The sequence below is a fragment of the Myiozetetes cayanensis genome, unplaced genomic scaffold, assembly GCF_022539395.1.
Source record: "Myiozetetes cayanensis isolate MyiCay16 unplaced genomic scaffold, myiCay2020 scf16, whole genome shotgun sequence".
Lineage (NCBI taxonomy): Eukaryota > Metazoa > Chordata > Aves > Passeriformes > Tyrannidae > Myiozetetes > Myiozetetes cayanensis.
In genome coordinates this window covers 17,722,498-17,979,336 of record NW_026087270.1, presented here as the reverse complement: position 1 = coordinate 17,979,336, position 256,839 = coordinate 17,722,498, and the positions used below count along the sequence as shown (strand labels likewise).

Genomic DNA, 256,839 nt, shown 5'->3' with positions numbered 1-256,839 from the left:
GCGCCCCCGGCCGGGCGGGGGGCGAGGGGCGGCTCGGAGCTCCCTCAGAGCCCCCTCAGAGCCCGGCCCGGGCGGCTCTGCCCCCGCTCTGCCCCCGCTCTGCCCCGGCTCTGCCCCCGCGCCGCTCCCCGGCTCCCTGCCCCGACCGGAGCGGCCCCAGCGCGGCGGCGGCCCCGGGTGCGATGGGGCGCGCCCCTCTCCCGGCGGGCACCCGGCCGGCCCCGCACCTGCCGCGGCGCGGCCCCCCCGCCGCCGGGGTGGCCGTGAGGATGGGGCAGGTGGGGAGGGACAGCGCTGGCCTCGCACCGGCCTCCTCTGGCTCCATCCCCAGGGTCAGCGAGGGCAGCCCCGGGGGCAGCACGAAGCCTGGCGGACCCCCAGGGTGGTGCTCTCAGAGCCCTAGGGGTGATCCTTGAGCCCCAGGGGTGATCCCTGAGCCCAAGGGTGATCCCTGACCCCAAGGGTGGTCCCTGAGCCCCAATGGTAGTCCCTGACCCCAAGGGTGGTCCCTGACCCCAAGCGTGGTCCCTGAGCCCAAGGGTGATCCCTGACCCCAATGGTAGTCCCTGACCCCAAGGGTGGTCCCTGAGCCCCAATGGTAGTCCCTGAGCCCCAAGGGTGATCCCTGACCCCAATGGTAGTCCCTGACCCCAAGGGTGGTCCCTGAGCCCCAAGGGTGATCCCTGACCCCAAGGGTGGTCCCTGAGCCCAAGGGTGGTCCCTGAGCCCCAGGGGTGATCCCTGACCCCAGGAGTGGTCCCTGAACCCCAGGGGTGATCCCTGACCCCAAGGGTGGTCCCTGAGCCCCGCTGCTGACAGAGGACACAGACCACTCTCTGGCTGCTGCCCCAAACACGGTGCACCAGCCCCTTCGCCTGCCCGGCTGCCACTGCTGAGACACACACCAGCCTGCTCTCGAGGGGAGCAGGAGCACCCACCACCACCTCAGGATGCACAGCAAGGCTGCTCGCTGGCTTTGAAGTCGTGGTGTCAGCTTAGAGAAAAAAACACAGCACTTTGCTTCACCAGTGCTTGAAAAGTTCACTTTCACGCTGAAAACACAGCAGCCTGAATTTCTGATTCTTCATCTTCACAAACATGCATTTTACTGGAGCTAATTCAATCATGAAGCACAGCAGGACACAGATCACCTGTCCCTACATCCATCTTTTCATACATACCTCAATTATACCCCGATACCTCACTGCAGTCACAGCTTCCTCGTGAAGGGAAGTGGAGGGGCAAGCAGTGATCTCTGTGAGGTCCAGGGACAGGACCTGAGGGAATGGCCTTGAGTTGTGCCAGGGAGGTTTAGGTTGGATATTAGAAAGAGGTTTTTCTCCCAGAGGGTGGTTGGCACTGAACAGGCTCCCCAGGGCAGTGGGCACAGCTCCAGGGCTGCCAGAGCTCCAGGGGTGTTCGGACAATGCTCAGGTGTGATTCTTGGGGATGTCCCATGCGGGGGTAAGAGCTGGACTCAGTGATCCTCGTGGGTCCGTTCCATCTCAGATTCTGTGACTGATTTTTTTGCTGCAATCACTCCTCTGGGTTTTTAACAGCTCTGAAGCATCACAAGAATGGCTGCACAAGCCAAAAAACTGCTGGATTATTGCAATACCTATTGCCAACATAAAAATATTAGAGTGTATTAGATCTTTTGATAAAGAAATGAGGTTTTCTAATCTCTCAGTATTGTAATCTTAACTTTACATGCAGTCATGCAAATTGAAGAGGGCAATGCTAAGGTTAGCCAGAAGGCATGATTTGAATCAAGTATGAGCAAATTAATTAAAAAAATGAGGGAAGTGTCTGTATCCCCTAACTAATTACATACAGACTTCATAAAAACAAACTTTAGACTTTTTTTCTAAATGTAGAAAATATGCTTAATACATTTCTGATCAATAGGAACTGCAGATCTAGGCAATAACTCTGTGTGTGTTTAAGCTGTATCTTCTGATTTTTGGTATGTTACTGTAATGCAGATATATGGGTAAATTCACAAGTTAAAAACACTAAAAGAACTGTTATAAAAGGTTTTTGCAATAGTAATCTAATCTGAAAAGAAAATACACTGACATTGAAAACATAAAATGTTATGTATTATCTTGATTCATTTAGATTAATACCAACCCTTAAGCAAAATCCTCGTGAATGTCAGGCACATTTAAAAGGTCCCAAAAAAAGACATTTTAAAAAAAAATCCATATCACTATTCATCTTACAACAAGATCAATACCAGGAGCGTAGGCCTGCAGGAGAACTGCCAAGTTCATAAGGTAGAAATCTGCTCTCTTAACCTCCAATAATCTTTCACTACTTGCTAGTACCTCACCCAGTTCCATCTCCTCATCCCCCAAAACTGCCTCTGCCTTCTTCCAAACAACAGTTTGAAAAAAAAATAAATAAAAAATAACCAAGGTCAAAAGCAAGACGAGTGGTTGTGAAGCCCTGAAACAAGACACAGGAGACAGCATCACCCAGCAAGTCTGCTGTTCTGACCTTGGCATATATTTTTCAAGACTTTGGAAACAAGATCAAGTTTGACTGCTTTCCCCCATGCAGCTCTTTGTTTAACATTTGTCATCCCACAGTTTTCATCTTCCCCAAATTTTTATTTTCAATAAAGTGAGTCACTGTTATCAGGAAGTCTGTGAGAGATCGGACACTGCCTCCGTCTGTTGCCTCGCTCAGGCTGATGCAGAAACAGGATAGCTGGAAGGGGTGCGACTGAACACAGTGGCACAGGATCATGTTATTCTTCTGAATTCATCCAGTTTCTCTACAGAAAGCTGGCCCTCACAAAGAAAAACGAGCTTTTGCTCTGAAGAATACCCTCTTAGCAAATCTTCCTTTCTCTGCCCCACGCAGCCCCCAGCGTTTAACAAGGCAATTCAGGTCTTAAATACAGAGAAGTTCCTATTTTTTTTGTTGCCAGCTAGACAGAGGAGAGGCACACAAATTAATGTCTTTGCTGCAAGAAAGGCTGGCTCATAATTTCCACAGTTATTTACCCTGTTTGGCCAGAGTCGCTGGCCACCGGCCAGACAGTCAACATAGATCAGAGGCAGCTCCGCAGGTGGTAGCTGGGGGACATGAGAGGGAAAGCCGAGGTTATCGTCTCAGAGATGGGATACAATCTCATGGGAATTCTGCAGCTCACCAAACATTTATTTTTTGCTTTTAGCGCTATATCATCAACACCCCAAAACAAGCTGGAACCTTTTTCCTCGTGCATAACCAAATGCAAGTGCTTCCCAAAGGCATCTCGGTGATATTTCTGCAAACCGTTTCAGTGTGGTTCAGATGTCAGTAGACTTAGCTCAGCCTGCAAATCACTGGTCTTTGATTCACAAGAACTTAGGCTATTCATCAGTCCTCCGGGTGAGTCACCTTCAGAAAACAGAAATGGTCAAGCTTGTAGGCATGCTGCTTTCAGAGTGACTTCTCAGAACAGATCCCTTTCCAAAATAAGATCTGATGTGTTTACAGCACATTGATAATTGAGACAGAACACCACTGAAAGATTTACAGATGGAATGTTTTTGAGAAAGGGAGCTTTCTTCAAGTGCCAAGTCCTGTTACGTACTGTTCTTTCCAACCTTCTCTACCATGTCTTTAAAACCTCTGGTTTCCCCTGGGTAGCAGCATTTGATGAACAACTGCATGGCACCAGTGTTGCACTGTTCTCCAGACTTCACGTGTGTGAGACAGTAATGAGCCAGACTGCTCTGTATCCACTGATCTATGGCAGCTGCAGCATAATCAAACACCAGCATTATGTATGTACAAGCTACTCTGTGATTATAGATCCATTAATAAACTGTTTGCAAGATATAATTATGCACATTAGGTGTGAAATGCAGCCCACTTACGCAAGGTCTGTGCTTATGGGCTCTACAAAATTCGGGGGGGAGGGGGAGAAACTGAGCAGATGAATTGACTTCTTTCCCCCAGACTAATTTAATTTCCCTACTACTACATCTGATGGTCCCAACCAGAATATCCTTGCTGAAGTCACCCCACTGGAGACGTGGGGCGCTGCTGATCTGTTCACAGAGCCAGAGTCACATGCAGAAACCATCCTGAAATGCTGTAACTCGCCCCCGGAGCAGCCTTTCATGTCTAGCCCACATACATCAGCATAAAGATCTATCTTATCTCAGGACTCCCAAAACAACCCAAATGAGGGATATGGGCAATGCAGAGGACCATGAGCTATCGGAATTGGTTCATGCCTTTGGAAGCACTTCACGCAGAGATGGATGCAGGGACTCCAGAGGCAACAATGTGCAGCTTTCAGGGCTTGGCCAAGTCCAAAGTTGATACCTAAACATCTTACTTAGCACAGAGAGAGAGATAAGAGCCATACCACAAGAGTCAAACAAAACAATTGTATAATTTTGCATTCTGAGTGGGAAGCTGCCTACCAGTTAAAAAACGCCAAGCACGGCAGGTATGAGGGAGGAAGCAGCACCTCGTGTCTCTTCTCTCAAAACCAGGCTACAGGACAGATGCAGCTCTTCACTCCAGATCCCAAAGCTGAAACCTTTTTCCCAAAAGATGCCTGCAAGTGCTACTTGAAATAAGTGAATGGGACTCTCCCTTATCAAAACACCTCTCCTGCTTCCTTTGTTGTTCCCAAGCATCTGGAGTGCTCAGCAAGGACACAGAAGACCCTTCCCACACTGAAGCTGTTGAAACCCAAATTCCCAGCCTCCACAGTGACTCCCTCAGTCACCATGACTCTCACTCTGGAGAAGCTGTGTCCACATCTCTGCTTCAGCATGGGTTACCACCACAGTGCAACAAAATACCTGGGTCTTTGTGGGCCTAAATTAAAGGCCAGTAAATACAGCTATGCTTTCCCAGCTGGGGGATTGGGACACCCTGGGCTCTTTCTGCTCATCAGCACTGGAGTTTAACAGCATGCTTCCCAAAGGAATAGCCTTTGTTTCAAGAACATACACGTGCAGCTTATCCCAGGAAAGCATGGCTGTACAGCCTGGGACATGAACACACTCCTCTGACACCTGCACGCCAGCAACTAATCACAAAAAGGTCATGGATGTGCAAATAGGAGAGCACAGTGTGATAGCAGGTATCTGGTGTAACAAAGGCAGCCTCTGATCACTGAGCTTGGCACACAGCATCTTAATTAACTGAAAATCTGTTTGTTTAATTAGCCAGTGGAATATAGATTTTTTTTTTCTAGAAAAACAACACGAACTGAAACTCAAGGATATTAGAATTATTCCTCCAAATGACATAATGGAGTGAACTACACAATTGTTAGAGAACTAAACCAGATTCTCCCAGAAGGCTACTTGACTTACATACTGGTTATTTGGGACAATGATAATTATTGCAGTAGGTGTACATTCTGTCATTTTGTGCTATCTATACATATTTTGGCAATGGAACTATGAAGTTTTTATATTAACCCTTTTTTTTTTTATTTTTTTTTTTCATTTTACCAACTGCAGCACAAACTGTTAAAAGAAATATTTGAAGTCGGAGTCTTCATTGTCTGGCAAGCACAGGCCAGGAGTGGGTGCCTCTTCCAGCCTTGCCTGTGGCCTGCTAAGTGATTTTGGGCATATGGCTTCACCTCTAATGCCTCAATTCACCCACCTATCAAGCGACTCGAGATCTCCAGATGAAGATCTTGAGATCCCTGTGTAAAGAACTATCATTATGCCTGATGTTGAGCAATGAGGAGAAAGTTTAACTGAGCACAAGCTCTGACTCACACAAGCCTAAATACATAAAAGGAAGTGTTTAAAAACTGCCTTTGTGAAATTAGCTCTGAAGATGCCATTATCAGTACACAGACAGAGCTAATGGCACTCAACTGCATGTTGTTCAGGCTTTCTCTGTGTTATCTACTGTGCTATCAGCCCCACTGTCTCCTCACACTGCATTTCACAATCCATTAAAAACTTAGAATCATCCAACAGTTTGGATTGGAAGGGACCTTTAAAGGCCATCTAGTTCAACCCCCTGCAGTGAGCAGGGACATCTTCAACTGCACCAGGTTGCTCAGAACCCCATCCAACCTGACCCTGAATTTTTCCAGAAATGAGGATCCATCATCCACCTGTGCCAGTACTCACCACCCTCATTGTAAAAAATTTCTTCCTTATATCTAATCTAAATTGACCTTCTATTTGTTTAAAACCATTACCTCCTGCCCTATTGCAACAGGCCCTGCTGAAACATTTGTGCCCAGCTTTCTTACAAGCCCTTTAAGAACTGAGAGGCTGCAATCAGGTCTTCCTGAAGCCTTCTCTTCTTCAGGCTGAGCAACCCCAGCCCTCAGCCTGTCTTCATAGGAGAGCTGCTCCAGCCTCTGATCACCTTCAGAGCCTGCCCTGGACTTGCTCCAGCTGGTTGATGTCCTTCCTGAGCTGGGAACCCCAGAGCTGGATATAGTGACCCAGCTGGGGTCTCACCAGAGCAGCAAAAAGGGACAAAATTGCCTCCCTTGAACTCCTTCCAAAGCATGTGCATGGTTTCAGGGGGTGGCCTGAGACAGCAGAGGCCTTTTAGACATTGTAAAAAACATTAAGCACAATCAGACATAAAAGGGCCAGACAAGTCCTGTAATCTTGTAGCTGTTCTGAAAGTCCCTGCAGATTTTCAGATCCCAAGGGCCCCCAGGAAGCAACATAAGAATGGACAGTGCAGACAGTTTCAGTTCCTCAGGCCCAGCACAAGCCAGCTGTCGTGTTTGGGCAGCTCAGAGTGGACACGAACCTGCCCACCCAGCACATCTGAAATTTTCCTCCAGGTGAAAGAACGAGGGCGACACTGAATGGCCACCGGCAGAGTCCCCGTCTAAAAGACAGTCAAAATACACACATGCTCCAGTAGCCTCCACCAGCTGAACTGATCTGATGAGCTAAACGCATCATCATCACTCTGCATTGATTCTATTTGCTCCTCTTCTGTTTCCAGTGCTCAGGGGTCTCGTGCTTTGGTTTTGGTTGGGGTTGTCAGCACACACAGCGCTGTCAGACAGTGCTGGTGGCCGAGGTGAGAGAGGAGCTCGTGTCCTGCATCCTCACCTGCTCCTGCAGCCACCTCCTCCTTGTTCCTGCAGGAGCAGCACCAGGATGTTGGGATTCCAGGCATGGAAACAAAGCACTTGTAGGGATAGCTGTTCATGGGTTCAATTTGGGATCGTGGGGCAGAAAGCTAAACAGTGACTCAAAGCCCGTTCTTGTTTCACATGTGAATGTTTATCACTGAGCAAACTGTGTTTTAGTCTGTTATGCTTTTGGTTATACTTAGTACAGCAGTTAGAGGTGATTCAGTCTTGGTACAGATAATGGCCAAGTGACTTTCCAGAGTCTAAAGAGATTACTCTTGCAAGCTTTGAGCTACAATTCTTTCCCCTTATAGCTCCAGAGGTGGGAAGAAATTGCTTTTGTGAAGCTTTTTTTACCTTCTCTTTCTAAGAAGTTTTCCTGAAGATTCTGTAAGTCAGAGTTTGTCTCCTGCCATTCAGTCATCCTAGTCACTCACACTTCATCCACATGACCAACTTTAAATTTACCTCAGAAAAGGCAGCAAAATGTCGACTTTTAAACCATCTGATTATTCTAAAATTCTTGTTCCTACTTCAAGAATTAATTTCCTTCTCAAGGTGAACATTTCAGAACTGAGCAGAGTTCTTCTGTCTTGTTGCACACTAACCACATCAAAACTTTACATCTCCATACTCCTAACACACCAGGCTGCCACGTCTCACTGTAACAGATGGATTGTCAGCTGGTTTACTGTGCCTTCAGAGAAATCAGCGGTCCACTTAGAACACAGAGAACGGGAGACAAAGTTGTGAAGCACATTGTCTAATTAGACATTCAAGGCTGGGAAGAGCTGCCACCATTTACAGATGGATCACTGAGAGGTGAAGTCTCTTGCTGAGGCTGACACTGGAAATTAGCAATATTTAAATGTACGTCTCAAACCAAGTCCGCAAGGAAATATTCCTCTTTATCAGCACATTCCATCACGGGCAGGGTTGGAGCACTCTGGCACAGGGGTGCCGACTGCTGCTTCATTATGGAGCTCAGAAAGGTAGAAAAAATACCTGGCTGCAGCTCTGGGGGGCTACTGAGTTGTGCCTGCTCATGTCAGCTCCGAGAAAGCAAAGCCAAGCCATTTTTGGGGCGTGTGCTGCTGAGGGAGCTGCCTTTTCACCTTCTTTCCATACAGAGCTGTTATTGTTTTTGTTCACATTGATCTTATCCTTGGAGAATTTGGAAGGGATTTCAAAAAGGCAGGGTGGTGTTGACAGTAACTTTGTTTTCATGCTTCTCCTCTGTTGCTGGAGCTATTTGTTTTTACTGACTAGGAATTAGGATGGCCCCAATCTTCCACCTTGATCCAAACGGGCGCGCCCCGGGTCAAAACCAAGCTCAGAGACCTTGCCCTGACTTCATAAGGGCACAAAAATTTCCCCATGCAGATTTGATTGAACGTTCCAGGTTGAAGGGTATATTTACAGCAGCCTTCTTTACGTCCCAAGACAGATTCCTCAGCACGCTCTACCGCAGGATTGTCCTATTAGATGTGGATTTTCCCTCTCTTCAAGTCTTTAACATTGTAATTTGCTGCATTTTTGTGCTGTTCTCCCCCTGCTCAGAGCTGTGCTTACCAAGAGGAAGGAGACCAGCAAGACACCCACGAGGCAAAGCTGCAGCAGCAGCAAAAGAAGCGAGGCACGAGAGCAGAGAAGGCTGCTCTTCACCTCTCAGTCACCTCTGTGGTCTCTGTTAGCAGCTACAGCCTGTGGAGATGTCCAGTTAAGCTTGAGACTGACCCACAGAACAAGGAGAAACAAAGGTCACTTCCAGTTTCACCAGAAAGACATTCCAGTGGCTACTCCAACCCCGTAATCCAGCCATGATTAATGTGTATCGAAGGCAGGTCTGGTTTCATCAGAGATCGGAGATTTTGAACAGTCTTAACTGTTTGGGGGAAAGAAAAAAAACCCAACAAACCATACTGAAAAGGAAAGGAGGAAAAATACATCTCAAATACATATCTGGGTCTTGTCACAGGGGTGTTAACACGTGACAATGTTCTCCACAAACCCAGGCTGCTCTGCAGAGCTTTAAAACAAAGGTGGGGTGGCTTCCTCAGGATTTGCACCTCCATTCTCCCCTTTCATCCATACCACGTGATTTCAAGGCTTTTGAAGGAATTTCTGAAGCCTGCTTTCCCTTCCACGTTCAGCTTTGCTCGAATTTGACCTGCAGACTCAACGATTTGCGGTGCAGGAGAACAGAAAAGGGGGACAAAAGGCACACAGGTGTAGTGAGCTCCCTCACCTGGCTTTACTGGGAGCCCAGTGTCCAGGTGGGTTTGTGCAGGGTGAGACTCTGTGGCATGGAAAGCTCTTTCAGGACAAGAAGAGTGACTCCTGAACCTCTCACAGGAAACATGTCAGTATGAATTGAGATTCCCAGGCTGGAGCCAGACCAACCAACCTGTGTCCACCATGGAGAGCTGTCATTTTGGGGGGGGTTAGCACCTGGCTGCTTGATCTTCAAGTCACAACCCCTCCTTCAGATTTCAGATCAGAGCACTCAAGGTTTCCAAATATAGTCCCACCCAGGTTCTCCTGTTCAGCAGTGTCTGAATGTTCTCCTAATGCAGCAGAATCATTCCCCAACCTCGTTCTCAGAAACAGCTGAGATTTTTGGCTGCATTTTAAAACAAAAAGGCAAAGAGGAGGAAAAAAGCAGGGGGTGGAAAAGAGCTTGAGGGAAATGCCTGGCATGGAAAGGCTTTAGCCTAAATAGCTGAGCTTTGGCAAAGCTGTAAGTAGTCAGACTGCTTCTTAGAACGAAACCACCCGACACACTTGGTCGGTTCATACCCACTCATAAAACCCCAGACACCTCCTGTATCTACAGAAACCTGCACTCCACAGCAGATAGGTGAGCACTAATGAATGGCTTCGAATCACAGCAGCAAGATCAAGATGAGGTAACAGGAGAATATTTACCTGTAAAGATAACTTGAATTCCAGGATAGGTTTCCCAGGAGAACTGAATTTCCATCACGGGAGGTTGTCAGAAGCAGATGGAGTGCAATCATCCCTGACACAGTGAAGAGCAGCTAAAAAGTGAACTGGGTGACACATTGAGACTCCTAAGTATTTACTCTGTACACAATCATTTACACATGATAACGGTGAGAAATAATACCCTTTCTTTAGTGGAAAGATTTTATAACTGTTGAAGTTTTTTACATCCATGTTTTAAAAAACAGTATCTCTACTCCCATCTGAAAGGAGTGGTGAAGCAGAGGCACATGGAGGCTGCATGACCTGCCCATGTTCAATAATAAACTAGTTTGGGTAGGGACAGTGACACCAGTATTTAGAGTTCTGCATTCACCTCTTCTCAACCCAAATTGTTCTTCTCCTTGGGAATTTCTTAAAAATTCACACACCCATTTTCATGGCCCCTGATTGATGGAGTTCCTTTTTTGACTGCTGCTTCTTCTGCACTAGGCTGTATACGTCGAGAGAAGATCAGGTTCATTCGATCAGGGCAGGTGAGGAGCTTGCCAGCCTTAAGGCCCAACCCTGCGTCAAGGACCCTCGCTGCCACCTCAGCAAACAATGAGTACCTTAGGATAAAGGGTGGTACTATGTCTCACCTAAAAAATCCAATGCGCAGGCTGAAGGTGAAGATTTCCCGGATCTTATTCGGTGGGAACTAGCTAGCTAAGTCATCCTCTCTTTCTTCTTTTCTCCAGCCAGGGGATTTCCACTCTGCTGGCAGATCCCTTTTATCTAGCAGTCTGCTGTGCTTCATCTTTCTGAATAAAGATCCTGGATGGGAGCTTTTCCTCCCCATTTTCATCCTCCACTTTTCAACTCCATCCCTGCACTTCCAGCCTGGCAGGTCCTCACTGTATGTCTAATTGCATCATCAAATGGGGATACCTGTTTATTTGCTGTTTCTGTTCCTTTTGTTCAAGGCTTCATTTCAATCGAAGAAAGTCAAAGCAGCATCCTCTGGGAATCAGAGGAAGCCACTTGAGAGTGTCAGAAGATTCGACAGAGAACATCCTACTGCTACCCAGCCAATGATGTCTGCTGGGCAGCTCATGGCTCTGGGAACAGCTTGTTTCATCACCTCTAACAGCAGCTTCCTTGATATTCCCATTAACAACAAATGCATCACTTTTGAGCATCACAGATCTTTCGCGATCCAGAGGGTTTCGTTTTGCGCTTTGCAGACTGATTTCCCACCGTGTTGGATCCTGGCCTCCATCACAGCTGCTCACACTCCGTTTGGCAATGTGCTCATTTTCCACCATGGTATCATAATGGTTCTTTTCTGCTCTTGTGAGGGGTCTACTGCCATTTCAGAGTTTGGCCCTTTGTCTTTAGCTGGCAGGAACCTGAAGCAACATTCATTTCCAAAGATGAAAGCCGGGAGCGCTCTTCACGCTGCTGTTTTAGGGTCAAGACAGGGTGTGTTGGTCCACCCACCTTAGGCTTCTGTCTCCAGTAAAAACCACATGCAGACTGAAGGGACTCACACCTCAGGCTTCAGCAGTCTGGATGAAAGCGTGCCAGAGACAACCTGCAATGGCACTCCAGGATCACCTCCCTGAGAGATCTGCCTGCAGGCAGCAGAGTCCTTCCTCACCTCCAGGTAAAGCTTGCACGTCATTAGGAAGGAGAAATCAAGTTTAACCAACTGTTACTTTGCAGCTCCTTCACAGTTACCCTGCCAAAGGAGAGACATAGTCTGGGTATCACTCAGCTGAGAGGGGATGAGACAATGACCAAGAAAACTGGCCTTAGCAGAAGATATTAATTCAAGCACTTTAACTTTCATGTAAGAGCTGCCAATAAAGCATTTCAGGGCAGAGCCTTAAGGTCCAACTCTCCTGTTTCAAGGTGTGCCACCCATCACGTTGCACCTCTCAGTTGCTGAAGGCTGAATTTCAGTGGGTTTTTTTCCCACTGGCAACATGGCTGGAGTTTTATCTCCCACAGAAGAAGCTGTAGATATCTGAAAGTGTCTCTAGGAAGCAAATTCCCCCTGAGAACCACAGAGCCGGCAAAAGCCTCCACTTTCTGTCCACTAAAAAAATACCCTAGACATTTTAAATTCAATTAGTTGCAGTCCCTGAGTTACTTTTGGCACATGCTGAAATTCGAGCTGGTTGAGTCGCTCTGGTCTTTGGTAAGCAGTGCTCAAAGCCACACACCACTGCTGTCCCCACCCGGCTCAGGAGAACACAGAGTCCCAGCCGTGCTCTCCCGTGGCTCCATTTCCCAGCATTTATCACTAACACTGCGTTTAGGAGTAATGGGATTGTCAGCAAACATCTAACAAAAGCCCAGGAGCAGCGTGCAGCGATTGAACTCGCTGCCTGCGAGCTCCTTGCTCCCACGGCTGCTGTCTGCACACCAGCTTCCACTCCGCTTCATTGAAGGGTGTGCAAAATGCTTTGAAAGTCAGCTCTGCACGTTTCTCTCTGAAGCTGCCTGTAATCCACCTGTTTTTTATGTTTACGTAGGCAGAACTGAGCACCTTGGATGAGGAGCTGCAGTCCCGAGTGCAGAGGCAGGCTCTTAAACCTGCTGATGCCCTCAGTTGGAAAGCACCGTCCTCCTCCGCTTTGTTTCTCAAACACTGGTATTTAATGACAAACAAGAGCTTTTCTCCAAGGACAGAGACATTGCCACAACACAGAAGTGAGAAAACAGGATCAGGAGTTGTGAAGTGCAGGGAGCTCCGTTTGAAATACAGTCCAAGCAGAGGTGTGCATGAATATGGACATGGAGATGGGACTCCACATCTCGATCCCTCTGCACTGCCTTTGAACTGAAGAGGAAGTGCTCGTGGCAATGCAGGATGTAAAGCTGATTATGCTTTGCTCTGTAAGAAAACACATGTAGCCAGGGAGCACATGACTGCTGAAAGATTAAAAGGAGCCTAAAATTCAGCACTTTGTCTTCATTAGTACTTGCCTTTTTTCATCCTTCTTTCTCTTCAAAGGTTTCAGAAAACACTTAAGAGGCTAAAAGAACACCTCAAATCCTGAGAGCAGAGGTAGGGAAACTGAGGTGTGGTTTATTTTCCAGCTCTGCTGCATAAAATGAGCTAGAGTGAAGCAGCAACTCAATTCAAAGACCTCGAGCCATGGCCTCCATCTCCAGCAGCAGCTCTTTACATTCCCAGCAACTATTCTCTTACTGGTTTGTGAAGGCTGCCCAGCACTGAACTCTCTCCTAATGCATCCTCGGCCTATCCTCTCCCCAGGGGTTTCAGGAACATCTGGACCCTTGCAAAGACCACGTTCCCTCTCAAACATTCCTGTGTTTTCCATGAATCTGCTTAGGAACTATTTAACCAGTTCCTTTGTCTTTTTGGTTTCCCAGTTTTCATTTGAAGCCTGTGAGGCCTTTGCTGTGCCAGGCGTTCCCCAGCAGTGCTCCTGGTTCCGTGCCGATGAACCTCCACCTTCAGGGCAGTGCCAAGCACTGTGAGATGCACGTGTTCAGAGAGACAACTACAGCTCCAGCAGCAGCTACTGAAAGTCATGTGGGGCAGAAGATGCTCCAGCTGCTGATTGCTCGGGAGGCAACGCAAGGGCCACATCTCCACCTCTGGCACTCCTGCTGCAGGCAGGGCACGCTCGCCTGGCACAGAGCCCCGAGGTCCTTCAGCAGCAGCGAAACAAAAGCTGCAGCCTAATTTTTCTTCCAAAGCTTCATTACTCTCGTGGGATTTCCTTGCAAGATGGACTGTCCTAACCCCAAGGGGTTTGGCTTGTCAGGCACAGCTTGTACATCCTGGCTTGTAGAGGCCAAGAGACCAAGAGCAGCTCTCTCTTTACGCTGCCAGGACGTCCCCAACGCCTCGTGCTCTCTCCATGCCACCAGGAAGACATTTATTCAGCACATGCCTCAAAACCATTGACCTGACTGAACCTCAGGCTTGTGCTTCAGATTTGTTCTGAACCCCCTGAAGGACGGGATCTTTTTTCCTGCTCATTTAAACACTGAAACCCAAGACTGTAACACAGCACATTGAAACGTCCCTCTGCCGCTGTTCCATCAGCTCATGAATCTTGCAGAAAGGCCACCAGTCACAGGTTGCTGCAACTGTGGTAAAAACTGAGCCCTACATTTATCTTTCCACAGCGTACATTAATGACTAAGATGTATGATGTTTTCTTGCTATCAAATTTAGAAAAGTTTGGAAGCTTGTGGCATATGATGGACTCCTTGAAATGTTTTCTTTGGATTGGATATCAGGTTGCATTCTGATTAGGAGAAAAATATAGCAGGGCAAGGCAGGCAGTGATGAATTAACAATTTCCTATTGCTTTCTCAGAGTTACTATTCATTTTAGGTGGAAGAAATCTGTGTCAATTGAAAATTCCGTAGAGGCATTGATTTATTTGGAATTTAAAGGTATAGTAAAGAAAGCATTCAAAGAGTCTTAATAATGAAGAGTATAGTTTTGATTACCTCTAGGATTTTTAAAAAAGACCAAATTGTTTTCCAAGCTGTGTCAATTTCCAAAAAGCTTTCTCTTTCTATAAGAGTTCAGGTGGAGGCACATTGTTTCTGCCATGCAGCACTAACACCAAACTAGCCTTGTCTTTCACAGTCAGCTGCCTTTGGGTATTTCTAATTAAAATAATCATGAAGGAGTCAACACTGGACACCACACACACCAAAGAGGGGAAGCTTAAGACAAATTCTAAGTTACCCACTGGAGCCAGTGCTTGCTTCCCTGGTAGCTCTTACCCTCTCGAGAAGCTTTTGGAAAATGCAGCTCTCAATAAAATTCTCCATCACTCTAAGGGAAAAACAATTGGTCTATATTTAGGTCAAACAATTAAACAGTACTAAATGCAGTGAATTCTAAGCAGGGCTGGCAGTTGTGCTCGGAGGAACCCAGGCACAGACAAAGGGTCACGCCAGTGCCTGCCTGGGCTGGCCGCTGGCACGAAGATGTGCCCGAGTGTGCTGGTACCCACAACTGTGTGTCCAGCACCAGGAGGGCACCAGCGACAGCCCCGGTGATGCTGGCAGTGTCCTGCTCTTCAGGGGCACTGATCCAGCTGCAGCTGCAGTTCAGGAGCCTGAGCTGGTTCAGGGGCTGGCTGCTGATCTCAAAGATCATCACGTCTAGACTGGGACATCTTTCTCAGCCTGAATGATTCCACGAATCTGTGCTCCCAAGCCCACAGAATGAGACACCTAACCACCACCCACCACACCTGCACAGCAGCATCCACACACACCAGACCTCTGGAAACTTGGAGCAACTCTCCCCAGTGGTCTGAAACCCACTGGTACCTTCCAGCCCTCCTGAAGTGACTACCCTGCCTAATGCTGCTTCCCAGGGCTCCCATACACTACCCGAAAGCAGATATGCAGGAACATATACATTTAAATGTGTGAAGGAGCTGTGGATCTTTTAGATTTGAATGAGGAATTGTATCATGTGTGATAATTACAGCCTTTGCAGGCAGCAAATGCTTCAATCAAGTTCACACTCCTCTAATTAAAAGGACTATATCTTCTTCCACAGTACACATCCTCATCTAAATAATGAACTTCCAAAGCACATGACCCAATAAATGCTGCCTCTGGACTGCATATTTAGTATCATCAATAAATAAGGCTATACTTTCAACTACTAACCAGTTATGAATAGCAGTTTAAAATAACAAAGCAGTCATTCAAATGCAAAGTTAAAATGGCATTTCGAGCGCTAAAATTGTTTGAAATTGCCACTAATGGGAGCCATTCTGCTCCAGTCAGCAGCCTGTTGTCACAGAGCTGGACACCCCAGAGACTCCTACCTCTCCATCACACTGAGCTCGAGCTGGCCCTTGGGTTCCAGCTAATTGGGGCAGGCGATGGACGGCGGGAGCGCGACCTCCTGGCTTTGTTTACGGAGGAAGCTCCTCTCATTAGATAGCTGGATGGGTCTGCACATTGCTGGGAGACAAATATACGGACTTTCACTTGTAGGTCAGCAGTTCAGATCTGATGGGGATGAGTAATGACAAGCTAATTGATCTCAGATGGCCGTTTGGTGGTCTCTGCAAAATGAATTTGGTGATCCGGGTTCACGTCTCAGGGGATGAGCATCCCTGTCACAGAACATCAGCACTGCACAGCCCCCCTGCAAGGGCAGGGCTGGAAGGAGATGTGAAAAACACCCCGATTCTTATTCTTAGAGGGGGTCCCTTGGCAGCAGGGCTGCAGTGCACTGACAGCTGGAGCTGAGGAGTTGGCTCTCGCCGGGAGACTGCACAGTGGCTCTGCAGAGGTGGGCTGTGTTTCCTCAGCCAGCTCCTCTGCTCCCAGTGGAGCAGCCAAAGGTTTGCCAACAGCCCCTCTGCGTGCCGGGGAACTCGATGCCCACTCCTAATTGGAGAAATGCTGACTGTGTTCTCTTCTAATCAGAAACTACCGTTTGCATTCTGGCCCTCTAATAACATATCCCTGTCCTTCCAGCATAGAAGTTAAAACATGACCCTTTGCAATTCATCTACTGGCTAAAATTAGTGATTTTTGAGTTGCAATGCATTTCTTAAATTATGTCCAGTGGGGAAGAAAGAGCCTCAAAAACTCTTTCTCTCAGGAGGGTCATTTATTCTGACAGCAATGCTAAAGCATATATCTTTCTGTCACAGCTTTGGCCCTCAGAAGAATTTCTAGATACAGTACTGCTTTTTTTATTTCTTTTGTTTAAACGTTATTAATTGCCTCCCCAGCCCTCTTCGCTGAAAACAATTGTCTGGGGTCAGACTTGAGGGCTGTTGTTTCCACTCCTGCTATGCACAAAGGACTGCTTCGTTACAGAGCCTTGCTGGAGGAGCTGCGAACGGACTGATCCTGCTCTCCCACCGCTCCATTCTCAGCTCGCTCTTTTTAATACCAAAGTTGCTCGGCAGGTTTGCTCCCGATTTGCAGGGGCAGGCAAACCTCAGCCTCTCCAACAGGATCGACCTAAAGCCACAAGGCTGGGGGTGCCTCTCCAAAGGGCTCCAGCGCGAGGGGCGCGGGCGCATCCCCCGTTTGGGAGCTCCCTGGAGGCAGCAGCTCCAGCGGGTAAATGGGCAGGACGTGTCCGACCCAGCGCCCACGGCCGGTCCCACAGCAGTTTCTGCTTGGCTTGTCCCCCTGGGAAGCTGCCTTGGAAAAGCGGTAAATGCTCCAAGGAGGAATTCTGCGCGGGTCGGCGGGCAGGGGAAGCGCCGGCTTTGTTCTCGCTCCCAGGCGCGGTGCGCGGCCCCAGGCGAGCCCCGCGGATCCCCCACGGCCCTGCAGGCAGGTGTGGGCAGCGGCTCTGCCCGCACACAGCCCCGGGGCCGGGCAGGGCAGGGATGGAGACACCCGGGACGGGACGTCCTCAGTACCCCGAAACGTGAAGAACAGTGACCAGCTTGTCAGTGATGGGAAAATACACCGTGGCGCTCAGAGGGAAAGCTCTGGAGAACCAGAAAGAGCTGTATTTGCATGTATAATGGCCATGTTTGCTGCTCCCTCCCCTACTCCCCCTCACCTTCCCCTCCCTGCTTCTGCTGCCATAAATTAAGGAGCAGGTAGGAGGTGCGCCGGTGCTCATCTGCTGGTAATTTGGTTGGGGCTGGGTGTAGCTGTGGCATGCAAATCCACTCTTGCTTCCTCCTCTGCCTGGAATGGGACACCTGAGCTCCTGGTGGGCAGCAGGCATGAGAAGTGACATGGGGAACCATCATCACTCTCTAGAGCTCTTAGATCTACTAGATCCTCATCCTCCTGCTGCTGTGGGTGGTTGTTGTGTACAAACCAAGGCCTGATGTAAAAGACAGCCATGGCTAATCCCTCTTGGCCCTCCTCCATCCTTTCAGCAGACCTGTTTCATCCAGCAGCCACCACATTCCTCCCAGGTGTCCCATGGGCAGGGGTCCTAGTGAAGACCTTATCCTGTCCACCCTCCTCCTGGGTCACGTCTGCCCTGTGCAGCCACTGCCTTCTCCCTTTCCAGCGTGCAAAGGACAAGTTGGATTAACTCTCAAGCACTCTGGTAAGGAACTATTCCATTTGTTTGCCCCAGCCATCCCAAAGAAGCCCTCCTGTAGCAGTGACTGTCCCTGTCCTCATCCCCAGGCAGTGAGCAGCAGCACACCCATGGAGGCCATCTGCAACATCTGAGATGTCTGCTAGGACAGGATGGAGAGGTGTGAGTGCTCCTTGCACTCCTGTCACTGCAGGACAGGCAGCCCTCCTGCAGGGCCCTGCTCTCACTGCAGTGCCTTGGGCAGCTCGCAGCAGGCACACGTCCCTGCCACATGAAGAGGGTGAAGCACGCCTGATCCTCCTCCAGGAGGTGTTTGATAACCCCTGTGGGTTTGTGACTCTCAGTGCCCCTACAAATCTCAGCTGAGAATCTGCCAGTGCGTTCGCTTTGGTGTCGGGTTCAGGACCAAAAGCTTTGGTGCCATCCCTTTGGTGCAGCATCTTTGTATCCCTCCCACCCAAGCTGCTCTCTCACAGCTCGTGGGTCAGCACTGGCTGACACCAGCCTGGAAAGAGCTGCCCTCTGGATTCAATACCTTCCTACACACACACAGGCACGTGTGCTTCCAGGCCCTGTTCACTCCTGGGATCAAACATCACATTTCTAGTACTCCACATGGCAAAGGTGCACTTAATTCCTAATGAAGTCTCCACCCACAGACCCCAGAGGCTCCTTAGACTGCTCTGTGTGCACATCCAGGCTTCTGGACTAGAGAGACAATCCCCACTCCAAGATCCATAAAAAACCACTGCAGTTGCTGAGAACCCCAACTCCTTTTTTTCCAGGAGACAATCCTGTTTTAATATCTCCCTGCTTCAACACCCAGATGCCCCACAGAGCAAAAGACCCCTTTGTGGAGCAGAACCAACTTGATGATTCTCGAGTGAAGGTTGGACCCTCTGTGCAATTAAAGTTCAAGTCCATTGCAGGGAGAGGGAGCAAGATCTTCCTCACCCTTCCTGGGAAGTTCAGAACTGGTGCTCACTGGAGCTAACTGGGCAGCTCGTGCTCCTTTTGGACCATCAGCAGCAGCTCTGATGGCTCTTGGGCTGGACCCTATGTTAGCCTGGTGCCCTGTTTTCCCCGAGGGATGCAGGGTACAGGGGAGGAAGGAAAAGGCTCTCTGGGTCACTCCTGCCTAAGATGTTTTCCAACTGCTTTTCCTGCCTGGCCAAATGAAAAGAGCTCATTTCTAAGTGATAACATGTGGCAGATGATCCCGACAGCAGATGAGAAGAGCCCAGCACGACTGTCTGTGGGACACAGGCCTTCTCTGGGTGTTTCCCAGCACTGGAAATGCCACCTTCACATCAAAAAAGCAACCTCACAGCAGAACACAACCCAATGGCTGATTTATGTTGTGGAAAAGCCAGAGGTGCTCATCAAAAACAAACTTATAAATAACATTGTGGTTGATGTTCTCACAGTTCATAAATATGCCCACTCACTCCACAGCTGGGGGGGGGGGGGGTTTTTTCTTAGAGAGGAGGGAGGAAAATGAAGCAAACGAGGATTGTGAACTCTCTTTTTGTGTTAAATGCAAGGAAAAAAAAAAAAAAAAACCAGCAGCTCTGCATCCAGAGCTGCCTGGGCTTCACTCCTGGAGGAGGAACCAGCTCTGCCCTTTGCTCCAGCATCCTCCTGCCAGGCTTTCCAGAGCTGCCTGCCTCTGCAGGCTCTCAGCCAGCCCCACAGCCTCTCACTGGTGCAGATTTCCCCCGAGCTGTCCCAGAGCAGGCAAACCGTGCTGGCTGTGCCCGTGCACCACAGCGTGCCCCAGGTTCTGCCTGGGTTTTACCCACAGATAAAAATCGATTGCAGTTTTGTATCAGAAATCCCCGTGGCTGCAGCTCACCACCTTCCCACAGGCAAAATAAATCACGCTCTCACCCTCCCCACACAGGTACAGATGCTCCACACAACAGGGACTGAGCCAGGGGAGGAGCGAGCATGTTTGGCCACCAGTGAGTGCAGCCACGGTGCAACGGCTCCTAAACCCCCTGGCACTTTGGCTGCTGATGCACAGCAACACCCTGACCTCGCTGGGCAGCTGCCTGCAGCGGCTTCTTGTTTAAATCAGAACAGCAACTGCCTTGTTCCGTGCTGGAGAGGAACAAAGTGAGGTAAGAAATCCTGCTTATCACGTCAGGACGTTACGTGCTCACTCACAGACAGCAAGGGGGGTCCCCAGCGGGGTCTGAGGGAGCACGTGGAGCAGCTTTGCCAGCCCGGCAGAGGATCTCAGAAGAAACATAAAAACCCGTGTGTGTGACTTGGAAGAAGAGATTCAGTTGCATCACAGCCCAGACCAGCTATGTCTTGTGAAACCGAGCTGTGATTAAAACAACAGACGTGTTTTGGTTTGTCTTTTTTTTTTAATTTTTCTTTTTTTTTTTAGAGTGCTTTAGATCTCTCATTGAGGAAAGCTGGGAGATGACTCACCCGTGGCTTGCAGACCTAGGGGAAAAGAGGAAAAAGAAAAAAAGAAAGAAAAAAAAATAAAACAACCCTAAAAACCCCAAACCGTTTTCTAACCCAATGTTTCAGCGCGTTTGTCTCCAGCGTGCCCACGGGCAGGCTGTGGGAGCAGCCCTGGGAGCTGCCTGCCCACCACCTCGTGCAGCCTGACTCGAGTTCTGAGTAATCCCCACGGGCTGTTTGATGTGGTTGAGCCTGGCAAGCAGTGGGGTCGACACAGGTGAAGGGCTGTGCTCTCCCTTTCTTCCCCCTCTATCCAAACTTGCCCCCAGCTGAGGGGCAGACCTGGGCACCCTGCTGCCAGAGGTCTCTGTAGAGGGGAGGTAGATCTTGATGGTGTTTACTGGGAGCTCAGGGAGGCACCCTTGGCGAATCCAGGAGTAAACAGGTCTGATTGTTGGCTGCAAAGTCCCCCGAGCATCGTTTACACCTCACCAGTCCAGACCCCAGGCTCCAGCTCTGCACAGGCACAGTGGGCACGTCCCAGTCTGCTCCTGTCTGCCCCAGGCATGGGGGGGGACACACAGAGTTACCCCCAGGACAGTGGCCATGGGTGGGCTGGGTGAGAGTGAACTCTGAAGGAGAGAGGAGAAAAACGCCCAGACACTTCAAAATCCTCTGGATGGCTTCTGAGCATCTCATACCAGAAAATGGGAGGAATTACCTCCAGTAATGGGCTGATCTTGGCTTTGACACTGCTTTTAGCCCCAAGCTCTCTATTAAGTAGGCCAAAGCCCACAGAAGGTCTCTTAATAGATGACTGTTTAATAAAGCAACCCAATATATTTTCCCTATAGATTTCAGCATGTTCCTGGAGTGAGCTGGGCTGCACAGAGGGATGATCCCTTCTGTGGGCAGCTGAGGAGATCAGTCCAGTCCTCACACCCCCCTTCCCCACAGTGGGAGTTGGGGTTTTTGGTGCTTAAGTGGGTTGTATGAGAAAAGGAGGGTGGAAAGGAAAGGAAATCCAGTCTCTTTGAGGGGTGGAAACGGACTCTGCATCTCACACTGAGAACAGTGCTTGATCCACCACCAGAAGGTAACTTTGGAGGAGGAAGGCAAGGGTGATGCTCAAGGGTGACTGAGGGCTGGGAGGGAAAAATCAACCTACAAACCCCCCAAACTACCCGGAGAGAGGAGGTGCCATGCAGGGCCAGCAACTGGGGACGGGCAGGAACCCCACCGAGCCAGCACACCGGAGGAACCACCGGCAAGCGAGCGGGATGCTTCGTGGGCTGAAATCATCCCTCTTCTCCAGACAAAAAAAACCTCCTCAGAAGCAATTCCCCGCCCCCGAGCCCGGCGCTGGATCTGTATCAGAGGAGTCTCCGCTCACCCAGGGGTTTTTATTTAGCGTCCCTGCCTCTGTGCCAGCAGACCTTGCATGGCAGGTTCAGTGACTTTCCATGGGGCCTTAAGAATTCAATTTTGCTTTTAAATTTGCTGCCTCTAGGCAAGATGTAGCAAGTTTTTATGTGCATGGTGCCTCTTTGTCTGCATAGTGGTCTCATGCATAACGAGGAGAAGAAAAACAAAAAATCTCTCTCTCTAAAGGATGCTATTGTGTGAAATTATTAAGCAAAGAGGGGAGCCGGGGCGGGATTCGCCCAGACCCACGCACCGAGAGTGGCAGGGCTGGCCGGAGCGGAGCCTGGGTTTCAGTCCCCCTTTTCCAGCAACTCTGCTTGCCAGGCCCAGCTTTCAGAAGGGTTTATTTTCAGAGCTGCTCCCCCAGAGCAGAGAGGAGCGGGAAAGCTCCAGCCTCGCATCCTGCTCCCGGCATCATCCACCTTCCCTGCGGGGAGGTTTTGGCAGGAGCTCCCCCGCTCGTTTCTCTCTTTACTGCTGCCAGAGACCCAGCCAGCGATAAACAGCGGCGGGTGCCTTTTAATTAACATCCTCAGTCAAGGCAACATATTATTTTCATTAAAATCAATAAATAGTCTCTGCTTGGACCTCTTCGTATGCCTTGTATTGAAAGCAAAGCAAACCCCACTGCTGGCATCTGGATCCCACACTTCCTCCATGGGATGCGCCGCCGCGGAGGCTGCACCTGAGCGGGCTCCACTCGTGGGATGGGGATTTTCCCAGTGGGAAAGGCAGCAGTGGCTCAGATGCTTTTGGGGATGTTTCTCCCTGGGTGAGGAAATTATTATCTCTGATGCAACAGAGGACAGAGCCAGTGAGCACTGGAGTGCAGCATCCCTGTAAATGTCCCACCCCAGACTGCATCCCCTTCTGCCCCACGTGGACCTTTCTGCCCAGGGTGGATGGACTGGGACAGCTCTGGACTCTGTGCACGACAGCAAGTGACCCTTTCCTTCTAAAAATGAATGCTGTTAAATCAGGCAGGCTGAGCTGGGTTAGCCAGATGTGAATCTGCAGCACTTTGGGATCTGGGCTGAAGAACTGGTTTAGGTGAAAAACCACCCCAAAAAAAGCAGGGATGAGGGCACTGTGTTGGTAAGAGGTGCATCCTGGCGAGCCAGGCTGGACATGGTGGGGTGCAGGGGGTGCACATGGACACAGGGGAGAATGGGAGTTCTCCCTTGTAAAGCAGGAGAAAGGCCAAGCAGGGTCTGACCCCAGCACAGCTCAGCTCCCCAGAGTGCTCCCAGTATGTTCCCAGCATCACATCCCCACTGTGATCCGGGCAGGCCTGCCGGGCACGCAGTGACCTCAGTCCCCTCTCTGCTTCCCACTGGCTTTTCTGCAGCCCCTCCTCTCCCACACTGACCTCCACTGTCACACACAGAGCCCCAGTTTGTCCTCGAGGCTCCCCTGCAGAAGCGCTGCTGTCCTCCCCTACGGGCAGGGGGCCGAAGCACCACTCAGAGGGATTTCCCCCACTGAGATGAGCACCACGCTGGGAGGTTTCCCACGGCCACGCAGCAAACTCCCCTCCCCGCTGAGCTGTGTCACCCCCATCTCCTCCCTGGCTCAGCCCGACCCCAGGCTCATCCCTGCCTGCTCCAGTGTGCTGGGGAGATGCCTTTGGCTGCAGTGGCTTTGGCAGGGACAGTTGCCCTGACGACTCTTCCAGGAGAGCTGGTGAATGGGATGTTTGTCTCCTGGCTCTTCACAGTTTACCGAGCCAGGTTTATTCTCAGGGTGTGGCCAGGGTTTGTGCCGCCCCGGCCCCGGAGCCAGCTCGAAGGGATCCAGTTCCCAAGGACAAAATAAATCCATTAATTGAACATGATCCCTGTGCAACGCCGCATCCTTGGACTCCACCCAGAGCACAACTTCCCTCCAGTTTGGGGCTTTATTGCAAATCTGTGACAAAGCCTGGATTTGTCAGACGATTAATTTTGACTCTGGTATCAAACACATCCCAAACACAGAAGCCACCCCCAAGCTCATCTACCGGGCAGTCTCCAAGCCCTGCCATGCCAGGGCAGATGCTGATTTAATGAGGGGGCTGCAGTGGTTTGGCATGAGCTGCTCAGGCATTTTGTGGAAGGGGATAAATAAATGCAGGGCACCCGCTGGCTGTCCCCAGGTAACTGCTGTAGGACCTCCAGGCCAAGGCATCCTTCCAGACCTCCTGAATGCCTCATGGAGCTGCTCTCCTGAGGGCTGGTAAATGGGAAAGCCCCTGTCCCTTGTCCCTTGCTGCTGGCAGGGACATGTCCTGCTGTCCCTTTTGGCAGGCATGTTCCCAGGAGCACTGAGGGCCTCAGTTTGCCCTCAGTTGGTGTCATGGCTTTGAGAAAGAAGGTGTCCCAGAGACTGCCTTGGGCTACAACCAAACTCGAGCATGTGGGAGCTTATTCTGCCTTTGGTTTCATATTTTGATCAAAGCAAAGCTTCAGAGGCCTCCAGACCCCGGCAGTTGGAGATGGTGACTCACCATGATGCTCTGAAGCTCAACCGGCCACCAAGTCCAGTGAGCTCCTGCAGATCTGTGTCCTCCCACAGCCAGGACACTGCTGTGCCCAGCACCCCCAGCTGCCATCAGCAACGGGGAGGTGGGAAATCTTGCTGCTTGTCACTGAGCAGCTCAAAAAAACCTGGATTTTTATAAAATGCACCCACACCATTCACAGCCTCCGTCAGCAGCCGGCTGCGTGTCCAGGAGGGGATGTGCTGTAATGGCCTCATTTGCTAGCTTGGATTTAAACCCAGTGGTCACCTGCACGTAGAAATAATGACCACAGGGTAATCTGGTGCTCCTTAACAACTCCCAGGTCAAATGCAAGGCCAGGAGAGCCCGGCACACAGGCGTGAGCCAAGGGGCAGTGCTGGTGCAGTGTGCCCAGGCTGACGGCTGAGCCCTGCGGCGATAAACCCGCCTAGGCTGGGCTTCTCTTGAGCAAGGAGTGTCTGGAGTGGGGGTTCTCGCTGTGCTATTGTCCCTTGAAAGCCACCACCCAGCCTCAGTCCAGGGGCACTGCCTGGCAGGGCGGGCAGCCCTGGTCCCCAGCCCCCAGGGCTCTCTGAGCCCTCCATCCCTGCCTGCTTCCCGCTCCTCGCCGGGGATGAGCCCCGGGACAGGGACACCTCCTGCAGCAGCAAACCCAAACGCATCTGATGTTCAAAACAACGGCTGGAGTTCATTAGAGCAGCAATCCGCAGATTGGGAATCCGGCACTTCTGAGGGCTCGCACAAAGGCGCTTCCCGGGGGTGTGAGCTCGCGCTTTCTTCACGGCCCGCGCCGTTACAGGATCCAGATGTGCTCAAAGGCGCATCTGCAGCGCGCCTTCGCCCCAGGGCAGGCTCCCCAGCCCCTTCCTGACCCCGCTGATGCCATTCCTGCCTGCTGTGCTGCCCAGCACCCCAGCCTTCCTCTGCCTGAGCCCTGCAGAAAAGCAACGGGACCTGAGGACGCATCACCTCAGGAGCAAACACTTCTTTAAGCAGAGATAATCTGCAACCTAGGCTTAAAGTTAAGCCTCTGCTTGAGTGCCTTGTGACCATGTTCCAGCCCTGGGCTCGTGGGGATGGGATGGTTCCCTGTCCAGCTGCACCCCACTGCAGGGCTTATCTGAATTGCAGCAATTAAGGGACATCAGCGTTGCTGCTCTCCGTAGTCCCAAGCTCACTCCTTCAGCTGGGCAATGGGAACACCAGATCCTCCCCAGAGAAATCCCATGGGCAAAACCAGACGGTTTGCAGAAGTGCAGGTCTGTGCAAAATCACTACGAGCTGCTGAGCAGCCCCGGAGTCCCCTCCAAAAGCAAGGGGCGACAGCTTCCCCTCCACACAGTGCTGCACTTCTCCCACCCTCAGCAAAATCCCCTGACCTCCCCATCTGCTCCCTGGGCTTGAGTCCCCGTGCACCTAATGATGCTTGTGTAACACGGGACGAACACGTCCCGTCCTTGTCAACAGGTTAAGCCTTGAAAAATTTAGCGATGTTGGAAAAGAGCTGCTTGTGAACGGAGCCCGGTTGAATTAGTCCAAACAAAACACATGTGATGGATTAAAAATAAAAATGCTATTAAATTCTTTCAGGATGTGAGATTTAACAAAAGGCCTGTTGTGTGCGGGACGGAGGGGAAACGCCGGAGTCGGGACCGGGAACTCACTTAGCCAGGCAGCTTTGGAAGGACCACCTCGGGTTTATTTTCTGCCACTGTTATTGGATTTTGCGTGCAGGTTTTGTTCAGTGATCTATAAATGCCTCTATCTGTTAACGTCTCCCCAGGTTCCCGCTGCCCCAGAACTCCTCAGTGGGTCCGCTGGGGCAGCCGGGCTCCCAACCAGGGCAGGCTGGGCACAGAGGGCTGTGCCGGAAAGTGGAGCTCTCCCTCCCTGCCCGGGAAGCCGTGACCTTTCCCAGCAAGCAGAAACAAAACCCGACAAATTCCAGAAAGTTTCAAAATCACAACAGCAAAACCCCAGAGCATCGCCTGGGAGCGGAAAAGCCCTTTTCAGATCGACGCTGGAAGGGTTTCGGCTCTGATTCCCAAATGCTTCGGTCCAAAAATTCACTTTATTTTTCCTTTTCTTTTTTTTTCCTCCCCAAGAGGAAAATTTTAACTCCACCAAAGCCACACGTCGCACAAGGGTTTTGTCAGCCAGCACCGCTGGGAAAGCAGGATGGAGATGAGCCACCCCTGCCTCGGCAGCCTTCTCACTGCCCCGGGGCTGTTCCTGCCCCTCTCGCTCTGCACCCAGCTCGCATAATCCCTGCTTCTTGTGCCGGGAGGAGCCTGCCAAGCTGGAAAAGGGCCCGGAGCCCCGGCCCACCGCAGCTAATGCAATATTTACTGCTGCGGAGCGGCGCTGGGGCCGCCAGAATGGGCTGCATTGTGCGGGGCAGCTGCAGCAGGGTGGAGCTGCCCGGGGGTCCCCCCGCCCTCCTGCTCGGGGCATCTGGGGTGAGACCAAAGCTCGCCTGGGCACACTGCAGCTCACACAGGAGCTGGGCAGGCTGTAGGACGTGCACAGGAGAGTGTCAATGTGTCCAAAGGCCCCTCCACGGGGCTCCAGAGCCATCTGGGGACACCGGGACAGTCCCTGTGGTGTGGGGCAGCCTGGTTACTGCTCCTGCCAGGACAGAGCTCAGAGCCCTTCTTTACAGAAAGAGGGTAATGAAAAGTGGAAAAGTGGCCTGAGTCTGCAGGATCTGGATCTGCAGGAATGAACAACCATGGTGTGTGCCCTGTTTCGGGGGGGGCTGGTGGGGAGATTCCTCCACTGCATGTCGAGGGCCCCACATGGAGGTTCTCTGGCTAATAAAGTGCAGCTTTTGAGCAACCTCCTGCTTTTTCATCAAAAGGGTGAAAAGTATTTTCCAGCAGCAGTGGGCAGAGACCTGCAATCCCCACTCTTCTTCTCAGGTAGATGTATTTTATTGACTGGTTTTCTGAGGAATTGCCAACAGGACTGAATCTGGAGCTGCTTCAGTGACCTCCATGGGTCACTACCAAGGATGCCTTTGGCCCCAGGAGCAAAAGCATCACAGTTTCATTGAGGACTCAGCTGCTGCTGAGGCTTTGAGTTGGGGAAGGTGCTGGGCTGAGCTCCCAAGAAAAACCCAGGCTGGTGGAGCCGAGGAGCCTTGGGAAAACCTGGCTGGGACATCCATTGTCTCTGCAAACCTGGCATGGTGGAAGCAATTTCCACATGGAAAAGGCCATTCCCCATGGTGTTTCTGGAGTGGGAGGTGCGGCTGACAAGGAGGAGGGGACCCCTGAGTGAGCTGCTTGTGTGGGAGTGTCGGAGGGGACGGGACCATCTGCATCCTCCAACCCCAGCTGGGGGATGGCTGCACCAGAGAGCCCCCCAAACCCACCCAGATGGCTGGTGCTGAGCAGTTAAACCAAGGTGAGAAATACAGGTGGGTGTTCCAGCTGCTGAGCCTCCATCCTGTCCTTCTGTAGCCATGGTTGGTACTCCTCTTACAACAGCCGCCCGCTCTGCCCCAAGTGAGAGGGTACTGAGGCACAGGCAGGGGATTCCTTTGCCAAATTACTGAGTATGTTAATAACTTAATTCTGCTTCCATGAGCCCAGTTCACAGCTGTGTTTGCCAGAGGGCCAGGCTGGCTGCTCCAGCCTTTCCTCTTACTTCTGCCAGGGGTGGAGGGGAATGACTTCTCCAGCATGAGTCCATTTGGTGCTAAAAACGGGAAATCAGTTTTCTATCGATTGGCATTTCTCTTAACGTATTCTCGCAAGTGCTCATTAAATTTTCATTCAATTATCCCGGGCCACGTTGTATTTTCCCCCCCCATCCTTTTCAGAGGGAACAGGCGATAATGGAGGCATCCATCCCTCCACGGAAGCCAGCCGTTCAAGCTAATTTAATCAAGGACAGGCAAATCTTAATAACGGAGGAGGGAAGAGCAGTGCTCGTACCGGGATGGCTGATGGTATAATGACCTGTCTTCTAAAGAAGCAGCGCAGCCAAAGCTCTCCCGGTGCCATTAACGTTCGATATGTCAGAGCTGAAGGTACCAGGGAGAGGAAAACAACATCATTAAGCAGGACACTTTCACGCTGGAGGGGGAGGCACATTTATATTCTGACAGGGGATTATCTAGGCAGCAATAATAATAGCAGGAGTAATAATAATAATAATAAATCATTATCACTTGGCATTGCTGGCTGTAGTGGGACCCAAGGGTGTGAAACAGCTCTGGTGGAGTTGAGTGGTAGACGTGAGCATCAGTGGGAGAAGACAGGCTTGCAGCGTGATCTGGGACAAGTTCCTGTCTGCTCCTGCCTCAGTTTCCCCAGCTGCAAAGCCAGTTTGGATTTGCTTCTGCTCTGCCTGGAAAAGTTTTTGCCTGCAGCAGCACCCCACTTGGTGCAGGGCCCCCAAAAGACAGCCCAGCCCTTGCTCAGTCCTTTGCACAGAACAGCAGGGACGGTGCCAAATCCAGACCTTGTCCGAGCTTGAAGGTGAGCTTGTTCTTGGATCCTGCTCAGATTTTCACATAAAGACTCACGAGAACATTTGTCATAAGGCTTGTGACAACAGCTCATCCATCTGCAATGCTGACAAGCCCAGCCACTGGCCAAACTATATTCCAGACTTGGCTCCAAACGCCACATGCTGGACCCGCCTCCGAGGACCACCTGTTTGAGACAGACGTGCTGTTCCTCCAGGCAGCACATCAGCAGGGGTGATGCCCGTGTGGCACAGCTGGGCACGTCACCTGGGAGAGCACGAGCGAGTGTTCAGCCTCAGGGAGATGCCCGTGCTGTTATCACCGGCTCTCGGCAGAGATGGGCACGCAGAGCAGAGCTGGGCTCTGCTGATCCCCAGCGTGTCTCAGCGGCGGCGTGCAGGGCTGGGAGCCTCGCTGCACATGCCACCGTTTATCGGGGCTGCAAGACAGCCTTTGATAAAGAACTTTGATAAAGAACCACCAGGCAGACAGCGGCAGCTGCTGAGAGGGATTGGGGATCGAGGTAGTGAAGAAAGGCCTGGCTCCAAACCAAAAGGATCTCAGGGGCTGTGCCAAAGGGTGGGATGGGGATGCCCCCTCCTCTTTGGAGCAGGGGAGGGGAAGGGGAGAGAGCAAGCGAGGCTGCAGGACCACTGTGCATCCTCCCTGCACAGATTTTGCTGCACTCATTCTGCCTCCTGCAAAGGTCTAGTTTGTCCCCAGCATCGCACTGCCCGTGATTCATACCCAGCCGAGGCATGGCAAAAGGAATGCCATGCACCCTGCAGCCACAGGGTGCTGCCCCCAGCATGCCCGACACCCCTGCAGCTCAGCCTCCCCTTTGCCATTGCCCCGGGTGTGCTCTTGGCAAACGGGAGCCCCTGAAAGGAGGGCAGAGATTGAGGAACTCAGGATGTGCTCAAAGCAAGTAAGTGTGTGAGCTGAAGTGCTGGGAGCTCTTTGCTGAGTGCTTGCGGTGAGCTCCATTACCGCCGGGGCTCGGGACCGCCGGTGCTGTGCAGGCCGGCAGAAGTGCTCCTTAATGCCAGAGCAGAGCTGCCTTTCACAGTGCAATTATTCCTCAGTACTCTAGAAATGGAAGGGAGGTGGGGGAGAGCGTGCAGTGGTGGCTGGGATGTGTAATGCTCGGGCTGGGCTGGCACTGCGGGGCGATGGACGCAGCCCTGGCCAGGGCCGCGAGGCATCCTCTCCATGCCTTCACCTTAAAGATGAGGAGCAAAGAGGAGGGTTTGGGGTTCTTGTTTTCCCTTTCATCTTGAAAAATAATGAGGCTGAAAAGTGTTTCGGAAGAGGCTTGCAAGCTTTAAATCAAGCTTCTGAAGAGCCTGATCAAAGCAGCGGCATCTTCATCTGCGGAACTCCCCCGGGTTACGGGCTCTGCTCTGTCCCTGGATAACCCTTCCTGGCCACAGGGATCTGAGGATGGGATGCAGGGATCATAAAATCATGGAATGCTTTGGGTTGGAAAGAACCTTAAGGATCATCTGCTTCCAGCCCCTCTGTGACGGACAGGGACACCTTCTACTGGAAGAATGGAGAATCCATCCATGGGTGGAAGTACCCTGATATTCACCATAGAATTTCCTTTCTAGGACTGACTCTAAAGCCCCTGATAGTCTCTGTGGTCCCTCTCTTGCACCCCTGCAGGCAGAAGGTCTATTTAGCTGAGGATTAGATGCAGCTGGTGTTGGGGGCTGAAGGATAAAGGGGTGTCTGTGGGGTTTGTGGGGGCTCCAGTTCCCCAGGGATGGATGCAGAGAACATCCCCAGACCCCTCTCTGTCCCTAAAGTTTTAGGACTTCTGCTGGCAGGAAGTACCCATGGATCATGGCTGGCTTTGCTTCACCCATTCCTGGACAGACACCCCCCTCCCCCTCCAGACAGACACCCCCCAGACAGACAGCTCACCAGTTTCTGGGAACTCTTAGCCATGGAAAAAAAATTCCCAGCCCTCTGAGTGACTCATGGGGGAGATAATTACCTACAATGCTTGTTTTTCTTCCTACTTCTGCCTAAAGAAACCATCATCTCCAGTGCCTGGCACTGGGACACCACAACTTTCACCATTTCCCTTTGTTTTGTCTGATTTATTCACTCTGGGGAAGGGGGGGGAGGGTGTTTTTCCCGCTGCCAGAGCCCCCCAGCAGCAGAGCCAGACTGGGGATGTGCCTGGTCCCCAGAGGAGCCACCTCGCTGGGCAGATTGTTCAGTGGGTAGAAAGGGTTGTGCTGGCAGCAGAAGTCTCTCCCTTTGCCCCATCTAGTGAGCTCATGAAACCTGGGGGAGCACCATCACCCCTGGGGCTGCTCCTGCATCCCACGGGGCCCAGAACTTGGGCTCAAGTCAGGGCCAGACCCACAAGCGCCATGCACACCCCTCTTCACGAAGGCACCAGCTTTGTTTTCTGCAGGACTGAGGCTGGGAAAGAAAACAAAGGCTTTACAGGCAGCCCCAAGCCCACATGCCTGCCCCTCCTGCCTCGGGACTCCGGTGGAGAGCCCAGACAGGGGATGTTGTACCTCAGCACCCACCGCAGCCCCAGGCCCTCCAAACACCCCCCACGCCATTACAAAAGCTTTGCTGAATCAGATCTAAACCAGGCCTGGAAATTCCTTTGGCATGAGCTGAGCAGGGGATTTCAAACCACATATAGCTATTTCATTGCAGTGCCTGTGCTTTCTTTTAAATATATATATGTTCTGATTTGGGGAGGGCGGTGGTTCTGCTGCTCTCCCAGCCTGTGGGTTGCTCTGAGTCCCCATCCCGGGGCTGCCCCACTCCCAAGCTGAAAGCTTTTGCCTTCTGGCTGCTGGCTCGTTAATACAGCTCAATTAGTGCTTACTCCCCTGGTGTCCAAAGGTACTGGATTCCCAGTTCCTTCTTCCCCACTATCTGTGTGCACAGTCCTACTGACAGCCAGGACTGTTACTCTTCTTTGGGGCTAAAAGGGTTTTTATGGAGATTTTTACCTTTCAGCCTTAGGGAGTGGGATTTATTGTGGGTGACTGGAGCAACACTGCTGCAGAAGGACAGGCAGGGAAATAGAGACACATAACCTTCGCCTTGGCTTTATCTCACGATCTATAGAGGGCATTTAAACACATATCCTGATTAAGTGAAGAACGTGGGGTTGGTCACCCCACAACCACCACCCTATTCCACAGGGTGAGACCCTCCCAGTGCTGCCACTGGGGTAGGAACCAGCTCTGAAACCACGGAAGATGGAAACTGGGCAGGCAACAGAGTTTTTCCAGGGTGGGATTAAGATAAAACAGTTTCCATCAGAGCCCCTGCCTGCCGCAGCTGGGCAGGGCTCCTGTCCCACAGCCCTCCAGCCCTCTTCCCCTGCCATGTCCATGGAAAACACCTTCCCAGGGAGATGCTGGGAGCTTTTAATAGAGGATCAGAAGTTTAAATTGGCACAGCAGTGGCTGAGGCAGTGCTTGGAGACACGCTGTGCTGACGGTTTATTCAACAAAAAAATAAAAGAAGATGAAGAATACTGGACATGCAAATCGGAGTGAGGGAGAGGGGGACTGTTCCAGGGACGCTTCCCATCTGTTTGCAGAGACTAAGGAAACACTACTCCAGAGCTCGGAGTAACAGGACATTTAATGTTTAAACTGCATTTCTTTGCTGTTTGACTGGCACAGGAGGGTTGGTTCGGGGGACCAGGCAAGGCTTTAGAGGCAGCACTGATCCCTGAGCTGCTGGCCCAGAGAACACCCAGCGAGACCCCCCGGACCTGGCTTCTCCTGGGATGCTCTGTCACAGCTCCCGGGGCAATGACTTGAAATATTTCCCTTCCTCCACAGGGGAGGTTGGCAGAGAGTTCCCAGCAGCTCACACGAGCAGGATTTATCTGCCTCCCTATTTTCTAGACTGCCCAGGCAGACTTGTGATATGAGAGGGCTTCTTCTGAACAATTTCTCATCACAACAATAAAAAAGAAGTGAGGGGGAGAGACAGGAGCTGAACCACTCCATTTGCTTTGCTGGCACGAGGGTCCCTGGTCGGGGCAGGCTGGAGAGGCAGCAGGGAGGGATGGGGCTGGGTGCCAGGTGGGCCGGGCAGGGCAGAGAGCGACTGTGCTGCTATGGAGGGAAAAGAGTCTCCAAAGGGATTCTTTTGGCAAGGGGGCTGTAATTACCTGGCTCTAATTATTTCCTAAGGCCTCTAGCAGCCCTGTCACAGCTCAGTGCTAAAGACAGCATCCCCCCACTCCAGACCTGGAGCTCTCTACCCCAAATATTTAACATCCAGACTGCGACTGCTTTTCTGGGAGCAAATTCCTCCCCAGATCTCCCCAGCAATTTGTGGTGGGCAAACCTTGTTTGAGTTTGAGGATTTAGCACATTTTTGCTCTGCTGTTTTTTGCAGGGAGGGCTTGGGGCCGTCCTGACATCATTTTGTGTGGTCTGGCCACCCCCAAGCACAGCACCCCATACCCCACCTCACTGGGGACACCCCAGCAACCCTCCTGGCCAGCCCCCCAAGCAGCAGGAGGGCACGGGGCCATCCCCTCACCCCATCCTCTCTGCCCTGCACCCCTGCACATCTGGGCTGCCACTGAAGCTCAAGGTCGTTGGGCTTTTATGTTGTTCTTTCGTGTTCCATTTTATGTGGTTTGTGGGCACATAATGGAAGGTGGATTCTGGAGAGGTTTGTTCTCTTGCCAGCCTGAATTATTAATCCAGTCAGGCTTCTTTCTTTCTCTTTTTCTTTCCCCTCCCCGTGGATTTTATTTTAGGCAATGGCAAAATCCCTGGCTGGCAAGGCTGGTCCTCCCACCAGCCTCGGGTACCATCGCTCACCAAAGCACAGCGGGCTCTGGCCCAGGGCACCAGGGAGCTGCCAGTGCTGGGAAGCATCCAGGGGTTTATCTGCTGGTGGTGGTGCCCCTGGCTCAGCAGAGCCGGCAGGGAGCCCGGGAGTCCCCTGCACCTCTGTCCTGTGCAGTGCACAGCGTTTTGCTGGCAGAGGGGATTGAAGGGCGAATTAAAGCCTTCTCCTGCGAGGGGAGATGCTTCCCGTGCCGGAGGCGGTGGGCACGCAGGGCTGGTTACCATCCTCGCCAAATGGCACGGCTCGGCGGCAGTGAGGAATTGAAAGCTTGGCCAGGAGCAGAGCCGGTCCAGCTCCCCGCAGCCTCCATCGGCATCCTGAGCCAACCCCAGCTCCCCCAGCAGGTCCCTGTGAGGGATCCGAGCCCAGGGCGTCCTCATCCCTTGCAGGCGGGAGCATTTTGCTCCCCATCAGTGCCAGTCGGACTCGCACAGTCGCGGGTCCGCGGGTCAGGGACAGCCCACTGCGTGTGCCACGGTGGAGGGGCCAGCCGCAGACATGCCCCGCCGAGGGCAGCGCCGTGGGCTCCCCCGAGCCCCCCGGCCTGGCCAGGAGGCGATGCCCGGCGGGAGGCGGGCAGGGAGGCGGCGGGGCGGCTGCTCCCCGGGGCGCTGCAGCCTTGGCACCGCCGCCGTGGCTTTGGGTGGCCCCGGCCCACCCAGCCGCGCCCGGGGCTGCTGCCTGCCCGCCAGACACCGCGCTCGGCTTTAATTAGCAGGGTGGTTTAATGAACGGCAGCGCGGCTGCGACCGCGGAGCCTTCCTGGCTGAGCGGCCGCGGTTTGTTATGGCTGTATCCGCTTGTCCCCCTTGGCACCCTGGGTGCCCCCTCCTCTTCCTCGTGGGGAGCGGGGCCCTGCGACTGCAGGGGGACCCAGCCCTTCGCACACACCAGAGAACCCACATCAGAGGGAGCGGGTGGGAGCACCCCAGCACGCAGGAGCGATGCCAGGGAGCTGGGAATGCCTGGCCTTGCCAGGTCTCTGCCGGAGGGCTGCTGGGGATGCCGCTCCCCCTGAAAGATGCTTCCCTTGATACCGGCAGAGGGGTGAGGGACGCCCCGGGGTTTGCTGCTCTGTCCCCTCGTGCTGCCCCATCCATGGGCAGACATGGAGCATCACGCTGCAGTCGTGGGGCTGGAGGCGTTTATCTATTCTGGGAAGCCTCTGAGAGTGTTGTTAAATGGAGCATCGCCAAATGGCCACTGCGGAGGGGTTGGTGCTTCCTGCCCCGCCAGGGCTGGAATTGCCATTCCCAGCACGCTGGGTGAGCGGCCCCTGCCCTCGCAGGGGGAACGCGGCTTCCCCTGCGCTAACGAAGCCCCCGGGAGCACAGGCAGCTCGAGAGCCTGCGATCAAGAGACAAAAGCACTTGTTGAAAGAGGCAGCCAGGCGGGAGCAGCTCCAGGCACCTCTCCGGCTCGTCAGGCACGGAGCAGGGCGCTCGGACGCGCAGCATCGCTGGCACCTCACCTCCTAATTGGTGACCCCCGGCTGGAGGCTGCAATTAGAGCTGCAGCCCTCCCCTCCACTGGGACTCTCATTAAGCACCTCTGGATGGATCCCGCGGGTTGCGGGAGGCCGAGGCGCGGTGACAACGCTGCCGGCATGTGTGCACCGCGCTGCCCACCCTCGCTGGAGCGGGAGAGGAGTGTCAATTTGTAGCTGCACTAATTGGCCTCTCCGCTGTTGAGTTCTGTTGAGTGGAGAGCAGGGAGGTCGGCGGATACGGGGTCATCCTCCTCCTCCTCAGAGCAGAGGGTGCCTGTCCCCAGAGGCTTCTGGTTTGCTTTTATTCCCTTCCCCGAAGCAGGTTTTGCAGCAAGCAAGCTGCCACGGTGATACTGCACCTTCACATCTGGAAAGAGGAAGGATTCAGCAGCTAGAAGGGAAAAAAAATTCCCCTTGCTGAGTATTGGGGCCAGATGCTCACAGTTTTGGTTACACTGAAGCCTATTTTACCCTGTCCAGCTTAATGTTATTTTTCATAATTTACAGCTAAGCAGAATCATGACACAACTCACTAAAATCACCTTCTGAATGTGCCATTTTGTGAGACCTGAAAAAGGGGAAAATCAGTAAAATCTGCAAGTGTAGACTCACCTCTCCACACCAGGTTAAGTAGGATGAACCAGCCTCCTTTAGTGCATGTGGAGAGCTGAGGCTTTGCTGAAAAATGGGGATGTTGGTGTAGAAACCTGGGCCTGTAGGTAGGGAGCAATGGTCCAGCCCCAAAATTACAGCACTGATGCAGCACACTGGAAGAAGCTGGTGAAACACAGCATCCATCTCTCCCCTCCATCCAGGCATCAGATGGCTCCTGTTGCTGAGCTGAGATACCCAGCTCGCTGTAGGAAGCCAGTGGCTGCCAAGGACAGATCCTGGTGGCAAACAGCATCTTGGCTCTTGCCGTGGCCAGCACTGGCAAGGCTACCCCGTGGGGTGGGCTGTGAATATGGCCCAGCAGCTCCCTGCTCCCAGCCTCAGATACCTGTCTGTTCCCCTCCAGCCACAAACCCTCCCCTGGACCAGAAGGAGGGAAAACGACATGCTACGATTTGCAGATTTGGTGGAGATAAATCCCCCATGGAAGAGTGGCTGGAGATGCCAAGGCCGACAGCGCCAGGCCGTGTGTGCTGTGAGGGCCCTGTCTCGCACTGTGCCCACTGCCCTGGCACTGGGACTGTCCTGCTCCTGGGGAGAAGCTGGGAAACCCCCTCCTGCCCTGCTTGGGGGTGGCAGAGGGCCAGGCTGATCCTGTAAAACCCTAAGGGTGGATCACTCCATGGGCAAAATCATCTCAGATGAAGCGTGGGAGGAAGAGCAGAGCAGTTGTGCAGGCGGGGTGGGCACTCATGTAGTGAGAGGGTTTGGCCTCAGCTGCTGGGAAGGGCAGCAGGCTCAGTCCCTTAGCTCTGGAAAGGGCAGAAGGGATGGAAAGGACAGCCAGCTCCCAGGAGACCGTCAGCAGGGAGTGATGTGATGGGCAGCAGCCCTCCCAGGATGACGCTGGGCGGGATGCGGGGCGGAAGCGCTGCTGGCTCTCACAGCCTGTGAGCTGAAAGCTGAGAGGAGCCCAGGAAGGGGGAAAAAACCCCTGACGTGTGCCATATTTCATAACAGGAGATGTGACACCTTAATGGGCTCTGTGATATCAAAGAGGACAGGAAGCCTAAACCTGTCCACAGCACATGAAACCCAACAGCAACAGGCGGTCCCATCACCCGCTCCCGCCTCCCCCAGGGACAGAGCCCACACAGCTCCGGCTCTTGGCTCAGCCCTAGGGCACGGCCATGCAGGGGAGCCCGGCCTGCAGAGCTGTGCCACAGCAGCAAAACAGGGTTCTCAGTAAAACCCCACGGTGCCCGGGGCCAGGCTCTGGTGGAGGGCGGGCTGGGAACGCGTCCAGCGCTCAGGGCCGCAGGTGCGGCACCGGGAGTGGTGGCCAGAGCTGTATTTCTCTGTTGCAAAGTTGAGCGGTAAATCCTGGACAGAGGATCTCACTGAGGCACCAAGGGACAGGGACTGACAAAATTTATGGCCTAAAGGTGGCAGAAACGTACCATAAGTACAAGAGGTGTGCAGGAGAGCTGGCCCCTGCACTTCCCAAGGGGAGGCTCATCCCCTCTCCTGTCCTCTCCTCTCATTTTGGTTTGGCAGCCAGTGCTCATTGCTGTTAAAACATCCCCAACTCTGAAAGGAGCCAGTACCTGTCTCTGGAAGTACCAGGGAGGGCCGTTAAAGGTAATAACCATCAGCACCAGTGGCATCAGGAATAAGCGAGAGTTGAGAGCTGGAGTGGTGACATCGGCAGCCCTGTCACCACCATCCAGGCTTTGCTGCCCATGGTCAGCCTCTCCCAGAGTTTAGTCCCCCTGGCCACATCCCACATCGCTTGCCATCGATCCTCACCGGGACCAAGCCCTTTGGCTGCTCACACACCACGTTTAAGGCCAGAAAAGCTGATTTCAGCTGTGTTAGCACTTACGCCGGGCAATAAATCTGCGGCAGTCGCAACTTCTCTGCCAAGTGACACCAGTGGGGGCCAGAAGGCTGTGACAGAGGGTAATGTGAGAGCTGAATTGCCAGCCCTTTATGGGGGGCACTGGGATGGTGCTGGGATGCAGGCTGCAAGCACACTGGGATTTCATTGCAGGTAGGGAAAACGAGCATCTGTACTTCTGAAGAGTGGCCAAGGAATCAGAGGATGTTACCAATGGGCTGAAGAAGGAAAGGGAAGGGTCTCCTGGGAGGATTAACCTGGCATTTGATCCCACTTATACCCCAGGTGTGCCAAATCTATGGGCATGGGAAGAGAACCCAAAAACAGGTTCAAAGGGACAAGGTGGGAAATCCTGTCGGAAAGGTGAAAGAATAAAAGCAGCTGAAAGTTTACCTAATAAAAATTAATCCAGGAATTAAACATAATAATAATTATAATGAAGAAATTAAAGTTCTGCTCTTGACTTCACTTTGGGACTATGCCTTGATGGGGGATTTAAAAGCCACGTATCTTTCTCATTTGAGAAATGATTTGCAAACCTGTGACCTTACATATCACACGAGGCATCTGTGTGTACCACACACCTGGCTTTCCTGGGCACAGTTGATGCTTCTGCCTGGAAACCACATCGGGAGCAAAATCTGTGTCTGGGAGTGGGCACAGACACCACAGCACGATGGGGCAGCTACAGCTGTGTCCTCGAGCCAAGGACAGGAAAACACAACTCCAAAAAGGAACGTGCTCCTCTAGCCCAGCCAGACTCGTGAGCGCCAACAGCAGAGCCCCGCTGAGCTCATCCCAGCAAAGATCATTTCCAAGGTCTGCACGTTCAAAAGTCCCAGCAAGGAAGAATAGAGCCATGGAAGAGATTCCAGGAGGGAATGTGGACCCGGCAGCGCTTCTGCTGCAGGGGCTGGGAGAGGCGTGCTGTTTGCTCCAGCACTGGGATTGGTCTGGGGTGGGACAGCAGCAGAACTCAGCTTCCAAAAACCCCAAGGATCACCCCTTGTGCGACAAGTCAAAAAACCGCGGACACAGCCCGGCTCGGCCGCACGCACCCACGGCCACGCGTGGGCCCCGGGGCACAGCCTTGGGGGGCGAGGGGGATGGAGAACGCGCCTGGAAATGCAAACAAACGGGACTGACAGCACACCTGGAAATGCAAACAAACGGGACTGACAGCACACCTGGAAATGCAAACAAACGGGACTGACAGCACGCCTGGAAATGCAAACGAACTGCGGCGCTCGGCGCGGGCCCCGCGTGGGCTGAACCGCCGCGACCTCTGGTGGGCACGGGCGGCACCCGCGGGGCCGTGACCGGAGACACCTTCAGCGGGACCCGGCTGGCAGCCCGGCCCCGACACCTCCACTGCTCCTGCTCGCCCCTCAGGAAAGGTTTTCCGCTGCATCCCGCAGCATTTAAAAGTGTCTGGGCTTTAATGCCTGCGCTGCTCCCCGCTGAGTTGTAAATAATTTTTCCCAGCACTGAATGTTGTTTACCAACATGTTATTGGGGACTTCTTTTCCAGAGAGGGATGCGGCTTGGACACGGATGGCGACAGCTCAGCCGGAGCTCTGGACTGCATTCAGTGGCTGATCAGACGCTCTCTGAAACTCATTTACAAAATTTAGAGGGAAACGTCGCAGTTTAGAAACAAAACATTGTCTCCCCGCTGTTTCAGTATTTTATTTACTGTTGTTCTGTGTTCTATCCCAGTTCCACGTACCAGCTCCCAGAGCAGGGTTTGGATGCGGGTTTGGCGCACACCCTGCACGTCTCAGTACCTACAGTGTTACACGTCACTGTGCCTGCTGGGAAGGTGAGAGGGCTCAGCTCTGCTCTGTGAGACCCCACCTGCAGTCCTGTGTCCAGCTCTGGGACCCCAGCGTAGGGAGGACATGGACCTGTTGGAGTGAGTCCAGAGGAGGCCAGAAAGATGCTCTGAGGGCTGGAGCACCTCTGCTCTGGAGACAGGCTGAGACAGCTGGGGTTGTTTAGCCAGGAGAAGAGAAGGCAGACCTTAGAGCCTCTTCCAGTGCCTAAATGGGCTACAAGAGAGCTGGAGAGGAGCTTTTGACAAGGGCATGGAGGGACAGGACAAGGAGGAATAGCTTCAAACTGACAGTGGGCAGGTTTAGATTAGGTACTGGGAAGAACTGCTTCCCTGTGTGGCTGGGGAGGCACTGACACAGGTTGCCTAGAGAGGCTGTGACTGCCCCAGCTCTGGACATCTTCAAGGCCAGGCTGGACGGGGCTTGGAGCAACCTGGCCTAGTGGAAGGTGTCCCTGCCTATGGCAGGGGGTTGTAAGTAGGTAATCTTTAAGGTCCCTTCCAACTCAAACCATTCCAAAACTCTGTGATTTTATGTCATGCTCCCTCAGTCTCCTGGGATCCAGAGAAAGCCCCAGGCGACAAATTGTGTCTCTTGCCTGTGGATGCTCAGACACACAAACTGGCTGCTGGGGTGTCACCCGAGATGCAGCAGTGCTGCACCGTGACGCTGGGAAATTACACAGTCAACGGAACAGCTCTAATGAGAAAATGAACCAGACATCATATGGTGTTGATTTAGTGCTCAAATATGAAGAATAGGGGAAAGGGAGGAAAATAATGCCAAGCCAACCTCAACCCCCCAGGAGTTTATGAAGGCGTTTTGTGCCACCACGCTGCTCTTACCCCGAGGAGCAGGCAGTGCTCCTCCCCGGGCCCTGCAATCAATCTGCTTTCGGCAAACCAGAATCAAAGTCCCCAGCTCTGTTAAGAGCCACCTCTTGTGGTGTCTTAAACGCCTGAGCAACTCCACACTGCTTTGTGAAAGGCTGGCGAGGCCGAAGGAAACGAGAGCGTCATCCAGTGTGACGCCACTGAGCCTTGCCCCGCAGGAGCTGGAACCGTGCCTTTGTCATCTGAGGCACCTGAGCAGCTTCCAGAAGTGTGGGCATCACCCTCGGAAACTTGAAATCTTCACACTGTGTTCCGAAAATTATCTTCACGCTGTGCTCTAAAAATTGTGTGTTTGGGATGCTGTGAGAGCTGGAGAACGCGACAGACTGTGACCACCTTTCATCTCCCATGGCTACAAAAACTAAACAGCCCTTGCAAGGAGTCCCAGGGTACATAAAAGTGAAGCACAGCCCACAGCCAGGCTCCAGGCTGTTACACTGGAGTAGGTTTCCTAAGCAATGCAACCCCAAATCTTCCCTGTACCAGGGTGGCTCTGCCCTCCCTGAGGTGATGGCTGCAAGGAGCTGCAGAAGGCTCTGGATTTTAATCAGACACCCAAGTCTGCAAACCACTCTGTTAAACTATTCTATTAAAACTTTTACAAAAATTCCAGTCTCCCTTGAAATGCTCTGTGACCAAGGGCGTCCTGTTGCCCAGTCAGCCTGCTTGGGAGAAACACAGGAGTTCAGCTAAGGCCATCCTGTGAACTGAAGCTGATTGAGAACTCTGAGCCATCAGCAGCCTGTAGAGTTTGAATCACCCACATTGAGTCCCCTCAGTGAAGGCAGAGGCCGACCTGTGTTTGGAGAAGATGTAATTAGAAGAGATCCCAGATCATTAACTTCATTACTGCAGCTGTGATTAATGCAGCAGCAGCAGCGTGGAGCATCACCAGGGAGGATGGATGCGGGATCCCAGCCCGCCAATGATTTCCCACCTCCAGGAGCTGCTCCTGGTGGCTGGAAAGGGAACTGAAATTGGTTCCCAGCCACAGAGCCCCATGATCCGGTTGCAGGGTTGTAGAGTCAGTGGAGTGGTGCTGGGGACAGGGCAGCCTCGGGTCTGGGGCTGTTGGGGTTGTGGACCCTGCATGTCTGTCCTGAACCATCACCTGTGCCCTCCTGCTGTCATCAACAGCCCTTGATTTTCCCTACAGATGGACACTGCCATGCTTGGTTAGCACACAGGACACTGCATCTCATATATAATACTCCAGGCATGTCACAGGGGTCTGCCTGGGAATTTTTTCATTCCTTCCCTGGCTGTGCTGTTGTGTGTGGTGGCCACACAGCAACTCTTGGCCGCTGTCACACAGCTCCTGCTATTCCTACTGCCATCAGCGGCTCCCCCTCCCTCTCCCCAGCTCACGTAGCTGTGTGTGCATCCTGATGGGATTTCTCCTTTAATAACTGAATTAAGATGCCAGCAGCAAGTGCTGCTGAGGGACAGAAGGAGCCCGAGGGGCCGTTCCTGGAGGCAGGCGGTGGGGCCGGCCGGGCTGCAGGCAGAGCCGGCTCCTCCTCCGAGATGCTGAAGGTGGCAGCATGCACCGGCAAAAGCGAACCGGCCGGCAGCGAAGCTCTGCTCCCTGCAAAAAGCATCGGGAGTTTATAGGTTTATCTTGCTGTAGACCAGGAGCAAAAATAAATAAGCCCCAAAGCTTGCCCACGCTGGCCTCATAAACCCTGGGAACAGCCACGTGCGTGCAGGTGTGTTCACCCGTGGGGCAGAGCAGGGGTTGACACAGCTCACCTGTGCACACACAGTGCCTGCGTGGAGCTTGTGTTGATGGCTGCCTTGTGTTGCTGTACCTTGCACGTTCTCTGGACACGCTTCTTGCTTGGAGTGTTTCATTGAGCCGATTTGCAGCAGCTTTGCTCTGCCCCTGGACAACCCAGCTGCCTCCTCCCTGCACAGGCCTTGTGGGCAGAGATTTTGGGTGACCCAAAAGGCAGAGCCAGGGAGAGCACCCCACATCCCAGCTGGCACCCAGAGGGTCAGTGCCACCAGGGGGGTGATGGGGCGGCCGCAGGTGACAAGAAGCGACGCCTCTGGCCCGTAAATCAATCAGGAGGGCAATCAGGCACATAGTGAGCGGTGTTTGTGTTGCACCTGCCAGGCTGATGGAAATTTTCCATGCTGCAAAATTTATGGCAAATACGGTTTGGGCTTGGGATTGTTTTTTGGTGGGGGGTTTTCACGGCGTTAACAGCTTTGCTCTGTTGGGAGGGTGATTTCAGACAGGATTGTTCTCAGTGGGCCGCAATTTTCCCAAAGGAAAGCCTCTCTGGCCGTTCCCAGGGCTAATTTACTGTGAGCTGTCGCAGGCAAGGATGCTTCCTCAGGCCTGAAGAGGTGAAGCTGTGATGGGCCATGAGGATGCAAAGTGTGGGTTCTGTAAAACCCGGGCTCTGCGGCAGGAGAGCCACGGCCTGACGGGAGCCGAGGGACAAAATGGCTCATAATTGCCAAAGTTCCATTAGGGCTGATTACCACTGTCCCCCCTGGGTTATTATCTTCTGCCCCTGGGGGCTGGGGAGCCCCAGGCAGTGGCTGTGCACTGGCCATGGCTGAGGCTGGGCAAGGGGGGTCCCACCTGAGTCTCTGCGCTCACTCACCTTGGCAAAAATAAGGACAGTTTTACTATAGTCTTGTTTATTTTACTTTGCTTGTAACTTGGGTGGAGGGGAGGTTTCCTGGGAAGGCACTGCTCCTCCATGTGACCTCCCAGGGCACTGTTCCTCCAGGCATCCCAAGGAGAACCAAAAGCACAGCTCAGGGAAGCTCCACACTCACCCCAAATTCATGTGTTTCATCTGGAAAAGGAGCTGCCACTTCCCAGCCTGGTCTTCCATCAAGAAATGCTCCTTCCAGCTGGTCTAGTGGAAGGTGTCTCTGCCCATTGCAGGGGGTTGGAACGAAATGAGCTTTAGGTACCCTTCCAGCCCAAACCATTCCAGGATTCTGTTATTCCTCCAATCCTGGGGCGGGTGTAGGGCATTTATTTGGTGCTGTAGTTGCCTCAGTGATTGTGTGGCACACGATGATGGAGAAGGGGAGGATGCTGGCCTAAATAAACTGGAAGGAAAGCAGTGGTTTCCTGCAAAGGGCCAGGACCAGAAGCAGAGGCATTGCCCAGGGAGCAACACGGGGAGCCCAGAGCATCCCCACAGCCCCAGGCTGCTCTGCACCCAGGGGCTCCTGGCAGAGAGAGAAAGGGGGAAAGAAATGCAATGCAGCTGGTAATTTCCCTGACACTGGCTGAGGATGAAACCATCCTCCTAATTAATTGCAATTGTTTTTGGACAAAGCAGGAAGGAGGGAGGGAGAGCTGCCTCTGCTCACTGAAGTGGGAAGCAAGAGCCTCTGGATGGAAATTTGGGTGCTGAAGGAGCTGCAGCTGTGGCTCAGGTGCCCCTGTAGCCCGGGCAGGGGCTGGAGCCAGAGGGAAGGGCTGGGAGGTGGGCAGGAGCTGGCACCTCTCCCCACAGTGGATGGGGGTGGCCGGGAGATGCCCAGTTCATTGTTCCCGGATCCGGCCAGGCCACAGGATATCCTGGAGGATATCAGACTGTCAGACCCTGCATCTGCAAGGGGTGGGGTGGGGAGCATGACTGGATTGGACCCACTATGAATGGGGCACTTGGGTTGATTTTTCTCTCAAAAAGCCACTTTAAACGGGGCTGAGGCTGTGAGGACATCGCAGCGGTTTGGAGCGAAGCGGGAAAACTGCCTTGATTTGCTGTCATCTGTTGGAAGGTTAAACCCCAGGGGTTATGGTGACCTCTGACGTTCTGTGGGTGTTGGGTGAAGGAGGAGGGTGGAAAAAGCAGAGCCAGCAAGCAGCAGGCTGGAGGCAGGGGAAGTCTCCCAAGGTCTGATAAGCCCCGGGGACACGGCGGTCCCGCTCTATCTGCCCCGCTGGGTCTGGCTGGCGCCGGCTGTACCTTGGCAAGGCCACCCCCCCCAGTGCCACCAGCCCCCGAGCCCCGGGACATTTTCTGCAGCACCCCAGAGTGCACAGCAGCACCCACAGCCCTGGGGCTGGAGATGGACCCGGCCTGCCACGCGTGGCCCTGGCATCTTGCCATCCCACCCGTATCGAGCTGCTAAAAATAATTGGGAGGCAGCAGAGAGGGCAGAGGGTACCAGAGCCTGCCCAGCCTGGCTCCACAGGCTCGCTCGGGCACGTGGGGCTGAACGGGCTGGCCACGCTCTTGTCCCAGGGGCCTGCTGAGGGATCTGCCTTTCCCCATCCACCCTGCAATCAGAGCGAAAAAACCTCCCCAGAGCTGCCAGCCCCGGTGTGATTTCCTCCCATCTGCTTTCCCAGCAGTGGGACACTGCAGACAGAGATGGAGCTGATCCTGCCACCAGCGCTGCCAGTGGCCTTGGCCACATCCCTGCAGCTGCACTGCTCACCCGAGCCAGGAGCCCCCCGGAGCCCTCCCTGCAGGTGCTGCCCCAGTGCCTGCCTGGTTCCCTTTGGGGCTTTCTTGTGGGTTTGGGGTTTTTCCTCAGGGCTCAGGCAGCAGGTGGGAGGGGGAGCACAGCAACCCCACGCCTGTGCCTGTGTGGCAGCACCCACAGTGTGGGAGCACAGCTCACGCCTGCCCACGCACCACACTCCTCTCCAGCTCCTGCTCCTGCTCCGCTGGAACACTGGGATAATATTCCTTGGCTTTGCCTCTGTCTCTAACAGTGGCTGATTGAAACTGCTGAGGCATCTCAAACTCAAGGTGCCCCAGTGAGCACCAGAAATATGTATTTTTATCCTATTTGGGTTATCACTTGGCTGCTCATTTATTATATTTGCACCCCAAATATATGCACGAGGGAACTTAAGGGAGTGCAGAAACCAGGATTGGGTTTCTCCAGACCACAAGTCGAGAAAAACTATCAGGAAAGGAGTTTTTGGCAAAAATGGAGATATAAAAACTTCAGTCGGGCTTGGCAGGCGAAAAGGGCAACTGAATTGGGTAAAATATTTCATTTTGGATCCTGACTTCCCTCTTTAAATTGCACTGGAGTACATTTGGGGAGGAGATGTCAGTACAGAAAAAGTGTAAAATCCTCCTGATTTTACACAACCAATGTGACTTGGGGGGTGGGGTGGGGAAGTCTTTTTTTGGGGAAAAAAAAAAGTCTTTTGGGGAAAAAAAAAAGTCTTTTTTTTCTTGGGGGAAAAAAAAAAGTCTCCTAAAAAAATGTGATGAACAAAACAGAGATTGCTGAAATGTTTGACTGGACGTCACTCTGCCTATTTCTGTGCGAGAAGAGAGAAAAGAAGAGCAGAGCCCCCTCTGTGCCGTGACTCGGTCGGGCTGCCCGGTGCTGCAGCAGCTCCGGCCCCAGCGCGGCCGTCGGTCCTGCCGGGGTGTCCGTTGGTCCAGCCGGGGTGTCCGTCGGTCCTGCCGGGGTGTCCGTTGGTCCAGCCGGGGTGTCCGTTGGTCCAGCCGGGGTGTCCGTTGGTCCTGCCGGGGTGTCCGTTGGTCCAGCCGGGGTGTCCGTCGGTCCAGCCGGGGTGTCCGTCGGTCCTGCCGCTCCCCTGGGGCCGTGGCATCCTCCAGCAGCTCCTGCCAGCGGCAGGGGATAATACCCAGCTTTTAAGGGATGAAGCGCGCCGGGCAGGGGAGCTGGTCCCGGCTGCCGGAGCGATTCCTCGTCAGCATCTGTCAGGGAAGATTAATGCCTAAGTAGGTTGTGGGCTGGCTTCCAGCAGCATTTTTAATAATCAGATGCTGCGCGCCGTTTGAGCAGCCCGTGGAAATGAAGTTGCCTCGTTACCAAAAAGAAACAAATATGTTGACGTGAAGTGGCTCATTTGCTGGGGATGTTAAAGCTGGTGACAGCCCCCATTCACACCTAGGGGGCTGCTGACAACCCCCAAACCCTCTCCTGGGCTGCAGCATCGCCTGTCCTGGCTCAGGGGACAGGGGAGGGATGTGCAACGAGCACAGTTCCTACAAAAAATGTAAATAAGGCCCCCAAGCTGACACTTGCAAGGCCTTGCAGATTAAAAAAAAAAAAAAAAAAGAAAAAAGACCAAATTCCTGCCCCCCAGGGAAGGACTCTGGCTGGGTGTGGGTTTGGGGGCTGGGAGCCCACGTGCTGGGATTGTGCCTCGGAGCATGTCCATGGCTCTGGTAGCACCACTGGGGGAAGTGTCTCCTCGTGACTCATCAGAAACGTCAGCAGTCGGCAGCATTTGGAATATGGTGGAAAACGGCTCTTTTTCATCTGCTGGCACTCAGCACCAAACTGCTGCCTGATGCTGCCATAAAATCCGTGTTGCTCTGGAGTTTGCACTTCATTTTCCTCTACCTGCAGAGAAAAGAAGCTGTTAGAGGAGGAAATGACAGATATATCCATGTGCAGTGCTCTCACAGCAGATCACCCGTTCTCACCCCGCAGGGTGCTGTGCTGCTGGCACTGGGACTCAGGGAGCAGAGGGCAGGACCTCACACACCCAGCCACGGGGGCCAGAGGGGCTTGGACACGTCCTGCAGCTTCACTGGGGCTGGAGACCCCGAGCCAAACCATCCTCATCTTCCTGGAGGCTCTCCTGGCACCGGCCCAGCATTAAACGGGAGCTTAACCATGCGAGAGGCCGGGCAGGATATTAATAGAGCCGGGCGGAACGCGCCGCTTACGGGGCCCGAAATAGGCTGCGAGACCAGGGGCTGCCTGGACGGGGCTGCCCTGGCCAGGGGAGCTCCCCAGAAGGGTGGCAGGGCAGGGCCAGCACGCCTGGAGCTGGGCTGTGTGGGGAGCAGCCGCAGGCACGGGGCAGCACCGGGCCCTGGCCCTGTCCTGGAGCAGCGAGCACCGACCTTTCCCCGGCAGTGAAAATGCATTTTCCTCCCCGGCATTACACAAAGGCTCTGTGGGTGCCCCAGGCTGACCCCCATAAGAGGATTACCAGGCTATTAGTGGATTGGGACAGTGGGGAGGATGTTTGGAGAAACTTGCTCTCCGACCCCTCAGAAAGCAATGCTCACAGAGTCAGGCAAGGCTCCCCATCCCTGTCCCCATCCCTGTCCCCATCCCTGTCCTCATCCCTCTCAGCCAAAGGCCACTGGCAGAGATGAGGACAACTGCAGGGCACATTCTCCAGTTGGCTGCAGCTGGCACTCAGAGCCCTGTGTGGGCTCACAGAGATGAGTTACTGGGATTGGGATTTGCACTGGGCCAGCCTGAGCCCCCACACACCTGCAATCTGACTGTGGGACATTGCCAGCTCACTGGGAAAGCTCCTTCCCCTGGAGCTGGAGTGATCCCAAAGACTTACATTTATTTAACCTGAAAACGTAGCAGGCTGGAAAGAAATCTGGGAGAGGTATCGACAGCAAAATCCCATTATTGGCCATGAAAGATGCATGTGCTGTAACTGCCTGGGAAGGGCAGGGCTGGCATCCCTGCAGCCGCTGCCACTCGCCTGGATGGGCACCCTCAGCGCTGGTGGGGGCAGCACTGGCAGCTCAGCAGGTGCCTGTTTTGTGCCAGGACACAGAACAAACCCCTCCTCGTGCCCTCGGGGAGCAGCCCCCACCCCCGTGCTGTGCTCAGCAGGCTGGCAGGAGCCAAGTGTGCCCAGCTACGATGCCCAGGGTTAGAAATCAAGGCACAAGCCAAAGCCACGCTGCCTCTGCGCTTGCCCTTCCCTCGTGCTGATCCCACCCAGCCCCTGAAATCCCTGAATTGACTTGACATTTGGGGTCGTTTGGGGATATTTTCCCACCAGCTCCCGGGGGGGGGAGGAATTCCAGGTTAATTCATTTTGGCTCAGCACTGCTCCCAGTGCCGGTTCCCATCGCCTTCTGCTGCTCTCATGAGGCAGAACTGGAGCCACAAAGATGGAAAAAATGGTGAAAACTTCGTGCTGGTGGAAAGCCCTTGGGAAGGGTGGGGATGCCCCAGAGCAGGCCTTTATTATGGCTCCAATTGGTTGGTGGTTGTTGTTGGAGCCAGAGTGGGGGGCTCTGTGGAAGTGAGACCTTGGCTGTGAGACCACAGAAATGGGGTAACCCCCTTGCCCAGCCAGCTCCTGCCCCAAACACGGGGTGCTGTGGGGTCTGAGAGGCGCTGCCTGGCTGTGTGTCCTGCCAGCAATGGTGCTGACTGTTCTGGTGGCTTTGTCACCCATCTGTGACACCCAGGCTGTGCTCTGGCTCGAGGCTCAGCCCCATCTCCACCCCTCTTCCCAGATGAGGGGGATGGAGATGCACCTGAGCACAGTGAGACTCTGCTCTGCCAAAACACCTTTTGGGGTCAAATGGACCCAGCTACGAGCCCAAACAGGGGATGTTTCACCCCAAAAGCAGCTCCATCATCTCAGCATATCCTGGGAGCTGCTCCACACGTGCATTCACGTGTTAAATCAGCACCCAGCTAATTACCTCCAGCAATAAGGAAACCCTGTGTTTGTAGTGAGTGTGTGCTTTAAAATGATGTTTTACACAACATAAAAGGATTATTTTATAATTAGCTGTCTTCTAAACCCTGGCCTATTGAAATTAGGATATTAAACCATACACCGTTCTCTGCTTTTTAAATATCATCTGGAAGTTGATTAGTTTTGCATTACTAAAGAGGAACCCATTGAAATATTTAATCATCATGAGACCTTTTTCAGAGAAATGTTAACATTTGATTTTGAAATTTTTTTTCCCCGGTAATTACTCTAGCTTTGCTTACACCGAAAAAAGATTGTTGAAGCAATTTTCCCACAACGAAGGGATCAAAATAGCGCTGTGCTTAACACCTGGAGCATCCTTCTGTGCTCGCTGTCTGGCACAGCTCCAGGTGGGAGCTCGTGCTGCTGCTGCTGCTGCAAGCCCAGCGACCACCCTCAGGACAGGATGTGATGCCCCAGGGAGGGGAGCTTTCCTTTGCCAAGGTGTTGATCTTGGCTCCAGGAGGAGTAGGTGGAAAGGAGATCAGGTAATATGCCCCAGGGGATGGATGATTTTCTGCAGAGTGAGGAGAGATTTGAGGACAGGCTGAGCTGAACTGCAGCCCGTGCCAGCAGGATGCTCAGAGAGCTGGAGCATCACTCTGGGACACACGAAACAGCACGGGGATGTGGGACCCCCTGCTCACAGAAAGGGACCATGGGAGTTTCTGGGTGTTAAATCCCAAAGGAGAAGCCTTGGGGGGGAATGGTTTTGCCCTTAAAACTGCACAGAATTGCACGTGGGCACAAAGGGCTGAACCATCACCGTGGGTGCCAAACTGCACCGTCCATGCAGGGGTGGCACAGGGGATGAAGGCCAGAAATGCTCACCCCTTCTGCTCTCAGGTGGAAAGCAGGGGGGCAGAGTCTGAGCCAGGAGGACCACGAGCCCCTGGGAGGAGCAGGATCTGTCCTGCACTGGGTTCTGCCCCCGGCATGGGGAGCAGCTGCCTCCGCTCGGCTTGACTGGCCACGTCTGCAGCCGTGCTGGGAATAAACCAACTGCATTCAGACACACTTGAAATTCATCTCCTGCTCCATGCCAGTCACTGAAAATGATGCATTTGTTGGGAAATGAAGCCAAGAGAGTAGTATCAAGAGCTTTTTTTTTTTCAATATGCCTTAAACGACAAGAACCTTTATTCTACAGCGATGAAATTCTTGCACATTTTGGTCAAATAATGAGGCTAACACTTCTCGCTTCAGGAAAACACTCCTGGCATCAGCCAAGGGGAAATGCACATCTCAGTTTATAATTTCAAGTTACAAATTCGCATGCAAATGTATTTTTAGAAATTTGAAAGAGCTAAATCGTACATTTTTGGCAGGTTTTTACTTGCAAAAGAAATTTCCAGTGTGGATATAGCTTTGTATTAAATTCCAGTATGTTGCTTAGCAAAAAAAATCTAAAATCTGTGGAAAAGCCAAGGAGCTCTGTGAAATGCAGCTGGGTTTTCCCCCAAGGCATGTCCTATCCCACACTGGTGGGACTGGAAGTGTTTGTTCCATGCAAGAAAAATTGTTCCAAGCTGACATTTGTGGGTTGGTTTTTGCAGCCTGTGCATGTGGCATTTGCCCTTAGGTTTGAGGTTAATTTTACCTTTCAGGCAGTTTAGAGTGGTGCTGGTGGCTGCAGTGAAGCTGGGGACCACGGGGAGATGTGTCCACCTCCTCTCCCTGCCCAGTGAGAGGTGGGGTTTTGTGTGGATACCACACTGAAAAGCCCTGAAATATTTTGGTTTTTTACAATATTCCCTTCTAAACAATATTGGGAGAATTTTCCTAATGTTTGACCTAAAGGACCCTAAAAACATTTGTCCTCATCAGAGGTCTATTTATTTTCCCCGTGGAAAGCATTCCCTGCATAACCCAGAGCCACAAAGCCTAAACCCACCATCTGCAGCCCAAAGCTGCTTTAACCGGGAACGAGCCATGTTCTGACCCCAGCACTGCCAAGAGAACTCCCCTCCAAGCAGTGCCTCACTTTCAAAGAACTTCAAATATGCCTTTACAATTCTTCCCCTCGTTTAAATATGTAATTGTTTTCACTTGCAGGAATCTGCTCTGAGATGTTCATGGATGATTTATTGAGTAACTTCTGCTATGCATGTGGAATATTATCCATCAGTCATGGAGAGCTTGGTGCTCCATTCACCACCATCATTTTGCTGACATTTTAATTTGACATCAGCACCCACAGGGCTGGGGAGGGCACTGGCAGGTGTTTTCCTGTGGTTACACACTCTCACAAATGCCATTTGTTCTAAAAAATTGAGGATTGGGGTTGCAAAAGGAAGGCTGTGGGTCTGGGAATCCATCCCAAGGGGCTCATCCCCCAGCCCTGGCTGTGCCATGGGCACACTGCACTGCCTGCCTGGCTTGTCCCTTGCCCCAGGGAGGGGGTGTTCCTGCAGCCCAGAGCACAGCATGGGAAGGGTCCCCCCAACAGAAAAAACTGTCCAGGAATAAGAAGCAGGACTGTTGCTAGGGAACCAAACGTGAGCTCTCAAGTCCTTCTTTCCCTACGGGAGTCCAAGAGAAATCCCCAGGTTTCAGGTCATGTGCAAAGAGGCTCTGGGCTGGCAGCTCCTGGGGGATGCTGGGACTTGGCAGAGCCAGTCACATGGAGAAGGTAGTGGCAGATCGTGGTGAAGGATGGAGAAGGTGATGGAGGATGGAAAGGATGATGATGGGGCAGGGAGAGGGCAGCAGTGCAGGATAGGAAGGACAGTGATGGAGAATGGAGAAGGAGACGGTGGAGAACTGGAAGAATGGATGGTGGGGGACTGAGAAAGCAGTGGTGGAGGAATGGGAGGATGATGATGGAGGATGGAGAGGAACTAACTGGAGAAAGCAAAGCTGAGTTGGTAACAACCGAGGGCTGTGGCTGGGGTCACTCACTTGGCCCAGCAGAAAGTTGGTTGTGTTTTACTGCACTCTCGTGCCAGCACACATTATTTATGAGCCTCCAGCTTTCCTGTGTCATTAGGTCTGAAAAAGGTGTAAAGGATGGATCAGAAGGCTGAGAGCTCTCCTGGCCAGCGGGAAGGGGTGTGCAACCATCACCTTACCAGTGACTCCCCACTGGTCACCCCACGTGTCCTGGGACTGCTGCCAGGGCCAGAGCACTGTGTGGCCCCACTGCAGCCACCCTGGACCCAAATTCAGTCAGCCTGCCAAGCACAGATCCCTCATCCTCCACAGGGTGCTCTTCCTCACGTCCTTCCTCATGGAACCTCAGTGCTGGTGCCTGGCACGTGTCGTTTCTGAGCCCTGACAGGACCCTCAGCCACGTTGTCTTCCAGCTCGGGACCCAACCGGCTTCTGTTCCTGAACAGAACTCTGACTTTGCCTATTACTTTTTCCTGAAAATATTTCAGCTATTTTCCAGTGCAAAGAGCAGTGCACAGAGAGGCTGTTTTCATCTCCCCAGGGGGCTGAGGAGCTAGCTTGATTTCCGCTCACCAAAATAGCCATGAGATTGCATGGATACACCATTTCTTTACAGGTTGCTTCCCAGCAGGGTTCCCTAGCAGCCAGGGAAAGGAGGCTCCCTGGTGCTGCCCTGTGCCTGGGCTAACACATTTCAGACCTTACAGAGTGCCTGGTACACTGCTTTCTTCCCTCTTTCCTGCAAAGAATTTGATTTTCTAAAACTTCCTGTTCCTTTAGCACTGCCAGTTGTTGAACTGATGGGCTCGTCTTCTCAAGGCATGTTTAAAACGTGCAGTGTGGATAGCAGGATTGTTGCTGGCACTGCGAAATGCCACCTGTATCCTTCTGCATGCAAAGTCAGACGAGGGATTACAGTGTTTCCCAGATTAAGCCATTTTAAAGAATTCAGCAGCACAGGGGGTGCTGGCAACAGCCAGTGCTGAGATTCAGCTCACCCTCACCCAGGGCTGCCAGAAAATCTTGGACTGCAATTTTGGTTACTCTGCAGAACAAAGACATTCATTTATGACCTCCATGGGGTTACTGATCCCAGGGAAGGCGTGGAAGGCTCCAGCTCAGGACAAGGGTGACGGGCAGAGAAAGAGGATGGACATGAAAGCAGGAAACCTTGCAGGTTGATTTTGGGAGAGGAGCCCTGCTCAAGCACAGCAGACCCCACCACTGCTCCCCCACTCTACCCTTGCACTGTGAGGGAGGTGAAGGATGCTCTTCCAGAGTGCCAGTGAGCCAAGCCCAGCTCCCAGGTTCCCAGGCACTGCATTGAACATGGGACACAATCCCCAGCAGCTGCTGCTTGGCCTTCAGCAACTTTTAACAAAGAAGGGGCCAAATTAAACCCCTTCACACTGGAGGACTTTAATGGGTTTTCAAACAAAAAATCCTTCTGCCCTGAGACCTCTCCAGCAGAGTCATGGGCTGCACCCAGCCACTCTTTCCTGCATTTCTGTGGTGTTCAGAGTTCAGCTGGTCTGTCCCCAGTAAAAGCCATTTTGTTGGAGAGGTGCCTCATCACAGCTGAGCCCCATCGGGTGGATGCTCGGAGGGGAATCTGACATCTGGCTGAGGCCCAAGGACTCTAAAGAAGATTTTAGTCTAAAACTCTACATAATCCTGTGATAACATAACCTGAACTTGTTCTCTGAGTCACCCTTTTGCTACCAAATCAACCCAAACTTCACTCATGACCTTTAAGCCCCCTGGACCAGCTCAGTGCTGGGAAAACAAGGGGATGTTTGTGCATACCCAGAGCTGCAATTTAATCCTGCCTGCCCGGGGGAGGAGTGCATGGGACCAGCTTTTCTCTGGAAAATGTAAACCAGCTCCTGCTTCCTTTGGCATTCCTTTTTTAAAGTAGAAATAGGACGAGCTCAGCATCTGGGGAGGACAGTGCTGGGAGGATCCTGTGCCCACATCCCAGACAGGGACCCGGCACAGTGGCCTCCTGCAGCCTTTCCTCACAGCCACCTTCAGCCCACCATGGCCTTCCTCAGAACCAGAGCTGAGCTTTCCACATCCCAGCCTCTGACCCAAAATGTGTATAACCTTTGTAATCAGCAGGGGGAGGGACCCAGGTCCCTCTTAGCTACACCAACTCTCCCTCTCCTTCTCCTGCCCCAGCCACCTTGCTTGATGTTTGCAGCCCTTCTCCAGCCACGGTGCCCATCAGGCACTGCCTCCCTCCCTGTGCCAGGCACCTGCCCGCTCCAGCTCTGGCTTAGCCCTGCCAAGGGATTAGGATTACACACTCTGTCAGGCAAAAACATGCCTGGAAAGAAAGCACTTAGTGTTGTTGTTTGTTTTTTTTTTTTCCTAAGTAGGTAAATATCCCTGTTGAGTGAAATATGAATATCCATCTTCAGGGTCAGGATGGATTTGATGCTGTAAATCTCTCTTCGGGCCAGCTCGCTCCGTGAGGTTTAACCTGGGGTGACCCAGGCTGGAGCATGCCATCCATGTCCCAGGTGCACATGAGTCATACTGACACATCCATCCCTTCCATTCCACCCTGTCCCACCCGCCCTGTCCGTCCTGTCCGTCCCAGAAAGCAAAGGGACTGAAGTGGAGGGAAAAATCAGCTGTGAAACCCAGAGCAGCTGTGGCTGCCCCATCCCTGGAGGTGTCCAAGGCCAGGTTGGACGGGGCTTGGAGCAACCAGGGCTGGTGGAAGGTGTCCCTGCCTGTGGCAGGGGGTGGAATGAGTTCTCTTCACGGTCCCTTCTAAACCAAACCATTCTGTGGTTCTGTGATTCCATGAAATGTTTCCTGTCAGGCTGCTTGGAAGGTCAGTAGCCACTGCAAGTGCCATTTTATTCACAGGATGTTTAAATGTGCTGATTTTTCAGCATCCCAAAGGTAAAACCAACGAAGCAGAGATGTAGAATAAATAATACAGTAAAACAATAATAATAATAAACGTGCTGATGTAGGCAAAGAGCAGGGAACGGGAAGAATTCAGCTCTGGACTCTGCTGCAAACGTGGGACCATCTCATTTGCTGCAGACAGAACATGTCCTGGATTTATTAGGCCCAAAAAGCAACTGAGCACACAAATAATGACTGTGCAAAATGCTGGGACACTTCATCTTCACCCTTGCATTTCCCAGTGGAGATGTCCAAGTGTCAGGCAGGGGAGCTGTGAAAAGTGCCCGAAGGGACAGGGGGTGGGTGAGGAGCACCCAGGGGAGGACACAGCACCCTGGCAGGTCCCAGGGGGTGGGATTAGTGCTGAGAACACCGATTTTGCCGCAGGGGCTGGAGGGGAGGGACACAGTGCAAGCACTGGCATCTCTCAGCAGCAGCCTGGGCAGAGGTTGGGGGATGATGGAGCCAGAGGTGCCACCACCCAGTACTCAGCCCCATAGGCTGGTTTGGGTCTGGGAGAAGCAACACATCACCAGTCAAGATTTCCAGGAATCCCTTCCTTCATTTTGTTTCTCTGGCTGTGCTTTGGCATCCTGGCTGTAACAAGAGTTGATTTTTCTATTTGCTTGCTGATCTTATGGTGTTTCATCTTTGGGGGTTTGCCTTTTTTTTTTTTTCTTTTGTCCTTTTAATCTTGACTGCAAAACCACAAAAACACTCAGAAAAGATGAATGAGATCATCTTACACATCTCTGGACTCCAGGAGCAAAGGCTTCAGGGAGAACAACCACCAGGCACAGTGAGGATCACAATTCACCCCACCAAGAGGCTGCACCCGTGGGGATCCTGCTGCAGGCTTTACAGCCTCAGCAAGAGACCCCAGCACCTCAGCCCCACTGGTTCTGTGGGTCCAGCTGCAGTCCAGCATCACGCATCAGCCTTCCCTAGAGCCAGCAAAAAGCAATAACCACCCAAATCCCAGCAGAGGGAGTGACGGGGAGGTGCATTTCCATGTCATAAAAATGCTCTTCAAATAATTGCTTTCCTTCATTTGCTGACATTTAATGATGGGAAGCCAGGACAAAATTCATTTCGGGGTGAGCCAGTGTGACACTGGGCTCTCAGCTCTTCCACTCCAGTGAAATGAGAAATCCCCGCAGGTGGAGCAAAACAATTCATTCCACACTCAGGACGCTCTGTTTGGTTTTAATATTTAATTGAGGCGAGGTAATTTCACGACCAAAGGTCAGTTCAAAGCCAACATTTGCAGTGTTTCACTTAGAAAAAGGTGACCCAAAAGGCTTTGACTCTTCTGGAAGGTCCTTTATTGACTTTCCTGCCACTCTGGGCCAAAGTGTCGGTGTGAGGGTCCCGCATCCAGCTCTGCCTCCTCCTGCTCTGCCCAAGGGCAGGAGGGGCTGAGGCAGCTCCCACTGGAGGTGCCAACACTGCCTGGATCTCGCTGGCACGTTAGCCCTCATGCACAAGGGGTTTTACACCATATTAAGCCCCCACAAAATGCAGATTTGATCCCCAAAACCCAGCTGATGACATCTGAGCCCTTCAGTGACATCCCTGGGGAGAGAGAGTTCCAAATCACGGGGAGGAGGGGGGAAACCATGACCCTTATTTTCAATGTAGTCCCCAAAATATCTTCCCCAGTGACTCCTGCATTTCACAGCTGATGATGTGAAGAACATCTCCACTCCTTTGGTGCCTGTTCCCAGCCCCTGCCTCCTGCCCAGCGTGTTGGGATCAGTGGTGCCTCCTCTCTGTTCAGAACAGTGTTCCCAATCACAGCAGAGGGCAGTGTCCAGGGCAGTGTCCCTGTGCAGGAAGGGCTGTCAGGGTGCTCAGGGCTGGGCTGGCCATCACCATGTGCAGCACCCACCCTTTGGTGGTGTCCAGCTGCCTCTCACCGTGCCCGTCCTCCCCGGCCGGGCACCGTCTCCTCTCCACCGTATATCCAGTTGCCTGAAGTCCCCGCTCACCGGAAAAAAGATGACATTTTAGAGGTAATTAATATCCAGGGAATATATATCTCTGCTTCCCATGCTTGTACATTTGTAACCTGAGTCTCTCTGCTCACTTTTTTGCCCTCCTCTGCAATGCCCTCTGGGGAGAGCTGAGCTGCAGGGGATGGGTGTGCCTTCCCCTCCCTGGTCCAGCCCCAGCTCAGACCCCACAGGCCCTTTTGAGTCTGTCCTTGTTGGGGAAGGACTGACCCCAAAATCAGCTGAAGGCCATGGTCAGCATCCTGGGGAGAGCTGCCTTTCACCCCCCTGTGGCTCAGTTTTCCTCGTGATTTTTGTCCTTGCCTTAAATCTGAAAGGCATTGGGAGGCTGAACTGGGATGAGCTGAGAAACCCCCAAATGGTGGGGACATTGTGTTTCCATTTAATGAGCCACATGGCTCTGCTCCACCTGCAGAGACACAGCACACAAGTAACACAGGGGAGACTCCTGGGCACCACTCACAGTCCTTCGAACTAAGTGCATCTCCCACCACCCATTTCATAACTCATCTGCTCTGACCAGGGTGATTTATTTGGGCAGAGGCTCATCAAACATCACCAATGCCATGTACTGTACATGGCCTTGAGTGATTTTGCACCCTGAACTCAAAGAAGCTCACCAGGAGGTGGGAGAGGAAGAGTCAGCACCACCAGCAGCCACCTACATCAGTATTACATTTCTCACCTCCCTCTCCTGTCCAGCTGCCAGATACCCAAGTTTGCATTTGCAGCTGGTGGAAACCTGGACACAGACACTACTGTCCAGGAGCAACAGAGTGCTGGGAGTTAGGCCAGGGAAGGCTGAGAGGTGGTTGAGATCCTCCCAGCATCCTCAGGAGGAGGGCAGGAGGAACAAAGAAGTTCTGCTGCTCCACTGACATACAACAGCTACACTGTGGTCAATTTTCACCAAACAAGCAAAGTCCTTTCTAGCAAAGCCAACAGCTGGCAGCTAGGGCACCCAGCTGGGGCAGGGGGAGTGGTGTGGAGGTGCTTCTGGAACAGAGAGCAGAGCGTGAAGATGGGTCGGGTTCCTGGTCCTGGCACAGGACTGCAGGAGATCCTGGGAAAGGCAGCACTGCTGAGGAAAGCACGTGGACCTGGGCACGGCTTCCCCATCCTGCACAGCCTGGCCAGCCTGGCAGTGTGTGAGAGCATCATCCCGTGGCTCACCGGGAAGTGCTGCCTCTGCACCCCCAGGGAATTTACACGAGCACGGCCCGTCCGCTCCACATCCTGACCTTGAACAGCATCCTCGGCGGGCACTCTCCTTCCTTGAGGACACTGGCAGGTGTTGGAGCAGGTACTGCTCCCTGCAAGCAAGTTTTCCACTGGGAATCAGCAATCCTGGGCATTAGGAGGATCAAGTTCCAGGAAGCAGAGCGAGGGGGATGCAGAGCCTGGAGGGCTGGGAGGAGCCAGGTTTGGAACCAAGGGTGGGGAACCAGCAAAGCCCCTGGAATGGGAGTCACAATGCCCAGGTCGTCCTCCTTGCAGTTGCCTCCTGGTTTTAGGACGTGGTGCACCCATCTGTGGGGTGACTGGGTGCTGTGCTCTGGCAGTGCAGGATGGTCACAGGCTCAGCTCAGCTGACTCAGTGCCTGAAAGTGGGATTTCTGCTCCCAAGCCCCACGTTGTTCCCTTGTAAAGCCTGCAGCCAGAAGGGAGCCCCAGGCAACTAAAGGTGCATCAGCCACCCTAGCACACCTCTGCATTCCGAAGCAGTGATTCACACTGCTTTCCTCTTGGGATGATAAAATAAGCCTGCAGTGACTCATCCCAGCTGTGGCTGTCGGCTTCCAGCTGTTGGCATGGAGGGGCACAGCTCCCGTGGGCCAAATCCTGCTTCCCTCCCTCCTCCACCAACCAAGCTGCCTCCTTCAGCAGCAGCTCAGCTGCAACACCTTGCAGCAGAACTGAGGCAGGAGAAATCCCCTCCACCCTGCTGGGGGCAGAGCAGTGTATCAGCTGCTGCATCTCCAAGACATGGGTGTTCTGCCTGCACTGGGGCCAGTGGAGACATCCAGGACGTGGCTCTTGCTGCCTGCCTCCACACAGGGTGCATCTGGCACCTTCTGAACTGGAGATGCTGCTCTCTCTCCTTTGGCCATGCAGGGAAAACTGCAATGCAAATTAATGAAAGATTAAAACCTGAGCAGACCTTAAAACTAGAGACACCCTAAAAACCCCCATGGAGCAACCTGGCTTCTCCTCAATACTCTGGGGAGGCTGTCTCAGCCCCACTCCAGTCTCAGCCAGGCCTGAGAACCCCAGCCGTGTGTCAGGGCTTCACATCTGCAAGCGTGCCCTCCCTGCTGCTCTGGAGCCCCACGGGACACGCCACGATTCCCAGCACAGCCCAGGTGAAGAAGGGATTGCAGTGACATCCCCGTCCCTGCAGGGCAGCAGCCCGAAGGCAGCACAACCCCCGGGGCAGCTCGGCCCGTGTGCTCCGCGGGGCTCATCCCAAGGCATTCCCCCCGTGCCACTGCCGCGGGGAGCAGGGGTTCTGCATTCCCCCTGCGTCACCGGTGGCTCCTGTGTGGAAGTACATCTTGTGCTGCGTTCCCATGGAAACCAGCATCGCACACGTGCCAGCGTGCCCGGGAGGCTCCCAGCGCTGGGAGATGCCCCCCTGTCAGCCCCTACATCTCTGTGGGTGCCCCTCCCTCCCAGCCTGGCTCTGGCATCCCTCCTCAGGGTGCTGGCTGACCAGTGGCAGCGGGAGGAACCCTGCTTGGCACTGCGGAGGATCCCGGGGCACACAGCGTGTGCCTTGCTCTCTGTGGGAGGGAGGGCTCGAGGAAATGCGCGGCTCCCGGCCCGGGGCATTGCCAGAGATGCACCCCCAGCACCGGAGCGAGATCCACACGCCAGGCTTTCCCTTGCCGGGACGTGCTGCCTCTGGGTCTCAGATTCCTGGCACACAGAGCCCTGCTCTCCTGGCCCAAGCCCTCTCTTCCCCACAGACATCTCCAGCACAGCTCCCTGCTGCTTCTCCCGGGCTGTTGTCTGATGGCATCGTTCCCAGGCTCGGCCGCGTGAGCAGGGACGCACACGGAGCAGTCCGGGGAGATGCTGTGCCGGCTCTGCTCCATCGAGCCCTGCAGGAGGGACTGGATTGCTCCAGGCTGCTGCAGGAGCACGGGCTCGTCCCCACGGTGCCAGGCTGTGCCCAGCTTCCCTCCTCCGGGATCTGCAAGTCCTGTGGTTCCCCAGTGCTGTTAAACCCTTTATGAAACAGAAATTCCAACAATTATGCACATTATCAAACTCTGCCCCACGTTTCAAGACGTGTCGCTCTGGCCACTCTGCTTCACAGCTTCTCCCCTGTTAATTCACAAACACCTCTGTCAATGCACATCTGCCCCCTTCCCCCGGCCATGGTGCCCACCAGACAAAAACTGCCACTGGAAGGTGGATTCCTGCCCTCACCCCTCACTAACTTTGGGAGAGCTCCTGAAGTCCAGCCCGTCCGTGCTGCTTCACTGCTGCCTTTGCACCCCATGCAGCAAGGGTGCCACATCCTTGTCCCCACAAGCACCAAACCTTGTGTTTATCTCCCAGAAATTGCTATGCAGTGCAAATAACTCCACTTCCAAGAGCGCCGGATGGACGGAGCGCGTTCTCAATGGATTAGGAACAGCCTCCATCGTTTGCAACCACTCTGCGCCAAGCAGGAATAAAAGTTTCACACCAAATTAGAAACACAGCTCCCGTTCCTGCCTGCAGATTTGTGGTCTGTGAATACGGCCAAAAAGAATAAAAAAAAATAAAAAAAGGCAACTTGGCAAGCTCTCCCTCACTTTGAATGAATTTGCTTTGACCAACCCCACGAGGTTCCCACGTTTGGGCCTCGCCAAAATAACGCTCCGTGCATGGTCAGGCAGGCCGAGCCCCAGGGGCAGCAGGGGAGCCCCCAGGCTGCAGGGAAGGTGCAGACCCTGGATATCTGTGGTGTGCTGGAGCATCCAAACTGCCTGGGAGTGCTGAGCTGGCCGTGGCACTGGGACTGTGCTGCACATCAGTGTTTTGTGGCGTTCCCTGCTCCTCTCTCATGAGCCCATCCAGAGCTGGGAGCTCTGCTGGCTTACACGGGGATGGCTGACTCCCTCTCTGAAGCAGTGGGATGCTAATCTATAATCAATGCTCTGGAAACCCAATGCTCTGGGATCTTATCTTAATGCACTGATTGCAGTATACTCCTGAGTGATTCCTCTATTTGAACAGTGCTAGTCAAAACACTTCACATCTTGAATTTCATCGGGTGGATATCACTAATGAACTTACTTCTGCACTTGACGTAGTTCAGAAATTGTCAGCTGAAGGGTGAAGGGAATCAGAACATCTTCCCTGCAACCTGCAAAGAGAGAAGAGAAGAGCTCTGCCAAATAAATGATTCATTACCCAGCCTTCTCCCGGCCTAGGTGCTTGTGTTAGCATCTGAAGAAGCCATCTCCACACATGGCTTCTCCAATTGCAGGGTGATGCCCTACCCAGGCAAGCTATGCCTTAGGGCTGGCACTGACCAGGCAGGGTGTCCTCTGCTGCTGGGAACATCCTCAGTGCCACTGGGTTTGAGGAGAGCAACACCTCTCCTCAAGCTTAAGTAAAAATCCCTCCTTCCAAGAGACACCCTGAAAGCCAGAAACTCCAATGTCATGCCAAGTTAAAGAGGCAGGAAAGAGAAACAAATAAGCCTTATGGATCTCCACAGGGCAAATATATGTACTATTGACACCAGCAAGATGCCAAAGTCTGCTGATGGGCTTCATGTGTTGTTGAAAGAGTAATTATCCCATCGAGTTTCCAGCTCTTGATGACGCAGAGGATAAACAGAAGTTTCCTGTTCGGGACTTCATAAACACCCTGAGCAGATGAACATTCATAAGCGAGGGGTTTGGGACAGGGAGGGGATGGGCAGCAATCCTCTTTTATGAGAAATGAGATTGGAAAAGGGTAATCTCCTAAATGGGCATGGCTGGTGGGCTGGTAAACAGAGCTCCTGGTTATTACGGTGATGAGCTCCATCGAAAAAGTGTAATCCCAGCCCAACTGTTCAGGAGATCGCTGCCCAGCCTCTTCCCCCCCTCCCAAATCATCACATTAGGCTGATAGGAGTAAATAAATGAGATGTCTTCGTGCCAGGTTGTGTAACACCACTGAACAGCAGCATCCAGCTCTGCACTTCTCTCTGGGGACAGGGGGAACTTCCTGCTCTGGATCAGGGAGAGGAGCCTCAGCCTCCCTGGGTGCCACTGATGTCCTTTCACTGAAAACCTCGATGGGTCTGGCTCCATCTTCTTCCCCAAGCAGCAGAAGGAGCACAGCTCTCTCTTTTTGGGGGGTTTCCAGCTGGGAGCTGAAGCCGGGGCAGCTGCACATCCAGGGCTGGGGAGGTGGTTCCCTCCTGCCTCCCACCAGCAGCACTGCCACCACCCCAGCCTCGCCAAGAGGACCAACACTCCCCTCCCCCTGCTGTATGCAGAGGGAAAGCCCAAAACACAGCTCAGGGAGGGAAATTCACAGCTTATGGGGTGTTTCTTCCACAGTTGCCTTGGTAGGATTGCAGAGGAAGGCTTTGCATCCTGGTGCATGCAAAAAACCCTCTCCTGACTGCCAAAACTGCAGGCTGGGGCCAAATTAAAGACAAAAAGGACAAAATACCATTTGATGTATTTTTGTTTAGTTTTAAAATGTTGGGGGGTGTGGGGGGAAGGCCACGTAAAAGCTGTCAGCAGCATGGCAGTGACAGGGTGATGACTACCCAAAAGGAACATCACAGACCCACAGCACCAGCCACATCAAAGAAACCCGAACAGCCCCACGTTACATCAGCCAAGCAAATCAAAGCTAAAAGGGACGAGCTCCCGGTTCTGGGAACACACTCACAGTTTCTCCTCCAGCCCTCTGCAAACAAAGAGCTCTCTGCAGTTGGGTGGGAAGCTGGCAGGGTCTGTGCTAATGCCAGCGGAGCCGCAGGGATGGCGAGCGCAGGGCGAGCGCGGGCACTTGGGGGAAGTCGGTTTTTAAGGAATAGTTTAGAACACAGGGAATAACAAACAGACCTCAAGCCTTCGTGGCATTTTTTTATATTAATTTTTTTGATGTATTTTTCATGAAGTGGAAAACTACGACAACAAGCGGAGCACACAGTAACAATAAACAGCGTGAGGACACGACAAAAAGAGGATTATCATTTCAAATCGGCCTGTCCTGCATGCGCAGCGCTCCCAGTGCTGGGGAGCAGAGCTGCCCTTGTTTCTGCTGTCTGCAGGGCCGGGGATAAAAGATGTCAAACTGCAGATAAAACTGAGTGTGCAGGGATAATGATAAGGTAAAAAGATGAAAAGGAGGTTTCATACAGCTAAACCCATGATTCACATTCACGCATGAGGCTCTAAAAATAATTCCAAAAATCGTGTTGGAAAAAAATTTATTTTTTTTTTTTCCCTTTACCTCACCTGAACAACTCCCCACTTTGGAGTTGGCTGTAGGGTGGATGTGGGTATTTGCATTCATGATTTACAGCAAAGCAGCAGGAAGGTGGGATGGTTTTGAGGTCCCCTGTGCCAGAACTGGGTCCAGCTGAGCTCGGGCTCCTGGCAGGGAGAGCGTGAGGGTAAGCAAAGGCTCAGGAAGGTGGAAGGAGTGAGCAGGATTCACCCTGGACTTCAGCAAAGCTTTTGATGCCTTGGCAGATGAAAGCTTTGCTACAGGGGTAGTAAAATAGGATTGCAAAAGAGCAATTCTTGGAAGGATAAAAAACAGCTGAAAGCAGGAGTGAGGATATCAAAGGCTGTGGGGATCACACAGGCTCCTGATGCCAGCAGAACATCACTGCCACGGGTGCTGTGGGCTGCAGGACTGTGCCAGCTCCTTTGGAAGTCAGCAGGCACAGTGGCAATGAAGTTGGCAGCATGGGTTTGTAACTGTGGCAAGAACCTCAGCATGGGTTTGTAACTGTGGCAAGAACCTCAGCCTGGTTCCAACTCCTGAAACGCAGCCTCTGAGAGCATCACGGATCTTGTGCGCCACACAAAAAGCCTCAGAATCCATTTTCCTCCCCTCTTCTGTTTTCCCCAGGAATATCCATCCCTACTCCCTCTGCCTCTAGCAGAGTACACCAAAGGGGAGTAGGAGACATCACTTGCTGGGAGTCAGGGACAGAGGGTGACCCCCAGAGCCCTGTCCCCCAGGGCAGTGCAAGGTGCCTTGCTAAGAAAGATCCAGAAGTTTCAACCCACCAGTTTGATGCAGCTCCAACATTGGCTGGCTGGTTGGGGTAGGGGAAGGGGTGGGTTCAGAGAAAACATAACTCATTCCCTGGGTCCATCTGAGGACACGGCAGGAGATGCTCCCTCCTGCCAAGGCTGCGAGTGCTGCGCGTGGGGAGAGCAGCCAGGGAGCTGCTGCTCTGTCCTCCTCCCTCAGTGCTTTCAAAGAGCATCTACCAGCACAAATCACGTATCTCAAGGATACTTCATGCAAAAAAAATCAGCCCTTGAAAGCTTGCCCTGTACACGGGGTTGTGTTGGAGGCTTGTCCACAGATGCTGAAACCTTTGGTGCTGTTTTTGGGATGAGCTGCTGTGAGGACAGCTGGGAGCCTGAGCTGTGTCTGCACCACCCTGCACGTGGGGCTGTTGTAGCACTGTCTTGCCACTGACATGTAGCCTGTTCTGCTCTGGGGAAAACCTCCTCATGGTAACATACTCTGATTTTGGGGGGATTCTGGACTAAGCCCTGGCTGTGCACATAAAAATTAAGGGAAGAAGGTGATCTTGCCTCTTGCAGTGGATTACAGGATGGGTGCAGGATGCAAACAGGGGCTGCATGGGACAAAATCTCCTAATTTAGGACAAGAAATAGAGTTTTTGCTCCGGCTGGGATCTGGCAGGCAGCAAGCCAGGGCTCAAATGCCCTCGGATCATCTCTTGTCATGTAGCACCTCAGAGTTTCAGGGGCTGAGCAAAGCCCAGAACAAGCATCAGTCCTTCCCTCACAGGGTGTACCAATAATGACTCCCAGGGCTTCCTTCCCCAGGGAGCTGGGACGCTTCATCAATTGAGAATTTCAAGGATCTTTGAAATCAGCAGCTGAAAGATGCTCTAGAAATACAAAGCACTTTTATTTTTAGAATGGATGTACAATAAAATCTCTCCCCTCATTTTCTGAAAAGGGCTTTCTCCCAGTCTGGACAGGCCAGCTGGACTACCTTAGTGAAACTGCAGTGCAGTGTGAGGAGAGAGAGGGGCAAGCAAGAAAACACAGAGAAACAAACCTAAGGCGAGATGGACAAAGGTGGGTTTTCCCCCTTTTTTTATTAAGAGGAATGATAATAAAATGCTGAGAAATCCCACAAAGCAGAAGGCTGTGAGTAAAGCTGGATCACTGGAGTGTTTTCTGCCAGGTGAGCGACAGCAGGAGGAGTAGGAGCTCCCTGAGTATCCCTGCCCCACACAGCACATGCACTGGCATCACCGTGCAGGGACAGGCTGGCTGAGCTGCTGCCAAGCACTTTGCCAGCCCTGAGGGAGCCCAGACACTTCCTGGGAGCAGCTGAATTAGCAGGGCTCTGCTGAGACAGGTCTGGAAATGAGACAGGCAGTGTGGCCAGAGCAGGCAGCCTGTGGGATGAGACACCTCCAGGTGCAGGTGGAGCAGCAGGGATGTGGCTCTGCCCTCAGCACAGGGGTCATGCCAAGCCTTTGCCCCATCCCCCACGAGGCCACGTGTTTCCCTGGCAGCTCTGCTGCCTCCAAAAGCCTTGCCCCCAGTAATCCACTTCTGCTCCTCATTACCACTGACCTGTTGCATTCCCTTTCCCAATAATTCAGCTCCGGTTTATTCAAAGAGGGCTGAAAGGAAGCAACACAAAGAAGAAATATAAGTGGGCTGAACAAAAGAAGCACAAATGAGATCTGTTTGGCCTTGAGAGAGGTACAGCTCCTTTTGCAGATAGGAATGACTGTTGGGACATATTTGAATGGGGCTAGAAATGTTTTCTGTAAACCTGAGATTAAGCAAAGATTAGGTGGTAGACAATGAGCCAGACTTGAGTTCTGCACAAACCTCTACCAGCTGGACACTGCCAGGGTTCATCCATCATTCATTCAGCCCTTTTCAGATCATTTGCATTTCTCTCTCCTTTTCCATAAGACACAAAAGGCTTTGAAGAGCATTTTCTCCTAAACACCTATTTCTACATACTCAAAGCCTAAAATTAGGGAGTTATCAAAGTGAGACACTTTGGTCAGGATATCCAAGCAGGTTTTACCCAGATATTGCCACAATTTACCTTGTCATCTGAGGATTAGTTTCAGAAGCCAGTGGTGGATTCTGAGTGCCCATTGGATCTAAAGATAGGAAGAGGAGAGGGCAGGGAGGGAGCATCTCCCCCTCCTCTGCAGCCTTACTTCTGCTTGGAAGTGGCTGCTGTGGCAGGATGAGGAGGGGAATGTGCTGAAAATGGGGTGAAGTGGCACTTGGGAGCTGAACCCTTCATCCCCCAGCCAATGGATCCTGCTCCCTCCCCGGTGCCGGGCTGGGGAGGAAGGAAACGAGGCTGAACAATGAGCTCCAGGAAGAGGCAGCAGCCAGAAGGGAGGCCCTGAGGCAGCAACCTCGAGGGGCTGAGTCCTGAACCCTGCAGTGCCCCTCGAGCTGGTGCCCAGGGCTGGGCTGGGGGAGAGCTCAGCCATGGTGAACCTGCTCCATCTTCCTCATGGGAAATGTGCCTCTACATCCAGCATGCAGGGAAAGGGTCCTGCACAGCATCCTGAGGGACCAGACCCCACCCTCAGCCACAGGGCAGGTGCATGTTTTGTCCTTGGGGCTGAGGTTTTAGCTCAGAGACAGATGGGAAAAAAATGGTTTTTTAAAAATGCTGGGGCTGAGGAAGGTGGTTCAGAAATGTGTGCCTTCTTGGCTCTCATGCTGGTGTTTTCCTCCTGTCCTGGCTTTCTATCCCTGCAGCCTTCGGTGACTCACTGGGCTGCCCAAGCACTGTTTCCCTCCAGGATTTTGGGAAAGTTTCCTTTTTTCCAAGTGCCTTTCCAGTTTGGCTTTGGCTGCCAGAGCGTGCAGGAGGGCCCTGTGCTGGGACACACCCCGGGGACCTGAGCCTGCAGCAAACACAGCACACAGTGCACACCCCACACTCACCCACCTGCTGATGTGGGAACCAGACACAGACATAAAGAAGTAATAAATTATTACTAAATTATCGCTAAACGATGCCTTTTCCCTCTCTTGTGCTTGCTCCATGCTCAATTACTAAGCAATCTGGAGGTCCTTGAATCATAGGTGGCTTCATGTAACAAACAGATGAGCATTTTGCTTTTTATTGACTGCCTAAAATGTTACTCCATTGCAACATGTTGCCCACACTGGGAACCCTGGGATGTTCCCGGGCTGCTGGGTCACAGCATCCCCTCCCTGGGGCTGCAGGGTGGCCAGAGGCACCCCTGGGTGCTGCTGGAGCACCCACTGCAGGCACAGCAGGGGTTTTGGAGTGTGGGAGGACGAGAGGAGGTGGGTGAAAGCCAGCTCACATCACTCATCTGCTGCCACTGAGCTGCCAGCCTGGTGGTGGCTCTGCAGTGCACGGGCACCCCCCCTCCCACAGCTTGCTGGGAGGGGAGAAAAGCCAAGCTCCTGTGCTGCCAGCCAACACCCTCTTTCCTCTCTAAGGCAGCTTACAAAAGCCACTGGCTATTTACCACGACAGCCCAGTCTCCTTCCTTTTGCACTGCCCTGCCCCAAGAGACAGAGGTGGGTGTGGATGAACGGTGCCCCTGGGGAGTGTCCCCTGCCAGCCCCAGCTCTGCCCTGCTCATCTGGCTCTGTGCTCTCCGGGGCAGGGCCAGCCTGCTCAGCCCCTTCTGATGCCCACCCCTGGGCCCCTGAACTGTTTGGCTCCAAAAGGCAGACAGAATTTTCCTATTCTGTGAATTTTCCCCAAGGATTCATCTCACTGACTCCTCTGCTTTCCCAGACAGGGATTCCAGAAGGAAGTCTCATTCCCACTGAGAGTAATCAAGCATCTCAGCAGCAAAGGCACAGTGTGGCCATTCACAGGCTGGAGCATCACACCAGCTCCGTGTCAGCAGAGCTGCCTGCCCAGCTCCCTCCAGCCCACCCACTGCCCATCTGGGGGCTTCAGCAGGACAGTCAGACCCCCCTGAGACACAACAGCAGTGGTTCTGCAGGGAGTCACTGCCAGAGCAGCCTGGCTGGGGCAGGACATGCCTCCCTCAAGGAGAACTTCCTTATCTCCAACATGAAGCCTGTGCCCAGCTTGCCCCCAGCACTGACAGATACAGGGCTCAAACATTAATTACAGTGCAGGGTGACAAGGACCTGAGCAACTTCTTCCTTACAGTGATCCAAAAGAGTTGGAGGCAGCAGAGGCTGGAGGAAGACAGTGCTAAGGAGATGTGGATTCAGGAGACCTGCCAACAAAATACAGTTGCAGCTTGGAGGCTGCAAGAGAAAATGTAGGGCAACAAATTTATGGAGTCAAAGCAACTTGAAAATTGATCAAAAGTACAGAGAAAGCATCAGGGAGACAGGGAAATAACAGAAACTTTAATTCAGGATCCTACCTGCCACTGCAGTAAATATTAATAGAATAAGTTGGAGAAAGGGGAGGCCTCCTTGGGAAAGCAATAGCAAAAGTACCGAGATTGATTTCCCATCAAACAGTGTTTGACAAGGTAAAACAATTAAGGTCTGAGAAACAAAACCTAATTTTAGGGGGGTGATAGGCAGGATAAATAGATTTCCAAAGAACCAATAATCAAAGCTTTGGAGCTCACTTCAAACCCACCAATGCTGGCTCAAATTGAAGTGCCCAGCATGACACCAGGCTGTGGCCTTTGATCACCCTCCATCCCGAGGGTCTCTCCTGCCATTCCAATCCAGCAGAACAAGTTTTTACCCTCAAGGCTTTGTAGACCTATAAAACTCAGACCCATTCACAGAAACCACTTGCACTCCTATAATAAACTCCACTTCCACACACTGATCACTGCTCCCACCTCCCATCCCACAGTGCCCTCATGGGCCACTGGAAATTATTCCTGCTCACCACCAGTTCCTCTGGCAGGAGAGGTACCTGCAAATGCTGCTTCTTAGCTCAGACTCACACCATGCACACACTCACAAGACAAGAATTGCCCCCATCACATCAGCCTGAGGACCATCCCTCTCCCAGTTACCCTGACCAGTTTTGCCCAGTTGACACAAGGAGATATTCACAGTTTGGTCTGAAGGCACCATTGAACATGGCCCTGGTTCTTTTTCCTTCAGAAAAGCTCATTGTCCATCAAAAATGTCCTCCTTTGATTTCCTGTGAGGCTGCGGGGGGAAACGGGGAGGTTTCAGTCTGTGGATGGCTGATGATGCAACCTGGAGGGACTCCCTGGGACTCCCATTGCCATCACAACACTGCAAGTGGTGAGTTCATGCAGTGCCCCGGGCCAACATTTTACTCCAGCAGAGACCAGCTATTGCTTGTTATCTTCAGCTTCCCACGGGCTAATAAATCACCAGTGTACAAATTCGTGTGGGTTCTTCCACTGCTGGGAGCAGACCCCTCCTCTCCACAGCCCTGATGGTCCTTCAGTGAGCCAGCAAGCAAAATCTCCTTCATCATTTCACCGCCCACCCATCCAAACCTTGCTGAGCAGGCTCTGCTCACCACGCACTGCGAGGGGAGCTCATCAAAGCAGCCTTTTAATTGCTAGAGTAATGACTTAGATGTAAAAAATGCCAGCGAAATTTGCATGACTAATTAAATAATTAAACACAGCCTGACAGCTGAGGAACACAATCACACATCCCAAAATCAAAACCACCTCTTAGGGCCTGGCAGAAAGAAGGGAGTCGCTGCCCCGCGTGCCCCGTCAGTGAGACCTGCCGAGGGGTTGTGTCCTTTTCATTGGAGACCAAGCAGAAGCACCAGCACCCCCATTCTCTGATGAAGCCTTTGATGTCTGTCCAGAGAGCTGCTGAATGCTGAGCTGGAGCTGGAGCCGCAGCGGAAAAGCAGGACTGAGTGTGGCCACACACTGGCACTGAACGTGCTGGTGCTGGGGCAGCTGTGAGCGCTGGGGCAGCTCTGGGCACACTCTGGGCAGGGTCTGTGAGCCAGCCTTCCATGGACAGGCCTGGAGGGGCTGCAAACCACGATGCTGGGCAGCTTTGGTGTGCTGGGAACCTGCTGGGGGAAAGGGCAGACTCGTGTTGGAGCTCCCACAGACCTCAGGGAAAAGCAAATCCGCTCCCTCCAGCCATTCCACACCAGACCCAAAGGGTTAACAAAGTTGTTTTCCAGCAAGGAGAAGGCAAACTATCTCACCTCCTTGCTTTTTGCAGCAAGCTTATAAACCCCATTCCCAGTATGAATATGGAGACAGTCAGAACTGCACGGGCTAAAGGCGAATTTGAAAAGATGAATTCTCTATTGCAATTCAAGCCTTGATTTCAAAACCTTAGAGAGCAGATCCCTGGGCTGGGGGAGGACGCCTGGGCTGACAACACCGAGACCTGACAGAAGCCAGAGTCTGATATACTTTAATTCTTCAAGAAGGAGCAACATCAACACGGTTTTGAGAAAGGAGGCAGGAAATCCAGCCCTAATGGAAAGGCCTGGGACGCTGCCAATATTTTGCATTCTTCGTGACACAGTTTGCTGCTGGCTCCATTGCCTGATGTGATTAGTCCAAGAAAAAATTGGCCAGTCCCTTCCCAGCCCAGTGCTGTCCAGGTGGTTCTTGCCTCCTGCTCTGCCCACAGACAGAATCCCTGCAGTCACCAGAAGCCCTGCAAGCCCCCGGGGACCCATCTGGGAAGTGAATTATTCCTTTCCTCTGCATTTGGTGATATTATCTGGAAGAGCACTGGCACGATTTCAGTCCAGATTTTATTGATACAGAGACCAAGGGGAAAAATACCTTCCTAGAGGAGATAAGAAGGACTAACATGTATTTTAGTTCCAGAATAGACCTGCTAAATGATTGCACATCACAGCACAACCTCTCTGGCCACTAGAAGAGAAAAGAACTTCCTCCCCATCCCCAGCTTCTTATAAACCTGGCACCAGCTTCACAGAAACTCTTTTATGAGTCAACATGGTCAAAGTAGTGTGAAACCTCTACATGGCTAACCTTGCATGTGTTTCCACCATGCTTATGTCAAGTGATCAGTGATAAAATTATAAAAATCCAATGTGTGAACCAAAATAGCTGGATGAGCCCATCCCAGGGCTCCCCTGGAGCAGCTGCTGTGCACACCAAATACAGAGCAGCTCCTTACCACTGAAAGCTGAGAAACAAACCAGAGAATCCCACTGATTTCCCCCAAACCATCTCCCCTGGGCCAAAGCAAGAACAGATTCTCCAAATGGCAGCACTGCTATAAACAGGGATGGTGCCATTCGTGGGCCTTGCCTTGCCTCTTTGCTAGCTGTGCAAATAATTTCTGGGCAGAGGAAGTGTAAGTAAATAGATGAGAAGCACATGAGAGGATATATTTCTCTAATTTACTCAAGTCACTGAGAAGCATCAGGGCAATTTTTAAAAACTGCTCACGCACCTGGGAGTTTAAACTCTGTCAGTTGCTAAAAAATTTATTATTTCTGGCTGTAATTACAAATCTAGGCAAGAGACTATCTGGAAAAGCAGATCCATTTAGCCTCTGTAGCAGAAGTGTACTGGGGATTCAGAGCACATAGTGGAGACCCAGAGGAAGCACACTACCATATTATCAGTAACTCAGACCTTCCACAGGTGACCAAGCCCACAAGTCAAAAAATGCAAAAGAGCACCAGAATCCAGCCCATAGAAACAGGTTTCCTTCATCTGCACAGTGCTGGCACAATGAGAACCCTTGTTTGCTGAATGCTTGTGAAAAACACGGCTCATTTGTTATGTTTCTGAGTAATTTCAGAAAGTTGGCCCCAGAAGACCACGTTGCAAAGCCCAGGACCCTTTCAGGCAAGCAGAATGCCCTGATGTAGGCTCAAGCAATACCCTGGCTCCAGCCTTTATTTCCTGGGCACCTCTGTTTGTTGATTTTTAAGCTGGTAAATACAGAACTGTCTTCAGGCTCCTGTGTAGCTTAACCATTTGTCAGCTGAGTGATGTCAGAGCTGGGATGGACTAAGGGTACCAAAGAGATGTGCAGAGGAGAGTTACAGCCACAGAGGTGACGACTGTCATGTTAATAATTAGCATCTGTTGCCATCATAGCCAGGCAGATCCGAGCAGGCAGGAAAATGCCGTGCCAGCATCTCCAGTGGGTTTGTGCCCGGTCACTGAGACTCTCCAGCCTCCCACCACCTGTGGGGACCAGTGAAGGCTCTTGGAGCCACTGAAAATTGTATGTTCAGAGCAGGGTCTGCACATCTGGCAGCAGAAGCTCCATCCTCTTCCTTGACAAATAAATCCCAGAGACTTTTTGCTTAGACCTTTTGCACACATCTACTTAGGAAAAGAGAGAAAAAGACTACCCTGCAATGAAACCTCATATTTCTTGTACTGAAAAGCACTTTATTCCCGGAGCACAAAGCTAAACACAGTCTGCAGTGGCTCCTGAAGAACACCTCCCTCCGCTGATTCACCAGGTGATGCCCACACTTGCTGCCTGCAGGATTTCCAGCACTGGAAGATGCTCAGCCCTGCCTGAGCGATGGACTCCAGAAATGCTCCTGCCACTTCAGGGCCTGGTGTTTCCCCCTGCACCTTGAAAAACTCTGTCCTGCCACCAACCCTCCCAGCTCGGGAGCCAGGCTGGGCAAAGGCTTTCCTAGGGGCCCCAGCATGTGCCAGCCACATCCCCCTGTGTCTGACTGAGGAGAGGAGATGAACAGCAACACTTCTGCCCTGACCATCCCTTGTTTCAACAAACACGTAACTTCTCACTTAGATAAAATGCTCTGGAGTCACCTTCACTACCAGCCATCTTTCTGCATCCTGGTGGTCTCCTGACGACCTGGCCAGGACTGCAGATGCAGCTGGGAAGGTGCTGGTTCCCCGCAGCCAGCCCTGTCCCCACCACCTCTTCCCCGTGCCAGGCAGGAGGTTTGCAGGGAAACCAGGAGTTCCGAGGCGTAATTCCTAACAGATGGCAGCTCGAGCCGTGCAGCCTCAGAAGGGCACTTTTAAAAGTAAATAGCAACAAATGTTTTGGTGTGTAATGCGTTGAAATCTTGATCTCACACAGAGCTGATTTTCTTTTTTTTTCCTCTCCCAGCAGTGGCAAATGGCTGAAGACAAATGCTGCTGAAAAGAAAGAAGAAAGAAAAAAGACCTCAAACATTAAATGTTTTAGAAACAATTGTGTTTCAAAATCAACAAGAAGAATTCAGGAAAATCAATCCTAATTCAAGAGGGCTGTACTGATTTGTTCATCTTTCCCTTTCCCTGCCTAAGCAACCAAAGCAATAAAAATGATAGCTCCGTCTCGGGCAAGGAAGCAATTGAAACTTCAAAAACGTAAAACATCAGCTGATGAAGCTTGATGCAGTCTCCATGGCCTGAAAGCTAAATATTCTGCAAGAGAAGCAATGTACCAGGCGGATGAGTGGGAGTTTCAGATAACTCCTACCCCTTCAGCTTGCTTCTCTCAACAGAGCCGAGCAAACCAAGGTAAGACTGTCCTGCCACGGGGGAAAAGCAAAACTGTTTGTATCAGCAAAAGCACTGCACAGACAGGAGCTGCCTCAGTGGCTCTTGGAGAGTAGGAAACAGCTGCTCTGCTCTCACACTCTGCCCACCCAGGGCCACCCCCACGGGGACATCCACACGGCAGATCCCCCGGGAAGCAAAGCTGGGACTTGCGATGCAGATCCTGCTGCGCCTTCCTGAAACGCCCCAGCCATGGGGACCTGGGCAGAGTGCCACGAACCTGCAGCTGCTCCTGTCCTCACATGAAGTGCTTCCAGAGAAAAGGCTTCTTGGGAAACCCAAAGTGGGGGTTTGGGGCACCTGCTGCTCCCCAGACCTCGTCCCACCTCAGCCTCTCCCCACCAGGGGAAAGGCGCTTCTCAGGCTGCCACCCTGGCATGGAGGGTGCCTGGGGGTTGATGCTGCCCTCAGTAAATGACGTCCTCCAGAATTTCCCACTCGAACGTGGGGTGGGGGAAAACGTCCCTCTGCCAGGGTTTGCCCTGCCATAAAGCTGACCTGAAGCCATGTAAACGTGACCCCTGCAGCACCCAGCCTTGTGCAAATAAGCCGTGTCCAACCAGCTTCACAGCTCCCTGGCAGTGCAGACAGGCAGCAGAGCCAGAGCAGGGCACCCTCTGCACACACTCACGTCATCTCGCCTTGGCACCGCTGCCTGCAGCTACTGAGTTTTGTCTCGAGGCGAGCAGACACAGACCTCAGTGCGGGTTCAGAGGCATTTGGAAGATAAAAGCTTTCCAGTTAGCAAGGACGTGCTCCCAAAGGAGGGCTGCTGTTTAACAGGCAGCAGTAGCGCCCTGTGTCACTGCACAGCAAGAGCTGAGATAGTTCCTTGCAGTGGAGAGTGTTTATCTCTGGGTCACAGACATCTTCCCAGCTATCCCCAGTGCTCTCTAAAAGGCAGCAGAAACTGGAGCCAGCAAACAAACCTGGGAATAGCCATGTGGAATGAAATGAGGAAAGGCAGTTAAGAGAAGGGGAAAAAAGCCTGGAGACAAAACACAGCAGGAAGAAAAGAGGAAATGTAAAGCACAGTCTAGATCTCGGACACCTGAGATTTGCACAGGCTCAGATTTTCTTCAGACAAGGCTTTTCCACTTCTTTCTATAGGGTAATTAATTTTGTTAGACTTCCAGCTGGCCAGTACAATCACCAAAGTTATTTGGAGACACTCCATCATTCTTGCTATGTGTCTAGTGAAACCAGATGGAGATTTTAGGAGGGAGCCAGTAGGGACCTACACATGCTGCTGTGGTCATAACCCAAGGGGTTTAGAGACCACTTGGTAACTCTGTGTGTGTTTAAGGATGCAGCAGCCTGTTCTTCTGTTCCCTGCAATGTATTCCTATTACTGCATCTTGAGCAAATGCTTGAGGACTCGAGATGTATTTCTCCATAGCACTGCAGAGAAATGGTGAAGAGTATTTTTAGAGAACAGAGCAGCCCCTTCTGAGACAGCAGCCAGGATCTGGGGTTCTCTTTGTGCCCCTCCTGTTTGCAGTGCACAGCCTAATTTCCTTTTTGTCTTATATTCTACAGGAAAACACACTGCAGCTTCACTGTGGCTCAGCAGGGACTGGGATTCAGGAACGAGACATGGGGCTGAAGCTGTTACAAGGAAAGAGAACAGCAGGCAGAGATCTGAGCTCTGCCAGGCCTGCCTGCACCAGCCCAGCAACACGAGCATGTGTTTGTGCTGCTGTTCAGTGCTGCCATCACCCAGCAACCAGTGATGCCACTTGCTCATCAGAGAAGGTTCAGGAAGGTGACCAAGTAGCCCAGGACAGGGTGGCCCCCGGGGCTGCTCCTGGCACGGTGCAATCAAGGGGTGCATCACTGCAGCCTCACCAGGATGTGCTGAAGGGTCATTGCCGAGATCAGCTGGGCACACAGAACAGAGCTGAGCCCAGCAATCCACACCCAGCAGCACAGCCACACCTGCAAGGTCCTTGGTGGGCTTTGCTCTGAGCGTTTTGTGATCACATGCTAAAGAACACGCTTGCTGCAATACTTAAGAAACCTTCTCATTGACCTATTTTGTTCTTCACATCAAGCAAAGCAAAGGAGAGAGGGTAAGAAGAAACATTCTTGTGTGTATGGTAAGGAGCCATCTACACTTTTCCGAAAGTTAAAAAAAAATCATGACGCTATTAAAAACTTACATTTACACAATGCTGCTCATCCCAAATATGAACACCAGACTATAGGACTAGCCATGTCTCATGTCACCTCCTGCCAAAAGGTGGGATAGCACAGGTGTCCCCAGCAGTGAAGGAAGTGAAGAAAACAACACAACATTCCATGGATTCAAGATGAGAGAAGGTAAGAGGCAGCCAGCTTAATGCTCATGTGAACTATGGGTGCTGCTTGCCAGAGATCCCACCCCAACACCCAAAGCTCTTGGACACAGCTCTGTTGGAAGAGCAGGGAATTCACACAATGCATTTGAAAAATGCTTCTTCAGCCACAGAGTAAGTATTTTCAGCCAAATTTGGGATCTTCTGGTCCAGGCAGCAGTATCTCAGACAAACTGGAACGCTACAGAAATCTGAATTCTTCTTGCTGTGATGATGCATTTTTCAACATCTTAATAATTAATGCAGAATTCTCCTGAGCTGGCCAGATGCTCAGTGTCTGACAGCACTGCAATCAAGGGGGGTTTCACTGCTGCCTGGTGAAATCACGAGAAAAGCCACCAGCAGGCCTCCAGGGAAATGCCCCCTCTCAGTCAGTTTTATGGTGTCTGATGGCCACAGAGCCAGCAGGTAAGGATGGCTCAGCTCAGCCCGTGCCAGCCCAGCCTCCTGCACTCTCACCCAGGCTGATGGAGGCTGCAGGGGAGGACAGAGCAAGGCACACACAGCAGCCCTCTCCTCTGGCACTCCTGGCAGCCCATCACCCAGGCACAGTGACAGCCAGAGGCAGTACTTTTCTGTATTTAATAACCTTTGGGGGATCTTCTCTACAGGACTTCTCTCTTCCTGCTTTTTGATCCTGGATCGGGTTTAGCACCCAGCCACTATTTTGATATTTCCTGAGTGCACTGATACTCCAGATACAGAGTTTGCTTCGGGTACTGTTTCATCCTTGACCGAGATGTCATTTCCCCCAGCGTGCCCTTTGCAATATCACTGCCTGCTTTGCATGTGCAGAATTTGTTGCCCCCATCCCCTCCCAGGGAGACCGAGCCCTTGGCTTAGGGCACTGGGGGATGCTCACAAAGGGTAGCTGCAGCCAAGGACAGCCAGTCCATGGGCTCTCTTCAAAATCAAAGGTGAGAGATGATTCCTGTTATTCATCCTCTGGAGGAGTGTCTCTTTTCCTCCACTGATTATAGCCTCTGTCAGCTAAAGCCAGCCTTTGTGAATCACATCAGTACTTAGAGTCAGGAAGCACTGCATAACACCCAGACAACACTTGGTAGAGCTGATGCTTCCTTTAAATATTTTAACACTTATTTCTAATAGAAAAACCATGTGATAATTCCATTTAAAAAAAAAAAAACACTGAAAGGTTTCTGTGGAGAAAAAGAGTTGTAGGTAACTAATGGTACATTTGTACTTGGAGTTAGCTTCTGAGAGCTGTGAGTTAAGTAGACACTGATATTTTCAGGGACTGAATTAGCATTCCTCAATAAGTTCACTCATCAGGACTGCTTGTGTGATGAGAGCTGCAAGGTTTCTGGATACCATTTATATAAAAACAGGTATGTTCCTAGAGTGCTGCAAATGGAGCTGCTTAAACTGTCTATCCAAATCTTGCATCTGATGGCAGTAGCTGAGTGAAATGCCACTTGTGTGCAATCAGTTGCATGCCTGAGCTTGAATGCTTAATGCACAAGGCTAAGCTCAGTTTCACCAAGACCAAGCAATGACTGATTCTCCCACACAGGGTAATCAAGACTTTGCCTTGAACCAGCACTCCTGGTTTGTGGCTGGAATAATTTAATTCCTAGTAAATCATCACCCTCCATACTGCAGAAATAGGAACAGTAAAGGGCTGGTGGATCCTTGTCCTCCCAAGTCCCAAGCCAAGGTCGCTGTTGTGTCTCATGTTTGGCACCATTTCACCCTTGCCTGATGGACAACATTGTGTGACCTCAGTTTTGTGGCTTTCCAAGGTTACTGCTGCACCTGCTGAACCACCCATGCTATTATTATGTTTCTTACTGTGCAAAGTGGACAGATGAAAGCTTCTTCCCCACTTCTGTTCCATTTAGGTTCTCACATCACCACTGAAGCACGGATATCTGCACTACCATACAGGCAGAAATTGGATCAGATGAAGGGACAGAAAACAGCACATCTTTATGTACCCCTGTCCCCTGCAATGAAAATACTCACAAGGGAATCTGTATTGATTTCCTCTCAATGACCAACAGCAAAATAATTACCTTTTTTTTTTTTTTTTGGTAGTCCTTTATCCACCATGTGTCCCTGAACCACTAGAAAATGGAAAACATTGGCACTGCTCAGACTCCTTAAGCTGGGAGTTGAAAGCCACTGCAGAAAAGAGAGAGAAGTTCACACCTCATTAAGGGTTATCGACAAATTCTTTCTCACTTTGAGAAACCGTAACTTGGGACTCTCTTCTGACTTAGGTAATGTCTTATTTCAGGCCACACAATAAATGTCTTTTCCCAGGAAGTAGTAGAAACCTTTCATTTTGTAGTAAAAAAAAAAAACTTTCTTGTGCAGAAACTGGTGTGGATCCTCAGGAAATGGTTGGAATGAGCCGTAGTGCTGAGCAGTGCTTTCACTCAGCTGCTGTCTCCTGGGACTGGTAGACCAGCTCCAGGAGCTCCTCCAGCCCTGGGACATGCAGCTCTCCTCAGCGTCCCCAGCAGATCTCCCTGGCTTTTGTTACTGTGCCCACAATACATCCCATTCTCCTCTCTGCGGCATGAGAGACTTGAACAGAAAACTTTCTAAGGTTAGTCTCAAGTACTTTGAAGACAAGCTGTTGTATGCCTTTGCCATGCAAATGTGTTAACCCCATCAGCCCTGGCCAAAAACTTCACCCAGTTCCAAGACAGGAGCTGTCAGTGACTCCCACGTCCTGGAGTTATCATCATCCACCCAGACAGGCATGAAAAACTAACAACAAAAGTAGGTTTTTCAGCATTTCTCAAGGCTTGGTCAGGCTGTCCATCTTACTTCTTAACATCAAGTTTATTGCAGGTCATATTCTTATCCACATGTTTGTTTTTTTAATACTGACGTCTCATTCTTGTTTTGATGCCAATACAATAAACATTACAATAAACATTACAATAAATCCACCCCACACCTTCTCTTCCTTTAACATTGGTCTCTACTTCTCCAAGTTGCTAGTCAAATTCTAAGGTGCTTCCTCCTTTGATTTGCTGGAGTAGAACATATTTGTGGGGTATGGAGTGAGGAAGAGTGAAGGAAGGATATTTGCAATTTGACCTAGTATGTGTGCATTTCATTAATCCTTCCTGCATCAACCACTTAACCTTTATGGGCGTGCTTATTGCCTCTCATTGTATTGATTTCTGTCCATTTCTCCAATTTAGGGAGATCACGCAGTGTTTTAAACCTGCCTTCCACTGCATAACTAGGTTTAGCTGGGGGGTAATTGACATCAATTTCAAGAATGAAAAATTAGGCTGAATATCCGGGGAAAACTTCCTAATGGTGAGATCTGCGAGAATGCATCGCTGTCTCTCGGTGGGATTGGTGGCTGCTCCATTAGCATGTGCATTAAAACCGTGCTGGGGGAATACGAGATTACAGATTGGACAGAACAATCCTGGAGTGGGAGGGGAAAGACAAGTTGCAGAGCACTGCAGCTTTCCTCCTACGGCCACATCATCCTGGGCTTGCCCCACTCCCTCTGCATGCCACCCACCAGTTCTCTGAGGATGTGCTGAACCCGCAGTATCAGCTAATTATGGGGATGGATCCAACCTGCTGTTCCCTCCAATATTACTGCAGCCTCAGTTGTGGTGGGCGTGTTGTGGTAGCTGTGAGACTTTCTCAAGGCCCACTGAATAGTTTTCCCACCCCCTTTTACTACCTCCTGGCAAGCTTGGGGACAAACTTTTCAGTAGGGTCTGTTCAACAGGACAAGGGGAAACAGCTTTACACTGCAAGAGGGTAGATTTGGACTAGATATAAGGAAGAAACGTTTGGTGATGAGGGGGTTAGACACTGCAGGTTCCCTGAGAGGTGGTGAATGCCCCATTCCTGGAAACGTTCAAGGCCAGGCTGGGCCTGGCTCTGAGCAATCTGGTCATGCTGAAGATGTCCCTGCCCACCCCAGAGATCACAGAGTCATCATCTGCCCCACAACATCACTTTGGCACAGTCTGCTTCAAAGGCATCTGTCAGTCATGGTACCATCTTTCACTTCTTAAAGGAGTTACTCTCTGATTAATTTTTCTAGCACAATGGTTGAAAAGTGATTGCAGAAAGAAGCTGCGTTGTGCTGAGGCACAGATGAGACACAGGAGAATAAAGACTTCTATTTAAAATACACTGCTGACTTTTAGGTTTGGAAGATAGCGGTCCAAGCAGAGACAAGCATGTGCTTTATGCACCTTCAGTGAAGTTGTTTAACTGCAGGAATAGCCAGGAAAAAAAGGTTCTTCTCCCCACCTTTTATGGAGAGATCCTTTTATATTTAAGGGGGAAAAAAAGAAACCTAATTTCATCTGAAGTTTTTACTGCCAGCAACCATTTTTATTAAAAGAGGACTTCTGTCAGCTCCTGAAAAAGGGAAACATCTTTTTCAGCAACAAAACCCAATATATTTATCTCAAAAGCCAAGTAGGCTGGGATGCATTTTGTTTGGTGGGGGAGGCAGGCTTTTTTCTTTCAGGTTCTTGAAATTCATCTGCCATGAATAAGCAGATTTTTCAAAAAATTGAAATTTCCCTCTAAGAAAATTTCAAAAGAAACATTCCCACCAGCTCCACTCAGTTAGCAGCAGTAAAAAAAAAAAAGAAAGTTCAGAAACGGCTCAATTTCAATTTCACAGCTGCTCTCCTGAATTTTTCTGAGAGCTGAAAGAGCAAGGAGAAGACTTGCCAATTTCTGATTTTCCCTTAAGAAAGAAATTAGCAGATGATTGTGCAGCGATGGGGATGTACATGGGACAAAGGGCTGAGTGCAGACTCCACACTGGTCAAGCAGAAGAGAAATAATTTTCTCCATGGCAGGAGGCAGGGGCTACAAATTTGTCAGATAACAAGTAGCCAGAGGCTGATACAAAAGACTAATTCTCTTAGTAAAACCCTTGGAGAATTTCCCAATATGACTCCAAGGCTGGCAAGCTGCTGGAGGAGACGGGAAGAAAATGCAGCGATCTCATGAGGACACTGCCTCTGGATTTCCTGATTGTGCTTTTCCTATACGGCACTTTTCATAATGCCCTCTGGCTAGAACCATTGAAATGAAACCTATTGATTGAAATTCTGATCCTATTGATTTTACACATGAGATTTGTGCAAATAAGAAAGAGCAGGAACTGCTCTATAACCGCGCCCATCTCCGTTTATTCCCTGCTGAACACAAGAAGTAGGCTTGCTTGTCCATCTCAGTCCCCCGAGCTTCCAGAAATAAATTACCCAAAATTCAGATATACAGCTCACAATTGTTTGGTAATTATTACCGGTCCTTGAGTACACTGACATTATTTATGAGTTACCTTTTGCTTTCTTTCATCCGCTTTTCTCACACACCCTCTCTTTATCTCATTAATCATGTCCTGTTTTTCCCTTTCATTTCAAAAGTGAGGAGGGAAAATGGGAAGAACATGTTCTGTGAGGAACAAGGGATGGCAAACAGCACTGGGAGATGATGATGGTTTCCTGGAAGGACAGTGCCTGGAAATTAATGCTTCAAATACACTAAATGCTATTAGAAATGGTATTTCTACCCCTAAAGAAAGGGTCCTGGGTATGGGAACTGCAGAACTCAGGACAGCAGGTCAGATGATCACGGAGGAGGCAGTGAACAGAGGTGCCCAGTGGAAAACAGAGACAGTGTGAGAACACGGTCACCCCCAGCCACCAGCACAGATGGCAGCTCCCTGCCTTCCCTGAGCCCACTGGGGCCACCCCGCTGCAGCCCCAACCAACATTTCCTTCCCACACCACGGGGGTGTTCCTGCCAAACCTCCTGCAGCCATTTGCCTTTTGGCAGGGAGCTGGAATGGGCTTTAGAGGCACCAGCAGCAGCCTCGGCATTCACATCTACTTCCCAACAAGCAAACCTCCCTCTGCAGAGTTCTTGTTTACTGAAATTTGTCCTTCCCAGAGATGAGACAGCGGTCCTTGATTTTCTTCATTTTAGTTTGATGCATTTTACCTTGCTGTGCTCAACACTTCATTCTTTCCTCTCCAGATCTTTTTATAGCCAGACTGTCACATATCAATCAATGTTATGGATTAAAGTTGAATATACTGTGACTTGTCTGGGCCTGTAGGAAAGCATTTTAAACAAAGTCCTATTTATTTTATTCTCCCCGTTGACATTTGTTTTCTTCTTTGTCCAACCTTGTGAAATGGTAAAATGGAAAATTGCAGGATTTTAACTCGCTAGAATTCCTAAATCACTGCTGGATATTGTGGAATGGTTATGAGAAGAAGGCAGGTCATCTGGTGAGCTCTGTGACTGCACTGCAACACAAAAAACACAAACCATCTGTTAATTACACTGATGGAAAACATAATCCAACATGGTAGTGAAACATGATGCCTTGCGTCGAGCGTGTAAATGATTCACGTTGCAAGTGCTGGTCAAAGTGACTGAGCCGTGAGGAGCTCCCGAAGGGATCCCGCAGGTCAGGTCACATCCCCTGCACTGTGGGGTGGGTGACAGCACAGTGTGTGGGTGCAGGAGGACCCCGAGGGCACGTGGGGAGCCAGGGCTTGTGCAGGGCACGGCGCAGGGGCCGGGCAGCTCCGGGCCATGGGAGCCCAGCAGCTCTGGGCCATGGGAGCCCAGCAGCTCTGGACCATGGGAGCCCAGCAGCTCTGGGCCGTGGGAGCCCAGCAGCTCCAGGCCGTGGGGAGCCCAGCAGCTCCAGGCCATGGGAGCCCAGCAGCTCCAGGCCATGGGAGCCCAGCAGCTCCGGGCCATGGGAGCCCAGCAGCTCCGGGCCATGGGAGCCCAGCAGCTCCGGACCATGGGAGCCCGGCAGCTCCGGGCCATGGGAGCCCAGCAGCTCCGGGCCGTGGGAGCTCAGAGCCCACACCCTGCTGTGCCCGGCCAGGCACTGAGGGCTCAGCCCTGCCAAGGCTCAGGACCGTGGATGCCCTGGGTTGGAAGGGACCCACATGGACCATCGAGTCGAACTCCTGGCCCTGCACAGGACAACCCCAAGGACCACACCATGTGCCTGAGTGTTGCCCAAATGTTTCCTGAAGCCTGGCAGGCTCGATGCCGTGACCACTGCCCTGGGGAGCTGTTCCAGTGCCTGATCACCTTCTGGGTGAAGAACCTTTCCCTAATATCCAACCTAACCCTGCCCTGGCACAGCTCCAGCCGTTCCCTCGGGTCCTGTCACTGGTCACAGAGGGCAGAGAAGCCGCAGCCCGCGGGGAGCTCTGCCCTCCGTCTCTTCTCTGGGCTGAGCAGACCAAGTGCCCTCAGCCGCTCCTCACACGCCTTCCCCTCCGGACCGTCCACCACGGCAGAGCCAGCTGCGAGTGTCCGGCAGGGAGGCAGCCGGAGCGCGGCTGAGGGCCCCCCGTGCCCGTGCCCGTGCCCGTATCCCTGTCCGTGTCCCCATCCATGTCCATGTCCGTATCCCTGTCCCTGTCTCCATCCCTGTCCGTGTGGGGCGGGCGGGGCCGCCCCGAGCATGCGCGAGCCGCGCGCGTCACGGGCGCGGGCTCGGCCGGCGCGATCGCGCATCCCGGCGCGCCCCCGCGCTCCCTCCGCCCGCCCCGCCGCGCCCGCGCCTCCATTCGGCTCCGCCGCCCGCCCAGGAGGGGACAGCGACAGCCGGGAGCACGGCAGAGGGACGGACCCTCCCCCGCCGCCAACCCGCTTCCTCCTCCTCCTCCTCCTCCTCCCCCGCCTCCGCCTCCGCCTCCCGGCCGGGAAGAGCTCGCCGTGCCCGCAGCAGCCCCGCTGGATGCACTGAGCGCTCAGGCGCGGGGAGAGAGGGGCAGGAGGGAGCCGGCAGCCCCGCCGCGGAGGCGCTGCGCTGCCCGGAGCCTCACGGCCATTTGCTTTGATTCTTTTATTGCCCCCCGGCCGCCTCCCCCTCTCTGCCCGCGGGAGCCAGCCGAGGCGGCGGCGGCGGGGGCTGCATCCCCCCCCCCTTTTTTTTTTTTTTTTTTTTTTTTAATTTTTTTTTTTTTAAATTTTCATCGCCGCCATGGGATGTACCCTGAGCGCTGAGGAAAGAGCCGCCCTGGAGCGGAGCAAGGCCATCGAGAAGAACCTGAAGGAGGACGGGATCAGCGCGGCCAAAGACGTGAAACTCCTCCTGCTCGGTGAGAACCCGCCGGTCGCCCCCATCGCCCCCTCCTCCTCCTCATCCCCCGCGCTTACCCCACCTCATCTCTCTCCCCACAGGAGCCGGGGAGTCGGGCAAAAGCACCATCGTGAAGCAGATGAAGTAAGTGCTGCGGGGGGCGCGGCGGTGCCGGGCGGGCGCGGGGCGGGGGCTGGCGGAGGTGAGCAGGGCCGCGGGCGCCATGTTTACCTGAGGGGCCGCCGCGCCCGGCGCTGTCCGCGCCCGCGGGTGCTGAAGCGTCGCCCCGCGGGGAGGGGGCGGGCGGGCAGCCCACCTTCCCCTCCGCGCCGATGTCCCCGCTGTCGCTTAGGCTTAATGTCGGGGTGTTATCTGCCGGCTCTGCGGATTTAAACCAAGGCTCCCTGTCGCTCTCGAAGCCCCTTTTATATCGAGCTTTTAGCTTCTCCTTTTTCTTAATGAATGGCAAACTTGGCCGCCCGTCGCATTCAAACCCCTCCTGCTCGGGGGTCCGGGTCTCCCGGTGGTACCCGGCGCTGCGCCTCGCTGGGGCTCCCACACGCTCTCCCCGTGTTTAATTAGATGTTACCGTGCAAAAAAACAGCACACGCTCTCTTCCCAGCATCTCCGTGGCTGGAGTAATTGCACCCCGTAGGAAAGCAGGCGCAGGGAAGGCTGATAGGGGTGGAGGTACACCCGTGGCACGGCTATTCTCTCCCTCCTCCACCCTTTTTTTTAATATAAATTAAAATACATTGAAATACGCCGTCCTCCCACCGATACAGACATGAGGGACTGGTTGGAGGCTGGCGCCATCACGGAACGAGCCGGGCGCTGGTTCAGGGTCTGGATTACAGCTGGGAGCGGTTGCCGCTTTGCGATGCCGGTGGTCGCAGAGGGATCCGTGGCTGGGAGGGCCCCCCGGGGTTGCTCAGCGAGGGGCAGAGGCTCGGAGCGGGGTGTGGATGGGCCGCGGGAGGGGGTGCGGGTGTCTCTGCCGGCGGGCGGGTCCCGGCGTTCAGGCGGTTGGCGCTGGACAGCGCCCGGCGGGGGCTCGAACCCGCGCACCGGGGAGGAGCTGCTGGCCCGCCGTGGGTGCCTGAGTGTGAGTGAGTGTGAGTGTGATTGAATGTGTGTGTGTGTGTGAGTGAGTGTGAGTGTGGGTGAATGAGTGTGAGTGTGTGTGTAAGTGTGTGAGTGAGTGTGAGTGTGATTGAATGTGTGTGTGAGTGAGTGTGTGAGTGTGGGTGAGTGTGAATGTGTGTGTGAGTGAGTGTGAGTGTGAGTGTGGGTGAGTGTGAATGTGTGTGTGAGTGAGTGTGTGTGTGAGTGTGATTGAATGTGTGTGTGAGTGAGTGTGTGAGTGTGGGTGAGTGGGAGTGTGAGTGTGAGTGAGTGTGAGTGTGGGTGTGATGGTGTGAGTGTGGGTGTGTGTGAGTGTGGGTGAGTGTGAGTGTGAATGAGTGTGAGTGTGAATGTGTGAGCATGTGTGAATGTGTGTGTGAGTGTGTGTGTGCGTGCCAGTGTGTGTGAGTGACAGTGTGTGTGAGTGCCACTGTGAGTCTGCACTCACATCTGCACCATGGGGGCAGATCTGGGCCTTCAGCCCAGCTCTCCTCCAGGCAGGGTGGCTTAGCAGGTGACCCGGATATTTCTGTATCAACTCTGTGGCCGCTGCGTCCACCCCTCGAGGGTTCAATGAAACCATCATCCCTGCCTGAGGCAGTGCTTTTCCCAGGGCACTGCGGGGCTGGGAGGTCTCTCCTCACCTCCAGTGCCCAGCAGTGGCCGTGGCTTTCCCCACCGACATTTGTGTACCCTGCTTCTGTCGAGGCTCTCAGCATCCCCTTCCACGGTTTGAAAGGGGGCTTTCCACCCCAGCAGTTTGATTTGGGGCTGGGGCGGGGGGGGTTTGGTTTGCTGCTGTTTGTGTGCAAAAGGTGGATCAGGGGAGATGTCGTTGCAGATGAACACCAATAAATTATTTAATCTCTAGGAATTGCTTCTGCAGAAGTGTGCTGGAATGGCGGGCGATGGGTTTGGGCTGGAGGGAGAGGCTGTGGGTACCACAACAGCAGAGCACACACACAGAGCCCACAGGCAGGAGGGCAGGCAGTGATTGTGCTGGCTTACACAACTAGTGTGCAATCACCCTTGTTTTCCCAAGAGCAGAGCTCTTGGTTTTTGAAGCAAATTGCATCAAGATAATAACCTGTTTGCTGGACTATATTGGTGTATCAAGGACTGAAATATACCCTGTTATACATATATATATATATATTTCATTAACCAGACTGGGAGTAAGGCGTGCTACGCCTGCAGCTTTGTACCTGACATGGAAATGCCGAGGAGGCTGCTGTGGTGGAAGGGCTCGTAGTGGTGGAAACTGGGAGGCGTCCGTGAGTGTGGAAACTCCAGTGGAGTGTGCGGAGGCCGGGGTGGGGACAGCGGCGTTGCCATGAGCACGCAGCAGGCATCTGGAGAGAGCGGCGCGGCCGTGGGCACCGCGCAGAGCGGGGTGCAGGGAGCGGCGCGGGGAAATTAACATCGCTGAAAATTAATTTTAAATATAATGGAGCCATTAGCATTTCACCTGGTCAGGCTCCATTAGACAGGCTTGCTGAGAACCTAATGAATTCTTAATAAAGATTAAATCGTGTGTTCATTAGATTTTGATGAAAGAGACTGCTATTTTATTTTTTTAAGACTGTGTTATTGGTGTGCTTCTAGATAATAAATCTCATCCTCATGGATGGCTAAAGCAGCTTCCCACTTGGATATTGCCTACAAAGAAGCACAGGAATCTGTAGACAGATTAGAGAATGCTAAGACAAAGGAACAGAGAGCAGACATTATTACAGAGCACTAAGAAGAGGTTACACACTGTCCAGTTAATCCTTGAGATACTAGGTAGCAGGAGAAGAAGTGGCAAGTAGAAATTGCAGTAATTTAAGAGTGTAGCCAGAATGGGGATAAGGATTCATAAAATTCAGGATGTTTTAGTGAAATATTTGGAGGTACCTTTTAGCTGGTGAGCGAGATTATCCAGCACAAATAGAGGTACTGGTGAGTGGCAGAGGGGTGGAACTGGAGTCCAGCATGTACATCTCAAACAGTGGCAGTACGGGCTAGGAGTGGCACTTTTAGCACCCATGGTTGTTCTGACACCCTTAACCCTTGTGCTTTGACTGTCCCCACCTTGGCTGATTAGTTTTGCTGTTATTTTTTCACAACCAATCCTGCAGTTCAGATACTTCTCCCGTGCCTCAAAATGAAGGGTCAGGGCTGAGCTAGTCAGAGGAACAGTCCTGAAAGGCATGGTTGTGCCATGCAAGCCAATGAGACTTCAGAGTGTGCCACAGCATTCAGAATCAGGCTGTGACCAGATTCTGTTTTCACTCAGCTTAAACTAAAAACCAGCTGTACCCAAGCAAATCTGGGGCTTTCTTTGGAGATCCAAGCCAGAGGGGGAGAGTTACTGGATGAGACAAATTCATCTTCCACTCACACCACCCCATCTCAGCAAATTCACTATGATGTGGGACTGCAATGGATGTCAACGTTTTATAGATCTTATATATTCAAATAAATGTTGAGTACATGCAGAATTTGGTACACTCGATCTTCCTTTCTGGAGTTCCTGGACTGTAGCATGGAATAGAGACTGATGTTATTCTGGGACACTTTTGTGGAGAATTATGACTCCAGTGAAAGTGCTTGTTCATCAGAGGCCCAGCCTAGATGGACACCAAGCGTATCTCTGTCTCTCGCTGCTTAGCAGGATACTTAAATGCATGCAACGGTTCAGTGGTGAGCAGGGTGCACTGCTGGGGTGGGGAACACCATCCGCTGCCATCAGCTGAGGCTCCAGGGAATTCGGTGTTTATTGTGCTTACGCAGAGGGGCTGAGTTGGCTGGCCTGGCTCCAGAACCAGGGTCCTGCCGCCTGCTCAGCAGCAGCCGTTCTGGATGGTGAGCAGGGCAGTATCTCACCTTCCCAAATGAGGGCTTAGTGATAGTGTGTCGTTCCAGAGGTCACGTGGCTTCACCTGTCCACAGGAAGAATCTTGGGGCTTGGGGTTGGTTCTGGATTTTGCCTCTGCAGAAGCAGCAGTTTCTGTCCCCTGCTGAGCTGGGAGCAGGGAGGTGGGTCCAGCTGCCTTTCACAAGATGCTGGAGCTTCCAGCCCTTCATGTCCTCCAGAACAGCTGTCTCACTTCACCAGCAATGCTGGCAGCAGCTCAGCTGATGGGCTTCTTTGCTGTGCCAGTTTTTGCAAAATGTTTTTATGTTATGTATGAGAAGGATGGAGAAATACAGTCAGGAGACGAATACACTTGTGGTTCTCTTGGAATAACTGCTATCTTCTTCCCAACAGCCATCACTCCCAACAGCTGCCTGATACATTGTTTTGACCTTTTTCAAAAAGCCTCTCAAAAGAGCCCCAGGCCCTCCTTGCTCTCTGTGTAACTGAATTACTTGTAATCTAATGAACTTCTTCAGTGAGAATCAGTCCCCGCCCACTGGTTTTACAGCCCATCTCAGCAGTTTGATGCCAAATGCCATTGAAATGAAATGACGTGTTGTGAACACCCACTTGAGTGCTCTTTGCTGCGTGTCTGTGTCTCAAAGCTGTAGTGATTTCACACTTGCAGCCCCTTCCCCTGGGGGGGCTGCTCTGCCTCTGTGACGTGTTCCTGTGGACAGGACTGCAGACTGTGTCTTCGTGGCCTGTCCCACTGCCAGCTCTGCCCTGGGGCTCTGGGTGCAGACCCCACTCGGCCCTGCTGCTGCCTGGGAACTTGTGACCACAGTGTGAGCTGGAAGCCCAGAGGCACGAACCTCACTAGAGCAGCAGGTCAGGCAGAGCCATCCTGACTCGTCCCCTGCTCTGTTTTCCAGGATTTCTGTGACTTAAGGCCCAAAGTAGGGCAGTGACAGGCTGTGCCTGGGCCACATTTGCACTGTTTCAATAAGCAGGGGAAGAGCTGCAGCTTTCCCGATGAAGCTGTGTCGTTCTCCCAAGACCTGCCCCAGTGCACTCTGCCCTGGGTGTGGATTTGGCACTGCAGGATGGCACACTCAGGCCCCAGCAGGGAGGCAGCTCGGGTGGGGCTGTTCTGGCAGTGAAGCCTGTATTTGGTAGCAAACTGCCTGCCAGGGCAGCTCTGGGGTGTCAGGATGGCAGCTGGGCAGTGCTTTGCTGGCCCTGAGGAAGGCAGGGTCTCCTGCCAGGGTGTCAGAGATCATTCCAGTGGAGGCTGCTGGAGGAGGAGGCTCCCCCCTCGCTGCAGCTTCTTTCCTCACCTCCTTCCCAGATGCTTTCTTGCATCCCTGGATGCTGTGGGTGCCACATTCCACACCCAGCAGTGGCACAGTGCAGGGAGATTGCCTCTGAACTAGGCAGGAATAAGAGCTGGGAACGGAGGAGAGTGAGGCTGTTTATTTTGCCTTGTAGTTGCAAAGGGCAGTCATGTTTTCAGCATTTATTTCCTTCCTTTTGGATTATTAATTGTGCTTACAAGCTAGAATGTTAACAACCAGAGTTCCTTATTTGTATTTAAAGTTCTTATTATTAGACTGAGAGAGATTTCAGAGAAAAGCAGTAACAATATTAGAAGGCAAGATGGAATACATTTTGGGTTTGCGTTTTTTCTTTTTCCTTGACAGTTCTTAATTTGTTTCTTGTTTTAGGGACTCATAAAAGTAAAAATATCTTTCAGTGACAACAGTGAACTGCATAGCTTCTCCTCTTTCAACCCAGTTTTAAAACCTTAAAAGAAATTTGCCTGTCATATTCTGACATGACACATCTAGTCCTGTTGGAAATGTTGTAGCAATCTAATGAGATGAAAGCGGTTGTTTTAATGAGCTCAGAAGAAAGAGACAAATCTGCTGCACAAATGTAACCAAGGATCTGTTTTGTTTTCTGGCTTGGCTAACCCAGAAGTTGTAGGACACATTAGACTGAGTCATGACAAATGAAAAAAGGTTGTAGTTTTCCTCTTCAGTCTGTCCTTTCCTATTTGTCTGAGATGTAATTTCATATCTGATGTGAGTTCTGCAGGATGCTTACCTGGGGAATATGGGGAAGAATAATCAAAATGGTGGAAGAATGAAAAAGAGACAAATAATGGAGGTGGAGACACTTTGTTGGCTCTTCTGCTTGTTCTGGTCAAGAGAAGGAGTGAAATGAAGAAATGCTTCACTGCTGGCCAAGGCAGGAGCAGGTTGCTGGTGACCTGGAGAGTAAGAGCCAGGCAGTCAGGAACGTCTCACAGCCTCATAATTAGCTATTTTATTCCAGCCCCTTTGCAGAGTTACAGCTTACCTCTGCAAGCATGGAGCTCACCTGGTTTCCCTCGAATCTGCAGGATACAAAGTCCCAAATGAGCGCTGGGGTTGGGAGATTCGCAGCCAGAGAGCCTGACGCAAGCGCAGGGTCTCAGACCTCGATTTCGCAGACTCCTGCTCAAGCTGTGAGGCAGGTAAAAAGCTTTCTCTGTGAGGCAGCAGCAATTCACAGAAGGACCTGTCCTCTGCACTCTGAAGGCCTTGGTAACACCCTGAGTGTGAAACACAGGGCTTGGTGCTTTATTGGTTGTGGAGCGTGAAGAGGAGCTCTGGCAGACGAGAATTGCCGAAAGCTGCGATTCGGGCGGCCGGGGTGTTTAAGAGTCTGGTCACTCTTCCGGGTGCAATTGCAAATCTCCCGAGATTTGTGGTTTTCTGCAGAGCCTGAAATTACTTCTGTGGAGCCTGGAGTCGCATGATGACGGGCTGAGCTCTGTCCTCAGGGATCTTGGCTTAGTTCCATTCTGGTTTAGAAAGAAAACTCCCCGCACTCCTCACTTCAGAGAAACGTTAAAATTTAAATGTCCCAGTTCTAGCCTGAGGGGCCAAGAACTGGGAGAAAAAATAAAAACCATCCCAAATGAAGGCAAGGAAATCAAATTGCTTGATTATTTTTTAAGCCTGATTCTTTTTTGCATTGGCAATATTGAAACCAGCAATCTCACTTATTTCAAATTAATTTGAAGGCTACTGACCCCAGATCCTCTCTTAGAGCTGACTGGACTTTGGGCCAAGTTCTTCCTACATTGATGTCCATCAATATATAGGCTTTATGAGATGTGATGAATTTCATATGTTTGTGTGGCACTTTGTGGGATCCTGGAAATTGCTAAGTTTCATTCACAAAACCAAAACCAGGAAACAAAAAGATCTGGAAAGTATTGGCACATTAAACCTGTGGTCATTTCTCTTGCTTTAAAGTTGTTTTTTTCTTAGAGGGGAATACTAATGATTTGTGCCACAATTTCCCTAATGCTGAAGAAATGCTCTGCCTAATGTAAAAATCCCCCTAAACTGTTAATTGAATCATTCTCATTTTAGTTTTAAGACCATTCAGGCAAATGACAGATGTAGGGGAGGTTGGAGGATTACAGTCCTGATTATAAGATGCTCTTAGGAATCTGCCTAAAATCAGAAAATGCAAAAGGCTGAAAAATGCTATTGGGTAGCACAAAGCAAAGGAACCAATGGTTTTCTAGGGCTGAGCAAAATGGAGAAAAAAGTATTTTAATCCAAAGCTCGATCATTGTGTGCTTATTGTGGTAATAGAATAAAACTCTTGATGAAGGCATTTCCTAGCTTACCAATAAAAATGCTTATCCTCCCCAGCCTTCACATTAATTGAGAAAGAACTGAGGAACACTCACAGATGGGAGCCCAGGAAACTGTAGTAAGCTGACATCATGCCTGTTTTCAAGCTGCTAATCAATAACATTTCTGACATTGAAAAAAAGGATTGGCAGGGCTGAAATTGCTTTGTTTTTCTTTATTCTTGGGCATGTCCTGCTTTGCTTGGGCACTATAAATTACATTGGTTCCTCAGCACACCTTTTGTCGAGTCTAACATCCCTAAGTTTATAACCAGGGAGCTGGACTACACCAGCTTGAGGGAGAGAGGAGAGGGATGGTTAACAAGGGGTCCTCCCACAGTGAAATGAGTTTGGGACATGGCTGTTGACAGCCCTCTTCTCCCCATGAGGCCATTCTGTGGGGTCTTGTGTCCTCAGGAGCCAGAGACAACTCATCATCTGTTCCATTTGTTACAGGATAACTTGAGCAACCTTGCAACAGAAATGCTGCTGGTTTAGGATTGCGGTGGTCCAGGAAAACTGGGAGCAGGTTTTGGCAGGAGCAGGATCCAATGCTGGTAGGAAATATAGGGTTTGATAACAAGGAAAAGGTAGGAAATACAGGGTTTGATAACAAGGAAAAGGATTTTCTTCTCTTTGGCAGGTGACAGGCTCCTCTGCGTAGAAATGGTACCAGTTCCCACCAGGAGCCCACGAGGGATGTCTGCAGGAGCTGACTCAGTGAGTGGAGAGCGGCTCAGCAGGCTCTCACTGGTCCCAGAGAAAACATCCTTCTTAGAGAATCCATCAGCCCAGTGTTACACCTTGGCAGGGAGGCTGGGAATGGACATTTTGGCTCTGTGCATGTCCCTCCTCTGAAATATAACCCCCCAAGTGCTTAGAACAGCCTGAAAGGCAGAACAGTGACTCAACGTGCTTTGAGGCTCTCCAGCAACTCCAGACTTGTATTAAATGCTCTCGTCTACAAGAGCATAATCAACAGCAACTTGTACACACCACAACAGTCTGGTACAAGTCTGGGAGCGTTTCTGCATCAGCTGGGAATCGTTACAGAAGGGGATGAGGACGGGATTGCATTGAGGAAAATATCACTTAAATGACAAAAATGTATTCTGGCTCCTAGCAGAATGTGGTGATTTATCCTGGCCCGGTTAGAGCTGATTGCAGTTAGTAGCTCCAGTTTTAAAGCATTAAACAAAAGTGCATAGGAAAGGCTGAGTGCACAAAATGGATGCTAGGCAGAATAATCTGGGTAACAAATGAGGGGTTTTACAGCTAGGTTTCTGGAGCTGTGGCATGTGCTAGCTCACAGTGATATAGTGATGTTTCCTCACTGCCAGAACAGTGCTCCTTATTCATTACAGCCTGATTCTTTGCCACCTTGGAAGCCTGGATTTCACTGTAATTTGGCTCCTGCCTTTACAGCAAAGGTGGTGGAGGATTTTATGTCAATGTCTCTCAATGAAACAGTCCCATGTATGTATTTCTGGAGGAATTTTGTGTTGTCTCTCCAAAATTCGTGGTGAGATCTTCAAATTACTTCCAGGGCACCACGATGTGGATCTGCATGCCCTAATTTGAGGTTGCAATAGCTAAGCCTATGTGAATTTGTCCTCCTCTCCCCTGCTTCCCAGCTGGCGTGGCAGGGCACGAGCTCCTGCATAGCATGAAGGTTTCTGCTCAGCTTCATCCACAGGAGGGACATACCACCTTCACAATGAGTTTTCAATGTAACACAATCAGCTTGGCTGCTGAAGTCGTGCAGAACTGAGTATTTGATTCAGCATATTTTGGGAACCTGTTCTTACTTTCTCACAGCCTCTTTGTGTCCATGGGCAGTGCAAAGGGTTATTACAGCAGGGGCGGTGATGGCCTGTCTGTAAATTCTGTCACTGTAACGTGTGTTTGCAGAGACTCTATCAGCTCATTTCATCAGTAACACTAGCACAAATCATTGGGATGAAAGAAAATTGCCGTGATGAACACACACCTCAGAACGTCATCGTACTGTTCGTTAATTGCCAGTCACCCTTCGGTGATTAATTATTTAGCCAAATTGCAAAAAATTTTCCACACGAATGAGAAGATGTTTATTTAATAAAGCAGAAAGCTCCTAGAAGCATGCCCTTGTTTTCCTCAATTTAGCTGTATAATAAACTTACACTCTCCTGATTTTGCAGCTCAGAAAAACACCCAGCGTGCTGTATCAACTGGTTGATGTTGGTTTTTGTCCAGCCAGTTCTTCAGCAGGAAACCTGATGCTGCTCAGTGTGTGTGTTTAAGATGTTTAGACTGAGTGGTAGATACGTGAGCTGATGGTCACGGTTCGTTATCTGCATCTCCCTGTGTGCCCTGAGCCCTGTGACACGCTGGTGAGGAGGAACAGGGCAGTGCTGTGCCAAATCCCAGCCTGAGGCTTGGCATGACTCCAGCATCGACTGATGGCATCAGGGTCACGTTAGGAAAGAGGAAGAGCCTCCAAGCCCCTCATCCTGGCTGCAGCCTTGTGCTTGGTGGGAGCTCTCCTGAAGTGTGCTGCTGGGAGCAGCCAGGTCTGACCTGTGCAGTGAGGTGGGATGTGCAGGAGACAGGAATGCCAGTGTTGGCACTGGAGGATCCATGGACTGACAGGGAATCCAAATCTTGGTGTGTTCTCGGGTGATATTGGTGTCTGTTCAGTGTCTGTCACCATAGCTAACCATTAAAAGCATTCAACAGCAACAACAAACATGGGAAAAGGATAGAAACACTAAGAGAGCCCATAAATGGTAAAGAGTTAGTCATTGGTAATTTTTGTATGGTTCAGTAAATAATTCAAAATTCAGGCTTTATTTATGTTTTTATTTATAAACTACTTCTTTTTACTGATCCTTGCAAGAAATCTGTTTATTTTAAATGCATATTTGGATAAACAAATTACAGAGTTTTTTCTACATGACAGAGCATGAAAATTGAGTTATTACACTGGTACTTTTAGTCCTGATCAGTTAGATCAGATTGTACTACTTTTTCCATATATGATCAAACAAATAGGTGAGGCTTTCTGGCATAAGCAGATGTTCAGGATTAAATTTAAATTCTGAATTTTTTTTTTCAATATTTCTTTATAGGAATTTGAAATAGGTTTTTAGAGTTTCCAGTAAAAAGTAGAAAAAAGTTCTTGCCACCCAGTTTTAGCATCGCTTTGTTTGTCTGACCTTTGTCCAAATATCATTCTGTTTCTTATGCCTTTTGGAAAATAAAAGATCAGAGGAAAAAAAAAAACCGATTCTTGTGCTGTAGCTCTTTTCATGCCTCACGCATTTCCTTTTTGCCTCAGGAGCTCTCAGGTACCAGCTCTCAAATTTATTTCAGTTACAGTTCCTCGCCACGTTACTTGTGTCAGGACAAGAAAAAAAACGCTGTCTGGTTTTTGGAGGAGCAGGTTTAATTGTAGCATTTTATATGTATTTAATGACTTCGAGAAATGAGGTCGTGTGAAATCATCTGGAACTAAATCTTCCTGTTCCCCCCCCCCCCCGCTTGCTATTCACAGAGCAGCATCTGAAATGTGGTGTTAAGCTTTGGGCCTCCTAAATCAAGGTGGAGAGCTGGAGAAGGGGATGCTGAGGGAGACCTTGCTGCTCCCTTCCACCACCCAAAGAGGGCTAAAGATGAGGTGAAACCAGGCTCTTCTTAGAGATGCACAGGGAAAGGATGAGAGGCAGCAGATAAGCACTGCATGGAAATTAAGGCAGAATATACGGAAAGAAGGTTTCACAGGGATGTTGATGCAAAAGTGGAACTGGATTCAGGGAAGGGGAGAATCATCATCCCTGAGGAATGTCAAAACTCAGATAGGACAAGGACCTGCACAACCTGGCCTACTTGAGACGGTAGCTCTGCTCCAGAGAGGAACCTCCACCCCAAGTTATTCAATGATTCTGTGATGAGAAAATCCAAATGAGTCTCCTTATTCAGTGTTCCTAACATGAGTGTTGAGTAAAGAACTACCTCTGGATGTGGAAAGCCGAGGGACAGCGTTGCACAGCGTTACCAGAGTATCCCCTTAGAGCGCTTGGAAAGCCCGGCTGAGCTGGGACTGTTTGGTTATTGTTTCTAATTCCCCCACCCGGGTTTGTTTCTTTGCTTCTGAGTGTTGTTTTCTTGGATTTATTCCATGCAGCATTTCACGGGCAGCCTTCTGAAATCCTAAGCTGCAGTTTGATTAACGTCTCTCTTTGTTGGTGGTGTGGTTTTAAGTCACCCCTGCCTGTCCCTGCTCAGCTGTGGTGGTGGGGTGATGCTTGTATGGTGATGTATGGCAGTGCAGTGAACCAGACTCTGGCACTGATATGGGTTAACAAATGAAAAAAAACCCCAAAAACCCAGAAAGAAATGTCCATCAAATGCTCCCTTAAGGCAGCAATGCACTGAAGGTTGAGGTGTGAGATTGTATTGAAAGATTCAGTCACTCCTGGCTAGTTCTGTTTATCAGGTAAATCAAATTTTGGGGGTAAATCAGTCACATTCAAAGACTATTTGAAAAGTAGAAAAGTCTTTCTGTACCTTTAGGCATTTAAATGATGGGTGTTTTTTCCCAAGCCAGTCTTATTTTCCCTATTAGTTCCTGTAAAAGAAATGCAAATCTTGCACTAGCTTGAAATTTCAGTGTTGTTTTAAATAAATTTCCTGTGATCCACAACCCAGTGAGAAGGAAAGTGTAGCCATTTGTTGCTGGTTCAGTGTATTTAGGCCATCTTTCGTGCTTGTAGAGGTCAAGTCCATTTAATCTGGTTATGCTATTTCAATCACATTTACATTTTTAATGCAAAGCTCAGGTTCGCTTCACACTAGAATGATCTTTCTGGTTTTGTAACAAGCTTTAGTTGCCCTGGGATTTGGAGACTTCTCTCTCTGTTTTGAGGCCTGCATAGAAAGCCTGTCTTTGCTATGGTTGGCTTGACCATGGTGCCTGGGATGGTTTGCACCAGTGACCTTCTGCCTTCAACTGTATTCCTGCATTATCTCCCAAGAACAGAAAACAAGGCCCTAAATACTTGCTTTGTTGGTGACATCACTTACAAATACCCAGGAGAGAAACGGCCAGCCTGGCAGAGGTTTGGCACCACCAGGCAAGACAAGAACTTACTGTAGGTTGTGAGAAAGAGGCACAGAGAGCCAGAGCTCCATCTTTAAAGCAGGAGTGAAGTGAGGAATCACAATCAAGTTCGGGTTCTGGATAACAGAACAAGGTTGTTTGCTGAGCAGTCATCCAGGAGACTGACAACAGCTGGATACAGCAGTGCACAGGCTGGACACTGATACCTGTGTGTGAACCTGGCTCAGAGCAGGTGCTTTGAGTGGATCAGAGTGGTCAGAGCTGCTGAGAAGGGCAGATGCTGGCAGGAGAAATGGCAACACCCCGTCCACAGTGTAGGGTGCGGGTGGTGGGATGTGACCAGGAGAGAATGCCAGCAAGAGAGATCCCAGCAAGGCTGCTCTTCATGGTAAGACTTGAAGACTTTCCTAAGTGAGGTTGCAGAAGCAGGACCCAAAACTCTACAAGATAAAAGACATAATGAGACCGTGTGCTTTTCCTTTCTTAAAATACATCCTTCGATAACCAACACCAAAACACAGAGGAAAGGGAGAGAAACCGTTACAAGCAGTACTTCTCTAATCTGACTTGTTCTGTCCCAGGAGACCTCCTTAAAACATATTCTCATGAGCAGTGGTCCTTACTGTGAGTGGAGAGACACTGAAGCATTTGCCCAAAGTTGCTGCAGTTTGTATCCAACAGCAGTGTGATGAGTGTAAAAATAAATGCAAACGTACATAGGAACAGAGGCAGATCTTATATCCAATTGCAAAGTCACACTTAATTATTAATGACTGAAGTGCTGTAGCCTTTCACTTAGTGGCAAAACACAGCCTGAATATTTCTCAGGTTGTGTCAGATTGACAGAGCCTCAGTGCCAAAGACAATGTCAGCTCTTCAGTGATGGATCAAGTGCCATGTAGGAGAGCAAGAAAGGTGAATATTCAAATGAGAATCTTGGTTTCCTCTGATAATAAGCCAGGAATTCCACATTCAAGAACTGATTGACAGAAGTTGCCCTTGTCATAGACAAAATGGTAAACAGCTTCAGAATAATGAATTACAAGCAGAAATTATACTGGTGAGTGATGGAGTAAATCATGGAAAGGTCATTTTGTCCAGCTCTGTTCTGATGGAACTCTTTTTGATCACATGTTCCGCGGTGTTCTGCATGGTTTACTTACAAATGACCTGAAGACACCAGCATTTTCACAATTGTACATCACTACCCACAGATAGATTTTGCATTAAAGAACTTTCTCCAGTGCCCTGAAACTTCAGTCTGAAATTTTCTCTTGCTTCTCCTAATCACTTCTCAGCACAGAAGAGCTTTCCCAGTGTCAGCTGCTGGAGCAGTAAGTATGACCGGTGAGTCTCTGGGATAAACTGAATCTTTCCTGGCCTTTGTGCCAAAGTTTGGATGGAGAAGAAGTTTGGATGGTGTGGCTTTCCTTTTCCCATACTGAAGATACCAGTGCAAGGTGCAAGATTTCAGGGGTTGTATCTCAGATCCCTCTTAGTGAATTCGTGTCAAGTAAAGCAAACTCAAAGCTGAAAGGAAGATTACACTGATGGCAAACGAATCTTAAGGAGAGAGGTTGTGGCTAGATCGCATTTTGAGTGCTGGCCTGCCAGGAGCTCAGGGCAGCCTCTGGTGAATGTGGAGGAGAAATCTAGAAGTTATTCTTTGTAATGGTGCTGCAGATTCTTGTTTGGCTACGCTGACCCAGCGAAACAGAGGCTGTAAAGCCACCCATGGCTTTCTGCCCTCCCCAGTGACAGATGTGAACTCTGCAGCCCACGTGCCTTACACGTGTGCCAGAGAGAGCAGGGCAGTTCATGAAGAGAGTGGTCCTTCTGAAAACCGCCTGCAAGCTTCAGAGAACAAGCACGGGTGTTATTTGGCCTCTTGGTGGTTTTCTAAAAGTAGAAGATGCCCAAGAACTCATTGTATCTGCAGCTGGTGCTTGCCAGAAGTGCTTGTATGATCTGTATGGATGAGTGGAGAAAAGGGTGGTGGGAGGAGGGAAAGGCCTCGGAGGAGGAACAGCTGAGGAGATACAAATGAAAACTCAATTAAACAGAAGAGAAGGAAAATTCAAACTAGCATTGACACCCTGCTCAAGGCTGCTTTGAGTCTGGATTTCATCTGTAAACCTAGTGAATGGAGAAGGCAGCAGTGAAGAAAATAAATTACCTTCCTGGAAGGAGCTGAATTAGATGACCAGGAAGATGAAAACATTCAAATACAGATCTACTTTGATGATATGCCTAGGGCTTGTAACAAATTCAACCAGAACGATAGATCTTGGGCTTGTAACCATTCCAAAGCTTGTCCAATGTATGAGATTATTTTTTTTATAAAGGACTCAGTTTATTTGCCAACTGGAACACTTGAAGTGGACAATGAATGTAATCCTGTATTGCCTTCCACCCTATGTAGCCATGAGGATGATGCTAATTGGATTTGTTAAAATCAGAAGGGTGCCATTTGGTACTCATTTTGCCTTGTGCCCTCAGTGATGCTGTTTTGGGATACAGACAGGGATCTGCTGTGGCTGTTCTGGTTGCTACTGGTTTCCTGGTTTGTGTGAGAGGCGTGCAAATGCTCAGTGTCATCAGCTGTTGAAGCAGAGAAGCTGAATGTTGGGTTTTTTTTTCTTTTAAGATAAACTGTCATTCCTCCAGAATGTGGTCGTCATCAATTTATTTCAGCTTTATTTTGCTCTTCTCCAGCTGTGTGAAGAGCATGTTCAATATAACCAGTCATTCCAATAGCTTAATTTCTCCCCTAAGTATTTTGCTTCTTTTGGGTTGTCACCACAATCCCATTTAAAAGCCTGCTAATAGTAATTGAAAGCCATAATAAGCTTGCATGTAGTATCAGAGTTTGAGCTGTGTTTTATTTCTGTAAAGCAGAAATAATAGTTAGCTATGACAGATACTGGGGAGCCAAACAACAGCCAAGGCTACCACGCTTTTGGAAACCTTCACTGCTAGAAGTCAGTCATGGATCCAGAATCCAGTGAAATGAATGTGGATCTTCCCAAGGACTTCAGTGGGATTCTGATCAGGTTCTGAGTGCAAAACGTGATCAGCAGTGGCCAGGTGGAGGTTGGGCACGCAGCAATCAGGAACTCTGCCTTTGCAAAGAGCGTCCCTGGGATTCAGCCTGTGTTTAAGACGGTTTGTGTTGATCCTTCTGCAGAAAGCAAAGGGCAGTGGAAGTGAAAGGGTGCTGGCTGGGTTGGACTAAGCCCTGTTTAAAGCAAGTAGTCTTCTAGACCATTTGAAAAAGGATATCAGCTTTGTTGGAGAGGAGGAGTCGGCTGATCCTATCTGTTCAATTCCTGGTTCTTAATTATTTTGGCTGATAGCATCTATATGCTAAGTCAATCCCAGTGAATGGCATTTGAAACATCCTGACTGAAGTCATTACATTATCACATTCAGGCCAGGCTTTAAGTAAAAGAGATTTGGCTTGTTCTTTACACTGTTTGGCCCCTGTCCCGAATGTAGGGCCATTGTAATGGAGGATTATCTGCACTGGAGGTTTTCTTCATTTCCATTAGGAGAAAAATGTCATTCAGCGTGGCAAGGGCAGGCTGGGATGGCAGGAGGAGATTGGCCTCGTGCTGATGCCTTTGTCACCCTCGGAGCAGAGCCTGACACCCCCTGACACTGCCGGGCCTTGGAGGGGCTGTTATTTATTGCAGTGTGTGGAACACATTGTCTTCTGAAAGGGAGGAGAATCAGCCCTTTATCAGCAGGAGTCACTGGGCAGTGCAGTCACCGAGCTGCAGGAGCTGAGGTTTGTTGACATAGTTGGCTTTTCAGCAAGTGCCTCTGTGGGTCTTTTCTTTTAGTCTACATCTCTTTGGTGGTGGTTAAGGTGGATCTAGGCTCTCCCTGTCTTTCCCAACCTCTGTGCCTTTCCTACCATAAAACCTCAAGGGTAGGGACAGAGGGACTCGTATTTTTCAAGCTTATGGATTCCCATAAGGCCCCTTCCCTGAGATACAGAAACATCCTCTCATCTGGAGGTGCCATCTGTCCTGCTATGGGTTGCCTTAGTTAAAGGTTCCTGCAGTCCATGTGCAGACCACGAAGGGCCCATCCTGCTTTGGTAGGCACTGCTTGCTGGTTCCAGGACTGCACTACCCCCACACAGAAAGGGCTGTCAGCATGTCAACAGTAAAGCAGAAGGGGCAGTGGCCATAAGGAATGCTGTTTGCTGACCAGGATGACCCAAACTGAGAGAACTTATGATCTGTAGATTTGTGCTAAGATAACCGATTCAGAGCTTGAAGTCTCTGGGAATGTAGTAGATAAATATTTTGTCTCCCAGATAGACAAACCAATTTCATCTGATGTTGAACCTTCTATTTCCATGGACTTCTTATATTATGAATCTTTTAAGTAAATCTGTCTGTAGGTGCTGCAAAATGTGGCTCTTATCTCAGCTGGAGGGAGGAGAATAACCTGGTTTTTTAATGCCTGTACAGAACAAACTGAACGTGTCCTGGTGTGGTGCAGTTTAGCTGAGGTGTGGGGGGCTCCTCTGGTCAGTGCAGGGATGGGAAGGGGAGTCTGTCCCAGAGGCCAGAAGTGTGCCAGTGCATGGTCCTGCCTGCAGATGTGGAGATACCATCAGGCTGTGCAGAACAGAACATACTCCACACTCCAGGAAAGCCAGGTTGGGGTGCAGCAGCTCAGCAAATTCATGAAGTAGCAAGGCAGATTTTATCCAAAGGTGCTGTTGGATATGTTGGCAATGCTCAGATCAAACCTGCTTTGTTGCCATGATAGTAAACATGGTACATGTGAAACTCGGGGCCATGAGCCAGTATAAAGGGATAAGATAATGGATGTTGCTTGAGCCTTTTACTGTCTTTGTAGTTAGAGCAGTTATTGGAAGGCACTAATCCCTTTCTGCTTATTATTGACTTTTGAATGAATCCTCATACTCTCTCCAGCAGCAAAACTTGTGGTTTTCAGGCTCACTAAAGCTCAATAGAACCAAGACCTTGTCATTTATTTTCACTGTTACTATTATTTTTCTATTTCAAAGCAGAGTTTTCTGCTGCGAATTCCCCACTGTTTGCTCACAAAAGCAAGCAAGGGAAATTGTTATTTTTCATCCCGAAGCTTTTGTCCTTTATACTTTTATAATCCACGTGAGGCGACTTTGCTGGTCATTAGCCGAGTTAGTAAAGGGAGCTTTCTTTGTTGGGCGATAGCAGGGAAACATCAAGTGTCTGGTTCCATGGCAGCAATTTGCTCTTGAAATAAAGCAAGCCTTGATAAGTTGCTACCCTCAGCTATATTTGTCCTAGTAAATAAACATCATCGGGATTTGAGCACAAATACACGTTGTTTTGCCCTGTTTAACTATTCTGAGATTGTGTCAGGCTAACAAGATTTCCTCTGCATCAGACAGCCGTGCTCTGTGGCTGGTGGTGTGTGTTCCTGCACCCCTGGCCAGGGGGGTGTCTCCTAAAGCATTGATCAGCACGGCAGATACGCCTGGAAATGCATCCCATTAACGCAGAGCGGTGCATTTTGGTGGGTTTGCTTTTTTAGAGGCCGAGGTTTCTAGCAGTGGAATGATTTGCCTTCTGCAGTGCCTTGGAAGGGCAGATTTGCTCCGAGGGGGCTGTGGTGTTCCAGCACTGGGCACGTGGGGGGCATCACACCCTGGGTGACCGCGCTGCCCGCCCAGCTGAAGGGCAGCAGCTGATACGTGCTGGCTCACGGGGGCCAGAGGAAGCCCCTGGGATCCGTCCTTGGGAGAAAGATTCCGTTTTCCAGGATACCGATAAAAAAGTCATTAACCCTTTGGTGATGGATGGGCTGTTCAGCTGAAAATTCCTCATCTCAGCCTCACAAGATCAGGATCGTGCTTCTTCCCTGGCAGGCAGCAGGACCCAAAATTCAGCAGCAGCAGGAGACCAAGTGAAACACAACAGTGACATTTGTTCCACTTGGAGCAGCGGAGCCACCGCTAATTTGGGCTGGAAGATGGGAGCACAGGGCAAGGGCTGGTTCGGTGGCTTCGGTCAGAAAACATCCTGGGTGAGCCCAGAGCTGCAGCTGCCACCGGCTCTGCAGTGAGGTGAATCACAGCAGAAATAGGCCAGTGACACCCCTTTGCCATCACCAAACTTCCCATAGCCCTTTCTAGAAAATCCAGAGGGGATTACACAGCTTCCAGGCCAAATCCCAGCATTTCACTTACACACTGCGTGTCCGTACTCCACAGGTTGGCTGCCCCACCTGCTGCGCACCTGAGACCCAGAGAAAATGCTTTTCTTCACACTCATGATTGGCAGTAATTAGATTAGGGAGGTTGACAGTGTGGGAGGAAGGCTCTGCTCCGTAGACAGCCAGCGGTGGCAGTTGGTGAGGGATCAGGACAGCTCTATCACAGTGATTTGCCGGAGCACACGCGAGCCGTAACCTGAGCGAGAGCCCGTCGTGTGGGGGCTGTACACCCAGCACGAGAGGTGCTGCCTGCTGCAGAGAGCTGTGTGCTCTCACTGCTTCTCCACGCTGCTTTGAAACCTCCCAGTTAATCAAATCACTCCCTGAGCAGTGGAAATGGTGAGCTCCAGCTCAAAAGTGAGCCCCAGTTTGGTTCCTCAGGGGTCTGTGCCAGCCCCTGACAGAGGGAACAGGCAGGGGGTTTCTCCTGTGCTGTGCCTTGTATAACTCATCTAGGAGCTCAGTTCCTTTGAGATCTCCACCAGATTTGGCAAAATGGGCCAAGAAACCAAAACATTTCCAAAAGGGAGGCAGAAGGATCACGCAGGAGCACATGTATGGCCGTGCAGCATGTGTTGCATGATCCTGGGGACCCTGAAGAGCAGACTGAGAACCACGTTGAGGGAACCTATCACCCAGGTTTCCAAAACCACTGGACAAATATTAAACCTAATTACTTGTAGGCAAGCAGACATACTAAAGCTGCTCTGAAAAGATCCTTCAGTGAAGCGGTTTTTTGACAAGGAAAGCTAATTCTGGGCCTATTAGCCAGTTTCGATAAATAGAATCATCACGCTGATGAGCAGACACTGCTTAATTGCCTTCTATAAGATAGCTGGGGAGTGGAAAGCAGGGGCTGGAACTCCAGGCACACAGCCCCAACTCTGCCTGCCTGCAAGACAGCAGAGAAGCTGAGATGCCCCTTCTGGCAGGGATCAATCACGTACTGCTTTGAGCAGAGTTTCAGTGTATTACTCCCCAGTTTAGGCCAAATTCAGAAGTGAAGCTGAAGATGGTGAAGATGCATGTCAGAAGGAAATTGGTCAGAAAATGGCTGTCGGGTGGGCGTGAGTAGCACAGCGCAGTGTAACTCACAACACTTCGGCACTCAGTGGGAGAGCAAGATTGGTTTGAGTGAGAATAACTTACACGGGTTTGGGGCGGGGGTGGATGGGGAAGTACAAACTCTGAAAATGGCCTTTTTCTTAGGGGAGAATAAAAGGAGAGGCCGGGAAGGGATCTGTTTGTGCTGAGAAGTGGGTACCAGCCCCCAGAAACAAAGGGCTCTGTTTGCAGGGTGTGCCCCGAGGAAAACGAAGATCTCTTCCCATCTCCCAGAGCCTCCTCTTTCTCCCTGTGTCCTGGGAGCCTCTCTCCCTGTGTCCTGGGAGCCTCTCTCCCTGCCAGCCCCACGCCCAAGGGGGTGCAGAAGGATCCTCAGGGCTGGTTGATGCAAACAAAGCCCCAGAAGAGCACGGGCAAAGCAGGAGTGACCACTGGCAGCCCCCAGCCCAGGCAACGTCAGCTCGGAGTTTCCTGAGAGAGGGAGTGACGTTCAGTGCTGATGGCTTTGGGGTGAAGAAGAAAGCATTGCTGTGGTGGCAGAGAAATGTGGAGCTCAGAGTTTGCCTAGATGGCTTATTAGGTCAGAGCTGGAACACGCTTTGATTTGTATTCCTGATGATTGTACACGGGCACTAATTGGCCAAAGAAGCAAGGGATCTTTGTAGTTTAATGAGGAAAATATTGTGTAATGTGATGATTATTTTCTAATCAAAAAGCAGAGGAACAGAATGGAAAAGAAAACCTATGAGTGAATACAGACTGTAATTTTAATTAATATTTGCTTCTGCTAATCAGTTTCTCTGTTCTGCAACCAGCTGTTAGCCCTAAATATGCCCTCATGTTATATAAATATTATAGAAATCATTATTTAATATTATGCTTAATATTATAGAAATATTTCCCTTAATATGCTAAGCATTTTGCCTATGCATACTTTTACTCACAAATGTGAGCTCATTTAAGCCAACAGGACTGGCAACACTATGGATAGGTGAGAATAATTGGGTAATAATGAATTTTAACTTGATTTGTTTCTTTAAAAAAATAAATTGTAATGCTAAGATTCTCTGGCTCTACTCTCATAATTTCAGTGCTCACTATGCTCAGAAGCCAGTGCAGGGTTTCCACTCCTGCACTTCTTGCAAGTCTTACGATACCTTCTGAATTTTCCTTAAAAGCCCCTGGAGGCACATGAATTTGAAAAACCTCAGTTCCAGGGGGTTTTTTTGGGGGGAAAAAAAAATCTCATCCTCCATAGCAGTACAGAGGTCAGCAGTGGACCCATAAACCTAAAAATCCCAATATAACTAGAAAGAAGTATGTGTTCATCATACTTTAATATGAAAGATTTGAGAAATGCAGTTCTTATATGCTACAGAGAAACAATTTCATATCAGTCACCTCTTTAAACACCTGAAAATGTGCACATAATAAGCAAGGTTTTTTCCTGGTTTGTGTACATGCCGAGCCAGTGCCCGTGGCTGTGTGGATGTTACGTGTTTCCTCCCTCCCTGGGAGTCCCTTGCCTTGCACTGACACATGTCCTGGGGAAAGGGGGAAAAGGGCTCTGGTAATCCTGGTCGAGGCAAGAGATCATTCTTTCTGACTCTTTGCTCTCTCTTGGTCTGGAGGTTGCAAAATTTAATTTTTGGCCCCAAAAATGAGCCTGCAGATCCCCCAGGAGCAGAGCTGCTGTGAGACACCCACCGTCTGCGGGCAGATGTTTTCTGGAATTGCACTTTCAGAGTGTGGCTCCTTCCCTGCAGCCCTGAAATCGCTAAAGTGGGAGTGCTGCCTGCCAAAAAACCCCGCTGTTTTAAAAAGGAAAGGAGGGGAATGGGAGAAACCTCCCCCCATTTGCTGGCATTTCAAAGAGGACGTGCCCTCTGAGAGGCAGAGCCAGGGCCGCTTAAACTGACGGATCGGGGCCACCGGCCCCCCACGTTCTTCGCAGCAACGTGGCATTTTCCTCCTGAAATTGCACAAGTGTTCATGTGCAGGGTTCAGGAGCTCAGTGGTTGGTTAGTGGGGCTTGCTGCTTTCCCACCCGAGCAGGGGCTGGGTCCCCGTGGAACCATCCATCAGCGGGCTGACAATGACAGGCTGAGCTTTGGGAGCACAACAGAGATCTGCCAGCCACCCAACAGAGATCTCCTGCCAGCCACCCAACAGAGATCTCCTGCCAGCCACCCAACAGAGATCTCCTGCCAGCCACCAGAGCTGGCTCCCGCTGCAGATGGGCTCTGACAAAGGCCAAGGGAAAGGGAGTCACTGCTAACACGCATTTCTCCTTCTCTGTGCTCCTCATAGCACCGCTCCCAGGGGACAGAAGTGGTGGTGCCTGCATTTTACAGGGGGGGAACCGAGGCCCAGAAGGGGAAATGATTTGTAGGAGCCTTTTCAGCCAGTGCTGGGCAGGACAAGGAGCAGGAGCACTGGCCAAGTCCTGATTCCCTGGCAGACCCACACGTTCATCCAGCTGTCCTGAAAGCCACTGTATTTCCACGCACTTGCACTGGGAGGTACAGGCAGAAGGGGAAATAGGGGGGGTAACACAAATTTTGATAGCCCTGTTCCATCATGTGCCAAGCCTCTAATTTGTGCCTCCTTTGCTCTCTCTTTTACTCTGGGGACAGGCTGCACTCATGCCAGTACAGTGTGCTTTGGGCACCGTGCATATTCACACCAGCAAGGCTCCAGTTTCACTTTGCACAGGCTCTTCTCCAAGCAGTTTTTGCTGCTGTTGTTGCAAAACATTTTAATTAATCAGGAATTTTAATTAATTGTACCCTGCTGAAAATGCCAAGACAAAAGCACAAATACAAGGAGACAGTTGCTCAGGTCAGAGCAGCCCATCTTTGGTTAGCTGTACTCTCTCTCAAATCCTGCAGTTTGATTACAGGCACAGGCACAGGGAAACATTGGATTTTGGAAGGCATTTTAAAGCCCTAGAGAAATGTGGTGGTGTTTTTACCAAGTCAAGAAGCCTGCATAGAAGCTGTGAGCTGGCATACTGCTAACTGGAAAGCTGCACCCCAGAAGGATTGCAATGGCCTTTTTTTCTAGTCCTCCAACTGCTTCAAACAATCCGTTTCACTGAAGCACTTCAAGTGTTCTGTGTTTTTATGAATCTGAAAATCAGGTCACTTCTAGACAGATCTCACTTGCAGTAGGTGAATTAGCACAGCTGCCCATTTCCACCTCTGGCTGAGCCACTTCCCAGGGACACTCACCTGGGGGTGTTAGTGGCTGACAGAGATCCCCCTCCTGCTCAGCATGTCCAGAGAAGAAAATAATCTCATTCTGGCCTCGTATTTTGTCATTTGGCTACCATGCCCAGCAAATTTGGGCTCATTTTGGGGTGCAGTAATTGGAGTTCATCTGTCCAGTGGTACAAAGGCCTGGACCAGCACTCAGCACACAAACTGGCTCAACTTTCTGAGCCTGACTGTCATTTTCTACCCTCTTAAAATGGTTTAGTGCCTTGGTGCACAGTCTAGACAACCGCCAGCACACCATGAATAATAGATTCCAAGAATCTGTAGAAGCTTTATTTATTTAAACAACTAAATATTTAGAATTTGTTCGTATCATTGGCTTATTTACCCCATTTCCCCTGCAGTAAAAGGTCTCCAAAGGACTTCCACCTTGTAAACCTGCTATGAGCAGGATTTACAGCCTGTTGTGCATTTAAGACCCACAAGTGAAGCAAACAGGATTTCACCCTCAGTGAGTGCAGCCCTGCCTCTTCTGTCTCTGGAGAACTTGTGGGATGAGTTGCATTTTTCATCATAGAAGCTCCTCTTTAGAAGGCTGATGAGGTAAAAAACCCTGAAAACAGGTCTTTGCTAACAAAACTAACAACTTTGCTAACAACTTCATTCCCCGGTTTCCTTCCAAATGCTGCCATGGGGCTCGTGTGAACTAGTGCAGAGCACAGAGATGTGGGTTCTGCTCACACCTTTTCCACTGACTCTCTGCTGCTTTTTCTCACCATTTCCCCTCCCCCCACGCCAGGTGCTGAGAGCCAGCCCATCTGCACAGGGAGATCTGTGCCCTCTGCACTGTGGCAGCCCTTCCAGGCTGGTCTGAGACCGAGGGATGAGCTGTTTGGAGGCTCAGCAATAGGCAGGTGTGAGATTGCAGTGACTCCCTGTGGAGCAGAGGGGATGGATGGAGGAGAGGAACCGTGTCCAGTCTCAGGGCTTTCTTCCTCTGCAAGAACTGGAAGTTTCTTCGAGCTCTGCACTCGCTCGTGGGCACAGCTGGCCAGGTCAGCTGCATCCCTGGCTACATCTGAGAGCTTTGGGATGAACTTCAACAGAGCAGGACCACAGCCATTTTCATGTGCTGTGACTGTTCCTTCCCTTGCTGTTACTGATGTAAATGCACAGAGCTCCATCGGCCTCAGCAGTGCTGCTCTGAGGGTGAAGCAGGATAGCCATGTGCTATAGCCTGGGGCTGATGGCTTACTCAAATTGATGAGCTCCTTGTGAAGATAGCTCTAAGTGACTCAGCTCTCAATCTGTTTAGACCAACTTCATGGACTGAGGTGGAAATTGAGCCTGAGTAAAGTTACTTCTCATCCCCCAGGTTGTGCCTGGAAAGCAGCGCCGTGTCCGTGCGCATTTCATCGTCACGAGCGGAGCCTCAGTGGCAAAACCCACTCACTGAGTCAGAACCGCTCAGTTAAACATTCCCACCATCTGAGGGCAAGACTGGGCACCTCAGGGTTTTCCTGTGCTGCCAGATGATTGCCCTGTGTCTGCAGACTGCAGTTACTGCCCGGCATCCTCAGCTGAGCCCCCTCCTCCCAGCACAGCCCCTGCCAGGGGTTTTACCCCACGGGGGCTGCCTGTGCCTCCAGCCCCGGGGGAGGCAGCTGCCAGGCTCTTACCTGGGCACCAGCAGCTCCCAGGCTCTTACCTGGGCACGGGCATTCCCCAGGCTCTTACCTGGGCACGGGCAGCCCCCCCAGGCTGAGCTCACCCCGCCTTCCCCTGCACTGTGTGCCACGGGTTCAGGCAGAGAGGGAGCCCAGTGTGTGTCAGCAATGGGATCCCTGGGAAAAGGGGTCTAACTGCAGGATTAGTCACAACAGAAATTGCTGTGCTAAGCACTGGGTATCTCTTGGCTCTGCAGATCCTGAACTTGGTGGTGGGGATGTAGGGGAGAGGCTGGAGCTGATATTCTGACCAAGCAGCAATCCAGCAGGCAATTCACCCTGGACAGTGGGTGCAGGGAACAGCTCCTACCAGCCTTCTGCTCCCCTTTCCAAGCAGGTACATTAAGTTACAGTCGTGTTTAACATGCTGTTAAACAGCAGAACACTTCCCATCCATAGGGAGCACCAAGGAAATGCAAAGGATTTCCTTTGAAAAAGGAATGTTGACACTAAAAGCTCAGTCCTGAAGAGCTGAGGGAGAGGAGACAAGATGTTCTTGCTACAGGATCTGTTAGAGGTGCAGAGGAGGGAGACAAAGGGCTGGTTTGGGTGGTGCAGATTGCAGAGGTTCCTGCACTGGCAGTGGCAGATAAGGAGAAGCATAAGCAGGAAACCAATTTCCCTGTGACCACCTCTTGTACCTGGCAGTGGAGCAAGCTGGGTTAGAGAGCTGACTGCAAGGCTGGCACTCAAGGTGCCCACCCAGCCCTGGGGTGCCCAAGGCACAGAGCCCTTTCTTCTGAGGAAAGTGCTCTACATGGCCTGGCAATTGGACAAAGCTCTTGCACTACACCAAGAAAAGATGATCATTTGATATTCCTGTGGTCACTTCTCTTCCTCTTCCCCCATATAATCTCCACTCATTACCTCTTACTTACTTTCTCAATTTTCATGTTTTCTGCAAACAATTGTTTTGGTTGCTTCTCTCTGTAATTGATTTTTTTCTTCCTCTAAAACCTACCTTTCATTTTTATACACATTTTGGACTTTCTAATATTTTTCCTTCTGCACAGATTTTTTTTATTATTTATTTTCTCCTTGCTGTTTTCTTTAGCCACAGGTTTCTACAGCTCTTCCAGCTCCGTTATCCTCTCCCAGCCTTCCCGGGAGGGGGCTGGAGCATACATCCCACTTGCCTTCCAAATGTTGACAGGCCTGTTTTGGAGGATGAGTGACTGACAGACAAACACCAGCCCCAAATACTCTGAATGCTCTGTCACTAATAGCTTTATTCTTGTCAACACCACAAGCAAAATAACCCTTGGGAGGGATAGGCCATATTTTTAGCCAACCTGAAACTCAGCTTCTAAAAAATAACTTTCTGCTCAGCTGTCTGTCTCACTCCTTGCCTTCATGTTCCCCAACCACATATTTAGAAGACGGCTTTTCGTGGTGGGGATGCATAACTAGACTCTTGGAAGTTTGTTTTCTTCAGGCCCCTGGCAGTGCAGCACAGGTGGGGCTTGGGGGCTGACCTGCAGACCTGCAGCTCGCAGCTCAGCATGAAGCAGGAGGCAGGAGATGCTCATCCCACACTTTGCTTCATGTTTGGCCCCATGGCTTGGACCTGCACAAAGGGACCAAACAAGGGAAGTTTGAACCCCACCAAAACTAACTGATAAGTGCCAGGGTTTCCCCACCAGCTGCAGCCACCACCAAATTCAAAGCTGGACTGTTTCAGTGTACCTTGAACGAGTTAACGTTTAGAACAGCTTAGGGAAGATAAATAAGGATGTTTCTGTGCTGGCCCTGGGCGTGCATGACCTTGCCTTCCTCCTCTCCTATTGGTTTTAGGAGTCAGATTAAGGAGTGATCTCTTTCAAACAGTCTTCAGTTTGTTAAGCTTGTAAACAACAGCAAGGGTGGAAACCACTGCAGGATGGATAAAGCTTAGAAATGCTGGCTGGGATTTCCCTGTGACGTGCCTGTAAGGGATGTGTGCTGGTTAACAGGGCTAATCGTCCAGTGAGCTCCCTCTGCCCAGCTCTCCTTGCAGTTCCTCTCCCAGACAGGTCCCTCAGGTCCCCTGTTGCTCACCAAGGTCACCACAGCCTTCAGAAACACAGGCCCCTGTGGGACATTACTGGGGGCAGGAGGGGATTTGGATTGTCCCCAGAGCTCTCAGTACAGGGGGGGAAAGCAAGACCACTAGCTTAGGAAAACAAAGAGGGATTACAGAAGTGAATGTTGCTGTACCTGAACTTAGTAATGAGGGATAACATCATCAAAAATGATAAAACAGCTTATAAACAGCACCACGTGAGCCATGGTGTTGAGCACAGAGTGAGTGTGCAGTGGGCTGCTAAGAGCCCACATGGTTTTTACTGGCTTTCAAACTGAGGGGATGTTTTTCCTGACGTTGTCTGGTCCTGCTCCCAGTGTTGTTCAGTGCTCCCATTCATGTTTGGTGTAGTGGTATAAGAAGATACAACTCAGAAGAAGATATGGTTCAAAAAAGCTGGGGAGGAGCTGCAGCAGAGAGCAGCAGAAACAGTGCTGCTGGAACAGCCCAGGGAATCCATGAGGTAAAACTCAGTAACAAATATAAAGGTGCTGCATTTGAGAGAAAGAAACTGGATTGTCCCAGAGCTGCAGCTGCCCTGCCCGTGCTTCCCCCGATGTCAGCCAGGTTCTTAGGTGGGTACAGTCTGTACCAGGCAGTGCCCTGTGGAAACACTCAGTGCTCTGGAGCCAAGAGCCCCAATCTGGGTGACTACAGCAAAGGAAACCTGCAGGAGCTGCAGCTTTCCCTCTCTGTCAAATGCCCTTTATCCACTGCTCTCACAGGTGTGGAGCAGAGTGGATACCCTTCCTCAGGCATCCTCTGCTTTAAGATGCCACAGCTGCACGTTCCCTCAGGAGGAGGAGGGCAAACCATGCCCACTGGTTACAGACAGACTGCTGGGAAGGCTTTTCTCTCCAAACTAAGAGACATCTTTTCTGCTAGCAGGGCTTTTGCTGTTCTTTTGGCAGTTTCAGCTGGATATGGAAAATCCAGCCCAGCTGCAGACTTTAAGACATTGTTTTAGGACAAGACCTGTCAGGAGGAATGAGGCATTTGGATGGCGAGTCGCTTATGCTGTGACTGTCACATGTGCACAGGAGAGGCTATGTTTGCCTTTGTGCCTGCTGTCCTTTCTGCATCTGAAAAAAGCAAGAGCCAGTGCAGTGTTTTCCTTTGGCCATTCAGCATTGAGTGTACCAATAATAGCACAGTCACACAGCCAGAGTTTAGGGGCAGGGACGGTGTCCTCTTCACAAGGGACAGGGCCCTTGCACTCTGGGGATTTTGCTGCTGCTCACATCATGAACAGAACCTGATGGTCCTCAGCACATTCCTGCAGTTCCTTTTACTCTTGGCATAAAGGCTGGGTGCCCTTGGTCCCTCTCTGTGGTACGGGAATGGAAGTGTGAAAGGCAGGGTCAGAATTCATAGGCAAAAGCTTCCTCTAGTTTAAGAGGAAAGGTCAGAACAAATCTCTTCAACCTCCCAGAGAGTGGTGGGGTGAGGGACAGCCAGGTTCACTCCTGCTCATTTCTGTTTCAGCTCTAGCCCTGTCTCACAGGACACCCGTGCTGTTTGCAGTGCATGCCTGAGGACAGGACCAATAAAGACAAGGAAGTTATAGGGAAGGATGGCAGGGACAATTTCTCTGCTAAAACTTGACCAGCATCCATCCCACAGACCTCCTGACAAACTCTTGCCTAAGGGACTACCAGGGAACCAAGCCTGTATGCAGGAGTGAGTGAGCAGGAGACCTCAGAAGCCAAATGATGGAAATTCACCCACTCAGAGGCTTTTGCCATCATTTCTTCAGTGGATTTTCACCTGCCACAAGTTTTTTTTAATTTCTCTGACCACTCTCAGGTTTTCATCCCTATTTTCTCTCTCTCTCCCATCTGTTCCCTCCGTGTGTTGTTTTCTTGAGCATTTTCTGAAGCCTGCTGCAAATCCAGCAGCCCTCAAGTTCATGTTGAACTTCTGAACCTACCCTGTTCAAGTGGGTGCTAAATCAGGCAGGACAAGTCAAGCCAGCTCTAATTCCGATGATAGCAATTGTGCTTTTGGAAAATAATTGACAAACATTCTGCATTTAGACAAAGCTTGTCTAAAGGAGAGAGGAACGCTTGTATTCTGCAACCCTGGTCTGCAGAGCACCAGTGTTCAAGTAGGACATTTTAATAACATCCTTCATGGACAAGTGTTTTGCTTGGAACCCTTTTTTCCTCCCTCCACTCAGACAATTGTCAGCAAAGGGACTCACAGGGAACAAAATGGAATTACATCTATTCAGAAAATTAGAACAGCCTGCGTTTCTTTCTTTCTGTGCTGAATTCATTACTAGCGGGGCTATAATCTGCATTTTTTTGCCTGAAGCACACTCCCACTCTTACCTCTTCACAGCAATGCTGCTATTCTCACAGATAAACAGGTCCTCCCTGAATGGATTACAGCTCTCAGCCAAAGGCAGGCTGATGACAAGGGAAAAACAAACAAATGCCTTCCCAGGGCCTGATCCAACTCCTGGGTAAGAAACGAGGGACACTCACAGGTTTCAGCGGAGTTTCTATCCAGCACTTAACAGCCCCTTTGCTGATGGCTGATTGCACAGGGCCCGGGAAATGTGTGTTGTAGGGACTCGGTGTGGGGTACATGGTGTCTCTCCATCAGCTGGCAGGAGCTGGGGGATCCAGCCCGCGGTTCCCCCACAGCTGCTCCATCCACTGGAGTGGACACGTTTGCTTTCCATGTGACACCATCCCTTCTGCTGGCCCAGGTTTGCAGGATTGCATGGAGCTGTGAGTTCCTGGGTGGACAAACTGATGGAAGGCAGGATCCAAATTGCCAAAGGCAGTTCCTGAAGGGAGCAGGGCAGTGAGAGGAGACGTTGTATGAGCCAAGATTGACTTTAATAGTCACACTCCGAGAAAAGGAGAGTGAGTAAAATAAGGAAATGAGGGGCAACTGAAAGAAAAATAACCCAGAAATACATATGTTGAGATTGGAAGATAGTAGGGAGGGGACAAGAGAGATCTGAATTGGATGCTCAGGAAATCTTGTTGGTTGTGAGGTGGAAATAGTCCTCTGTTCCCCCAGCCCACACCAATGGATCTGTGTCACTCCTGTGCTGCTGGTACATCCTTCCAGGTTCTTTTTTATTTCTCCCACTCGATTCTTGTGTGCTGCTGCAGCCAGGGACCAGTGCTTTCAGTAGTAATAGGCTCACTATTGCTTTGAATTAGGAGGACTTTTATCGGCCCACTGTTCCTGTAATTTACCGTGGTTTACAGTGATAATGAGGATTTGGGTATGTAAAGAAACCCTGAAGTACACATGGAAATCAACACAAGGGAGTGCAACCCTGAGCCTTGGGCATTAGTGACTCTGAATGGGTGAGTGAGTGCTTAGCACAGGAAACCAAAACAGGGCAGACAAAAGCCACACATAATCTTCCTGGGCTGGGAAACACCGTTTATCTTATTTGTTTAAATGACTGGAGAACAGAAAGCTTTTCTTTCCTTTTGTTGCTCTATAGCTGTGTTACAGTTCAGCCTGAGCTGTGCAGGGTTGCTTGCACGACTTTGGCAAGGAAGCCTTCCTGGGCTGGTCCAGAGGGGACTGGGAGGTGGTCTGGGGAGTCCAGGAACCACGGGCATCGGTCCATCGCCCCACCACAGAAACCAAAGGGATCGAAGGACTCCTCTCACTGTTATTATGTCTGTAGAACCACAAATGAAAAACAAGGGCAGGAGAAGTTCTTAAGATTGATGTTCTTTTCGGGTAAAAAATGTGAAATGCTTCCTCGCCAGGGATAGTTTCTAGCAACAAACATAAACTGTGGTCACAAATACTCCTGCCAGTGTGAGTGGACAGTGGCATAACTGCACGTGCGAGCGGGGTGGGAGCGAGCTGGTTTGCTACCAGATTCCAAAACAGTGCAAATCGTTTGTAGCATTCTTGGCACTCAATTAGTGCTCCCATCTATAATTTCAGAAGCCTCATTCTAAGGCGGGGGGAGGAAATACATCAGGCCTGTTATTTCTGCTGGCAGCGCTGGTACTAAAAATAACTGTGTGAGTGACATTGTGGAAGCTGGTTTTGAGTTTGTCGATAGATAAATTTTGACTGGACAGCAGGAAATATTTCTAAGGATGAAATGTGTTATGCCATGGATTATTATTCTTGGAGAAGAGGTGAAAGCCTCATTGCCCGCGAGCTTCTAAAGCAAGAATTTAGGAATGAAGAGCAGGGAACAATCTTGCATCATGCCCTGATATTCTGAGGGATTTGGGGATCCCTGAGAGGTCTCCTCCAGCGAAGAACAACAATGGAGGTCTCAGTTCCATCAGCCAGATGTGGTGGGGCTGCAGTGCTTGTGGCACGAGGTGCTGCAGAGACCAACCAGGTAACTCCTCAGAGAGATGGCCCTGGCTGGCCTGGAGGTATCTGGACAGATCTATCTGCCCTCCATCCCTTGAGAGGGACAGCACCTGCACACTGTGGCCCTGTGTGGCTCAGGCTCCAGGGTGTGAGGTGTGGGATGGGGCCCCTCAGGCTGGCACAGCCTGCATCTCGGAGACTCCCCTGGCGCTGGGGTTTGGTCCCAGGAGGGTGTGTTGGAGCAGTTTCAGCAGGTGCCACCTTCCAGAAGTCCCCAAGAGGCCAGGACACTGAGGGAAGGCAGCAGCTGTGCTCCATCTACACCTTGGTCCTGGAGATGCTCACACAGCAGTTTTCCCAGGGGACCTCTGGTTCATCAGTCTCATTCCCATCTTTCCCATTCCCTTGCCCCTTTCTTGGGCTCTTGGTTGGGCATTAGTTGGGATAAATGTGATTTCCAGCTCTCCAGTTCCCAAGCAGAGACAGCTTGCCAATCCTTCCCAAGTGGGGATGGACTTGTCCTTCCTTGCCACCTGCCTTGCCCAGCCCTGCCTGCACCCTGCCAGGGCAGCGAGCAGCTCAGCAGGAGTTATTCCATTTACCGTTATCAATTGATTGGTTAATGAGCCACTTGTTTGCTGGAGGTTACTCAGCACTATTGCCTCTGCTTATAGATTAGGTGCTGCTTTTTATCATGCATTTCCCCATATCCTGTAGGTTGTAAATCTGTTATTTAGATATTAGTAAGCTGCAATCATCTTGTTTAAAGGGGACACTGGCAGAACTATTAGATGCCCAGTCAGCACTCCTTTGCCCACGTTGTTTCCCAAATTTGTTGGGAATACAAGTTGTTGTATTTGTTTTCTTTTCTTCCCACCCACATCCCCCCAAAGACCCAGGTGCTCCCAGCTTGCCTCCCCAGACCTCACAGTAGCAAAGTTGGGAGCTGTTTCTTTTCATGGCACTGCAGGTGAAGGGAGGGATGCTCTGCCAGAGAGGAAAGGAAAGGTCTGTGCTGTTTGGAAAACTTAATGAGTTGTCCAAGGCTTCCTAGATGCTTTTTGGAAAAATAGAAGTCTGCCCCACAAGAATGGTGCATCATCCAAATGCCAGCAGTGCACCCGCTCTGGGGGGGGAAGAGAGAGTCAAGGAAGTCTCCGCTCATTAGACCTCAGCCTCTGTGAATTGAATCACACCTCTCCAGAAGGCAGGAATCATTTACACCAGGGACAGTAAAGTCATGCTAGAGATAAGCTTCAGCTCTGAGGATGAGATGTGCAGTACATTTGTTACAAGGCAGGTTTCCCGTATCCAGCTGGCTGCGCTGTGAGGCGGTTCAGTCGCTTTGAACTGCCACGCATCTTCTCAGGGACTCCTGGGAAAGACTTACAGGCAAATTTGCAAATTAAATCAATAAGGAATTTCTCAATTGAAGATAAGGACATGGGGGATGACGAAGACTGATGGAAGCAGTGGGAGGAATATGCTGTTTTCCTGAGGTGTTTGCAGCAGCGGTGGCTTCCCAGCATAACGGGCAAGCACATTTACACACCCATTCAAAAGCAGCCCTGCTCTGCCTGGAAAGAGGGTGGTGGCTGAACCAGGAGCAGACCATACACCCAGGGCAGCTGCTGCTGCTGCAGGGCCTGGTGGCCGCAGGAGGGAGGGGAGGAGGTGCCAGGCTCTCAGATGGCTCTCCCCAGGGCCTCGCTTCCCAGCAGCCTGCATGGGTTCTGGGCAGTGCAGAGCTCCTGGGGCTCCCATTAACAGACAACGGCCTGGGAAGGAGAACTTAAGTGCTGGCCTGGCTCTAAGCCAGGCTTTAGGTGGAAAAGTGTGTGTGGCCAGGGTACCCCAGATCCTTGGTTCGTGATCACTCCGTTCTCCGCTGGCAGAGCTGCTGTGCCAAAGGTGCCGTGGAGCTCTAGGGAAGCACAGGGACCTGTGCCTCCCCCAGCAGGTGTGAGGTGTGCCCGGGGCACAGGGGCACCCTACGGATCCCATCAGGGTGGCTGAGTCACCCAGGGGTGCAGGGGAGCTCCTCTGGTGTCTGCCAGTGGCCAGCCCTTGGTCTGCTGATTTACAGGAGCTCTCCCAGTCAGAGCCCTGTCCTTCTCTCCCACTGCCAGGGGAGGTCACAGGACAGCTCTTGGATCTGGTTACAAAGTGCCAGCTCACTCTGCAGAGTAAGGACAAATTTGGTCTTCTGGCAGTGGGTGCATTCGCTGTGGGATATGTTTGTATTCTTCCACTACTGGCAGCACTCTTCTTCCCAGTTCCACCAGTGCCCAGCAGCCTCCAGGGAGGCACTGACTGGCTGGCCCAGCTCAGAGAGACAGGAGCACAGGGGGAGACACAGAGAGACCCCAGAGCAGGTGTCCTCTGTGCCAGGAAATGCCACGAGGCACTGAGGATACCCAAGGTCTTGAATCCTTTTTCAAACAGTATTGTGGTGGAATAGCTTGGCTGAAACAGCTTGGGGAAACACTGGAAAAAACTGTCCCTTCACCTTTTTTGGGGCAATTTTAGGTGGGAGACTCAGAGCTGAGGGCCTTCTCCCATTGCCACAGGTAAGGTGCCTCTCTGGATGCACGTACTGAATGAGACCAGTCAAGGTCTTGTTCCCCACCAGTATTTTCTAAACATCAGCTGCATTTGAGAATCCCTAAAGGGTTATTTGAATCCTTGTGGCAGGTGTCAGAGAAAAGCTGTAAAAGCTGTGCATTTGTCTTCCTTTCAGATAACCTGAAGTAGCGTAGAAGTTACGATTTAAATATATCCAAATGCGTGTAATTAATCACAAGTGCACCAGACCTCCTTTCTGCTGGGAGACCTTAGCAGCAGTGTGGGCAGAATCCTGAACTATCTGCTGTGTTTCAGCTCCAAGTGTTCAGCTTGGAAAGCCTCAGCAGAGGGAGCAGAGGGAGCAGCCAGGCTGGGAGGGCTCAGCCCCTTCACCCGGTGTTACCCAGCACGGGGGCACAGAGCAGGCTGGCACAGCCCCGCCTGGGAGTGCCCACCCCTGCTCTGCCAGCCCCGCTCCAGCTGTGGGCACTGACTTCATGGGGCTCCAGTAAGTACAGGCAGCACAAATCTTTCAGCCCCACTGCCAGAGGTAGCAGAGTTAGGCAGGCAAGGTTTGGTTTATGCAGCAGCAGGAGGGGCAGAGGCCAAACTGCTGTTCCTCTACCCAGAACTTGTGTCCCATCTACACCAGACATCCCCATTTGACTGCAAAATTTTCCGTTGTTGGAGGCTCCATTGCAGTCTTCAGGGGTTTTTCCCAGCAGTCAGGTACTGTCCCTTGGACTGGGAGCTGGGGGTGTTCCTGATTATATCCTGTAACGGAAAGGCAGCACGTTGCAGAGCTGGGAACACCATGACTCAAAGATCTCTGAGCTCAGATTAGTGGAGGCTAATGTCAGCTTGGCAGCACACCCAGGGGCCTGTGGCAAGCACAGTGCTCAGAGATGGAGCCCCTGGGCTGTAATCATGCCAGGGAAGATGGACAGGATACGAGGAGTGGCATAATCGCTCTTTCCAGAATTGATTCCTTCTCAGCTTAAACGTGTTGAAACATCAAAAGCACTGAAAACCCCCCATCTGCCACCAGACCTAATCAAACACATCAATTATTGCCTCAGAAAGACAGTTGCTGCTAGATTTGATATCCCAGAAAAGCAAAGCTGCTTTAAAGCATCTTTTTATTTTAGCTGAGTGTTTTCACGACAGCACACAGTTCCTAATGAGCGCTAATACAGCCAGGACACACAGGAAAATATGTCAGCTGTGCAAAGATCAGCTCCAGACACGAGAGAGGAACTCCAAATCCCCATGGATTTCAGTAGCATGGAGGGCTTTGGAAGACAGGTTTGTCACATGAGGGCAAGGTCCACTCCACCAAAGCCTTGCTTTGACACCCTGAGAGCGGTGGGCACTGACCTGTAAGGTCTGCATAAAATACACAGGGTTGCTCTGCTCTTGCTGTGGGATTCGATGGTGGGACTGGATTGTGAGGATGAAATACCTGGGGAGATCAAGAGGCTGTGCATGTCTCATTTCCTCTGTTGTCCACAGAATGTTTGGTTATGGAGAGCAACAGCTGAAAAGGTTCTGAAAAGCAAAGTCACCTTCCAGCTATCAAAACACTTCAGATGAGGCAGATGGGAAACCAAAAATATTATTTAGGTTTGGGCAGTAAAACTGACATTGAACCCATTTGCCTCATTTTTCAGGCTTTGATGATAGTTAATGACAGCTTACAGAAGTTGTAAGTGATCTAAAAAAGCCATAAAAAGCTGCTTTGTGTCCTTGTTCAGGGGATGAATTTAACAAAACCATTACGGGGCTTTAGAACACTGTTTTGACTTTCTAGAACCAGCTGTGGGATGATCCAGCTGCAGTTGGATCCCCCTTGCATCTAAGAGAACATTTAAGAGGATTAATCCCAATAATTTTAATTCAACAAAATGACCTTATGTAACATTACTGAGGAATTAATGAGAATTCTCTCATGTGGGTCATCACCGGCCCGGTGGATTTTGTTTTCCCTGTGGGATCTCATTGCTCTCAGGCCGAGCGTGGCCAAAGCAGATTGACTGTGTAGCACATTGCATGGGGTGAGGAGATAAGTCACTTGGAGCAGGAGCCCTTTTTCCTTTGCTGAATTATTTGGGAATGCACAAAAGAGGATGCAGCTGTCAGCCTCCACTGGTGCTATTTGAAACGCTTTTGGCTCCGAGGCTTTTTCCCCAGAAAAATGCAATCTGGTCGAATGCAAATGCTGCTGCAGGAGTCTGTGTAGTCCAGCTGGGGATTTTTTATCGAAAAAAGTCCTGGTCTAATTGTTTTTGACTGTGTTTCTTTGCTGTTCTTACTGAGCCGAGCAGGATGCATATTAAAGCTAATTAGGTGCATGTAGGGTATTCAATATTTGATCTTAATATTGAGGCCCCGGGAGAAGGCACATTATCAAAGTTAACCAACTGCAAATTTTAGTAAAAACAGACTATGCCAGTGGCCTGATGTTGCATAAAATCCAAGTCTGCCCCACTCCCAGCTTGGGGTGGGACCTGTGGGGCTGGGCAGCCTCTGCCTGCATCCCTGCTTGAGCTCTGTGCTTCCCACCTGGGCAGATTTGCCTCTTGGGAGCTCAAGGAATTGATCTGGGGCGGCAAAAAGAGGATCTGGGTGTCGCTCCTGTATCAGCAAGTGGGATGGTTTTTCTTCTCCTGGCTGCACCCTTGTCCTGCTGCCCGTTGTGTCTGTGCTGCAGGGCAGGGCTCTGAGCTTTGGCTTTGTCACTGGGGGGACTCAGGTGGGCCAAATCACTGGGGTGGTTGACTCAGGGCACGGTTAGTCTCAGTGTGGGCAATGCTTACTGTCATGGGTAAGCCATGGGACAGGAGCAAACGGCCTCAAGCTGAACCAGGAGAGGTTTAAAGTGGATGTTGGGAGGGATTGAAGGGGTTGTCAGGCATTTCAGCAGACTGCCCAGGGAAGTGGAGCCACCACCCCTGACATATTTAAAAGACATGTCTATATAGATGGGATACTTAGGGACTTAGTTTGTTGGTGGACTTGGCACTGCTGGGGTAACAGTTAGAGTTGATGATCTTAGAGGAGTTTTCCTACCTAAAGGATCCTGTGATTTTCCTGACTTTGCAGTGTTCCATTTCAAAGCACAGTAGCTGACTGCTCTGCCTGCTCAGCCTTGCCTCCTTTTGAAATATCAGAGCCAGTGTCTTTCATTCAGCAGCAGCAATTAATTACTTTCAGGATGCAGTAGACTGTTTACACTCTTGAAATTGTTTTATACACACACTTAAAAACAAAGTATTTCACTCCACTGCTTCCTGTTGACAATGTCAATGCTGAAACCGTCCTGGCAGAGCAGAGATGGGAAGGGTCAGTGGGGCATCCCAGATGTGGGGTGCAAGAGCCAACCATGTGATGAATGACACATGGCAGGGCCCTCAGCATGCAGTCCAGGGACTCATCTCTCCTCCCAGCTGCAGCACTCAACCAAAGCAGGATCACCCTTCAAGACAGCCCAAAGCCAAAATTAGGCATTGATGTAGAACTCAATTAAAAAATAATAATAATTAAAAGAGGACTACCAAAAAACCACAGGGCTGCAGGGACACAGCACCATAGTGGGAGTGCTCTTTAATGCACTTGTTTCTGGTTTAGGTCCATATGAAACTGGAAGTTCATGGATTTTATATACCTGAAAGCAAGCTGCAGTCAAAAGTTTTGAGGAAGATGCAGTGTCTGGCCCCTATGTCTGCAAGCAAAGCATCATTAGCTCAATAGCTGCTCACCTACAGGCAAAAATGAGATGGTAGCAATGTCAATTTTGAGCAGACACCAGTGAGTTTCTTATAACATCCTTTCCAAGCTCTCTGGCCGGCAGTGAAGGTGCAAAAGCATGTGGTTGGCTTTAAAGAGATACCATGGAGGCCTCAGAGTGACTTACAGTCATTGGGCACAAATTTCACTGCCCTAGAGGAGTGAGAGTGATGCTGGGCCCTTGTGCAGGGAAACTCGTGCAGCTGATTTGAGTAAGCTCGGCCGTTTCCAGGGCTGGAGGTTCTGGCAGCATTTCAGTCCCCTGATGGATTTGCTTATTTTTTAACGTGAACCATCTGGCTGGTTAGGATAATATCTTTGCATGCAAGGAATACTTTGGTGGTAAGAATTCGGTTTTGAGCGACCCAGAGGTATTTCCTCCAGAAAGCAGATCTTCCTCAGCTGGGAGTCCGTCACAGGGCTCCATCGGTATTTCTTGGACCAGCGTTAAAAATCCAGGTTGAAAAAATTACGCTTTTCAAAATGAGCTCCATTTGCAGTTTTTACATGACCCTGACCAGGGAAGCTGTTTTTCCTCTCAAAAAAAAAAAAAAATAAAAAAGGGCATGTAGGCAAACAGTCATTTTAGTCTCCATCTCAGAGAATTTCTTGTGGGAATAGGATGTCCAGCGTGGCATTCAAGTGCAGCCGAGGGGAAAAGGAACGGGAGTTTAGAGAGATTTGCACCCTGTCACGGAGGTCTGAGCTGTGCCTTTGCAGTTTTTGAAACACAAGGTCATGGGCATCTGCGTTGATTTAGTTTAACATAATCCAGGAGTTTTTAATCGCATTTCAGGCTATTAAATGAGTGAGAAGAGAATCACTGGAATTTAGCTTCATAACTCCCCTGTAAACAAAGTTTTTAACCTCATATCAAGATAAAAATAAATTTAAAGTAGCTGATTACCTCTAGCAGAAGATTTTCCATCAGAATCTGATCATCCCCCTCCCTACATATTAAAATCAGATTTTTGCACTGTTTTTTCCCCATTTGCAAACAAAGCTTGCAGAGTTTTCTTCAGAATTAGATGGTTTTTTTCTTTTGACTCGAGCTCTGCCTATCCCCACCAGAATAACCTGCCTGATTCTGGTTAGGAAACAGAAAAGATTATTTTTGAAAGAAAAAGAAGGGAAGAAGGAGAGAAAAAAAAAATAATAAAAAATTCACTGAGCAAAAATAGATTTGTATGTGTGTTGGTTCCAAGATTCTTGGTGTAAAATCCACCTTGGATCAGTCTATACCCCAAAGGTAGGAGTGGGCCTCTGAACTAGTCCAGGTGAAGGTGAGGGGCAGGGCTGCTCCTACAGAAACTGGGCCATTAATTTATAAGGTATTTGCTTGCGATACCCTTCGAGTGCAATAATCTCCTGGTGATTTCTTGCCTGGCTTTATTCAAGCACATCACTGTAATTGTGGGGATGTGCACTGATATGGGAAAACTTCATTCAGCTGGAAACATCTTGCTGATTGAAAGTAAATCACCTTAGGTAAAACAGAAACAGTATGGGATTTATTTTCTCGGGTAGGCAACTGGAATTCTCTGTGTATGCCTTTCAGGGTGATGCAGACGGTTTGAAGCCACACAAAGTTCCCTGAATTCCACAGGAAATACTTCAGAGGCAGTGGCTCAGGGTTCTGGAGTGGTGCCAAAGGGCAGGAGATGAGGCAGGGCTGTGGCAGTCGGGGCAGGAGGACCCGCGTGTGAAGCCGTGCAAGGGATGGGGTGGAGGGTGCCAAGCGCTGGGAGCAGGAGGGGGAACAGGGGTGTCCACAGGCTCCACTGCTGAGCGTGCCATCTCCCTCCCTGGCACAGGAAAGACAAGTTTAGTAAGATTAAATATCTTCAGATCAGCCGTGTTTAAAGCACTCCTCGGTCCATACCTACCGGCGCCATCTCGAAACACAAACACTGCTGCCTGAGAGCTCTTGGAGGGCAGGTGAGACACCAGGAGACAAGAAAAAATGTAAACATGGTCTTCATCTCTAAATACAGAGGGGGGAAAAGAGGAGTAAGAGTTCTAGACCAGTCAGCTTCTAGAAGCTTTCAAGAGAATTGAACTATCAATCAAATAATTTGCGAGCACCTTGGAGGTAAAAAGGGAGATGAGTGACATCCAGCATGGATTATACAAAAATGAGGCATGTTAAACTAACCTCATTTGATTCCTCAGCAGAAGCAGGAGTGGAATAGTTGGTTCCATATCGAGATTTTGGGAAGGTTTTGGCACGGTCCCACTGGATTTTTATAAAGCGACCTGGAAAAATAGTCCAGATAAAACTGCTTCAGGTCTTACACAACATTGCATGAGTAGCACAACTCTTTCCCAAAGAACACAATTATTGGTGGCTCGTGGTCAAAGCTGAGGAGTCCGTCACCCAGGGCTCACTGGGCTCACTTTCCTTCAAATTTTCGTCAATGAAAAATTGATGAAAATACGTGATTACCCCTGGCAGTGATGAGGAGCTGGGAGAGGTGCTTCAGCACACCAGAGGATAAGCTGTCCATGCTCAGACAATGTTGACAGGCTAGAGAAGTGAGGACTGGGTCTAGTCTGGGGCCCTGTGCCTCCAAGAGGAGGAGGACTACCTGCTTGGAGAAGGGGTGGGGAGGTGTCAGTGCATTTACTGAACCTGGCTCAGGCTGGAAGAGCTGGACAGAAAGTGCCAGAATAGCTTGGCTGGGACTGGTGCATGGGGACAAGGATGGCTGTAGCCTCTGCTCCAGGAAGTTTTCAGGATGGATGGACACTCCCCTCAGGAGGGACCTGGGCAAAGCAGCTCCCTGGTGGGATCAGACCCCGGCTGAACCACAGCCCTGCTGCACTGGGGCTGTCCTGGGCTCTGCTCCTCAGACACTGGGGCTGTCCTGGGCTCTGCTCCTCAGACACTGGGGCTGTCCTGGGCTCAGCTCCTCAGACACTGGGGCTGTCCTGGGCTCTGCTCCTCAAACACTGGGGCTGTCCTGGGCTCTGCTCCTCAGGCTGTGCTGGGCTCTGCTCCTCAAACACTGGGGCTGTCCTGGGCTCTGCTCCTCAGGCACTGGGGCAGTGTCAGCAGGGACAGGCAGCAGAGTTATCCTTGGCTTGGCCTTTTTCCTGCCTTCGTTTTGCAGGGCCAGGCTGAGGGCGTGTAAGTGCTCTGCTGAACGGAAGCCAAAGCAAGCTGCTACTCAGAATGCACCCCCTGTTTCCAAGTATTTCATTTATTTTGTAATTAAGCAATAATCACTGAGGCACTGGGCACTTCTTCAGGATTAATGACTTGCTGGGGATGGCAGAAGATCTGATGTGCAGTGGAACCATTTTCCCAGCAAATACCTGTGTGTTACTGCCATTCTGACACGAGTACAACAACATAACATGGCAACATATGGGGTTTGTTGTTAGCAGCTGAGGGATGGGGAGCAGGCACTAATGGGTACCTTAGGCAATCAGGTTGCTTCAGTTGTCTCTCGCCATTCCATTCAGAGCACAGTGTTTCATTAGTCACTTGGTGAATGAAATGGCTTTTTAATTGCTCAGAATCACTTTTTAAAATTACAGCATTCTCTCCCCCCCTCCACAGCCCCCGGGGATCCTCTTAAATCCCTTTTCTTCCTTTGCCCTGGAGAGAATCAGTTCTGGTGTGGCAAAGAGGGACCTGCCTGCAGCAGTTTTGTTTGTAGTTCAGACACAGAGAAAGGTATAAGCCATTTAGAAAACGGAGGATTCACATTTTTGGTGCTGAAAACACTCTGTTCCCATAATTTGCAGGTTGCTTAAGGAGTAGCCCACCCTGCCTAAACCTTTAAAGACTTGACAGTCTTGACACACTGCTCCCTTCTGTTGGTTCCCACAGCTGTGCATTTGTAGTGGTCACAGCTCAGCACAGCAGCCAAACCCCACTGCTGCTCGTGTCCTGTGGCACAGGAGCTGGCTCAAGCCCTGTCCCACGGCAGTGAACCTCCCAGGAGTGGTGCTGGAGCTTTACATGTCCTCCAGGCAGTAAAGCACTACAGCAGGCAAGAAGAAAGGTGTATCCCAAACGGGTGAATGGCAGCATGAACGTTTCCAAAGGACTGTGGAAAAAGCACCCAGGCTTTTTGAAGAAACATTTGCAAAAAGCATATAGGACAATAAACCAGTTCATGGTGTCCTAGCAGGCTTTGGAGCAGGAGTCAGTGGGGATTTGCTCTCTCCAGCAGCTGACCCAAACAAATTTCAGCGGCATCCTCTTGAGCCTGCACTGCCCCTTGCGCCTGACCTCACCCCTTTTTTTCCCCCCTCTTATATTTTCTTCTCTTAGTTGCCCAAAAACCAGCATTTAGTCTCGCTCGCCCAAAATCCAGCCCTGAGCCAGCCAAGCAGAAAGAATGAACTATTCCTGGTGATGCTTTTGCAACAGCCTGCCTGCCTCCCCTGGGGCCCCTGCTCTGCTGAGCCTCTCGCTGCCCTGCTCGTAGCTGGTGCTGCACAGGCTCTCTCGAACTCAAACAGGATTGATGCAGATCCTTGTGCCAACCATAACTCCTCAGGTTTGACTGCAACTTTTGGCAAAGAACACATTTCCCAGAAGTTCAGCAGCTTGCCTGAGTACCAGCAAATGATCCACGAGATCCAGTGTCGACACACAGCTCTGCTGCCCCCACTCCTCCCCCGTTACTGTCCCAAACCTCGGCACAAGCACTGGACTCAGGCAAAATAAAAACTACAGGGTGCAAGGTCTGCAATTGCCCATAACTCCATCAAAATCCAAACTAGCTTTTGACAAATTGGCACGTCTGGATTGAGCAAGTCAGAAAGGTTTTCATCCACCCCTGTTCATCTCAGCCTGGGTGGGGTGAACCAGCAGCCCCCTGTGCTATTTCCAGCACACCAGCACCATTCCCCCTCCCTGGAGGGCACCCCCACAGGGGGCTCTGCCCTGTCTGTCTGAGGCTGTCATATTTTTGGGGGGCTCAGGGGGTGCTGAGCAGCTCTTCCCAGGAGCTGAGTGCTCAGTGCTGAGCGAGCAAAGGTTGTGGTGGGGACAGCAGAGTCAGTCACTTTGTGTCAGAAAACCTTTCAGAGAGTTTCCCATCAGGGGAAGGAGATCTCCTGTCTCGGTCAGCATGTTTCTACCAGCCTTGTTCTTGGTGTAGTCATCTGTTAGTGACACAGGGCTGGCATCCAGCCCTGCTCTCCATCCCAGCACTGTATCCATTGCAAGCTCACAGTGATCCCCACTACTGCTCCCTCTCCCCTGGGAGGTGCCAGCGCTGGTTGGGACCTTCAGTTGTGTGGATGAGGTTCAGAAAACAAGGCATCAAAAGCCCTGTTACTGCCAGGGTGCTGGGTTTCCTCAGGGACCAGATCTGTTACTGAAAGACTCTCTGTTGTCCAGTGGCATCTGAGGATGAGCAAACAAGGATTTCATTTTAGCTAAGCAGATCATCCTCTCTTCTGACATTTAAGACAGGATCATAACTTATGTCTTCACTGGGAAGAATCATTGCCAAACACAATTAGCTCTGCAAATCCTGGCTGTTTTCTAGACACATCCAGGTTTAGTTCTGGAGTTACTTAGAGGTGAACAAATTACAGGGGTCAGTCCTCTGATCTGAGCAGGGGGCTGCAAGAACTCCCTCCACCCAACAGTTTAATGGAGACCAAGGCACAGAGCATCCAGTGAGCAGAGCTGGCAGGACTGGGGGTCCCATTCCAGTCTTGGTTCGGGAAGGGATAACATAACACACCTCGAGGCAACAGAAATCCCAGCACTGTTTCTGAAGGGGAAGGAAGGAGGGGAAAGCAGGTGGGGAGGGTTGTAGATACTTTAAATCCTGCATAACTAAGTCCCTTCCCCTCTCCATGCCTGTGTCTCCATGTGAACCTGGGGTATTTTGGCTCTACTTCCTTTTGTAAGGCTCCTGTTAAAAGGACTAGACAAGAAACAGGGGTTTCTATCATTTGTTTCAATGGCTGAGATCTGATCTGATGGTCATTGTAAGCACTGAACATGTTTCCATAGACCTTGACTGGGAAGGTAATGCAGGACCTGGAAGCCTCCCCGCTGTGAGCAGTGAGCTTGTGAACACGAGGGGCTCCAGGCTCCAGCGTTTGCAGAAAACCTCTTTGAGAGAGAGCAAAAGGGATGCTAATTCCAGCACTGGGCTCAGACACTCCTGGTGAACGACCAGGAAAGGTTTAAAAAGAAATGCTGACTAAATTAAGCAAATCAAGCCAGCAGATGTGCTCTTCAGAAGAGCACAGCTGTCTTTTAAATGTCTCCCCCACCGAAATGACATTCTCAGGAGTTTTTTATCCTTTGCATTTTCTTCAGGATCATCCATGAGGATGGCTTCTCTGGAGAAGACGTGAAGCAGTACAAGCCAGTGGTCTACAGCAACACTATCCAGTCCCTGGCAGCCATTGTCCGTGCCATGGACACCTTGGGCATCGAGTACGGTGACAAGGAACGACGGGTGAGTGACACCAGTGCTGGGGGACAGGCAGCTGAGCGCCTGCAGAGCACCAGCAGGAGCCACTGCCACAGTCTCAGCACCTGGGAGGGGAAAGGAGGGAGGGGGGATATTCACATCCCCACTGTGTGCCTGTTGCAGGTTGTGCAGCACAGTCACAGCTGCATTCCCACTGCATTCCCGTCCATTTGTGCGCTGGGCAGTGTAGCCCTGTGTCACTACAGCCACACCCTCTCATGCCCTGCCACCAGCCAGTCCAGGGCAAAAAACCAATATCTTGTCTGGGGACAGCCTGGACAGAGGTCCCCACAGAGCTGGGGAAACAGAGAACGTGTCCTGGCCCCGGTGCACGTGCTGGACACACAGGCTGCACGGAGAGATGGACTGGGCAGAAGGCTTGCTGCTGCTCCAAGCCCTTCCACCAGCCTGCTCTTGTAGGAAAGCTTTTAGGATTAGCTTGACTGGGCCTTTACTGGCTTTTACTCCCACGTCCCCAGTTTGAGTGTACCCAAACGGCAACTGCCCCTGAAAACAAGGGGAGATTTGACTTCAGTGAGGTTGGCATGGGCAGGCTCTTAGGCAGCAGCATTGGCATGTGTCTTATCAGAACAGCTCTGTGATGCCCAGCAGCCTCTCGTGCCACACACCTAGGCCAGCCTGTCCTTTTACAGTTGCTACTCTGTGGTGACTTTCACCAGCTCTCTATTTTTAAAACAGTGGCTCCTCTGTGAGGTGCCCCTGCCAGCCTCTGCCTCGACTTTTTGCATTTTTGGCTCAGACCAAGCCCACACAGAGAAACCCAGAGCCCTAGAGAGAAGTCAAGACCTCCCCTTTTGCTTGCTGCCATCCCAGAGAAAGTAAAACTACTCGGTTTCACTGGAAATAAAATAATTTCATATTGAAGACCTGGTAAAAGCAAAGTCCTATATGCCACTGAGTTTGTCATGACTATTTTTAGGTAGCTCTCAAGTGACAGATGTATGACATACCCCCAGCTCCTTATCTGAGGGCTGATAATAAAAGCATTCCCTAGCAGGGATGCCAGAATCCTGCTGTGGTGTCGCTGTGGGAAGAGGTACCTTATTTCTCCCAGTCGTATTTTGATTTCTTTGCATCTGGGGATTTTTTTCTGAATGCTGGAGACATTTCCATCCCCAACGTGGGGACGATGCCGTAATGGAGTTGCTGTGAGCCTGCCGAGGACTAATGCTGATGGCTTTGGGACCGAACACATTAATCTGTTGATTACTCGGTGACTCAGCTCTCAGCAAGGCAACCTATCTCGTCTCAGCTAAAAACCTATGCCCAGGAAAACAGAAACAAGTCATTCTCCATGTCTGGGAAATAGTCTGTGGCAGACCAGACAGCTTTAAAATATAAAATTTCTTCTTCTTTTTTTTTTTTTTTAAATGCCTGAAGTCCTAATTCGGGGAGGGAAAGCTCATCACTGCTTTAGTGCCAGGCCTGGCACAGCACGGGGTGTGGAGGGGGAGAGCTGCTATCAGGACTGCCAGGGACGAGAGGTGGAGTGCTGGTCTGCACAAAATGTCGTGTTGGTTCGTGTTCCCGGGGCAGAGACGCCAAATGTTGCTGGGATCGTGTGATAGCTCGGGCTGGAGAGCAGCTCGGGAGGTGTCCAGTCCTGCTCACACAAGGTTAGCTCTGAGGTCAAACCAGGCTGCTCGGGGCTCTACCCAGCTGGGTCTCAAATCCTGCAAGGATGGAGGCTTGCAGAGTAAAAGCAGGTGAGATGAAGGTCTCCCCAGCCCAGGTGTGCAGTCCTGGAGGAGTCACTCCTGTCCTGCTGTGTCAGACAAGCTGCCACAAACCACTCTAAACAAACCACTGGCTGGGGGGGCTGATCCAGAGTATCTGCTCCCTTCCTAGATGGCAGAAATATTTCTTCATCCAGCAGACAAAGGGGAAGGAAACTGAGCCTCTCAGGCCGTGATCTTCCACTTGCTCCTTTCTCTTAGGCAACCTCCACAGAAAGTTGCTGGTATTAGCATGAAATAGTATTTATTTTAATCTTACAAAGAAGGACATGGCTTCTGCCACCCCGCTTTTGTTATTAATGCACAGCTGCTGTAAAGAGAGGCCATTAAACAGGCGATTTGTTGAGTATTATGCTACGTGGTTCATCCCTTTTCAAGCAAAGCTTTTCTATTTTGGAAGTCATTCCTCAGCCAAGGGTTTCCAATGCAAATCTTTTAGTGGGGGATTTTCCCCTACTCATCACTTAAGCCCCCAGGAGAAGAGAGCTCAGGAGGGGAGCCAGGGCCATGGCTGAGCCTGATTCAGCAAGCAGGAAAGGAGGGGACACCCCCAGACAGGCTTTCCCCAGGGACCACTTGGCTATTACCACTTCCCCTGCCTCACTTCCTGGGAGACACATCTGCCCCTCTATCCATTCCAAATGGCATCCTGACCATGTTCGGAGTGAAAAAAAAAACCCTTGCCTAGTTAATAGATGTGAATGAGATTATTTGTGCTGTTTCTTATTGAGGGAAAATAACCAAATCCCCTCTCTCTGTTCTCATTTTTCTCCTGCCCATAATTGTACCTCCAGTATTTAGTCCCATAGCAGTGAAAGACTGGGGGAAGAGCCCAGACTAAACCCCGTAGCTTTTGGCAGTCCAAGTGAGATCGATGTAGGAAACAGGAGCTAAAAAGACAAAATAAATCACAAAAAGCAGAAGCTCCAGGTCTCGCTGACCCTCTCTGCTGATAAGGACCTGTCCCCAGGTTAAGGACAAAACAGCCTGCGTGTAGGATTTCATTTCTATGCCCAGGGCAGCGGGTTTTCCTGCAGCTGTGCCCGGCTCAGGGAGGGTCATGGCCTGCGGGCAGCACCCAGGTCCTTGCCCGGTGTCCTTCAGCGCAGGGAGGCAGGAGCACACCCTGCCAGCTCGGGGCACGTGGTCACTGCACACAGCATGGAAGGTCAGTGGGAGACTCCAGAAGAGCTGTGCAGTGCAGAGTCACACGTCCTTTATGTGTTGCAAGAGGGCGGGTGAGAAAGGAGCAGTGGGTGAGGAGATGGCCAGGGCTGCTCCTCATCTGCAGGGCCACCCCTGCCCTGGGCCTGCAGCCTCCCTGAGCCAAGGGCTTAACCACAGGAAGAGGGGCACAGGCTTAGCCTTGCCTGCCTACTCAGGACCCTCCAGCTGGTGTGTAGGGCACTACTCAGTCCTTACCTTCCTAATCAGATTACAGGCAGGAAAGAGTCAGGCTGTAACATGTAGCCTCTGGATTAAATGGTCCTCCAAAGTGCAAATGTATTAATAAAACGAGCTCCTCACTGATTCCCTTTCAGTGTACCCAGGCAGAGCAAATGGGAGGGAAATGGAGGTTTGAAGCCAGGATCTAAAAGTCAGTCCAAATGTTTGGAACTGATCGAGCAGGAAGGGCAAGGGAGGAATGGATTCTCTGTTTCCAAAGTCTGGCTTCAGAAATCCCAACCAAAAGAAGCATAAATTCTCTTCCTGGGTGAGTCAGTGCAGAGACCCCAGAAGCTGCTTGGAAAAGCAGCCCATGCAGTCCCACCTGGGTGAAATGCCAGAGCTGCAGCCAGGCTGGAGGTCTGGGGGTGTCTGCAGGTTGGAGGGGTTGGTCACTGGCTGCGATGAGCCTGCCCAGGCAGACACCCTGCCCCATGCAGGGTGCTATGAAAACAGCTGAGGAGTGTGCTCTCGTGTTCAGAAACCAGACAGAAACAGGCTGAAATGTTTCAGAAATTACTCCACAGAGAATCCAGGTATCAGTTGGGTGGCTCAGATCCAAGTGTCCGAGGTGGCAGGTCACAGGTCCAGCGCTCAGGGTCTGGAGGTGGCAGGCTGTGACCTTCACACTGAACTTTTTTCCCAGTGTGAGTCTGGACGTGTCCCTGGCTTCAGCTATGAAAGGAAAACTAAAATGCTGCTAAAATGTTAAAATATTTTGATTCGGTATTTTTTTTCTTTCGGACTTTGTAGCAAAATGTGTCTGTGGTGACCTTCTGCTGTGTACGGCGTGTGACTCCTGAACTGAGAGCCAAGCACAAATGTGCTGGGACATTCTAAAACACTGGCTAGCAGCATGTAAAAAATGTCTGTAGAGTGACTGAACAGCCCACCCGAGGTGGCTGGCAGAGAGGGCCACCTCAGACTGCTTCTGAGCACTGTGGTGTGTGCAGAAACCCACTGCCTCCAGCCCCATCCCCTCTGCTCGTGCTGAAAGGGGATTTTAGGGGTATCCCTCTTCCTCTTGCTCCTGCTTGGCAGTGGCAGGGGCGTTGTTGCAGCCCCTGTCTCCTACTGCCTTCCAGGCTCTGGAGGGGAGCAGTGTGGGGGAGGATCTCTCTTTTGTAAGACCTGCTCCTGTGGAACTGGATTTTTGTACTTGTCAGCTCAAGACATTTGTGGATGTCACTTCATTTCAGGCAGGTCTCTGTTTCGACCAGCTGGCTCCCGCTGCGTGTCCCTAACCCAGGCTCTCTCAGAAATGCAGAGGCTGCTAATAACTTTGGGGAGGGCAGGTGAGGTTAATGAGGCACTGCCGTGCTGGTGGAAGCCTCTGTTATCCTGCTGGGTGATCTGGGGGATGGACACAGTACCCCTGAGGATGCAGCCAGCCTGTGCTGATCTGCTGGAGTGAGCAAAGAGAACGTCCCCATGGTGAGGCACAACTTAGGGCTGCTTTGTAGAAGAGCAGGATGGAGTGGGAGAAAAGGGAAAATGGAATAAAGGGTTGGCACTGGACACCCCATTTTTGCCTGGTGTCAGCATTTGTTGGGATGTCCAGCTGCAGCTGAAGTTATATAATCATTCCTACTGTACTGGGTCTGCTGGTCTCAGACCCATTACAAATATCCAAGTGACAGTCCAGGACAAATATTCTAGCCTGCCCTTCCTGAAGGTCTGTCACTGTTTCCCATCAAGGCTGAGGTCATCTTTCTCATACACCCCAATCTTGGTCCCTCCACGAGCTGCATTTCAGTTGCCATCATTCGTGTTTCTGAGCAGTGGGGACAAATTAAAGGCAGGGCATTTCTTGAGAGGTGGGAAACATGAGAGGAAAGCACTTGTTATTGTCTCAGCCTGCCTTGTTGCCAGGGAGATGGTTGGCTCGTTCAAGAAACGCTTGTGATTGCTGGCCAAGATGGCCAATGGATTGGGAATCTTTGTTGCAAAATGAGGGTGTGGGAGAAAGAGGGAGACAGCAAAGGACAAGGGAAACCCCAGAGGAAGCTCTGCCTGCACATGACCCACGTGCCCTGCAGCAAGGCTTCTGGAGTCTCTCTAACCAAAAGCTGCACCTTCCACATCCCAGTAATGTATTTTCCTCCTTTGGAAATCTCTTGAGCCTCTGAAAACACACAGAATCTTTCTCTAATAAACGATCGCAGTAAAGTACCAGCAGAGCCCAAAGCCAGTTTATGGTAACCCTTTGTGCCAGCTGAAACAGCCTGGAATGGTCTCCTTCCATGCCTTTGCTCTGCCTCCTGGGGAGAGTCAAACCCTGTCATCACCAGGACAGATCCCAGCCAAGTCAGCTGAGATCCCTGGCTGGCCCCAGCAGCCCTGGCTTTGCTGCAGCAGCACAGCCTGGCCCTGAGCTCCTGCAGAGCTGAAGGTGTGATGGAGTCATACAGTGATCTTCACACAGCAGAAAAGATCCCCTGCATTCAGTGCCTGGCTTGCTGTAGTCATGCTGCTAATAAAGACAGCCATCAGAAGGCAGAGAGGAGCAGCTGGGGTCATGGCTGTAAACACGTCGGGGCTTGCTCTTGCAGACAGAGTTTGGCCTAGGAGAGCCATCCAGTTAAATAAGCAGGTTGGAGGGCTGGGGGCTGCCAAGTCTTCATGAAGAGTTCTGCTTAGGCTATTCAGGTTGGAAAACCTGGGTAATTCCAGTAGAAAACTGGCAATTCATTTAGGGCTAAAATGCGATCTCAGCCCCGGCACCGCGCAGATTACAGCTATTTACAGGGCTGCATTAGTGATGATGAGCAGCAGTCAGAACCCCAGGCTCCTGCAAATGTGTGACAGTGCTTGTGGGCAGGGACACTTCGGGAGGGAGATGGGATCAGCTCATAGGGAAAGGGGAGAGATGGGGACTCAAACAGAAATAGCCCAGAAAATGTAAGAGTAGTAGAAACAGCTCGAGGCAGGCAGCTGAACTGCACGGGCAGCGCTGCACCCAGAGGCAGTACCAGTAACCTTTCTTTCAGCAGAAAACTGTCAATCACTCACAAGAGCTTCTCAAAACCCAAACTTCCCCAGTTTTGGTTAAGATTCCTGAAGAGTGAAAAGAGGCCTCCTGAAGTGGAGCCAAAGGGAGGCAGGCAGGGTGGGCGGCAGTGGCGTAGCACGTTGGAGCGCGTGTCGTGTGGAAGGCTGCTCGCTGCAAGGTGCCACCCTGCTGAGCTTGGGTGTGCCAGCACGATGTTTTTCACACTGCTCCTGTTTCAGGATGGTATCCGTGGTGTTGGCACAGCAGTGCTTTAACCCTCACTCGAAGGAAACTCTGGGCCTGCTTTTTTGGCTTCTCCCAGCCACTGTGGGTTTGTGAATGGGCAGCAGGCAGGGGATGGAGTGGAATAGAAGTTCATGTGGTCTCTGTGCAGCCATAAATCTGTTCCTAAAAAACACATTTCTAGAGAAAAAAAGTACTGCAAAGCACTTCAGCATGATTTCTAAGTGAGCCAGATGAGAGGAAGAGGTGTGGTCACACCTTAAAATGCTGCTCAGATGTGTTCCTTTGGTGAGCACTTGGCATCAGCCAGGCACTGTAGGTTGGTGATACTTGCTGTGCCATCTTCCCAGCTCTGAGATGAGCTTTATACCTAAACGTCCTGCAAAAGCACTGACCAGAACAGACGCCATCAATTAAAACTAGCCTTTTAATTTTCTTTTGAGGAAAAACAGAAGAGATAAAGAGATGTCTGAGGGGATCATTGATAAGAGAGAGATCCCAGTCACCTCACTCCAACTCCAAGCTCCAGACTGAGTCTAATCACATCTTTCACCACCTAAAGAGGGCTTTAAAGAAGATGGTGCCTGCATCTTCCCAGAGAGACACAGTGAGAGGACAAGGCAGCAGTCACTGGGGCCAGGAAGGGGAATTCCAGTTGGAGATGGGCTTGGGCTCATATCATAGCACTTTTCCTCTCCTTCTCTCCATGGCACTCGAAGGTCTGCTCATCCCTTTGGGAATTAGAAGAGTGGAGGGATAAGAGAGGTCTGAGGATGTTTGTATATGGGAGAATCAGTGAAAATAGGAAATACCCAAAAGGTGATTTTTAAATTACATGTATTGGTTTCCCCTTCAGCCAGCTGCCAGGAGAATGGCTTCTCAGATGAGTTCTCCTGGTGGTGTCTGCTCCCTGGCTGGTGGAAAACACAACCTGCTTGGGTACAAATCCATCTTTAGAGATGCTGTTTTTTTCATGGTGCTTCTGCTGTCAACTGCCATTTCAGGATCCTCACCTCCCCTAGAACTGCCCAGCACGCTGTTCACCTTGGAAATGCACAGCCTGTGCCGAGGGGGTTGGGCTTTCCTGCTCCCTTGTGTGTGAGCTCTCTCTTCACTGGGAGAGGGATGTATTTTTCCTCCACAAGCTTTTCGTGTTCCGTACTGATTTTTTGGATGATGCAGTGAATATTTTTAGTTTGAAAAGAAGAAAAAAACCCCACCCAACCCTGTTCTGTGGAAGAAGGGCTGCCTGCCTTCCCGTGAGGTTTGTTATTGAAGTGCAGCTGCAGCCAGGGCTGCCAGGGTGGGGCTGTGACAGGGAACGCTCAGCACACAGGGGAGAGTGAGGCAGCCACGGGACCGTGACATTGGCGGTGAATTAATGAGGGTGGGCTGCTGTTCCCCATTCCCACGGGACACCCGTGGAACACGGCTTCTCTGGGAGCCCCTGCAGAGCACCAGAGTGGGGCAGCACAAAAGACAAGGTGTTCAAAACAATTTGGCAGAAGAACTCAGCTGGAGCAGAGCCCTGAGGAGGTGAAAACCCCCTTGCTTCGTGCCAAGGGGCTTCCTGGCAGTGCCTGGGTGCAGGGTGGGATGGAGGTCAGGCGAGGGCTGGCTGCACACCCCAACCCACTCCCTCCTGGTGGATGGCACAGCATGGCCAAGGTGGATTTGAGCCCATCCAGCGGGCTCAGCTCAGCTGCTCCCTCAGGGCAGACAGCGTGGCCTTGCCCTGGATGACATCTGGTGTGGGTGAACAGTCAGATAGTGTTTGTCCTTCGCTGGAGCCTTTCTGTCCGTAAAGGGATTGAAGGGGCCTGTAAGCCAAAACAAAAATTACATCTAGTTATTTGATGTGCTGCACAACTGAGGCACTGAGGTTAAACCCTGACATGGCAGAGCTGCTGGGACGCTTGGACGTGTTTCTCACTGTGTGGGTGATCAGGCGCTCCCTCAAGCCCTTCCAGAGAGTCACTACCAGCTTTGAGACTGGAGCTCAGGTTGCATCTGGCTGCAGCCTGGTGCAGGCAGGATTCTGCCTTCAGGTGTGGCTGCAAGTGGGTTCTCCCAGCAGCAATTGCAGATAACTACAAACTACTCAGCACATTTCAAATACATGTCAGTTATTAAGTGGATTTATTTCCATCTCTTCTGGGAGGTGTTGGGAAGCGCTGCTGAGTCATGCTTCTTACTCACCAGTTTTAGGAATGCCATTTAAAATATTTGTTTTCTGCATGCCTTCTGTGATGTTCCTATTATTTGAGTGTCTCCAGACGTCAGATGAAAACATTTGTGTAGGGTATCCCTGGTCTTAAGCAGATCTCTGGTGCATAACTCACAAAAAGGCATGAAACAGGGAAGGGACCTGTCCCTTGGCTCTGTGTATGATGTATTCACAGACTGTAGTGAGGGGTGATGTGTCAGTCATGGGCATGGCAGCAGAATCTGTCACACACGAAGACTTTATTACCTGAATACAGGTTTTGCTGAGGTTGTTAATCAGTGTTGTGTACCTTGGTAATAACTGATTAAAGATACCACAAGGGAACGTATTTAACAGCTGTGGTTACTGCTTTGACCTCAGCCTCACCCACCGAAGGGGATGTGAGGATGCCTCACCCAGGGCTGCAGGAGCCCAGAGATGCCATTCACCCAGGTCAGGACTGCTGTGGGGGGAGACTGGGCAGGAGTTTTTGGTGTTTCGTTAAGAAGAAGGAGAGAATCAAGCTCAAGATTAAGGTCAGAAACAACAAAGCCTCAAGAACTGCCGTTAAACAGCATCACTTTGCACCGTGGCAATGTTTAGCCTTGTGGTCAAAGTCAGAGAGAGAAAATGTGGAGGGAAAAAGCACAGGAGAAGTGAATTAGCCCGTGTCTGGTTGAGGGTTTTGATGGATTGTCGCTGGGGGCCCCAGGACGCCTCATCCCTCCCCAGCAGAGACCCCCATCTGCGTCACATCACCCCAGAGCCGCTCCAGGCAGCACAGCACATCCCTTCCAAGTGTCAAAACCCACTCAGGAGCCACAGAAAATCTCACCCACAGGCTTTGAACAAATTTCTTCCTTTCTGCTGTGCTCTTCTTTTCCAGGGCTATGGGAGTTGCTGGTTTGCAGCATATTGTATCTGTGTTGATGGCATGACTGCCGCTTTTCCCTCGCTAAGAAATGATTCCCCTAGGTTGGCTATTTATAATTAAGTCCTCATTTTCCTATAGATTGGTTTAAGACTACATTAACTCCATTGATTAGACGGGAATTACTCTTGATTTACACCGAGATCATGGGAATGGAGAATCAAGTGACACACAGGAGCAATCCCACAGTAAATGCTCGGGTTGGCTGGATGGTTGTTATCCACCTTTCTGCATTTTAAAGCTCCCTGAGCAGACGTTTGCTCCTTTCTGTGGAGGGGGGTAGTAATTCAGTCTCACCTGCTGGATACACCTTACAGGTGTTCTGTTGGCCACTGGGTCACGTGTTGAATACAAGCAGTTACTCTCTAGTTAGCCTGGTAGTAAAACAGGAGCAAGACTGCCCTCCAGGGAAATGGCTTCCAGTTTGGAGAGGTTTTACAAGTAGGGATGGGAGAGGAATGTATTGCACAGAGGAAAGGAGTGTCCAGTAAATGAGAGAGAAGGTACAAACAGGATTACATCTCCAAAATAACTCTTTAGAGGTCTGGGAAGGAAAAAGGGTCCCATCCTGCTCCCTCCCACTTGCCAGCAGCTGCTGTGCTCCAAAGGAAGAACCTTCCTCCCCAGCCTTCCTCAGGAAGGGTGCAGCAGGACACACCCCTGCCTTTGGATCCCAGCTCAGCCCAGCTGCCATCTGTGACAGGGGCAGAGAAGTGGGGCTGTCTGAGTCCAGGAGAGTGTTTGGCTTTTCCTGAGTTTTCATTTAACACTGTGAGAGCTTTCAGCGCTGGTAGATGATATTGCAGACAACACAAGAACCCTTTTCTGAGAAGGGGATGCCAGTAGCCACCATCCAGTGAGTTTGAATTACTCCTGGAGAGTGATGAATTGGTTCCTTCCAAGGGAGGGTGCCATAATTACAAGGCATGTTTCTAACTGGGGATGTTTGTGCTGTCCTTATTCGAGTCCCTTAGTTTTAACCAGGCTTCTGTCTCAGTGCAGCTGCCCCCAGTGCATGTGGCAGGCAGCCCCCAAGGTGCACCCCTTTTGCTGGTGAGCTCAGTTCTGATCCCTTCCCTGCTCTGGCACACGTGCCTTCCCATGCCAACTTCCACTGTGAGCTCCTGCATCAGGAAATGGCACGGGGTTAAACCTGCTGTCTGCTCTGGGGGTGCCTGCTGCTGCTGCAGCCTCTTTCATTTGCTCCAGAGGCAAAAGAGGCTGAGAAGACCATATTCAGCATTCCAGTGGATCGTGAGCCAAGTTCAGGCACGTCTTGTGACCAGTGAGTAGGCAAAAATCCCTATTTCCTCAGCCTTCTCTCCAAGAACAAAACCTCGGGAAGGCTGTAGGACGATTTGTGGCAGCATGCAGGGCTCTGCAGGGCTGAGCTTCTGGCCCAGATCATCTTTATGTTATTGTGGACTAAGTGAGGAGCATTTCCTATTTCTTGTTGGTGATCCAAGCAAACAATTTACACACCCTAAACAATGCTAAAGCCCTGCACCAGGAAGAGGGAGCCTATGCCCCAGCACGAGGACTCTCAGCAATTTCAGCTTCAAGGCTCCCAGGCCATGAGGTTTCAGAAACCAAGAGGCACCAGACCCAAACCACAGCTCTGCTTACTTCAGTCATGGGTTGCACACACAGATATTTTCCGCACTGAATCAGCTTCAAAGCCACCTCTTAGGGTGACCCTGCCCTTTTCTGGCTCCCCTCTTCCCGTTCCTGAAGGAATGTAGGGTGCAAAGCCTGGCCCTGCTGGGGCAGTGTGTGGACTCCGTGCCCCCAGCAGCCTTTAACCAGGAGCCAGCCTTGCCCTCCACCTTTCAGACCAGCAGAACGCAGGATCAGCTGATGCATTTGTTTGTAAAACGAAGAAAGATGATGAGGAGAGAGCTGCTAAGAGTAATTCACACAGGCAGCAGCTCTGAGCTACCTTTTCACCACTAATCATCTGTCCCTGTCAGCGTGCATTTTCAGCTCCACATCTCCAGGCCAATCCAAGAGCACAAAGGATGGGGAAAGTGAACCAGCTATTGCACCGTGTCCCTTTCTCCTGTGCCATCCACTTTGCAAAGAAAGAGTGGGCAGCAAAGAAACAGTGAAGGCTGATGGGGAGGGGAAGCCTATCAATCTGCACTATCATTATCTGACTTGCCTTGAAATCCTTCAGGAGATCACCAGGAATTAGTTCCAGTGCTAGATTAGAGAGTCTTCAGTGACCCTTTAGGAAGAGAACTGACCTCAGGAGCCAAGTCCATCACAAAGCACCAGCTTTCTGTGAGCTAAATTCCAGATGTAAACAGATGTTCTCCCCAGCAGCCCTTACAAACCCTATTATATGCATCAGGCAGCACCAGCACACCGTGCAGTTATAAGCCCTTTTCCGTAAGAAGCTGGAGGGTATTGCCTGGGATCAGGAAGAATTAGTCCAGCTAGTTCCTCGAGCCAGAAAAATCAGATTTTCCTTCATAGTGATTATGCAGCTCCTGGTTCAGACCAGGAGTTATGATCAGTTTGCTACACTCAACACTGCAAAGGAGGTTTAATGGTGCCAGGACAGTTTCCAGTGAACCATTTGGCCTTAATGCCACCCACCAGCACTGAACTGGGTTCTTCTCTTGGCTCTTCTAACAAAGGGGTGATCATCCATGGGTGATCCCCCCCAGAGTGGGGTCTGCCCAGGTGGGCAGAGGCGATGCTAACTCCACTCTGTTTCTTCCTGGCTGAACCAGACAGCTCCTCTCCTTTGGGGCAGGAGCTGGGGAAGTGCTGGTGCTCAGGTACCCTCTGCAGATGGCAGCCTGAGTGTGGGCACAGCACAGGGAGACAGGGACGGAATTTCTGCTTCACTTGCCCTGGGAGGGGAGGCTGCTCAGGAAAAGTGCCCTTTCTACCTGTGGTGAAGGTGGTAGCTCTGAGAGATGCAATCCTTCCAAAGCACAGAGACCCAGCTGTTGGCCTCTGCTGGGGGTTACCACAGTGCTGGGCTCGAACCAGAGATCAATTAGCTGAAACAATCAGCTGGACCCCCAGCACCTCTGGGCACACACACACAATTACAGCTGTAAATCCAGGGCGTCTGAAGCAGTGCCTGGCACCTAAATCTGGGTGGACATACACTGGGAGTGGTCAGAAATAAAGGGCTTGATGTGTGGAAGGAAAGGAGATCCAATGTCACGTGCAGGACCACCGGCAAAGATTCTTAGGTGGTTGTTTCCAGCTCTCACAGGAAAGGAAGGGGCAGTAGGTTCTTGTTGAATCCTAAATGGAATAGCAGGTAGTGGAGTGATAAACGTAGCATCTCTGTAACTGCAAAAGGTTGTTCTAAAGGTCAGAGCTGCATGTACTCTCCTAGGTCTGTGAATAGCTGTTCCTTTCATCCACAAGTTGAGCTTTTGGCTGGGACAGGCTGGAATAAACAGGGCTGAAGCTGTCCCATCCGTTATCGCTGGGAATGGCTGGGCTCCAGGAGCAGGCTCTGCCTCTGCAGATACGACACACGACATGGCAGAGAGCGATCCAAGGGGGCAGATGGCTCACGTGGACCACCCTCACCACCAGGCCTTCATCCCTGGGCTTCAGAATGCCACAGTGCCCCTCTGCGGAGAGGCAGCGAGGCCGTGGTGCTCCTGCCAGCACGGCACAGATCTGCTGGGCAGCCTCTCTGTGAGCCTTTCCTGCTGTATGCACTGCCCAAGGCTGCTTATCTGCACTCAGGCTTCCTTTTCCACCCCCTAAGGTGGATGTCAGGGAAGAAGCTCTGGCAGCCCTGCCCGGGTGTTTTCTCTCTCCATAGCAAGTCAAAGCAGAAGGGCCCTGCAGCCCTGGTGACACAAATGGACAGATGAGCCTGGGGGTAACACAACCCTGCTCTTCCCATGCCTTTATGGGTGTCCTGCTGCTGTGGTGTCAATGAGGCACTTCAGTTGGCAGCTAAGAAACAAAACTAAAGCCAGATCAGTTAATGAAATGTCAAAGCAAGTCGATGTGTGTCCCAGAAAGGATCCCAGGACACCAAGAGGGGAGTGCAGGGACACTCTGGCTGTTCCTTCAGGAGTAGGGTTCCTGTGGCAGACAGACAGCTGTGCCAGAGGGGAAGGGGATGGTTCCTTTGTGTCTGCACGTGGCCATCATCTCCAAAACAGCTGTCCTGCCTTCTTCACAGGCAGTGCAGGGTGCTGGGGCCAGGCAGCCCTGACATACCTGTCTCAGCAAAGCCCTTCCTGTATTAATGTGCAGCTGGAGGAAGGCAGATGTATCTGCTGGCTATGGTAGATCTTAGCAGCCTACACAGTGAGGTTGTGCTGCTGCCACCATCTCCAGGTGCCCCAGGGGGAAAGTTCTCAAACAGGTGATGGAGCTGTGCCCGTTACGAACAGAGCATCAGGCCCAGGAACCCTCTGCACCAACAACCCTTCATATCTGCCAGGCTGAAAGAGGTGCAATAGGTTTGGAGATGATTCCTCAGTGAAAGCAGTTCATCTTCAACCAAGAACTTTAAAAATGCTTTCGATGACCCCTTAGTCTCTGCCCAGAAGAAAATATAAGCTGAAAGACTTAATATGATCTTGTGGAACTAGAGAAACTAATCTTTGCTATCCTGGGAATCAGCTATCCAGGGCTTGAGCCAGGAAGACCATAAATTGCTCTGGTTTCTGGTGAAAGAGCTCATCCTATAATACTCTTTGGCATCACAGGTTTCAAGAGGCAACTTTTTGTGAGGCTATCCTGCTGTCCTATTTATAACCAGCTTACATATAATAAAAAGTGCATCATTCACAGCGCTTTCTAATTAGATGTTGTAACTACAATCCTATTTCACGCCACTCTAATTTGCTCCATCACAGTATTTTAGAGTTTTGTATTAACCATATCATGCAGGGCAGATTCTTCAAGGCTTTGAAGCCAGCAATTACGTGCCACTCTGATTTGTACATGAAGCTGATGTGAGTTCACATGGCAACATCCCATCGTGACGTCTGAAAAACCAGGATTAAAAGGCACTGTGGAAGCTCTGTCCAAAGTCAGGAGTCACTGAGTGCAAAGCATGGCAACTCAGAGCAAGCTTGCCAGGCTAGGGGATATTTTGCAATCCCAGTCACTTCTGACCTTTCTGAAAGAACTGAATTTTTGAAGAGTCCATATTTGGTAGATCTCCAGAGCAATCTACATCTAAGTTTGTGGCTGACATTCAGATCTCTAAAAATGGAAATGGGCCTTTGTCACTTGGGCTTGGAGATTATTCATTGTAGAGGGAAAGGTCTTGGGAGTAACTGGACTAATGTAGTTAAGCAAACATGACAGGATTAGCACAGGGCAGGATTAGACATTCCCCATTAACACACTGGCATGTGCAAGAGCAGAAGGGGTGTGGGCTGATTCTCCATCTTATTGTAAGTGGCTGTGTGTGTACAGCTGCTCACCTTGTCTGTGCAGATCTGATAACCACTTTGGCTCACTGAGAAACTCCTTGGTAGTTGGGAACACCAAAGATTTGTTAAATGCAGTGGCAAAATTAGCCACTGTTTTTCCATGCATGTTTTGACCTTGGGTTTGCTCTTTTCAAGTGTTTATTTAAAACAAAACAAAACAAAAAACAAAACAAAAACCAACAAACAAACAAAAACCCAAAACAAAAACAAAAACCAAACACATTTTCCTGTTATTCACTGATTGAAAAAACATGGTAAGACTGTAGGGTCCCTGTGATATTTTCAGGAGCTGTACTCAGCTATCTGTTCAGCTTAAGAGTTCCAGCTTGGGAAAAACAACAATTTCTAGAAGTGCTCCATACCTGCCTTTGCCTCCACCTCTCTCTTAAAGACCACAGCCTTTGAGACCCTGCAGATGTGTGTCAACACAGCAGAATTGGTCCTGCCAAGCTTCCATGGTCAAGAGAGCAGCAGCTCTGGGTTAGGGCCTCTCTCAGCTGAACTGCTGGAAGAACACAGCAAGAAGGTGCCAGAGGATTGTCTCTCCCTCTGCCCTACCTCCTCCCAGCCCTCGTGGCCCAGCCATGCCAGGCACGAGCACCCCTGTGCAGAGGGACGAGCCTCAGCCCGAGCTCATCCAGCTCCCTCCAAGTCAGTCTGGCCCCAAGGATTGTTTTGCTGTTTTACAGCAGAACAAATAGAGCAACATTTCATAACGTTCTAATGAGGCACATCACTGAGGAATGCCCAGGAGACAGAGACAATATCAGTGTTCCTTGGCACACTGAGAAAATCAAAGGCATTTGTTTGTTATCTGAAATGTCCGTCTGTGTTCCTTTCAGTGGTGGGCAGGCATTTTTTTAGCGTAGGTTCCTGGAAATACTCAGATGTCACTGTCAGTGTGTTCTGAGAGCATTATTTATTTTCAGATGTACCCATGAAAAATGAGACTGAAGCACGGAAATACTCAAAGCCATTACAGGATTATTAAGTTTTGAGTAGCGTTTTGCACTCTCTATGGCCCCAAAAGACCTAACATTTGTGGGCCTGTTCTTCCCACTGAATGGGAATTTTATCATTGACTTGAGAAAGCCTTAGTGAGAGAGGATTCTACGATCCTGATGGTGCCTTTAGAGGAGCAGAGAATCACAGAGTTGGAAGAGACCCATGAGGATCCTCATGTCCAACACCCTGCTCCCCAGGACAACCTAAAACTAAAGCAGATGACTAAGAATGTGCTGTTCATTCTGTCAGGCTTTTTTTTGAAGTTCAAACATCTTCCACTTCTCTCGCCTTGGTAATCAGAGACACATCCCGAAGGCAAATTAGTGATGTCAAAATACCTTTGGAGTCTGGCTCAGGATCGTGCTGGACCAGGCACTGGGACCAGCACTGGATGCATTTGCCGGGAGGAGCTGACAGCAGGTGACCTCAGATGAGTCACTTCAGGCTCAGCAAGCTCTTGAGATCTGCCCCTCCAGAAAGCAGCAGAGACAGACTGGGCTCCTTCTCCTCGCCCTCACTGCCAGGGGGGTGTTTGCCTGTCTGGTGTGGCTGCTGTTCCAGGGGATAACGGGAGTGTTTGCTGCCATGGGAACCCATGTGCTGCAGGATGGGCACTTCCAGGGAGAGCCAAAGCAGGTGGGCACATCCAGGTCAGCTGATCAGAGGGAAGAATCGAAGCTCAGGGAGGCTGAGCTGAGCTGACCTGTTCTTCAGAACAACTGAAAACATCCTCTTGAAGCCCTTGGAGGGTAAATGCTGCTGCATTACTGAGAAGCCAGATGACTGGAAGGTATTACCCCATTAAGGGAAGTACATCTGCAAAAAGCATTCCTGAGCAAGTAATGCTGTTCTGCTGGGGTTGACCTTGACAGAGATTTCTCCGTTCTCATTTGGATCTGGGAAGCAAAGAATGTTAATAAACTCACTGCTGAGAAACTTAATGTTATTCTGTACACTCTACTCACTCTGGAAGCCCAATTAAGCATAAGAGAACAAGGATTTTTTTGCCTTTTTAAATAACATTTTTTCTGAATGCCACTATATAAGAAAAAATCAGCAGATGAAATAGCCCCTTGCCCCTCACCCCTCCACACCAAAGCCAAAATGATCTCAATTAGGTCAGTTATGCTCATTGTGGTTTCTCCAATTAAAAAGCTATCATCCTTCAGAATTCTAATCATGCATCCATCAGGACTCTATCAGCCATCCAGCTTGTAAAAATGAACACTCTTCTGTTATTTTTGAGGACACACAGGCTGTTCCACAAGATCAGCTCGTGCCCACTATTTCAGAATGCCTCTGCAAGAGATTGAAAAAAAAGGAGAAAAGTGGTTAAAAAAAGCAGTTCAGACATTAACAATGTCATGGCAACAGCAAATTAGAGCCTCAAAAGCAGAGCTCAGCTTGGGAGGGTTTAGGGAGTCACTGCACTGCAGGACTGAATGAAATATTCAGCACATAAAAGAGGTCCCCAAATGTTTTTTGTATTTGGGATAATGACACCAAGCTGACTGCTATTTATGTATGCTTTTGCCTAACCACTGATTTTTTTGTCCTGCAACAGATTTTAAAATAGTATACTTGTCAGGTAACCACGGGTCTGTTTTGATTCTTGGGGAACTTTGGCATTTGGAAGTGTAACCATAAACATCAGCTTTTGCTCCAGCAGAAAGCTACTGTTGTAGGACAAACTGATAGAAGGAAAAATTGAGCATCTGGGGAAAAGTTACAAGCAAGAGGTTTGTGTGTTGAGTGAGATGATGTAGTGTGAGGTGACAGCCTGACCTGTAACCAGCAGTGAGATGGGCAGTCTCAGTTTCTCTGTTTTCACCTAATGCTGTGCTTGGACACAAGCAGACAATGAACCTCATTTGCTGCTTCTTTCCCCTCAATGCCCTATAGCTTCTCTTCTAGGGCTTTCAGGCTTTTTCTTCCCCATGGGGTTACTCCTGTCAGGCTGTCCAAGTATCTGGGGGCCTTTCCCACCTCCCATAAGCTTTGCATGCCTGCTCTTTACTCCAAGTTTCATTCTAGTGCTTGATCTCTTGATTATATTAACCACCCATGGCTGGGACCAGTAGTGGGATGGGATCAGGGGGAAAAAAACTGCGTTGCAAAGAATAGCCTTTAACTTGTGCCAGGATGGCAGGGAGAGAAAAAGCCCTGCAGAGTATGTTCTGTACACTGTAGAAGACTCAGAAGTGAATTTGTCTTGAGTTTGCATCCTTCTTTCTGACTTGTGTCCTCCCCATCTCTTGATTGCCCTTTTCCTTTGCTATACTAGCTTGGGAACTTGAAACAAGGTTTGAAGCACCTCGGGATTTGTCTGTGCAAATGGTATATCTCATGGAACACTCCATGCTGGTGGTCTACAGGGTCACTGCTAACGTTTCCAAACTCCTCTGCCTGGTGCTGGCTGGGAGAGTCTCTGAGCAGCTGAGGCTGTTGCAATATTTGCCCACTCAGTTGCCACATCCTGAGATTCTCCTGCCTCTGAAGATGCTGGGTGTCTTTTAGCTAAATCTCCACTTCCCATTAGCCCTTAAACTCTTTCAAATAGTTTCTCACAGTGCTGGAATCTTCTGGTTTTGAACTTGACCTTGAAGTGAAACTCCATAGAGTGCTTGCACATGTACCCCCTGAGCCGCAGGGGTCAGGGCAGTTTGGAGCTCTGAACTTTCCCATTGTCTTTCAGAGCAGTTCCTGCCTCCCAGTGACTCAGTACCAACAAGTAGCAACCCTCTGACCCTTCACACACAGGCACTGGAAGAGAGCAGCCCAGTAGGCTTTCAAAGGTACAAGCTTTTATGGTTTGCCAGCCGGGCACTCCTGATACCTGGATCCCAATCCACTGTCCCCTGTACCACTGGTGGGGCTGGAAAGCACCCAGAGATTGGATCAGTCAGCTCCAGAGCTGCCACTGAGCGAGGGTGGAAGCTTTTAGTGGTTTGTGCAGTTAAGCTTAGGAGAGATAGGGGGCTTTCAGACCATACAGCACCTTACATTGGGGTGTGGCATTTCCCAACCTGCTGTTTCTCCATTTCTTGCACACTCCCATAGCACTGACTGTGGTTACCACTGGCACCCTGGGCACACCCAGGGGCTTGTGTGATGGAGGGGGTTTGTGGCTGGATCTGACCAGAGGGCTGCTGAACAGCCTTAGGGTGGGAAGTCATCTCCATGTTCCTGGAAGGTGAGCAGGGAAGCGGCACAGACACAGCAGGGTCTGAACAGTGCCAGTGAGAGCAAAAACCAGCTGAGAGAGGATCAAAAGGTGTTCAGGAGTCAGAGAAGTTCCCAAAGCTCCAGCCTCCAGGTTTATGGTGTGCAGTTTGCCATTTTCCACTTCTTTAGGAGCTTCACAAAAAGCAGCACAAGGGCTTGGATTTCACAGCTCGTGGGTTTCCCTCCCCTCCCTGGCTGAGCTCCAGACTGCTCTCAGTTGCAGGAGCCCTACAGCCAGAAGTTCCTCCTACGTTGCTGCAACACCCAAGCATCTGAGCCAGAGCCCAGTAAAGCCTTTGTTGGGAAGGTGATAGAGCTTATTTATCTTCCAAAGAAAAGTGTCTAAATCTTAGTTTCTTAATCTCAAAGCCATGACCTGGGTCCCGCTGTGCTTTGAGAGGGGACACAAAGCTGCCTCTAGACAAACAGGTGGCTGGAGAGGAGCACTCATGTTGCAGACAGAATTGACAGGGGCAGGAAACTCATAAACTGGGCATTCTTGTCCTCTCCAGATTTAGAGAGGTGACTGTTTTGGAGCACCTGTTGCATGCAAGTAGAGGCTAAAAGGGTTGGAAGAGAAGGATGTGGTGAAGGGAAAGAAAAGGCATCCACTGTATCCCTTCAACTTGTAACTTGGTTGCCTATCAACAGCTCCATCTCAAAGGGAATAACTCTGCTGTCAGGAGCTTCAGAGCCCCTCTGTACTCTGCTAATCTCCTGTTATTGCTTGTCAGAAGCCCCTTAAAGCAGAGTATGGATTTTCTAACAGAAGCTCTAATTGCCACATTTGAACATGGTGTGTCCTCTCCAGTACATAGAGCCTGTGAGTTATTTTAGACAGCAGCAGAGAGTGTACCCTGAGCTTTCTCCCACATCTGCTCAGCCCTCCAGCATCCTGCACTCCTCAGTCCCCCAGAGCGAAAGCCCCTCAGCACTCCACTCTCTGCATTTATGTGGCTGTGCTAACCATCATTAGCAGATGAGGAGTACTGGCTGTGTAATCACCTGACAAAGAACTTCCCTACAAGGCCAGGCCCAAAATATTTGTCAGAGCATCTCTGGGCTGAGAGTTGCTGTGGCTGTGGCTGGCTGTGAGCATGGGCTCTGCTCCCCAGCCTGCCTGACTCTGGTGTGCCCACAGCCACGATTCCTGGATCCCACACCTCGCTGGCCAGCTTGCTTCTGCTGCTGCAGGAAACATCTGTTAACGCTTGTTCATCTGCCTCTCCCATTGCTATTCCCTCAGTGAGCCTGCAGGGTTCTGGGAAGGGGGTTCAGTGCTTTGTTTCTGTGTTTGTGTGAGCTCAGGCAGCCCCTGTGCCCCGTGCAGGTGCTCACAGTGGTGCCCTCCTGTGTGAGCTGCCTGGGAACTGAGGGGGCTTCACCCTTATGGGGCTCCCCAGGAACGTGTGAGGAATGAATGCAGCTGAGGCCATCACAGCAGTGTGTTCCCCTGACATTTCCTTGGAGAAGCATGGCTGCTGTGTGAGCTGCATGGGGGCAGAGCTGGCTCAGGGTACAGCACACACCCCTGCTGCTGCCCGGGGTGGATGTTACACGTGTCACTCTGGAGAGCAGCACCCCTTCCCTCCACCACTTCCTCATCAGCACCTCCAACCCACCTACTTCTCTATAACTTTACCTACCTTTCAGAATTCCTCTCAGGCTAGATTTTCATCAGCATCTTTGAGCAGAAGGGGCTGCCAACCTCCCTGTCATCCCATGTGTGTCTCAGAGCTCCATCATCATCTCTTCTTTCCCTCCCACAATGCTTGGCACCAGCAGTGGCCAGGGAATCTGAGCAGCCCAAGAGCTCCCCTGGCCCTGCTCCATGGTTCTCAGCCTTTGAGGGTGCTGTTCTAACCCACTGCAGAGCCCCTCCTCTTTGCCCATCTCACCCTTGAAGTGCAGTAGCTGGAGAAAGCAGGAGGCAAAGGGGATATGCCTCTCTCCCAGTAACATGCAGGTGGCATCACCAGTGCAGTGCTGGAGGATGGAGCTGGGTGTTGCTTCCTGGAGGCAGCTGGTCTCTTGGTCTTGTGTTACTGTTCAAGGATAAACTTTCCTTCATCTCGCTGTCTGACACGAACACGCTCTGAGTGATGGACAGGAAACTGATACTTTTGGACATTTTAATCATCAAAACAAATCAGAGCCATTTTTTCCTGCACATCCAAGTGATTGAATTTAAAAACAACTCCCCTTCACCTGGATGGAAGGAGCTGAGCTAATGCCAGCACATGCACTCTATCCAATTTTTTCTATTTCCCTGAAAGTAATTTTCTGTCTAAAGATGCAGCCTTCTCAAAATCCACAATTTTCGGGAAAAGTGGTTCTGCTGGATTTTTTGACAGTGAAAAACTGAGCAGGGTAGTTTGAATATCTTAATTTTTTCTACCTAGCCATAACAATGCTTACTTGATAAGTGGAAACGAGAGGGATGGGAAAATTAAAATTAAAAAAAAATAAAAGAGAATATTTTGCCATTACTCTAGTGCAAACATTTGGTACTGCTGAAGTGAGAGAACCTAATATTAGCTAAGCAGGGCACAGAGAGAACCACCTGCCAAAATCTGTTGACACATTTGTTTTGCAAAAACCGGTGTAACTTCTTGTCGTGGCACTGAGGAGAAACCCCAGCATCCAGCTGGCTCTGGAGGACATGGGACTGGCAAAGCCCAACAGATACCTCGTGTCAAAAGAGGGAAAAAAAGAAGCCTGAGTTAGCGTGAACATCATCTCTCCCTCCACACCTGGAGCGGAGGAGAGCGAGGAGTGATGCCCTCCTTTGGGAGTGCAGGGCCATGGGGAGGATGGGGGCCACCCACGTGGGCAGGGTGAGAGCAGCCCCTGCTCCCCTCCCCTGCAGGGCAGAGTCCTGGGGGTGCAGTGTGCTTGGCACTGCTTGCTCCTCCCAGGAAAGCAGATCCTTCTCCTGGTCCTGCGGATGGGCACGCTCCAACCTCCACCTCACCCGTTCCTGCTGCCATCACTGCAGGGAAGGAGGGATCACACACACCCAGAGGAGTGAGCTCTGGGCTCTCATCCTTCTCTCCTCTGTTTTAAATGTGAGCAGGAGTGATTTTACCAAAGCCACTGCAGAGAGGAAACAGGCCCTCCATCCATATCCTTTTTGGGGCTGGAGATGTTTACCTTCAACCAGAGAGATGGGCAACTAGAGGGGAAGGTGGAAAGTGTCAGTGAAGAGACAAGAAACATGCTTGGGAGGAAAGCAAGAATAATTAAACAAGGGCTGAGAGCAGGCATCTATTGTACTTCTGGAGAAAAAGCATCTGAAGTACGGGAAGAACTGAGTGTTGCTGTCATGGTCCCAGGAGAGAGGGGCACACTTCTTAAAGTATGTGAGCTTCACAGAAGCACAGGCATCTGTTATGGAGATGAAGCCCTTATTTTATTTTATTTTTAATTAAAAGGATGTTTTGAATTTTTCCCACTAGCTGTTTCATTTCATTCTCCGATCTAGTCAGAAATCAGGACCCGGAGAATAACTCAGTGGGAAAAAAAACACTGCTGAGCCTCTGAAATGAAGCTCTACATTGGAAACATGGGACAGGCACAGCACACAGGGACTCCAGCACACACTCCCAGCAGGGCACAAATCATCTGTGCTGTGGGCATCTTCCTCCCCCTGCCTGCCTGAGCACTGGAAGGTACCCTGGAAGGTCCTGCAGGAGGGAAGAGCCTGGCAATTCCCTTCTCCTGCGACGCCGCCCGGCCGTGGGGCCCGCTGGGAGCAGCATGTGCTGAGACGTCAGTGACTCTGCACGTCAGCTCCGTGAGCACAGCTCCTCTGCACAACTGCCTGAGCATCTCTGCTCTCTGAACATCCCTGCCATTTCAGCTGCTGCCTTGGACGACAGAAATAATGTGCTCTATTCTTAGCTCCACGGCAGTGTATTCAAATCTTTATCTGAATTCTGCAGAATTTTCCATTTCAGACGTTTGGGCTTCCAGAGGCAGACTGCTGCTTATCCCATGCATGCCATTGTTCCTTTGACACGTGACCTGAAAATTCAATTATCGGACCAATTACCGATTTTTCTGAAATTTACAAGGAAAATATTAAAGTTTGATTAAGTGAGAATTCCCACTGGACTGATCAGCAGAGAGACCAGAATTAAATTGTGTTTTTAATAGCTTCTTCCTGTTGCAATGCTTGGGGAGTACATGAATGTGAAAGCCCATTGCCAAAAACCAAAATTCTGAACTCTGGAGCAGTTCAGAGACCATCAGCAGCTCTGAAAGACATCATAAAAACGAGTACATGGTGCTCCAGTGCCAGAGCAGGGCCAGGCCAGGGGTGTCAGAGGTGCCTTTGCAGTAGCAGCACTGGGAGTTAGTGCTCCAAAGAACTGCACGTGCAGCTGAACCTGAGCAGAAACAAGATGGGGTCCTAACCTTTGGTGGTACAAGGTGCTGAGCAGCATCCCGTGGAGGAGCAAAGCAACAGGAAAATAACACTTCTTATCTGGTCAGAGATGTTGATGTGAAGGGAACACATCCTTCAGCAGGCGTGAGGCTCTTTCCATCTGCGCTGTGGCACTCGGTGTCTGGGCACAGGGGCTCTCATTCCCCATCTCCACAATATTGCTCCATCTCCCAGCATGACAATGGGGAGTAAGGAAAAGCACAGAAAAGCCTTTTAACCTTCAGTCTCCATCAAATCAGAATTTCCTGATGATGCATAATGCATGAGCACTTAGTGTGTTCTTCGTGGGGAGGGGTTAATGAGCGAAAGGAATTGTGTCGTGGCAGGGCCTGATTCCTTTGGAAAGCTCCTCTCCCCTTCCAGAGCCTCTGGATTCATCTTTCTTAAATAAACACACTTCAGAAATCTTTTGGAGTGTAAATAAGTCAGGGCAGCAGCAAGAAAGCAATTGCCAGTGAATAATTTGTAGAGCTGCTTGCAGCTGGCCCGTCCTCCTGGGGCCAGACCTGCTGGTTGGCAATGCCCTGTTTATACCTTGATGATCTTGGTGCATAAGCTCTCTCATTTAAAGAGGTTTCCATGATCCCCACTCATTTTTTCCCTCCACCCTCCCTCCCTTTTTGAGCTGTAATCGCCAAGACACCGTTGACTGCGAGTACTTCAGACAATAACCTTCTGAATGATTTAGCAACGCAGCTCCTTCAATAGCAGGTTCTTCTTGGATGAAATACGTTCGTATTTATGTAGGACAGAGCTTTTGGAATGCTATTAAATTTACATGGTGAGCTGGCAGAGCAGCCATCTCCATCTGATACGACCAATAGGCAGAACAGGCTCTTCACAGGGGCAGGGAAATATTTAGGAACACAGGAAGTTCCTGCCAGTGTCTGCTGCCACAGCTGGGGGATGAGGATTGTTCTCAGAAAAATGGAAAAGCTGGTTCAATTGTGAGGCCATCAGGCTGGCCTGGAGGGGTGGGATGGGAAGTTTGGTGGGTTAGGTCATACATGGATGTTTTTCAGTTGTCTGACAAGGCCCTGATGTTGGTGGGGGCTCTGTGCAGCTTCTCACAGAAATGGAAACTTGCTGGGACGCAGTGAGAGTGGGGAGGGATCACACAAACTCTGGTTTGGGTATGGATAGGCAGGTGAAAGTAGCATGGCTAAAGGTGAGGAGAGGGGAATTAATGCTCTCACAGAGCAAGCAAAACTTGTTCCAGTGCACAGATGTCAGACAGAGAAGGGCACCAGCACCTGACACCACAGCCTAGAAGGATGTTCACTGCAGAGCACCATTCCTTAGGAGTTTGTTATCCCTAACCCAGCAACATGCAGAGGTTCCAGGTGGCACTGAGCATCCCCTGTGTTTGCTGTGCCCGGGCTGGGAGCACTGTGCTGCTCACTGCCCTGGCCCCAGGGCCCCATGCCCTGGGTCAGCAGCACTGCCTTGGCCACACCACCAGCCTGGGCTTTTTTGGAATGGCAGTGCTGAGGCTGCCCCTCCTCCAGCGAGTCCAGCCAAGCCAGGCTGAGTGTGCAGCAGGACACATGGCGTGGGCAGGCTGTCCAGCAAGGCAGGAGAGATCAGAGGAGGGATGCAGGGCTTTGAGCACTCTCCCCCTCAGAGCTGGCCTGCTCCTCCCTGGAACAGGATGGGCCCCGTGTTGGCAGGAGAGATGTGACCCCGAGCAGCTGAGTGCCCCTGACCTCTGAAGGGCCTGTGGCACTTCTTTACAAGAGCAGAGAGACATTTACAGCAGCGCCGTGGCCGACCTCCAAAGCGTGCACGTTACTTTTTGCCTCCTTTAAATATTCTTTGCGGCGTCCGTGAGCTCCAGAAATGCCAAAAGCGCTGGAGCAGCTCCAGCTGAAACAGATAACTTGGTGTTATTCATTTGGCAAAGCAGCGTTTTCACCTCCCATCCTAAACTGTCGTGTGTGGTCACCGGGCTGTTCCACAACCACACGTTTAACCCCAGCAGTGGCTGCCCCCCACTCACTGACACTGTGGCAGCTCCCTGGTAAATAAGCAGTTGGAAGTAGTCTGGAAACACACAATACCTTTATAAAACTCACTGGGCTGTAGGTGGCAAATAACTTCAGCAATTCCCAAATGGCCTCAAAACATAGCGGCTGCAGAGGCAAATTAGTCATTTTATGCTCTAAATACCTAATGTCAGTGCTAAAAACGAAGAGGTGGAAGAGTGTCGTGGAGAAGCGGATCAGGACACAGCCAAAAACAAACCCCATCCTCCTCTGGTGTAGCTGGACGTGGAGCAGCAGCAGAACACATGTAGCGATGCTGGTTGACAGCCCCTGCCCAGCCAGTGACATGAGCAGTGCTGTGGGAGAACCACCCATGGTCAGTTCAAATATTGATACTGAAAAACAACCAGTCTCCTCTTGTTTCTGACCAAGCAGAGTTTGAAGCAGAGGCCAAAAAGATGATTTCAAAGGTGCTGCCCACTGACAGAGCAAGGGACGTGAAAAGCACAGCAGGAGGCTTTTCTACTTGTGTGGGAAATGAGGAGGGGAGAGATAGGAAGCTGGCACTGCAGAATGGGATTTAAAAGGAGAAAGGAGTAACAAGTACAGGCTGTGGTGTGCCTGGAGAGGGATGAGGGTGGCTAACTGAGGCAGCAGTAATGCCCACAGCTCCTACCCCGGGACAGCAGAGCAGGAGCCACTCGGAGCCGCTCCGGCCGGCAGGGATTGTATCCGCGGGCTCGGAGCTGGGAACAGAGCCTGGGACTTGGGCTCTTGTCCTTGTTTGATTAGCTCCCTTTCCTTTGGCAGCTGAAAGGACACTTGGCAGCGCCAGGGCTTCACATCTTGTTGAGCTGAATAGGAGGGAGCGGGGTTTTGGCAGGGACAAAAGAACATAGCACCGCTCCATCAATGGCCTCATTACCAGTGCTGCGGCTCACAAGGAGCGGCGAGGAGCGAAGGAGAGCTTGCTTCTGGTAGGCAAACATGGGCTGGAAATGCATTTCCAGCTTGACCTATTACTCTGAAGCTATCAGCTCAAAGGCAAGTTGAAAGCTTGACAGTTTTTATCTGCTAAGGAGATGAGTGCATTGTCTATCCCTGGCTGAGGGTCTGGAAGCCAGCCTGAGTGTGTGTGTGTGTCTGTCGAGGCCGAGCCCGGGAGCTGAGCCATCTGAAACAGAAGGGTGGCAGAGGAAATGAAGGGGCAGACAGGTTTTCAGGAAGGGGTTGGAGTGCCCTGACTGCTCAGGGGGTGCTCATCACCTGGTCATGTTAGGACCATGGGTAACAGCTGTATTGTCTCCTGTTCAGGCCTCTTGAAGAACTGGAACACGAGACAGCTGCCAGCAAATGCTCTGTAGAAGTAGCTGGTCACCCAGCTGGCTGTATTTTAGTTCTAATTTATTCTATAAATTTATTATGGTATAAATCAATACTATTTATTCATTCAGACATAATGACAAGACTGCCCATGCAGATGCCATTAACGACCTGAGCAGATCCATTTTTAAAGACATGTAGGTGAGAATTTTTAACAAGCCAATAATAATGTATCCTGCAAAGCCTATTTTTCTCTATCATTATGTCCAAGCAATGGGATTTTCAGGAACATTCATTGTTCCCTGTTGCTAACAATTTACAGCCAAGCCTGGTGTGAATCAGGTTAGGTCAATACCAACTCCTGTATTAATATTCTCAATTATTCTAAAAGCCAGTTATACAGAGGTGGCACAAACCACACAATGTATGTCATGGTTAAGTGGGGCTGAGCACTCTGAAAATGGTCCAAGAGTATTTGCAAGCGAAAACTTGATGTGGTCTGTAGGAATCATTTGATGTAGAAGTGGAGTTTAGCCATGTAGGGGTGAAAGTTATGGCAGTGGAAGGTGATCCAGGAACACTGCAGAGGGGTTTAGGGCAGAAAGTTAAGAGTTGTACAATGTTCTCGGTGAGTACTTGTAAGAAGGACAAACTGGGGACAAGTAAAATGGCTGTGGTGGTTTGGATGCAAACACCCAAGCTCCATGCTCTCCCAGTTCTTAAAATCCAGTCTCATCCCTGCTGGTCCATCCTCAAGCCTCAGGAGCTCCCTGCCATCTGGGTTTGCCCCTGCTGGGTGTGCTCTGGGAAGAGGGGGAGCAGAGGGACCCGTCGGACTGGCCAGGCAGATTTCGTGTGGCAGCCCTCCAGCTCCGGGCAGGGCTACAGGGACCAAATTCCAGCCTTGCTTCTCCAGGGCAATTTCTGAGGAATTCCCTGGAGTTAAGCTAAATTTAAAATGGTTTCAAGGAGGAGGAGTGAGAAGCAAACCTCATCATCTCCAAACTTGCTCAGATAGAGGCTCTCCTCGGCATACCAAGATGAATAATAAATAGCAGTCATCCATCCATGTGGATGGATTGGCTCTGCCCACAACAGAGGGTGTGAAAAAAAAAGTGTGAGAGGAACAGCTCTCCCTCTGGAAACCTCTTGCTCACATGATATCGATCGAGAGAAAGTACAAAGAAAAGACATTAGTTAAATAAAATGTTTTAACATCAGGCGGGACATCGACGGTTGAGTTGTTCATCATCCCAAAGAGTCTTGGAGGAAAAGTAGAGGCAGGGCTTGAGCTCAAGGGTGGCTCCAGCCCAGGGCAGAGACCAGCACCAACACACCCCGTTGTCCTTCAGCCCTCCTGGCCACACCAGGGAAACGCCAGGGCTCCCTCCTCCTCCCCTTCCCGTGTGGAGAGCCCACCCCTGGCACGATTTTGGAGCTCCCTGTCAGTTGTGCTACTGATGAGGAGCTGCTGACCCAACGCCTGTCACGTTCCCGGGGCATCCATGCCACCTCCTGGGACACAGAGGAAAAGCTGCAGCAGCTCACTTGGCATCGTGATGCTGAGCTTTCAGGCGCTCCCGCGAGACAGGAGGGAGAGGAAAGGCAGGAGCAGCGTGTCTGCAGGCAGGAGCAGCGTGTCTGCAGGCAGGAGCAGCGTGTCTGCAGGCAGGAGCAGCGTGTCTGCAGGCAGGCAGGCGTCTGGAGCCTCTCCCCTCCCCGTCTGATACCAATCCCATGCGTGATCCCAGGGGCTTTTGACTGCGGCACTCACTTACGTAAGGGCCTGGCACGCTGGATGCACCCCAGTGCAGCCCAGACTGCTCACCTGCCCTCCTCCAGGGAGGCTCCTGTCACACAGGGGCCCTGGGTGTCCCTGCTGGCACCTGGAGGGCAGAGGGGTCTGTGCTGTGCCCCTGCCCCACGCTCCAAGTCCACTCTCTGGGCAGCCAGCTCAGAAGGCCATGAGAGCAAAACCTTGCTCTGCAGTTGGATGGCACACAGACATTCACACAGCGCTCTGGAAACGGTGCCAAAGGGTGAAAACACGCTCCTTTCTCACTGGGAAGAGCTGGAGGGGGGCTCTGCTGCTCTGGCACCTCCTGCCTCACCGCCCTGTGCTGTGCAGGGAGGAGGCAGCTCTGGCAGTGGGAATCTGGGGTGGCCAGAATTGACAGGGAGTTGCAGCCCTGGCTGGGGAGCTCCTGGGACCGGGGAAGGCTCTGCCTTGGACAATGGATTATTTTTAACTAGCTCCAATCTTCAAACGCTGTAGCTTAAAAAAGGGGGAAAAGAAAAGAATGGCTGATTTGTGCAAGCTCCCCTGCTCCCATTAAGCCGGTGGAAGTGGTGCTCTGCATTTCAATGGGGGCAGGACTGAGCTTCTCAGGAGATAAATTGCACCCTGTCCCTTTGCATGCTCTGTGCAGCTAGTCCTGGCTTGCTCAGCTTGCTCTTTCCTGGCCCCCCTACGAGCACCCCTCCCTCCCTGAAACGCTCCCCAGCAGATTTTTTGTTGTTGTTGTTGTCATTTAGCTATTCATTTTCCATAGGCTGCCTTCATTCCCGTGGCCTTTTGCAGCTAGGAGACAAGATGTTGCCTTGGAAACAAAGCCCCTTAGATGTTTGGAGTCTCTGGGATTGCTCTGTCTGCTCCCGAGCACTTTTAGGTTATTTTTATTAACCACACAAAGATGCAGCAGGCTCGTAGCCGAGGCAGAAAGTAGCCCTGGGAGGTGAGGGAAGGCGAGCATCTTCCTGGCATCGCTCGCTCCTCTGGGGGGATTTTCTTGCGATGCAGCCCGGGCCGAACGCCTGCGAGAGAAACGGCATCTCCAGAGAGAGCTGCACAGGCAGGGCCGTGCTGGGGCTGCCTGGCTGCACCAGGCAGAGCTGCAGGGGAGTCAGGGACAGAAAAAGCCGAAGTAGGCAAGCTAGAGAGGAGGCAGGAACGTCAGCCATTTGGATTTCCTGGGATTTCTCACGTTCCGCTGTCTGGCCGTGCCACAGAGGGACCCCCCTCACCCCCTGCTGCCAAGATGTACATGGTGCCTGTAGGCCTGGTCTGCTGATTTTAGAGGAAATCACATTTCCAGACCCGTGAGGCAACTGTGAAAGTCTCTGCTCCGAGTTTTATTGGCTCTGTGCCACCGGGCGAGGGAGGGGCAGCACAAACAGACCCCAAGCCTGAGCTTTGGCCCCCTTTGGGCCAGTGGAGCTCACTGCTCCTTCTCCCCTGACCCACAGGCGTCACTGCCTGGCACTGCCAAATCCCAGGCCCTCCATGAAGAACATTTTGGAGTCGGCTTTTACTCCTTCTTCTGCAGAGATGTAAAAAAAGGAACAAACCAAAAGCAGATTTAAAGAAGCTCCCTGATCCCCTGATGGTACTTGAAATATTTCCAGTCCAGCCAAAGTATTCCAGAAAATGTGAATACTTATTATTTTCCAAAAAATAATTAGTCCAGCATCAAGCCTGTGCCTTGCTGCTCATGTGAGCACAGTCCTCCCCTCTGTACAAACACGAGGCAGGGCTCCCACTGCGGTGCCTGCAGAGCCAGGGAGGCTGGCACAGAGAGAGGGGCAGCACAGAGGGAAGGGAGGAGAGCACTGGTGTGGGATGAGCCTGAGAGACAGCAGGAGAGGACTGGCAGCACCCCCTGGGCAAGGACACCCACCGGGATGACCCCCAGGTCACAGCCACAGAGCTTCAGCCATGGTGCCTGGGAAGGTGCAGCCACTTCCACCCCTGACTACAGGCAGGCACTGCTGCCATCCCCACTGTTCAGTGGGCCTTGAGGTGACTTGGAATAGCAGCAAAATGTTCTGGGGGGGATCCACCCTCTGTTCCCTCTGTGTGTCACCTAGGATTGCACACAAGGAAGCAACTCTGCTGTTCCCTGGATTTTCCATCAGAGCTGAGCCTCACAGATGCCCAGGCTAGCAAGATGCTCACAGATTTTCTTACCCCTTCTGGTGCATCCTCAGAGAGCGAGGAAGTCTGCCTCATCCTCACAAGTGTTAAAACGCCGGGCGCTTTTTTGCCACTGTTGCTGATTTTCCTTGTCAATACTACACGATGCCATGGTTACAGGGATGTAGGACTAATCCAGTGACAGCAGGTTATGAGCTTTTTTGGTTTTGACATTCTTTGATGCTATATTTGTGCCAGAAGAATAAATAATAAATACACACAACAGCATCAAAGATTTCTTCCAGGCCCCCAGCCTATTTCTGCCTATCCTTGTTAGGCTGTTAGAAAGATAGTTTTCTGCCAGCCACTTATTTCATGAGCTATCCTGTCATCTAATGATGCACCTGAGGTCCCATTTATCCATTCTCTCTGCAAAGAGCACTTAATAAAAATAAGTTCCTGTTAATATCCCCGAGAACAGCTTCCCCTGGAACAACAGTGCTCACACATGACTGAACAGGTTCCTTCTCCTCCCTTCTCCCTCCCTTTCCCTCTTCTTCCTCTTCCCACCCTCCTGCTACCAAAGGGTTGGAGAACTTTCTTGATGCTCTCATAAGGAAATTATGGAACCTTTTTTCTCTGCAGCAGCCTGAAACAATACATAAACCAATCTGTGAGTGTGTGGCGTTCCTCCACTCTGGTAAGGAGGAACTTGCTGGGGGTTACTCTCTGTAATCCCTGCTGATCAAAGGGAGAGCTCCTTCAAGCCTGTTACAAGCACCCAAGTCTTGATTTTGCTGGAAATACAGCAGCACAGGGAGATTTAACTAAAAAATTGTCTTTCATCTGCTCTGAACTCTGGGGCTCCTTCCAGGCAGGCACAGGCACCTCGACCATTCACTGCTCAGCCTCAGCCCCATCAGAGGCAGCTTCCACTTACAGCAGAACCTCAGTGCAGGCAGGTGTTGGACTTCAAGCACCTCCTTTTGTTCCTGGAAAGTCCAAGTAGAACCTAAGGAAAACCCCTTCCTCTGCCCTCAGCAGTGATCATCTTGTAAGACATTTGGTGAAAGAGTAGAGCACCAAAACCCAGAAAATTTGAGGTGGTGAGAGTTCAAATTAGAACAGCAAATAAGCTGTGAATAAAGGACTCCTGATGAGAAAATTCTTGTTGTGCTTATTAACAGACCTGGACGGAAATGTTTTATGAAATTGCTAAAGAAACCGAAAACGTTTGTAAAATCCAGTCAAAATGTACAAATCCAGCAAAAATCTACAGGTAGTCACGAACAAGAGGAAATTTTACATGAGAATTTTTCCAAAGGATTTTGCATTCCTGAAAAGGGCAAAGTATTTTGCTTTCATTTTTTCCAATTTTTCATTCAGAAACAAAATTTTTGTTTGAAAACTGACATAAATCTAAAATAATAATAATACTGAGCACCCAAATAACTCAAAATACTTTGATAGGGCTTAAGGCAAGTGCTTTGGCTGTATGTGAAATGAAATTTTCCAGAGGCCTCTGAGTCCAATGGAGAATGCAGGGGAACATGTTTCATCTAAGCTGATTTTTCACACCACCTCATTTTTCGGTTCTGCTGCCAAGTGGAAGAATCAGCATCCTTTGGCTGCTGTGGTGCCTGATGTCACAACAGCAGTGAAAGAAATCATTTTGAGACCCCTGGTCAGGCAGAAGGCTCAGGTGTGAACAGCAGACCCACCGAGTGCTGTAGCTGTTCCCGTGGAGAGCAGCAAGAAATCGCTGCCTGGGTATCCCAGAGAAGAGGCAAATAGGGAGCAGAAATTTAACAGGGTGAGGGTGAAGGGAGATCTGGATTCTTCCTCTCCCCCTGCTTATACCCCCTTTAAGTATATATCTTAACACAGATCACCAAGTGAAATAGGACCATGAGCAAAACTGGGCTCTTCCTGACTGAAACACCACTGCTTTCTGCAGGGACAGCTGACTGCAGCCCCCAGACTCAGCCTTCCATCGTAGGAGGCACTGATAAATCAGTGGGATTAATTGTGGAGTGCAGATTAGCACCCCCTGGTCAGCATCTGAGCATTAAACTAATGACTGGGTTCCAGCACTGCCCGCTCCCAGCACTGCCCTGGAATCAGCACACACAAGGGGCACTCACCAGAGATGTGACAAAACTCTGTCCCTCTCCTGGGAATGCACCCCCACCAGAGGGGCTGGTGTCCCTTTCTGTTCCAAGGACAAAGCCTGTCCTCCCCCTCTGTGGTGGGCAAGCTTGGAGTGACAGTGTGTCCCCCCTGCCTGCCACCCTGGGGGATGCTGCTGTGGAAAATCTTGGAGATGTTTGAAGAGCGGGAGATGTGCAGCCCTCGGGAGCTCCCAAACCAGAGCGGGTTCCCAGAGCATCTCCACCAGCCCTGCTCAGCTCGTGCCCAGCCGTGGGCAGGGCAGGGAATGTCAAACAGCCGCTTATTTTACAATGCCAGGAGCCAAGGCAGCCTCCCCACCTGCTCTCCCACTGTGGCATCTCGGGCATTTCCCTGCCTTTCCCGCAGCACAAACGCTCCAGTGCCATTACACTGGGTGGGTTCTGACCCAGCAGAGGGTTTTGCAGGCAGGAGAAGGGCAGTGAGCTGCGAGGATTTTGCTCTGTCTGTCCGTGCTGCCAGCCTGCTCCTCGGCACTGCGGCAGAGCCCTTCCCTGCGGAGCAGGAAGCCATGCGGCTAATGTCCCCATCTGTGACTCTCCCTCTCATCCCCTCCCCGGTGGGCAGCGCTGGCTCTGCCTGCCTGGCCTGGAAGTCGTCACGAGGAGTGACGTTTGGGCTGGCAGGTCCCACTCTCAGCCCCTTTGCTCGGTGCCAGTGGGACAGAGGGCCCATCGAAGCCGCCCTGCCAGGGGTGCTGCTGGAGTTTGCAGTGGCTGGCAGTCCCTCAGGAGTGCCCTCTTCTTGAGTTAGAAGGAACTGGGATGGACAGAGTGTGGTTTTTCTCACATTCCTTTGCAGCCTGTGGGTCAGGACCTGTTTTGAGACCATTTAACACATGCTTTCTGGCTTTCCCATCCTTGCTTGGAAAAATCAGGTCAGCTACGCACCGTGGTTGTGTTGCCCAGTTCAGGAGCTCTTCTGAGCTCCTCAAGGACAGGGGAAGACCCTGAGATTTCCTAGAATAAATGAAACTTGGGAAATGCCTTGTCATCCCTCTTGCAGGTTGAGTTCTGTGTTGTTGGGTGGTGAGTTTTTCCACCTCTCTGGTGAGTGAAGCACTATTTTCTACAGGACACAGAGCTGTAGGAACTCTTATTATGGTGGTGGCCAGCTGGCAGCCCAAGAGCTTAGTCTAGTCATGCATTATCCAGCCCCTGGATTGCCAGATAGTCATTAGTCCAGGCAAACAGGGAATATTATTTTATGTGTGTTGCAGGAGGGGAAGAGAAGGTTATACCCACATCAGGGCTAGCAATTTTCATTTGGTCAGCTGCAGTATCACACAGAATGGGTAGGAATAAAGGTAGTACTGAACACAGAGCAGTTGGCCTGCTGCAAGAGCCATAATAATCTATAATATCAGTCCTGCTCAGTGTCTCCCCAAATAGGAAGCAGCAGACAGAAAAAAAAACCAGCTGTAACAAGGTTTCAGTCTAGAAATCCTAGCCCACATCCCAGACACACAGAGCTGTTTGGCCAAGGCAGTCAGAGGTGATGGTGCCATCCTGGCTCCAGAAGGATATGAAAACCAGGGCTGTACTAATTGATGGGCAGACAGCACAACCTCGGGAGGAGCTCTGGACATCACCCTGGCTGTCAGGCTGTGTTTGCCATAGAATGGTCTGTTTGCTCACAGCCCTTCAGCCTTGTAGCCAGTCAACCAACCTTTTAGTGGGCCATCTACACAGGCAGGGTAGAAGATGGCTGCTGTGACACTGTGGAAAGCCAACCATCTCCAACTTGATTTGCTAGGCTTAGCTTTGCTATGTGATGCAACTTGCTAGAGAGCATAAACCCATTCCCAGAGCACTGGGATCTGTGTCTGGGGCTTTGCAGTCCCACCTCCAACTAATGAGAGTGCAGAAGGCGTGTAGTTTGGGTGCCCACCTCAAGGTAATTCCCAAAGGGATAGAATTTAATAAGCTACTGGATGGATTTTTACCTGCTCAGTGCCTTCCAGGATCTCTCAGCAAGCCAAATGCCAAGCAGAGGTGGGAGGCCTTGCTTAGATGTTCTGAAGGCGGGTGGAAGGGTGGAGGAGGAAGGGAGAAGGTTTTCTCTCCTGCCATGCACAGCAGCTGCTGCTTTGCCAGCCAGATTTCCACAGATGGAGAGGTCAGCTCTGAAACACAGCTGTGTGAGGGAGAGCGAGGGGGAGACTCATACGTGTAGCTATTCAGTGTCTCCAAAAACTCCTCTGGACTTGGAGCTGGGCCCTGGCTGTCTCTGGAAGAGGCATATTCACCAACCCTGCTTTGTTTCCAGGATGTACTCGGGCTGCAAATGTTGAGAAAATCACTGGCTTTTGCTGTGATGCAGCCACACTCGGGCTGGGAAGCAGGTCCAGATTTCTGAGATGCTCTGTAAGGAGGAGGAGGAGGTTTTCAGTTTATGAGACGTGTTCTGCCCCTAAATTATGGGATGTCATTTGTGTGGCAGCAGAGCCGTGTACTGCTGTGCCCCGAGGTCAGGATCTGGGTGCCCCATGAAGGTTTCCTTCCAGGAATGTTCTTTTTGGATGCTGGATGCTCTCAAGACATCAGTGTGATTTCCCCCAGGTCCGTGACTGATGATGGCCGCTGCTTTTTTCACAAGATTGCTCACTGATAACCAGTACCATGCTGATTTGTCTTGCACCACCAGCCAAACTCAATGCTTATCTTTTCCCCCACTGCACAGGTTTTCTGAAACGTTCTGAGATGCAGCTCTGAGTGCAACCAGCCACCAGAGGAAATTGCCCCAGAGTTAACCTTTGAGACAGGCTGAGTGACAAGTATCATTAATCAGAGTAAATAACAGCAAAAAATGATATTTACTGGGATTTAGCTCACCAGAAGGAAAGGACAGCACAATGTGACACACTGGCTCAGCTCTCCTGTGGGTGTAACTCAGTGCAGCTCTGTAGGGTTTAGCAGATTTGTACCACACAAGGCTTTGGCTCTCCCTTAAATTTCCCCTCTTCCAGAAAACTCTTCTTTTTTGAAGAAAGAAAGGGGGAAAAAAAGTCCCCTAGTGAGTGTCCAGGCAACTTCAAAGGACCAGAGCCAGGATTTACCCTGGGATAGTCAGAGATAAGGACCTGGGTCCCACTCCAGTTCAACCCTACAGCAGCCAGGGCAGGAGCAGCTCTGCTGGAACCTTCTTGGGCACTGTTCATGGCTGGTGGTGAGGAACAGATAACCAAGGGTGGTCTGTATTGGTGATGGAAAATAACTTGCTTGCAGAGACAAACAGGCCTGGCAGTAGTGTGGGGCTGACAGGAGGGGCCCCTCTCCCCTCCAGCGAGGTAACACTTTAATGGGGCTGTGTGGCTGCTGCAAGTCCCAGGTTTGCATGCTGAGCACAGGCTGTGTGCCTGGTGACAGTGACATATGGGAGACAATTAAATAACTGCATTTATGGCCAGGTTAGGGAGAGAACAGTGCCCTTACGAGCTGGGTTTGTACCGTGGCTGGTGCACAGGTGGCTGCACAGCCCGGGGTTAGGAGTGAGGCACAATTCCTGCTTGTTTACAGGCTTCTTGTTCACATCTGCCTGGGGATTTCAGAGCCTGCCCTGGAACTACAGAGCCCTCTCCATTCCTCAACCAGTGCACAGATTTGTTCTTGGTCAAAGGCTGAAGTCTGGATATGTGTTTCACCCTCCCAGGGTCTCTGAGCTCAGCTGTCTCCTCGGGCCAAGCCCAGCCAGCTGTAATTCTCCCTCTGGAGGTGGGTGGATTCAGCATTCAGGAGTGACACAGAGTGACAAATCCCTCTCTCTGTGAAGGCAACCTGCTCGGAGGTCAGGGTTTCACCTGCTGTGGAAAATGCAAGCCCTTGGGAAGTGGCAGCAGGACAGGTGGGAATGCTGCAGTGACGGGCTGGGATGCTCCTGCTGAACAAGAACCCGCAGGAAGGAGCCCAGCCTGAGCTCTCACCCTGCTCCCAGACGGCTCACTCCGAGGAGAGGGAGCCAGAGCAGCTGGACAGGCAGGGGCAGCAGTGGTGGGAGCAGCCCTGAACCATCCTGTAGCTCCTTCCAGCAATCCCAGGAGCCAAGGGCTGCCTATTTTTAGCTCCCGAGGTGGCTGAAATACCACGGTGATATTCATTAACGGACACCCTGTGGGATGGGAGCTGCCAGGCCGGGCTGGGGGGCTGGATGGGCTGGTTTGTTTTGCTCTCTTTAATTGCTGGCTGCAGCACAGAGGCCGAGCGTGGCGGGAGGTTCAGCTCCTCTCACCTCGGCACCAGCAGAGCGCCAGACCCGGGGGAGGCGCACAGGGAAAAGTCAATCAGGCAGTATTTAAAAATCTACCTGCTGGGCCCAGGGGGGGCTGGAGATTTTAATGTCATTCCCAGCTTGAGATGCAGCCTGGAGAGTGAGAAAAGAAAGGGATATCTTCTCTTCTTGGATCCGTAATTGCTCGTTAAATCATCTAACAAATGCCTCAGCTCCTGGATGGCCCCATGCTTCTTGACAGAGGGGCTTCATCCTTGGCAGGGGAGTGGAGTATTTTTAAAAACACTCATTTCACCTGCTTTTTCTGGGTCTATAAAGCTAGGAGTTCAACAGTTCACTCTGCAAAATAAAACCAAGTCTGGAATATTTTTATTACCTTTCAACAGGAGCAATAGCCTTTCCTCCAAGCCATTCCCCTGCTCCAGTCTGTTGGCTCTCAGTCTGCCCTGCAGGCAGGTGTCCATGCTGCAGGAGGGCAGCCTCACCTGTCCCCAAAAGGGACCTCCAGTGACCACAGAGGAGCACGTACCAAAATAACCCCCTGCCCTACGTGCTGAGCCCTGCTTGTGGCCCAGGCAGACCTGAGGACCATAGCCTGTCCTGGTCGCTCCCATTCTGCCCTGTCATTCACTGTTCATCTGTATCTTCTGCTCAGACTCCCCTGTGTTGGGTCTCACTCATGGGGAACTGCCACAAGCCTCAGTAATTGAAAAGGTGAGGCAGCTATTTCCCAGCACAGAAAACATGACAACTGTGCCATTCCCTCTGATGCCTCGCAGAAAGCAGCCTGTAGTTAAATCCACAGAGCTCAGAAGCAGCCCAGACCCTGCCCATAACAGCTGGAGAGCTTCAGATGTGCCATTACAGACAGATGGACAGAGGTGTGACTTATACCTATACCCCCCAGTAGTCAGGATAGCATAGAAAGATCTCCTCCTACCTGACTGAAAGCTTGGATGCTTTTCGTGCACCACCCATGCCCAGATAACGGGGCCACGCCAGACCACAGCCATTAGCGGGCTTTATGTGTTTAGAGTCTGTGAAAAGAGCAGAACTGCAGCTCCAGCAGGGCATACAGATGATTTATGAATATTCACTGAGCTCACGAAGCACTCCGGGGCAGAAAACAAGCTTTTGAAATTAACTGAACTCTTCAAGGTTCTTTGTTTGTCTTGGCTTTGAGGTGTGAGTCACCAATACTGTTTTCTCCGAAATGAGCAGAGTCTGTACAGAGGGCTGGGAAGATTCCCGGGCACTAAAATATGAAGTTAAGTACTCTGTGAGACTTTATGTTCATAAAGCCTTCAAAGTGGAGTCCACCCCATTAAGTTTTATGGGATACAGTACTGCTACATGCAGTACTGAGACTTCTTCAGCCCACAAAGGCTGGATGTTCAGGAGCCTTGAGGCTCTTTCCCTGAGCACTGAAATCTCCAGCAGCTCCAGTCTCCAGTGGCAGCACTTTGGTGCCCTGCAGTTTTTCAGCGATTTCGATGCTCAGTGAAGAGGAGTTTTGATCCTGGCTGTGCAGCCCCTGTCACACCTTGTCGTATCCACCCATGCAATTAGTGTGTAGTGCTGCTCTTCAGCACTGGCACTCCTGCACTCCTGACTGTGCCAGCACAGCAGAGCTCTGCCTGCACTGCCCCTGCCAGGCTCGTGTTTCTGGGCTGCCTCTGTCAGTCGGGGTCAAACACCCTGGAAGGTGAGGACTTGCACCTGTGTTTGGCCAGAATGGGCTCCGTTCCTGCCTGACAAGACACAAGGTAATAAAACAAGGAGGGTGTCTTCACACGTTTGCTGCACACACATCAGGAACTAGAGCTCCTCTTTTCCAGTTAGTTACAGAAATAAAAACTGGGTTTCTTTCGGCTTGTAGAAATATGAGACGTTTTTGAAGGAATGAAAGAAAAACTCTGCAGATGCTCCAACGCCCCAAGGGCTTCCTGAGTCTGTGGGGGTGTGGGAGATCCACTTCTTGCAAAGCAAGCAGAGGGGTCGTGAATTTGGGCGTCCTGCTTCTCAAATGAGTCAAGCATCAGCCACTGTGGACTGTGACAGTGGGCTGAACTCAGCTATTCCAAGGCTGTCTAGACATTCCCATCCTAACTCTGAGACATCTTCCGGGCCCAAGTTGTGTCAGAGCACTGTCCTCCAGGAAAAGTTGCTGTTCCAGTGAATCTCATTTTTCTCACCAAAGAAGATTCCATCTGAAAATGGCCAGCTGGCCCTTCCCTCACTGCCATGCTCCTTAACCATGGGAGATTCCTCTCCCTCTGAGTCACAGAGCCCCACAGCCAGCCAAGGTGGTCTGCATTAACGGGAATCAGCCCTCATGGCAGGGGCTCATAGCAAAGAACAAGAATTTGGGAAAAGCAATAAACCAGCATCTGGAAAAAATTGTTCCTGGAGTCTTGCTGCCGTCCTTTCTGGTACAAACCCCTCCTTCAGCAAGGTCCCCCACTTGGTTGAAGCAGGAGTCGTTGCAGGGTGTGTGTCACTTTGCCAACCATTCTAAATAACTTTGTACATATAGGCATTTCTTTCTGTTCCCAAGAAACTCCACACGTGTGCACTGCAGACTGCTTTGTCTGCTGGACAGAAATATTTGTTGACTTGAGGTGGGTTCCACAAACAGCCTTTTTCCTGGTGACTCCCTTACTCCATCCTCCTTTGCCCTTTCTGCTGGATCACACGGTGTGGATGCCAGAGCCCCATCCCAGGAAACACAGCCCCTTCACTCCTGATGGTTTAGTGAACTGTTTCTGAAATCTCTGGCTCCAAATCCTGCCTTGAGCATCCCTGTGACCTCTCCTTTCCTTCCACTGCAGGCTGATGCCAAGATGGTCTGCGATGTCGTAAGTCGGATGGAGGACACAGAGCCCTTCTCTCCAGAGCTGCTGTCAGCTATGATGAGACTCTGGGCAGACTCTGGGATCCAGGAGTGCTTCAACCGGTCCCGGGAATATCAGCTCAACGACTCAGCTCAGTAGTGAGTATCCCTGTCCGTGGTCTGTCACCTTGGGAAGGTGCATTTGGGCTTGCTAAAGGTTTGACTGAAGTTGGTGAGCTCGTAGCAGTGGAACTGAAGGTGTCTCTGCTCACAGACTGGGGTGTGTGCTGTGTCACAGGTTGCTGCATGGCAGAAAGGCTCAGGCAGGACATTCGTGCCCCTTTCTGGTCACTTGGGGGTCAGGTCCGTGACTCCAAGGCCAGGTTCCCAAATTGCCCCCATACAGCTCCAGGTGGGTTTCTGCAGACATGGATGTAGTGAACAGAGGCAGATCAACCCATGGGCATGGCTGATGGCTTCCCTGTCTGTCTGATTGTGAACAGAAGAGTGTGATCACCTGCTTTGTACAGCTCCTGGGTTTGCTTTCCTGATAGCTGTGCAGTGTCCTGATAGATCAGCTGGGTTACAACCAAAGGTGAGGGACCTCTCTGCTTTGCCAGTGGCATTGTGTTACTCCTGTAATACAGTCAGAGGCATCTTTGCCATCAGGGACCACATGCAGATGGTTTTTAGTGACAATTGTCTGGATCCATGGCTTTGGTTCACCCTGTCATGGGGACAGGACATCTGCCCGTAAGTGGCTGCTCTGGCTCTCAAGAGCCACAGATTGTCTCCCCAGTTTCAGTTCATATCCATCTGTAATGATGATTCAGTGGACCTGTTTGCCTCCCAGGTTGTCATCCCATAACTTGCCACATCCAGGGTTTTTGGCTTTCACGGTATCCCACACCAACAAGTTCACCAGCTGTTTCCTGCACTTCTGGAGTTCTTGTTGTGTGTCTGGATGGTTTGGCAACTCTGCTGAGGGTTTTCCTGGGTATCTGTCAAAGCATGAGCCCAGGCAGTGGCCTGGCTGCTGGGTTTGTGCTGTGTGCAGGGCCTGGTGTTCCCAGGCTGTCCCAGCTGCTCCCCTCCAGCTGGCAGGGCAGTTGGGCAGTGCAGCTCTTGAGGTGCTGCAGCAGAAGGTGAGTGATGACACATCCCTTGGCACTGATGGAAAAACGAATGGGAAAACCTGCAGATGTGTGGTTGGTGACACAGCACCCAACCCAACCACCCTCACGCCTCAGGGATGATCCTGGCATTGTGCTGCCTTTTAATCAGTGCGAGGTGGATGTCCGTGTTTAATCTATATTTCATTGCCTGTAATAGCAGAATCAGCCTTCTGTTGACAGCAACCTTTTCTTTTTTCTTTTTTTCCCACAAAAGAAGGGTATGATGGCATAAACATACCTTTGGAGATATAAATTATCTAAAATGCCAGTCCTAATTGCATTACAGCCTTGTGGAAAATTCTTCAATTGTTTTACAGCCAATTACCTTGAGGAAAGTATTTTGATTTTCCTTCCATGCGAGATAGCAGTTGAAAATAATAAGCAGAGCCCTCCCAATGTGACCAGCTGCTGGGCAATTCATCAGCAAGAGCTCTGAAACCACAAGCAGTTCCTACATATCAGCTGGAGAGGCTCTGTGCCGTGGCATCCACAGCAATTGCAGTGCGGGGTTGTGGCCCAGCGAAACGAGTTTCGATGTCTGTGACACAATCACTTGCGTCACAGAGGAGGATGCACGATCCCCCTTGCCAGGGGGGCTGTGGGCTGTGGCTGGACACTTGTTTTCCCTGGGCTAGGTTGGGCAGTGAAGCTGAAGATGGCGAAGTCCTGGTCATTCCCAGCCCTGCTGGTGTTGGGCAGCCTCTGGTGCTCCGTCAGTGGGAGCAGAGATGCTCTCCCAGAGCAGGGCTCCAGAGCAGGTCCTGCTGCACCTCCAGGCCCTGCTGCCACCACACTGGATGGGGATGCAAGTGAGAGCTCAGTTGGCACTTCTTCACACCCAGTGGACTCCCAGTGAAAAGAGGCATATTTTTCATTTAATCCTTCAATGCTTTGAGGTTGTTTTCCTTTGCATGACTGAAAGTTTTCAGACAGTTTTATGGGTTTTTTTCCCCCCACCCTGGGAAAAGGCTTATCTTTGCTGACACTGATAATGGATTTAAAACACTAACAACTACAAAATGTGTTTTCATTAGGGCTAAGAGAAATAAATTCCAGACAAGAACCGAGTCTGAGGTTCCCCAAAGTTTGAAAAGCACTGCCAGGCAGTGAGCTGGACTAGCATGGCTTTGTTCCAGGCCTCTCCTGGTGCTCAGCCCTAGGGACTGGTGTTTTGCTGGCAGGAATTGGGGATGGTGCTCCACAGCTCAGCACATCACAGAGCCCCAGGCACCGAGTGACCGTGGCCAGCACAGGTGGGACCTTCAGCAGTGACACTTCCCTGCACCCCAGAACCCCCTCCACGTGCCCCCCGAGCTTTCCCCAACCTCCCCCTGCCCAGCTGTCTCCTCAGACCCCACCTGGGCTGCTCTGAGCCAGTGCTGCTCTTGTTCTGAATTGCTCTTCCAGTGCTTTACCTTGAGGGTTTTGAATGCCTGGGACAATGGACTTTCTGTCAGGGCCCCTGGGAGAGCCAGTCCCAGGCTCATCAGCAGCCTGCAGGATCAGCAGCACAGCTCTTACCAGTCTGTCATCGATTTCACTGAAAGCAAATTTAATATTTGGCACTGGACTAAACCAGGAGTTGTAGCTCTTCTCTCCCATCAAAGATGGGCAGGAGCACATTGCTTTCTAGTCTCAGATACACACTCCCTTAACACCTTCCTGCAAGGCTTGCTTTATTTTAGGCTCTAAAGTCTGCCTGTCCTCAGCAAGGATTTTATATCTACTGTGAAGGAACAGCAGAAAACAGCAAAGAAAAAACACGACTGAGGAAGAGGGAAGGTTCTGTAATGGACCTCCTGTGCCTTGGACTGCAAACAGTAAAACCATGAGGATGGCAGGAGAAGGGAAGGGAGGAAGATGTAGCAGTTGGTTTCATCTCTTTTTGTTACTGCATTTTTTCGTAGTTCCCTGAGGCAAATTTACGGGTGGGTTGCGTTCCACATTCCTAATATCTTGATTATGTTTTTATTCCTATTTTGTCTCCTCTTCCTTTCTTGTCTCCGTGCCTAGGAGCTAAATCTACCTCTGATCATCAAAGAGTCTGGGCACTGCTGATGTCTTTTTCTTCTCCAGCCAGCTTCTGTCTGTGGAAGCACATCTGTGACCCACATTTTGCTTTCAAAATCAGCAAAACAGAGGTTTCCAGCTGGTTTCCTTAATCTCCTACTTTTGTTCAGGTTTTAAAATTGCCCTGTGTTTCCTAGCCCCGAGTTCCTAACTAGCCTGGTCAGTGGAGTGCAGCACATAGGGCAGGTCTGATCCTGAACAGCCAGGGCTGGGGAGCTGCTTTGAGCAGCCTCCAAACTTCAGGGGGGAAATGGAGCAGACGGAGCAGCCACACGAGCTCCCATCTTCCATGTGCATCTCCAAACAGGCACAGGCCCTGCAAGATGTGTAGGCAGAGACAGTTTGCAAGTACACAGACACAAAAAAGCCAGGATCCATCTCGAGTCATTCTCCTCCTGCTTCCAAGTACTTTGAAAGATCATTTGATAATGCCAGGGCTGTGAAACTACCGTGAAAATGTAAAATATTTTAGGCCTGCGTTCAACCCATCCATCTTCACACATATCAGAGGTGTCAGGGCCAGGAAGCTTGTTGCCTTTGGCTCTCTCAGTCAGGAGCAAAGGGAGGGAGAGATGCCTCCAGAGAGGGGTACAGAGCTCGCTGCTCAGTGGAGAAGGAGAGATGCAGTTGTGCCTGCTGCTCTGCCACAGCTGTCCCCAGCCCTGACATCCCACGCCTGTGCCAAACACCAAGCCCAAACTGGACAGCATTTTGCTTACTCCATCTTCCAGAACTGCTCTGGCAGAGCCTCATAGAAAAGCAGCACCAAACTCAGAATAAAACACTGCAGTGCCTTCCTTCTCACCCCATCTTGTGTGGGACTGTTCTCTGATCTATTTTCCTTGCAAAAGAATTGCCTTTGCACAATGCTATCACCTTCCCTACTGATACTTGCTGCATCCCACGTGCCTGCACACACTTTGCATCAGAAGAGCAGTTAGGAAAGTAGAGCCAGATGTTGTTGTGATGTGGTGAACAGCTTCCAGATTGAGCCCTGACAAGGCAGCATTGAAAAAGCTGCCCAGAGAGGCTGCAAAATCTCTGTCCTTGGAAATGCTCAACACTGAGCCACCTGAACTAACTTTCAAACTGAATTTAACTTTTAAGTTGGCCCTGCTCTGAACAGGGGGATGGGCCAGATGAACTCCAGAGGTCCAACCCACACTGGCACTTCTGGATTTGTTTTGTTCCCATCCCTCTTTCTCTGGTCACTCTGTGTTTAAAGGAGAGAACGGGCGTGCTGCAGTCTCCTGTTCCAGCCATGCAGCCCTGTGATAACGTCCACATCCCTCAAGCCCCACGGTCCAAACGTTTGCCTCGCTGGTGAAGCCAGCAAGGTAAATGTTTAGACCGTTGGACTTGTGGGACGTGGACATTACGCACGACTGTCAGGACATGATCCATTTTAATGAGCTGCAGTTGTTGCTGGCACGCTCAGACCGGAGAAAGAAAAAATTATAGGTCAAGGTTTTGCATTAATATTCCTGTCAGGTGCGTAGATTCCATTTTCCCATCACAGCTTTGGCATTAGAGTGTGGGTTTCTGCACACCCGTCGTACTCGTGCCTGTCACTTGTGCTCCCTTGCATTTAATTGGAGGCAGCAGCGGCAGAAATGGAACAATCCAATTAATTGGGATGGCTTGTTTATTGAACAACCCACCTTTGTGTCTTGGAGCCCAATAAAGCAGAAAGGGAAAATACATCACAAGTGTGGAGGTAGGTACATTTGTCTGAATTTATGGTTTAATTTACCCCAGTAAGTAAATATGCCCACCAGCTCTGAATAATTAAGTTCCCCCTACAATAAGCAAACAAAACAGTCCATAAAGGCCAGAGCTGGTTGAGTGGAATCACCGGCCTTGCTCCATTCCCACAAATGAGATGCAAATGCATTTCCAGGGAGGAGCAGCTCTGCAGTGTCTGCTGGTGTTGGGGCTGGAGTGGGGCTGTTTCTTGTCAGTGGGAGAGATGTGGGCAGCCTGAGCTGCAGCTTGTTATGGTCCAGCAGGGCTTGGTAGAGGTCTCAGATTTCGTTATTATCCTCATAAATGAAGGAGTTGCTATTGTTACATGGCCTCACCTAGGGCTGAGTGTGAGGTGGAGGAAGGGCACAGCAGGTAGGACATTGTCTTTTACATCAGCTGGATGTTTTCTAGCACCTCACCCTCAGTCTTCACCCGCCTGGAACACCCAATTTCACCAAAACTGGGTGCAGTCTCTCCAGAGGCTGCCTCTTCTGGCCCAGAGCAGGGTGGATGGAGACCACATCACAGCATCTTGAGGGTGGGTGCTAAGCAATGCTCACCTTCCCATCCCACCAGACACTGCCAGGAGAGCAGGAGGAATGAGCTTCCTCGGCAAAAAACTTTCTCACAGGCAGAGAAGCTCAGTCCCAGGGCCAGGCTCTTCCCTTTCCCCTTTCCAAGCCACACATGCAGGTCATCAGTGAAAGGGGGGACAGTCTCAAAAGACATTTCCTGCCTGAAGTTCATGCAACTTCTAATGAAGATGAAGGAGAAGGGAAATCAGGACCTTCCATCCCATGTGAGCACCTGGTTTCAGAAGGACTGTATCCCTCTTGGTCCACGGGAGAGTATCTGGGATGCCATCAGCCCCCACCTGGAACAGCAGGGAAGCATTCAGCAGAGCTCCAGTGCTTTGCTCACTGCCTTTCCATGGGAAATGCCAAATTCAGCAGCCAGCTCTGCTAAAAACTCAGCACTGCTGTGGATGTGGATCCTGCAGGCAAAAACTGGTGGTACAGTGTCGTCACTTCCCCTCTTCTAATCCTTCTTTACCCCCAAAATGTCTCTAAAATCTGTCTGAAGAGACCTAGGAGATACAGGCTGCACTGCAGAGAAGCTCCATGGGTAGTTCATTCCTTGGAGACAAAGATGTAGCAGCACCTGCCACCTCCCTGACATTTTTCATTGCTGTGTTGCATCGTAGCAGTGTTGTCTTTGGCCTGGGGATTAGTGAAATCTTGACATCCTGACTAAATAAATTGCTATTTAATGACCCACGATACCAATCAGGGCTGTCCCCATTATGGCAAAGCTCCCACGGGGAGGGAGGGAGCCGGGGTGGTTCACTCTGCCTGGAGGAGGGAGCGCTGCAGGAATTTGGGAACAATCTCTTCTCTTCTCACATTTTGCGAAGTGAGAGGAGCAGCCAGCACCACCCATAAACACAGCACAGGGCATCCTCCCCCCAGGAAACCTGCTGAACCGTCGTCCTGAACCCCGGATAATCTGTTCTCGGCTCCGCCTGACAGACCCAACAGGAATTTCTTCCTGCCTGGCGAAGGGCTGTGGGTGACAGATTCGGCACAGAAAGATTGGACTTTTTTTGGCTGAGTATTTGTGTATTTTTAGGCTGCAATGTCCTTACGAAACCAGCTGGAGCTGGCAGGCTGCCACCAAGGGTTGGGGTTGGGTTTTTCTGCTCGGTTCAGTTTGGTTTTTGGCTGCAGCCCCCAGTGCTGGCTGCCCCCTGCTCTGCTCTTCCAGGCAGCACTCACACCCTGCACTGAGCCCACCACCCCTGCCGTCTCCCCCCTCTCCAGGCTCTCCTGGGAACCTGCAGCCCCCGCTCCTCCTCTCCTGCAGAGCCAAGGAATCCAAGCCTTGTCGTACCCCGCAGCCCCAGCCCTGCCAGACCTGCAGCATCCCTCGCTGGGGTGAGGGCAGGTGCCCTCTGAGAGCTGTGCAGGTTGGCTCTTGGGGCATCCTGTTGCTCTCAGAAGCTCCCTGGGGGACGGGGTCGCTCTGGCAAGGTCAGCCCAGCCCTTGTCCTGCCCCTGCTCAGGACATGTGCAGTTGGGCAGGCCCACAGGGATGTGCAGTTGCTGCCATTCATCCCCCCACCCTCTCTGGGAGCCAGCCAATATACAAACACCCCCCTTCCTGCTAGAAGAGTGCAGCATCCCCGTGCTCAGGGTTTGGAGTTTTATCCAAAATCCAAGTTCAGGGTTAGGAGTTAAATCCAAAGCTTAACTCCTCATTTTTCAATATATATTAAGACAACCACTGACATATTGCTTTTATCTGCTCTTCCTAAACCCTTTGGCTTGTACTTTAAAGCCTTTTGTCTGTGAACAGGACAGCTGGAAAGTCCTTTTCATTTCCTTAAGCAAATAGTCCATCTAATATCCCCCCTTGAGGGGCTGAGGCTTTAGGAGGGAACAAAAATGAAGGGAAAGAAAAAAGGATGTGGTGAACACTGTGACATGCCACACAATCACAGGACTCAGCAATGATGATTTGAGGTGGCAGATTTCATGAAGGGAGGGTGGCACAGCCCTGGCAGGAAGGCAGAGCCCCCAGGCCCCCCCAGAGCCCCTGGTGCCTGCTGGTCAGAGACAAGGCTGAAGCTCCTGGTCTCAGTTGCCAGTGGGGACAGCGGGCACTGTCCTGTTCATGAGCAGGGGCACCTGTTGGGGTGGGTGTGCATGGGTGTCCTGGAGGAGACCGGCACCAGGGGCATTTGGGCACAGCCAGTGTGGGTGGGAAGGGCTGTGCTGTTCCTCGGGGTCCAGCACAGCCCTGTGGAGAGCAGCAGGCACAGCTGTTCCTAGCACCATTCCTGCAGCTCCCCAGGGTCGGCAGGACAGGGGGACACAGGCACTGCCCGGCTGGGGCACAGCCAGGGCTGGGGCAGTGCCAGGGATGGCCCTCCTGCCTCCTCCCTCTCTTGGAAACCTGCCAAGGGGTTGGTTTGTCCCTGTGTTTCCCCTGGGCACACGCAGATGAGAGGAGCATTGATTTGGGCAGGGGAGCCAAGGGCAGGTGAACGTGGTGCTGCTCTCCTGCCGCTCTCCTGGCAGGCTGGGCGTGAGCCAACACGTCTATCAGCCAACCTGATACACTGCAGGCAGATTTTTTACCTCCTCCTACTATTAACGTTTTTTCTTTTTATTTTTGCCCAAACACACTGGTTGGGACTACCCAGTGCTAGGTCCATATCAGTCCATTCATCCACACACTGTTACAGTGAAAATAACACAGAGACTGTCAGCTGACACCAGGCACTGTGATTTCATCTTCCCCAGGCATGTTCCTTGCTTTCAGACCACTGGCATAACACAAACCCACAACTCCTGTTTTGTCAACCCCCTCAGAAGACCCTGTAACTCCCCCCCTGCCTCCCCACCTGCCCCAGCTCAGGTTCCTGGGATAATTCTGCTCTGTGTTTGGTGGTGAGTCCAAGCCTTGCTGGGGATTTACAATGCACTTCACCCTGTTGTAGTGCCTTCCTTCCTGGGCTACGTGTGCACCCCAGCATTGAAAAGAAATTCAGTGCCCTAAAATTGCAAGCCAGGCCATGAAACATCATGTGAGCAGTCACTGGAGCTCTGAGGCTTTGACAGCACTTTTAATAGCATAAATTGGAATTTCTCAATCCCTCAGTACTGCTCTTGGTATATAAGGTTTGGTGATAGTATAAAAACCATTTCCAAATCCTCCTTCAGGAAAATACCAGCCAGTACATCCTACCAAGCAGCATTAATGTCAGTTTAAACATTTTCAGTTAAACAGCTCCACGGTCTTGCAGTCCCAAATATGAGAAATTCTGCACCAGGGAGTGTGCTGAGCAGTGAGGCCAAATCTGCAATGGGCAGGAACGGGAGAAGGAAAGGGAAGGAGGAGGCTGATGCTACCTACAGATGCTGAGAGCTGGGAACCAGTAACAGAGTCCAGGCAAAAACCTCTGCTTAAATTAAACTAACCTTGGAAGCATCAACTTGGCATGGAGAAATCCCCAGAGGACCTTCTCATTGAGCAAAAATGCGTAAATGAAAAAAATGACACAGATACAGAAGCTACAAAAAAAAAGTCAGGAAAAAAGGCTCCACATTTCTGCCCAGGAGCTCAACCACCTGCACCCTGCCCAGGGTGGAAGAGCCTCCTCCCCACATGTGACAAAGAGCTGCCTGTCCTATCCCCTGTCTGCATGCAGTCCCACCTGCACACAGTGTCCAGCACTGGACATTCCTGCGTCTGAGCAGCCTCTCCCCACCTGTGGCTGCTCCCTGGGCAGGGCTGGACGGGTGTCCCCTTTTCCTGTGCTTCCCAGCATCAGTGGAACTCCCTCTGAAGGGGGGCACAGGGGCAGGGCAGCGTGGCTCAGCCCTGCTGCTTTCATTCAAACATCTGCAATCGCTGTGGGAGGCTTCAGAACATCTGCTTGGAATAGCTGGTAGTAAATAGAAAATGTGCTAGATGCAGAGGTCACCCACATGGCCTGTTCATCTTACCAGGGGTTTCTCTGACTGCAGTGCAGGCACCCTGAGTGCCCGAAGGAGCTGCCCAAATCTCTGCTCTGCCGCTCCTGTCTGCTCATCCCACATTTATCTTCCCTTGCCCCAGAGCAGAAGTACCACCGGAGATCTGTCAGCTGTGCTTTGACCCTGCTGACTCTGGTTGATGTGTTGCTGCTTTGCACCAGCTTGACAAGAAATGTGGGTGCAGGATTAGCAGCAGTGTCCTCTCTGCAGTCCCAGCAAAGAGCATCACGGAGCAGGACATCCCACGGTGACAGTGGGGACAAGCAGCTTTGCTCCCTGGGAGGGGAGAGCCCCTCTGAATATATAACTCACATCAACAGGGGAGACCTGAAGGGAAATTGGCCAATATCCAGTCTCTTCCTTTCCACGTGCTACCTCCCATCCCCTGCCAGGTGTTCCCATAACAGCACAGCCACATCACGCACCTCTGTGGCTGCGGCTGCGGTCCCAGCTGCTCCCTCTGTGCCACAGCGTGGCACGTCCTGCTGGCTCCCTGCCCCTGCATGCCAGGCCTGGCCACGTGGCAGATGATCCCAGGAACGCTGGCTGCCTGCTCCCTTTCTCTACAGTGCTTCACCTCCTTCCTTTTCCTCACTCATGCCTTCATCTCCTCAGTCCTCAGCCCCGGGGACGGGTGGGTCATGCAGTGAGGGTGTGAAGATCCCACATGAACAACATTTATGGGGTGCAAAGGGATAACCAACAGTGCAGATAGGACCCAGACCCACCCTGCAGCCCTCCCTGTATGCACCTAAGTGGGCAATCCTGGGATTCAGGGGTTATTTCTATTTTCACTTTGCAGTGGGAGCCAAAAATCTCTTTATTTTGAGAAGCTTCAAACATTGATTGGATACGGCTGATCCTTCCATCAGCTGGTGCAGTGCCACCAGATGAATAAATCTTGCATGCATCTGTAATTACTGCTTAGCTTGTGTTTAAATGCAGTGTCATTGATCTGCAGAACTCATCAAAATCCGTATGGGGATGCATGAAATTATATTGGATGAAGCAGAAAAGTACATGACAACATCCATTTTCAGCCTTGTTTGTTCGTCAGAAGAAAAAGAAAGCATTTATTTATCTCTATTCAAATTCTTGCGTTAAATTGTGATTTAATCATCAATTATAACACCATTTTATGGGCTGCTCTTTATGTAGGGAATATATTTCTTTCTTATAATAGGCCCTAATATAATACCTTAAATTTCTACCAGCCTTTCAGTATCTGCCCCTACATGGGCAAAATCCCTATGAAAAGCATGGAAGAATATTGCTTAAGGGTTGTAAAACTCAATTATGGAAAGGCCTTGTGGTCAAAGCTCCTGACTGCAGTTTAGGGAACCCAGAGTGACTTCCAAGTGCCACCACAGACTTCCCATCGTGTCCTCAGGCAAGTCCTCCATCCCTTCAGTGCTTTTATTGCTCCCAAAGCAAGGGTGATGAACAGCATTTCCCTGCTCCAGGGGGAGGCTGGGAGCACACATCAATCCTGAGGAGCTCCAGCAGCAGGGAGCAAGGACAAGCTCGTGCTGAGCAGCCATCTGCTCGAGGTGCCCTCCTCCCCTCCTGCAGGCAAGAGGAAGCTCACCAAAAGCATTTACTGGCAATAAAGCCCACGTTGTCTGGAAGAACTCCTGATGTTTTCCAGACCTAAGGCTGCTCTGGCCCAGCTCCATCCTCCCACTGCAGGGGGAGTGCTCCTGGGTCCATTCAGCGTTCTCCCACGAGCAGGCAGGACCCACCTGGGTCACTGCAGCACCTCAGCCCGCAGCTCCCGGGAGATGTGGCCACTGACAGGTCCACAGGCAGGCAGCACAGGCTGCCTCTGGCAGGGACATGTCCCCAGGGCACAGGGAAAGGCTGCACAATCTCAGGTGCAGAGACAGCTGTCCCCAGCCCTGGTGGAGGGACATTCCTCCGAGGGGCATCCTCAGCTCATTTCCCACAGAGCCACCCCAGCTCTGGGGCTGTCCTGTCCCATAAGGAGTATCCCAAAGGGGTTTTATCATGCTCATGTCCCAAGGATCAGCCCACTCCTGCAGAGACCTGGCAGCAACCTGAACCACTGTCTGGAGGATTGCAGGAGCCTAATCCCAGGAGTGGGTGTGTGGTGACAGACTAGGATTGCAGACCTCTGAGGTTGCTTCTGCCAATAAAAGGGACAAAGGAAGGGTGGGGGGTCAGCAGGACCTCCCTGTCAGTGCAGCCTGGCCCAGCTGACAGGTTTTCCTGGTGGGAACAATCGAGCTATTTTGATACATGACAAACAAATCTTCCCCTAACAATGATTCAGCTGAACATCTCCTAAAGGGATGAGAAGCTCCATGAATTTTCCCTTATGTGTCTCTGCTTCTGGATCCAGCCTGGACCGAAATCAGAGTGCTGCAACACCACAGGCAGGGCTGTTCTTGGAGGAGCCTCAGCCTGACAGGTGCTGAGAAGGACCAGAAAGCCCATTTGGGTGGCACAGGTTTTGCATGCCCGAGAGATCCACCTGTGTCTGCCATAACCGAGATATTTTGAACGTGCAGCCAAGGGTAAAATTTCCAGGTCTTGCTTTTGCTACCTGTGGGTCACATCTGTCCATGGCAGAGCACCAGCTAACTTTGGTCCCCATGTTTTGTGGCAGGGATGCCACAAAAGTGGGATTTGAAAGCAGAAATCCCCATAGCTTGCTAATAGATCAGGAAAATGGACAGATGAGAAGATCCAGAGATATGATTCCCTCTCCATCGCTAGCAACACGTCTCCCTCAGCAGGGTGAGTGGATAAATGAGGCCCCTGAATGCAGCCAGCTCCTGACAGACCCACCCCACTCCTCATAATTGCACCATGGTCCAGCCATGGACATCCTCCAGCTTCTGGATGGGAGGGCACAGATCTCATTAACTGGGGTTTTCCTGCACAGCATTACATCTGAATCCCTCAGCGGTGCTGTCCCTGCTGCAGACAGACACCTAGCACTACAAAACTGCAGCTGTAGCTGATTTTTTCCTTCCAGCTTAGAAAAGGAGATGTTAATGCTACTTCCCCAACTGCCACAAGTGTGTAAATACACTCCCAGGCCTTTGTGCACACCCTGATGAATATCTCTGGCCAGCGGGCTGATTAAAAGGTTAAAGTCTGTGGGACTGGTTTCATCTGCGGTCCCAGCTGTCTGCTTTCCAGGATTGAAGTAATTCTGAACAATTAGCTCATTTGGCCTTGGGGCCAAATGTAACCAAATGTAATGGGCTGCCCTGTGCTGTGAGAGCACTGGGGCGAGCGATGCTCCTGCTCTGTGTCCTGTTGGGAGCTGTGGCACGGCAAGCTGGGTGTGTTGATGTCTCTCCCCTGGTGGGGCTGAGCAGATGCCTGTGAATGCACCAGGAGCCCTGCTGCAGCACAGGGCCTGCATGCTCTGAGCAGGGGCTCCATCCCATAACAAGCCCTTCATTTTCCCGAACTCCCCGGGGCTTATTTTTAGGCCCTCCTTTTCTTTCCTTCCTTTCTTCTTTTTACAGTACAGAAAAATCATCAGCTCCACTGTCAGCAGGTTTGTAACAGCAGTCCTGGAGCGAAGGAAAAAAAAAGCTTCAAACCTACTGACTGTTGCATAAAGGTTTTGGCACGGATCCTGTCACTCCCAGGGTTCTGAGTCCCACCATTCCCATCCCTTCTCTGTCCTTCGGAGCTGGGTGCCAGAGGGCAGCAGGGCTCCCTCCTTTCCCCACCCCAGACAGGATTCAGGACGTGAGGAAAACCCTCTCCTCTGTGGTGGAAGGCTCCAAAGTGCTTCCACGCAGGTTAAGATGCTTCCCAGGGGATGTGCAGAGGTCTACAGAGATGTCTACATAGAAATAAGTGGGGGATAGGAAGAAAGAGAGAGGACAGCTGTTCCCATTCAAAAATTAACAAAGTTAAACTCCGACATGGCAGTTTAAAAACCAGAAAGAGGCAGGTTTTTACAGACAGGGTAGCTGAGCTGGGAAATTCCTTGCTGCAGATGTGGCTGTTGGAAGTTTAAATTGCTGTTAAAAGGCAAATTTCTGGAAGCAGAATCACTGAGGGGTAATAAATATAAAGATATAACGGTTCTCTTTGAAACTCTGTTATCCATATGAAGCACTGGAGGCTGGGAAAGCTGAGTGCTGCATACTTGCCCTGTGTTTGTACTCCTCTCAACATCTACTCTTGGACACTGGCTAAGCTAGGTGAGTCACTGATCTCATCCAGACACATTCTTTTCCTCCTTTGTAAGGGTTTCAGTATGTAAAATTAACAAAATCTTTATCATCCCCTCTTACATCCCATCCAATTTTCAGACTTCACTTCATCAGAAAGATGAGCCCACATCTGCTTTCCCAGGGCCCCTCCAAACCCCTGTCTGAGTGGGTTGTTAGTGCTGGATTTTCCTCCAAAGGCCATCTCTGCCCCCACCAGAGCTCTCTGGTCACAACCTCAAACCATAACACAGTGGTCTTTTATTCCAGCAGTGAGGGGACCATCATACATTGCTGACCAAACCAGCACCCATGAGCAAAGCCAGCAGCTCACACCTGGAGACCCCTCATGCCCTGAAGAATCTTTGTTAAGTGGTTGCTATTTAGTAACTGTGCTCATCCAAATGTGATGCTAAAAATTATTCTGGATCCAGTCATGCCTTGGAAAATTGCAAGTCTAACTAGGACAGCTAAACTCCAACCCCCTTTTGTTCATTCCTTCTGCCTATCATTAGTATTAATATCAACTTGTCAAGTTGATGTACAAGTCCTGTACAGCCCTGCTTCAGTGCAGGGCAAAAATAAAGGCATCAAAAAGCAGCATCCCTTCTGTCACCTTCTTTAATAGCAGGGACCATCCTCCTCATTTCCCAAGGGAGAGTAGTGAAAACCCATGGCATCCAGCAAGGTTCTTTCAGGAAAGCAACCCCAGTAATCCCTGAGCCTGGTGACTGTCACTGTCAGCAGCCTGCAAGAAGCAGGCACAGAACTGACGTGTCCACGGGTTGGATTTAGCTGGGGCAGGGGAGCTGGGGAGTGTCCATGCTGGTGTCTCATCTGCTTGGGTATGAGATGAGATTTTCATTAGGAGTAGAGGCAGGACAGCAGAACCTGCCATGTAATTCATGGGATTCCCATCAAGGCAGGACTGGCTGATCAGGGAATACTGCCAGAAACACAAAACATGTTGCCCAAAGTCCAGGAGCAAATTCCCAAGACCACCCTTCCCTGGGCTGGGCTGAGAAAACACCAGACAATGTTCTTGCTCTCTCAGCTGAGTTCCTTATCCCCTGTGATCTTTTCCCTGCCTGCCATAACCCACCTGGAGCACCAAGGAACAGGATGTTCCACCTTTGTCAGGGGGACAGGAGGGCTCTGCCCAGGTGTGTGTGCTCATCACAGTCCCTACCCTTAGGTAGGATTGATCCTGAAGGGACACAGTGCCACTGCTTGGCCACATTTCAAGCCTTTGGTAACTGAGGATTATTTCAGTGACATCGCTGCTGTGTGTGCTGGATAGCTGCTGGATTCTGAGGATGGGCTGGGCTTGATTTTCCCCCTTCCCCTAAAATATTGCAGCAGATGTGGCTGGAAAAACACTGTGGTGCCATGACCTCTGGGTGCTTGGCCAGCACCAGCTGCCCTGGGCAGCCAAACCAACCTGGATCACAGCTGCAGTGCCCACAGTTTTTTCCTCCAGTAGGAGATACTGGCAGAGTTCACTGTGCTGATGTAGAGGCACTCCTGACACTCCCTAAACCCAGTGCTAGCCCTCTGAATCCTTCCTTTATGGTCACTAAATATGAAATGGTTTTGATGCTAAATGTACATGGATTTGTGTGTTCATTGGTGGAAGAAAGGAGGAAGGGAAGGTGGAAGCTAAGATCACAGACAGGTGGCCTTCCAGTCATGAGTGAGGAAGGAGTGCTCCAGTGGAGACATCTTTACATAAGCATCCAGATTTGGATGAGATGGATCCTGCTTGTGACAACCTTGATTAAAAACTCAGCATTTGCCAGGACACAGTGTTGGAGCTGCCCCTTGAGTGCCTCAGTACACAGAGTCCAAAATAACTGCAGTGACTCAGCTGTGTGTTGACAAGTGGGGATCTGCTTCCTCAGTCAAATCCAAGGCAAGCCATGGAGCTGGGGCTGGGGTATCCCGTGCACACAGGGCCTTTCCTTCACGGAGGAGACGTGCCAGAGGTCAGGACCGCCGGGATGGAGGAGCTGCTGGGAAGGTGGCACTGTCTCCAGGCTTGCTGTCCTGAAATCCCATCCCTGCTCCCTGCAGACCTGCCCCAGACCAGGACCCAGCTGTGGCTGCTGCTGCAGCGCAGCTTGTCGAGCGCTGAGGACGTGAGCTCAGCACTGGCAGTGTGAGCACCTCAGGTGTGCGCAGGGAGAGCTGGATGCTGCCTGCAAAGAGACTGCCACAGTGTCACCCTGGAGGCAAGAAAAGCCCAGCAGATGTGCACCCATCTCATGGCCATTAACCTCAGCAGATGTGAACGTGCTTCTGTGTGAGCTCTGCCGCAGGTATCCAGCCTTGACCACAGCCTGCAGCCCCAGCTGCGCTTCTTCAGCCAGGAAGGCAGCCAGTGGAGCCTTTGGCATGGGCAGCACAGGCCTGGGAGAAGTTCCTGTGGTGGCAGAGAGCCTGGGGAGGGGTCCCTGAGCACACACTGCACGTAGGCTGCTGCCACCAGGCTCTTCCCGTGGGACAACTTGGACTAAAGTCCTTTTTCCATGCGGTGTCTCTGGCGTCAACAGTGCTGCTCCCACATGCTGTGGTAGTGAAGGAAGGTGCAGTGACTGTGGAGATATTCACTATCAGCTAGTCTGTGTAGAGCTCCTGCACTTCCTAGCCTCCCTTCAATGAGCTCCTCTCCCTGGAATTGGGAATTGCCATTTCTTCTGCGTTTTGCTTTTAGCAGCATAATAAAGTTGGGCTTCACCTCCCTGAGCCCGATGAACTGAGTGACTCAGAAACCTGCAATCTGCTTCAAAACAAAGCATTTAAGATAAAAGATGTAAGTAGTAATGGAGCTACTCAGCTCGGGAGCAGAAATGCTGGAGGGTTACTCATGTGCTCTCTTCTAACCTTCATTTTAACCCTTGCAAACCCTGGGCAGGGCAGGCTGCTGTGTCATTTCAGAGATGCCTCCAGCCCAGCGTGCAATCCCTGGAGCTGGGCAGCAGAAGTGCTCTGATGCCAACCCCGATGATGTGGAGGAGGAAGAGCTGAGCTCTCTCTCCACGGCCCCCAAAGTGCTCTTCTTTGTGCTGGTTAAACAGATGCCAGCTTCTGAGGGGATTATGTGTCACCCAGCCTGTTGGCTGTGACAACCAATTATCATCTCCTGCAGCAGTTTGGCCTCGAGATTTGCGGTTCAGAGGGCACACCCACGAGCACTGCCATCCAGTGCCACGTGTAGCGATTTGTCCCCACTTGGGGACACCAAAGAGGTGGCACCCCCGGGGCACCCTGTGCTCCCCTGGCTCAGGCTCACACCAGCAAACCAGCAGGTCCTTCCGAGCACCAGTGAAACCTCAGAGGCACCTCCAGCAGGAGCCAAGGAGAAGAAGCAGCAGCCAAAATCAGCTCACCATCCAAACAGCAGCCTGCCTGAGCTCCCCGTTCCTGCAGCTGGGTGTCAGCATGGCAGCCAGGCCAGGCTCCTGCAGCTGAGCCTCACAGGGCACACACCAGCAGGGTCCAGTTCAGCTGCAGCCAAATCCAGGGGAAAGAATATCTGCTGCAGCTTGAGGTGGGAGACATTCCAGGGGAGAGCAGCCAGAGGAGCAAAACCAGTTACGGAATGCAGCCTCAAAACCAACACTGAAAATATTGTATAACTTCATATAAATTGATGGCTGACCCTCGTCAAGACTCCCAGGAACAGATGAAAAGCAGATCCAGGCAACTGAAAGAATTTAAGTCCTTGAGAAACACGCAGAGAGTGGTGGAAAAGATGGGAGATGAGGGAAGAGATGAAGAGGGAAGTTAAAAGAAAAGGCAGAGGGTGTGTTGACAGACAAGTATCCACTTTTTAGCATCACCTTGCAGTGTTTGGATGGTGAGGACAGAGGAGAGCCTGTATCTCCAAGCCCCAGCACTGCAGGGCTGCCTCGGTCCGCGGGGCCATGTGAAGAGATGCAGCTGCCTCTTAAATAACAGCAGTGACACCAGTTGTGAATAGATGAGTGATCGTGGCTTCAGCCGTCACAGCAGAGGATCTGATTTCAAATGAAGCCCCATTCATCCACCCAGGGCCCATCATAAGGTTATTAAGGGAGCATCTGTCACAAAACCACAATGCCTTTAAATGCTTGGAAAAGGGCACAGCAAAAATCAGCCTGCTCAGCTTATATACTTTTTTCTCTGGGTGATGTGATTCTTGGAATTCCGTAGCAAAAATAAATTATAAATAAGATGGGTAAGGAAAATACATGATGTGAGCAGGGGGAGGTTTGGTTTTGACCTTAGCATAGAGTTTGGCTGTGTGTTTGTTGTTCCAGCCTAGTGGGGTAGGCGGGAAAGACAGGGCCAGGGAGTTTTCTTGGGTAGCAGAGTGCACAGCCCCAGCACAGCAGGTTCTGCTCTGGAGCCCTGGCTCAGAGCACTCCCTCCAGGACGCAAATGGAAAGCCATTCCCTGGTTTTGGGTGCAGAAGGGAAAGCATCTCCAGCAGCAGGACAGGGCCAAGTTCAGGCCAAGCAGGATATGCTGTGGCAAGACACAGGAGGCTGGGGAGGTGATTTCATTTTTCATCACGACTAAATCCACACTCTGTGTTTTAAACAAATCACATTTAAGAGAAATTGGAGTGTCTGTGTGCAGCCTTAGCAGTGGTGAGAGAGATGTCACTGTGTGATGCAGCTCCCTGTTTATAATTCATATTAAAGTGTAATCCAAATTCCTCTTTTCTTTATAAATTGTTTTGGAAAATTGTCTTGAATGTGGATGGGAAAATGAATTGTGGTCATATGTGTGAATCTGTTGGGTTCCTCTACAGAAATATTTCATGCCCAAAACCAGGACTTCCTACCCCAAGTTTCAGCCTAGGGGGGCATTACCTGTGTTCATAGATTTTAAGCCTAGAGCAGAATAAAGTTTCATGTTTTAAAACTGTCCAAGTGCTCTAGAAAGCTAAATCTCCCCTGTACCCCCCTACAAAGCCCAGGTTGTACTCCCAGATTATCGCCATCTGAGTGGGGCCCTGGTTTCTGTCCAAGTGCTGCATCTCCCGCAGCCCCAGCCCTGGGCTGGCTTTCAGACTGAGGCAGTGACTCACTTGGGCAGCTTCATCTCCCTCCATCTGAGCTGACTGAAAGCAAGGCATCCCACTGGGCATGGCATCTCCCTCCCTTCCCAGCACAGACAGAGCCATCTCCCCAGGGGGACTCGACCTGTGTGTTCTGGGAGCAAGACCTGTGTGCTCCAGCCTCTTCTCTGAATAAACCCTGGCAGAAAAGCGTGTGTGTGTACAGAGTCCAGCACAATGGACCAACTGGGACCTTTGTCCCCCAGGGAATAAAAATAGCAAGTAATATTAAAACTGTGTATTTTCACAGATTGCAATCAGGACTCACAACACAACCCACTTAATTTCCTGCTTTCAGTTCACTATCAGATTTTATGCTTAGGTTAGTGGGGTTTGTTTTTCCCCAGAATAGGATTTTTTTTTTCCCCTGTAACTACAATATATTCAGCCATGAAAAATGAGATTGAAAAAGATTAATAGGAAGCCGAAGGATTCATCTGAGATATTGACAAAGATTACTGTGTGCCTTATTCTTATCTGTTTTCTTTTCCTTTTCCCTTTTTCTCTCAGCTACCTAGACAGCTTAGATCGAATCGGAGCTGCAGACTACCAGCCCACGGAGCAGGACATCCTCCGGACCAGGGTCAAGACAACTGGCATCGTAGAAACCCATTTCACATTCAAAAACCTCCACTTCAGGTTAGTCTAAAACTGCACAGTGAGTTTTCAGAACTATTTATCGCAGGGTTTCACCGCAGTACCTAAAGGAGAAGTTGTTGAGTTGCTGGTCAGTGCATGGACAGCTCTGACTGCAGAGGACATGGAGTTTTGGAGGGTCAACAATATGAAATGTTTGGTCTTGAAAGTCACTGCCTGTAAGGCAGAAGCTCATGGCAGCTTCTTCTAAGCCAAGCAACACCTCTTTGTTGAAAAGTGTCATGTGAGATTGACCCCCAAGTCCAATCAAGCTTCATAAATGTGAAACTGTTTGGCCAGATCTTTCCCTGAGTTGGCTCCGTCCCGTGCAGTTACTGCTGTGCATTGACCCGCAAGATCCCAGCCAGCAGAGAGAAGGGGGCATGAGGACAGAGGGCCATGCACAGAGAGTGTTTAGAGCATATAAACTCCAGAGCATAAGGTCTGCACCCCCACAGACCCTTTGGGACCCAGCTGCTGCTGAGGCTATCCCAAAAATCCCCACATCCCGATCTGTCACTGCTCCTCCCGGTCCTCCTCGCACCCATTGCTTTGCATTCGGAGCCTTCCAGGGCCCCCGTGGCCGGAAAATGCCAAGAAAGCCAAAGTTTCCTGGTGCCTGAGAGCGAGTGGGTGCTGATGGCCCTCTCCTGTGCCGCAGGCTCTTCGACGTGGGGGGCCAGCGGTCAGAGCGCAAGAAGTGGATCCACTGCTTCGAGGATGTCACAGCCATCATTTTCTGCGTTGCGCTGAGCGGCTACGACCAGGTGCTCCACGAAGATGAAACCACGGTGAGTCTGAGCGGGTCCTGGAGGCCCCAGCACCTGTGTGTGGGATACTGCACAGCCAGCAACTCCTTGGAGACCGCCGAGCGCTCCCTGGGGTGCCACAGCTCTGGCTTTTGTCCGTCACTCCCCCTTGACTCTGAAGTCCTGGGGAGATTTGTCCTCCTCCATGCTCTCTGAAATGAAGTCTGCGTGCCCAGGTAATGCCTTCTTGCCCCGGTGAAGTCCCAGTGTTTTATTTCTGCTCTGTAGCCGACCTGTGTGTTTTCAAAATGCCTTACAAGAACCTGTGTGAGCACGAGGAGGTGCAGCACAGTGGGTGTTGAGGCAGATGTTAGGGAAGTGGTCAGGCCGTGATGCAGAGGGGCAGGGTGGCCATGCACACCCAGGGCTTGGCCTGGGAGTAGAACCCATTTCTTCAGGCTGCAGAGATTCATTTTCCTTAGCGAGAATGGAACTGTTTGATTCCTCAGGTAATTTGCTCTAGGAGGGATTTTTATGACTTCCCACTGTGACATTAGACTCAAAATACCATCTGGAAATAAAGCTGGCGAGGACCTGTGTGCTCCCTGGTATTAGAGTGCAATTAATAGGAGTGAATTGAGTACACAGAGAGGATGCAGTGGGACTCATTCCTGTACTGTGGCCGTTCATTCAGTGTAAGGGGGATGCGTGGTTTTAATGACAACTGCTGTGGGCACCCAGCTACATTTGTCTAATGAGAAGGAACTGGAGGCCATATGAGACTGAGGAAGGATTTCACTGGTGCCCAGTCTGTGGCAGTACGAGGGGTCGCTCCTGCCAGCTCTGAGGGGTTCTGTTCTGCTGGTAAAGATGTCAGGCTTACGGAAAGCTGTGGATGAGGAAGGAACCCCGCGAAAGATTGCTGTTGGGTAACGGTTGTCTTGTCCCCAAAAGACTACAGGTACTGTGGTTTCTAGCCTCTGAACCAGGTTTATGAGCTCTAGCAAACTCTTTGGTGAAGTCACCTGGTTGTTTGGATGGTGCTGAAGTCACCTGGTTGTTTGGATGGTGCTGATGCTGGAATTCAGGGTGATATTAACATCATCAGTCACAGGTTCCAAGGGAATAGCATGAAGCTGTGTCAAGGAGAGCTTTAGGCTGGAAATTAGGAAAAGGTTCTTCATTGAGAGTGTGATTGGGCAGGGGAACAGGCGCCCAGGGAAATGATCACAGCACCAAGCCTGCCAGAGTGCAGGAAGTGTTGGGACAGCACTCTCGGGCACACGGTGTGATTCTTGGGGTTGTCTTATGCAGGGCCAAGAGTTGGAGTCAATGATCCTTGTGGGTCTCTTCCAATCCAGGATATTTTATGACTCTATGATTCTGTGATCATGACTGCCTCCCTCCAGATGGGACACCCTACATCCTCTCATGTCCACTTATTTATACCCTCCACTTGTCACCTCCCTCTGACCCTGGCCCTGTAACACTGACTGGGAATGAACCAAAATCTTCTGATATGATTTGAAAAATCCAGCCATTATCTGAATACCACAGAGCTCTGCAGCCAGGCAGTGAAAACAGCCAGGAGGTACAGAACACACAGGGAGAGGGCAGGTGCAGGTGACAGGGAGCAAAGTTGTTACCTGAGCAGAGAGCAAGGTGCTCTGTAGGTGTAACTTGGACTGTGACACCTGAAGGCAGCTTTTAATACAGGTCACCTTTGGGTGCTCATCTACACAAGCCAGAGCCTGTGATTCAAAGCCACAGAGCACAAAATGGAAGGGAAGCCTGAATGCCAATGCCATTTTATAAATGTCAGGCTTAACTCCGCTCCTCTGAACCGGAGGTTAGAGCATCTCTCCTGGGGAGAGCACTGCCAGTGACTTTCCCTCACCCAGCACCACCCTGGAGACAAGCAGGGTGCCAGCTCAGCCTCCCTCCTCGAGTGCCCTGCTGCAGAAACTGGGATTTGTGCATCTCCAACCTTCCTTTTGCAGCAGGAGAGCGGGCTGGTGCAGCTCTGGCACAGTGCTGACATTTGCTTGCTATTTCAGTCCCTTTTCACAACACATTTTGGGGGATGCTGAGCAATAGGAGGGCAGAGGCAGCTGCTGCTCATTTACACATTCGGCGCAAACGGGGAAAGGATTCGGCACCACCGCGGGCAGGACGCCCCTGCCTAACCCAGATAAACAGCCCTGGGCGAGGCCAGGGTGAATGGCAAGAAACACTGGTGGTGGAGATTGCCTGCCCTGTTACATCCCCTTCACAAATGGCAGGGGGGAAACGTGGCACCCACAGACCCCGACCCCTCCCAGCCGAACCCCCCAGGGCTCCTCCTGCTCGTGGTGGCTCTCCCAGAGCCCAGCAGTGAAGCAGCATCTCCTCACTGTCCCAGAGCCCAGCAGTGAAGCAGCATCTCCTCACTGTCCCAGAGCCCAGCAGTGAAGCAGCATCTCCTCACTGTCCCAGAGCCCAGCAGTGAAGCAGCATCTCCTCACTCAGCTGACTCGCCGCCTGCATCCGTCACATCTGCCGTCTCTAATGACGTCAGTCAGTTTTTATTGCTTCTCACTTGGAAAACACAAAGAGCAGGCAGCTGAGACGTTGAGCTGGAAGCTGCTCCTCCAGCCTCATTTTCTAGAGGTGCTCCCTGCAGTCCAGGCCCTTCCAGCTGTACCGAGCTGGAAGCCTGGGGGCTGTACAGATGTCTCCGTGAGTACGGAAAGACTTGCAAAGAGCTTTCATTGCTGGCAGGGAGCCAGGAGAGGGAAAGAACCCTACTGCATCTCAGCACCCAAAAAAAACCCCTTCCAAAGTCGGGTGCACAGGGAGAATGGCTTTTCCTCCAGTGCTCACCACCCAGTTGTCAATGATCACAGGATTTCACAGGAGCTTTTTGCACTTCTCTAAGTCAAACCACACTTCAGGTGGAGAAAACTGCAGTTCAGATGCAGTCAGCCAAGCACAGAGAAGGGAGGGGCTGGTCTGGCTGAACCTCAGCTGGGACAAGTGCAGGGTCAGCTCGATTCACAGAATAAAGCTCACAGACAACAGGTTTCCTGTGAATCCTTTCTGAAGAGCTGGTTAAGCAAGGCTGGGTGAAACACCCCCTGCCCTGTCCCTGCCCTGACAATTCAAACACAGCGCTGTGCTTGTAAAGGGTTTTTGTGGTTTACTGTGCTCTTTGTTTTAAAAGACTGAGCACCCACCCTCCTGCAGCAGCTAAAACAGGGCTGCTGTGTGTGAGGCCATCCCTGCTCCCTGAGAGCAGGCAGTCTTGTGTAAGGGATGTATTTTCTCTCCAATTCGCTGCCACAAAGAGCTGCACAGCATGAGTCAAGAAAAGCAAGTACTTCCCTATGTCCACATCAGAAAGACATAAAGAAAACTTTCTGCATCTGTGATTTTTAGGCCCATATACACATAAAGATCACATTTTGCCTTTACCAAGTCTGTGACAAGGAGCTGCTAGGATCTCTGCCATATTTGTACACACTGGGAATGTCCTGGTTTTAACTGACAGAACATCTTCAAGGATTATGTCTTTGCATAACAAGGCTATTTTGTCTCATTTCTGTATTATCTTCATGTTTCATAAATTGAGGTTACAGGAGGAAAAGGCTCAGCCCCGTAATCTGGGAGGAGAGAGGGACAGCAGTCATATCACTTAGTAAAATTGGAGAAAACAATTAAGGTAGATTTCTGTTGTTCCTTTTAAGTGGAATTCCTAATGGAATTTTGAAAAAGCAATGGCATGGAACCTGTCATGGGAACTGAGACTATGCCCTGGTTTTTCCCTTGCAAATTCAAAGGAGTCGTGGCAAGAGAGGGAGATGTTCATGCTGTACATTGCTGCCTTTGAAACTAAGATATTTAGGTCAACCATATCTAGCCAGGACATGCAAGTATTGCTGGTGTCCCCATTGCTGGGGCTGGGGTGGGCTGGGGGGCTGTGCTGGGGACCCTTGGTGTGCATTAGTGTTGGCCTGTTGGTTCCATTGCACTGCATGACCTGGTTAGCGTGCTCTCCCTGCTGTCATTGGGCAAGGAAAATGGAATTGCAGCGCTCAGAAATTGCCTTAGGAGTGACAAAGCAAGAGAAAGCGGCTTGGACATCTTAGGAAATGTAAGCAGGAGGGGGAATATGGAGTCTGTGTGCTCTGGATAACCATCAGTGTCCTTACAGCTCGTGTGACAGCCAGTGCTTAATGACCAAGGAAAACAGAGACCATGCAATCAACTGTGTGCTGCAGAAATCACCAGCTCTCCTCCCATGCTCCAGTGAAAAAAAAGATGGGTTTTATGAGTGTGTTTCTGCCTGGGCAGAGTCTTGACCGCAGCATCCTTTCTCCCTCGTGCTCAGGGGAAAGCTGCCTGCCCTTCACATCAGAGCCTGCTTGTGCAGTGACACCTGAACTCAGCTCTGAGCAATTCTCTCTCTTGTCCTGTGCAGGAAAAGTTAACTGGACTTTGAGTATGTGTGAGCAAGTGGTTACTCCTCTGCAGCGTGGCTGGGGGGGCTGCTTTGCTTGTTGGGGTGTGTATTTGCAGGCACAAGGATTTAAAATAGCAGTTTTGAAGGATAAGTGACATTTAGATGTCAGTGTTTGAGGAGCCCTTCCCTTGATGACAGACCCAACCATGAAGTGAGAAAAAGCAGCACGATGGATCCAAAAGCAGGTGAAGTGATTTATATCACTTCATCTAAAAATATGAGGGGTGTAACCTTCAGTGGCTCCCAGCAGAGCAGGCACGACTGCCCCATCACAGCAGCTCAGGTGCTCCTGAGAGGGGCCCAAGGCAAGCTCTAAGGGACTACAAGGCCTTCCACTGTGGATTTACTGGGAGGAGGGGAATTATTTGAGGGCTTTAACTTCTCACTCAGCCTTTAGCAGCAGCCTGTCCTTTTACATTTGGTACCCAGACACTGCCCCTCCATCCTCACCTCTCAGCTGGGTTTGCCACAGCTGTTCGAGGGCTGCTACAAACATCTGCTGAACTAGTAACAGTTGGAAGGGAAGGGAGAGGGAGACAGTGAGGCATTCCCAGTGTTAGCCAGCACCTGGACAGGCTTGCACCCATGCCTGGGCTCCCACAAGCCTTCCCAGGATGCGACATTGCCCACGTGGCATCCCGGGATGACAACAGAAGCATCCGTGCCTGCTCATCGGGATATTGCTCTGCACCTCTGCCACACACAGAAAGCAATTCCTGGCTTGTGAATAATGTCATCTCCTCTTTGGTGGTGGGGAAGGAAAAGGTGGATTTGAGACCAAAACATTGCCCATGTAAATAAGCATGAGTGGGCAGAACAGCTGGTTATGTTTACTCAGCTAACTGGCAGAGCTGAGGGAAAAATCAACATGTGGAGATCAGAAAGCCAGGTCAGACAGCCTTGGGAAGCTTTCAAACTGGAATCTAAAAGGAACAGAGGACATTAGTGTAACTGTGGTGTTCTGCAGGGCTGTTGGTTTGTGCTGTGTGTGTGTATGATTCTGGGGACAGCTGAACACTAAGAGCCTCTATTTCTTGGGAAAACACTCTCATTTCCTAACATGTATTAACACAAATTAATCAAACTTTATAAGAGGAGTAGAAGCATTTCTGTAGGATCCTTACATAGTCTTGCTCTTAAAGAATAGTTGGCTTCACCTAAACACAAAGCCCAGCTGAGCAGTCCTCAGTTTCTTGGAAAAACCAATGTTGCCCATGGTGCTCCCTGTGCCACAAGGAGCAGTTTCAGCCCACTGTTCCCACCAGGGCTGTGCAGGGTGGCAGGGGCTGTGCAGGGTGGTACAGGGGCCATGTAGGGTGTCACAGGGGCTGTGTAGGGTGGTACAGGGGCTGTGTAGGGTGTCACAGGGCTGTGCAGGGTGGTACAGGGGCTGTGCAGGGTGGCAGGGGCTGTGCAGGGTGTCACAGGGCTGTGTAGGGTGTCAGAGGGGCTGTACAGGGTGTCACAGGGCTGTGTAGAGTGTCAGAGGGGCTGTGCAGGGTGGCAGGGAGCAGCAGGGTTCGTACAGTGACCGCAGGCTGACTGGTGCTGTGAAGGAGCTGTAGGTTTAACCCACGAGCAGCATTCACGTGTTTCTCCATGCTTGTATTTTGAATCAGCAAGGATGATAAAAACGTCATTCAGAATGTTCTGTGAGGGACCCTGCTTTAAAAGAATGGTTAATTATATTTGCTTTCTGTTCCCCCAACCACCCTCCACTTCACTGTCTCCTCCGAAAGGCTCTGGGTAGCCAAGGACCTCCTGTACCAAACCTTTGTACCCCAGGTTTCTGCACGGTTACAATTCTGGCACCACAAGTAGCAAAGAGGAGCTCTGCTCCAGGGCTCCCACACCAGCCAGTACCAAGTGGGTTAGCAAATCCAGATGAGCAACACGATGCGAGTGAGCCCTGAAGGGGAAATGCACTGTTACACTCTGGCGCCGTCCCCCCGTGGGTACAACGCACACGGGGAAACGCTCGGTCACTCAGCACAGGGGACAGCAGATCTCGCGTGTCCTGTCTCACTCTGGGTTGGGTCGGATGTTTCCTTCATCCACGGAGCCACTGTTACCCGTATCAAACGTTCAGCAGCAGCTGAAGGATATGAAATGCAAAGGGAAGTGTTACTCGGTAAAGTGCTGGGCTCGGCTGCGCTGCCAGCGTGGGTGTGCAATGAGTGGGAGCGGGGCAAAGGCCCCCAGCTGACTCCTGTACGACTCCAAATTCCCAAATCCAGAGATGGGTGGGCAGGACATGCTGCACCCACTCCACAAAGCCCGTGCAGCCCTGTCCTCCGCGGTGTCTCGGTGGTGGTGGCCGTAAGCAGCTTCTTACGTGCACTGGCGGGGTTTGGGGAGCGCTGTCCCAAGGAGACCCCGCTGGGAAAAGCCGAGGAGCCGGTCTGGTCTGTGCTTTGCCTCTGATAACCCCCTGACTCTTGGGTGTGCTTCGTCCTCGCCGCGCCTGCTCTCTCCGCTCCCCGGCTCCCGGCTGAGAGACGGCCCCGCGACCGGCGGGCCTCGCGCCAAACATCGCCAGCCTCGGCACCGCCACAGCTTTGCCTCGGCCGACTGACCTTATCTAGCCAAACAAAGGCCAAAAAATGAGCATTTCAGAGAGACCAACCAAATTTGGCAGGTATGAAGCTTCTCTTGAACTGAGAAAAAAAAAAAAAAAAAGCAAAAAGCGAGTTGAGAGTTGAAAGCAGCAGGGAACATGACACTTGGGTGACTTTGCCGTGAGCTCTTCCCACCACCATAAAACCATGTGGCGGACTTGGCAACTCTCTAACTGGTCTGGTTTTTTTCATTCCTCTTACCCCTCTGCTTTTCTGTGTCCTTTTTTGCATGACCTGTAACCAAAACGCTGACCTCTCGCTGTGTGTGCATCTGAACTTACGGCTCTTCTGCTGGCGAGTAGCTAAATCTTCTAGAGGCATGAGCTAACAACACTGGTAGCTGCCTGACTTCTAGTCTGGTTGTTCTTAGATGCTCTCTGTTTTTCCTTTTTATACTGTTCCCTCTTCCTTCTTCACTTGTTCTGCTCTCTGCAAGACACTTTCTGTTGAGCCATCTTCCAAGAGAACTCCAAAAAAAAAAACCCTCAAAAATTAAAAGCCCAACAACAGACGACACTAAACAAAGTAACAAAACCAGGCAAAGGTCACGGCAAGGTCATTTCCAAAATTATGTTACCTTGATGTCTGCTTCCAACTCTAGATTAATTCAAGGATCTACCAGTCCTTGGTTAATGTATCCAGCCAGTTGTGTGCGGCACACATTCGAGAAAGTGGAAAAAAAAAAATTAAAAAATGATTGAAAACGTTGTAGAAAATCTGCATGAGCTACACCGACACAAAAATCTGATCAAAGGGCAAAAGTAACTCTCCATCCATGCATGGTGCATGATGATTTCTATGAGCTGGGATCCTGTAAATTAATGTTATGCAAAATCAAAACAGCTCTGTATCGTTAAATGCCCTTCAGTTACTAACTGTGTCAAACGTTCTAGGGATTGCATCTGTGTACGTATATGTTCAGCTGTATATGTATACATAAATTGATTATGTATATTGTAGCTTTTCTTTTTTGTTGTTTTCCTCCTTAATTTAGTTGTTTTAGATTTCCCTACATGTTGAACATCCCTGGGTCCCTGCCTCTGGCCTGATGCGATCTCTCCTTTCTGTTGCAGAACCGCATGCACGAATCTCTGAAGCTTTTTGACAGCATCTGCAACAACAAATGGTTCACAGATACATCTATCATCCTCTTTTTAAACAAGAAGGACATATTTGAGGAGAAAATTAAGAAATCTCCACTGGCTATCTGCTTTCCTGAGTATACAGGTAATGAGACAGGTGGCTGCAGAGGAGGGCACATCCAAGGGAGCACAGGGCACTTCCCAGCAGGGCTGATGCTGTCATGCTTTGCAGGCAACGAGGCTAAAGGTGCAGAGCCAGAGCTCCCATGGGCTTCACTGCAGGTTTCATTTCAGGAAGTGCCATAGGATCATCCTCACCATCTTTACTGGTCCACTTAGAGCAGGAGGATGACTTAAACCAAGTTCTTTGCTGGCAAAGGGCCACCACCACTGGGCAGTGTTTGATCTCTGCCTCACGGGTGGTTTGGTGCCGAGCCAGCACGTGCAGCTGTGGGGCTGCAGTGCACTCCCAAACCCCAGTGGCCTGGTTCTCTGTGTCACACAGGAGCATGAACCTTCCTGCAGATCTCTCAGAAAGGTGCAGTGAGCTTAACCATTCAAACGGGTCTCTGGGAGACCAACACACAGGGTTTGTCAGGCTGTCCTCAGCTGGAGTCCAGCTTTGCTCTTTCAAAACCCACCACGTTCCCTTGTAGGTCCTGGCTGGCCACAACAAGAATCCCTCAGCAGTTCCTGGCCACCACTCCCCCACTGCCAGGCACCCCGGGGCTGCAGAGTCATCATCACCCTGGCAACATTTATGGCCAGGCCCGATGGGTCTCTGAGCAGCCTGATCTGGCTGAAGATGTCCCTGCTCACTGCAGGGCAGTTGGACCAGGTGACCTTTAAAGGTCCCTTCTAACCCAACCCATTGTACATTCCATGATCAGCCCCACAGTGTGCAGGCAGCAGCTCTCACAGCTCGGCTGCTTCAGCTCAGGGTACACATTTTCATCAGGTTAGTTGAGGAGGTCCCCACTCTTACTCTCAGGTTCACTGAAATCAAGCACAGACGTAGCAGCACTTCCAGTTAAATGCAGGTAGAAAGCAAGGTGTTTGATTTTCTACTCTGCTGGCCACCCACACCCCTTCACCCACAGTGCAGGCAGAGGCCACAGTGAGCTTGGCAGGGAGAAGGAGGCCTCAGTGATTGAGGAGTGAGAGCAGGGGCTGTGCAGCAGGCAGGGAGCCCCCACCTCAGCCTGGCAGCTGATCCGCTAGTGCCGGGCATGCAGCACCCCTGCAAAGGCTGCAGCTGCACCCCACTGCTCCCTCTGCATCTCCCCAGCTTCCACAGTCCCTCATTACCATCCCGAGACAGCACAAAAATAAACTTTTACCATCATGAATTATTTAAGCTCACCAGAGACACCCAGATGAATCGAGCCGACAGACAGGGGAGCAGATCTCTTTGTCAGGAAACGTGGTTGTGAACCAGGAGCACCAAGGGTGTCACATTTCTGGGCAGGCCAACAAATTATTAACCAGAGCTTCTTATCTCTGAACACTTGATTTTTCACTGTGAACAGACAAAGGCTATCCCTCATTGCTGCTTTGAGACCACGGAGCAGAACAACTCCAGCTGAATTCAGAAGAACATCTGCAGGCTTCCTCTCTGGGGAAGGGTTGGGTGTTTGTCACTACCAGCACATTTCAGCCATCTACTCATCTGCTCGGTCCAGACAGAACCAACATATTCCCGACACGTTTGTCTGGAAAGATCTAATCATGGAAATTTCAGTCTTTACAGTTGAAAGCTCATAATAATGCCTACCCGAAATTTTCCCGGTTGCAAATTAGATTGCTGCTTTTGGATGGCTTGTAGAGCAGCTCATCACTGTCTTCTTTATAGCAGCACTTCTATGTCCTGGATGGTTTCCATCATGCCCTCTTCCTTTTCCCTTTTCTCAGTGAAGCAAATCTGCACTTCTCACTCCTTCCTGGTCATATTTTGTGCACCTGGTTTTGTGGCTCTTCACTGAAGTCTCCCAGAAACCCCACTCCAAAATAATATTCTTACAGACCCCTGATGGCAGGGGGACTAGAAGTAGAAGGAGCTATTCCTTCCCAAGCAATCCCAGCCCAAGAGAGGAGTTCAGTGGGGGAGGCAGACCCTCAGACACACGTGAAAACAAGTACAGCTTCTTTCTGGAGCACTTCAGCCCCAAGTGAACCAAACCAGTCTTCCCCAAGTTTCAGAGGACCCCAGAGATGCTCTGAACTCCTTCAGGGTGCTGTTCTGGAAGCTGGGAGTTCTCATAATGCCAGGGACCCTCCACAGACCTCCTGTCTCTCTTGTGCCATCAGAGAGGGCTGAAAGTGTGATGGCTGAAAGTCCTTTTACTGATCCAACAGTCATCTGAGTCAGAGGTGAGGAATATCCCCCCCTCCAGGCACTCAGCAGTGCCAGTACAAGTTAGCTCATGCTAAATCCAGCCTGGACTCCAGACCCAAGCACACACTTCAGCCCCTGCTTTGCTGACCACAGCTCAGAGGATGAAGCCCTCGTGGTCGTGTGGGAAAGCAGCATTATTAGAATGTTGCCCTGGAGTTAAAAAGAATTATTTGATGAAAGCCTATAAATTGAACAAGCGGACTTTCAACATCACAAGTAGGTTCCACAAAATGCTTTTAATGAAATGAAGTTTGTGATGTCCATTAGTTCTGCTGACAGGGAATTACTGGAAGACTGCATCCACAAATTTGCCGGCTGCTTGCTGGAGCACTGACTGTTTCCATCCCCTTAATTCACCCATGCTTTTAACTAATCCACAATACTTAGCAAAGCAGCAGCAGAATCCCTGGTGTGCTTTAAACCAAGCTGGCATTAGTGATTCCTTGCTCTCCTGGACAGAATACAGCATCTAAATCCTCGTGCCTTTGAACAGCCAAGTTCCCGTTCATAAAATACCCTCCTCTTTGTGCCCAGCCTGTGGAACTGTTCACAGATTCTTTACACATCTGCTCATGCAAGAACCTGCTCCCAGAAAACAGTTTGCTTCTCTTACTTCAAGCATATCCTCAAGTCCCGTGGTCTTCCTGTGCTTGTGTCTTCAAGTGGCAATATGTGTGTGTGCAAGTGTGATTTCCCAGGTCACCACAGCACGCCTCAAGCCCCAGTGAGCTGCTCTCTAGCAGATAACAGCATTTCCCATCAGCAAAGCATCGTGGAGGGAGAGGGACCCAAAAGCAGGAGCAGTGTTACTGCTGAGGAGCCTTTTGGGGGTCAGGCAGTGCCCGGCAGTGCCGCGGGGCTGCACTCCAGGCCAGCCAGAGAAAACACCTTCATCAGCCCTGAGCAGCTCCAAGGGGAGCTCTGTGTGTGAGCAGGACCAGGGCTGGCCAGGGCAGAAAGGATCTGCTCATTTGCATGGCTCCTCCTAGGCATTTTTAACGGAAAACTCGATGTTTAATAAGGTGTGGCACAGACATCTCTAACTACATCTCTCAAACCAAGAAACCCCTCGTGGTGTGATTTTAGCCATGGTTCTAGAGGAGAGTACTGTGATCCTAATTCCTCAAAAAGAGGGACATTTTGTATTAGGCTTTTTGTTGCTTTTTTTTTGAGAAAACCCCACTTTGTTCTGCAACAGAGGCTGGATCTTTTCATGTCCTTTTCTCTTAGTCATTCAGGGAAAGGAGAGCACAGCTACCAATACTGCCCTCAACTCATGGAACATGTTAGCTCTTCTTTTCCATCCAAAACTGAAACTTTAATCAAAAAAAAAATCTAAAAAAGGAAAAAAGCTGAGCCTTTTCCCCAGGTCAAGCACTTACAGCATTCCTGGCAGATTTCTTCTCTTTTTTGTCACCACGATGTGGAATTTGTTCTGGTTTTCCCAACATAGCCTGTTTAACACTCAGCTCTTCAGTCTATAAACAGCAACTCAGAATAAAAATACAGCTGAGTTGACAGTCAGAGAGCATCTCCTGGCTGGCAGCAATCCTGGCTGGGGACAGTGCCCATCCCTGAGGTGGAGATGGGGCTGTGCTCAGTGGCCCTGCACAGCCTCCCGTGCCCCTGTGAGAGGGTGTCTGCAGGCACCCTGCAGGTTCAGGCTGACAGGACAGCTCTAACCCATCCTTCTCCTCCCCTCCCGGCTCTCCTGCAGGCCCCAACGCGTTCACGGAGGCCGTGGCCTACATCCAGACCCAGTATGAGAGCAAGAACAAGTCCCCCAACAAGGAGATCTACACCCACATCACCTGCGCCACCGACACCAACAACATCCAGTTCGTCTTCGACGCCGTCACGGATGTCATCATCGCCAACAACCTGCGGGGCTGTGGACTCTACTAACGCCTCTGCTCCCCGCCTGCCCGGCCCTGCCGGGAGCACCCTCCGGTCCCGCGGACAGGTCCTCTCTTTCCTTGTTTTTTCCTCCTCAGAACACGACGAGGAAGAAATCCGTAAATCCCCCCCCTCCCATCCCAGAAAACTCTGCAGCAAGTTCTGCTTCCCCCAGCCCTGTTTCACTTCCTTTGGTTCATTTTTGGTTCGTTCCCTCGCTGCCTCGTCCCCTCCTCCGTTCCAGGTCACAGCGCTGCGCAGGGAGCTAACGCGCTTCCCACAAAGTGCCCTTCAACTGCCAAAAGACAAAAATACTTCACTTTTAAAAAGAGGGGGAAAAAAAATCAAAGCCTTAAAATACTGGTCAGGAACAGTGTAGTTTGGAACCAAAACTTTTTTTTTTCTTTTTTTTTTTTTTGCCTTGAAATTAAGGGATATTGTTTATTCTCCTGGTTGTCTTTTTTGTTAAAGCGCTATTCCTTTGGGAAGTGCTGGATACAACCTGATCGTTTTGAGGGTACCTTATGGCTCCAGTTCTGACCCCAAAGCCAGAGGGGTCAGTGTTGAATGCAGCTGCCATAGCTTGGATTTGTATAGCCTCCTTTTTTCCAGACAGCTATCTGAACAACTAAAACAGCCATATGGAGTTCTGCTGGTGTCTGAGTAACAGGGACACAGTAACAAAACCTACTAAGCCTTGTCTAAAAGCATTCATTACTGGTAGCAGTTTTACCTCAAGTTCTTCAGGATTAATATTAAAACATATCTAGAGGTTGCAGTAACCCATTTCTGAGGCACTTTGCTGGAGGCCACAGAGCCACTGGGCTGGGACCCCTGGGGGCTGGCAGTGAGGATCCCACCCTGGGGGCATCCGAGGAAGCTGGCCTGGGTGCCTGGTGGCCTTTCCCAAAGCACCTCCCAGCCTAAGTGATTGATTTCAGCACAAGCAGCGCTCCTGCAAACAGCATCTCCTTCCAAACTTCAGCCCTGACATGCTGGAGTGCACCAAAAATCTTTAGTCTTGGTTTCTTGCAGGCAGAGTTTGACCTTCGAGTACCCGAGATGTGAGGAGGTGCTTTGGGAAACCTCCCCGTGGCTCTTCATCAGCCCTCAGGCATCTGAACACCCTTGAGAAGCCCAGCCTTGTGCTCTGGGCCTCCTGGGCTCCAGGCAGGCATCTCTTCCCCAGTGTCTGAAGAGAGAAGGATGTTCCATACTGGCCAGGTAGTGGCAATGAGGGCACAGGGAGCTGATTTGAGCCAAGTGATGCAGTAGAAAGGAAAAGTGCAAGGAAAGGAGGAAGGAAGGGCAGGGGGAGAGGTGTGGAAAGGACAAGGGTAGTGCCCAGCACAGCAAAAGCAGGGGCTGAGAGGGGAGGAGAAATGCAGGTGGGCTGAGTTACACGTGGCCACCCCCTTGCCATCACCAAGAGTCCTGGGTGTCCTTAGGTCGAAGGTGGAGGGGAAGGTGAGAGGTGGGTGTCACCTCTGGGGTCCCACCCAGGGCCCACCTCACCTGGGGGCAGGTAGGCAGTGCTGATCCCTGCCTCTTCTCTGCCTCCCTTAAAATTCCATCATCTTGGACAACATGAGTTCTTTCCAGGCCGGCCACAAGTTCAGCTGTCCTCTCTTGGCAGCCTGATCTAGGGGTGGCTTTCAGGTCTCAGGAGCTCTGAGTTCTCTCCAGGGCCACTCCTGAGAGGGACAGTCCCTCTTCTCTTGCTGTGCCCGTTCAGGAGAGACGGTGTGAGCAGCCCAGAGCAGCACAGCCCAAAGAGCAGGGCCAGGTGAGCACCAGTGTGCAGGAGGCAGGGACAGGAGCAGGTGTGGTGGCACAGGAGGGAGAGGAGCAGTGGGAGAGGTTTAGGGAACGGTTTGGGAGAGAAGGTGCAGAAGGGAGAGGAGACAGACAGAGAGAGGCAGCAGGGGGGCGGGAGCAGAGTCCCCACCAGTCTGTGCTCTGCCAGGACAGTGCTCCTGGACACCCATGACAAACCCCAGCCAGGAGCGTGAGCAGGAGCACCCCAGAGCAAGCAGGGGAGGAAAGCAGGGTGGTGTCACCCATCCAACCAGCTCACAGCCCAGCATGGCTGGGAACTGTCAGTAACCCCCTAAACACCATTACACGATGCAACTGCATCTACTATTGTGCCCCAGGACCCACTGCTGCTCTGCTGGGCACTAACAGCAATAACCCCAGGGCTCTGCCTCCCCTGCTCTGGCACAAGTGCCACCTTTCTCTTCACCATCCCAGAATGCCTCTGGTGACACCAGCCAGCCAAGCCAGGAGCCTTCTCTGCTCCTCAGGCCCACCCACACTCTTTGTTTCCCCAGCTCCCAGCCCCATTTGCTGCCAGCACGCTCTGCTGTAAAGCTGTGAACCAAAGGAAAGGTCTGCACGTGTCTCTTTGGTTTAGCTTAGGATTGCAGGAGTTGGTGGAAAGGTTTTTCAAAGAAAGGATTCCCAGTGGGAAGCACCTGCCCAGTTCCTGGTTCCTTGGAAGGGACCAGACGATGGCAGGGGGGTGGTGCTTGTGTTGCAGGAGGGGCAGGGAATTAGCTGGAGGGATGTGGAGGGACTGGGATGGTGCTGGAGCTTGTCCCATGTGGGGGCTGTGCCCCACCAGTAGCCCCCAGCATTCACATGTGCATTAAGTGTCAAAGCAAGGGCTGAAAAGCCTCCTGTTAGTTATGTTTGGTACATAAAGTGTGTGTAACCACTGGACCCAGTGCAGGGCCAGCCCTCTGAGTGCTGATGGCTGGCACTGGCAGGGAGACAGGTCTGTCAGAAGAGTTTGATCAGCAGTGCTAGTTATGGAGATTTTCTGTTCCCACCCCTTGCTGTGGATGACATTTTATCCAAGTAAATAAATGACAGAAGTTGTTCCCAGGGAAGGCAGCACCACGCCAAGGCTTTGTGAGCTCCCAGCTTAAAGCACACAGGAATATTTTGGTAAAGACAATGGAAATTAGCTCAGCTCCAGACTCTGCCAAATGCAGCCAAGTGGCCGGTTCTGGCTCACCGTGCTCTGGCTGCTCTCCAGGCTGGATTCAGGTGACCCATGCTGGGAGAGGACCTGGCTGGGAGGTCCAAACCCCCCCTGCAGCTTCAGCGGGCTCCCAGCACGTTGGTGACAACCAACAGCTGGTGCTCCATGAGGAGAAATGAGAGAAAAAGCAGAGGAAATGTTGCCACACAGAGCCTCTTCTTTCATTTTCTTTGTCATGTGGTGTGTCCAAAGCCTCATCTCAGCTGCTGCTGCTGACGTTCTGCCCCTCACACGAGCGTCAGGAGGATTCACTGACAAATGCTGGAAACAGCATTTGGAAGATGAAATGCTTCCAGTGTTAAACACTACTGTTTCTCCCACTTGATGGCTGTGTATAGATTTTTGTCTGCAGAACGCCTGCCAAATCATTACTCACTGCTGGCTCCTGCATCCTCCGGAGCCTCTCGTGGCAGATGTGCCTTCCGCAGGCGATCTCTCGCCCCGTGCTTTTCCTGAACACCAGCACTTCTTGCAGCACTTGCCTAGAAAGACCTTGAAATGCATTGCCTGCCTTCAAAAGCCTCTTCTTAACAGCCCCCTGTGCTGTGCAACTGCCATGCTCCAAATCCAGACCCTTGGAGACCCCGAGCTGTGTTTGATTTGCAGCCTCCACGTAGCAGGGATGCTGCAACCGGTACAGCTGCATCAGAAACTGTACCAGGGCATGGGGGATAGATTTTAAAAGCACACAGTTGAAACAGCTAGGTAGACACCCTCCTGCCCTTCAAAACTAACGTGGGAGTTTGCAAAAAGAAGCTCTTCTGGGGATGCAGGAGGTTTTTCATGGCTCAGGTCACTTGTCCAGCAGCAGCATCGGAGGGGTGTCAGCACTGAAAGCAGCATTAGCAACTTATGGTGAGCTTCAGACAGTAGCCAAAGGAAAGAAGGAAGCCCCTCTCCAGCTTGGTTCATAGCCAATGAGGGTGTGGAGCCGTGAGAGCACAAAAATGCAAATAGCCCCTTTACTTAAACAACAATGTCAATGAAATAGAGAAACCCGTAGGAGGAAGCCTTGCAGGGCCGAGCTGCAGAGCGCTGTGCTCCTCGGAGGACGCAGCAGCTGGGCTGGTTAGAACTAGCAATAACCTGGCACTGGGAAAGCACACGCTGAACACAGCCCGGGGTGCCCAGGGCAGTGTTAATGCAGCACCAGAGCCCTCACCCCTGGCTGTGACCCGGCCCCGAGCGCTCCGAGGGCCATCGGGCTCCACCTGCCATCGCCCAGCATCCCTGCAGCCCCGGCCCTCCCAACAAACACCTCCCACTCCATCCCTCTCGGGAGCTTCCTATCGGAATTAGCTGCTTGCCTTCCGCCAGCTTTCCTGGCTGGCCAGCCAGCCTGTCCTCCACGGGACAAAGCACCCTCAGGAGGAGCCTCCTTCATAGATGGGATTTTGTTTTACAGGACACTAAAAGTATTAATGAGGGCAGTCCATTAAGGTGTGTCTGGAGGGTTTAATCCATCATGGCATGAGCCCTGTGCTGGCCTGCAAGGGAACAGACCTTGTTCTCAGGCCAGGAGAGCAAAACCTCCAGGAGGTCAGGGTGGGACACAGCAGATGTCCTTGTGCCAGAAGGTCCCCACGTGCCCAGCTGCTGCTGTGCAAAGCATCAGGCAGCCCCTCACTGCTGGGCTCAGCAAGGCAGACATCACCCAGGAGGGATTGTGCAGGCAAGGCTGGGAGAGGGACCAACCTGCACTGTTAGGCTGTGGCCAGAATGTCTCCTGGAGCCAGGGAGAGTTGCTGGGTTCCTGGGAGCAAGGCTGACTGTCTGTCAAGTCAGTTAGAGAAGCTTAGTGCTAATGTGCTCGAGTGTTTGTCGTGGGCCAGGTTTGTCTTAAGCCTTGCCACCAAAAACTCCACAACTGTTTCCATTTGGGAGACCAAAACACTCATTTAGTGATCTGACACTGGGAGCATCGAGGTCAGCAGAGATGGTGCTACTGAGCATCACCCTAAAGCCCCCAGAGCCGTCACCCACCTGCATCCCCCAGGCACACACAAGAAAGCAGAGACATGGCACAAAATCACAGACCGTGGTCTTGCCTCCTCCTCCCCAGGGCAGGCAAATCCACTCCTGAGGCTCCCCAGGCCTCGAGGGTTCTGTGTCATTTCTGAGCTCCAGCACTGACACAAGGTAATTGATGCTGACAGATAGAGGTACATGACCTGTATAAAGAACTATGCTGAGAACGTGGCTATGGAAAGGGACCTTTCACAGGACCACTCGTGCCCCAGCCAGAGCCTGTGAGATCTTTGCTTGTGTGCAGAGACCAGGAAGTGAACACAAGTGCAACCCTTAAACACCAACGCCTTACTGAGAGGAGGAGCAGGAGCAAAGCTGGCACCCTGCAGGCAGAGGGAGCTGGACTGAAGAAACCTCTCCATCTCCCAGAGAGGGCAGCTCTGTTCTGCAAGGACACCAGGTGCAGTAGACACAGGGAGGAGAGACCTGGAGAAGAGGCAGAGGGCTGGGAGTTGACCGGACACCCCAGGCCCTCTCCTAGCCACTGCCATGGAAATTAATGTTGAGAGCAAATCCTGACTGCCCTGTAGTGCAGGCAAGCAGCTCCAGAGCTAAACCCCCTGCTCCAGGTGGGGAGAGGAGATTCACAGCAGGTAAAACACCCTTTTCAGCAGTGCCTGAGTCTCACCAGCTTTTCCAGTGCTGGAGCAACCCAGTGGCACCGGGCAAGCAACTAGGGTTGTTAAACACCAGCCACTGCCCCGTGAAAGTGCCCAGTCCCTCATTTGCAATCCTCAGCCCCATTCCCCCACCTCCCTTTTCCCCCTTCAGCTCAACAAGGGAACAGTGACCATCACTCTGCCTCTGGGCTCCCCTCCGTGCCCGAAGGATCTCTGGAGGCCACCACGCTTTTCCTTTTGCTGATCTCCCACTGAATCATTTTCCTGCATGTTTGATGGCCCAAACTGTATTAACTGTAATTTTGTATGAAGAGTGACTGTCCATTGGTTTAATAGAGCATTAGTTACTGTAATAATTTATTGGCTGTCGGTAATGTATTTATTAGTTACAAAATGTTAATAAAGTGCCAGCTCTTTTCTAGTGTGAGAGTGGTTTTATTGTGTCTCCCTTGAGCGTGTCCAGCTTCTCAAACTCATTTTTTAACCCTTTGGCTGCTCCACAAATGCACAACACACACCTGCAGTGTCAGTTGTCTGCCACAGCCTCCTCTGCCTGGAAACAAGGAACTTGCAGGGATTTAACCAAAAGGTATCTCATTTTATGTAAGTATTTGGTGGGAATTTCTTTTCCCTCTGCTCAGCCCAGGCACCAGGGGGGCAGATCATCCCTCCTTCCCCATTGCATCCTCCAACACCTCGACTGCAAAACCTTCACAAGCTTTGCTTTGCTTTTCCACTGTTTCTTTGTGCAAGCACAGAGGCAGAAGAGCTATTTCTGGTTTGACTGAGATGTGTTTTGCTCCTTGCAGTAGCACCAAATGTGGAGCATCTCTCCCTCCCTCCCTCCCTCCCTTTAAAATAACCCTTGGGCCAGTTTGTTCTTTTATGTTAAAACCAAAGATCTTCCATTATTTGGGGCATGAAACACAAGTAAAGAACTTGAAGAAACCAAGAGAAAATTTTCCATAAACCTCAGCAAAGTGAACCTTTATTTCTGTTGACTTGACCACATTCCAGTGATGTATCTGGACCCATCCTCAGACAAAAACCCCCCCACAGCCCATCCTGCAGATGAGACAGAAGAACAGACCAGCCCTGAGAAAAGGAAACAGCTGAGAGGGAAAGGGTTTTGCTTTGCATATCGTTACTGGGCATTTTTTAGAACATCCTCCAGGACTCCATCCCGCTCAGATCATCTGCGTGGCTGTCCAGGGCTCTGAAGTCACCAGGGTTATTTCCTCTGACTGGGGATTTTCCTTGCCTTGGGCACCGGCTTTATTTCAGCTGCTCTTCCACCATCGTCATCGCTCCTTTATTTAGATATGTAGGGGACAACACCAGGGACAAACAAGGAGAAGCCTCCCCAGATACTCTCCATGAAAATCTTGAGTGATTTTGCAACAACCCCAAGCCAAGAGGAACCACATCCTTCTGCAGCAGTTTCTGGTTTCCCTGTGAACAAGGCTTTTTTTTTTACATTTCAAGATAAGGATCAGTTTGAAGTCCCAAAGCTTTGGAAAGCGCCTGCTTGGCATCCCTTGCCACTCTTTGTCAAGGAACCGACAGTGCAATCGCGGAGCCTTTCAAGATGAAATCAGACAGCTGCTAAATTTTGCACGCAAAAGCTGCCGCTGAAGTGGAGCTAATAAAATGAGTCACTAATAAAACATTCATGGAAAACTCCAAAATGTGTAATTGGGTCATCATTTCGTTGGGAAACGCGCGCGTTCTCGCGAAGCTTCGGCGAGCCCAGGTCCCCCTTGCTGCGCCTCCCAAAAATGGGGCTGGGGGTTCCCCACTGGCTGCCAAGCCCCTGAGCCACCCCAGAGCGGGGCTTCACACGAGGTTACAAGAGGCTTTCGTAAGCAGCTCAGCCAGAACGGGGGGGCTCAGCCCTAGGAGGGGCTTTCTGGTGATAATGGTGGAGGAAATTTTGGGGAGCTCCTGGAGAGCCAGATCCGTCCTGTCCAGTTGCACCTTCACACTAACAGTGAGTGCATGTGCCTGCATGAGAATCCCCTGTCCTGTGGCAGCTGGTTCTGCCCAGGACAGCCTCTCCTCCTCCTCCTGTTCTGCTGTCTGCTCTCCACCCCTTCCTGGTAAGAACTTCTGTAGCACAGGGAAAAATGGCTTGGTATGGCTTTTGTCCACATGTGAAAGGACAATTTAAAATTAATTAATTAAAAACCCCTACTTTTAGAAATTTGCCTCTAGTTATGCTCCTACCAAAAATTTTCCAAGCTCAAAGACTCCCTGGATCTGCCCACAAGCCCAGCACACTCAGGAGAGCTCGGAGGGCTGGCAGAGGCACCTCCACTGGTTACTTCCATGTAGCAGCACTGGGTTTTCCTGGGGGTAACCTGGCCACCACTGTGGTGTTTTCTAAGATGGGCTGAAAACTTTTCCAGGGGCAGAAAGGTCTCAGTGGGACAGGACCTACCCCAACCTCTGGGCAATCCCTTGGCATTGGTCTTGCCACGATGGCACTGCTCAGCACCAAATACCCCTCCAGGCCAGGCCATAGGACCACCCTGGGATGGCCAAAGCCCCCTCCATCCCAGTCCCAATGCCCAATGTATCCTGGCCACTGGCTGCTGCTCTGCCCATGCTTCATTTGAGCTCTGCAAAGGATGCTTCAGGGTTGCCCACTCTGAGGAGACACAGGGCCCCTTCCCCACTCCTCTGGTGAGGCAGGAGAGGAGCAGATGATTTTTTTCCCTGCTCTTCCTTGAGGCTTCAGGTGTCTGCCCTGGCACAGTGGCCTCACAGGGACATGGGGGAGGATCAGCTGCAGCCTCCACATGTGCCTTGGCCTTCAGCCCAAGAGCAGGGCAATATCCCACCTCCTCCACCTTTGTAACCAGCTCACATTTACCGCTGTCTTATTTTAGAGATTTTTTGCTTTCTAACCATTTCAACTCAGAAAAAACAAAAAATGTTCTCCTCTCCTCTAACTCTGTCTTTGCCTTTCTCTCTCCCCTCTCCTCCCTCCTTGCTCCCTGTTGCAGAACCGCATGCACGAATCTCTCATGCTCTTCGACTCCATCTGTAACAACAAATTCTTCATCGATACCTCCATCATTCTCTTCCTCAACAAGAAAGACCTATTTGCTGAGAAGATCAAGAAGTCTCCTCTGACCATCTGCTTCCCTGAATACACAGGTAGGTGCTGGGGCCCACAGGGCACAGCCCAGTGACACCCCCACCCTGCGCCCGCTGGATGGGGGGCCCAGGGGGGACAGAAGGGCACCTTTGGGGGGGTAGAAGCACTGCCCACCTTCAGGAGCAGGGATGCAGCTGCAGCACCCACTGGTGGGTAGGGCTGTGTCCCGCCTGGGTCAGCTCTTGTGGCAGAGATGGGACAGAGAGAGAGAGGAGCTGTGGGAAGGAGAAGCCTTGGTGGGAGCCGAGTGCCCACTGCTCCAGCCATCCTGCTTGCTGGTGGATCCTGAGAAGCTCCTGCAAGAGGAACCAAGACATGTGGTCCTCCTCCAAGCTGCATCCTCCCGGAGTGCCTTCTCACAGGAAACAGCTGGGCAAGGAATGAGCCCCTTTACAGCAGAAACCTGTGGAACCACAAGAGAATCATCCATTTCCTAGTGAAACCAGCATGGTTTGAGGAAGAGAACAAATAACCAAGAAGATGGGTAAGAACAGAGGCTTTGAGATTTCTAAGAGGAAAAAAAAGTCAGTTCAGATCAGACTCCAGCTACCCTTACTGAGATACCTCTGAACTGTTCCTCCCAGAGCACACCCACCCTGGATGCCAAACCCTGAGGACAAGGGGGCCCCCAGCAAGATGCCATCCCTTCCCCTGTGGCATAAGTGCACTGGCATTCCCACCAGAGGCATTTAGGCTTCTGCATCATAAAGGCAGCAGTACTTCCTTCACAGCCACCTGGCTGAATAAACCAAACTATGCCACTGCAGCTGCACGGCACATCCTGGCACATGGAGGGGGACAGCCCGGCGTCACCGACCCACCCCCCTGTCCTTCGGCCACTCACCGCATCAGGAACAGGGGAACCAGCGAGCTGGAAAAGGAAAATAAATCTCCAGATAATAGCAGCTCTCGCAAAGGCGATTTCAGGGGCGTAACTCAGCTTTGTGGCTTCCCCCGAGGGGCCAGGCGCAGCCTCTCCCGCTGCCCTAAGCGGCTTAATGCAAAAATGCACATTTTTCGGCTCAAACATCTGGCGCCTCTCCAGCCTACCTTACAAAAGCAAACCTTGCAGTTACTAAGCCAACAGCAGCGCGTCCCCGAACGGCTCCTGCCCCGCCACCATCCACTCCGGAGCGCAGGGTGAGACCCTCAGCCTGCCCAGCATCCGAGACGGGGCGCGGGGGGCTCAGCTCCCCCGAGGAAGATGTGGTAGCCACCGACCCTCCTGGCCATCCCTCCCCCTGCCTACCTGGCTGGGGGGCCACCAGGCCCCCCAGCCTTTCTCCCCCCCCCAATGGGGTGCGCCATGGGGACTCACCAGCAGCGATGCCGCGGAGCTCCCTCGGGATTTCCTCCGGCTCTGCCCGGCGGGCGCAGTTGGAGGGGGCTCCTCCTGCGGGGCTCAAAAAGGGGGAGGCAAAGTGGCAACACCTGGGGAGGGAGGAGACCCCAACAGGGCCCGCGTGGGCCGCAATTAGGGGAAAATGGGGCAGAATGGGGTGGGAAAGGGCAGGGGAGGGAAGTGGAAGGGGTTAAACGGATCCTGCTGAGGGCTGGGTGGGGGACACACGGGGTGCAAATAACTGAGTTTGGCCGTTTCTGCTGGAATTAACGCACTTTGCGAGCCCCGAGGGGCCGGGTGTGCGGGGGGAGGGCGGTGCCCTCGGCCCTGACCCCCCCGCTCTGCCCCCACCTGTGCCCGCAGGTCCCAACACCTACGAGGACGCGGCCGCCTACATCCAAGCACAGTTCGAGAGCAAAAACCGCTCCCCCAACAAGGAGATTTACTGCCACATGACGTGCGCCACAGACACGAACAACATCCAGGTGGTATTTGACGCCGTCACCGACATCATCATTGCCAACAACCTGCGGGGCTGCGGCTTGTACTGACCCCCCCCGGCGCACAGCGACTGCTTGGGTGGCGATCCCGGCGCCAGGAGAGAAAAGAAACGTAAAAATAAAAAAATAACAAAAAAAAAAAAAACCCAACCAACGCAACCACACACAGACACACACACACGCACGGGAAAAAAAAAAAAAAAAAAAAAAAAAAAAAAAAAAACAGAGTGAAGGAGAGAAAAAAAAATTGTCATCATAATCATGCAAGTTGGTAAATAAAAAGGCATAAGGAAAAATTATATATATACGTATATATATATATAAAAATATCCACACCCACCTTTTTAGTTCGTTTTTTTTAAATCCCTTCCCACCCCACCCCGTCAGGCTCCGGCCCCCAAAATCCCAGCCCGGGGCCACCCCGGGGGCTGGGGGGGCTCTGTCCAGACCCAGCACCCCAACAGCTCCCGGGGCTCCCCCCCGCTGGTGGCAGGCAGGGAGAGGGGACAAAGGGGTCACCCTGGACAGGGGCTTCTCCCAGCACTTATTTGACCACGGGATCTTATTTTTTAATTATTACTCTTATAATTGATCGTTGTGGGTTGGCTTTTTAGTGATGATGATGTTGATGATGATGTTGTTGATGATGATGAATTATTTTTATTCCCCGTGTGGGCAAGGCTGGGCTGCCCCTGCCTGGCCCTGATCCTGCTGCCCAGGTGAGCTGCTGCCTCCAGAAACAAAGAGATTTTTTTGTTTGTATTTTAAGAAGGAGGGGGGGAAACTGAAAACTGCCCCTGGCTCCGCGTCACAGCTAGAAAGGAAACAGCAGCAAGATCTTCTCCCATTTCCCACCCTGGCTGTTCGGGGGGAAGCTGCGGTGGGAGCATCCTCTCCTCCTGCTCCCGTGCCAGGGGTCGGGGGTTTTTAGGTCAGTTTTTGACTCCTCGCCCCGTTTCAGGCCAAAGTCGCCGCCAGCCGGAGCCGGCGGGTTTCCCATTTCCCATTTCCCATTTCCCTCCATCCCTCTCACCCTCCAGGTCCGGATCCAAAAGCACAGCTCGGCCCCCCCAGCCAGGCTCCCCTCACCCTCCTGCAGGGCCGACCAGGGGCATCAGGGAGGGCTATACAGATATATATATATATTATTTTATTTTTTGTTTAGAGTATTTTTTTGGTTTTGTTTGGTTTTTATTCATTTTTAACTCTTTCCAGTGAATGCTTTTTTGTGCTGCTTTTCTCTCCCCCCCATCCCACCCTGGTCCTCTCTCCCTTTTAGTGAATGGTGTTTTTTCTCTCTCATGTGGGGATGTTTGTGCTGCAAAATAAGAAAAAAAGGAAAAAAAAAAGAAAAAAAAAACTTTAAAAAAACCAAGCTTAAAAAAAAAAAAAAGCAAGAATGAAAATAATTTAAAAATTTTAAAAAACACACACAAAACCACAAAAAATAATTAAAAAAGAATAAAAAAAAAACAACAAAAATCGAATGTAGTGTTTACATTGAAGCCACCGTTTTCATGACCAATCCCTCGTCATTTCTACTTTGATTAGTAACCAGACGTCTTCACAGTTTCACTTTTACGAGTTACCTTTGCTGAAGAAGAGCAGTCACACCTGTTCAAAAGAAAATGAATAAATAAAGAGGAAACTTAAAAAAAAAATATTATATATATATATATATAAAAAGCGCCAGGTCTTTCTAAGCCTTTCTATTACCAATCAGTGAGGTTTCTGTGATATATTACACACTGCCAATCTCTTTCTCTGACTAATGGAAAAATTCATGTGTAGCTCAATAAAGAGAATGTTTGTCTGTACCCTGCGCTCTCCCTTCCTGTGCCTCTGCCTCCTTCTTTCCACTGCCTGCCTATCTCCTTCCAAAGGGAGGAAGAAAAGGTGCTAAAAATCACATTTTGGGGGGGATAGCCCAGGGAGAAGGGGATGAGCTATGGATTGGGTGTAAATCCTGGGATAGTGGTGCATGGAAGCCACTATATCCACTTTATCCACTGTATCTGTGCTTCAGAACATCACCAGGAGCAAGAATTCCTCCCCAAAAACCATCTCCAAGCAAGCAAATATTTTTATTTCTTTGAGGAAAGCAAAGAAAATCACGAGGGCAAGTCCTTTGTCGGTGGCAACATCAGAAATCCCCCGATATTTGAGTTTTCTCCCCTAAGAAACTGAAGAAGGTTCTCAGCTCCCGACCCACGCGGCCTCTCCGAGGGTCCTGCTGTTTCCAGCCACCAGGAGCACTGGGAGAGTCCATCAGGCTTCTCCTCAGATGACCTCCCTTTCCAGGGAGGCAGAGCTGGCCAGGAGGCCACCACTGGTCCCTGTGCTCTCCTGCCAAGCCAGCCTTTCATGGCTGAGGTGGATCATTTGCAGCGGTGCCACAGGCAAAGATGCCATCCAGTGGCTGGCCAGGGCCTGCTCCTCAGGGAGCAGAGGGAAGAGCCACCAGGAAAAGGTCAGGAGCCCAACAGGAGCAGCCCAGGAAGAACAGCCTGAATTTCTGAAACACCCCCACCCGCCCTGGTGCAGCTCCACAAACCTTCCTCTTCCCACAAACCTTCCTCTTCCCACACACACCAGGCAGCCCCTCCACTCCTCGGGCAGGAGAGGTTTATCCAGGACAGGCTCCTGACATCCTCCCCTTCCCCATGGATCTGCTGCTGGCAGGGCTGGATTCCACAGCAGGGTCCTGCAGCGGGCAGAGGGGGCTGGGGGAGGACAGGCCAAGGTGGGGGATCCACAGGTCCAGCGAGCCCAGGGCCGGGTCAGAGCCTGTCCCCTGCAGGCAGCCCCTCTGCAGCTGGGGGGTTTGCACCATCGCGTACAAAAGGCATCACAGGTACAACATCCCCAGAAATGCAGCAAGGGGAGCTCATGGAGACACAGAGCCCACCAGAAGGGTTTCTGTGCTCTGTTCTCCCCTCCCTTCTGCAGTGCCAGGGGAATGTCAACTCTGCTGCTTGGACCAGGACCCAAACCCTGCACTGCTCACAGACAGCAGCTCTCCTCCCTTCCATACGCTGCCAGACAGCTCAAAGCCCCACTCGATCTTCAGTCCCTTGAGACACTGTTTTCCATTTCCATGTTCACAGCACAGCCAAATTCCAGCAGCAATTCCTGCCGTGCAGCCCAAGGCTTGGGAGAATGTTCCCAAGCCCAGTGTTAGGAGGCTGTGCTCCCTCTCATCAGATGGAAAGGGGGAACCAAAGTGCAGGTGCCCCATTTAGAGACCGAACACACGCCAGGAACACGAGAAACCAGACTACAAAAATTTCCAAACAATTTCCAACACTGATCAAGGTTTTATTTTTGGTTGGTTGGTTTTTTTAACAATAAAAACAAACAGCTGTGTTCTAGGCAAAACCAAAGATCTCAAAAAAATTTTTGAGGTTTACTAATAGCATTGCAAGGTAAGGCTTCCCAAAGAGTTTTATTGAAATAAATTATTTTCACCTAAACATCGATGCAATTCCTCTCATTAAATTCACCTTCACCTAAAAACCAACAGTAAAAAAAGTTACCAACACTTCTAGGTAATACTGGGCTCCTTCTAAAGGACGGTGAAACTAGAACTCACTCTTCAGAAGTTTAAAAATTAAGTCATTGCCATGTAAAATTCAACTATGTAAGCGAGCGGTGGCGGCGCCAAGGGGATCTCCAAAGTTCTTAAAAAAATCCAGGTTAGCAGGTTGGGTGCAGCCAGCGAAGGTCCAGCTGTCCCCGTTCCTCCAGTCTTCCTGAATAAACTCACAGTGAGCTTGGGGGGTTAAAAACAAAGTAAAAAAGCAAGACATGGGAGCGAGCTCCGCGCGTTCCGCCCGTGGGTTTTACCTTCGGCTCCCCTGGCTCACGGTAACACTGAACTGCAAGGGCTGTGACCTCTTCACTCCATCCCCCTCTGGCCTTTGCTCGTCTCTGGACACGAAGGAAAGGTGCAGCCCTGGGGGGGAACAGAGCCAGACCTGTGCCAGAGAGGAGAGCCCAGCAGAGCAAACTGCCTGCCTGACGCTGGAAGCGACGGGAGCCGGCGCTCGGCTGCACCGCTCATGGGCTGGGGGTTCTGCCTCGCACAGCCAGACAGCGTCATCCAGTGCAACAACTTCCCAGCGACGCTCCCCCAGCCCTTCAAGCCACCCTGCGAGGCACCTTGGCTGCCGACAGCAACAGGGACTGAGGAGCCTGCTTACCTAGCACAGGACTGCTGCAAGCTTCTAACCCTCCTTACCCTCGGAGTAACTCTCCCTGATCTCGAGCAGAACGTGCCCGTGTGCTCTGTGACCTGCACCCACAGCTAACTCAGAACACACCTTCCCCAGCCTCTGCAGTGCAGACAGCCCCACAGCTCCTGCCAGCTGCAGAAATCATGCCCATGGTTAAGAAATTGCCTTTTGTTTGTGGAGGGGAATCGACGTCACATAGAAAATATTACAAAAAAGGTTAATTTGTCAGCTGTCCGAACATTATTAGACCACATGCTTTGTACAGCAGAGAGGCAGCCAGCTCACTCGGCAGCACAGCCAGCTGAGCTCTGAAGAGACGCTTTCCTGCTGGCCCAGAAAGCGCAGGGGGTTCGTGTTTGATTTGTTTATTGAAGGTTGCTCACGAGGAGGAGGGAGCAGGGGCGCTAGGAGTTCTGCTGCATCTGCAGTCTGCGCTCGGCGGCGGCAGCGAGGGTCCTGCGGCGCAGCGTCACCGCGTCGGCCGCGCCCTCGGGACAAGGCTTCTCGGGGGGCAGCTCCTCCTCCGAGGTTTTGTTCAAGTAACGCCTGGGGAAAGAAAAGGAGAAGGTGGGTGAGCAGAGCCCACCTCGTTGTGGCTCTGGAAAATACCCTCCCAGAGTCAGGGAGGGCTGGGAAGCAGGAAAACGCCTCAGTGAGAGCGTGCAGGAGATGGGTACTCCAGAAAAAGCCCTCGTCACCTACGAAGGGCTCCGCAGAGCTGGCAGTAGCCCTTGGGTTTTGTGCAAGATCCCTGTGCCTGTGGGAAGGAGCCAGTTCTAAAGGTCAGGGCTCTGCTCTGCACTCAGAGCAATGCACTGAGACTGCAGGTGAGTCCCTGACTCCCCCTGCTCCCCTCACTGGCACTGCCTGCTGATGCCAAGGAGCTCTGTGGCAAAGGGGCACAGAGCGTCAGGTGAGGCCAGAGGACAAGAAATCTGCAGCCAGAGTTAACATCCCCATCAATTTTTACATTTAGTGGCAAAATACAATAGCTTGAAATTCAACAGCTCTTCAGTAAACCAGAAAGTCAAAAATACTTAATCTCCCTAAAAGACATTTTTTTCAAAGATCAAGGGAAAATAAGGTCTAGGAGCAAGTGAATTTATAGACTTGTAAAAGGTGTCACACCCACAGGTACTTATAAGGCATGTCAGTGTGGAAAACAAAAAGAGCAGCAGTACCCTGAGACCACCAAAGGACCCAGAACTCTGGATTGTTGCAGACCCTCTCAGCGTGTCCCTGAGATACAAAGGAAGGGACAACACTTGTTAAAAACACTAAGAAGTTTTTCCTACATCACTGAAATGCTTTTCCTTCTCTCTTTAATCAGCAACTGGATGCTAGTAAAGTTCACCAAAATGACTGGGATGCATGTAAAAAAGTTGAATTCTACCTATACCACCTCTTACTGGCTGGGTTAAAAGAAACAGTTCAGGTCAGCCCCTCTCTCTCCAGTGGTGATGACTGCTGGTCCTGAGCTCCTCTGGACAGCTCTGGTAAGGGTCATCTCTCAGACCTGTGCTGCTCTGTACAGCTCTGTATTTGGAAAGAGTGGTGCCTGACAGGAACTCCACCTGTAACAGCACAGGCAGTGAGGGCTGACACCTGTGCCAGGAGCCAACCTAAAGATTAGGAGAGGACTCGGCACAGGTAACCCATTTTCACTTATTGCAGGTTCAGACTGAAGTCCATTGAAGCTGGAAAAATCAGCCTCTGACTTCAAAGAGCTTTGGATCAAGCATGTAAAAGCCGTGTCCATGGTGGGACACACGATGCTATTTCAGAGCTGGGTCTGGCAGAAACAGTTGTGTTAAACAGCATCCTGAGCCTGCCACGGGAGATGTAGGCATTCCTCTTTCTGCTTTCTGCATCCAACCCAGGCTCTCAGTGGTCATAATCCATTTGAAACCCCTTCTGGGGGACTCTGAACTGAGTGGCCAGGCTGGAGTTTTCCGAAGGAACGTACTTTCGAGCTTGTTGCAACAAGTCCTCCTTCCGCTGAACCAACATGCGCTGCCTTTCGTCAGCTGACTTTGAAAAGCGACTTCCCCTGGCCTCAAAATCTTCTGCTTCACTGGGCTCTGCTTCCATTTCGCTGAATTCCACCATCTCTTCCAGCCTGGAGTTGAGTTCAAGTGGCACTCTCTCGGTCTAAGAGAAAAGGAAATAAGGCGTAAGTCTTTGCAAAATTTAGGCTTCTTTGCATCAAAACAAGGAGCTACAAAGAACTGTCATTTTCTGAGGCACTGGAAGAAACCAGACTCTCACCTGCTGTACCCAGTTCCCTTGGGCTCCTTTGAAAAGCCCAGCCAAAAAACAGAACAAAGCTATTTCAAACCACGTTCAAAGAGCCTGTATCCTATAATGCTGTATCTTTTATGCCATGTTTGAAAGTAGTGTCAAAGACAAACATTAATTACTCATAATTAATGCTCTCTGAAAATGGGGCATTTGAAAGTCAGATTCTGCAGCTGACTTGACAAGTGATGCAACAGTAAAGAGAGGAAAAAGCAGAAATCCACATACTAAGGAAAGAACAGCGAATGAATTTGCAGAGATGATTTGTGCTCAAGAAGGGAATTCATGAGGCTTCGCTTCACTGGGTTCTGCAGCACCCAAATGTTTGGGACTGGCAGAGCAAGGCTGGCAACTGTGCCAAGCACCGTGTGCCAGCAAGAGGAGCTGGCAGCCCCACCCGTGGCAGCTCTCCCCCCTGACACGTGGCTGACAGCCCCAGCACGAGGGCTGACCTGCCACGAGGACGTGGGTGCAGCAGCACGGGTGACACAGCACGTCCTGATCCCCGTCACGGCCATCCGAGCGGGCTGCGAGGCACCGAGCACGGCAGCGTCAACAAACACACCAGTGAAGGGCTGGAGGTGATCATTTGGTATCCACAGGGCTGCTCAGGCAGGTGGGGTGGTGCAGGGAGATGTCAGCCCAGTCAGCTCACTTGGGGCAGCCTGGTTGTCCGTGGCCAGCGCTCGAGTCCCGACCACCCCGGCTCGGCTGCACTGCGGCCACGCAGGCTTAGGCAGCTGATGGGCACAACGAGCTGAGTCATCCCAAAGCCCCAGAGACAGGCCAGGAACGCCAGCTCCCCAGTGCAACGCCTTCAGAGAGCAAACACCAAGACAAATGTCACTCCCCATTAGGTTGGTGAGCCAAGCAGGAGTGCCAGAGCCCAAGGCAGTGTGTATGGACACTGCAGCCCCAAACACGACTACATGTGCTCAGCCCCTCTCAGCACAAACCCCAGCACGCTGCAATTTAGGGAGGGGGTCCTGTACCATGCACACTAACGTGCTGGGATAACCTGGGGGCACCATGGACTGCCCCAAAGCAGTGCCACATCCCTGAGGATGAAGGCAGAGCCCCACAGAACAGTCATGGATTGTACTCGGGGCCAAGACGACCTCGGCAGACCCAGTGGAACGGGAACAGAGCAACCTGAGGAGCACACAGGCAGACTAGGGAACAGGGAAGCAGTGGGGGAAGCAGTGAGGAGGCCACTCATTGTGGCTGGTGTTCAGACAAGATCTCTCGTTCTTCCCCCTGGGCCATTGGTATCAGAAGATGCGAGTTGGCTCATCTGAGATTTGGGGGGGGGGTTTCATAAATTTACAAAGAATTAAAAATCAATACCCAGAGTCATCTGAGCACAAGAACAGTTACTGAGGAGGTTTTAGAGACAAAGCCATCCCAACTCATTGCAGTAAAGGTTATGACAAGCCTCAGTAAGGCAGCAGATCACAGATGCAAAAGCCTGTATGCTACAGAAACCACTCCTCCTTCAGGCTCCAAGAGAACAAGTTTGTTTCATGAAAGCCATGTGGGATGCCTTGGAAGACTCTCTCAATAGTCACCAGGTACTTAAGCAATGACAACAAACTGGACTCCCAAGGAGAGGGGCAAGAGCTGCACCAGGCAAGCTTCAGGTTTGCAACAACAGCCTTGCCAGTCAGGTCTGAGCAGTCCTACCCAACCTCAGCCCAGGACCAGAGAAACAGATAAACAAACACACACACACACACACAAATAATCAAAGGACAATCTTTAAATACATTTTAGTACATCAGAATAGAAGCTTGGAGAAAGTAGCTCGAGCTGCTCCACAATCTGTTCTTGTGGGAGCAACAGTGGAGTCAGAAAAGAGGGGAGGGGGGCAAATGGGACAGGGATGGAGAGGAGGTGCAGAGCATTATGCACATGGCTGGAAGCATCAGCATTCCAGTGCTGATGGAGAGAAGCACTTTTCAGGCCAGGACTGATAGAGGCTGTCAGTGCTTAGAGCACCATCTCACAAACCTCTAACGCGATTTACACCACGATGGTGCTCAGAGATGCCTCTCAGTTACCATTACATTATATCAGCACTGACTCCTCAAAACCACAAGCGAGGGATAAAAAAAGAGTCATTATCTTAAGACAGTCATTATCCCTATCTTAAGACCTTTGAACTTTAGGTACAATTAAGTCATCATACAACATATGACACTAGGAAAACAAACACTGCTCATGAAGAAGAGTGTTTTTATTTGAGCACCTCAGCTGCCTGAAGAAGTGTTATTTCCAAGAAGCAGAACTCCAATGGGTCTGGCACTTGCTGTACTACAAAGGTTCTCGCTGGGTATGTTGATTTAAAAAAAAAAAAAGGATGTTACTACTACAGTCAGGGAAAACAAAAGTGGAAAGAGACCTTAGTCTACTCACAGGGTAATTTTTTTCTCTTTCATTTGAGCAAGCACATGCTGCTTAATAAAGCATTTAGTGAGGAACAGCAAAACCCCTTATTGTGCTTTATATGGAAAAGGGATGTTACATCTTGATCCTGTTCCTGTATCTCACTCCATTCCTACCAAAGCTTCCCATGTCTTAAAGCACTTCCTCCAGAATAATTCTTACACCCAGAGGAGGAATACTTTTCATTTTAATGGAAGTGTCTGGAGGTGTACAGAATGGGAAGAGGAAGGGGAAGAGCAAAGCATCCTGCTCTGTGTGCTCCACAGATGGGCACGGGCTGAGCAGATGTGAACAGAGACATGATCTCCTTCTGTTCTTTGTATCACTGGAGAGCCCTTTCCCTCAAGGAGGAAAAGAAAAGCAGGCAGATAATCCTTCAGAGGGGCACCCTGCTCCACTCTGGCTTACTTGCCCAACCTGACCCTTACTTGCCCTGGGGTGAAATGCAAGGAAGGGCTGCCACCAACCCGACCTCGTGTGGAGCCAAAGGCACCTACGAGTCCATGCAGCTTCTAATGGTGCCTTTTACCCATTTTCCTGCCGAATTACCTGTGTGGCAGTTCCAGCATCCTCCTGGTCAGCACTGTGCCGCTCCACGGGGTTGTTCAAGGCAGGCCTAATGCTGTCTGCACGCTGAAATGCAAAGTCATGGCTTTAACACAGTGTGTGAAATGGCAAACAAAGCCCAGTCCTTTGAACACGTTCAAACTTTGCCCTCTGCAGCGTCAGGCGCCGCGGTCAATTCAGAAGCAGAGAAGTTCGCAGTAAACAGAATGCTCTGTGTTGAAAGAGAATTCTCTCTGCTTCCCCACAGGCAGACACCAGATAACAGCACTATCTGATGTGCCCAGAACCAGAATTCAATATTCTTATTAACAGAAACATTGTCCCCAGACTGCTTTACTGAAATCTGCTAGCACTAATTAAGGACAAGGCATCATTTTGCCGACTCCTTTCTTTGCAGAAAACCTTCCTAAGTGGTACAATTCAATTATCTGTCAGCAGAGAAATCAGCTGGAAACGTTCTAAAGGCTCTGCACAGGAGAGACCAGGAAGAGCTGCTTTAACTGAGCAAATATTTGTCTCTAGTCCAGCTAGGACATTTTCAATGTGTTTTTGGCACATGACTGAATATACTGCATTTACAGAGATTTAAACAAAGGGACAAAGAAATCCTGGATTCACCAGTGCTGCACCTTACATCATTCCCCTCACTCATCATTAACAGGCTCAGTGCTGTGGTGGGTAAGAAAGTCAGTATTTTAAGTGCACAGTCCCCTGAGTTACCTGTGTAGGGAAAGGCACCTGGATGCGCCCTTCCAGGATGTTGTCAGTGGTGATCTCTACAGACCGAGTCAACTGCAGGTCCTGCAGAACTAAGTGATAAGGAACCTGAGGGAACATCTCCTGGATCTGATGGGCCTGGAGAAAGCAAGGTTTATGCAGTCAACATCAACAGTAAATACAAGTTGATAAATGTGTCAAAAGAAAGAGATTAAAAATGTTATCATCTCAAAGATGCAGCTCATGATGTGCTAACCCAAACGCAGGAAGGAAAGAGAAAGAAAATGCAACTCCTATGGAGGCACCACATGGCCCTGAAAATTTAAGTTCCTGAACAGTGTTTGTAGATGCACAAAAGCCTCACAACCCTTTTTTTAATGACAGCCTTTCTAATAAATATCTGTATAACAGTCAGAAGAGACTGAAAGTTAAAACAACACTGGGAAGCATTTTTTCTTTGTGCCAGACAGGTTCCAAAATGGTACTGGTAAGGACAAGGGGAATAAGTTTTAATAACCCACTCTCTCCAGCCACCCTGCCTACCAACCAGTTTAATAGTATCTGAAGCTCAAGTAAATTAAACCAAGTTGTCAGGAAACTGTTATTATTGAATTCCAACTTAGTTAAATAATATCCAAATTAAATAGATAAAAGTAAGAGGGCAGACAAACAAAATGTTTTTAGAGTCTAACAGCTAGATTTCATTAAATATTAAAATCTCTATTTTCACATGAGGCAGGGAGAAATGAGAACAACAATAAGAAAAGAAGGGTGGAAGCAGTTTTAAGAGCAAAGCAAAACCTATGCATCAGCTGACAGTGAGTTCCAACATGAGCAACTACTGCAAACCTAACTCTCCATTGTACTAACTTGTGACCAAAACAGTTGATTTAGCATTTCAGCCTCTGGCCTTCCCCTCAAAACTCTCCTAGATTTTTGTTCAGAAACACAAAGGAGAATTTGCTAACCTGAGCCTTTCCATTAAAGCAGCCATTTTAATATAATTTGTTCCTGTACTTCTCATAATACACAATCCCAAGAAATCATTACTCATCCTTAACAAAAGCCCATTTGTGTCACTGTGTCCAGAAAAACCAAGCTGACCTCAGATGGAGAGTTCCTGCATATTTAACTAATATGCCATCTGTCAACACCTTAATGCTCCCTGCCTGCCCTGCCTCAAACCCCCCAAAAAGCATGGCCTTACCCTGTTGAGGCTTAACCAATAGTGAAGGCTATGGGAGAGACCTCATGTTCAGACAATTCCACCCCTGTCCTGAACATTTATTAGCATGTTATAGCACACAGCTACAGCTTGAACAACTCAGAGGAAACAGCACTGCTCAAAGGAAGTGAAGGAACTGTTTCAAGAGGCCACATCCTTCTCTTTCTGTGCTACATCAGTGTTTATGGATGAATTGAACAGAGCTGGGATTTCATCCTCTACACTTCTATCATCATGAATCAGTGAGGGCTGAGGGTGCTGGAGAGCCCCACCTCACACTGACAGGACACTCAGAGAAACAGCTGTCTGGGAGCTCAGTGCTACTAAAGATTAGGGGAAAAAAAACCCCAAAGCTATAGAATGAGTTGGGTCAGTTACTACATGACCAACAGCTACATTCTCTGGTTACAGACTCACACTTTTTGGCACTGCAAGTTATGAGTGAAGTGCTGAGAAGGAGTTAAAGAAGTTGCAGTAAGCAAGCTGAAAAAAGTCTGCCCAACTATACAGGAATATGTCACTTTTCTCCCTCATTCACCCACCTCCAGACCTGTTCTTTTATGCTGCCACATTTGAACCCCAATCTAGCCCTAACTTCACTAAAATAAAGCTTCTCTCAGAAAAACACCTTTCCTGTACTGTCTAACCCCTGGTTTGACTTCCTTCCCCTTTGTTCTCTATCTCCATGTGACCCTGTCCCCAAAACCACACAAACAGGAAGGCTGAGGTGCAAGCTATTAAAGCAGTCTTACCATAACATTGAGCTGGGAGTTGCTGGCCTGTGCAATTCCAAGGATGTTTGTGGTGTGCATCACTTCTACGGAAAAACTGGGCAGCCAGCTGGCAATTCGGGAGCCTGAGGGTAAAAAAAACACCAAGAAAGTCAAAAAAGAACATGAGACTCTCAGAAGGTGAAGTCCTTCTACGTGTATTTAACATAACTCTTCGTATTCTACAAGGTACACACAGGGAGTTCTGCAGTAGAGCCCATCCCTAAGGTCTCCAAACATGGGAGATGGCTGGAATAAATCAGTGACTGCCAATACTCTCCTCAGACAACTGTCAGAGTGGTTTAACAATCTGAGGGCTGGAAAAGTACCAAGAAAACACATCCTTGTTTTCTTCTTCTAATGTTCCCATTATGGTGAAAATTAAAATAATCCAGAGTCAAATTCAGTTCTGGAATACATGAATAACTCCAGTAAATTTACTTAAAGCAGGACACCTTCTAAACAATCTGAATCTGGTCCCAAAATGGGTCATCACTGAGCAAATATTACTTCAAAGGGACCCAGAGTAACTGAACAAAGTGACTGCTGGGAAACAAGCACACACTGACACCAACACTGCAACAAACCTGGAAGACAAGCAAGGGAAACTGTCTTCTTCAAAACAAGTTGTCTGCCCACACAGAACTTACCATGGTCTGAAATCACATCTGCTTTGTGAGTTCTTAAAACAGACCACTAAAAAACCAAACATGTAAAACTGTTGTAGTTACAAGATTGCTTCCAAGACTAACCTTCTGCATCCTACCCAAGCACTGCAAGTGTCTCGTTAATCAAGTGGCAAATGGATTTCTGACAACCACACATTAGCTGGGGGACAGGGGAAAGACCAGCTGTTAGACTGTACCCCAGAAGGCTTTTTTCCCCTCTTTGACTGCCACTGATTACCTACCACATGGGAACAAAAAAAGACACACTAATTTCCCATTCTGCTTGTCAACAATGAATAAATGCCAGTATTGAAGATGTTAACCACAACAAATCCTGAAAAGGGGAGTGCTTGTACTAAATCTTTCAAGAAATCTCCATAGCTCTGGACAATCTCAGAGACACTTATCTGAGCTCTTGAAAAGAGCTGCAAGAAGCACACAGGCATTGGACAAACACAAGCAGAGCATGCTCTGAGTTTCAGCTGAAGCACGTGGAGAATTCCTGTCCACAGAAGGCTGTTTGTTCATTTGGGAAAAGCAGAGGATGCCAGAGGTGCTCAGCTCACCATCAAAGTGGAAGAAGTGATTGTGCTGGTTCAGGCGTGGTCTGCCTTCCGCTGCTGCCACGGGCACCAGGTTCTCATCCAGATTCTCCCTCTGGTGATCCTCCCTCACGTGATGGCTGTCAGTGATATTCAGAGACATTCTGCAGGTGGGGCAAGATGTGTCTTGTTCCAGCCAGGACCGCAGGCACGAGCTGACAGGAGAACAGGAATATGAGGGTGAGCTGGCAGCGTTTTTCCAAGACACCACTATCATGAGTACATCAAGCAGCTGTGGCACGTTCTGTACACAACATCCACACATGGATTGCTCAGAGATACCCTTGATGACTCTGGCATAGGTGTCTTATTTCTTTCAGTTGAAAATGCTCAAGTGTTCACTTTTTATAAAAATGTATGCAGATTTATCACAAACTTAAAACACTCTCCAAGTTTGTTGTCCCTCTAGCTCAGAACAAGCAAGTTTAGTCTGGAAGGGAAAACAAAGCATTTATCTTTTGAAAGTGACTGCTTCCTAAAAGAAAGAAAAAGGAGAGAGCTTCTACAGAACCTAAAAGATTCAGACACCTACTCCCATTAAATTTCTTTTATATTTAGGCACAGGGTTGATCTCAGCAATGTGAATCTTCCCTGCCACTTTCTCTTCCACTCCAAATAAATGATGAAAAAAAAGATCCCACATGACTGAGAATGGACATGATGTTCAGCCTGTTTGCAAAATCATCAGGCTTTTATGAGAAGAGAAACCACTCTCAGGTTGTAAATAGGGTTATTAGTTACATCTGGTTTTATATGCAAGCATAAGTCATCCACTGTAATGTGTTCCCTCCCTAAAAGCACCAAGGAGTGTAACTTGCTTCAGAAAAAACTGCTTCAGAGCTGTAAATGCTTCAGAAAAAAACACAAAAGGATCCTTTTAAATACAGAAAAAGTGACTTTCTGAAGAGAAGACCCTGGGCTTCTCAAGTGCTCAGCAGGTGATTAAATATTCACATGATTCAGTAGCACTGGAAGAGGAGTTTCTGCTACGGCAGCACATTATCTCATTAGAGACTTCTTGGAACACAGATAAATATTTATGGCAAGGTTTGTCATAAATGACAACAAATTAGCATGAAGATTACAACCTCTGGTTTGACAGTTACCAGAAAAGTAAAAAGCTATTTGCAGAAAGTAACGCCACAGGGACAATTTAACTGACCGCGCACATTCATCACACGGCACTTCAGAAACGCCAGATTCAATCCCTGCATCTCCTTTCATTTTTAAGCACAAGAAAGAAAGTGCAAGCACTGCTACAAAGGATCCAAGAAACATCACATTTAGCTCAGCACACTGTCTCCACAAGCATCTGCTACAATTCACAACTGAATGAGTGTAAGAAGCAGTTTACAGAGAGATCCTTTGGCCAAGAGCTCCCCAGTTCCAAACACCAGGTGCTCAGGGACCACTTCAGCTGATATGGTTAACCTCATTCACAGCCCTGATGGACTCATCTCCCCATGAAACCACAGAACCAGACCTGGCCTCCACAGCTGTCCCTGGGGACTCACCACCGTGCAAGGATGCACTAGATAAAAATATTCCCCATTTTCTCTTCAAAGCTGATATCTTAAAGGTACTTCAGGATTTAACTCAACGTTTTCTTCTTCACCTGAGAATCAACACACCCTCATGGACAACAAACCTACTGACTTGCCATCGAGAAACTCCCCATTACCCACCCGTCAGCTGGCAAGGTGCACGCTCAGGTTTGGTGGAAATAACGCAGCAGGTGAAGCAACTCAAACACGAGCATGACTGGTGTGAGCAGGGCCTGCATTTTGTTCTTAGCAGCAGAGCCATAGGGCCCAGGCAGCAAACAGCCCCAGCTGTGCTGGTACACACTGTAACTGCAGCCATGCCCTCCTCTCCAGCCCCACACACGTACTTGTGGAAGAGGTGCCCGCACGGCAGTTTACGCGCGGACTGCATGGAGTCCCAGCAGATGGCACAGTCGTCGTTGTTCACCGCCAGCTCCTCCGGGGTTGCAACTGCAAACCTGCATGGAAGAGAAAAGGAAGAGACCTGAGTAATGGCTACACCAGCTCAGCACGGCCTGCCCTCTGGAGAATCCAGCCCTGAGAAAACCTTACCCCCCGTGGTAACTTCTCCCTGGAAGAGCTGTGCCAGCAGGTTTGCTGGGTTCTTTGGTAACTCAGGGGCACACTGCAAAGGGACACACACACAACACACATCCCTTCCATGCCTTTTGCAAGCACATTTTTTTGCACATCTCCTCATACATCCTAAGTGCAAAAAGCTTTGACTTAGTACTTTCCATGAGATAATTATATGATCATTAGGTTGAGATCCTCAAGTTATAATCTGTATAGGTTTGGCTTATGTCATTTTTCTAAATGAGTTTTAATAGCTGTACCCATTAAGATGTCTCCTTGGGATCATAAGCATTTACAGTCTGACTAATTTTGGCCTCAGATTTTGCCACCCCCATTTGTCTTGGTTTTTCTTCCTTTTCTTTTAAGCTACAGTGCCATGTAAGCAGTTACTACACAGCAGCCAAACACAGACCATATAGAAATGAGTGTGTAACAACATTTCACAGTGCTGCTGGTGGGGAATACACCCAAAGAACAACCACACAAAGGCAGGGAGCTCGCTGCCATTGGCAGCTGCAGAAGGAAGCTGGAATGTGGCTCTCCCAGCACAGTCAGAATGACCAAAACACACCAAGTCGCTCAGAGAAGAAGTCTGGGACACGAGCAACTTAAACAGCTCTGTGAGCAGCTCAAAGGAGTTTAGTGGCTGCATCTTGCTGAAAAGAACCAATGCATTGTGGATGAGCTTTATTATGCAACTCTAAACCTGATATCACAGCCACTAAATGACTATTCACAAAGGAAACTGCAGGAATTTTTAGGCAAGCCATCCTTCTCCATCTGGACTACAGCAGCAGGCATCAGAGTTACCCAAACCCACGGAGGTCCAAAATGAGAACAGTACAGTGATGTACACAAAGAGTAAAACTCCCTGTTGCTCTTAAAATTTTTAAGGGCATAGCCAAATTATGAAAACACTGGATCAGACATGCAGTAGTATCTGGCACAATCCTAGGTTTTAGCAGGCCTCCCAGTTTCCCCACATTGCCTCACTACAGGGGATGGACTAAAGTAATGCCAAGGTGCTCTCAGCCCCACCACAGGTACAGAGCCTGTTTAGAGTTGGCTTCAGGTTTAACAAATATGTAGGTGAAGCTAGGCAAGTTTCAATTAACATTTTTATTTCATTTCAGGCAGTAACTGAATAGCATGGCCTAATGAAATTAAGAGCATTGATTTCTAACACAGCCAAAGCCAAGCTCTGACACCAGAAACAGGCAGAGCTCTGCAGAGCTGCTGTCCCCTCACCAGGGTAGTATACAGGGGAATACAGGAGAAGAAATACTGGACAGTTGCCAGTTCATACATTACCAGTAATACTGACATTATAAAAGACAATCCTACATATCTGCTAAAACCAGAAAGAGGGCCCCTGTAACAAATAAAGTGGGTAAAAACACACTCTAAGTGTAAAGACTCAAGACTGCACCTCTCCAGCTCACACCACACCGTTGTGTGGCAAGGGACAGTGAAAGAATCCCAACTTCTTTGTCAGGATCCTCTCTCCTACATCTACGGGAGGACTTGAGGAGCAAGGCAGAGGCTCACCTCGCTTCCATGTTCCCAACCACCCGCAGGTAGTTCTTGTGCCGCCGGATCCTCCGCTGCACCTCGTGGAACAGGTAGCGCAGCTGCATGAAGATCACCAGGCTCGCCATGGACAGCCAGATGTTGCCAAACAGCTTGGGGGGAAAAACAGCAGTGGTGAGAAACAAACACCAGCAGAGACAACAGGCTGCATCAGGTCTTGTTGTTAAAAGCAGCACTGAAGGGTTGATTTGACGTCTCTGACTGCAGTCGGACTAACCCACACGTTCCCAGGTGTTCCTGCTCATCACCTCTTCAGATACAGCTCTGGCAGCACAGCATTTACAATGAGGATAAACCATATTCAGTCCTGTCCAGCTTAGCACCCCCTGCTGCCAATGAAGATAACTCAGTCTGATACTACTCAATAAAAAAAAAATCTAATTAAACACCTGTTAAACAGATAATTACACAGTAGTTAATACTCCATAACAAAGTTATTTGTGATGACTCCAATTACACAGGAGGAAAGAATGCCAGAATCTCCCCCATATACTTGCATTTCTATTTAAGTAACTTTTCTGCAATATCTGGTTTCTAAAACAAGCTAAGCAAAAAAAATAAGCAAAATAAGTACACCAAATACCCTTTATTTTAAGTATTTCATACCAGCATATGAATATGATGCATCAGGTCCAGGGAAAGCAAGGTTAGCTCCATGACAAAATCTGTGTAGTAGACATAAGTGCCTTTCCCCTCCCATGTTCCTTCATGGTTGAGATCCCAGAGATGAACCACATATCTGCAAGAGTGGGGAAATTACCATTATCTCCTTTGTTAAATAGCATCTCTATAATTTAAACTATTTTACCCATTTTTCAAACAAGTTCTGGATATGGATTCTTTGCCCATCTCATAGAATCCCACAATGGTTTGGGTTGGAAGGGATCTTGAAACTCATCTTGTTCCCAATCCCCTGCCACGGGCAGGGACACCTTCCACTAGACCAGGCTGCTCAAAGCCCCAGCCAGCCTGGACTCGAGCACCTCCAGGGATGGGACAGTCACAGCTTCTCTGGGCAACCTGTGCCAGTGACTCATCCAACTCCTAATCTCTAATCTAACCCTGCCCTCTGTCAGTTTAAAGCCATTCCCCCTTGTCCTGCTGCTCCATGCCCTTGTCCAAAGTCCCTCTCCAGCTCCCTTGGAGCCCCTTTGGGTACCAGAGGGGGCTCTAAAGTCTCCCCAGAGCCTTCTCTTCCCCAGGCTGAACAAGGCCAAGTCTCCCAGCCTGTCTCCATGGCAGAGGTGCTCCAGCCCCCTGAGAACCTTTATGGCCTCCTCTGGACTCGTTCCAACAGCTCCACACCCTTCTCACGTTGGGGACCCCAGAGCTGGAGGCAGCACTGCAGGTGGGGTCTCACAAGGGGAGCAGGGGGGCAGAATCCTTTCCCTTGCCCTGCTGCCCACACAGCTGGGGATGCACCCCAGGACACCGGGGAGCTTTCTGGGCTGCAGACACACAACCCTGGGTCACCACAAGCTTCTCATCCACCAACACCCTCAAGTCTTTCTTCTCAGGGCTGCTCTCAATCTCCAAACACGCGTTTGCAATTCAACAGGGTGGTTACATACAGCTCTTACATCAACAGGCCACACACAGAGCCACCCTGTAAAACAGAAGCTACTCACCGTAAAATCACGTGAGCAGTTCTGACTGTCACAAGCAGAGACTGCAAAATGGGAAGAAAAAAAGCCACACATGTTAACAATATCCTGGCAGGGACAGTGGTTCAGATGCAGGAGCTCGAGGGCTAAAACATGAAATGCATTTATTGCAGCTGAACAAGCTCCTGTGAACCAATGAGGTGACTGTGTGCACAATATACCTGTGACAAACATGAAGCTTATAAATAAATATGGAAGACATTGTTCCCAATCACACAATGTTGTTAGAGCAGTTTTCCCCCACTACACAGGACACACTCCCTTTGTCAATTATTATCACGCAGGAAGTGCTGAGATCACAATTCCACCAACTACCTCTACTCACCCCACTTCTAAAAAAAACCCTGAAACTGAATAATACCAGGAATTTGAGGAAGACCATGGAAGAACTTTCAAATAATTGCCCCCCTTTGCTGAGATGTAAACGCTGCTAAAGTAACTTCTCTCTTTAATCATACTTACCCCTCTAGGCTCAGTACAGAGGAAAAACCCCGAGTATATCAGAAAGGGTAAGATCAGGGGTGCAAAGACAAGTCATCAGAAAGAACTGTTTCCAGAATACCTAACCACATTTCCCTGGGCTCTTACGATTCAAGAAACATGGCCCCATCACCTCTCTCTAACCCATCAAGCCCACAGTGCTCTGTCCCTTCATTCTATCCTCAGTGCCCACACCACTTTGTAGTTCACAGGGGCCAACTGGCACTGAGATGCAGGGGATTTACAATGAGCAACTGAAGCCACTTCTGTAGAACTGGTCTGATGGCATGCCTTCAGCATAAGCACTACAAACAGTGCAGAAGAATTATTAAACCCACTGACTTCCCAACACAGCAATAAGCCAGTTGGTTTGAATAATTTTTTCCATCTGTAAAAAGCGTTCTTTAAATCCTACTATGCATATTTAACCCTTTGTAAAACCCAACATGTCCAACCCTGTAAGTGGTGAAACACAATGACTACCTGAGCTGCTGGATGGATATGCCATTGAGCACAAACTTGTGTCAAAACCAGTGCAGGGTCTAGTCTTGGTAATTTTTAAGATGTTAAATTTTTAAGATGTTAATGTTGCCAAGACATGATTGGTAGTGGTCAGTGCTGAGGCAGCAGAAGCATCAGAACTGAAAAGACAAGCCAGGGCAGATTTGGTGAAGGCACTGGCCTCCAGCTCCTCTGCTGTTTCCAGAAATGCATTCCAGCGTTCCAACACGACAAGCACTTTGCAGAAAGTACAGCACTGCATCACCAGTCACACAGCTCTGTGACCTGAGGTTCCAAGTGTACAGCAGGCCATTTTCAGTTCCAACACCTTCAGGGCTCTTGCTCTGCCCAAAATGAACAGCTCATCCCCCGGGGACTCCATGGCAGATGCTAATCATGCACATCAGGCTGCAGACACTCCGACCCAGCGGGAATGGATGTGGAGTGAGAAGCTATACAGGAAAATACACTATTGTCCATAAGGTACAGCCCTAAGACTGGAGTATCACTGTCATCAGACAGCCTTAACTGAGATGTATCAAACAGGAGCACAGGATGGCTGCTATAGGAATGGAGTAATTCTTTCTTACAACAAATAAGGTGCAAAGATAGGCTGACTGGACATTGCTTGCTATGCTGTAATTCTCAATCACCGTATATCAAGGCAAAAAGAGATAAATGTTTACTCAAAAATACAGACTTTCTCTGGGCATTTGCACGTTCCACATCCAGCCTTTGCAGTAAAGAAAATGCTGACAAACAACAGAGAACAAGGGGAAGTCTACCTGAAACACAAGAAAAACATCTATACTGCTTTACTGAAAACCCTGAGGCAAAAAGCAAAATTGATGTTTGCAGAGTCAGAAAAGAGATTAATAGCTTAATGTAAGTTAATGTAATTCATTCACACTAATGGAATACGCTTGGCAGGGTCCCTCTGGAGCAGCATCACACGAGCCACCACCAGGAAAACATTTCAGTGTGCAAGATTTAATGCTTTTTGCTGAGAGCTTGAGGGCTGCCATGAGTGTCCCTGCCAGTACCTGTACAGAAAGAAACCTAAAATGTATTATTCCACTCACGTGAGTGCTGGGTATTAAAATCAAGGAAACCACTCATGGTCACCAAATCCATATAGGGAATATTTAAAATGTTCAAAAAAGGGCAAGATAGTAGACAATTTCTTATGAGGAAAGATTAAACAGACTAGAATTCTTTTGCTTAGAAAGTCAGGAGGGGAACAGGAGAAAGGAAAATAAAATCACAAATAGTGTTAAGAAGAGTAACCAGGGAACAATTCTTTGCAGATTTTCACCACAGATGTATTAGATGATAGCTAGGGGACATTATTCCCTGCCCATGGCAAGAGGCTTGGAAGTAGATGATCCTGAAGGTCCCTTCCAACCCAAACCATTCTGTGGTTATCAGACAGAAGATTCAGAACTAAAAGAGCTCTTTTGTGTACACAAAGCCAAGTAAACGTGGAACTTGGTGCCTTTGGATATTACAGAGGGTGAAGTATAAATGAGTGCAAAAAAGGATCAGACAACTTTTCAGAGTGTGTCTGGGACTATCAGACTCAATGGGCTTGTGCAGCTCTCAGCTCAGGAACGTGCTCAAACACCAGTGGCTGCCAGCAGGGCTAGGAGACCCATTCCCCACATCACTGCCCACTGGCAGCACTGCAGGGATTCCTGGCTTGGCTGACACTGCCTGGGCCACTCCTTCACCAGGCAGCACACAGAACAGCTCCCACTGACAGAACAGCTGGGCCCCATCCTGCTACCCAAAACACTTCACCAGCACACGGCGCAGCGCTCAGGAGGCAACACTCAGGCACCAGAACACTCCCTGATAAACCCAGCCCGTGCTGGGGCGAGGCTGATACATCCTCCTGCCAGACCAAGATAAGAGACACGACACCAACAAGACCCCACCTGTGACAGACACTGGCAAATCTTCAGCACCTTTCCTCTGCGTGGTTACAAATCTGGTCTTGCACATTCTCATATTCAGGGAAAAATGAAGTGACATATTAAATAACTGAACTGTGCTGTGATCAGCATCATATTCTCCTACTGTCAGCAAACTGTTTTCTTTCCTCCTCCCTAACTCCAAGTATGAATTCAAAACAGGAGAAGAAAAATAAATCATTCATTCTACTTGTTATCTGAACTAAGGACGTGCTAGCACAATATACTTGCAATTATACTGGATTCATCTCCTTTGTTTGAGATTATCACTTCCTCAGGCAGGGTGCAACAATCCACCACAACATCAGACCCATACTAATGTTCAATCCACACACATACTGATGTTTACTCCGCAGTGCAAAGGGTTCAGGAGTGCTCAAACATGCTCGTTCATCTCAGCTGAGACACAACTCGTTACACAAACGGAAGCAAATCCCAAGTGTGTGTGCTTCATCCCTTCTGGGGAGAAATGAAATAGAAAATGCAGCCTCAGAGAAAGAGGCTGAAGTGCACATTCCACTTTCCTGCACACTCTCTGCCTCTCTCTGGTGCCGTTTCAACAAACGGTTCTTGCAGCGCTCACGAAGCACAACCATTATTTTTTCATAGGCTGTCACTTGATTTCAGCATCATCTTGCAGGTTTATCCTCTCATTCTCTTTTTCAGACAAGGATTTCTTTTCAGGCTTAAAGGCTAAAGAGAGAAAGTACACCAATCTGGCAACTGCTGCAAACAGGGGAGGGCTTGTTTGTGTCCTCCAAGTTTCTTCCTTACGGGAACTAAAAGATGTCCCAGGACAGCCCTGAGTGAGGGGTGAAAGGCCAGGCAGACACCACAACAGGTACGCAGGAAGTCTCACCTCTGCTGCCATGAAAGCCAACGTGTGCATGCCATGGGTGTAGCCAACAACTCCACAGACAACTGCCAATCCACAGCAGGACAGGAGCATGGCTATGAGCAGGGCCAGCACTCTGATGTGGCTGCTCATGGGCGTGGTAGGAGAAAAGGAAAGCTGCAACACAAACAAATACATCACAGGTTTAAAGGAGTACTTCTGTTCACCCTGCCTTCTGTAGTCACCTCGCCAAACAAGTCCTCATTTAGGAAGATATTTTGCTTTCTAGAATAAAACCCATTTCACAACCTCGACCGTGCAATTCAGTAATAAATGATGCAGAATAAAGCTAAACCCACACACCAACCCAAAGTCTCAGTCACCTGCCATTTACATTCACCAGAACTTTAAACAATCATTTCCAATTTTATTTACAGTTATTATGATTATTTGATTTAATGTTTGAATCACCTGTGCAAGAAAACCACAGACACTGTAGGTTCTGCATCAAATCCACAGCATCTGCTTAGGATGAACACGCATTTTTAGAAAGACAACTAACCTAATATATAGTCTTTGAGCAACGTTCTGCCAACTTTTCACCCAACAGCTGATCTGAATTTGCCCAGCTTGATCTTCCATGCCCTAGTTCTTCCAGTGTCATTCTCCCCTGGAAGAAAGGGACATCTCCCCCCAAAAAATTTAAACTGCAGCTAAAGACTGCTGGGCAGACCCTAATGAAAAATCGTTGTTTCATTCAATAGCATGCAAAGCATATTAAAGCTCTAAACCACCCTAACAGCAGGCTACACCCAGGCTGTCTAAATCAAAGGCAACCCAAGGGGCCGAGCCTTTAGCTGGTCCACCCCTTTACTTTCAGGGCAGGACAGGGCAGAACAGGACAAGGAAAGAAGCAGCTGTCCAAAGCTTCACCCTGCTCTGACTTACAGAGTTGACTCCCATGTTTTGTTTTTAAATGGGTTCTTTCTTTCTTCTTTGTATCTACCTGGTTGAGGTCCACATGGCCCTGCCTTTGCAAGGCAGATCACACAAGTGTCATTTGTTCAAGCAAAAAATTATGATACATGCTTTGAATACAACAGGAATATAATAAGGATTTCTTTATTCTTTCAAAGCTTTCTGAACAACACTAAAAATACCAGATGACTGCCTTGGTCACTGCTATCTCAATCTTCCTAACCCCAGCCAATCTAGTTGCAAGTATAGTGCTTAGCTACCTATAAATTAACAGGCCTTGCTGGACATTAACTTAAAGAAATCTGCAAAGCACAGAGCTAGCAAAAAAATTCACAGGTTCAATTTAGGTCAAACTTCTATTCCAGGAGAGAGGAGCCTAGGAAAATGCATGCCCGTTATAGATGCTTAAAGGTCAAGATTTACTGTTTATATTTCAGTTCCTTCTTCCTTGCCCTTCAATTTCTGCATTCTACTAAATTTATTCTTGGTATTATTAACAGAAAGTGGAAGGTAGCTTAAGGAGAAAGTTGCACTGTATATTGTAAAGACACCAGTCAAAATTCAGTAGGTCTGAGTGTGAAACCTGAGCCCAGAACTGCAGAAACAGGGTCCTCAGGCCCATCCCAAAGGGCACCAACCTAAGGGATGTTCCGCTGTCAAGATGTCTTCACTAAGGAGAGCTATAAAGACATCTCCTGCAGTTATGTAATAGTAATTACAGGGCACGTATAAGGAGCAATTTATCAAAGAAAATAAGTATCTTCAGCTCCATTTGTCTCCTGGGAAAACTGAAGGAGTAAGATTGACACTGCACTTGAAAGCAAGTGTTTGAAGTTACTGGGAGGTGCACGTGCTCAGTGCCACAGGGGAAAAAAGGTCTAAATGATCTGTTTGTAACCACTCCTGAGCCAGTGCCCCAACCAGAAACACAATCTGCATGTCCCAAAAGACAGCCCCGAATCAAAACTTACGTATTCAAAGCGATCCTTGCAGAGCTGGACCATCAGGTGGAGAAACACGAGTCCAGAGAACCAGAGGCACCACATCACCACTTCTTCCACTGTCTGAACATTCAGCACGCCAAAAATGAAGATGAACTTGTAGAAAATGAAATTCCAGAACTTATCTTTGAGGTGCTGTAATGGAATACACTTGGTTACTGCAGTGAAAGCACTGACAATGCACACACAATGGGAAGAAGGAGGGGAAAAGAGAAAGGGAAAAGAAAAAAAGAGATGAAAGTAGAAATGCAACAATACATTAGCATACACACCTTGAATAGTATTTGTTACCTTTACTGAATTAAAAAAACATTAGCAGTCCTTAGTATTTGGATAGCCTTTTGTACCATGGCACCATAACTGAGCCACAGTTTCCAGCCATACTTCTAAAACAGTGCTCAGCACAAACCAAGTCTGGTCTCAGTTTGACTCTCCACACCCAAGCAACACAGCTGCCAGGCTGCAAGCACAAAGTCCCCTTTGCTACAAGAAGTGCCACAGTCAGTTATTCAAGATGCCCAAACCACCTAGCACCTTGCCTCAAAAACCTGCCAAAAAGTACAGATGATTAAGGAATGACAGAGTCTGTCCCTAGGAATCACAATGCCTACAGTGGAGAATGAGATGCATGAGCAATGAAAAAAAATGATGAAAAAAATGATTCCCACGCATATGCAGCATGAAAGGAGCAATATGATGCTCTCAAGCAGCAGACACAAGTCAGCTTGGTAGGGATTAAAAAAATTTACGAAACAAAATGTTTTGTTAAAGAGCACAATGAAATCACCGGGAGTTTCGTTGACAGGCCCAGAATTCCTTCATGCTGCTGCTGTTTTGGGCTCGCCAGTATTAACAACCACCTTTCCTTTACATGGGAACTGAAACGTACTCCCACTGCCCAAACACAAATGGATCCACACTGCCACTGCTTTTCACTTCAGTTTTCAACAGGGTAGAGAACATCCTGGGAGCTATCTCTGGTTAAAATTCCACATCCTTACAGGTAACATGGGCTAGAAAGAAAATGTGACTCAGCGCAGTCTGATAGCGCTTTGGCTTTATAACACACTCCTCAGAGACTCTGCAGGGTGTGAATTACAAACACAATAGGCTTGGAGAGATCCACAGTTATTAATGAGGCCTGATGTGCCTCAGTTCTGCATGTCAAAAATCACCATGGCCTGATTCCTCCTAAAGAACTGCATTTATAGACTTCTTTTTAACATGTGACCACACTTCAAACCTCTGCTGCTGCATTTACACAGAGCGACTTACACATCTGCCTTTTTTTTTTTTAAATATATGGATACTATTCAAACTCCTGCTGCTGCTTTGAGCTTCTGCAGGATCCTGCCTTTAAAAGCCCTGGGCTTTCATGGTTCCCTTGCTGCATTTTTAAAAACATTCTCACTTAGCCCAAGAGCAGGATTAAACAGGTTTTCAGCCCTGCTCACCTCCTTTTTCTCTGGAAAGTTTCACTTCTCGTTTTATTCCCTACTCCCCCCTAAATCTGAGGGCTGATAAACTACCCTCTCAGCGTATGAGGGTGGGCAGCACTTCTCCAGCAGTCAAGGCACCAAGAGGAGGGACCTCAGAGTGCCAGTGCTGACAAAACGCAGTGGAGAAATGCTGCCAGGTGCAGCCTGGGGAGAGGAGAACCTGTTACAAGTGTTCTGAAGTGAGGTAAGAAATCTGACAAAGCTTGTTGAGGAAACAGGGTGTTCAAGCTGACCATGGGTTTATAAAATACAACAGGAAAAGTTCCCTTAGAAATAAAGTGGAAGCTTGTGGTTGTGGACACACTAGCAAACCAAATGGTTAGACTGATGCTGCTCTAAAATTTCCTTTTCTTGTGCACTTTCAGCAATTCCATTGAGAAAACCACCCCAGCTGTCAGAGTTTCCCAGTGTACAACATCCAAGGCACTGTGCTGCTGTCTCACCTGCCTCTCGCTGACACGAAGAGGACCAAACACCATACACTGGATCACCTTAGCAACCAGCATCAGAAAACAGCAGGCAGTGTTCACTAGCACCTGGAAAGAAATAATGCAGTCAGTGACTAATACTTTTGCCCTATTTAGAAGGAGGGAGAGAGAGAGGGGAATGAACAAGTCTAACAAACCTGCCATTGTTCACAGAACAGTATAAGTTGCCTTTTTTTTTTTTTTTTTGGTGAAATTTAAGCCCAGCCTCTTCCAAGACCCATGGAGCAACTGATAAGTCACTTAACTTATTTTTTATCTAGGAATACTACCACAGTCAGACTCAGCAGCACAGCCAACAAACTGAGCTGCCTCTTCACAATAAATTATTTTATACAGATCAGCAAACTTCAGCGTGAAGGAACATGGGGACGGAACTTAAGAGATCACCAAGGTGCTCATTTTGTTTAACATAACAGCAGGTGAGAAAACTCCACTTTGAATCTGTGGTGACAGTAACAAGACTCAGAGGCTGCCTCAAAACGTGCTGAGTAGCACACACCCCTTCAGTAAGGACACCTGCTTAAAGCCTTCTTGGGAAACTGCTCTAAAGCAAAGCAGCAAGCAGTAGAACACATGGGCCTGGGAAAACTGGCTTCTCACATTTGACAAAGACACGTGTAATGAGCTTCTGACCTGTGCAGGACACTAAAAAAGTGAGAAGAGGGATGATTGAAGCAGCCTCAACCTGTCATTTCTACAGGACATACAATAAACTTTTCCAGGACTCTTAATTTAATGTCCTGAGACCAGGTTTCGACACAGATGAATGCATTTGTTGTATTACAAAATCAGCACTTCAGTCAAGCAAGCACGTTGTGAAGCAAACGTCCAACTCCTGCCACCTTTGACTGACAGACACATGGAAAGTTCACTGGCAACAACTCAGCAAGGTTTCTGATATCCCCTTGTTCAGTCCTTATTTCAACTACAAATCAGTGAGCCAAGATTCATATACTATCGCCAGGTTTGGGTTTAAAGAGATACAGAATTAATTTTTTTCCTTAAATGATGAGAATGTTTCCTCTTACCTACATGACTTAAATTTAAAAAAAAAAAAAGGCAAACAAAGCAAAAGCCTTGGGCTCGAACCCCTGACGGTCCCTTGCTCAGGCTGCGGGCAGAGCAGGTGTTCGGCGGAGCCCAAGCAAAGCACCCGCCCGGGACCCCCGCAAACACCCGACAGCTTCACCCCGGCCGGGCCGAGCGGGGCCGCCGGGAGCGGGCACAAAGCCGGGCTGGGCGCTCGGCCCCGCCGCTGCCCCGAACGTGGGGCCCCGCCGAGCCCCCCCCGGCTCCGCCAGCAGCTCCGAACAATAAGGGAGAGCCGCGAGTCCGCCCCGCCGCGGGCAGCGCCGGCACAGGCCGACAGAGCCAGCGCCCGGCCCGGCCCCGCCGCAGGCCGCGGAGGCCCCGCCGCCGCCCCGGCTCACCCAGACGCAGAGGCTGTCGGACAGCAGGTAGTAGGCGACGTCCAGGGCCCGCGGGCCGGCGGGCGCCTGGCTGAGGGCGCGGTAGGCGCTGAGGCCGGCGCCCAGCAGCGCCAGGGCGCTGAGCGCCGTGTAGGTGCGGAGGCTGGGCCAGGGGAAGCGCTCCAGGAACAGCAGCGGCATCGCGGAGCACTCGCCGCCGGCCCGGCCCCGCTCCCGGCCCGCCGCGCTCCCCCCGCTCCGCCGCCGCGGCCCAACGCCCGCCCCGCCGCCCCTCCCCGGGGCCGGGCGAGCCGGCCCCGCCGCGCAAGGCAGACAAGAGCGGCCCCGAGCCCCCCGCCCCGGCCCGGGCGCCGCGTCCGCCCGTCACCCGCGCGCTGAGTCACGGCCGGGGCGGCGCCTGCACCGGGCCGGCCCTGCCCGCACACCCCGCCCGCGCCCGGGACGGCCGGGGGACCCGCCGGAGCCCAGAGCACAGCCACGGAGTCAGGGCAGAACGCGGAGACACCGCACCTGCCCCTCGCACGGGCAGCCTGCAGCAAGAATTGGTCTCTCCAACTACCGTGTGCAGCGCAAGGTGAGGGGTGCTGTCAAACGCGAGGGAGCAAAAGCTGCACTCTGCTCCTTGATCGTGTAGGAACTGACTTCCAAGCCTCCACCTGCCCTTCCTCGCTTCCACGGGCAAAATGGTTCTGTTCTACGGTCCCCTGCTAGCTTTATTTCCCCACCTGGCAGTGAAGAAACCATACCCTCTGCTCAGCAGCTGCCTAGGCCTTCCATCCATAGGACCAAAGAGCACAGACCTACCACTACCTTTCCCAGCATCTGTCAGTGCCCTTCCCATATGGCACAGCTTCCATATGACCACGGCACCGAGCTGTCAGGATTGTTCTGTACATTGCTTACCAGTGCAGATGGCAGCAGAGCCAAGCACTTTGGCAAGACTCAGTTCTCTTGGCAGCTGGCACTTCCCAACCCCGCCTTCGTGAAAGAGGACAGTGCACAAGCAACAGTGCATCTCCGGATCAGAGGCAGAACATAGACACAGATGTTTTAAAGACTCATCAAGTAAAATTACGGAAGGCTAAAGGCACTGGGACATGTCACATCCAACTGGAATTTACGTTTAGCCAAGCATGTAAAAACCCCAAAGTCAGTAAGGTTGATTTTTACTACCTGCAAGAGACTGAAATATTGAGAAGAAAAAGCAGAAGCATGGATATCCCTTGCAGGATGACACAGCACAGCTCGGCATAACATGGAACCACTTGCACATGGCATTAGCAAAGCATTTCAACATGACCCTAATTCTGTTCAGTAGCTAAGGAAAAATATACAAAATTACCTTTGCTTTCCAGAAGGAATATGTTGCATCTCCTCTGAGCCCCGTACAAACAGGTCAATTCTGGTAACAGATAAAGGCTACAGTTGCCCTTAAGTTCTCATACTCCCTCAAAACACCAGTTCTGTTCTCCAGGTTAAGACTCGAAATTATTATACTGTTTAAATTTCTCCCTGATCTTAATTCCCTGCTCGGGGGTGCAGATCGGAGCATCTGACTGGGCCCTGAATGGCTTCGCTCCTCCTCTGGTTTCCAAGAGCTTCTGTATTCCTGAAGTATTAAAAGTTTAAAATATGTCCCTAAAAGTAGGAGACAACTAAATAAAAATAAATAAAACACCCCAACCAACCAACCAACCAAACCCCAAACCAAACCCAAGACACAAACAGAATCTTAACCATTTTGTTTAATGTTGTACAAAACAAAAAACTGGTGAGTATTACAGTGAAAAGGGAATAAAACACTGGTATCACATTGCCATCTCTCTACCTAAACAATTGAGATTCACTTCTCTGTTCATACCATAGAAACTTCAGTGGCCTCCAGGAACAGAATGACTTAAAAAAAATCCTTGAGTCACACGTACTCTTCACTCTACACTTTAAAGCTGTGCTCACAGAGACGGCTTCTTCTGTTGGAGTCTTCAGGTAAACAGGAGTTCAGTTGTAAATAAAGTTGAATCTGAAATTTAAAAGGATTATACCAAGTGAGGAATTTTCGTTCTTTCTATTTAAGGGCGTTTTTGAATTGTTATGCAAATGATTTGTTTCTGCTCTGGATAAGCCTCCACCTGACAGGACAAAAGTGCATTTTTCAGTAAGACAGCTTTACAGTACAGCATCATTTTTTAACAGCCATTCCTTCTCTAACATTGCACAACTGTCTCTTAGGGTTGCAGAAGAGCTAATTATTAACGTTTCATCTCCTAAGACAGTTTCATAGATATGAAAATCCCAGTGAGAGTTATGTTCCTCCACCAGCAACTCCTGCACAGTATTTCTGCTGTCAGGCAACCCTTACATTTTCCAAAGGTAACATACATGGACATACTCAACAGCAGAATTCTCAACTAAGTTTCACAAATACCAGTGGAAACAACCATCCCTCTCAGCTTCCAGATGCCCAGCCTTCAGATGCCTCTGTTGCACTGCTGCCCAACCAGCACCTGTCTGCACAACAGCCAGTGTTCTGCTGGTACTCAGAAGTACCTGCAGTTTTTAGAAGGGGGAAGCCAAAAGCTGGGGCTGGATAGACAAAAAAAGCCCAGCTGGAAACAAGCCCATTATGGGCAACACCAGTGCTGACATTCTGCTAGCAGGCTTTCTTCATCAGAGGAAGAGGAGGACAGAACTTTCCTGAAGAGCAGCTGGCAGGCTGTGGGATGTCTGGCATGCCTGAATGACCATCCACTGAAATAAGAAACCAGTGAGCTCTGGAGACCTGAGGCACAAGCCATGTCCAGGTAAGAAACCTGAAGAGTGTGTACATTGGGAAGAGGAAGGCAAAAATACAGCTGTCCCTACAGATATTTGTGTCATAAAAATGCTCCACGCTATAAACTGTAGCAGGGAGTCTAAAACCCCACCACATTTGATCAGCACAAAGCTGTGATAACGTGCACACCTAACTCAGTGCTTCACTCACATCTTGGCCTTTACTCTCACGCTGTCCTCACAGCACCTACAAGAAGCTGTTCCTTGGGCTTGCACAGCCCCATCCTCACTTTCACATTTCCTTAGCTACAGTGCTTGTAGGGCTTTGGTGCCAGCCAGCTGTGATCAGTGCCTCTAAACTGCCCACCACACCTTGTCTGAGGGACATTCTTTGGGACAACTACAACTTTTTCAAGTTGGTTTCTATAGTGCCTCACGCTGCTCTGCTGTCCCACAGCAAACATATTGCCAAGAACCATCACACAAACACAATGTACCTGCTCAAAAGTTGAGGAAGGCTGGAAATAATTGGTCCATATCCTGGTGCATTGTCATAGAGCTCAAACAAGGGTGCAGCCACCAGCTTGTAATTTTTGGGGACTGCGAACAAAGCTAAAAACAAATACAAGTTGATAAATAAGACAAACCAGAACACATTCAGCCAGGGTATCATTGTCCCACACAGCCCTCAAAACAAGGTCACCACACAGAGCACTCAAGCAGGTTTGTTCCTTTTCTACTTAAACATGGGGTTCACATGCTGAACAGGAGCAGGAATGAGAATTTACTAGGAATTCATGTTCAAAGGATCATCTACCTTCAGAACCAACACCAGCATTTAATTTCGTTAGTGACCAACTACAAACAGCTGCAAGCATACGAACACAAACTTGCTACCTCTCCCTGTAGGAAATGCAAGCATTTAGACATTGGTATAAATACAACCCTTTGCTGCAAACAAATACCTACCCTTTTCTTGAAGCTGGACCAAAAAAAGTTTTTTGTGCTCTTTTGGCTTTGTAATATGAGCTGGGATATAGGGATACTAGAAGAAAAATGACAAAAATTAGTTGTACAGAGCTTTGGAAATACTGTGCAAAACTTTTATAAATTATCAAGCACTGAGCAAGCTTTCAATGTGTCATATATTCTTCTTTCTTGGCATCAAATAAAAAAAAAATTATAAGAAAGTACTTAAGAAAGGAATGCTGTTGCTGCCACAACTGGTGACAGGATCTAAATGGGCCCCAATACTCACAAGCAATTAAAACAACCCAGTAAGACAGAAATGCATAGCAGTAAAATGAGCAAAGATTTTCAGTATAAAAGCCTTTGGAAACAGGGCAGTGAGACTAATTTATTCACAGGGCATCTGTTCCATAAGCACCAGTGCCAGGGTTTCCACTGTGGCTACAAAAAGAATTTCAGTGGTGCATCTGTCTCAGCACAGAACTGGAAGCTATTACGTCCAGTGGTTTCTCATCCATCATGACACGTATGAGGAGGGAGACAGAAGTTTCCAGAAGAAGAGGTTGCAGTTTCTCCCCAGTCACCAACAGGAGACAAAACAGGTAAAAACAGAAAAACTAACTGCTCATGCAGCAGGTACTCCTAAAGGCCAGCAGGTGGGCTGAAGGCTTTGGAAGTACAATCAGTACTTGACTGAAGAAGATGGAAGCCCACAGGAGTACTCACCTGTGGAGGTTCAAAGTTGGGTCTCCACCAATTGCCAATGCAGTCATCAATCACCCAGTCTTGCTGAACACCATCCTGGCGACCCAGTATCTACCAAAAATCAGTAACAAGCACAACTCTAACTACCCCAGTCCATTTTTTTAGAAAACACACACTGGAAGAACAAAAACTTGCTGTAGTAAGTGTCTGATGTAGTTCAGAACTGCTCTGAGACAGCTTTCAATAGAACTGTAGAGTACTTTTGCACGAAGTGGAATTTTTTAGTAAAAGCCTCGCCAGGCAGGACAAGGCCACTTCAGAGAGCATTTCAGATTCCACGCTGTATTCAGCTGGACTGAGTCCTATCTGAGCAGGGAACAAGGAAATACATTGTTACACCAGCTGGCAGAACAATTTAGGCTAATTGGAGGGCATGGAAGGTTAGTGGTGCAACGGGAGGACTATCTCAAAGGCCAGTCCTCACCAGCTGTGCTCCACAACATATTTTATTGCTCATCTGCACACTCACTTGCCTGAGGCCAGTCAGAAAGCAAAGCTGCAAATGAACACAGGACTTGAGCAGCAGCAGGAGTCAGCCACACTCATGATGCAGACAAATGAACACTTGACTGCTTATGTGTAACTACCTGAGAACATCACAAAAGCAACAAAATAACAGCAGCGGTAAGAAGACCACTCTGATGTTCTGGCTTATTCTGCCAATTCTAAAATAGTGTAACATTCTGCTACAGCAACACAACAAAAGAAAACAGACCTCTGTCATCAAGCGTTTGAGCCCTTCCACCTCATCTTCTCCAGGATTGAGTTCACCACCAGGGCTGTTCAAATAATCAGTGATGAAAGCTAAAGTTACATTTTATTGCATTTACCAGCTTTCACAGGTAAATTCAGATGTGCTTCCACGCAGGGAGTTGCAAATTCTTTTATGGTCCTTAAGTCAGAAATTCCAAATCTACCTTTGAAATTGAAGACAGCAGGATAACTTTCACCATAAACCATGACTAAAATGGCTACTTATGTCCCTTATGAAAATAACTATTATATAAAATGCTTTCAGTCGAGCAGGACAAAGCATAACAATAGACATGGTAATGACTGGGACACTTAAAAGGTAAAGTTTTAACAACAATAACCAAAAGCTGAAGAAAAGATTGTAAATACTGCCTGTTTTTATTCTTACCTCAACACCAGCACACACAAAGTCTTTGCAAGACGCGAATCTCATTCAGAACATCAACCAGTTGGCCACAGTTTAACCTCTCACCACCTGTTTAGCGGTCTGTGACAATAAACTAAAGCTTAAAGTTTAAGAAACACTTACAGCTTGAAAAAAGTTGTCCCCAGCTGCAGGAGCAGCACGTGGGGCAGCCTGTGCTCGTGCACGATCAGCACCCCTTCCACCGTCCTCCTCATGCCGATCTTGTCAAACTCCTCCCTCATGCGCTGGAACCGCGCGGCCACCGAGCTGTCCTTCTCATACAGGGGCTCCTTGGTGCCGAACGTGTAGTTTGTCAGAGGGTACCTGCGAGGGGGAAACGGCACTGCGTGAAGAAACCTAACTTTAAACCCCTGTGACGCAGCCCCCGGCCTGGGGCAGCCCCCTGTGTGCCTGGTGGGTGACTCAGAGCGCAGGGATAAAACCCTCGCTGGTGGCTCTCGGGGCCCTGGAGCCAGAGGGAGCTGCTGGAGGGAACTCAACAAGGAAGGAAGCTGCACAGGACTGCAGCTGTTTTCTGCAGATGTAATGAAGGGCCTCAGAACTAAACTGTTAGAAGGATGGTTTGTTTTGAAGTAGGAAATCAGGCGTCTGCATCACAGAAGAAGAGAAATGCTGACTGTCTGAAGGCAGGGTTGGGAGCCTGGGGGAGGGTAAAGAGTGTGAGCAGATCCCCCTGTTGGGCTGGTTCTGGGCCTCTGCACTCTTGGGACAGTGCAGTGGAAACTCAGTGATTTCTCCAGGTAAGAGGGACTGAAAACAGTCACAAAAGAAAAGAAAGGTTAGGCAAGAAATGGCCTGAACTTTAAAAAAAAAATATGCTGATAACACAGCTTCCTGATGAGGCATTTCTTCAGAAACTCTATAGAAATATTCCAATCTCTGAAGCTCATATTTGAACTTTCACAAGACTCTGAATAAACTCAGCTACACCAAAAAACACAAGTGCCAGTGATGAGTAGTTCAAATTGAATATTGACTGCTGCACTTAACATCTGCTGGTTTTTGCAACTTGACAGACATGCTTAGCAAAGAACACATTCTGTGTCCACCAGGATTTACTAGAAGAAGCTAAAATACATAGTTTCTCATTAAAAAATATGTCAATACTTATTAGCAAGTACTTTGTATCTATGACAGAAGTAAAGTTTTCTCTTGTAGCAAGCACTTTGAATAGAACCCCAACACCTGCACCAGACAACCCACAAACACCAGGCACATCCAGCTGCATCCTACTGACTGCGGCCACAGGGTCAGCCCGGTCCCAGCGAGGCCAACAATGCCGGAGAGGCCAAGCTTCTCCCTCTGCCGCCTTTCGGGATTACCCACGGGAGCGCCTGTGATGCTCAACACGCCCAAACCCTCCCTGCGTTACTCGGGGCTCACACCTCCCGAGCCAGACGCTGTTTTTGAGCACTGAAGCGTTCACCCCAAACGCTCCACACTGCCCCGACGGCCGGCGAGCCCTCGGTCCCCCCAGTGCGGCTCAGCAGCCCCTGCGCGGGGGGAGCCCCAAAGGCACCGGGGCCGTGCCGCCCTGCCCTCGGCTCTCCGGGAGGCCGCGACCCTCCGGGCCTCGCAGGGCGGGCACAGAGCGCAAACCCCGCGGGGCTGCTGAGGGAGCGGGGCCGGGGCTGCTGAGGGAGCGGGGCCGGGGCTGCTGAGGGAGCGGGGCGGGGCTGCTGAGGGAGCGGGGCCGGGGCTGCTGAGGGAGCGGGACGGGGCTGCTGAGGGAGCGGGCAGGCCCGAGGCGGCGCTCACAGGTTGATGGTTCTCTCCAGCGTGAGCGGCTTCGTCTGCTGGATGTACTTGTTGCCGAACTGGTTGACCCCGCGGGGCCAGCCGGTCTGCGAGCGGTTGGGCGGCACCACGGACATGGCGGGAGCGGCGGGAGCGGCGCTCAGAGCTGGCCGGCGGGAGCCGCGTCCGCCATCAACGCCCGCCCGGCCCCGAGCGCCGCGCGCCGCCTGCCGGGACCGCGCCCCGCCCTGCCCTGCTCGCCCATTGGCCAGCAGCGCTCCGCCCCGTCCACCGCGCTCTCCGATTGGCCGCCGGGGGAGCGGCGCGGGGGCCGCCGGGAGTTGCAGTCCGGCCGGGGGGCGCCATGGCCGCCAAGCGCCGCGGAGCGGGCGCGCTGCCGGGGGCCAAGCGCGGGAGGCGGGAGGGGCGTGCGGAGCTGAGCGCGGCCCTCGGGGACGCGGAGCTGCGGGAGCGCGCGGGGGCGGCCTGGGCCCGCGGGGAGCGCCTGCGGCACGGTACGGTGTGGTACAGTATGGCACGGTACGGCACGGTACGGCACGGTGCGGTATGGCATGGTGCGGTACGGTACGGCCTGGGCCCGCGGGGAGCGCCTGCGGCACGGTACGGCGTGGTACAGTATGGTGCGGTGCGGCACGGTACGGTGCGGCATGGTACAGTATGGTGCTGTACGGTACGGTACGGTACGGCCCGGCCGGCCGGTGAGGAGCGGTACGGCTCGGTACGGCCCGGCCCCGTTCCCCGGCCCTCACCGGCGGCCTCTCCCCGGCAGAGGCGGCGGCGCTGGAGCCGGCCCCGTTCCGCCACGCCGTCATCCCCGGGTTCCTGGCGGGCGCGGCCTTCGCCGAGGCGCTGCGGGACGAGCTGCTGGGCCTCGCCTTCCGCGGGCGGCACAACGACCTCCTCTCGCTGCGGCAGGTGGGACCCGCGCCGCGCCGGGCCGGGCCGGGCCGAGCCGGGCTGAGCCGCCCTAACCCCGTCCCTTCCTCTCTTCCATGGGCCGCCGCAGTCCGACGAGCTGGGGGCAAACGCCGAGCCCCACATCGCCGCGCTGAGGTAAAGGATACACTGTCACCCGCAGCGACAGCACCTGTGACTCTTTCAATAGCTGGGAGACAATACATTAGTTTAGTCTGTGGTGATATGGATGCTTTATAACAAGTGCCCTGTGCGTGTCTTCTCAGGAACGCTCTGTGTGAAGAATTCCGACCCTGGCTTTCTGCTGTGACCCAGATAGAGCTGGAGCCAACTATTGACATCTCCTGTGCTAAATATGAGTATACTGGTCAGTACATGAGTGATCCTTTCGCTAAAGCTTCTGTGCATGCATTGGAAACAAAATGTCAACGGAATACCTACTTTTATAACCCATCCCAACCCTTTTCTAGTTCCAGAGGGTCCCAGAAGCAGCAAATAAAAGTCTCAGAAAACAAAGTACAAATGGTGGAAAAGGTGTTGCTGTAGTTCTGTTGCTGGTGGCTTTCACTGGGCCTGGTGCTGTTGCAAGTCCTCACTTTTTCAGAGTTTATGTGGCTGCTTCCATGCAGAAGGGTGAATGTTCATCTTCCAAATGCTGCAGCTGAGTTTGTGGGGGCTAATCTGCCAGCTGCAGTGCAATCCCACACAAGTTAATCTTGCAGATCTCAGGGCAGTGATGCCGATGAGTTGAAAATGCAGTTCCTGGGAGGAACATGTCTCTTCTTGCTGTACCCTGGCGGGGCCAGAGCTGGGAGGCAGCTGCTGGAAGGATGGAAAGATGCTGCAGCAGCAGCAAAACGTGTGTGATTGCAGATGTGTTGCTGTGCCACGATGACGAGCTGGAGGGTCGGAGAATCGCCTTCATCCTGTACCTGGTGCCACCCTGGGAGGGCAGGGACGGGGGAACGCTGGACCTGTACGGCACAGACGGTGAGAGCCCTGGGGGGTCACAGACACAGGGCTCGTGTGCACCTGGCAGCAACTCTCAAACAGTAGAAGGGAGATAAGGAGTTTCTCCTTTGTCCTCAAAAGCGGGTGTATGGGTCAGATTTGCACCTCAGGTGGGCTGTAGGGGGCTTTACAGACCACGAGCAACAGCAGGCAAAGAAACAGCCTTTTATTGTGTTCTTTTTGGAAGGGCTGAGAGTGGAGGCAAGTTGGAAGCAATGGCAGTAACTGTGCTTGGAACTCCAGATTGATGACAGTAACGTCCCTTTCCAGCACAGAATGGTTTGGGTTGGAAGGAATCTTAAAGATCGTCTCATTCCTGCCCCCTGCCATGGGCAGGGACACCTTCCACTAAACCAGATTGCTCCAAGTCCTGTGCAACCTGGCCTTGAACAGTTCCAGGGATGGGGCAGCCACAGCTTCTCTGTGCCAGGGCCTCACCACTCTCATAGTAAAGAATTTCTTCCCAACGTCCAATCTAACCCTGCCCTCTGGCAGTTTGAAGCCATTCCCCCTTGTCCTGTCCCTCCAGGCCCTTGTCCAGAGTCCCTCTCCAGCTCCCTTGCAGCCCCTTTAGGCCCTGAAAGGGGCTCAAAGGTCTCCCTGGAGCCTTCTCCTCTCCAGGCTGAACAGCTCCAGCTTCCTCTGCCTGTCCCCAGAGCAGTGCACTGATTCCTCACCACGCCCTTGCTCTGCACTCCATCCCTGGTACCCAGGTGTCCTACCAGTCACTGTCAGGAAGTGGGAGAGAAGTAGCAGCCTCTAGCAAGTCCCAGTTCAGGATCTTAACCAGAGCATGTTTTCTTCCTCCTCAGAGCACTTTCAGCCCCAGCAAATCACCAAGTCATTAGTGCCTTCGTGGAACACGCTGGTTTTCTTTGAAGTGTCTCCAGTCTCTTTCCACCAGGCAAGGAGCTGTCTCTTGTTCCTTTTTTGATTCTCATTGTTGTGGTTGTTCCCTCTGTGTGTTATTACAATCCTGATGGGGAAGGAGAGGAACTGTGGCTAGAGCAGATACTCGTGCGAAGTGCTGTGTGCTGAAGGCAGGGCTTCAAGGACTGACAAAGCCAGCACTAAACTATCAGTCTAGCTCCATCATCCTGGGAAAGAAGAATTTCTGGTTTGTCTTGCTATCCTGGCAAGCCCCTGCTGTAAATTTGGCTAGGGCTTGGTTTTGTTTGTTGGCTTGTTTTAAACTAGCTCACATCTTTCATGTCATCACTTTGCTCCAGAAGAGCTCCTGAGCCCACCACCTTGCCAACAGGGCTATAATTTGTGCTTTCTCTTCACACTACTGTTACAGCACCTTTAGAGTGTGAAATTGTTCCATTTATCCCAACCTCTGCACAATTTCATGAAATCAAGGTTTAACAGTGTCCATCACTGTGGGAAAACTAAGGGTTTCCAGAGACCAGGGTAAATGCCAGGATAAAAGGTCTGCTCTTAGTCTGACAAATAAAGAGCCAAAGGTACCAGCCAAACGTCCTTCGTGCTGGCTTGTGTTACAGCAGTTTTAAAAAGTAAAGGACAAAAAAGCAGAGCAGTATGGTCTGCCAAGGCCCACGGGTGCTCCGTGTTGTCTGACCTTCAGATGGAGCTGTGACAGATGATTTTTGCAGGTCATGGCTGGTCCTTCAACAGAATAAATGGTAGAAAAATGAAATACAGTTACTTTACAACAGAATGACAAGGCTCTCAGAAAGAGCTCTGCTGTGAGCTTGGAGTAAAAGCCTAGGCTGGAATTCTGGGACATGCAATGGACTCGAGCATCAAAGCTTGCTCTCGTCCTCTCCGATAATCGACCTGGTCTAGCCCTGACTTTTCCATGTGTGCAAGTGGGCTCTCTGGAGTCAGGTCCACCTCCTGCCGTGAGTGTGCACGGTGCCTGTCACCCCTGTCCTTGGCTGTGCTGTCACCCAGGCAGTGACGTGCCGCTGGTGCCATTGCAGGTGTCAGAAGTGGTGTCGCACAAGTGCCGCCTGTCCGTGAGCGGCTGGTTCCACGGCCCGGCAGAGCTCAGACCCGCCCGCCACGCTGAAGCTCCCCTGCCCAGGAGCCCCCACATCCCCTGTGATGTGAGTAACAAGCCTGCATCTGCTCATCTGCGTGTCTCTGTCTTGTTCCTGTAGTACCTGCTGCGGGAGGCCGCGATGCTCTGGGGATGCTTTAATCCTGTTGCGCTCTCCTTTTTGTTCCCTGTCCATAAATTTGTATCCAGGTTCTTTCTCGTGCATCTTTCTTGACTCTGGATGTTTTGCACACCTGCAGTAGTTCAGAGACTGCAGCAAATACTGGTGGTGCAATGCAATAAAGGAATGGAGTGTGTGTGTAGGAATCCAGCTCTGTAGGGGGAACTGAGGAATTTCACTTTTGCAAACTCGGGATTGCAATATCCATTTCCCTTCCAGCATGAAATATTGTATGAGTGGATCAATCCTGTTTATTTGGACATGGACTCCCAAGCTCAGATCCAGGAGGAATTTGAGGAGCGATCGGAAATTCTCCTGAAAGACTTCCTGAAGGTGAGCCTGGTGGTTCCACTTGATCTCATCTGCCAGAAGGGGTTGCAGGGCTGGCAGGTACCACCTGGCAGGCAGGCTGGGAAAGGGCTTGCTTGCACATCTGTTAACTAAAACACCTAGTTCCGTGCCCTAAAGGGGAATGGACCTCCAGAGGTCCTTTCCAACCTCGCCCACTCTGTGATTCTGTGGGTGGATCCCCTCTGACTGACTGTACACTGCTGCACAGGGACTCACCAAAAATCAAACACTTGTACTCAACCCTATTTCCTGCAAGAAGCAAAGCAGAAGGCTGGAAACCCACGTCACCCTTCCTGCTTCTCAGCCTTTCCCCCAGCTCTTGCAGTCTGGCACTTGGGGAACTCCACAGGTGTGTGAAACAAGTGACCCATGGGAGGTTTGTCTTACCTGAAGGGCTTTGCCTCTCAAGGCTGACTGACCTCTGGCTTACAGGGCACCTGTATCTCAGTCAAGCTGCATTCTCACCCAGCAGACAACCAAGTAGCATCTGATACCTCCTGGTCACTCACTGAACAGACACAAGGCCCTCCCAGGCAGTGCCTCTAAATTCAGCAGCCTTGGGATCCTCAGACAAGCTAGAGAGAAAGTTAAGAATGCCTTATTTGGAGGCACTGCCTCTGGCACACCTGGGAGCTAAATGTTAATGCCTCTGCACTATCGTTTTTGCCTAGAAAGAGAAATACCAACTACTCTGTGAAGCGTTGGAGAACAAAGGGATCCAGTGGAGTAGTCGTGGGCCTGCCAACAAAAGGTGGGGAAGGGCAGCACACTGCACCTGTTGTCAGGCCAAGCAGGAGCTGCCATGAGGCTGCCCTGGTCCCTGCTGCCCCAGGGATGTGGTTCTTGCAGCAAGGAGATGCCCCTGCTGTCTTTCAGACTCTACGAGGCAGCAGAGGAAGGCACCGTCCCTGACACCCTGAAGGCGTTCCTGCGGCTCTTGCGCTCCGAGGCCTTGTTCTTGCTGCTTTCCAACTTCACTGGCTTGAAGCTGCACTTCCTGGCTCCCTCTGATGAGGATGAAGATGCTGGGGAAGGACGAGCAGCAGACGCTGCTGGGCACAGAAGTCTCAAACCTGAGCAGGAAGAGGCTGAACAACCCTCTGACAGCAGTCCCTGTGAGCCAGCCCAGGCTGACAGCACTGGTGAGGCACAGGACGGCGAGACACAGAGCAGTAAGTACAGCAGCAGGGTGAGAGGACTCCAGCACAGTCCTGGTGCTCAGTGCTGGCAGCAGAGTTCCAGTGACCTCCATGGAACCCAGTGTTTCATCTCGTACTGCAGCCAGCACAAGTGTGGGACTAGAAGCACATCAGATTAGGTACCAAAATCAGTGACCACTGCCAAAGAATTTGGAGTAAATCCATGACTAACTTGAACAGACCTAAGTCTTAAGGGTGGGACTTCTGGGGAGGCTGTTAATTGCCCAATAACCTTTTGTCAGTCGCTATGTGGTTTCTACATCCAAGTATCCCTGCTTCTTATAAATCAGATTTTCATGCAGGATAACAAATCCAAAGGAGAAAGGTGAACACATCAGCTTAATTTCAGAACTAGAAAACTGATACCTCAAAGGTAGGATTTAACCTTTCGGAAAACACTGTCAGCTTTAATAAGCATTTATTGTCAGGAGTGAGATACCACTGCTGTCAAGGATGAGAATAATTTTGGATGCAGGGATTGGTGATGTTTATTTGAAACAGTGACTGAAGTTTAAGGGCAGAATTTTTGAAAACACTCACCCTGCACTGAATCAGGCAAGTTAGTGGACACTGGAATAAAATATATTTAAAAAAAAAGTCCTAATGAAAAATCCCATCAGAACACTCAGTAGGAGCAAGGCTTTGCTTCTCTGATTTCCACAGTCATTTGGCTCTTCTGTCTGCCCTGTTCCCACCGTGTGATTTTTAATTCATGTATGAGGAGGGCACAGACTGAGTCTACATGGATTGAAAACTGAGCAAGACCCATGAGAAAAGAAAGGCTTCCCCAAATTCTGACATACCTCCTTGGATGGCACACTCAGAGTGAGTTCAGGGCAATATCCTTCTTTACTGGGGTTTCTGGTAGTTCCTGGCTACTTCCAGAGCAGAAAGGATGCTGGCTCCTGGGGTTTGGAGCTCCACTGTAAATCCAGGGGAAACAGTGAAAAGGGAAGAACTGGTTAAACTAAAGCACATCAGAGCTCGGAGCAAATGTTGCTCCCATTCCTACACGCTCAGGTACATTCCCTGGAGCCAGGCGTTCCCTTGCAGCCTGTGGGTTTACCCTTGCTGTGCTGGGGCCAGCAGATGATCTCAGTGGTGTGAGAGCAGCAGGCCTTGCTGCCCACGTGCCCTGCCCGGCTCCCTGGCTGTGCCTGGCGTGTCTGTGCCCTCTCCTAGGCCCGGGGGGCCCTGTGTGTGCGGGGGAGCTGAGGCGCTGGACCCACGGCCACTACACCCTCGTCCACGACACTCAGGCAGCTGAGTTTGCTCTCGACCTGCTCTTCTTCTGTGGCTGTGAGGGTAAGTGGGCAGGAGAGAGATGTCACTCTCCTTACAAGCTTTGCACAAAGGAGTTCCTTCTGAATTCTCAGCAGTGCTAAAACCAACAAAATTTCCCTGCTTTTTCCTACCTATGGAAGGTCTCTTTAGATTCTGTCCTAGTCCTCACTTGGGCATAAACCCTTGTTTCAGTAGTCTTTGTGTACAAAGATTTGTTGGGATTGTGGCCTTGGAGTCAGCTCTTTCCTGCTGGAGCCAGGAGGTGGCGCTTGGGCAGAGGGAAAGGCTGAGCCTCCCGGACCTTTCCTCTCCTAGGCAGCAGCTCTGGGCACGGGGGAGGCTCAGGTGGCCACAACACCCGCTGGAAGTGTTGTGTTTCACCCCTTTTCTCATCAGAATTGTCACTGTACCTCCCATTCACAAAGCCCAGGGTTTCCAACAGTTACATTTTAGATTGCCGGTTAGATAGTGATGAAAACAAAAATCTAAACACGAGCATTTTAGACCAGCTGAGCCCAGAACGCACAACTGAAACCATTGGGCACATGCTGGTAATTATCCTGAAATCCTTCTGCTGTCTGTGAAGGCAGAACTGTTCTACATGTGAGGAGGCAAACTGGGGATCATCCTGTATCCACTAACTGTGGGCAGTGGGGTGCCAGGGCATCTCCAGGAGGGCTGTAAGGAGCCTGGGCAGCACTGGACTTTCTAAGGGTCTTTCTTCTCTGTTTTAAGACTGGGATCCTGAATATGGTGGCTTTACCTCCTACATTGCTAAAGGTGAAGATGAAGAGGTAAGGACCTCAGATAGTAGCTGCAAATGAGATGAAATTGTTTAGGGTGGAGTGATATAATTACACTTGGTTGTACACTAACATCATCCTGAGGGTGCTCAGGATTGCTCTGGAGCCTTCCTGCCCCGCTCCCTGCTCCTGGGGCCACGGGGAAGCCTGCCTTGGAGGGACACAAGGCTGAGGCAGAGATGACACTTTTCCAGGGGGGTGCTGTTCCTGGGGTCACATCCAGCATCAGTACTAATGACAGTGCTGAGCAGCCACACTAGTCCAGAACTGTATAATATATTATTAAATAGATATTATTACTCTATAGTAATGCTTCAGGTTAAGGGGTATTAAAATGAAAATGGTGTCACAGTTCATTTTCTAACACCAGACTTTTGCTCTAACTTTTGAAACTACTTCTTCAGAATTCTATCAAAGCTGTTTTTATGACACTGATATCCTCCCTTCCTTTTGTGTCTCCTAGCTGTTGACAGTGAATCCAGAGGACAACTGCTTGGCCTTAGTTTACAGAGACAAAGAAACTCTGAAGTTTGTGAAATACATCAACCATCGTAGCTTGGCACGCCTGAACAAGCATCCAAACAGAACAGGATTTTGGGATTTTTCCTTTGTCTATTATGAGTGATGGTGCAGAGTGTGACCACTCACAGGAAAGGTGGGTGGTGGGCAGGTTCCTATCCAGGCATTCAGCTGGGACCTCAGTGCAGACAAATGTTGCTGATGCAACTTCATCACACAGCACACAGTGGGGTCCAGGTGGCTTTTTGAACTGTACAAATGAAATTCAGTCTCCTCCCAAGTCCATTGTCACATGCACTCTAGACTGCTTTTAATGCTGTGTGGACCTGCCAGCTTTCCAGCTGTGCTCTCATGGGAGCAGCACAGTGGTGTCTCTGACCTGGCAGGGTGAGAATTACAACTGTGCATTGCCCCGAGCTGATGACTGTTTTTATTAAAAAAAAAAAAAAAGGAAATGGGTCAGTTAAGTGCTTCAAACACTGGTCGAGCAAGTTCTGTTACAAAATGCCCAAGACGTTTTCTGGGGCTTAACTGTGTGCCCTGTTTGCAGAGGCAAAAATAAAGGAGCTGCCCTGGGAAATAGGAGGTTTTTCCAGCTGCACAGCTCTGGGGAGGTGGGAAGGAAAACAGTGAGGCTGTAAAGCTGCTGGCATGGGAAGGCCCTGGCACTGTAACAGGGAGCAGGACTTTATTGTGCTCAATGCTGTGCAGACAGACCCAGATGCAGCCCTTTTTCCAGGTGGTTGTGCTGAGCTGCAGTTGGAAGATTACACCATCCAGTTCCTATTCTGACTCGTCTCCCTAAGCTGTCTTCTCTGTGCACTACCCAGACTTTCTTGCTTAATTTCAATCTTCACTACTGACAAAGACAAGGGGATGAAGCTAGAAATGAATCCTGAAGTGAGGACAGGACTCTGAATCCCAGGTTTCTGAGGCACTCTGCTGCCTGTTGGGGCTGCAGCTCTCCTCGAAGTTGAAAGAGGCAAGTAATGGAGGTTTCAAAGAACAAAACCCCAACATTATTTGTGTAGTTTTGAACAAAAGGGACAGATACCACAGCTATTGACAGCATAGGCTGCTGGGCAAAGTTGGGAGTAAATTATTAACAAAATGAAGTTACTTCTTTGCACTGTGAGCCTATGAATGTACCTGGCATGTCTTGGAACAGCCTGCCAGGAGCCTGGGAAGAAGCTGGGCTCTCTGGTTTGCTGCTTTTTAGTAATAAATTCTACACTAGAGGGCATAGCAGCCTCGGCTTGAGCAAGGCCCTGTCTACCTGATCACACAAAGAACCACCCTTCTGCCTGCAGTGACTCAG

At 50.5% G+C, this 256,839-nt stretch overlaps 4 protein-coding genes across 6 annotated transcripts; 2 read left to right on the top strand and 2 right to left on the bottom strand.

The window, feature by feature from the left end:
- Nucleotides 1-83,431: 83,431 nt before the first annotated feature.
- GNAO1 (G protein subunit alpha o1) lies at nt 83,432-213,540 on the top strand. Of its 2 annotated transcripts, none has more exons than XM_050311067.1 (8): nt 83,432-83,949; nt 84,032-84,074; nt 127,983-128,124; nt 168,302-168,462; nt 187,655-187,783; nt 188,442-188,571; nt 196,722-196,875; nt 200,843-207,139. In XM_050311067.1, the coding sequence occupies exons 1-8, from the start codon at nt 83,832-83,834 to the stop codon at nt 201,028-201,030; spliced, it is 1,065 nt and encodes a 354-aa protein (XP_050167024.1). In that variant the 5' UTR covers nt 83,432-83,831; the 3' UTR covers nt 201,031-207,139. The 2 variants fall into 2 exon arrangements, with proteins under 2 accessions (XP_050167024.1, XP_050167023.1); XM_050311066.1 differs by lacking the exons at nt 196,722-196,875; nt 200,843-207,139 and adding exons at nt 209,727-209,880; nt 211,587-213,540 and having other exon boundaries at nt 83,775-83,949.
- Nucleotides 213,541-215,009: 1,469 nt separating this feature from the next.
- On the bottom strand, nt 215,010-240,031 carry AMFR (autocrine motility factor receptor). 2 transcript variants are annotated; one of them, XM_050311062.1, is made up of 14 exons: nt 239,810-240,028; nt 238,335-238,427; nt 236,363-236,527; nt 234,438-234,590; nt 230,589-230,629; nt 229,567-229,699; nt 228,919-229,052; nt 227,142-227,252; nt 225,215-225,405; nt 223,963-224,066; nt 221,989-222,123; nt 221,251-221,334; nt 217,925-218,109; nt 215,010-216,504 (listed from the first exon to the last, which is right to left on the bottom strand). In XM_050311062.1, the coding sequence occupies exons 1-14, from the start codon at nt 239,987-239,989 to the stop codon at nt 216,363-216,365; spliced, it is 1,851 nt and encodes a 616-aa protein (XP_050167019.1). In that variant the 5' UTR covers nt 239,990-240,028; the 3' UTR covers nt 215,010-216,362. The 2 variants fall into 2 exon arrangements, with proteins under 2 accessions (XP_050167019.1, XP_050167020.1); XM_050311063.1 differs by lacking the exons at nt 215,010-216,504; nt 217,925-218,109 and adding an exon at nt 219,998-220,584 and having other exon boundaries at nt 239,810-240,031.
- A 1,505-nt stretch (nt 240,032-241,536) lies between these two features.
- Nucleotides 241,537-247,473, bottom strand: NUDT21 (nudix hydrolase 21). The gene is made up of 7 exons (XM_050311073.1): nt 247,254-247,473; nt 245,598-245,798; nt 245,031-245,094; nt 244,277-244,366; nt 243,551-243,626; nt 243,079-243,193; nt 241,537-241,829 (listed from the first exon to the last, which is right to left on the bottom strand). Exons 1-7 carry the CDS (start codon nt 247,367-247,369, stop codon nt 241,808-241,810), a joined length of 684 nt encoding a protein of 227 aa, XP_050167030.1. The 5' UTR covers nt 247,370-247,473; the 3' UTR covers nt 241,537-241,807.
- Nucleotides 247,474-247,596: 123 nt separating this feature from the next.
- On the top strand, nt 247,597-255,976 carry OGFOD1 (2-oxoglutarate and iron dependent oxygenase domain containing 1). Its single transcript, XM_050311064.1, has 13 exons — nt 247,597-247,747; nt 248,023-248,168; nt 248,260-248,306; nt 248,435-248,535; nt 249,042-249,158; nt 249,992-250,083; nt 251,126-251,251; nt 251,585-251,698; nt 252,388-252,467; nt 252,593-252,888; nt 254,098-254,220; nt 254,935-254,993; nt 255,466-255,976. The coding sequence occupies exons 1-13, from the start codon at nt 247,597-247,599 to the stop codon at nt 255,625-255,627; spliced, it is 1,614 nt and encodes a 537-aa protein (XP_050167021.1). The 3' UTR covers nt 255,628-255,976.
- Nucleotides 255,977-256,839: the final 863 nt, after the last annotated feature.

Bases quoted from the DNA above. Each gene is read 5' to 3' on its own strand.
- GNAO1 (XM_050311066.1), top strand. From the start codon at position 83,832: ATGGGATGTACCCTGAGCGCTGAGGAAAGAGCCGCCCTGGAGCGGAGC. The intron at 187,784-188,441 runs GTTAGTCTAAAA...CCTGTGCCGCAG, and splicing joins TTCAAAAACCTCCACTTCAG to GCTCTTCGACGTGGGGGGCC. The intron at 209,881-211,586 runs GTAGGTGCTGGG...CTGTGCCCGCAG, and splicing joins CTGCTTCCCTGAATACACAG to GTCCCAACACCTACGAGGAC.
- AMFR (XM_050311062.1), bottom strand. From the start codon at position 239,989: ATGCCGCTGCTGTTCCTGGAGCGCTTCCCCTGGCCCAGCCTCCGCACC. The intron at 238,428-239,809 runs GTGAGCCGGGGC...ATTTCTTTCCAG, and splicing joins CCGACAGCCTCTGCGTCTGG to GTGCTAGTGAACACTGCCTG. The intron at 222,124-223,962 runs GTAAGACTGCTT...TGCTTTCTCCAG, and splicing joins ACTCCCAGCTCAATGTTATG to GCCCATCAGATCCAGGAGAT.
- NUDT21 (XM_050311073.1), bottom strand. From the start codon at position 247,369: ATGTCCGTGGTGCCGCCCAACCGCTCGCAGACCGGCTGGCCCCGCGGG. The intron at 245,095-245,597 runs GTAAGTGTTTCT...TTATTTGAACAG, and splicing joins GGGACAACTTTTTTCAAGCT to CCCTGGTGGTGAACTCAATC. The intron at 243,194-243,550 runs GTAGGTATTTGT...ATTTGTTTTTAG, and splicing joins GGTCCAGCTTCAAGAAAAGG to CTTTGTTCGCAGTCCCCAAA.
- OGFOD1 (XM_050311064.1), top strand. From the start codon at position 247,597: ATGGCCGCCAAGCGCCGCGGAGCGGGCGCGCTGCCGGGGGCCAAGCGC. The intron at 254,221-254,934 runs GTAAGTGGGCAG...CTCTGTTTTAAG, and splicing joins CTTCTTCTGTGGCTGTGAGG to ACTGGGATCCTGAATATGGT. The intron at 254,994-255,465 runs GTAAGGACCTCA...TGTGTCTCCTAG, and splicing joins CTAAAGGTGAAGATGAAGAG to CTGTTGACAGTGAATCCAGA.